General features: G+C 45.3%; 3 protein-coding genes, 3 long non-coding RNA genes and 2 pseudogenes across 24 annotated transcripts, besides 12 other annotated features; 4 read left to right on the plus strand and 4 right to left on the minus strand.

Moving 5' to 3' along the window:
- Positions 10,847-11,172, minus strand: RN7SKP185 (RN7SK pseudogene 185; annotated as a pseudogene).
- On the minus strand, positions 18,712-69,147 carry TTI1 (TELO2 interacting protein 1). Of its 11 annotated transcripts, NM_014657.3 has the most exons (9): positions 69,095-69,147; positions 54,696-54,835; positions 47,206-49,548; positions 41,888-42,088; positions 38,319-38,467; positions 34,879-35,019; positions 32,440-32,644; positions 32,066-32,153; positions 18,712-19,330 (listed from the first exon to the last, which is right to left on the minus strand). In NM_014657.3, exons 3-9 carry the CDS (start codon positions 49,505-49,507, stop codon positions 19,147-19,149), a joined length of 3,270 nt encoding a protein of 1,089 aa, NP_055472.1. In that variant the 5' UTR covers positions 49,508-49,548; positions 54,696-54,835; positions 69,095-69,147; the 3' UTR covers positions 18,712-19,146. The 11 variants fall into 11 exon arrangements, 9 of the variants coding, with proteins under 9 accessions (NP_055472.1, NP_001290386.1, XP_047296562.1 ...); NM_001303457.2 differs by lacking the exon at positions 54,696-54,835; XM_047440606.1 differs by lacking the exon at positions 69,095-69,147 and having other exon boundaries at positions 49,636-54,835.
- Positions 26,276-26,355: an enhancer, noted in NCBI's record as "active region_17853". NCBI's record gives its function as "activates an Ori minimal core promoter by ATAC-STARR-seq in GM12878 lymphoblastoid cells {active_cell/tissue: GM12878}" and the evidence as "EXISTENCE:reporter gene assay evidence [ECO:0000049][PMID:35858748]".
- Positions 68,878-69,473: an enhancer, noted in NCBI's record as "NANOG-H3K27ac-H3K4me1 hESC enhancer chr20:36661589-36662184 (GRCh37/hg19 assembly coordinates)". NCBI's record gives its function as "activates a minimal SCP1, AML or CMV promoter by ChIP-STARR-seq in naive and primed H9 embryonic stem cells {active_cell/tissue: H9 hESC(naive and primed)}" and the evidence as "EXISTENCE:reporter gene assay evidence [ECO:0000049][PMID:30033119]".
- Positions 69,004-69,273: an enhancer, noted in NCBI's record as "active region_17854". NCBI's record gives its function as "activates an Ori minimal core promoter by ATAC-STARR-seq in GM12878 lymphoblastoid cells {active_cell/tissue: GM12878}" and the evidence as "EXISTENCE:reporter gene assay evidence [ECO:0000049][PMID:35858748]".
- On the plus strand, positions 69,437-128,055 carry RPRD1B (regulation of nuclear pre-mRNA domain containing 1B). Of its 3 annotated transcripts, NM_021215.4 has the most exons (7): positions 69,437-69,789; positions 76,126-76,255; positions 84,039-84,172; positions 93,223-93,335; positions 95,085-95,211; positions 101,772-101,947; positions 125,417-128,055. In NM_021215.4, the coding sequence occupies exons 1-7, from the start codon at positions 69,639-69,641 to the stop codon at positions 125,564-125,566; spliced, it is 981 nt and encodes a 326-aa protein (NP_067038.1). In that variant the 5' UTR covers positions 69,437-69,638; the 3' UTR covers positions 125,567-128,055. The 3 variants fall into 3 exon arrangements, with proteins under 3 accessions (NP_067038.1, XP_047296302.1, XP_047296303.1); XM_047440346.1 differs by lacking the exons at positions 69,437-69,789; positions 84,039-84,172 and having other exon boundaries at positions 76,128-76,255; XM_047440347.1 differs by lacking the exons at positions 69,437-69,789; positions 76,126-76,255 and having other exon boundaries at positions 84,037-84,309.
- Positions 69,474-70,069: an enhancer, noted in NCBI's record as "NANOG-H3K27ac-H3K4me1 hESC enhancer chr20:36662185-36662780 (GRCh37/hg19 assembly coordinates)". NCBI's record gives its function as "activates a minimal SCP1, AML or CMV promoter by ChIP-STARR-seq in naive H9 embryonic stem cells {active_cell/tissue: H9 hESC(naive)}" and the evidence as "EXISTENCE:reporter gene assay evidence [ECO:0000049][PMID:30033119]".
- On the plus strand, positions 69,797-73,798 carry LOC124904898 (uncharacterized). Its single transcript, XR_007067579.1, has 2 exons — positions 69,797-71,096; positions 73,150-73,798. It is a non-coding gene; the product is annotated as an uncharacterized LOC124904898 (long non-coding RNA).
- Positions 109,056-109,165: an enhancer, noted in NCBI's record as "active region_17855". NCBI's record gives its function as "activates an Ori minimal core promoter by ATAC-STARR-seq in GM12878 lymphoblastoid cells {active_cell/tissue: GM12878}" and the evidence as "EXISTENCE:reporter gene assay evidence [ECO:0000049][PMID:35858748]".
- On the plus strand, positions 120,582-124,111 carry LOC124904897 (uncharacterized). Its single transcript, XR_007067578.1, has 4 exons — positions 120,582-121,337; positions 122,388-122,537; positions 123,554-123,702; positions 123,800-124,111. It is a non-coding gene; the product is annotated as an uncharacterized LOC124904897 (long non-coding RNA).
- Positions 128,598-128,892: a silencer, noted in NCBI's record as "tiled region #13539; HepG2 Repressive non-DNase unmatched - State 14:Gen5', and K562 Repressive DNase matched - State 14:Gen5'". NCBI's record gives its function as "represses a minimal TATA promoter and a strong SV40 promoter by Sharpr-MPRA in HepG2 and K562 cells {active_cell/tissue: HepG2 | K562}" and the evidence as "EXISTENCE:reporter gene assay evidence [ECO:0000049][PMID:27701403]".
- Positions 131,505-131,564: a silencer, noted in NCBI's record as "silent region_12896". NCBI's record gives its function as "represses an Ori minimal core promoter by ATAC-STARR-seq in GM12878 lymphoblastoid cells {active_cell/tissue: GM12878}" and the evidence as "EXISTENCE:reporter gene assay evidence [ECO:0000049][PMID:35858748]".
- On the minus strand, positions 134,105-134,391 carry RN7SL237P (RNA, 7SL, cytoplasmic 237, pseudogene; annotated as a pseudogene).
- Positions 145,478-145,772: a silencer, noted in NCBI's record as "tiled region #2618; K562 Repressive non-DNase unmatched - State 8:EnhW". NCBI's record gives its function as "represses a minimal TATA promoter and a strong SV40 promoter by Sharpr-MPRA in K562 cells {active_cell/tissue: K562}" and the evidence as "EXISTENCE:reporter gene assay evidence [ECO:0000049][PMID:27701403]".
- LOC124904899 (uncharacterized) lies at positions 145,709-150,569 on the plus strand. The gene is made up of 2 exons (XR_007067580.1): positions 145,709-146,226; positions 150,311-150,569. It is a non-coding gene; the product is annotated as an uncharacterized LOC124904899 (long non-coding RNA).
- Positions 147,744-148,243: an enhancer, noted in NCBI's record as "H3K27ac hESC enhancer chr20:36740455-36740954 (GRCh37/hg19 assembly coordinates)". NCBI's record gives its function as "activates a minimal SCP1, AML or CMV promoter by ChIP-STARR-seq in primed H9 embryonic stem cells {active_cell/tissue: H9 hESC(primed)}" and the evidence as "EXISTENCE:reporter gene assay evidence [ECO:0000049][PMID:30033119]".
- Positions 150,570-163,075: 12,506 nt separating the features above from the next.
- On the minus strand, positions 163,076-204,166 carry TGM2 (transglutaminase 2). 7 transcript variants are annotated; one of them, XM_047440443.1, is made up of 14 exons: positions 204,064-204,166; positions 200,880-200,959; positions 197,111-197,290; positions 191,538-191,780; positions 186,630-186,748; positions 183,652-183,780; positions 182,408-182,585; positions 177,755-177,890; positions 176,973-177,076; positions 175,103-175,345; positions 173,804-174,076; positions 168,031-168,191; positions 166,784-166,920; positions 163,076-166,060 (listed from the first exon to the last, which is right to left on the minus strand). In XM_047440443.1, the coding sequence occupies exons 1-14, from the start codon at positions 204,117-204,119 to the stop codon at positions 165,910-165,912; spliced, it is 2,190 nt and encodes a 729-aa protein (XP_047296399.1). In that variant the 5' UTR covers positions 204,120-204,166; the 3' UTR covers positions 163,076-165,909. The 7 variants fall into 7 exon arrangements, with proteins under 7 accessions (XP_047296399.1, NP_001310245.1, XP_011527330.1 ...); NM_001323316.2 differs by lacking the exon at positions 204,064-204,166 and adding an exon at positions 202,126-202,199; XM_011529028.2 differs by lacking the exon at positions 204,064-204,166 and adding an exon at positions 202,094-202,199.
- Positions 177,926-178,595: an enhancer, noted in NCBI's record as "H3K4me1 hESC enhancer chr20:36770637-36771306 (GRCh37/hg19 assembly coordinates)". NCBI's record gives its function as "activates a minimal SCP1, AML or CMV promoter by ChIP-STARR-seq in naive H9 embryonic stem cells {active_cell/tissue: H9 hESC(naive)}" and the evidence as "EXISTENCE:reporter gene assay evidence [ECO:0000049][PMID:30033119]".
- Positions 178,596-179,264: an enhancer, noted in NCBI's record as "H3K4me1 hESC enhancer chr20:36771307-36771975 (GRCh37/hg19 assembly coordinates)". NCBI's record gives its function as "activates a minimal SCP1, AML or CMV promoter by ChIP-STARR-seq in naive H9 embryonic stem cells {active_cell/tissue: H9 hESC(naive)}" and the evidence as "EXISTENCE:reporter gene assay evidence [ECO:0000049][PMID:30033119]".
- Positions 200,814-201,253: a silencer, noted in NCBI's record as "silent region_12897". NCBI's record gives its function as "represses an Ori minimal core promoter by ATAC-STARR-seq in GM12878 lymphoblastoid cells {active_cell/tissue: GM12878}" and the evidence as "EXISTENCE:reporter gene assay evidence [ECO:0000049][PMID:35858748]".
- Positions 204,167-234,912: the final 30,746 nt, after the last annotated feature.

Genomic DNA, 234,912 nt, shown 5'->3' on the forward strand with positions numbered 1-234,912 from the left:
TTAAATTTGTAGACTGCTTTTGGAAGTATGGTCATTTTCACAATATTGATTCTATCTATCCATGAGCATGCAATGTGTTTCCACTGTTTGTGTTCTCTGTGATTTCTTTCAGCAGTATTTTGTAGTTTTCCTTGTAGAGGTCTTTCACGTCTTTGGTTAGGTATTAATATATTCCTAAGTATTTTATTTTATTTTGCAGCTATTGTGAAATGGGTTGAGTTCTTGATTTGATTCTCAGCTTGGTCACTGTTGGTATATTGCAGAGCTACTGATGTAGTGTACATTAATTTTGTATCCTGAAACTTTGATGAATTCATTTACCGGTTCTAAGAGCTTTTCGGATTAGTTCTTAGGGTTCTCTAGGTATACAAATCATACCAGCAAATAGTGACAGCTTGATTTCCTCTTTACCAATTTGGATGCCTTTGATTTCTTTCTCTTGTCTAACTTCTCTGGCTAGGACTTCCAGTACTGTGTTGAATAAAAGTGGTGAAAATGGGCATACTTGCCTTGTTCCAGTTCTCAAGGGAAATGCTTTCAACTTTTCCCCATTCAGTATAATGTTGGCTATAGGTTGGTTGTAGATGACTTGTATTACCTTATGTCCCTTCTATGCCAATTTTGCTGAGGGTTTTAATTATAAAGGGATGCTGGATTTTGTCAAATGCTTTTTATGTGTCTATTGAGATGATCATGTGATTTTTGTTTCTCTGTTTATGTGGTTTATCACATTTATTGACTTATGTATGCTAAACCATCCCTGTATTCCTGGTAAGAAGCCCACTTGATAATGGTGGATTATCTTTTTGATATGCTGTTGGATTCAGTTCGCTAGTATTTCGTTGAGGTTTTTGCATCTATGTTCATCAGGGTTATTGGTCTGTAGTTTTCTTTTCTTCTTTTGTCCTTCCCTAGTTTTGGTATCAGGGTGATACTGGCTTCATAGAATGATTTATGGAGGATTCCCTCTTTCTCTATCTTTTGGAATAGTGTCAATACAATTGGTATCAATTCTTCTTTGAGTGTCTGATATAATTCACCATGAATACATTTGGTCCTGAACTTCTTTTGTTGGCAGTTTTTAAATTACCATCTCAATCTCCCTGCTTGTTATTGATCTGTTTAGAGATTCTATATCTTCCTAGTTTAATCAGGGAGGATTGCATATTTCCAGGAATTTGAGGAATTTGTCCATCTCCTCTAGGTTTTCTTTCTTTTTCTTTTTCTTTTTTTTTTTTTTTTTTTTTTTGGAGACGGAGTTTAGCTCTTGTTGCCCAGGCTAGGGTGTAATGGCACAGTCAGCTCACTGCAACCTCCGCCTCCCAGGTTCAAGCGATTCTTCTGCCTCAGTCTCCCAAGTAGCTGGGATTACAGGCCCCCACCACTACACCTGGCCAATTTTTGTATTTTTAGTAGAGACAGGGTTTCACCATGTTGGCCAGGCTGGTCTCGAACTCCTGACATCAGGTGATCCGTCCATTTCAGCCTCCCAAATCTTGGCGTCGGCTGGGATTATAGGTGTAAGCCACTCTGTCTGGCCTCCTCTAGGTTTTTTTTTTTTTTTTTTTTTTTGAGATGGAGTCTAGCTCTGTCACCCAGGCTGGAGTGCAGTGGTGCGATCTTGGCTCACTTCAAGCTCCGCCTCCCGGGTTCACGCCATTCTTCTGCCTCAGCCTCCCGAGTAGCTGGGACTACAGGCACCCGCCACCATGCCCGGCTAATTTTTTTTGTATTTTTAGTAGAGACAGGGTTTCACCATGTTAGCCAGGATGGTCTCAATCTCCTGACCTCATGATCCGCCCACCTTGGCCTCCCAAAGTGCTGGGATTACAGGCGTGAGCCACCGCGCCCGGCTCCTCTAGGTTTTCTAGTTTATGTGCATAAAGGTGTTTATAGTAGCTTTGAATAATCTTTTGTATTTCTGTAGTATCAGTTGTAATATCTTCCATTTCATTTCTAATTAAGTTTATTTGGATCTTCTCTCTTCTTTTCTTGGTTAATCTCGCTAATGGGCTATCAATTTTATTTATCATTTCAAAGAACCAGTTTTTTGTTTATCTTTTGTATTTTTTTGTTTGTTTGAATTTCATTTAGTTCTGCTCTGATCTTCATTATTTCTTTTCTTCTGCTGAGTTTGGGTTTGGATTGTTCTTGTTTGTCCTTAGATTATCTAGGAGATCTTATAATCTAAGTTGTGACCTTAGATTATCTATGTGTGCTTTTTCAGACTTTTTGAGGTAGGCATTTAATGCTATCAACTTTCCTTTTAGCACTGCTTTCACTGTATCCCAGAGGTTTTGATAGGTTGTGTCACTATTATCCTTCAGTTCAAAGAATTTTTTCAAATTTCCATCTTGATTTCATTGTTGACCCAGTGATCATTCAGGAGCAGGTTGTTTAATTTCCATGTATTTGCATGGTTTTGAGGGTTCCTTTTGGAGTTGACTTCCAATTTTATTACACTGTGGTCTGAGAGAGCACTTGATGTAACTTCGATTTTCTTAAATTTACTGAGACTTGTTTTGTGGTCTATCATATGATCTATCTTGGAGAATGTTCCATATGCTGAAGAATAGAATGTATATTCTGTAGTTGTTGGGTAGAATGTTCTGTAAATATCAATATCTGTTAAGTCCATTTATTGTAGGGTGTAATTTAAGTCCATTGTTTCTTTGTTGGCTTTCTGTCTTGATGACCTGTCTAGTGCTGTCAGTGGAATATTAAAGACCCCCACTATTATTGTATTGCCATCTATCTCATTTCTTAGGTCTAGTAGTAATTGTTTTATAAATTTGGGAGTTCCAGTGTTAGGTACATATGTATTTAGAACTGTGATATTTTCCTGTTGGACTAGTCCTTTTATCTACGTAACGTCTCTCTTTGTCTTTTTAAACTGCCGTTGCTTTAGAGTTTGTTTTGTCTGATATAAGAATAGCTACTCCTGCTTGCTTTTCGTGTCCATTTGCATGGAATATCTTTTCCCATCCCTTTACCTTAAGTTTATGTGAGACCTTATGTGTCAGATGAGTGTCTTGAAGACAGCAGAAACTTGGTTGGTGAATTCTTACCCATTATGCCATTCTGTATCTTGGAAGTGGAGCATTTAGGCCATTTACATTCAATGTTAGTATTGAGATGTGAGGTACTATTCTATTCATCCTGTTATTTGTTGCCTAAATACCTTTTTCTTCATTGTGTTATTGTAATATAGGTCCTGTGAGATTTATGCTTTAAGGAGGTTCTATTTTAGTGTATTTTGAGGATTTGTTTCAAGATTTAGAGCTCCTTTAACAGTTCTTGTAGTGCTGGGTTGGTAGTGGTGAATTCTGTCAGCATTTGTTTGTCTGAAAAAGACTGTATCTTTCCTTCATTTATGAAGTTTAGTTTTGCTGGATACAAAATTCTTGGCTGATAATTGTTTTGTTTAAGCTGGCTAAAAATAGGACCCCAATCCCTTTTAGCTTGTAGGGTTTCTGCTGAGAAATCTGCTTTTAATCTGACAGGTTTTCCTTTATAGGTTACCTGATGCTTTTGTCTCACAGCTCTTAAGATCCTTTTCTTCATCTTGACTTTAGATAACCCAGTGACTATGTACCTAGATGATGATCTTTTTGCGATAAATTTCCCAGGTGTTCTTTGAGCTTCTTGTATTTGGATGTCTAGATCTCTAGCAAGGCTGGGGAAGTTTTCCTCAATTATTCCCTAAAATATGTTTTCCAAACCTTTAGATTTCTCTTCTTCCTCGGGAACACTAATTATTCTTAGGTTTGGATGTTTAACATAGTCCCAAACTTCTTGGAGGCTTTATTTTTTAAAATTCTTTTCTTTGTTTTTGACAGATTGGGTTAATTTGAAAGCCTGGTCTTTGAGTTCTGTAGTTTTTTCTTCTGATTGTTCAATCCTATTGCTAAGACTTTCCAGTGCATTTTGCATTTCTCTAGGTGTGTCTTTGATTTCCAGAAGTTGTGATTGTTTTTTATTTGTGCTATTTCACTGAAGAATTTTTCTTTCATTTCCTGTATCATGTTTTTGATTTCTTTAAGTTGGACTTCACATTTCTCTGGTGTCTCCTTGATTAGCTCAATAATTGACCTTCTGAATTTTTTGGGGGGAATTCAGAGATTTCATCTTGGTTTGGATCCATTGCTGGTGAGCTGGTATAATCTTTTGGGGGTGTGAAAGAACCTTGTTTTGTCACATTACCAGAATTGTTTTTCTGGTTCCTTCTCATTTGGGTAGACTATGTCAGAGGGACGATTAGGGATTCAGGGGCTGCTGTTCAGACTCTTTGGCCCCATGGGGTGCTCCCTTGATGTGGTGCTCTTCCCCTTCCCCTAGGGATGGGGCTTCCTGAGAGCCAAACTGTAGTGATTGCTTTTGCTTTTTTGGGTCTAGCCACCCAGTGGAGCTACTGGGCTCTAGGCTGGTATTGGGAAGCATCTGCAGAGTCCTGTAATCTGTAATGTGATCCATCTTCAGGTGTTGCAGCCATGGATACCAGCACCTGCTCCTGTGGAGCTAGCAGGGGAGTGAAGTGGGCTCTGTGAGGGTCTTTGGTTGTGTTTTTGTTTAGAGTGCTGGTTTTGAGTTGGTTGGCCTCCAGCCAGGAGGTGGTGCTTTCAAGAGTGCATCAGCTGCGGTCCCACACGGAGGAAGCAAACTTGCCCTAGAGACAACTGGTTAAGTATTCAGGATTCTCAGGCAGTGGGCAGGGCTGCAGAGCTCCCAAGAGATTACGACTTTTGTCTTCAGTTACCAGGGCAGGTAGAGAAAGACCACCAGGAGGGGGCAGGGAAAGGCATGTCTGAGTTTAGCTTCTCCTTGGGCAGGGCTTACTGCAGCTGCTGTGGGGAATAGGGGACTGTTTCCCAGTCCAGTGGAGTTATATTCCCAGGGGGATTATGGCTGCCTCTGCTGAGTCATACAGGTCACCAGGGAAATGAGGGAAAGCTGGCAGTCATGGGCCTCACCCACTCCTATGCAGCCTGCAGTCCTAAAGGCTGGTCTCACTCCTACCATGCCCCTCCAACAGCACTGAGTCTATTTCCAGGCAGCCGGTGACCAGGGCCGAGAACTTGCCCCAGACCACGAGCCTCCCTGTTGAGAAAGCAAGCAGACTCACAGGTTTTTGGCATCTCAGGGAGCCTGCAGCAGTGATCCAGTTCCTTTAAAGGGTCTGTGGATTCTCTCGGCTTTCCTAGTATGTACCTGTAGTAGTTCTTGGAGCAAAAGTTCACGATGTGAGTCTCCACTGGCTGCTCTGTCCATCCGAGCGGGAGCTGCAAGCTAGTCTGGCCTCCTATCTGCCATTTAATCTCATCACATGTAGTGATTTTTAGATTAATCCATATTACTGTGTATATCCAGTAATATGGATATTCCTTTTAATATGTGTATTCCTTTTTGGGTAGTATTCTGTTGTATGGTTATGTCACAATTTTTTAACCATTTTTAACCATTCTTCTATTGATAGACATTTGAATTGTTTCCAGTTTGGGCTGTTACGTATAAATCTGCTATGAACATTCATATACAAGTCTTTGTGTGGACATGTTTTCATTTGTCCTGGGCAAACACCTAAGAGTGGGGTTGCTTTAACTTTATACGAAACTCCCAAACTGTTTTCCTAAGCAGCTATACCATTTTGCATTCCCATCCACAATGTACGAGTTCCAGCTGGGGAGCAGAGGTTATTTTTAAAGCATGAACCCAATGCCGTCTTGACTGGAGGTGATGGCAGAAACACTTTAGAATAAAATGCTAGAAATGGTAATGAAGGCTCCAGGAGGGCACAGACTCCAAGTGTCCTGTTTCCTGCTGCATCCCCAATGACTAGCACAGGGCTTGGCTCCTGGCACCCGCTCAATAAATGAATCAGTGAATAAAAGATTTGCCTCTGACAGACATTAACAGCTTATAAGTGTTGGGTCAAAGTTTGGACCTACTGCATCTTATTTAATCAAAAGAAGTTTTAGGAGCCCTGGTTTCTCCTTCCCCAAGTTTCATTAGACACTTAATTTTCAACTAGTTGGCATTTCTACCTGGTTACTACAATATCTGCTGACTCTAGTCTGGCTTCCCTTCACAGCCCGAGACGGCCACTCTGCCTCCCATCACTGAGTATGCACTTCAGCCAGCAGAAAGGAGGACATGGGAAGAGAACACACCCTGTATTTATGGAGACTTGGCTGTAGTTGCAGATCATTTCTGCTTATCTGTCATGGGCCAGAACTTGGTCATATGGCCACATCCAGCTGCAGGGAGAACTGGAAACCATGGCCTTTATTTGGATCAGCTGTATGCCTAAATACCAGGACCCTGTTGCTAAGAAGGGGAGGACAGACAATGAATCACTTCTATTGAATGAATGATAATAATGGCAGGCCCTAACCTGAGCCTGGCTTTGTCCAGAACTGCTGTAGGGACTTCGAGGTCAATATGCCATATTATTCAGAAAACATGTTTATTTTTCAACTCCAGGGAGAATCCTTTCAATTCATACACAAAAGAAAGCAAGGCTGGTGAGTACGGAAGGTGTCTCACTCAGCACTTCTTGTCCCTGCCCCTGGCCACACAGGCCAGCCACTTGGATTCCTCCTCAAGGTGGTCTGCTTCAGCTACAAGGGGCAGGGAGCATTTGAAGGATGGTGCATTCAAAGAAGGGGGAGCTAATGATGGGATGGGGACATGGACATATACCACTGGCCTCTCTGGGAACCAAATGGCTCCCTCTGAGTGACCTACCTTAAGAAGCTCTGGTGTGCTAAGCAGACCCCAGCTGGGCCACCATGGTCTACAGATACACTCAGTAAGGGAAGCAAGTGAGAGAGAGGAGGGGATCCAGGCAAGGGTAACTAGGATGTGGAAGGGACTTGAAATGTATCTGTGTTTTGTTTCCAGGATATCTTATCATGAGTTCTTCCAGAAGCAGGTACTGAGACAAAGAATTGAGGGCAGGTAGTTCATTTGGACCTAATCCCAGGAAGCACCAGTAGGGACATGGGGAAGTGAGACAGGGAAAGAGTGCAGGGTCAAGGAAGTTATACCACTGTGCCCAAGTGGGGCTCAGTCCTACTAGGGAACTGTGGGAGCCAGTGTAGAATACACACCTTGAAGTTACCCTGCCCAAGGGGTTGGGTTTAAGAGTTTAAGAAAGAGGAAAGAAAGATGAAATGCAGCTCAACATTAAATCGGCCAGAAGCCCCTCTCAGGTTTATTTCTCTAAGATAAACCTGTCTTTGACTGTTGAGCCTCATTTCCTGTTTCTTTCCTCTTTCTTTAACTCTTACACTGGGGAGCTGTGATTTTTACACATCAGTTATTGGCTGAGGGTTGCTCCCAAGACCTGCTTAATTCACCAGGACTTCTGGCCTGCCAAGCGTGGAGACAGAAGGCCTTCCTTACCTGCAGAAAATCCTTAGTCAAAGAAATCAAATGCAGGGCAGCTGGAAGTTGGCTGGAGCACACCGAGGTGGTAAGCCCTGACGGATGTGGAGTGGGCACTGGGTACTTACTGTCTGCTACAAAGGATGAAGCCAACATCAATTACACATGCTCTCGTTCTGTGACACACACACACGCCTCTTGCACACCTCTTACACTGGCTTCATTTTTCCTGACTCACACTGCTCCCTCTCAACACAACACCTTTGCATATGCCATTCTGGATGTCTGAGCCACTCTTCTACTCTTTCTGTTCCCCCTTCCATGAGTTAAGTTCTACTTATTCTTCAGATCTTGGCTCAAATGCCCCTTCCTCTTGCCCCCTCCCACCCCAGGGCAAGATCAGGTCCTCCTGTTGCACATTGTCCCAGCTCCCTGGCCTGTAAGTGTGTCATTATAGGTCTTTAAGTTTAGGTGATTAATGCTGTCTCCTCCATCAGACTGTGAGGAAGGGATCCTCCCTTTCTTGTTTACAGTGACACACAGTAGGGACTCAAAAAATGTATGTTGAATGAATGAATGAATCAATGCCAGTCTGATCGACTAAGGCTCCCTATAGCTAGAGAGGGAATTTACCAGCTAAAGATCCCAGGAAGAGAAGGCGGCTAATTAGCAATTCATTAGGATCCATTTTCACATCTATAGTCAATGCTAATCACTTGTTTGTTTAAAACAGGAAGTTCTGCACTCATTAAAGCCATTACTAAATGAAAATGTTTCTCATGGAAGTCTGGCCTCCCACACTGGAGTGTAAACTCAAGGACTGCACCCCCTCTTTTGTGTAGACTTTCCAGAAATCAGCAAAGCAGGTGCTCACAAGCTGGAAATACCCTGGGTTAGGACCCTAGTGTTTGCTGCCAGTGGGACCTTAGGAACCAGGCCCTTCAGCTCTGGCTGGGAGTGGCCTGGCAAGGGTGAGCTCTGCCCATCATTCCTCATCCACCCTATTCCACCCTGCAGAAAAGCCCCAGAGAACAACTTCCCTATGGCAATGCTACCCACCCATTACTCACGCACCTATTGGGTGCCCGCCAGATGTACAGCCCAGGCCCACCTCTCGGGTATTGAACAGACTGGCCTGCTTTCCTGAAGTTTCACCTTTTTCTTTATCTTCATTGCCCACTGCCCCCACCTTACATCAACACGAGCAACACCTTAAATGTGTTGTTTGAGCCTTTGTACCTGCTGTTCCCTCTGTCCAGAGCGGGCCTTCCCTGTGTGTACTTCATGGGCAAATACTGCAATGCCAGCTTGGTGGTGTCTCCTCCATGAAGCCTCCCAATTGCCTTTTGGTTCAACCTCTGGGCTGCCATTTATATTTTTGAATATCATCATCTTCATGGTGGTGACCAACTCTGATAGAGCACCTCCCAGGGGCCAGCCGGTCCCTGAGTCTATCACTCTACCACTCTGGTGTCCCATGCTCCCAGGGAGGTACTGTTCTTATTTTCATTTCGTCAAGGCTAAGAGTCCTGAAGAGACTTTCCCAAGGCCACATGGCAGGCCTTCTTATCTCCAGAGCCCATGAGCTTAACTGCCGCTCCCTACCTCCTCCCAATGCAGACTTATTGCTGTCTTCTCACACGAACTTGCCCTGTTTAGCTCTCCTGTAAGCCTAGCTCCTAAGAGGCAGTATACATGTCTTTTTGTCTCTGGGGCTGGCACATAGAAAGCCTTGAAAAATACTTGTTGAAATTTCCAACCAGCAGATTTCAGATCCTGTTCCATAAACCCTGTTGTAACTGATCATGCAACTGATCAGTAGCCTCCTGTTAGAATCCTGTCTTTGCTCTTAATGTCTCTGGAGGAGTTACTGGATATGTCAGTCATCATGACCATGAGATGAAGCGGCAAGTCATGACCCTGTCGTGTGTCTCTGTCAGGTGCTGAAGATGCAGAAAGGAATATGACTCCTACATGAGAAAAAGGCTGCAAGCCCCACGCAGAGCTGTGGCGAGGAGGGCGGCATTGCAGTGCCCTGATTTCAACATGGGTAGTCAGGAAAAGCTCCGAGGCCTGACCTGCCTCTCTTGGGGTTCTGAGGGGGCTCAGATGAGCTAGGGCATGGGCGGGAGATCATCTTCCTACATGCCCACGGGGATACAACCCATTCCCTGAGAGGCATCCTCTCCAAGATTCCTTTGCTTATTTTTTGCTTATTATTATTATTATTATTATTATTTTTTAGACGGAGTCTCACTCTGTCGCCCAGGCTGGAGTGCAGTGGTATGATCTGAAGCAATTCTCTGCCTTAGCCTCCTGAATAGCTGGGATTACAGGCGCCCACCACCACGCCCAGCTGATTTTTTTTTTTTGTATGTTTAGTAGAGACGGGGTTTCACCATCTTGGCCAGGCTGGTCTTGAACTCCTGACCTTGTGATCCACCCACCTCGGCCTCCCAAAGTGCTGGGATTACAGGCGTGAGCCACTGTGCCCAGCTACTTATTTGGATTAAGCATTGCTTCCCCTTCTCCCAGCCCTGGTTCCCCTCGAGAAACACAAAGCACAAGCGAGGGACCCAAGATGATGTTAGGCCCCTAATACCAAATGTGAGTTTGCCATAGGATTATAGACACATAAACGCCTTCTATTTTGATGACTTTTTTTGTGTGAGTGGATAAGCTACACATGAATAGGGTTTAAAAAAATGTCAAGGGTGTATGGGGTACTTGTGAGAAGACTTCTCATCACTGATCCTGTCACCCTTCCTAGAAGCTGAAGGCTGCCACTTGGGTGTCCTTTAAGAGAGAATCCACACATCAAGTGTCCCCCTTCCCCATACGCAGCAGCATTGTTCTGGTTGTCTTTTTCTTTTTTTCTTTTGAGATGGAGTGTTGCTCTGTTGCCTATGCTGGAGTGCGATGGCGCTATCTTGGCTCACTGCAACCTCCGCCTCCTGGGTTCTAGCAATTCTCCTGCCTCAGCCTCCCAAGTAGCTGGGATTACAGGCACCTGCCACCATGCTCAGATAATTTTTGTATTTTTAGTAGAGATGGGGTTTTGCCATGTTGGTCAGGCTGGTCTCAAACTCCTGACCTTGGGTGATCCACCCACCTCGGCCTCCCAAAGTGCTGGGATTACAGGTATGAGCCACAGAGCCCGGCCGCTGCTTGTCTTTTTCTTTAATAATGTATCTTGGAGCTATACAAAGAACTACCTCATTATTTTGAAAGGCTATGTGGTACACTACCCATGTTTATGAGGCACTTATTTAGCCAGTACTCTCTTGATGGACTTTTAGGTTGTTTCCATTCTTTCATTAATGCAAACAATGCATCAACAAACACTTTATTCATCATCTTTGATCATGGCAAGTAAATTCCTAAAAGCAGGATTGCTGAGTCAAAGGGTATGTGCATTTAAAATTCTGATAGCTATTGCTATTTTATTTTTTATTCTTTCAAAGGCAGACTACCACAGGTAGTGCCTCATTTGAATGTGTCTGGAGCCTTGGAAGCTTGGAGCCCTACGTTCTCCTACAAATGGACCTTGAGAGCTTGTTTGGAGGTTCTAGCAGGGGGGCTCAGCTACTTATATACCCTTGACTGAAGACCAGTCTTCCTCTATTGGGGATGGTCGTCCTCTTCGACAGAGTGTGCAGCTTCAGGAGGGACACACATGGAGTGGAGAGGGAGGAAGGGGACAACTGCCCAGCCAGCCAGATCAGCCGAATGAACCCTGGCAATCAATGGGGTGATGGATATTGCAGCCAGATCGCCCTTACATCCTGTTTTATTCTTTTAAAATGTTGCACAGTATTTTGTTATATAAATGTACTGGAGATCATTTAACTAGTCCATCCCTCCCTCCCTCCCCTGTTCTTTGTAATTTTCTTTTCTTCCTTTCTTTTTTTTTTTTTTTTTTTTGAGACTGAGTTTCACTCTTGTTTCCCAGGCGGGAGTGCAATGGCGTGATCTTGGCTCACCACAACCTCCACCTCCTGGGTTCAAGTGATTCTCCTGCCTCAGGCTCCCAAGTAGCTGGGATTACAGACATGTGCCACCACGCCCAGCTAATTTTGTATTTTTAGTAGAGACAGGGTTTCTCCATGCTAGTCAGGCTAGTCTAGAACTCCCGACCTCAGGTGAACCGCCTGCCTCGGCCTCCCAAAGTGCTGGGATTACAGATGTGAGCCACTGCACCTGGCCTCTAATTTTCTACTTACTTTAAGGAATAGTTAACAGTAATATTTCATGACTTTGGAGTGCAGTGGCACAATCATAGCTCACCGCAGCCTCAATCTGCTGTGCTCCAGTAATCCTCCTGCCTCAGCCTCCCAACATGTCGAGATTACAGGCATGAGCCACCATGCCTGGCCTCATGACATTTGAGGTATCACTCTTCAGTATAGCTCAGTAGAATTTCTGTGTTGTGGGGGGCATTTCAGTCTCTTCTGGATGAAGAGCTCAGCACCATGATTAGGTTATTTCCTATCTTTTGCTTCCATTCGTTGGATATTAAGGAAGAGTATCAAGCATAAAGCCTGGCACATACTAGGCATTCAATATTTGTGAAAATATTTTTAAAAATTCGGAACAATGTTGCAGTGAACTGCCTAGGCGTGTACATCTTTGTGCCCATGTGTGAGTATGAAATACTTAAGAGGCAGAATTACTGATCAAAAGTGTGTGCATTCAAATTTGGTCGATAACTGCCCAACTGACCTCCAAAGACCTTGTGCCAATGTACATGCCTGTCTCCCCATATACTTTCCAACATTATATTATCAAATTATAGATGTTGAGGAGGTGGAACGATGCTTGGGGATTGATTGGTTCAAACCCTTTACCTAGTAGATGGGGAGGCTGAGGCACAGGCAGGGGAAGAGAGCGCCCAAGGTCACCTGTGAGCTGTGGCACAGTTCGATTCCCTCCAGGGAACTGGGGCAGGGTTTGGGGTGAAACACTTGAGTGCACCCGGTGGGGTCCATGAGACAATGAGAAGGAAGGCTAACAAGAGGTGGGGTGCGCTGAGGCCTATCCCTCCCCCACACCTACGCCCAGGTAACGCAACATGTTTTATTTCATGAAGGAACTTCTGACTCTTCTCCACTACTTCTTCTCCCCGCCTCCCCCCACCCATCTTTTTCCTTGGAAACAGCCTCAGAGATTCTGAAAGGTGCTTTCCTTACTTCTGAGTCCGCCTGTGTGGGAGGAAGCTGAGGACGTGAGGGTACTGATTGAGAGAGCAGGTTGAGACCCAGGAGCTGCTGTGCAAAAAGAATGGCAAATTATATAAGGAGGGGAAACGGAAGCGGGTGGTGGAGGCAGCCATTCATCAGTGTTTTTTAACCCTTTCCTGCTGCAAAAACAGGCAGCCCCAGATGCCGGGATACGGCCGCAGTGAGAGAGACATTTTCATAAACGGTTGGTGCTGAAAGCTTTGAAGCGAGGAGGGCACTGCTCCCTCCTTGTCCTTTGCAGACTGGCTTTGTACTCTGGGTAAAACTGTCAGAAAAGGTAGAACAGCTCCTAATCTAGGAGATGATTCCTGTGGGAAATCAGGCTGCTTTTCAAGCGTAATTTGAAAAGCCGCTGCCTCCAAACTTCAGTTGTGGAGTGGGGGAGACGGGGGCGGGGGGGGGGGGAGACGGGGGCGGGGGGGCGGGGGGGGGCGGCGCAGAGAGGAGCATGCCATTTATAAAGCAATCAACGCTTCCACAGAGTCCACCATCACTCAGAATTATTTTCTGAAATTTGGCCTCTATTCCTTACTCTGGAGGAAAGGCAGTACGGGCACCTGGCTTCCAATCAAGCCCGACGCACAGGACTGGGTAAGCCACACAAAAGGAGAGGGACCCTGCATTGCTCATCACAGCTGGAGCTGCGGAAAATCATTTCTAGGGCTCCTCAACTCTCCGGAACAAGCCAGAGGAAGCCTCATCAGAGGTTCCATTCATCTGACTTCTTACTTTTAAACTTTAAATCACATATTTATGTGCCTCAAGTTGCCCATGAACCACAGCATGTCAAACAGTTCGGGGTTGATGGAAGAGGTACATTTTCTCGTCCTGGGACTTTCAGAAATACAATTTCATTGCCAGTCTCTCTCCCTTCCAATTTCTCCCGTATGCTGCCACGAGATGAATATTCCTAACATCCTGCTTTCAATACATTATTCACCTGTTCAAGGACCTTCCAAGGCCACTTCTTGATCCCTTAAGGCTGGGATACTCAGATTGGCATTCAAGGCCTTCCATAAATGTGGCCTCAGCGCCCACAACCTCCTCACATTCACTCTCCCAGACTGCCACACCACACGTGTCACAGGCCACAAATACAGGGTGGTGAGTGCCTGTCATATATGCCCTCCCCGATCCCAGCATCTCTCTTCCTGGTAACCAAACACAGTGCTTTCTTTTAGGGAAACCACTCCACCTCAACTCTTTCTCCATATGGTGTGGGTGTCTCCAGACTTGTCCCCGAGATTGCTGCAGTTCAGGGGTTGGCAAACTAAGGTCCGAGGGCAAAGCAAAAACAACAAACCACCAATGAACAAAAAAACAAAGGCCCCTGGCTTATTTTTTGTGAGGCCCTTGAGCTAATAACTTTTCCGTTTTTTTTTTTTTTTGGCCAGGCGCAGTGGCTCAAGCCTGTAATCCCAGCACTTTGGGAGGCCGAGGCAGGCGGATCACGAGGTCAGGAGATCGAGACCATCCTGGCTAACACGGTGAAACCCCATCTCTATTAGAAATACAAAAAAATTAGCCGGGCATGGTGGCGGGTGCCTGTTGTCCCTGCTACTCGGGAGGCTGAGGCAGGAGAGTGGTATGAACCCGGGAGGTGGAGCTTGCAGTGAGCCGAGACTGCACTACTGCACTCCAGCCTGGGCGACACAGCGAGACTCCCGTCTCAAAAAAAAAAAGAATTTTTCCGTTTTTTAAAAGATTGCGGCCCAGCACGGTGGTTCACACCTGTAATCTCAGCACTCTGGGAGGCTGAAGTGGGCTGATTGCTTGAGTCCAGGAGTTTGAAACCAGCCTGGTTCGCAATACAGCAAAATCCTATCTTTACTAAAAATACAAAAAATTAGCCAGGCATGGGGGTGTGCGCCTGTAAACCCAGATTACTTGGGAGGCTGAGGTGGGAGAATCATCTGAGCCAGAGAGATTGAGGCTGCAGGGAGCTGAGATCATACCACTGTACTCCAGCCTGTGCTACCAGAGTAAGACCCTGTTTCAACAACAACAGCAACAACAACAACAACAACAACAACAACAACAAGATTGTAAGAAAAAAAAAGTCAAAGAAGATGCCACAGAGACCTTTATGTATGGCCTGTAAACCCTAATAGATTCACTCTGGCCCTTTACAGAGAAAGTTGCTGACACCCGTTGTAGATGGACCAAGTTTGGTTTGGGGCTGGGCAAAGCACCGGCTGAGCCAATGAGAGCAAATCCTAGGATTTAGGCTGAGGTGGGAGGATCTCTTGAGCTCGGGAGTTCCAGGTCAGCTTGGGCAACAGTGCAAGACCCCATCTCTAAAAATCCAACCCAATCCTAGGCCTTTGGCTAGAGCTGTTAGGAGGTGCACATTCACTTGGGTGTGTGATGCTGAAGGAACAGGAGCCTGGAGTCAGAGTGAAGCCACCACTGGGGAAAGCAGCATCAGAAGACAGACAGGCTGGGGGAGCTGTGCCTGCGGGGCCTCTTCGTTCTGTGTGCCAAGGTATTTTTTTTTTTGCTCAAGCCAATTTTGAATTGGGTCTCCTGTCACTCCCAACCGAGTTATGATGTGTACAGATACTGGCAGGTATGCCCACAGCTCTTTGGGCATGTGATTTTTCCTGTCTGGAATGCCCATTATTCTGTCTGCTGAAATCTACTTGTCCACTAGGACGTCACCTCCTCCTAGAAGCCTTCTTTGATTCTCTCACCCTACCGTGGTTCTATTTTAGTTTCTGGGTGGTACATGCTGAGACCTAACCATCTACTTCCTCGGCTGTAACCGTCAAGAGGAGTGTGTATTGCAGCCATAACAAAGCCATGGGCAGCGGGGGAAAGATGTTGCTGGAGCCCCAGGCACAGTGTCAGATGCTTTAGAAACACTACCGCATCCATCCCCTCTGATGCAGCTGCCTGAAGAGGCAGTGGCAACAGCTCTAATTCAGAGATGGGAAAATGCAGCTCGGAAGTAAAATGACTTGCCCAAGGTCACACGGTTACAGAGAGGCGGAGTCAGAAATGAAGCCCAGCGCTGAGGAACTCCAAATCATCCATGCTCCTTCCACAACACAGTGCCTTCTGAAGACCACAGCCACCCCCCTCCAGCCATCTCCAAGGATCCCCTGGGTCCAGGTCTATACTTTCCTGCATCCTCCAGGAGCCTTCTACAGCCTGCAGATCACGGCTCAAACATCTCAAGCTGAAATTCAAGGCCTTGCAGTATCTACTTATTCATTCTATACCAACCCCTAACCCCAGCCCAAACAATACTTGAAGTGCTGGTGCGCCCTGAGTGAAATAAGAAACCCCTATTACTCCACAAGTTTTAACAGGGGGAATGGAGTATTTTGCAAAGCTTATGTTAACAAGGACTAGACTGAGTCAGCTGGACAGGTTCAAAATTAAAGTTGCCTGAATATAATCATAACTGGAGATGCACTCTAATGAGATTTTTTTTTTTTTTAAATCAAGTGCAACAATCTGCCTGCAAGAATCTGAAAGCAACTCAAGATAGCTTAACTCTTTGAGGAAGAAGTGGGTTTTCGGAGAGCCATGGTGTATCCTCTTATGCTGATTATCTCCTGGAGAGCTTTCGCAGAGTCCAAGTTTTTATCAGGATGCGTGTGCACATCTTCCTGGCCTCTCAGGACAGCATCGCGGCTTGCCACACCCAGATGCTCTGCGAAGGCAGGCTACTTTAATCTCACCGGGAGAGCTAAGTAATGCTCAGCAAGTCATGCCACCTCCCTGACCTGTTTTCTCATTTGTCAGAATCTGGAGACTGAATTAGCCTATCACTTTGGGTCCCCAGTGGAATTAGGAACAATGCTGTGAATGCTTTTACCATCTCCGTAATTAGAGGCATTTCCCTCCCTTTTTCCAAAGGAAATCATCCCAGAATTTTAAAGCTCAAAGAGAGTTAAGTGATTATCTTGCTCTTTGAGGGGGTTCTTAACTTGGGGTCCTTGCGGGGTCACAGGTGAAGCCTCTGGAATTGTACATGGAATCTTGTGAGGTCAGTGAAGCATCCTCAGCAGATGAGATAGTGCCCACTGCAGTCTTGGAGGATGCAGTGCCCTCCTGGGGGTAACAAGGGAGGAGCGGGAGCAAGTTTCTGGGGAGTGGGTCCCCACAATCCCAACAGATGAAGAGCTCCCCCTCTGGTCCAATCCCTCCACTTTACAGGCTGCAGAACTGAAAAAAGCCCCAAGAGAAGGATTCCCTGAGGGCTCAGGAGCCAGACAGAGCCAGGCTGCCGCCACCGAGACTGGAGCTGGACATAACTCGGCCCTTGCAGGGCGGAGTGGAGAAGGAATTGAGTGGGGCCTCTCCAGAGCTGGCTGGGGACCCTCACACCAATATGTCCCCATGCCAGGCACCCTCTGGGCTTTTTAAGAGTTTGGGGATTATCTATGTCACCGGAATTGTGATCTAGCCGGTGCCTCACCATGCACCTGTGAGGAAGCATTCATCATCCCTGGGATCCTTCAGCATACATGGGAGCCCTGGGGTGGGATGTGCACCTCAATTTACATAATCTGTGTGTTTTAAATTTCTCAGCTAGAAAAAAATCGAGTATTTATCTTGCCTTTTCTTTTCTTTTTTTTTTTCTTTTTGAGACGAAGTATTGCTCTGTCGTCCAGGCTGGAGTGCAATGGCGCGATCTCTGCTCACTGCAACCTCCGCCTTCCCTGGTTCATGCCATTCTCCTCCTCAGCCTCCCGAGTAGCCGGGATTACAGGCAGGTGCCATCTTGCCTTTTCCATACAAACTGTACCGGTAGGTTACCAGATGGTTGATGAAGGGAAGGTTCCCCTTACACAAGGACTCTGGTTAACAGCAAGCCAGCATGGCAGAATTAGAACAGCATTACTCTGCAATCCCTAATGAGTGTGTGGATTCCAGTGAGATCACCATGGTTGCTAATAACACAGTAAGATCAGACTTACATACCTCCTGATGGAAGTACGTAACACCACCTATGGAGGAGAAGTGCCAAAAACAAAGCTAAGAGACTCAATCCTGATCACGACTCTTACTCTGCCTCCCAATGGCCAGGAAACACAGGTGAGAGGAGGGGCCCAAGAAATGACCTCCATAGGGATGCAATCAATAAATCCAGACGGTGGGAAATGCTGTAGGAAAAATGACCGTGTTTCTCCACCAAAAAACTTACAAGGAAAATGAGAGAGAGGTGGAGGGGGAAATCTACACATTAAAAGAGATTTATTTTTTATTTTAGAGATGGAGTTTCGCTCTTGTTGTCCAGGTTGGAGTGCAATGGCGCAATCCTGGCTCACCACAACCTCCATCTCCTGGGTTCAAGTGATTCTCCTGCCTCAGCCTCCTGAGTAGCTGGGATTACAGGCATACACCACCACGCCCAGCTAATTTTGTATTTTTAGTAGAGACGGGGTTTTTCCATGTTGGTCAGGCTGGTCTCGAACTCCTGACCTCAGGTAATCCGCCCACCTCGGCCTCCCAAAGTGCTGGGATTACAGGCATGAGCCACTGCACCCGGCCTAAAAGAGATTTATTAGGGAATATACTGATACCAGCAATGTATATCACTTATTTGGATCCTGATCCAAACACACTGGGGAAATTTAGACACTGAAAATATCTGACAATATTAAAGGATCATTGTTAATTTGGTTAGGTGTGATAATGGTATTGTGGTTGTACGTTTAAAAAAAGTTTCAATGTAACATCTGGGATTTGCTTCAAAAAAATCCGGGGTGTGGAGAGAGAGGTACATGGGTGGGGCACAGAGGAAGCAAGCCTGGCCACATGCTGACTGCCAGGGAAGCCAGGTTCATGGGGACATGGGAATTTACACTATTACCCATAGTAAAATGTTAAAAAAAATTAACCTCCTGCTTGAAAAGTAACCAAAACATTGTTACGAGTGGTTGCCTTTGGAGAGAGAAACCTGACGGCTGGGAAATGGGGAGGGGGAGATTTACTCTTCATTGTTTTCTGTTTTGTACTGCTTGGATTTGGATTTTATACCATGGTTCTATATTAACCATTCAAGAATATAAACTCATTTTAAAAAAACCACCCAGTTTAAATAAAAAACTTCAAAGTGAGCTTTTGATCATACTTTTCATCCAAGAAGTGTCTTTATTTCCGTTTGTTTCCCAAAGATCAGGTTAGGTAAAACAAATTAGTTCCATCTCATTATTTGAAGACAGGGAGGTGTATGCAGATGGAGGGGAACTGACCTCTTGTGTGTGTGTGTGTGTGGCCTGTGAGGGAGCTGGGGCTATAGAGATGGTAGGCTAAGGGGTTAAACCCTTAGAGCCACCAGACAATGTCACTTGACAACACAAGGTATGAAACATAAATAATAGTCAGCTACTTTCCTTCAATCCATTTCTAAGCAGTTGTGTGATCGATCAATTTATAAATCGATTGGCTAACTAATTCACCTTCTCTGCTGCCGCTGCCACCGCCTATGGCCGGGGTGGGGTCAGCCCAGCTTCTGGCTGGCAGTAGGGGAGGGATCGGTGGCCTCTGTGGTGGGGGAGCAGGGTCACTGCAGCTCCTTGAGCAGCTGGAGCACGTTGGTCGTGTAGGGGTTCTGCTGCCCGCTGGCCCCGTGCAGCTGCACAGGGTGGAGGCTGGGGTGGGGAGGTGTGAACTGCACGGGGCAGTAAAGCTCGTTCAGGAGGAACCAGGTGGAGTCTGGGTCCACCTTCATCAAGTGGAGGAAGACGCTGTGGAGAGATGGAAAGGAGTGAGTAGAGGGTACAGAGAGGGAAGGCGGGGAATGCTACAGCCCCAACCAGGAGGCTGTTTACCAGGCTATTTGAGAAGAAACTGATAACAATATCAAGTCACTTCAAATAGTAGAAAAAACCCACTTGAGTTCCTAAGACAGGACCAGTAGGATGGTCCCAAAGCCCAACCGAAATACAGGTAACAGTTTCATATCCATCGACATACAGAAACCAGTAATTAGTCTGAGCAGAACAATATTGACAGCAAACAAGCTCTTGGCAAAGAAAGAGGTTGAGTTCCAGAGTAGAAAGCAGGAGTTTTCACAAAGAAGAAAAACGACAGAGTGTACCCTTTCTTAAAGGCTTTGCTCAGCTCACAGGCCCAGCCCAGGGTTGAGGCAGGCCCAGGGCAGGGCTCCCTGTCCTGCTCGGGGGCCCTGAGCAAGCCTTAATATTATGGTCCTCCAGCACGCTGCTGAAGTCGGCAGTTGGACCCTTCCTGGCTGAGAGCCATGGATACTTGGTGGTGTGAACAGACACTCATGGCTCCCGTGTGAGGAGCCCGTTTCCCCACAGGGATCAGATCCACAGAATATGCCGCCTTTGGCAGGCTGTCAAAGGGTTCCTTTATTCTCCTGGGGCAGGACTGGCTGAGCTCTGCTCTGTAACCTTTGGCAGAGATAGAGCACTGATGTCCTCTGACGCATGACAGGGACAGAGCTCAAGGGCCCTGGGCTACTGGACACCCCACAGCCACCGAGGGTGGTTTTTATCTTCGTCTGAACTTTGGGGTCACAACTCTTGCCTCTTAGCTGCTCAAATACTATTTCTGAAAGATCAGTCACGTGCCCAGGGCCACTGTGTTGGGCAGTCTAAGCGTAAACTTCATACATGGTGGCAATTCAGTCCGACTTGGCAATCCCTGGAAGAATGGGGCCCTCCTGCAGTGAGCAGGGCCTCCCAGCCAGTCTGCCCATCTCAGCTCACCATCGCCTGCTCGGAGGCTGGGCTCCCCATGCCATTTTGCCCACACCACTGTGCCCAAGTAAGGCTGCCCCTTACTTTTCTCTTTCAGGACACCTTTCCTAGCACATATTGACCATTGATTGTCTCCCTCACAACATAAGCTCCCCAAGGGCAGGGACCAGGGACCACATCTGTTCTGTAGGTTGCTGTATCTCGGGCACCTGGAATGGCATGTGGTCAGCATCCAGTTAATATTGACTGAACAGGTTCTCATTTCTCTTTTTTCCCCTGCAATGTGTCCATGTAACAATGAGTTCTCATTTTAATGAGGACGTGGTGAGTTACTACATTGCACATGAATGACTTTAGACGACAACCCTCTCTAGAATATTTAAGTTCTACGAAAGGATCTGAAGGAGGGGTTAAACTCTCACCACCAAGGAAGGAACAAGGAAGATTATTAACAGGATTCAAATTATCAGAGGCATCACTAGCTATGTGGCTTTGGGAAATTATTCAGCTTGCCCTGTTTCAGTTTCCCCATTCCAAAAATGGGGGATGTACTTCACTCAGGGTTTTGCTGAGGTTTAAAGCACAGATCAAGCCCTACACAGTCTAGCACGTGATCCCTATTTACCAATTAACAGTACATAGTATCTATTTGATAAATCACATTTTATTATTGGCAATTATTCTAAGGAGCCTCTTGCATACTGCTGGGCATTAAATAGGAACTTCAACGCCTGCTAAGTCGGAGTAAATTCTGGATTTTAATTTCACTAATATGAAAGACCTGCACCCTCAGGGGATTTGGGTCTTACCGTGAAGCCAGTCTTGATATCATCCTTAGGTGTAGTGGACATACACTAAGGAGGTCAGGGAGGCAGTGGGGGAGTGGGGAGGGTGGACAAGGGCACTGAATTTTTTTTTTTTTTTTGAGACAGAGTCTCACTCTGTTGCCCAGGCTGGAGTGCAATGGCGCGATCTCAGCTCACTGCAACCTTCACCTTCTGGGTTCAAGCGATCCTCCTGCCTCAGCCTCCTGAGTAGCTGGGATTACAGGCATCCATCACCATGCCCGGCTAATTTTTGTATTTTTAGTAGAGACGGGGTTTCACCATGTTGGCCAGGCTGGTCTTGAACTCCTGACCTCAGGTGATCAACCCTCCTCAGCCTCCCAAAGTGTAGGATTACATGTGTGAGCACCGGGCCCGGCCTACTGAATTTTTTCCTGGCCTGTTCTGTGCCCAAACAATTTACTTTTCTTTGCTAGGATAATCTTGTGTTTATAACCTCCATAGTGGTTGTTGGAGAAGTGATTAGAATATTCTAATTCATCGTTTCCACTTCACCGCAGAAAGATGAGGCCTGCGTGGGAGACAATTTTTGTTTAAAAATAAAAATATCTTTGATAATTAGAGTGGCAAGGGAAATTATGAAAAAACGCACCAAAAGCGGGGAGCAGATTTCTATTTACACGTGACACAGTTGACAGTTTTCCCTGGTGCCAAAGACTGTTAGAATGCAAATGGTTTCATTTGATTTTTTCCCCTTTCAAGAGCTGGAACAATTTCTCAAGCTACAGCGTGGTGCTCTCCCAGCTTCAAGGAATATTTTTATCTGGGCAACACCCAGCAAAGCGGTGCCACGACCCAGTTCAGTCATAGCTGCGCTCTGACTTACACAGCATGAAAATGCTGCAATGTTCATTTTCTGAGCTCTTTTTAACATGCTAAATATGAATGTCGTATTTGTTGGCAGGAAAGGAAAAGAAAATAAGCCACTCTTTTTGCCCTGCAAGATATCCACATAAAATATTAACAGAAAAGCAAAGGAAAAACTTGTGCAAAGTTCACCTTCTTTTATTAAGCAAGAGCCAAACTCTTGGAAGGACTGTTTTGGGTCTCATTTCTTTGCTTTTAAAGGGGCAGATGCCCCAGAATGGCAGGAATGCACGTTCCTTCTCCCACCTCTGTGGCTTAGAGCAAGTGATTTTGCCTCATGAACCTGTTTCCTCTTTCTCCAAAGATGATCACACCTGGCCCACTCTCCTCACAGGTCCTTCTGAGGCTCTGAGGAGAGGAGGTGCAGGACAACACTTTGAAGTATATGATGAAAACAGTATTCCTTCTTTTCTTCCAGAAAGAGAGAGAGAGGGACACAGAGTCTGAGGCATAATTAACACCACCAATCTTAGCAGCACTACCATGCCATGGATAATTTTCAGATACCCTGAAAAGGGCAAAACATTTGTCTTTTGTTTCACTCATAATTTTCTCCATACTGACTTGGTGGGGGTATCCCAGTTCTCAGCCAATGATGTTCTAATTTCGCCCATTATTTTCAGGAAGAAACAAATGCAATATACTTTGTCCTCTGCATGCCTGAGGTGGGGAGCAAATGCCATGCCATGCAACCAGATGGCTGGCAAGTGTAGCTGTGCTCTCACTCCGAGAGGCAGGCGGCCTGCTGAACTCTAAACACGACAAATTCCAAACCGCACCCTTGTTGGCTTTAAGCCCCTGGGAGCTGAGCCTGAGGCCCAGGAGGTCTGATCTGAGTCCTTAGCGCCAGGCTTTGTTCCAAACTCTGGTGTCACTTTGTCCTGGGGCCAGTTCCTGCCCAGCCTTAGCTGAAACCAGAGAGTGAACAGCTGAAAGCCAAAGTTGTTGAAAACTCCTTTTGCATAAGCCAAAGCCAGAAGACAAAGACAGGACCTCTGCTTTGAAGTGACTGGGGTAACTGCCTGGAAAATGTTCCCAATACATTTTGCGATGCGCAGGGATGGCTGTTGAACATACCAAATGGCCAGTTCCATCTTTTTTCAAACCCAAAGAGAAACACTTTTTAAAAAATATATGTACACCATTTAACTCCTGAACAAAAATTTCTTTCTCCTCCCCCCAGGCCCAAATCAGTGGCTCCAGAGAGCACAGTTATCAAGAGATTATCTGGTCCCCAGAGTATCGGGAGGCACTCAGCTGTGCCACATGCCTCCGAGTGTCCTGAGGCGAGTGATTATCTCTCAATAACCTGTAAGGCCGTGTAGCTTAAATGATAACTTGACTTTAAAAAATTTAGAACTCGCTGTTAGGCAGTTTCTAAGCAACTGTTTCCATGGCAAAGAAGCCTGGTGTTTATACTGATTTTTCACTTAAAATGCAGTTTTATTGAATTTCACTCCATGCAGGCAGCCATTTGCCTGCACTTCAGCCCTATCTACAACTGACGGCTATCAGTAAGTACCTAATAAACTCCAGATGCCAAACCAGAAGTGGCTCCTTCCTTCGTGATCAGTATGGGGGTGCCCCTAGTGAGCAAGCTGGGGGCGAGGAGGTGGGAATGGGGAGGGAGGAAACGTGCTCCTGGAATCTGGTCAGCTGGGTTTAAGTTTTATCTCTTCATGGTTTATCAAACGTTTACTAAAGCCTGGTCCAGCCCAGGCCCTAACTGAGGTGCTTGAGGCACAAAGAGAGAGGGACAAAAAAGCCTCTGCCCTCAGGGCTCCCTGTCTGCTGGGGTAGACTAAGGGATCACAGAGGCCCATGGCACACTGTTGCAAGGGCCAGCCTAGAAGTGATGTGCGGGTGGCACCAGGCATGGCTTCCTGAGGAGAGGCACGGCAAGTTGCTTCTCTGTAAAGAGCGAGTGGACCAGATCAGTTCTAAGATCCCTGGTAGCTCCAACAGACCACGAGAGTTTTCAATCATGGGCACTGGATCATTACTCACCCCACCCCACAATATGGCAAAACCAAAAAGAACCCCCTCTGCTCTGCTGCAGGAGCGAATATTACAGAATATGTTCTCACCATCTCTGTCTAGACAACATCTGCTCAAAGAGAGATCTAGAAAACCGCCAGCCAATGAGGGCCCAGTGAAGCTAAATAAACTGTAACTGAAATGCAGGGCTTCCAGCTCTCCTGGGTGACAGGCTATTCTTCCTGTGTCAATTACTTGCTTGAGGGATCTGCTGTTCTCCGTCTCTTTCTGGATTTATAAAATGCTCTCATGAGCCATCAGGGTAAATGCCAGTGGTAAAGAACATGTGGCTTTGTGATCTGTTTGTTTGCTTACTTATTTGGGGCTTCTAAAGAAGTTACTCAGAAATGTCTCCTTAGGAACACGATACAGGCTCTCTCTATGTGGGCATGGTTAAATGCAGTGGGAAAGTAAGCTCACTTGTGGGAAAGCAGGCATACTCACTAAGTTATTTTGGTGTTCCCGTTGTTCCCTCTCTGGCAGCACAGCCTCCACACTCTCCTCCTCTCTGGCCATCTCTTCTCCCATCACTCTGTGCATGCTGATGCTGCAAAGGAGGCTGTGTGTTTCCTTTTAAACAAATGGATGCTCAGGGTGTTGATGCGTCCTAGCCAGCAAGCAGTGGGGCTATGTTTCTATACTTGGTAATTTACTCTAATGGGTCTCAGTTCATTGGTTAACCAGTATTTCAAGCCTGTCCTTTCTTGCTATTCAATTTAGCTATCTTCCCCTGCACGGAGGTCGTTTTTTATTTCTAAATGTTGGAAATGGAGGATTATGACTTGAAGCAACGATTTACTCTCCAAATAAATACTACCAATTACCTTTGCAGCTATACATGCTCGTTTGACTTAACTATGTTTACCTGTTCAAAACCATTCATCTATCGATCTAACGCCAACATGCATACTCACACAGAGACCCATATCAAAAATATTTAAATGCAACATGGGCAGGACTTAAAACCGTAAACACCAGTAGAAGCAAATGATGCTAACCATACCTCTGAAGTGCCACAAGATAAAGTATCATAAATGCAGAGGAATGATTCCATTGCTTTGTGCATATTTAAAAGGATATGGCGCTGAGAGGTCCAATCTGTTATAGACAATTCAAAAATAAGCCAGAATCTAGGAGGGTTTACATCCCACTGGGGCGAGATTTAAAAGCAGCCCTTTCCATCTGGCCAGTTCTCCTGCCTCCAGGAACCCTGCAAGCCTAGATCCCACGACAGTGTATTGGGCACAGATTTCAAAGTGGCATTCTGTGCTGAGCACTATGAGGGCTGACTCGGACCTTTCCCCCAGCTGGCTGCACTCTCGGGCCACATTGTTTCCTGCCCCTCCCTGGAAGGTATGTACCCTTGAAGATAAAGACATCTTCATAGCAGCCTAGGTAGGCTTGCCCACCTCCTGCCTGAACTGTTTTCCTGTAACCTGTGCTCTGGCACTAAGCCAGCAGCCTCCACTCACGGATGCCTTCAGAAACAGCTCTAGGAAATGTCCTTCTGTATTTACTGCAAGGACGTTGAGGATATTAGTCACAACAGTACCCAGTGTTCTTTTAAGATGACCCACAGAGAAATTTTCCTCAAGCGTCAGTAATAAGGAAAGCCATGCTTCTTTCTGAAAAGCTTTCTTTCCTTTTCTTTTTAAAAACTCTTATTCAGGTACTTCCTGTACCATTTTCCTCTTTGCTGTCTGTCAGGAAGCACAGAGCCACTCTGAAAGCTCCTCTCTAGCAAGGGTGCAGGGCTCTAACTGTATTGTCTATATTAACCTCAACTCGGTCTCATCTTGTTTTTGCTGTTATTTTTCCATTTAAAAAATTTCTTCACTTCCTTCCTTTTTTCTTTGTTGCAAACAATTTATAAGATGTTCCAAGTCATTTTCGGAATAAGAAGAAATTTAAATAATGATTCACAACTACTATTTAGTGACTTTTACTCTGTGGTGGTATTTTGTGCTACCTGACTTTACTGAATCCTTGTCGTCATTGTAGTAGGTGAAATAAGCAAAATAACATACATGCTTTTTTCGGTCTTATAGATGAGAAAACAGAGACTTTGAGAAGTGAATTAATTTGCCAAGGTTATCTTGTTATTGAACAACAATGTGAGGCCTTGGTAGTTATCTCTGAAAATCTTCAACTCTCAACACAGCACTTGGCTCATCATAAGAGACCCAATAAAAATCTTTTAAAATACATCTATACAATAAGACAAATAGAGATCATCTCCCTGGCTACTTTATTTACTCAGTACTGAGACAACATTTACTTCCACGCCTCTGAGGTGTTCGAGAGGGATGACAGAGCCTGCAGAATGAGGAAATGACTACCCTGTGGTCGACCACAGCCTCTGATGACCAAAACCCACTTTGTGCAGGCGGTGCTGCGACCAGGCTCGATCTGTCATCGAGAACATTCTGCTCCCAACCTGGCACGGCATGCACTGTGCACACACACCCCACGCTTGGCTTTCCTACCGGGTGGTAAGATGGTTGACCCTGGCAGGTTATCAGTGACATGACAACACCAAGGAAGAAGGGACAGAATTGGCAGCACTGAATTTAAGTAGATTTAAGTAGCCCAGAGGTCCCTGCCTTCAGTTCTGAAACCCAGCAACCCACTTTGTTTGTAATCTGCCTGCCAGATGTCTCTTATCTTTGACACCATGAAATCAGGCCTATATATGCACAGTGAACAGCTCCAGATCTGAGTGTATTTTTAGAACAATGGGACTCAAAAAGAAAACCAGCAATGCCTGTCAAAAGATGGATAATAGGAAAGCTAACTACTTGGGTTTGGATTTGTCAACTATTAATCAAGTGTCAAAAGGAAAAAATATTAGGTGTGTCCTCATTTCCATGCTGGGTGCAATCCAAGGGGGAACAGCTTTGCAGTCCAAGCTCAGCCAAACTGCCCACACCATTTAAGGGGATGAGCTACTAATTTCAAGCTCAGCTGAACTAATGGATCACCTCTGTGGCTCCTCATCCGTTCAAATATAATAGGCTCATGTGTGGGTAAAGAGAGGAGTTGGGGCTCTGACAGGGATGAAATGAATGAGCCTGTGCCGGTCTGTGTTCGTCCAGGGTTTGAAGGCACCAGCTGGTTCTTTGATGGGATGGGATCCTACTGCTAGAAAGAGAGCAGGGAAGTCAGTCTGTAAATGAACCTTCAAACCCGGTCCTGACTTCTGCAAACAGTGGTGGCACAATTAACATGAAAAAGATCCTTTTGAGGTGAAATCCCCAGTTCAGATTTTAGTAAGGATGAAGCAGGCTTACAACTAGAAATTCTGTGGCCAGTGTCTATGTGTATGAGTAACATACACATCATGTATAACATATTTGGGAAATTTACATACATGTACCCCACATAGGTGTGTACACAGATGTAAATATACCTTCAGAACATAAGCAGAGGGTAGAGGCCCCTATCTTGTTCCCTCTAATTCCAGTCCCTAGAACAGTACCTGGAGACTCCTTGGACATACTAACGTGATTCATCCACAAGCACCCTATGAGAATGGAGTTTTCATCACCCCCAGTTTACAGAGGAAGAAAATGAAATGAAGCTAAATCATTTGCTCAAGGTCACATGGCCAGTAAGATCTGAACCTCGGTTTGTCCAAAGCAAGACTGCTACTTTTTCTCTCACACACAATGGCGAGGCAGAGGGAGCTGGAATGGCAACCTCCCCAGCGCCCCATCAGGGGCTACAGCAATAACAGCATCCAGGACTTGCGTGGCCAGAAGGTACACCAGCTGGTCACCACCTGCTGGCACCCTGCATCCCTATCTGGGCTCTGGGGTTAGCAGGTGGGAGTAGGACTGGGGGTGGAGGCCAAGCATCCTAAAAGCTTTATTTTTCTATTATGAGACTTGTTGGGCACTGACTTCATCTTCTTCTTTTTTTTTTGAAACAGGGTCTCACTCTGTTGCCCAGGCTGGAGTGCAGTGGTGTGATCACGGCTCACTATGGCCTTAACCTTCCAAGGCTCAGGTGATCCTCCTGCCTCAGCTTCCCAAGTAGCTGGGACAACAGGTGCACACCACCACGCCTGGCTAATTTTTATATGTTCAGTAGAGACAGGGTTTCGCTATGTTGCCCAGGCTGGCCTGGAGCTCCTGAGCCCAGGTGATTCTCCCACCTCAGCTTCCCAAAGTGCTGGGATTACAAGCGTGAGCCACAGCACACGGCCTGACTTCATCTTTTCAAAAATTTGAAAAGTATTGTCTAGTTTTGTTTCCTTTTAGCCCAGGGTAAAAGGCTCATTGGATGATATAAAACCTCACTGCAAAAGCCAGGGAGTCTCAGAGTCTGCTAAGAGATTGGCCCAAGGAGTATGGTTTTAATGGAGTTCAACTAGGCTAAGTACATGTATGGACTTGAAGGACAAACAGAAATTTGGGGTGTATGCTCTCTTTTCAAATTCCTTTCACGTACAGGAGGCAAAAGCTACCTGGACAGAAAGGCACAGAACTGTGAAGGCCCAGGGCATGCCGGGAGACATCCTGGAGACTGAGAATTTCAATCAGCAAAGTTTGCCACTGCAGTTGGCTGAGATGGGGGTGTGGCTGATCTGACCTGTTGTCTGTAATCCAACGCCTACCCTCAGGGACACTGTCTTATTTTTAGCTCCTGGTATGCTAAGCCCTCCTCCCACACCACAAATATGATTTGCACATTTGTTATCCATTGAAGTTACTTAACTAGAGGGACTTTGGGGGAGCTGGCTTTTTTTTTTTTTTTTTGCATTGCCAGTTAACAGTGACACCTGGTGGTAACACACAGCAAGGTCACATCCTGCCCCCACCATCCCCTGCCCCTCCCCCATGCCTCCCCCAGTTGGAAGATTTATGCCCCCTCCATACAAGGCACATTTGCTAGATAAAAGCATTAAACTGGAATGGCATCTCCGTTCTTAGCATTTACAACCTCGGTTACATCAACCACCCCCTGATCAATGTCCATTTCTAGAGTTTACTGCCTGGATGTAAAAGCCTGCCACAAAGGCTATATTTAATATGGCAAATTAAAAAAGCAAACACTGGTTTGGTCATTCTTTGGAGCCAGGAAAAGCAAATGGGAGCAAGGAAAAACCCAAGCATGATGCACATAAAGATGAACTCTCATGGGGCTGCTAAGTCTGCCTCCACCCCAACTCGATGAAGGCGCCCCTTGGAGGTCCTAAGCCCACCTGCCAGAGGGGCCCACAGACATGGCTGTTCTACAGGGCTGGTGCACATCCCTCTCCTTCCAGAAGACAGGAGGCCTGGGAGCAGCCTCCTGCCCTGAGAGCTTCCCTCACCAGCCCTCTGGCAGACAGGAGAGCCACTTCCAAAGCAAGCTGGTCATCTGCCTAGGGTCGGAAACTCACTACCTCTGGCTTTTCTGAATACTAAGCCAAGGTTCCCACTTGGGCCCTTGCAACGAACACAGCTTTCTCTTCTCCCATGAGGGTAAGTGTGTGTAAGTGTGTCACTCTGACTGCAGTATGGAGAATACCTAGAGGGGCAGGACTGGAAGTGGGACCAGTGGTGAGGTCTGTTGTTCTGGTGGGAGATGATGGTGGCCTGGCCTGGCCTAGTGGTTTGGAGGTGTCGTTTTGAGAGCAATTTTCCAAGTGAGGTAGGCGGGCTTTACTTTTGGTCATGGATGTAGGGTGTGAAGGAAAGAGAAGAATTAAGAACAAACAACAGGATGGATGGCAGGGCCATGTGCTGAGATGGGACTCCATCTCATGCAGGGGACTTGGTTCCTCAGTACTAGTAGGTATGACAGACTGCACTCTGTCACCTAGGCTGGAGTACAGTGGTGCGGTCTTGGCTCACTGCAACATCCGCCTCCCAGGTTCAAGTGATGCTCCTGCCTCAGCTTCCCAATTAGCTGGAATTACAGGTTCCTGCCACCATGCCCAGCTAACTTTTTGTATTTTTAGTAGAGACAGGGTTTCATCATGTTGGCCAGGCTGGTCTTGAACTCCTGACCTCGTGATCTGCCTGCCTCAGACTCCCAAAGCGCTGGGATAACAGGCGTAAGCCACCCACCGCACCCAGCTGCCAGGTATGACTTTTCCATACTAAGTGGCCCACCCACCCACCCCTCTCTCCATGCGGTAATGAGGCTCACAGAGAGACCAGGTTTCCTATTGTCTCAGGCTTCTTCTCCCACTTAGAGAGCTTATTAATTTCAGCATCAAGATGCCAAATCAGCTCTTGATCAAGGATCAAGACTGATTTTTTTTCCCAACTTCAAGATAAGTTTGCAAGTGACATGTGTGAAGCAATCCACCTAGCTCTTCCTCCCCCTCCCTGCCCATCAGGAGGGAGGCCATCTGACTCAACACTTGAACGGAATGTGCTGGAGCAAACAAAGGGAGCTGCGGTCAAGTGGTGGGGCTGCGTGTTCCTCCACCTGAGGCTCCCTGAACACCAGCTCAAGATTCAGCAAGGTCCAATTCCGGGTTTAATTGCTTTCAGCAGCAAAAAAGAGAACTAGAAATGAAAAGATAATGAATTGAGAATATTAGCTTATTTGATGGTTCTAAACTTGAAGGATGGGATGGAGTGGGTGTAGGAAAAATAGAATGGATGGGGAATGTGAAAATCAGACCTTTAACTCTTGGTTGTAATAGGCATCTAAAAGGATTTACTTCAAGATAAACTCATTATGTTCTTGAGTTGCACTTTAAGTCACAGCACAATCAGCTCCAGGGGCACCGCCCAGGGAGGACTATTTTCACCCTAAATTGATTCTGTACGGAATAAAAATGCCTGGGGACAGAAGCTGCTTAGGATGCGCCCCTGTGCTCATGAAACTATGACTGATTCTGGGACTAAGGGATGTGACGGGAAAGGGACAGGAAGAAAAAAGGAAATGGGAAATCAAGAGCAAAAAACAGCAAAGGACAATAAATCAATTCAAGAAGATATTACCATCACTCCCAGGGAGTGCAAGGTTTCTAAGGAGCAAGCTGGCTCTCCTCACTGCACAGTCAGAGCAGCCTTTCCACTCCTCAGGGAATGAGTTGACTCCTAACTCCCACCCCACTGAAGAGGATCAGAGATGTGCCTCTAGAAGCTAGGAAGATGCAGGGATTCCGCTGCAGGCGTGAAGCTGGTGAGGCTGAAGGAGCTGCAGGGCTCAGAGCGGCACAGAGTGCCAGGCCCAGCTTTCGCCCCAGCAGCAGACCTACCCTGGGATGGCAGTTCCAGGATGCAGGCTGCTCCCACCTGGAAGGAAAGCTTGGAGAAGAGGGGCAGAGTAGATTTGGGGTCTCATGTCTGGGGAATGCTGTTGTGCTGAGTTTTAGCTCTTAGTCCTAAAGTAACCAGCAACAGCTTCTTCTCCTAGAGGTGATACAGCTTTTCTCAAATAAGCATGGTCAAACTCTTAGAAATTGGAATCATCTAGTTTCAGAATCAGAAAAGGCCCTTTAAGCCATTAGTCTGGCAACTCTTAAGGTTCTTCGGGTCACAGATTCCTATTAGAACCTATGAATGGTTCCTATTAGAAAAAGGCACATGTGCACCTGCCTGCACACAAACAATTTTGCTTTGCACTTGTGAGGGTTCATGGCACCGATGCCCATCTAAGACCTGCCGTGGAGTCGACATATGCCATATCAGGAACCCAGCACTTTCACTTTGCTGTTGAAGAAGCCAAGGCATGAAGAAGTGCCAGGCACCTGGTCTCCAGGCCTAGAAGCAGATTCCCCTCCAACCAGGAGGGTGCTGAGTCCTCTCTAGCACACCGTCTTTCTGCTTCTTGACCCTCTGGAATTGTTGCTGACTTTGCAGCAGAGGAAAAGGTTACTGGCAAAGAGAAACACATCTAGTAAAAATACCATCTCTAGTGCTGGCACAGTTAAAGAATTATCTTAACCTGGCAGGGTGACAGAGAAAAGAGCAGAGATGCCTCAACTCTGCTTGCCATTAGCAAATCATCTGTAATTTAGAACAAACGTAAAGGGATGCGGGTGATCAGGCAGACGTACCTCCTGGCAGCCTCTTGTAATTTCACGGGCTGTTTGACACTGAGGTAAATCAAGCAGGCATCAGCCACTTTATTCAGGTCACCCTCACCTGCAGAAAAGAAAAACAAAACAAGCATCAGCCCTTACACTTCATTTGGGACAAGCAGTGACCAACTGTGTCTGGAGAAACTGCAACAGCTAGGCAAGATGCTCTGGGCTCTCTACTCCATCCCGCCAAAGAACACATCAAGATAAATGGACAAATGAGGCCAAAATAAGACGGAAGGAGGTACACAGAGGGGAGGGGAGGGGGGCACGACTGAGCAGAGGGCATGATGGCAGGGGTGAGACAGATGCTAAGTGTGTGTGTTCAGGTGGAACTGCCTGGTACCCACCTAGGTCCAGTCTCTCACAGAGGGGGCCCAGGCCCTGTAAGACAGCCAGCTGCAACTTGAAGGCCAGCGTGTGCGAGTAAACTGGTCCAGCCCTGGCACTGATGGGGGCCTGGGTGACTAGGGAGCCAGCCAGCTTTGGCAGGACATCTTTGCAGAACCGGCTGCGAAGAAAGTCACCACACTTGCTTCCCAGGGTACGTAAAACCTGCAGAAACAGCCTCCAACCTGGTGAGTGAACATTGCCAAGGCAGCAAGAGAGCTAAAGAATGCTTGGTAATTCGATTTCATCTAGGTCTCTGCTTGGGGGAAAAAAAAAATAGAATTACTGCTGTTAATTCCTTGCCCATGGTTTGTGATTCTGACAGTTATGAATTTGGAGGTCTCTGCTCCCAAGGCATGGCTGCTTCTACCCATAAATACAGATTACATGGGGAATAATTCAAAGGAATCTTGGGTTGGATGAATAATATGATTAATATCTTGATTTCCCTCCCATTTTTGTTAAAAAAAAAAAAAAGAGAAGAGCTTAAAGCAGTTCACATAGATCATTTCTTGAATCTTCCTAACATCCCTTGAGAAAATATGTATGCTTTAAACTCTAGCTAGCTGAGCAAACACAAATACTATGGTCCAGCTGCTGCCACATGCAGGCATCAGGAGGTTAGTGACTGGGCCGAGGTCCCTGGGCTGAACCAAGGCAGGGTCCCTGAAGTTGCAGCCGACTCGGTGTTCCTTCTGTTCAGCTGCACAATCTCTTATGCACATCACCCTCATTCTATCTTTCAGAACAGATAGTTTCTTTGCATGTCTTGTTTTAAACTTTCTCTAGCAGAACATATTGAAATGTTTTGCCCTGCTGCACAAGACTGAGTATACAGGATAATAGGAATTTCTTTAAAAATTGGTAAGCAAGGCATAACCAGCACAGTGTTTGCTCATTTTGCAGAGAACAAGGCTCTCATTTTAGGTCCCTCAGCTGAATGGCACAGCTTCTATAGACCTCAGTGTCATCATCGTGTCTGCGCATGGGGAAAGCAGCCTCAGTTATTGTGTACACATCTTTATTTTTTTTCATTTTTCTATGCTTGCTGTTATTTCAGACAACCTATTAATTCTCACCAAACCCCGCCCTGCAGTACATCTGGATAAGATTTAGCAATACCACCTCCCTCTCCCTTAATCTCTTTCTTTTTTCGAGATGGAGTCTCACTCTGTCGCACAGGCTGGATGGAGTGCAGTGGCACGATCTTGGCTCACTGCAACCTCTGAAGCCCGAGTTCAAGCAATTCTCCTGCCTCAGCCTCCTGAGTAGCTGGGATTATAGGCGCCTGCCACTGCGCCCAGGTAATTTTTGTATTTTTAGTGGAGACAGGGTTTCACCATCTTGGCCAGGCTGGTTTTGAACTCCTGACCTTGTGATCCACCTGCCTCCGCCTCCCAAAGTGCTGGGATTACAGGCATGAGCCACCGCGACTGGCCTAATCTCCCTCTTTCTTTGGCACACATACATACACACACACACGTATCATTTTGTGCATTTTGTTTTGGGAAAAAAACATTAACAATTTTTAATATTTTAATTTGGTCTAGTATATGCTGAAGAATTTACAGAAGATCAAACTACTTTGGCCAACGGTATCTGGTGCATTACCAGCTTCATTTTGTGTCCCTACAGATCTTTTCTCTCTGCCTCATCTTGCGCACCTTCTTCTAATTTATGGCAGCTCGCTGTGGTATGTATCTCTGCAGGTTGCCTTAAGGGCTTTTTAGAACAAGAAAGGATATAAATAAGCTAAAATATCCGTGCTAATGTAAGCCAAACTAAGCCAGGGAGAATAATACCTTACATATATATAGGACTGTTAGCTTTTCAAAGCATTTCACCAAACAGTCCCATTTTATCCCTGACAACACTATGAGAAAGGTGGGCTAGGTGTTCCTAAGCCCAACACGAAAATGGGTGGTCCTGGGTTTTGTCAGCATCACTCAGCTGGGCAGAGGATGCCCACTGCTAGAACCTCAGCCCCTTCGCCTTGACTCCTGTGCAGTGCAAATATGGTGTGAACTCAATGCTCTGGGTTTGTATCACTTACTAGCTGTTCGATTGTGAGAAAATTCCTTAACTTCTCTGAGCTTCTTTCTTCCTCTGCCAAAAGTAAAGACAATATACCTACCTTGCAAAGTGGTTGTAAGGAGACAAACTCCTTTGTGGAGGAGTGCTGAGCTTACTGCCTGGCCTTTTCATCTACTAGTTCATCTGCTTCAAGTTCAAAAGGAGACTGTTACTTTCTTCTTTGTGCTTTTCTTATGTTTCTATACTTTCTTCACAGTATGTGACATTGCAATCGGGTGAAGAGAACCAATCCAAAAGGCCCCGGTGAGCTCTGTGCCTACTAACTCTACCCTCACAACAGACCATGGGGGATGCTGGTGCAGTACCTTGAAGGCTCTAAGCACTGCCAGGGGGGCGTCCCGTGTGAGTCGGTGAACGAGCGAGGGCCAGGCCTGATGAGCCAAGGGAAGCAGCTGGTTTTTGTGGGACTGAAGAACAACCACACACAGATCCAGCACATCCAAGACCTGAAAGAGACACGATTTCAGCAGATGGTATAGGCTTGAAAACAGATACCTGGGATCAAGTCACCATTTTCAAAGAATAACATTTAGAAACGTATTAATTGGATAATTGTTTTCTGAGTGCTGACTACATGCCAAGCACTAGCTAGGTACTGAGGGGACACACAGAGACAAAATACACGTTTCCTTGCCTTTGCAGGGTTCATGGTCAGCTGGGGAAAGACCTTAATTAGATAACGCCTAAATGAAGAGATGATTAGCAATTGGGACAAGAAGGGAAGTCAAAGGTGAAATGCAAAGAAACGAGGGGAAGGATCTAAACCACAGACTGTTGGGAAGGCTTCGCTGGGGAAGGAGCTTCTAAAAGAAGACACAAAGGATGAGTAGGAGTTAGTTCTGTGAAGATTCATGCAACTGGAAACCGTGATGAGGAAGACTCAGAGGTGGAACAGAGCTTTCATAAGAAGTGAAAGAAGGGCAGCGTGGAGCATTACAGAGAAGAGGTAAAACGGGGCCCAACTACAAAGGGGTTTGTTAGGAATTTTTTTTATTTTGTACTAAGTGCAGTGGGGAGCCGTCAAAGTGTTTTAAGCAGGAAAGTGACATGATACAATTCATGTTTTAGAAAGGTCATTCTGGCTGCTGAGTGGAGAAGAGACTTGAAGGGTGACAGAGAAACAAAGAGGCCCTTTAGGATCCACATGAGAGGAGCAAAGTGATGTGGCCGCGTGATGGCGGCAGAGGAGAGAAGTGAAAGGACTGGATATCTGTTTTGGAGATGACGTGGCTTAAATTGCTGAAGGACTGGATACTGGGGAGGGGAAGTGAGGGTTTGAAAAGAGCTGCTTCGTTTCAGGGGTAGCAACTGAAGAGATGCAGATGCCACTGAATGAGATGGGGAGCACGCGGGAGGAGAAAGTTGGGCGGCTAGGGGAGACCAAGTTCTGTTACCACTACATGGAGAGGCCCAGCAGGCAGCTGAGGTACAGGTTAATCTCACCAGAAAGGGTTAGGCTACCCTACATATAAACTGATATTTTACCTTCCTTGTTTCCTGATCTCTTATATCTCAAACTCACTGAAAAGAGACTGCCTGCATCAGTGTCACAGGCAGCGGTCAGTACGACGGCCAGCGCAGGCTTCCCTCCCGCGTGGGCGGCCAGCGCAGGCTTCCCTCCCACATGGACGCCCAACCTTCACAGGGCGAGGCACTCGTTAGTCTGCAAGACAGAGAGAAGCCGGCCAACACAAAGCAGTAAACCCTACTGGGCGCCTACTATGTGCTGGTCCACACTGAGACTGGAACAGAAGAGACCCTGCCATTGAGGGGTGAATAATTAGGCCAGGGAGTAAGAGAAAGCTCAGCTGCACAGTGGGGAGCAGGGGATCAGGGGAGCAGAGTGGAAATGGCTTTGGTATCACTGACAGGCTTGGAATTTGAGCTCTGTCATTAATGGGACAAGTTACATTATATTTCATTGACTCAAAGATGTACATTTCCCCTCTGCCTGGAATGTTCTCCTTGCCCCTTTGCAGGGCTGCCTCCTTCTCAGCCTTGAGAAATGTTACCACCTCAGAGAGGCCTTCCCCGATGACCTAGGCTAAATCAGAAGGTAAGCTCTGTCTTAGTCAGCAGGGTTTTGCACCGAGTAGGTACCCAACACGTATCTGCCGCATGGGTGAATTACTATTTTCTATCAAATAGAACGTGCTATTACCTTGACAGCCTTTCTCCAATATGTATGAGTCTGTGTATTGCCTCTCTCCCCACAAAAGACAGGGAGTTCCATGAAGACAGGGATTGTGTCTGCATCATCCCCTCTACACATCCTCTGCCTGACCTGCACTAGTCCTCAATAAGCATTTAGCACATGAATGAGTGTATGTGTCTTATTTCATGCTGTTTTATATTTATAATCAACAACCCTGTGAGGTAGGTACCATCATCTTCATTTTACTGATGAAGATGCTAAGGCTCAACATGATGAATTAACTTACTCAAGGTCACATGGCTAATAAGAGGCAGAAACAGGATTTGGACTGACTCAGATATGTAGGTCTGACTCCAACACTGATGTTCTTAATAATTATGGTATGTATACAGCTGCTACAAATCCTCTACAAAAAGGAAGGTCTTGAAGGATATACAGCAGTATGTTGAATGTATCAGCCAGGCACCTACATTAAAGCCGTGCAGGTAAAAAGGTAAGTGCTTGCTGAATGGAACAACAGATGAATGCTAAGAGCTGTCTTGGGAAGACTAAACAAACTCCACACAACACAGGCGCTGAGATTTGAGATAATCTGTGGATCAGGGTTTCCTAGCCCATCACCCCTGAGCAAGGCAATGTACACTCATTACTAACAGTGAGTCACTAAGGCAGTTGTGTTTCTCTCTCTTTTTTTTTTTGAGATAAAGTTTCACTCTTGTTACTCAGGCTGGAGTGCAATGGCACGATCTTGGCTCACCACAACCTCTGCCTCCTGGGTTCAAGCGATTCTCCTGCCTCGGCCTCCCAAGTAGCCGGGATAACAGGCATGCACCACCATGCCCGGTTAATTTTGTGTTTTTAGTAGAGATGGGGTTTCTCCATGTTGGTAAGGCTGGTCTCAAACTCCCAACTCAGGTGATCCGCCCACCTCAGCTTCCCAAAGTGCTGGGATTACAGGCGTGAGCCACCGCGCCTGGCCGACAGTTGTATTTCTCACTCCTGCTTGGGGGTAGAGAGGAATGCTGTCTCCCTTTGGGTGTAAGGTCTTCTCCAGGGTGATTCTAAAAGCCCTGCCCCCCACTTCTACCCCACCCCACTGCATCCTGTTATTGCAGTCACTACTACATGCTTTCAGCCCTTGCTGATGGGGGTGCTGCTTGGCAAACTGCCAGCAAGCCAGTCTATATTAGGAAGTGTTCAAGTTTTCCCTAGAATGAAAACAGAGAGATAAGGGCTAGTGTCAGGCTTGGAAGAATGATCTCATTAAAGTATTAAAACCTGCATCCTACATAGCTGAGAAAATAATATCCTTTCCAAAGCACATGGCTTTCTTTTCCTTGGAAATTCAGTGAATCCCCAAAACTTGTGGTTTTTAATGCAGGAGACTCAGCTCCCTTTGGCATCTCAGCAGACACAGAAAGATGTAAAACTGTCACCCCACAGACAAATTCCTTTTGATGCCTTCTCTTGGCCACCACACGTGGACCAGGAGATAAGGGGAGCTACGTGCTCATCCGTGTAGCCACTGCCAACCAGGCCACACCTTAGTCCTGCTACTCTGGGAATGCAGAGAAGCAGCTGCGCACTGACCTTCAGGCGGATTTGCAGATTTTTATCTGACAACAAGTGGATGCAGCGTTCCATCACGTCCATGGCTATTTGGATCTGCAATGGCAGTGGTGGCTCCACATCTGGACGGGTGTCATTCTCATCCACTTTGGGAGGGACTGACTGTTCCTCTGGAAAAAGAGCACAACTGGGGGCAGTGTTGTATGAGTGATAAAACAGAGATACCTAAATTTCTGTTCTTTATAAATTACTCAGTCTTAGGTATTTGGTTACAGCAGCACAAATGGACTGAGACACCTCCACTCAAGGGGGAATAGGTACAGAAACCATGATATAGCCATATAATGGCATTTTATGAGGTCCCTATTTTTTTTAGGCACAGGGCCTTGCTCTGTCCAAGCTGGAGTACAGTGGTGTGAACACGGCTCACTGCAATCTCAAACTTATGGGGTCGAGTGATCTTCCCACCTCAGCCTCCTGAGTGGCTAGGACTACAGGTGCATGTCACCATGCCCAACTAATTTTTAAATTTTTTTGTAGAAATGGGGGTCTCACTATGTTGCCCAGGCTGGTCTCCAATTCCTGGGCTCAAGCAATCCCCCTGCCGTGGCCTCTCATAGTGCTGGGATTACAGGTATGAGCCACTACACCAGGCTAAGCATGGGTTTTAATGACAAGAGAAATGCTTATAAAATAATATTGTCTTAAAAAGACAAAAAGCACAACACAAAATTGCATATGCAGCATGAACACTACTACATACGTTTTTGCATGAGAGGAAGTACAGCAAAATATTAAAAGTGACAGGGTAATGAGATAACAGATGACTTCAGTTTTTTTCCCTATGCCTTTGGTCTTTTCTAAATTTCCATTAATGAATATTTAAGATAAAAACAAGATATTTGGGAGGTTGAGGCAGGTGGATCACCTGAGGTCAGCAGTTTGAGACCAGCCTGACCAACATGGCAAAACCCCATCTCTACTAAATTACAAAAATTAGCCGGGCATAGTGGCGGGCGCCTGTAATCTTAACTACTTGGGAGGGTGAGGCGGGAGAATCGCTTGAACCCAGGAGGCAGAGGTTGCAATGAGCCGAGATCGTGCCATTGCACTCCAGCCTGGGCAACAACAGCAAAACTCTGTCTCAAAAAAAAAAAAAAAAGGGAGAGATAGCAGGGTTCTCGTGTGGAGGAGCCTTGAAGCTGGGAAGTTCCATGGCTGGCCTCTGCTCTGTCCTTCACTTTTTTGTCTCCTCTTGATTCATCCTTTGATTAAAAGGGGGGTGCACATCTGTCTTCTCCACCAGCCTGTAAGAACTTCTGATGGCCAGAATCAAACCTTACTTATCTTTGTAGGTGAGGTAACAAGGGCAGCTTGGTGTAGTTCATAGGGCATGGAGTTTGGTTAGAGGAGGTTGGACCAAGTCTTGCCTCTAAAACCTATTAGCAACTTCTTTCATCCTACATTACCTCATCTGGAAAAAAAGGGATAGAGCATGTATACCTCACATGCTACTGAGAGCATTAAATGAGATATTACCAGTCATTATCATTCTCACTGTCTAGAGTGCTGCGTTGCATGAGATAGATGTAAGTTTGTAAACGGAAACATCACCACAAGATTTGAGAATTGCATGAAACCCAGGTCAAAATCCTTACCCTGAAAAATTTTCCTGATCTACTTACAGCCCCCAGCCTCATGCCAACCCTGATTACCAGCTGTGCTCATTTCCACTGAGCAGAGCACTGCTCCCTTAACTTTTTCCCATTTCAGTTCCCTCTGCTGGAAAGACAGACTCTTACAGTAGAGGCTGCACCTGTCTCTAACAGATGCTGAAAAGATAAATTAAAATGCATTTGTAGAATGCTTGGATTTCTTGGAGAAAGGGACCTCAGATATACAAGGTGCTTTTATGTGCTTAAAACAAAAAACTCATGTCAAGCCAGCACTGAGGCAAACATTCCTTAGAATGCCAAGTGTGTGGTGTGTACTTGATGAATGATAAGCATGATAGGCCTGTGCTTTTTTCCCCAGAGGGGAATTTGTTGTTTGAAATTCACCTATTGCAGAATCTTATTTGAGGGATGTGGATTTTCCTGTTATTGGAAGAAGGGTTTGACTCTTTCAGTCTGCTCTACGTGAACATCAACTAACACCAGAAGATCCTAATCATGAAGGAATGGATTCACTGACAGTGCTCAAATTTTAAACAAGAATGGCAAATCTGGATTATGAGGGATCAGAATGCCTCCCCTGCTTCAGCATTTCCAGGTTTGGGTGAAGGGTGCAGTTCACAAAAAGGACTGGATTGGCTCGAGAAACAAATCTGAGAAGAAAAAGCCTGATAGATTTCTGATCAGAAAACTCTGTCCTCGGGGAGAGCAATGACTCAATTCTGCATAAATCATTATTTGGGCCCTGTGATGCCTTTTCTGCTATTTAGAAGGAATTTGTTGTAGTGAGTGGCATCAAGCTACTATTTCCTGTTACACTGCTGGAAGTACTGGCTTCAGTTCACCAGAATCTCACAGTGGAGATCACCAAAAGGAGGAAAAAAACAAAAAAAGGAAAAGAAAAGAAAAAGAAAAAGAAACGTTTTATTCCAACCTCACAAACTAATTTGGGACTCGGTTCGATTTAGGATGGTTCTGAGACCACCAAGCTCATTATGACTTGGCATTTTATATTTGCAGAGGAGATCCTAATAATTTATTAATCCTTCCGTGACCTGAAGCTCCAGATTGAGCTTGTGAATAAAACAACAGGCCAGAGCTTCAACTAGCCTGAACTCCCTTCTTCTTTATCATATAAATTGGTAAGAAAAAGACTGCAATCTCCTCCCACCAACAAACAAATGGACAAAGCATATAAATAGACAATGGGAATAAGGAAAAAAAACCTGTTAGGAAAGAAGCTTATAAAGACATTCAACCTCACTGGTAATCAAAGAAATGCAAGGTAGATAACAAGACCCATTTTTCACCTATTAATTTAGGAAGAAAACTGGAAATAGCCAATGTTGGTAAGGCTGTGGTGAAACCAGTATTCATCCTGCACTGCCGAAGGAAAAGTATAAATTGACACAACCTTTTTGAAAGGCAATTTGGCAAGCATTAAATTATGTTCATATCCTTGACCCAGAAATCCTACTTCTGGGAATTTAAAGAAATATGCAAAAATAAAAAATAAAAAAATAAAAAAAATAAAAAAAAAAGGTCACATGCACAGAATCATCCACCGCAGCACTGTTTATTAGAGTTATTATTAAGCCAGAAGCAACCTAAATGTCCTACAGGGGATGGACACTTAGTAACAGCTATTAAAACGTTAATGATCAAAATTCAACGGCAATAAGCAGAGTTGCTTATAACTAAACACAAAAAGGGTACACAGCTGCAACCACGGAAAAACAGTTTTGTAACAGAAAAGAATGGAAAAAGATTACACAAAACAGGAGAATAGCTATGTTAGCCTGGTAAGGTTATGAGTAACTTTTCTTATTTCTACCCTTTCTGTAATGATGTTTCACCATTTTTACAATAATCTGTTTCAGAAAGAAAAAACCAGCTAAGCCAAAATAAACAAGTTACCTTCTTCATTATCAAAATCCGAGACATTTCCATCTGCCACATCCTTCTCTTTGAGGTAGTTCAGCAAAAACTGTTCGATGTCTTCAGCTGTGGTGGTGCTCTTCTCAAGAGCTGCTGGTCTTTGGTTCAAATGACTTCCCTCTTCTCCTAAACTTTGCTCTTGGAGGTGCCCAAGATTACCTGTGTCTGGGAACCACTGGGCTGTAAATAAAGTGTTACAATGATCACCTTGGCTATTAACAACAGGCATGAGTACTTTATACACAGAATAAGCTCTCTGCCCTGGCCTGCACAGCCCCCACATGATTCAGTCCCTGCCTGGCTCCCCGGCCTCCCAGTTGCCCATTAACTCATCCTTTTCCAGTTCCCCCAATGCGGCAAGCATTTTCCTGTTTCAGAACTCTTGCATAGGCCGTTCTCTGTGTCTGGAATACCTCCCATCTACTTCACATCTGGTTAACTCCAAATCACTTTTCACATCTCAGAACACATAGAACTTGCCCGATAAGGCCCTCCCTTGACTCCCCTGTTTAACTTAGGTCACTTACATGATGTCTTATATAGCACTCTGCTCTTTCTCTTCATATCAGCTCATCACAATATGTGATTATATATTTGCGTATCTATTTATTTGTGTGTACTATTCAGTGTCTGAGCCTCCCATCAGACTCTATGTTCCATTGGTCACCACTGGAAATCTAATATGCCCAGTGTGGGTTCCAGCATCTCTATTCCTTCAACCAACTCAGCTCTAACTGCAATCATTTTTGTATGACAGGGTTCCACAAAGACTCTTAGGAGAGCAATTTGATAACTCTCTCAAAAATTTAAACATAAACCCTTTAAACCAGCATTTTTTTCCAGGATTTCATCCTATCGATATGCTGAGGCATGTCCAAAATGACCTACAAAGATATTGGGTGCTCAAAGTATATGCAAAAGAAAAAATACACAAGACTGGCAAACACGTCCAAGTGACAAAATTCTGAGTACAGAATATACCACTCATTAGCAGAATACAGGCTTTACAGAGTCTTGAGAATGGATGGTCTCACCTTGTATTTCTCACATAAAATGCTTCAGAAAGCTGGCCATTTTCTCTCCAAAGTCTTCCCTATTCGGTGGTGCTCAAATACCTCTGGTAAGTCACCACAGAATAAACTTCTAACATCACTGGGTCCCGTGGTTTTCAAACTGTGCCTTGAGGAGCCTTAGGGCTTCACAGAAATGTCTCATGGATCACAACAGGGAGGGCACCAAGAGACGGTGGGCTACAGGCATGGGTTCCAGGGTCTCTATTCCTTCAAACAACTCAGCTCTAATTTCAATTATTTTTGTATATCAGGGTTCCCCAAAGGCTTCATTTCAAAAAAGGCTCTTAATACTTAAAGAATAAAACAACAACAACAACAAATCCCACAGCCTGAAAATCACTGCTCTGGTCCAGTGCCCTCCTTTTGCAGACAGCTGGGAAAAAAACTCTGATAACCTTTAGCACCTGCTAATCTCCTTTTCATCAAAGAGCATCTGCACAGAGCAAGAGCAGCAGCAGATGGGAGATGACAGGGCCAGGCAACTGGCAGTATCAGAGAGCAAATGTGTGAGGTGTGAGCCGGAGGTTCCTACACCCAGGGATCCATTATGACATTCTTCAAACTGCATCCCCAGTTGTCTATCAGCTACTTAGTGCACTCTAAGGCACTGGTTCCCAAATAGTTAAAACCTGGACCCAGCATTTACACTGCTAAGACTAGATATGCTGCAAAGATTATTTCTAGATTCAAGGCTGGTGACAGACATTAAAATGTCTTTGCTCACAAATGGCTTTTAAACATATGAAAAGAAGCTCAATCTCACGTTTAATGCAAATTAAAACTATAATAAGGTGCTATTTTTCTCCTATTGGATTAGCAAAGATCAAAAGCTTGGTAATACACAGTGTGGGTGATGGCGTGGCAAAACTGGCACTCTCGTACATTGCTGATGGAGTTTAAATTGGTACAACCTCTTAGAGAGCAATTTGATACTCTCTCAAAAATTTAAACGTAATACCCTTTAAACCAGCATTTTTTTCAGAAATTCATCCTATTAATATACTGAGACATGTCCAAAATGACCTACAAAGATATTCAATGCAGCATTTTTTGTGGTGGCCAAAGACTGGAAATGACCAAAATGTCTACCAAGAAAGGACTGGTTAAATACACTATGGTGCAGACGCGTGATGGAATACTATGCAGCCATAAAAAGAATGCAGCAGCACATTCTCCAAGTTGTGAAGTATGTGACATAAATACTTATTTTCAAAGCTACCCTATTTTTTTCTTGTTATGAATAATCAGCTAACCAGCAGTTGGGATTAAGCAGTAATTAACTGATGCTTCTTGCCCTTACCGTGGCACCTAATGCTTTTTTAGTCACTGCATGTGACACACTATGTTAATGATAACTCAATTTCCTAAAGCTCTTACTGGGTTCTTCTAAGGCCTTTCAGAAGTTCTCTGAGAACACATTTCCACACCCATCTTAAAAGAGTGGACGTCAGTTAGATAATTCTATGACAAACAGAAATGACAGCAAAAGGTACTACTCTGATTTATGAGTGACTATACCAACTCCACCTGAGTACTACTTCCTGTTCAAAAAGTGAGTGTATTCTGGGTTATTTCAAAACTTTCATAAAAGCTAGCTCTAAGTTTGCTTCTGTTCCAAGGAAGCCCCAGAGTCAGTCTTAACCATTCAATTTTCCTTTCTGCAAGGGAGACCCTCTCCCTCCACCTCATTTTTTTTTTTTTAAAAGCACTACAAAGCTACACAGGAGTCTTGACACTCCTCCTTCAGAGATGACCGAAGACATCAGCAATCTAAGACAATTCAATTTTGAAGGCCCAAATTCAGATACCTCTTGAGAGATATATTTCACAGGGCTTTTCTTAACCTACATTTTAAAAATTTCAAATTGAAACATAGCATAGGTCGCTAAAGCAGTACAGGTGGGATATATTTGGCCCATGGAAGCCAGTCTTAGTCTGCATAAGCAACCAGTCAGTCCTATGAGGGGCTCCACGAGGGCAGGCCTAAGTGGGTCTTATTCATGGCTGACTCCCCAGTGACTAGCCCACTACACAGGCTTCCAAGTAGCTGCAAAATAAAATCCAAACTCCTTCTCTTGCTCCTCAAGGCCCTACCAGGATTTGTCCTTGCCCTTCTTTCCAACTTCATCTTGCAACACTCTCTACAAAGGCCTCTTTTCCATTCTCCAAAGACCCATGCCCCTTCTTCCTTCTGGGCCTTCCCACCTGAATTTTTATTTATTTATTTTTTTTTTTGAGACAGTCTTCCTCTGTCACCCAGGCTGGAGTGCAGTGGTGCAATCATGGCTCACTGCAGCCCTGACCTCCCTGGGCTTAGGTGATGCTTCTACCTCCCAAGTAGCTGGAATTACAGGCATGTACCGCCACTCCCAACTAATTTTTTTCCATTTTTAGTAGAGACGAGGCCATACTAGGTTGCCCAGGCTGGTCTTGAACTCCTGGGCTCAAGCAATCCGCCCACCTCAGCCTCCCAAAGTGTTGAGATTACAGGTGTGAGCCACGGCACCCGGCCTGAATGTTCTTAAAAATAAATGTGATAGCCCCCTATGTGTTGATGGGCCTTTCTCATCCTTCAGGTTTTGGCTTTAGTGTTGCTTCCTCAGAGAGGCCCTCCCTGACCACTGAACTTATAGGAGCCTGTGTCTGTTACACTGAGGTGTTTATTTCCTTCACGGTGTTTATCAGAATCTGCCGTGAGCTTGTCTAATGATTTGTTTACTTGTTTATCATCTCTCTTGCAGTGGCAGGGAAGTTCCATGAGTTTATTCGTCTTTTTCTCTGCTCTATCTTCATTACTTAGCACAGTGTCTGACATATGGCAGGCACTCTTGAATGAATGAATGAAAAAGGAACATTTATGCTGAACGTGAATGCTCATGCATGAATAAACAAACACTGGAAATGGCATTAGCTACAGGGCAGTGCACTGTCCCTGCCCCAGTTACCTTCCATGAGAATGTTTCTTACAAGGTCTTGGCTTTTTCAACTGACAAAATGAGGCCAGTGACCATTCCACCTTCTCAGAGGCTATTAGCAGTACTGAGATAAATACTGGAAATATGCTCTTTAAATAAAAGGGACCCAAGCTATACAGCTTATTATTTTCTCATTGAAAGATTGACTATCCAGTTGAAGGATTCCTTTCCTTATAATTGAAGTCCAAAATTTTGCCATTCCTTTTTTTTTTTTTTTTTTTTTGAGACAGAGTCTCACTCTGTCACCCAGGCTGGAGTGCAGTGGCGCGATCTTGGCTCACTGCAAGCTCCGCTTCCCAGGTTCAGGCCATTCTCCTGCCTCAGCTTCCCAAGTAGCTGGGACTACAGGCGCCCGCCACCACGTCTGGCTAATTTTTTTTTTTTTATTTTTTAGTAGAGACGGGGTTTCACCATGTTAGCAAGGATGGTCTCGATCTCCTGACCTCTTGATCCGCCTGCCTTGGCCTCCCAAAGTGCTGGGATTACAGGCATGAGCCACCGCCCCCAGCCAATTTTGCCATTCTAATAGTGGCTAACATCTTCGGTAAGCACCCAATAGGATCAGTGGGAAGAAGAGAAACTTAAACCAACTCACACAATTAAAAGGTTAAAAGGAAGTTTCTAGACCTGCTCTGTCCAGTATGGTAGTCACTAGCTACATGTGGCTATTAAAATTAAGTAAAATATAGAATTCAGTTCCTCAGGTGCACGAACCACATGTGTATAGTGGTAACTGTACTGGATAGAACGAATAAAGATTATTTCTATCATCAAAGAAACTTCTCTTAGTACCGTTCTAGACAATATGTGACTGAATAATTCACGTTATATCTGTTCTTCATTAGCATAGATACTGCTAACTCTATGCATCATCAGAAGCAGTTTGCTATACTGGAAAGAACAAAACTGTCATAAATCCTGATTTTATCATTTATTAATTGTGTGACCCTGGCTAAGTAGGATGTCACTGACCCTTAGTTTTTCTTATTTATAAAATAGAAATAATATTTACATTTATTCTGCAGGGTTTATACCCTGGCATAGAGCAGGAGCTCAATAAATGGTAGAGATTACTGAAAGTATAAAAGATAAACAGTGAAACCCCCCCATAACCTATGGGACTGGAGAGAAAATGATTAAAACGTCCTCCATAGCATCACCACAAACAATGCAAAAAACGAGGCTAAGCAAACTAGGAGACTGAGTCCTGTCCCCCACACATCAGCATTAAAAAGGGCTCTCAATGTACCTAATGCTGCCATCAGAGCATGCAGAACGCTGACAAAGGAAGCAGCTCTCTTATCGTAAAATTGGTCCAGGGTGGCCAAGACATCTTGAACCACATCTGCCACCAAAGGAAGCAGGTTAGCATCTGAGTTCCGCAGCATGACTTCCAGGACCTTTGGGGTATGAGGATGCAGAGCCAGATGACGCAGATTTAAAGAGATCCCATTCACTAAATAGTCTGAATTTTGATTGATCAGGTGCTGCAGGGAGTCGTAGCCACAAGCACGGCAAACGTCCATCATGGTGCTGGTAGCCACCTGACTAATGAGTAGGGTTTGGTCTCCAGCCTTCTCCAGTACTGGATAAAGGGCTGACATCAAGAGCAAACAGAAGTCTTTTCCTAGTGCATATGCAAACTGGCCAATTCCTTCCAACTGAATGCATATTTGCCAGATGTTACTGTTCATGGAGCAAATAGTGGGACTTGGCTTTGAGAAGGCTAGAAAAGATGTAACTTGGCAGGTGTGTTCACCAGACGTGATGGCTTGGAGGCCTGGGTGCTCCATCATCAGCTCCTCTCCCATTTCCTCAGTTTCAAGACAGGTAACCAAATACCAATTTTCTTGACTTGTGTATTCTTCAAGTATAGATGTCACAATCTCTCTCAGTTCTTCTGGGTTTGTTTTAATATGTTTTTCGTGAAGATCCTCAACCTCCAGCCCAGCAGCCCCTGTAACCAGTTCATTAAGGATCATGGCAGCTTGCTTCCGGTAAACCACAGATTGATGGTAAAGTTCCATAAAGTGATCCACAAGCAAATAAAGATTCCCATAATAACCAAGTAGCTGACAAACCTGCCTCAAGAGCATGAAGATTCTCTCATCAGTGAAGAAGCGGAAATATCTCCTCTGGATGCGGTTCCAAGGCTGTGTGGCTGAGGTCTTTGGAGAAGCATTCAGATCATCAGAGTTCCAACGCCGTTCCTCAACAATCTTGATGTCAGCCACGTCTAGCTCTAGAACTTGGATGAGTGCTTTGGAAAGCCGCTGGAGATGGGCCACAGAGTTGAGGACAAAGTTTATTTTTGGGCCCAAGAGTTTCAGATAACCAAGTAACAAGGAAAGAGTAGAGAATTTGCCCTGGTCATCTTGGGAGTTCATTAGGCGAGGAAGAGATGTGGCAAGGGAATGCAGGCTTTCTGACAAGATGTCAGCGAGGGCTTTGTTGCCCACCACTACTTTTTGATCTGCAAAATGTCTCAGAACTTTATTGCACTGGGCTTGGATTTCAGGACTCTCATCATTTACTAGTCCCACTAAGGCCTTCAGAAGGGGACCAGCACATTCGACCAATGATTGACTGCACTTCAAAAGAAGGTCCTCCACAAGTTCTACCAGTTCCAGTCTCACCTTCCAGTGTGGGTGAACAGAAACACACTCAATTATCTTTTTAATAAGGATAGTCAACTTGTCGCCAGTCTTTTTTACCCAATCTGCTTCCCTGTAAACCATCAGCTCTGCTACTCTGTGCTCAACTGCAGGTTTTGCTTGGACCTTTGAGATTCTTTTGAGCTGTTCATCAGCCATAATGAAGCTCACTGTCTTGTAAAAGATCTTTAGGGAAGATACGACAATGCTGTGACCTTGTTTAAAGTCTCCTGTGATAAGCCTGGTCAGTGCAGTTGAGATTCCAGGTAAAAAAGAGGCAAACAAATCCCCCAGCTGCTTTTGTTCAAGTTCATCCAATGACCTTGGATGGTCCTGACAATCACACTGCAAGAGTAGAACCTGTAAACATTTTAAGGCAGCAATTTTAATTTGCTTTGATTTCTCCTGTTCTGCAAGGCCTAACAGTAAAGATACAGCAAATCCTAAACGTGGCAGAATGGAGGGCTCATAAAAAGTCAGAATGATGTCCCCATAAGCTGAGTGCATTAATGTGCTAAGTCCCTGGATCACAGCCAATTTCAACTCCTCGGACACAGCCGCAGGTTTTTGGGAGCTGGGTGAATACAGACAAGCAGAGAGTTCTGAAAAGAGTTCCTGGAGAAGCTCCTGTTCTTTCACACATGTTGAAGAAAGGACAAATGTGAGGCATTCCACCACACTTTGGATCAAACGCTCTCTTTTGGGACCTGGGGTCTTCAGGGTAAATCGCAGAGGGAAGAGGATGTACTGCTGAAGTTCCTGAAGGGCACTGTCACTCACAGCTTGTAGTCGTGTCTGCAGATGCTCCACATTCTCCACTGTCTGGGTCTTTGTGAGCTGAACACAGACTGGACGTAAGACACCAAAGGCCTCCTCAGGAGTATCAAAAACTGCCATTGTGCAGCAGCCTTCCCCTCATTGAGGAAACATCCTGCAGGCTGGAGGAAGGAAACTGTTCAGTAAAAATGTCAAGTTCAAAGCAAGTATGAAGTGAACTTGCATTCATTCATTCAACAGACATTTACCTGGGGTCTATGTGCCAGCCACTGCACAAGGCACTAGGGGTGCAATGAAACTGAGCCCCCTGTCTAGTGAGGGAAGTACATGTACAGTTACAATAAAGTCTCTTCAGGATTAGGACAGGCCTAAGCTTACAGTCCTGAGTGTGGAAGTCATATCCTGAGGAAGCCAGGATGGGTCTCACAAGAAAATTATGCTCGAGGCAAGACTTGAGGGAGGAAGGAATAGGAATCTGTGGACTATTTTCAGGAGTTCGGATTTTAACCTTCAGGAGTTTGGATTTAAACCTTCAGGTTTCATCTTTTTAAAACTGAGGTATACATATAGTAAAATGCACTATCTTAATGTACAGCTCAGTGAATTTTTGTGTTTGTATAGAACAATGTAACCACTTCCCGAAGTAAGATACAAAATAATTCCAACAACCTAGAAGGCTCCCTCATGTCCTTTTGCAATTGATTCCTATTTCACCTGCCTGGAGGTAACCACTCTTATGACTTCTATCACTACAGACATGTTTTGCCTGTTCCTGTCATTAAGAGGTTTAAAGCAAGGGGTGATATGGTCAACTTTATGCACTGAAAAGATCCCCCAGGAGCCTGTAATATGGGAGAAGGATCAGAACTGGGTGAGACTGACAGCAACATAAAGCGAAAGGGGGTACCCAGAGAGATGGGAAAACTGGGAGCACACACTATCACAGAACACACAGGAGAAGACAGAGTCCAGCAGGATGGAAAGATGGACAGCAGGCAGGCAAGCAGGCGAGCAGGCAAAGGAGAAAGGATTACAGGAAAGCAAAGAACAACTCAATATCCAAGAGTCTGTCTTTTTTTTTGTGAAGAGAAATTCAAAGTCATGGGCTGACAGTGAACAAGGAGAAGGATAAACAGAGGGCTTGAGGAGAGAAATAAAAGTCTCAAATACTCCCTTTGGGGAAGCAGAGCATGCTGGGAAGACTTACAAAAGTGTGGCCCAAGGGTACTGAGGACTGAGCTGAGTTGGAGACCATAAATGTGTATAACTGTAAAATGTCGGCATTGGATGGAGGCTTAGAGATCATCTAGTCTGGTGGTCTTGTGGTCTTTCTTTTTTCTCTACTTGCTGGGGGCTTTTGAAGAGATGATAAGAAAGTGCTTGTGCTGCTTCTGTCTACCCCCAATTCCATGAACACTCCCGAACTCGGTGGCTATAGATTGGCAGGCAAGTCGTGCCAGCGGGCGTGAGCAAGGCCTGCTCAGTCCAGAAAGAGAGCTGGTGCCAAATTTCCCCATGGAGAGACTCTGATACGCTGGAGAGTCTGGTCTACTGACCTCCCTGGAACCCTATGAGGAAGGGCACTGTTCGTCACTGTGAGGCTTCGTTGGGGTGTATCTCATGCTCTCTGTGGCCCCAAGAAGCCAGAGAAGGGAAGAAGCTTGACTCTTCCCTATCTCAGGCTAGAAAAATGCCACGCGTGGCAGCCACAAAGCTTGGCTGGGGTCTAATGACATCCCATGTGCACTGGCTCATACACTGATGAACCAGAGGCTGCTTTGCCACCTCCCTGCCTGAGATACTGGTAGTTGGATCAAGAAGTAGGAAAGAAAGAGAATTGCTTAATGGGATCCAGCAGTCATGGGTAGAAAAAGCATTTGAGCACTCCTTGAGGTGGTGAATCTTAGATTAACAGAACCAGAAAAAGAGGCAGATAAGAATTTTAATAATAATAATAATAAAAAGACCAAGTTCAATTATGACACCAAAGATGTCTCTTAGAATTAAAAGCATAATTTTCCACACACAAAAAAGCTCCACTGATGAAATTTTTAAAAAGACAGTTAATTGCCAAAACCCAATTAGTGGCCTAGTAGATCAAGTGGACCTGTCTTACCCAAAGCAGGGATGCAGAGACGCAAACTGTGAGACTTGGAGGACAGATCTGGAAGAACCAGCATGTAAGGGGGAATTTGAAAGGAGAAACATTTCCCTTAGCTGCAAAAAGATTTATCTGGAGACCGAAAAGCCTTGAAGGATACACACCTGACCACATTCTGGTAAAATTCCTTCACTCTAAATATGAAGAGAAAAATCACATATGCTTTGAGGAGGAAATGACAAATAACAAATAAAAGAAAAAGAAACTGGCTTTGAACTCCTCATTGGCAACAATGGATGCTAGAAGACAGTGGAATAGCACCTACTTACTGCAAATAAAGGATTGTGGCCCCCAAATGCCACTGAAGATGTTCTTCTGTCAAGATGGAAGAACAACATGCAAGAGAGGGTATTACCCACATATCCCACCAGAAGAAGACACTTACACTGCTGAGGAATTTTTTTTCTTTTAGTATGGAGAATTTTCTTCAAATACAATGTTTAAGTGGAAGCCTGGTATACAAAATGGACAAAATCAGAGGGTGTCTTGTAAAATCCAGGGTGAAGGCAATGGCCTAGGGCTCTCTCTCTTATTTCACTGTAGGAGTTTCAAGAAGATAACTTGGGGTCCGCCCCCTGACAGGGTGGTGGTTCCTAAACTACATTCTCAGATTATATAACAAAAACCGTAATAGAGCTAATGAAATGGGAATACACAGTATGTCTAACATTGACCTCATCGCTTTCTGCCATATTCCCTTGGTGATTTATAGTCAAGCTAGAAACCCTAGAATCTCTGTTTTCTTTCACCCTCTCTTAATCCCAACATTCCCTACATTTCATCAATTCCACCCCTTTGACACCTTTCAAATCTGCTGATGATGATAACCAATGTGTTTCATATTGGGTCAACTCTCACAGTTTCCTCTCTGGCCCTTTGGCTTGTTTCTTGCCCTCCTCGAATTCACATTTCACAATGACACTTAAGTAATCTTTCTAAAAGAAAAATCTGATCGCAATTCTCTAGGCTTAATTCTTAAACTGCTCTCCATCCTGCATGAAGGGCAGATACTTCTAGGTAGAAGCTATACCTAAGCATTACCATGGCATACGGGGCCTTTCACCATCAGGCTTCTGCCTGTCTTGCCAACCTCATTTTTCATTATTCTACCACTTTGATCTCTAACCTGCAATCATGTAAAATTTATAAAACTTGCAATTTTCTAAACAGGTGGTGCTAGTTCACATTTGTCTCCTTTTTCCTACCCCTGTACACACCTCTATGACAGTATTTGGCATGCTGTATTATTTGTGTATATGTCTGTTTTACCTAGTTTAGACTAGAGGCTCTGAGAGGGCAGGGCAATCCTATACCTAGAAGCTACAAGAGCATCTGGCACATGGCAAGCCCTCAAAAACATCTGTACAGATTCTGCTTCCAAGTAGGATATAGTATGGTTTGGCAGGCTAATACTCCTGCCAATGACTAGAAAAAGCCAAATAAATTACAAAAATCATTTCTTAAAGCATCCAATACTTGTGGAAGCAACAAGGACTAGATGGACTAACAGACTGAGAATGTTCAGAGGGAATCAACAATCAATAGCTTGTGTGTGTGTGTGTGTGTGTGTGTGTGTGTGCGCGCGCGCCTTTGGTGTGTGCGCACGAGCCTTTGGTGCATGTGTTGATCCTGGACGTGGGCTTGGGATTAGGGTGTGGTTATCATTGGGGAAAGAGAAACCACAATGCTTTCGATGGTCACCTGGGGCTGGACAGACAAAACTGCAATCTTGAGGGACCTCCAAATACCCAACTTCTGGAAGAAGGCTGCTGCTGAAGACAACCCAGTAGAGATTTTGGTATTCTTCAAAGCTGGGGTAACAAAGCTGGAGATTTGATGGACTCGAAATACTTACTTGGTTGGGGTCTTCCTCAAGACATTTAGTCAATTTTGAAATGATGTGAAGTAGTGGTAGGCTAAATAACTAAGCTGAAAACCTTAGGGGCAGAAGTGAACCTCCTAAAGGCTTTCATGTCTAAGGAGACAAATAGCCTATTAGGCTTTCAACTGAAAGCCCTGGAGGACCATACTCTAATAAGGATGAACCAAAGTAAGTTTGGGGCTTACCAGGATTGCAACCCAGCAGTGACCTAGCTCAATCCCTGAAATACGTCAGACTAGACTGAAGTATTTAATTAACAGAAGAAAGGGGCAAACCTTGATGGTGGAAGATATATGCATCCACTATGATTCTTTTATATAATGTTTGGTATATAATAAGTTTTTTAAGCATGTGTGGAGGTAAATGCCCACAGCTAGTAATCAAGAGAAAAAACAGACATTAGAAGCAGACCTATGGATGGCCCAATTACTGAAGTTTAGTAGTCAAGAACTTTGAAATAACCAAGATTAATAAAGTCAAGAAACAGAGGAAAAGACCAAAGTAAATGAAAGGATAAATAATTTTATCACAGAATTGGCTGAAATCTATAAAAAAAATCAAATGGATACTTTAGAACTGAGAACTACAGTATCTATAATTAAGAATTTAATATAAGATATTAACAGTAAATTGGACTTAGCAGGAGACAAGATTAATGATTTGGAAGATAGGTCAATAAAAAATATTCAAACTCAATTAGAAAAATGAATGGTAAACACAGATAAGAACATAAAAGACGTGGAATAAAAGACGTGAATAAATGAGTCTCAGAAGACAGCATAGAGCAGAAGCAATACTAAAATGTTCAAAACAAATGAAAGAGATCAACCCACAGATTTAAGAAACTCAGCAACCCAATTATTTGGCCAATACAAAGAAAAGAACACACAGACATCATAGTCAAACTGCTGAAAAACAAAGAAAAAGAGGAAAACCTTAAAAAGCAGTGAAGCAATAAAAATGACAGCTGACTTCTCAAAAGAAATGACAAAATCCAGGAGTCAATAGAATGCTATCTAAAGAAAATAATTCCCAACTTTGATTTTTTTTTTTTTTAATCTATGGACTAGGGAACCAACTTTGAATTTTACAGCCTATAAAAACAACATCTTTCAATAAAAAGGTAAGGCTGGGCATGGGTGGCTCACACCTATAATCCCAGCACTTTGAGAGGCTGCGGTGGGTGGATCACTTGAGCCCAGGAGTTTGAAACCAACCTAAGCAACATGGCGAAACTCCATCGCTACAAAAAATACAAAAATTACCTAGGTGTGGTGGTGTGCACTAATAGTCCCAGCTGCTAGGGAGGCTCAGTTGGAAGGATCGATTGAGCCTGGGAGGTTGAGGCTGCAATGAGCTGTGATTGTGCCACTGTACTCTAGCCTCGGTGACAGAGTGAGCAGGTCTAAAAAAAAAAAAAAACAAGGGTGAAATTCAGATATTTACAACAAACAAAACCTGAGGGAATTCATTGCTATCAGGGCAACACTAAAAGAAAAAACAATGTAAGAAAATAAACCTAGACAGAAGCATGGAACTATAAGAGGGAATGAAGAAAATGAAATAGGTAAATATAAAAAAATTAACTGTACAAAACAATAACTATTATGTCTTCTGTAGTTTGTGTATATATAAAACTAAAATGCAAGACAAGAATAATTCACAAAAGGTAGGGAGGGGGAAGGAGTTAAGTGTCTAAGAGTCTAGTAGTGTAATGAAGTGATAAAATAATCTGTATTAGACCATAACATGTCAAGATGTTAAATGCATGTTGAAATCTGTAGAGTAAGCTCTAAGATAATTGTAAAAGAATAGCTACCTAACAAGATTACAGGGCAGTAAAAAATGGGATACTATTTTTGATTAATCAAAAAAAGGGCAAAAATGCAAAAAAAAAGAAATAAAACTAGTGAGCCAAATTGAAAACAAAAAGTAAGATGGCAGACAGAAGTCTGAAGTACAACTAAAACAGCGATTACATTTGTGCAGAGTTTCTCAACAGCAGCACTATTGACATTTTGGGTGGGATAATTACTTGTTGGTGGAGGGCTGTCTTGTGCATTGCAGGGCATTTAGCAGCATCCTTGGCCTCTGTATCTTGGCCATCCATCTATCTGCTGCTAGTAGCACCAACCCAGGTGTAACAAACAAAAATGTCTCCAGACATTGCTAGATGTCCTGTCAAGGACAAAAATTGTCCCTGGATTTGGTACCATTGGTAGAGTCAGCATAATCCTAATCAAAATCCCAGTAGGATTTCTGCAGAAATATGATGAGTCTAAAACTGATAGAGAAATGCAAAGGACCCAAAATAGAAAAGACAATCTTCAAAAATAAGAATGCAGTTACAGAACTTACACTAACTGATTTCAAGGTTTACTATAAAGATACAATAATTAAAGGACAGTGTATACTTGGCATAAAGAAAAATGAACAGAACAGAGTTCAGAAATAGACCACACATAGAATAGAGAGTCCAGCTACACACCTGACAAATATGACAGTAAAATGAAGGGGTGAAAAGAATGGCCTTTTCAATTAAAGGTGCTATGTCACTTGGCTACTCATATGAAAAAAAAAAAAAATATATATATATATATATATATATATATATGTATGTATCTTGATTCCATCACATCCTATTTAAATGTGAAATGTAAAACAATAAAGCTTTCCAAAGGAAACAGACAAGAACATCTCTGTGATCCTGGAGTAGGCAAAGATTTCTTAAATAGGACACAAAAAGAAAAAAACTGATAAATTGGACTACCTTAAAATTTAAGAACTTCTCTTCATCAGAAGACACTATTACAGAGTGAAAAGGCAATTCAAAAAGTGACAGAAGATACTTGCTATATATCTGACAAAACACTCATATCTATAATATACAAAAGATTTTTAAAAAATCATTTAAAAAAGGAAAGACAACCTAACAGAAACATGAAAAAGGACCTGAATAGACATATCACAAAAAAGGATAGCCAAATAGCCAATAAACATATGACAAGACTTTAAATATCATTAGTCAGGAAAATGCAATTTAAAACCACAATGAAATATCATTACACATCCATGAGAAGAGCTAAATTTAAAAAAGGGAAAATACTAGGTGCTGGCAAGGATACAAAGCAACTAAAACTCTCATTCAATGCTGGTGGGCGTATAAATCAGTGCAGCTAGTACGGAAAACTCGTTGGCAGTATCTATTATTTCAAAGGTGAATATATATATGCTCTATGATCTAGCAATTCCATTCTTTGATATATACCCAATAGAAATGTACATATAAGCTTATCAAAAGATATATTCTGGAATTTACTATACACAATCACCCTAAAATGAAAACTACCTCAATGCCTATCTGTAGTAGAATGGATAAATAAACTGTAGTACATTCTATGAAATACTATACAGATGAAGATTTACCACAATCAGAGATCTTCAAAAGTCTGGGTTATAGGCTCAGAAATATATAAACCAGCTTTCTCTAAGGAAGACAGCATAACACATTGCTACTTTGGCATAACACATTGCTACTTTGACATGACTATAAAAGGCAATCATATAGCTTTATGGGATGGCCATGAAATCACAGTTGTGTGACAATATGTCAATTACAGAAAGAATTGTTTAGAGATTTAGAGCCTTAGGAATCCTACATTCTATTCCTATAAAATGCAACCCTGATTACTTAGAGTGGTGCTGCACCAAAGTTTGATATTTATAACCAACAGCAACAGGGGCATTCTGGTCCAGAAAGTTATACTGGGATGAGGCATTCAGAACAAACGGATTCTCTGGATGAGTAGACAAAACCACCCAGAGCTCAGAGTGACTGAATAAACATGAATAAACATAAGCATGAGCAAACAGTTCTTGACTGCTAATGGACACCTAATCCCTTTCTAGTTTAGTGGCCCTCCACTGTGGTCCTGGAAAGTAGTTGGCAAGTAGGCACTGGAGAGGTGGGAGATGAGATCTGTGATTGGACAGCATGAATGAACTCACTGCCCCCGGCAAGCCTATTCCCCTCCCCTCTACCTAACTTGTAACAGGGGTGGGCTATAAGTAAGATCCCTGGGCCATGGTGTAAAGGTGGTGAAGACAAATGGAACAATCTGTACAGGAGACGGTGTTATACTTTACAGATACTTAGATCCCAAGGTACTTACTGTATCACACAATCAAGAAGTGAAAAAGGGAGGGGAAAAAGTGCAAAAGGAATTTGGAAACAGAATGAATACGAACAAGGAAGAGGGAGAAGGATCTGTGTTGAGCTGGGGTACTATACACTTTGGGCTATGTGAGAAGGCTGCTCAAGGTGCAAGGCCTGTCACAAGCAAAGGCCAGAAGGGAGAAAAGTCATAGCACCTAATAAAGGCAGAGATGAGACAGAGATGCCATTGTGGCAGGTGAGCCAGGCCTCACACATCCATTCAGATGAAATCATTTGGTCAGGGCCTTTGCACTTGCTGTTCTCTCCCCCATGTCCTCAGGGCTCGCTCCTTTACCACTTTCAGGGCTTTGCTCAAGTGACGCCTTGTCTGATCACCCCTATTAACACTGCTACCCATGCTTACTCCTCATCTCCTTTCCTTGCCTTTAAAATTTTCTTCCTTAGCACTTCACAACAGCTGTCAAACCAGATCATCTACCTGTTTGTTTACTGTTTCTCTCCTTTCACTAGAATACTAGAATCAGTGATTTTTGACTGGTTTCTTAATTGCTTTTGGCACACAGTAGGTATTCAATAAATGCTCATTGAATTAGTGGTCATAATGCAAGATCTGGTTCTGTCATTTGTAGAGTGCTGATATCAGCTATTCCGAATCGGATTCTAGATAAAACCTGCCATGCTCTTCTTCTCTTGGGGTGAGTTTTTCCTACAGGTAGTTGATCTCGTCTACACTGGGAGGGTCCTGCTAGATTCATTCTGATGGGGTAATCATAATTCTAGATTTGGTTGTACTCCAGCCCACTTTTAGACTATTTCCAGAACTGGGACAGAGGGAACATGTATATTTTCTCTCTATACATGCTTTCCCTTCTGAAGAACAAGTCGTAAGATGAAATAGGTACTTGTTCAATAATCCATCTGGTTGCAGTGTTCAGAGTACACTGGAGGACTGATCTGGGTTCTAGCCCTGGCTCTTACAGTACCTGGCTGTGTGATTTCCATGAATTTTATCTTCTTCAATATAAAATAAACTTATGGATAAGAAAATCTCCAAAATTTCCACCTTTGAATAACTAGCCTATGGAAAGAACGACTGGGTTTAGAGCCCAGAGATAGGAGTTCAGATGTAAGAATCGCCAATACAAGTTCTTGAATAGGAGGAAAGCATTTTTCTTTTGTTGTTGAAAAAACCCCCATCATACATCAGGCAATGTGCTAGGTATTTATTGTATTCCTCATCCACAAGCTGAGCAGCACAAGGCTCAGAGAGGTTCAGTGATGTCCACACAGCAAGCAGGTGTCAGACTTGGGATTCATCTCAAGCCCGCCTGACTCCAAAGGCTGTATGTACTCTTTCCACTATACCAGAGGTTCCCAACCTGGCTGTTTATCAGAATCAAGGAGGAACAATTTAACTACAGATTCCTGGGCTCCACACCAGATCTACGGAATCAGAATCAATGTGGTGGGGGAGCAGATATGCTTGGGAATCTACAATTTTAAAACTTTGCAAGGTCAGTCCCATGGCCACTGAGGTGTGGGAACCTTGCACTGTATATATTCTCTATGTGCTTTCCCTTCTGAAGAACAAGTCGTATGATGAAATAGGTTCTTGTTCAATAATCCATCTGGTTGCAGTGTTCAGAGTACACTGGAGGACTACTATCTTGGGTTAAAATGATGAGTTTATTTCTCTTCCCAGCTGAATGGTATAGTGTTACAGCTTTACTTGTGGTTTCCCCAGCATCTGCTGCTGTCTGCCAAGCAGTTCCCACTCACTGTTTGTTTAATAAATAAGTAAAAGAAGCTGGATAAACATTAACCCTTCAGCATATTCTGAAGTTTTGTTGATTGCTACTCATCTTTCCCTCTATCTAGAAATGTTTCCTTAGCATATACTATTTGCCCATACAGTGTGCTAAATTCTTGACAAGGGAAGAGAGATACAATGTTAACCAGAGAGGCTAACACTGTAAGGGAAGTGTACTGCAGAACAGGAAGAACATGCGGAGGAGGGGAATCAAGGAGACTTCCCATACATATTTCCGGAAATTACTCTAGGCTCACATAATGCTTAGTTTACAGCTGTCCCTTATAGAAAATATGTGAAGCTGTGGCTTGTATTACACTAATACTATGTGCCTGTTCCCTCCACTAGACAGGACCTTTTTTGCTAGACAGTACATTTCTAAAAAAGGGATTCTTAACTTAGAAGAGGGTGTACACAGAATATATATACAAATGACCTCCTGCCCTCCCCCGATTTATGACCTGGCACTGGAAACTGGGTAAGTTCTTCAGGTAACTAAAGTATGTTTGCATATTCTACTTATTTATAAATATTAATATAAACAAAAATTCTGTTCACACACACACATGAATACAAATAGAAAACTTAAGCTTCTCGGGAGATGGAGTAGGCATACATTTCCCTATTCTTTTTGTTAAGTATAACTAAAACCCCTGGACATTATATATAAAGCAAATACAAGAAGAAAGCAGACTGGTTAGGGACCCCAGAACCTGGGGAGTGACACAGTGCTGAGTTCCCCAGGTTTTCTTTCTGCCTCATAGACCCAAGCCCTGGAGCTGAAGAAGCTGGCAACCTGGAAGCACCAATGGGCACAGACACAAAAACCCCAACAAAAACCTGCTCTCTCTAGCCAAAGGAGTAGGGGAATGGGCACCCTCGCAAGACAAAAAACTTTTGGACAACAAACGCTCTACTCCAGCCAAACACTACAGAAAATAAGGCGGCCTCCACCCACGGTGGCAAAGGCTGATTGGAGAGCCTAGACTCCCACTCTCATAAGTCTGTAATGAGGCACCCTCAACACTCCTGCAGGGATGGTGTGAAGGAAGACAAAGTAGGAGCAGGCATTCCATCCCCACCAGCCCCAGTGTCAGTGGAGACCACACGGGGAGCCTAAACTTCCACTTCTACTTGGCAGTAATGAGGTAGCATCACAGGACACCTAGTCAGGACTTTCACCACTGCCCAGTGGTAATGATGCCACCTCCACTCCAATGTCAGTGGAGACCAAGTGGGGAGTTGGGACTGCCACACCCACCCAGCAGTACACCTCCACTCAGCAGTAGTGGGGAGACCTTTTTCTTGGGTGTCAATGGAGGCTGAGTGAGGAACTTGGACTTCTACCTCCACCTGGCAGTGATGAGGTACGGACCCCCTTCTCCTACCAGGAATGGTGTCAGAGATTGTTTAGTCTAAACATTAGACTAAACAGCCTAAACAGACAAAACAGCCTCAACAGATGTCTCAGAACATTATACAGAAATGTCCGAATCTCAATATAAAAATCACTCATACCAGGAACCAGGAGGAACTCAGACTGAATGAAAAAAGACAATCGGTATGCCGTGGTGGCTCACACCTGTAACCCGAGCACTTTGGAAGGCTGTGGCTGGTAGATCACCTGAGGTCAGGAGTTCAAGACCAGCCTGGCCAACATGGTGAAACCGTATCTCCACTAAAAATATAGAAATTAGCCAGGTATGGTGGCGCGTGCCTGTAATCCCAGCTACTTGGGAGGCTGAGGCAGGAGAATCACTTGAACCCGGAAGGTGGAGGTTGCAGTGAGCAGAGATTGTGGCATGGCACTCCAGCCTGGGCAACAAGAGCGACACTCCATCTCAAAAAAAAAAAGAAAAAGAAAAAAAGACAATCAACACATGTCAACACCAAGATGACAAAGAGACAAAGATGTCAGAATTATCTGATGAAGACATTAAAACAGTACGATTAAAATGTATCGATAAGCAATTATGAATATACTTCAAACAAATGAAGGAATAGAAAGCCTCGAAAAAGAAAAAGAAGATATAAAGAAACAAGTGAAAATTTTAGAAATGAAAATTTCAGTAACAAAGAAAAACTTCAGTGGATGGGCTCAACAGCAGAATGGAGGGAAGAAAAAAATCTGTGAGCTGGAAGATGGAACAATAGGAATTACCCAATCTGAACAACAGAGAAAAAACTACTGAAAAATATATAAACAGAGCTTCAGGGAACCTGTGGGACCAAGAGGGCAGGCTGAAAAAGTACTCAAAAGAAATAATGGCTGAAAACGCCACAAAGTTGGCAAAGACATAAATCTATATATCAAGAAGCTGAGTGAACCCCAAAGAAATTTATCCCAAGACTCTTCATAATTTAATTTCTGAAAACTAACAACAAAAAATATTGAAAGCATCCAGAGAAAAATTATACCTTGTCTACAGGGAAGAAACAATTTTTTTTTTTGAGACAGAGTATCATTCTGTCACCAAGGCTGGAGTGCAATGGTGCCAAATCCATTCATAGCAACCTCCGCCTGCCAGGTTCAAATGATTCTCCTGCCTCAGCCTCTCAAGTACCTGGGATTACAGGTGGGCACCAGCACTCCCGGCTAATTTTTGTAGTTTTAGTAGAGGTAGATTTCACCATGTTGGCCAGGCTGGTCTCAAACTCCTGGCCTCAAGTGATCCACCCACCTTAGCCTCCCAAAATGCTGGGATTACAGTGTGAGCCACCATGCCCAGAGGGGAGAAAACAATTCTAATGACAATCTCATCAGAAACCATGTAGGCCAGAAAGAAGTTACACAATAATTTTCAGGTGCTGAAACAAACAAACAGTCAACGCAGAACCATATACTCAGCAAAAAATGTGCATCAGGAATGAAGTGGAAATCAAGACTTCTGAGAAGAAGGAAAACAAAGAGAATTTGTCACCAGCCGACTTACTGTAAAAGAATGGCTAAAGAAAGTTCTCTAAACAGAAAGAAAATGATAAGAAATCCTGGAACATTAAGGGGGAAGAAAGAACATGGCATACAAAAATATGTGTAAATGCAACGGGCTTTCCTTATCCTCTTGAGTTTTCAAAACTATGTTTGACAGTTGAAGCAAAAATTGTAATGCCATCTGACATGGTTCTAAATGTATGTAGAGAAAATGTTTAAGACATTTATATGATAAATGGGCAGAGTAAAGAGACATAAAAGGAAATAAAGTTTCTATACTTTGCTAGGTAAAGGTAAGTTATGTACACACAATGTAATACCTAGAGGGACCACTAAAAGGGCTACATACAAAGAGATATACTCAGAAACATCATAGATAAATCACATGGAATTCTAAAAAACATTCAAGTAACCCACAGGAAGGCTACAAAAAGAAAGCAGATAAATGAAAAAGAGAATAAACAGAAAGAAACAAAATATAGTCATCTCTCGGTATTCACCAGGGACTGGTTCCAAGACTTCCATGGATACCAAAATCAGAGGATGTTGAAGTCCCTTATAGAAAATAGTGTAGTATTTGCATATAACCCATGCATATCCTCCCATATATTTTATATCAACTCTAGATTATTACAACACCTAACACAATGCAAATGTTATGTAAACAGTTGTTACACTATATTGTTTTAAAATCTGTATTATTTTTGTTGTTGTATTGTTATCTTTTACTTTTTATTTTTTTCAAATACAGTTGACCCTTGAACAATGTGGGGGTTAGGAGTGCCAACCCCCTCGAGCAGTCAAAAAATCTCTATAAATTTTGACTCCCCAAAAACTTAACTATTGACAGCCTACTGTTGACTGGAAACCTTACTGATAACATAAACAGTTGTTTAACATAAATTTTTTATGCTGTATGTATTATATGCTGTGTTCTTACAATAAAACAAGCTACAGAAAAGAAAACGTTATTAAGAAAATCACAGGCTGGGCCCAGTGGCTCACGCCTGCATCCCAGCACTTTGGGAGGCTGAGGTGGGTGGATCACCCGACGTCAGGAGTTCAAGACCAGGCTGGCCAACATGGTGAAACCCCGTCTCTACAAAAATACAAAAATTAGCCAGGCATGATGGCAGGTGCCTGTAATCCCAGCTACTCAGGAGGCTGAGGTGGGAGAATCACTTGAACCCGGGAGGCGGAGGTTGCAGTGAGCCAAGATCGCACCATTGAACTCTAGCCTGGGTGACAGAGCGAGGCTCCATCTCAAAAAAAAAGAAAGAAAGAAAAGAAAATCACAATTACTATTCATTAAGTGGAAGTAGATCATTACACAGGTCTGTCTTCATCTTTGTCTTCACCTTGAGTAGGCTGAGGAGGAGGTGGGTTGGCAGAAGGGAAAGAAAATCTGCATATAAATAGATGGCCGCAGTTCAAATCTGTGTTGTTCAAGGGTCTACTGTATTTTCAATCCACAGTTGACTGAATCTACAGAGACGGAACCCATGAATATAGAGGGTCAACTATAATTGTATTAAGCATAAAAGGTCTAAATACATCAATTAAAAGATTGAGATTGGCGGAGTGGATTTAAAAACATGATCTAACTACACGCTGTCTATAAGAAACTCACTATGCAGAATTATAGAGGCTGATTGAAAATCAAAGGATGGAAAAAGATATTATCATGTAAGCATTAATCAAAGGAAAGTAGAAGTAGCTATATTAGCACCAGATAAAGTAGACTTCAGAGCAAAAGAAAAAAAATTACCAGAGACAGAGTACAATGAATAACAGGTATATCTACTAAGAACATACTGCAATCTTAAAATGTATATGCTGTAAAATGTGTGAAACAAAAATGGATAAAACTAAAAGGAGAAACAAATTCACAATAGATGGTGGTGACTTCAATATTCCTCTCTCAACAATGGATAGGATAACTAGACCAAAAATCCACAAGGATATAGAAAAACCACCACCATCAACCAACAGGACCTATGACATTTATAGAACACTCCATCCTACAATAGCAGACTACACATTCTTTTGTTGTTGTTATTTGTTTTTTTAGACAGGATCTCACTCTATTGCTCAGGCTGCAGTGCAGTGGCTCGATGATGGCTCACTGCAGCCTCAATTTCCTGAGCTCAAGCAATCCTCCCACCTCAGCGTTCTGAGTGGCTGGGACTCCAGGTGCATGCCACTATGCCCAGCTAATTTTTGTATTTTTTAAAGACCGAGTTTCGCCATGTTGCCCAGGCTGTTCTTGAACTCCTAGGCTCAAGTGATCCTCCTGCCTTGACCTCCCAAAGTGTTAAGATTACAGGCATGAGCTACAGTGCCTAGCCCACATTCTTTTCAAGTGCTCATAGAACATAAGACAGATGATTATCCTGCCATAAAACAAACCTCAACAAATTTAAAAGAACTGAAATCATACAGAGTGACATTCCCCAGCCACAATGAAATCAAGCTTGAAATCACTAACACAGAGATAACAGGAAAATCTCCAAATACTTGGAAACTAAACAACATGTTTCTAAATAATCCACGGAACAGAGAGGAAACCTTAAGGGAAATTAGAAAAAAAATAGGGAAATGAATGAAAATGAAAATATGACACACCAAAATCTGTGGATACAGCTATAGCCATGCTGAGATGTAAATTAATAGTACTAAGTCATATATTAGAAAAGGGGAAAAGTCTCAAACGAAAAAGGTAAACTCCTACCACAAGAACCTAGACAAAGTAGAGCAAAATAAAGCAAGCAGAAGAAATAATAAGGAGCAGAAACTGACAAAACTGAAAACAGAAAACACAGAAAGTCAATGAAATAAATAACTGGTTCTTTGAAAAGGTCAATAAAATTGACAAACTTCTAGCAAGATTGACAAGGGAGTGAGTGAGCAAGAGAGAGAGAGAGAGAGAGAGGAGAGAGAAGAGACGAGACACTGATACTGGAAATTTCCAATATCAGTAATGAAACGGGACAGTACTACAGACCCTGCAGACATCAAAGGGTAATATGGGAATGCTATGGTTTGAATATCCGTCCCTTCCAAAACTCATGTTGAAATTTAATTCCCAATGTATTGAGAAGTGGAGTCTTTATAAGCCCTCATAAATGGATTAATGGGTTATCATGGGAACTGGTGGCTTTATAAGAGCAAAACAGACCTCAGCTAGCACACTCAGCCCCCTGGCCCTGTGATATCCTGCACTGCCTTGGGACTCTGCAGAGTCCCCACCAGCAAGAAAGTTTTTTACCTGATGTGGCCCTGTGACCTTGGATTTCTCAGCCTCCATAACTGTAAGAAATACATCCTTTTTCTTTATAAATTACCCAGTTTCAGGTATTCTGTTATAAGCAACAGAAAACAAAGACAGGGAATACCACAAATAGCTTTACCCATATAAATTTGACAACTTTGATGAAGTGGTTAATTCCTCAAAAAACACAACCACAATAGGAAAGAGATTATTTTAACAGCTTTATAACTTTTAAATAAACTGAATTTGTCACTTAAAAACTCCAGAAAAAAAAGGAAGAAGGGAAGGAAGGGAGGGAGGGAGGAGGGAGGAAGGAGGAAGGAGGGAGGGAGGGAAGCAGGGAGTGGAGGGAATCTCCAAACCAAGATGGTTTCATTGGAGAATTCCGCCAAACATTTAATGAAGAATTAACACCAATTCTGCACATACTCTTCTAGAAAAAGAAGAAACACTTTCCAATCCATTTTATAAAGCCAGTATTATCCTGATACCAAACCAAAGGCAATACAAAAATTAAAAAAATCTATAGACCAATTTCTCTCATGAGTATAGATGCAAAAATCCTAAAGAAAATATTAGGAAATTCAGCAGTATGTAAAACACACACACACACACACACACACACACACACACCATGATAAAGTGGGGTATATTTCAGAGATGCAAGACTGGCTCAATATTTGAAAATCAATTAGAGTTGTTAATACTAACAAGCTATTAACAAGCTTAAGAAGAAAAATCACATAATCATATCATCCTCACCTTTCAGACCTCTATATGTTGAAGAATCCTAGGACTCAGTCTCTTTTTACACCTTATTCCGTTATGACTCTCACATTTTTATCTCTAACCCAGATAGCTCTTCCTTGAATTCCAGACCCATAAACCCAACTGCCCCTTAGACATCTATACTCAGATAGGCATTTCCAAATGGACATGTCCAAATACAAATGCTTGCTCTTACTCTCCAAACCCACTCTTTTCTGTAATTCAGTAAATGGAAGCGCTATTCTTATAGTTGCTTAGGCCAAAACCCTTGGAGCTATCTCAACTCTCATATGTCTTTCACACCCCATATCCAATCTATCAGCGGATCCTGTTACCTCTTCCTCTAAAATATCCCCAGAACTGTCCCTTTCTTACCACTTCCACAGATACCACCCTGGTTTGAGTTATCCTTTCACCTGGGTTACTACAACAGCTGCCAAACTGGTCCTTCCTGCTTCTACCTTTGCACTCTTACTGTCTTATTTTCTACCTAACAGCCACAATGCTCCTTCTTTGTGCAAAACTGCCCAGTGGACTTCATTTCATTCAGAGTAACATCTAAAGTCTATACTATTGCCTACAAGTCACCATGTGATGCAGTCCCTTCGTACTTTTCTGAACTAATTTCCAGCCACCCTTCTAGTTCATATCACTCCAGCTTTATTGTCCTCTCTGCTGTTGCTCCAAAATGCCAACAATGGTATAAACTTGGTTTTCCCTCTTCCTGGAACAATGGCATATGGCTTGTCTCTCAAATGACATCTTATCAATGAGGCCTTCTCTGAGAAGCATAAGTAAAAGACTACCCACCTACACATATACATTCCTTATCCTCCTTATCTCCTTGATTTTTATTGAAGTTACTTACCACTTTCTGACTTATTCTAAACTTGCATGTTTGTTTTTCTATCTTTCTCAGTAGAAAGTAAGTTCCTGAGAACGTGGATTTTGTCTGTTAGCTTAGAAGAGTGCTTTGGACATAGGTGCTGAAAAATTATTTTCCGAATGAATGAATAAACTATTGGTTCAGGAGGCAAGAATTTGGGATCAGACATAAGATAACCCTAATTTGACTCCTGGCTCTGCTATTTCCTAACTATGTCCAAGTACATAGGGTACTTAACCATGCTTTACATTTTCTCGTCTATCAAATAGTGATTGTAATAATTTCAACTCCTAAGACTGATGTAAGAATTAAATTTAAAAAGTATGTAATGTGCTTAATAGACAGTGACTTGGTATAAAAGTGCTCAGTATATGACAGTGTTATTAATATGGAAAGATGATCTAGATTTCGACACAAAAGCCCTCAGTTATGACTAGATACTCACTGTATGATTTTAGGTTACTCACCTCTTTTACACTAACTCACTTGATAAATCAGGAACTGGGGCCAAAAAGATGGCTAAGTTGCAGCCCCTTCCCTCAAGTCTTAGTAATGTGATCTTGGGTAGGTCACTTAACCTCTCTGAGCCTGTTTCCTACGCTGTCCAAAGGGGGATAATATAATACCTCACAGCTTTGTTGTGAGGATTAAATGAGTTACTGTGTGGGAATTGTGTCTAGCACATAGTAACCTCTCACTGCGTTAGCTATGATTATGATTCCAGTCTGGAGGAAGGGTAAAAGCATGTAAGCAAAGAACTGCAATACAGTGCAATAAGAGCAAAAGCAGGCATCAACTAGAAGAACGTCTCCTAAACTAGAGTCTGCCCACAACTAGGAAGTTATACCACGATCAGGAAATTTTAAAACCCTCTTATGTCTATAACTTAACTCCCTACCATCACCCCCGTGGCAGTAAGAAAAACAAAATTTCTCTGCTGCTTTGATACCTGGGATTTAAAACTTAAAAAAAAAATAGGGTCAAGGTTTAGAGTCTCAGATAGTGTTTTGTTTTGTTTCAGAGAAGAGTCTCGCTCCATCGCCCAGGCTGGAGTGCAGTGGCACGATCATAGCTCACTGTAACCTCTAACTCCTGGGCTCAAGGTATCCTCTCGCGTAGCTGGAACTGCAGGTGAGCGTCACCATGCCTGGCTAATTTTCGCTGTTACCCAGGCTGGTCTTGAACTCCAGTCCTCAAGCTATCCTCTCGCCTCGGCCTCCCAAAGGGTTGGGATTACAAGCAAGAGACGTTGCGCCAGGCCTCAAATAGTGTGTCTCAACATGAGGTCAACAGACACATTGGGAAGGCTAAGTTAGTTCCCTCCACCTTTTCCCTAAAGTTAACACCTCACTTAAGTTCGAAAAAGTCAACTGGACCCGCAGACGGCAAAAGCAGCACGTAATAATACCCTGAGTGAGAACCCACTTAAGAGCCGAGAGCCCAAATGTGTGTTTCATGACGGCGCTGTTACAGACTAAAAGGTCAAAACAGGACATTAAAGGGTGCTCCGGGGGGCTGAGTAGGAGCTCACCAGGTGAGAAAGGGGATGTCACTTTCGGACAGAGAACGAGCGCCAGGGCGTGGAGGCGTGAAAAGGGCACGTGGGTGGCTTGGAAGAACCAAAACTAAGTGTTTTGGGGGACAGCCAGAGAGCCGAACACATATGGAGGAAAGATGCGGCCTGGGGCCCGCCAGATTAGAAAGGAAATCCCCCTCCCATATCCAGATCATGATCTCTCAGACTCAATGTCCCCTCAGGATACCCCTCTACAGGGTCCCAGCTGCTGGGCTCCCTCTGGTTCCCGCCACTCTTCCCTTACCTCGTCTTCCAGCCTTTCTCTCACTCTCCCGCCTCCTCTGCCTCGCCGGAAGTGACGCGCTAAGTAGCGCGCCGTATCGCGCCAGAAAGGTTCCGAGGGAGCGGGAAAAAGGGTTCCGGCGAGATCCACTGCGCCGGTGTGCAGGCTCGAGCGGTCAAAGCTCTTTCCGGGGGCCCGGGGAACTACTCTCCTTGCCTCGCTCTGTCTCCTTCGAAGTGCTCTGCGCGAGGTTCAGAGCGGCCGCCGCCTCCAAAGGGACGGTTTTCTAGAGCTCCGACGCCTCTCGGTGCCCCTCTGCTCCGGCCCTTGCCCTTTGACCTCGCTCTCGCGGCAGGGTGAGAGGTCGGGTGGCCATCTTGTGGCGGCGGCGCGGGCGGCTGTTACTGCGGAGACCCATCCCCTCCCCCTTCTCGCACCCCTGGCAGTCTGTCAGTCGGTAAAAAGTCCCGCAGCCTGTCAGGTGAGGCCCCGGCCTCGTGCCGTCGCTCTTCCCGCCGCACTGGGCGGCCCAGGCCGCTCCCTGCCGGGCCTCACTGCCGCCACCATGTCCTCCTTCTCTGAGTCGGCGCTGGAGAAGAAGCTCTCGGAGCTGAGCAACTCTCAGCAGAGCGTGCAGACCCTGTCCCTTTGGCTCATCCACCACCGCAAGCACGCGGGACCCATCGTCTCCGTGTGGCACCGCGAGCTCCGCAAAGGTAAACACCAAATCCCCACCCCCTGGACGGTCCCCGGATTGTCCTCTCGCCCACATACAACCTAGGCCCCTCTAAGCCTCTTCATTGAGCCTTGCTTTCCAGGCCTGATCGAGCTTCTGAGATGGGAGACAAAGTTAGCCCCATTTCTCGAAGAAGGAAACTGAGGCCCGGGAAGGTTTAAGGTACTTGCCTGAGGGTCCACGGACTGGGACTCAGGTGTCCAGACTTCTAGTTCATCAAGCCATTTTCCCTTCAGTTTCCCCCTGACATTTGTGGCTGTTATTATCTCGGCTGCATTCACTGCCGTACTGGCCCTAGCATGTCGGGCCCAGTGCTGGGTATTTGGAGTAAAAGCCAGTGGGCTCCGGAGTCAGACTCTGCAGATCGAGTCCTGGCTCAGCTATTTGCCAGCTGAATAATACTGGGAGAGTTTCTTCATCTCCCTGTGTCTCCGTTTTCTCATCTGTAAGAGGGAGGCAAGGATAGCTACCCCTTACAAAGCCTTTACTTCATACCAGTCACTATACTAAGACCTTTGTGTGTATCCTCGCACTCAGTCCTTAGAACAGCCCTGTGAAGTAGGTAGTCTCTCCCATCTTAGGTTAAGGGGCCACCCAGACCTTACCTCTCCTCTCCTCTCCTCTCTCATGCAGTTGTCATTGATTTCAGGCCCTGCTCAGGTTCTGACAGACAATTCATTGAACTCATTCTGTTATGTGCCAGGCACTGGCTTGGACACTTGCAGCATGTTGCCTCTGCCAACTGCCTAGAATTTAAGCCTGACTTTGCCGCCTTACTGACCCCAGCAACTTAACCTGTCTGTGCCTTAATTTTCTTATCTACAGAATGGATAACTGAAATTTACTATGTCTTTATTACATGCGAAGTGCAGTACTGATATCTTTACATACATTGCCATTAAAAAAAATTCTCGGAGCCCTATGAAGTAGGAACTTTGCAGAAGAGGAAAAACTGAGACTCATCTCGTGGTGAGGAGTAAACGGGATAATCCAAATGAACATTTAGCATGGGGTGAGGCACAGTGTAGGCATTCAGCAGATTATGGTGAGATGAGACTTTTGATTACTCACTGTGAGGCATGGTCTTTACCTTCAAGTTGCTTACAGTCTGGTGGGGAAAGATGGACACCTACACTCCCGGATGAGTTTCATAATGGAAGACTGAAGAAATGAAGCTCAGAGCTGCTCCAGACACCCTATATGTGGTAGGCCTTTATAGCGAAGTGGCTTTACAAGTGTTCTATACTATCTGTGAGTTGGGGACACCACAGATGTCCTGCTCTACAGGTGAGGAAACTGAAGTGGCTAAGTGGTATTTTCAAGGCTTTCGAACTGAACAGGCTCAGACTACAACAGGCTGGCAAACACCAAAATCTTCATGATTTTTTTCAGGAGACCCAGTTCTAGCCCTTTAGCAGGGACTGCCCCCAAATATCGCGTACTGTACTGAGATAGGGATCCCCTCAGCCCTTCGGGCAGTTCCGGGAAGAGGTAGAGCCTGGAGTTTATGGGGCCTTCTTCATGTACCCCACTGTGCCATTCAGAAATTATTTGAAGAGTGTGCTGAAATGTGAATTGCCACTGTACAGAATTCTATTGGGTGGGACCTCAAGAGGCAGTTAAAGTCCATCTCAGGTGTCATTTTTTTTGTTTTTTTTTTTTTGAGATGGGGGTCTCGCTCTGTCACCCAGGCTGAAGTGCAGTGGTGCGATCTCAGCTCACTGCAAGCTCCACCTCCCGGGTTCATGCCATTCTCCTGCCTCAGCCTCCCGAGTAGCTGGAACTACAGGGGCCCGCCACCACACCCAGCTAATTTTTTGTATTTTTAGTAGAGATGGGGTTTCACTGTGTTAGCCAGGATGGTCTTGATCTCCTGACCTTGTGATGCCCCCGCCTCGGCCTCCCAAAGTGCTGGTATTACAGGTGTGAGCCACCACGCCTGGCCAAGTGTCACTTCTTTTGTGACACTTTCTTGATTCCTTGCCTCACCCTAGTTGAGTTACTGAAAAAAAGCAAATTAGAGAGTACATTTGTGTATGAAGCTCCGTTATCCCTAATCTTACGTGGTAAAGCCTTATGTTGCAAGTAGGCTAGCATTATTATCCTCATTTTATAGATGAGATGATAAAGGTATAGAGGGATTAAGTGCCTTGTCCACAGACATACAGCTAGGACATGAGCCCAGGGCTGCCTGATGCCAAAATGTGTTCTTTTTCATGTACTCAGTGCCTCAATGCATTTAATAAGTGAAGGTGGTCACCTGACTGCAATCAAACTGTGGTGCTTTCATTTATTAGAATTAATGAGTGCCTCCCACCCCATCATACCAGTTTAGCATTTAATTTGTTCCTACTAGCTGTTCATTTGAACTGGTTACATCTTTGTCATTAGATTATGTTTTGAGAGAGGAACTAGACCTTCTTGTTTATTTGCAACACCACAGGATATCGCGTGGTGCCTGTTATATAGTTTAAAAATAGGAATTAAATCATGGTCTCTGATAGAATTTTCGTGGTTGAGTAAAGGATCTAAACAGCGCTATCCAATACAACTTTCTATGATAGCAGCATAAAGGATATAAACAGCGCTATCTAATACAATTTTCTGTGATAATAGCAATGTTTTCTATCTGTGCCATCCAACAGGTAGCCGCTTGGTATATGTGGCTATGGAGCACTTAAAATGTGTGACTAAGGAACTAAAGTTTTAAGTAGATAGAATTGAAAATTTAGTTTCCAGTTTTTACCAGCTGCAATTCAGGTGTTCCAATAGCCACACGTGGCTAGTGGCTAACTTACTGGACAGTGCAGAGTTAAAAAAAGATGCTCTTCCAAGCATCAATACCTAGCTTCCGAATATCCAGGCTTATTTCATGAACTGAAAATGCCCCCACACTGAAAGAAAAGGATTCTGTGCCCTAATGTTCAGATTGATTAGCCCTGTAGGTTCTACCTAGGGTGAAGTCATTTTCCGTAGCTGAGATGCTCACAGACTGTCTCTGAGTTGCCTTCAAAATATATGAGATTTATAAAAATTAACTTTTTTTCTTGCTTAAATACTTCTATTCCTGATGTGTTGTCTTTCCATTTTCTAGGAATAATTTTTAATTTATCCCATTTGAGCTCTGTTCTAAGTAGAACGTCTCCCCTTCTTTATGGACTAGTTTTGGTGTAAAGTGCTCCTAAATGAATGTTTTTAATGGTGTTTTGTATCTTGGCCTGAATGTAGGTAATGGGCTTTTATTGCAGAATTACTTTAAGACTTTCTGTAGATGTCAAAACCAGCCAAACAAGTGAAAAGTTTTGATTAACCAGTTGTTTAAATTTTACTCAACAACTAGTTTGACCAGTTTGGAATGGACATGGGTAGTGAGTGAAAGGACCTATTTCTGTCGTATAGGAAGGACATCTGAACAAGTGAGTTGTCCCCCAGGATTGGGATGGAGGGGTGTGCATGTTGTGTGTATTGTGACTGTGTGTGCTCAAGAGCTCTAGGGTTTTGTCATATCACCTTGACACACATGGTGCTTATGTTGACTGTTGAGGATGTTGAATATGGAGGGATACAGTTTATCCTAAATAAATCCCCATTGTTAAGTTCTGGGGTGATGAAAATTAATTGGCATTGTAAACAGTGAAAACCTTGGGTCTCAAGCCCCTTAGATACCTTGTTTGTCTACTGAGAAGTATATATCAGGTCTTGAATGTCCACACTGACATTTTACAATATGGATTCTAGGTTTTTTTTTTTTCAACATAAAGTGTATGGAATTTTAAAGCTTCACTTAATGAAATTTGCTTTGTTGAAGTTCTGTTTTGCTTTCGAATCTGCTAACTTGCATGGGATTATAGGTGTAGTAGTTTCACTTACATCAACTTTGCAGAGCAAGGTTTGCTTTAACAAAAAAGCACGTTTTGCCATAATCATACCTTTGTAGCAACAGTAGATATTGTAACTACTGACACTTTTGTTCTGCTTTTGAATAATAATTAGAAAGTTGAAGAAAGCTCCAGGTTCCTAGTATTCTTATCAGTTGGCCATCTAAACTAGGTTATTACCAGAAGGTTAAGACAATTCAGGGTATCCATATTTAATTTTATGAGCATTTAAGACATCAGTTTCATCAGTTTAAACTGTAATGTGCTATTAAAATCATGTTTTTAACTTGGGTTACTCTCCTGTAGCTACATTTTTTTTTTTTTTTTTGAGACGGAGTCTCTTACTCTGTCACCCAGGTGGGAGTGCAGTTGGCGCGATCTCGGCTCACTGCAACCTCCGCCTCCCAGGTTCAAGTGATTCGCCTGCCTCAGCCTCCCAAGTAGCTGGGTTTACAGGCGCCTGGCACCACGCCCGGCTGATTTTTTTTGTTTTGTTTTTTTTTTTTTTTTTTTTTTTTGAGACAGAGTCTTGCTCTGTCACCCAGACTGGAGTGCAGTGGTGTGATCTCGGCTCACTGCAAGCTCCGCCTCCTGGGCTCACCCCATTGTCCTGCCTCAGCCTCCTGAGTAGCTGGGACTACAGGCGCCCGCCACCACGCCTGGCTAATTTTTTGTATTTTTAGTAGAGACAAGGTTTCACCATGTTAGCCAGGATGGCCTTGATCTCGTGACCTCAGGTGATCCACCTGCCTTGGCCTCCCGGAGTGCTGGGATTACAGGCGTGAGCCACTGTGCCCAGCCTCCTGTAGCTACATTTTAAAATGTCAGATCTTATGCCTGCTATGTCAGACATATCAATGCTTTGTACATTTCAAAAGAAACAACTGGTTTCAGAGAGAAATAGAGTTACTCAGGTGTGTTAAGGTTGATAAAGAGCTTGTGTTTTTCAGGTACTTTAGCATTGGAGAAAACTTTGTGTTTTGAAACATCTAATTATGTTCTTATTTATTTCTTTTAAAAGAAAATTGGAACCAAAAATTGTAGGGATGTAACTTTATAGTTGAGAAATTATGTGCATAGAAGCCAGGGAATTCAGTAATGTTCCCCAAAGCAACTGTAACTCAGACATATTGCACGAGGTTTTTATGGTTTAATATATGATACCATATAGAGTAATAGGGAATAACCACATTTCATATAAATAAGAGAGAATTATGGTTTTTGTGAAAGCCCTAATTTTGCATATCTAGATTTCACACGTGTGTAAATTTTCAATAAGAGTGTAGTGTTAATGTATACTTGTATTTGAGCTAATATCTATTGGTGCACCTAGAGATTCTTCTATATTATTGATTATGGTTATTGGAGTATCAGAGAAATTCTCAGTTTAGGAGCAAAATTACAAGAAACCTTTTTTTTTTTTTTGAGACGGAGTTTTGCTCTTGTTGCCCAGGCTGGAGTGCAACAGCATGATCTAGGCTCACCACAACCTCTACCTCCCGGATTCAAGCGATTCTCCCACCTCAGCCTCCTGAGTAACTGGGATTACAGGCATGTGCCACCACGCCAGGCAAATTTTGTATTTTTAGTAGAGACGGGGTTTCTCCACGTTGGTCAGGCTGGTCTCAAACTCCCGACCTCAGGTGATCCGTCCATCTCGGCCTCCAAAAGTGCTGGGATGACAGGCATGAGCCACCACGCTCGGCGAAACCATTTTAAAATTGAAACCTAACTCAGTCTTTTTTTTTTTTTTTTGAGACAGAGTCTTGCTCTATTGCCCAAGCTGGAGTACAGTAGTGCAATCTCGGCTCACTGCAACCTCCACCTCCTGGGTTCAAGCGATTCTCCTGCCTCAGCCTCCTGAGTAGCTGGGACTACAGGTGCCCACCATCACACCCGGCTAATTTTTGTATCTTTAGTAGAGGTAGGGTTTCACCATGTTGGCCAGGCTGGTCTCAAACTCCTGACCTCAAATGATCCACCCACCTCGTCCTCCCAGAGTGCTGAGATTACAGGCATGAGCCACTGCGTCCGGCCAACTCAGTCTTTCATTCTGAAATATTTGATAATTAAAAGTGAGTTAGAAGTTGCTCATTTTTGCAGTAGAATAAATAAAAGCCCTAGTTTCAACATTAACACTGACTGCTTATCCTTTAGGAATTCTCTTTGGATTATCTTAATTTTTACTATCAATTAATTACCCTGGTTTAAACAACACAGCAATGAAGATGGCCCATTCTTTTTCTTTTTCTTTTTTTTTTTTCCGAAATGGTATTCCCAAACCTATTCCTTAGGTGGTCTTTTTAAACATATCTACTTGACCCCCCAGGTAGATAATACTTGTCTTAATGTTTTTTTAGGAGCAGCCCAGGGCAAAAGAATTGTGAATTGAGAATTTCTTTGGTGTAAGTTAAATTCTTTTCTTTTCTTTTTTTCAGCCAAATCAAATAGAAAGCTTACTTTTCTGTATTTAGCGAATGATGTCATCCAAAACAGTAAAAGGAAAGGACCTGAATTCACTAGAGAATTTGAATCTGTCCTTGTGGATGCTTTTTCTCATGTTGCCAGGTATGTTGTCTGTTTTTTGGATTTGTTTTTAAATTCATTGCCTTTCCCACCTTTTTGTTCTTTCCTTTTCTGTGATAGCCTTTGTAAATTGACAACTTCCTACTTTACAGAGAGTTGTGGAGGCCGAATTGTGGTTTTATGTTTTGTTGAGCCCTCAAGAACTATCGAGACATGTAAACATTCTGATACATTTGAGAGATTCAGCCTAGCATTATCTTTCTTCTAGATATATTCATTTTCATTTTTTGAATTTATTTCTTGGTTATGGTATTTTCCTTGGTTTGGTTGAGTTGTCTCATCAGCTTATGATCAAAAAACAAAGCTAACTAGTAAGGGAACCTTTTAGTAACATAACTTAATAGCAAGAAATTAATTGCCAAATGCCTTCCTTTTTATTTCCTTCTGGATTTCTAGATGTCTAGTTTACTAAAAATAGTAGGCATTACTGTAACTGCAATAATAGTAATTATTAGTGTAGAAAGTAGGTGTTTGCTCTGGCTATATTGTATTAAGCCTGGTGCTGTTGTGTTTTGTGGCAGAGAGGAGTGGCACTCATACAACTAATACCATAGAAAGCATACATTGGATTAAAAGTTTTATAAATTACTTTACTTCATGTAAAAACAAAAGCTTTCTGTGGGCTTAAATTAGGTGCCCAGGAAAAGCAAAGAAAAACTATCGTTCATTAGAATATTATGTTTATAAGTAAATATATAAACAGATATTTGCAAAAGGAATTGGGAAACATGAATGGGAGACTAGTAGGTTAAACATAAATTGTTACTAGGTCTAAAATATAGTGAAAGGCCTTAAATGAGAAATGAAGTCCTGCTTTCATTGCAGGATTTGAAAAGTTTGAAGGAATAAAATTAGAAATCCAAGAGAAAGAAATGACACCTAGCTTTCTAGAGATGAAAAAGATGGTTTTTGTGGATAAGTTACATAACTGGCTCACCTTTTGATCAACATGGGCGCAAGTAGCAAAATGTGTTATTAACTTGAAAAAAATACTGAATCTTCATAACAGAGTAAGCTTAGAACAGACTACTAGAGGAGCTATCTGAAATAGACAGATTTTCTTGCTTTGATGAGATTTAGTTCACAGTTGCTTAGAAATTGATGGTAGCTCTGCCTCAGACACTATGTGAGTGACCTTGGATGTGTTACTTAACTTTTTGAGCCCAAATTTCCTAACTGGCTAAAGGGGGAGGATACCACTCCCCCTCATAAGAGTTGTGAGGGTAAAGACAGACAATATGTTTAAAAGTATGTAGTACAATGCCTGTTCCACATTTGCTCATTCATTGGATCATTTGTTTTTTCCTATATTCCAGGCACCTAGTAAAGTGTCTGGCACAGAGCTGCTGAGTTATGTAGCTTGAAGGAATACCATTTATATAGCCTCCATGTAAGTGGTGTCCCAGGAGCTGGGCAACATTATGGTCTGCCCTGACACAGTAGGCGTTCAGTAAATATTTGTTAAATGAGTTAATTAATGTTAACTCATTATGGAAGAGATTTGGTCTAGGGAGTTGGCTGGAATGATTTCTTGTAGGGATAGTAAACATAACAGTGTTATTAAAAAATTCCAGCCTGGGCAGCATAGTGAGACCCTGTGTCTACAAAAAATTTTTTAAAAATTAGCCAGGCATGGTGGTGTGCACCTGTAGTCCTAGCTACTTGGGAGGCTGAGGCAGGGGGATTGCTTGAGCCCAGGAGTTCAAAGCTGTAGTGAGCTATAATCATACCACTGCACTCCAGGTTTAGCAACAGAGCATGACCCTGTCTCTAAATTACAAACAGACAAACGATCTGTAATCTTTAGCTGTCCTGAAACCAAAAAGTAAATAGAAAGGGGTGGAAAAGGGGGTGGGCAACACCAGGGTTAAAAATTCCTTTTTTCTTGGGAACACCTTAAAAACTAGCCAGGTTTTAGGTGTCTTGGCAGATTCAGTGGCAGTGTGAGGAAGATAAACCTGGTCCTTCTCAATAAAATAGCCCGAATTCCTTTCTGTTTGCATTCTGGTTCTTTTAAGATTCTGCTTGGGTATTACATTCAGGATACCCATGTTTCCAATCTCCTTTCTTATACCCCATTATTGGGACAGAAAGTCCAACAGTTCTGCTTCAACCGTGATGCAGCTCGTCCACAGTAGGAGTAGCCTAATTAACATATACTTTCTGTGTGCTTTTTCTGTGGTCAGTTGATGAACAAAGATAGTTGACCCATTACTGTTGACTAAATTGATGAGGGATATTTTTATGATAAAAGACACCTCCACACCCAAAACAAACAAACAGTAAAAAAAACTCTCAAGTCAGAGAAAGCTGCCAAGTTCATAGGATAGATTTGATTTGAATAGCAGTTTAATTAACCAGACTGCAAACTTGCTTTTCATACAAGTGCCTTGTTTTCTTCCCAGTGAGGAGACAGCTGTCCATGTCATTTTTCATTCAACATGTATTGGAGTGCCTTCTATGTGCCAAGTATGGATCCAGACACGGGGGGAGCAGCAGTGAACAAGGCAGGCAAAGACAATTAAATGAGCAAGATACTTTCAGAGCAGGACAATATGGACATAGTAAAATGGAGTGATGTTCTAGAGTAGGATCTCACAGGTAGTGTGGTTCAGGAAGGCCTCTAAGGAAATGACATTTGCGGTAATCATGCGAAGCGGGAGCAGCTATTAAGAAAAACTTAAGGCAGAGATCATCTTGGCCTTCTAAGAGAAACAGAATGAAGGCTGGTGTGGTTAGAATATAGTGCACAAAGGGAAAAGTGATATCCAGATGAGGTCCGAGAGGTGGACATGCAGCAGTCACATACACCCTGTAAGTCTTGGAAGTTAGGATTTTTTTCTCATGGGATGTCATTGAAGAGTTTTAACCAGGGGAATGATATATTCCAATATATTCCAACATACATTTTTAAAACATCCCTCTTTAAAAATGGCTTAGTGTAGAGGGATGGATTGTAAAGGCCAAGGGAGGGGCGGGGACATGAGTTTGGAGGATATTGCTGTGATGCAGGCTAGAGGTGACATTGCCTAGGACTCAGAAGCAATGGGAAGATACTAATAGCTTCCATTTATTGAGTGCTTCCTTCGTGGGAGGATCCCCACCTCTCCAGTGTAAAACTGATAGGATTTATAGGCGTTGAGTGGGAGCTGGTAGTAAGTGAAAAGAGAAATCAAAGACGATTTCTAGGTTTTTGATGTAAGGAATGACTGATGGTGCCCTTTACTGAAGTGAAGATTGGGGAAAAGATTTGGTGGAGGAAATCACGAGTTTTGTTTTGGCCAGGCCGAGTGTGAGGTGGCTAGTGAATATTCCAAGGAGTGATGCCAAATAGGCAGGTGGATAAAATAGTCTGAAGCTCAGTAGAGACTTGATTTCTGGAGACATAAATTTGAGAGTTACCCACATGATATTTACTTATTGTTGTGGGCCCCAAGACCACTCCCAGGTTTGGTGATTCCCTAGAATGACTCACAGGGCTCATCATGTAGTCATAGTCATGGCAGTGATTCATTACAGCTAAAGGATCCAAAGCAGCAGCAGCAGCAGAGGGTGATGTGCATGCAGTACCCGCAGCAGACTGGAGCGCTCTGGGTATAAGCTTCCGAGTCCTCTCTCAGTGTTATTCCACAAACACGCTTAATTCCTCTAGCACTGAGTTGTGATGTGTATGATGTGTAACCTACCAGGAAAGCTCATTAAAGACTCTGTGCCCAGAGTTTTTATTGGATTGGTCATGTAGACACCCTCTGCCAAAATTCTAAGCTCCCAGAAATAAATCAGGTGTTCATTTTTTTTTTTTTTTTTTTGAGACGGAGTCTCACTCTGTCGCCCAGGCTGGAGTGCAGTGGCTTGGTCTTGGCTCACTGCAAGCTCCGCCTCTCGGGTTCATGCCATTCTCCTGCCTCAGCCTCCCAAGTAGCTGGGACTACAGGCGCCCGCCATGATGCCCGGCTAATTTTTTGTATTTTTTAGTAGAGACGGAGTTTCACCATGTTAGCCAGGATGGTCTTGATCTCCTGACCTTGTGATCTGCCCGCCTTGGCCTCTCAAAGTGCTGGGATTACAGGCGTCAGCCACCGCGCCAGGCTCAGGTGTTCATTAAGAACCGTATTGCTTGCACAAACAATTTAGGCCCAGTAAACCACCCTTACCAGTTAGGAAATGGTAGGGACACTCGGAAATCCCAAGTTCCCAGACCACTTCCCTAAGGGTAGCAGTCTGGCCTTCTGTGTTAACTCCTTTCTGAACCAGCTTTACATGAGGTACTGTTGGAAGTGTAGGGAATACTTAGAATTCCTGCCCTTAGTAGGCCTACCATAGGCCTGCTGTGCATGAGATAAGACAGAGTTGTACAAATTACTGTGGTTGTACTGAAAAAGTGCCATAGAACTGTAGAGGAAGAAAAGGCCCCCAAGGCTGGCTTTGCAGGGACTCAGGTGTCCAGCTGACACGTCAAGCAGCCAATTCTGTTTGTGTGTATCATATACATTTTTCACTCTTAAAGGTCAGTTTTGCTATCTGTATTGAAAAATAAAGTGATTGAATTTGTTATTAATCAGAATTAAAATATGAAGTGTTCAACGTAATATTAAGTTGTGTATGTAATTATTTGCCATCTTCCACTTTATTCATAGATTGTTGGCAAAGATTGTTCAGTCTTTTTTTCCACTTAAAGATTTCTCAGTTTAGATTGGAGTTAGTACAACCTGAAAATATTTCTCTTTCTGTTATAAAACGGCTTTATTACTTTGGTTGTATCTAATTCCAGATGCCAAAGTGACTTCCATTTCGCTGGAGCTACTTCCTTCAAAACCTAATCAGTAGAAAGATTTCTTGAATATTTTATGTATAACTTTGAAACTTATCTAGCAAAACTTTGATTTACCACAATGTTCAAGGAAATATCTGTCCTGGTTAGTTATATTCACTAATTAAACTAGAACCCCCCTTTTGGCCTTTAGTAGTAAAAGCCTTTTGAAAATGTTTTGTGGTTATAACAGGTTTGAGCATCATTTTCCACTGTGCCTGAAACTGTACACAAAACCAGTCTTAGCCTGAATGGAGTCCCAAGTATCTCCAGGAATGGTGGGTGGTGGGTGTGTGTTGTGATACCCACCTACTTTTAAACTAAGTCCTTGATAAGAATTTATTCTCGAGACTGGTTTCTCTTTCTTTTAAGCGAACAGAGAATCTGCAGCAAACAGATTTTATGCTAAAAGTACCAGCTAGTTCATTAACTAAGTTCTGATTAGTTGCAATTTGGTTTTACTAATTATAATGACTTTATTTTTCTAAGCTATACATTTGCTCACATTAGGGACCTCCCATTGCCTGCAGGCCACGTGCTTTAATATGGCATTCAGGGCTCGCTGTAATTGAATTCCACCCTCCTTCCAGATTCTTCTGCAGTTTCCGCACATTCCCCCATATACTTCAGCTACTTGAATTACTCCTTTCCCTTTGCCTTGTTCAATTTTGGCTATTCCATTTGAAGGAGAAGAGATAGCATGAACAAAGGCACATGCACATGAGAGAACAAATTCTGAGTAGCAAATACATACGGGTGGGTGTTGCTGGAATGCAAAGTTCCAGGTAGGGTAGGGAAAGGAGACTAAAAACAGGTCTGAGGGATTGCTGAGTCGAGCCCTAGAGGTCAGGACCCAGGCCTTCTTATTCTTTGTAAACCTTCATTGGTCGAGCTGAGGAGTGCTTAGTTGATTTCTGCCATGACCTTGATACAGTAAGATGATTGTTGAAAGTTAAGTAACTGTATTACTTACCGAAACCCATATACATTTTTCTGGAAAAGATTACAATTTGACAGATATTCATTGTGCTTGTTCAAGGGCATATAGCAATGGGAGAAAATGACAAATCTGCACCCCTGTGGAAATTACATTCAAATGGAAAGCGTGTAAACAAAAAGTAAACTATTGAATATACAGCATACCAGAAAAGTTGTATGGAGAAAAATTGAGTAGGGGCAGGGAGTGTTATTTTCAACGTGGAGATTAGGGAATGACACACTGAAGGTGGTGTAACTAAACATACCCCTGAAGGAGGAGAGGAATTGAGCTGTGTGGCCACATGGGGAATGTGGTTCCAGGCAAAGCAAACTTTTGAAGTGCTAAGGCTCTGAGGCAGTGCTAGGGTAGCTGTTGTTGAGGCAGGAGGTTGGAGGACGGGGGTGGGGAAGAGTGGGTAGGAGATGAGGCCAGGGAAATAACAGCTGGGTTGGGAAAGGCCTTGGAGTCTTTATAAGGACTTTTATTCTGAGGGATACTGGGAAGAAATGTTGGCAATTTTGAACAAAGGAGTGACGTGGTCTGCCTTAGTACAGCAGCTAAAATTGTATTTTGAAAACTCGAGAACAGGTTGTAGGAGGACAAGGGTGGAAGCGAGGAGACCAGTAATGAGGCTACTGTAGTAATGCAGGCGAGAGATGATAGTGCCTTGGGCCAGATTGATAGCAGAGGAAAAGATGAGAAATAACTCATTTCCGGATATATTTTGAAGGTGGAGTAAAAGTGTTTTATCACAAATACCAAGTAATTGGGTCATATTTTTAAGCTTTATAAAATTAGCAGTAGAAATGTTTTTCCTTTTTTTTCCCGAACCCTCACTTCTGACTTTAAAAAGTTTAACAAAAAAAGAATTAATTTTTATGTACTCTGATTGAGTCCTTTAGTCAGTGAAATTTACCACTAATAATTCATAAGTGAGACATTCTGACTGGGCTAGGCTGAAACCTAAGTTCTCCTTGAGTTTATGAAAGCGTTGTCATGGTCGGGTGTGAATAGAGTTCCCATCTCAGTTGAATTGGCATGGTTTCTCCTTGAAGTTCCTATTAAAAGCCATTTAACTTAGATACTAAGATGTCGAGGTATCCCTTCTTGTTTAAAGTCATTCAGTATAAGATCGTTGCCATTTAAACCCCCTCACAAAACAGAAGATTTCATGGTAACAGTGCATGGTGACTGAATTCACTTTGCTTTCAGAAAGTCTAACCCAATCTTCTGCTTGCTGTCTGAGATTTTATTGTAGGCAATTGGTTCTCAGTGAGTGCTAGTTATAGTCCTTTATATCCTGTTTCAGGAGTTAACATGTCAGGGGAAAACATTTTCTAACTTCTAATTCATATCCTTTGATATAAATTATGAAGGACTGCATTATTAAGTGTGTTCTAAGATTATCAGATACCTTTGTGTGAACCTGGACTATGGACTTAGCCCAGAATTAAAATAATTATGCAGTGGTTAGAACTGGAATGATTCTTGACATATACATGTATGTGATTGTGTTTATACATGTAGAGGTGTTGGTGTGTTAGAATTGATGAGTTGCAGTGAATTTATTTCCTGTTTTAAACATCTGGTTTTTTAAAATCATTTTTCTATCTTTAAGAGTTCTGATCCACTTTTAATTTCCAGCAGAATGTCTGGCATTTTAATTAACGTCTTCTTAAAAAGCAAGCTATCACAACTGATAAGATGGAGTTTTGATAATTTTCTGTCTGTAAAAATTGGCCATTGACTTTTGGTCCTATTTGATTTCAATTATGGCATGATCCCTCCCACTGCACGAAGAATGTAGTTTGTGGTCAAGTTTTGGGTATCCAGGTATTACAATATGTACCTTATTTGGTTTTAAATGTGTAAATCATTTAGTCAGTTGTTGATTTCTTTTTTTTTTAAGTAGGTCTGTCCTAATTAAAAGCAAAAAATCTTAAGCTTATATATATCTTTTCATCTTTTCTGGGCAGAGAGGCAGATGAAGGCTGTAAAAAACCTTTAGAAAGATTGCTGAACATCTGGCAAGAACGAAGTGTGTATGGCGGCGAGTTCATACAGCAGCTGAAGCTGTCTATGGAGGACTCCAAGAGCCCTCCCCCCAAAGGTAGAAACATCACCACATGTTTACAGCTCTTGGTCTTTGCCTACTTTCGAATCAAATATGAAAAGCTGCAGTGGGGTTTGCTGTGAACCACCAGCGATTTTATGATTCTTCAGAGAGACAGATGATCATGAATGATGGTGAGAATTTATGTAGTGCTCACAGCGTGTAAGCCTGGTTCTAGTATTCATGCTATTCATCCTCTCACACCCTGACTTTTGCTCTCTGTTCTCCTTGGCTTGCTTCTGTCTTTCAGAGACTTTCCTTGCACAAGGAAAGGAACAACAAAGTTGTTCAGAGTTGTGGTGAACTAGGAAGTAGCCTGGACTAAGATTTTGTCCTTGCTCTGCCATTAACTACAATAGGACCTTGGATAAGTTTCTTAGCTTTTTAAGAACTTGATTTAATTAAATGTAGATGTGCTTTTGAAACATATCCTTAGGATTGTCAGCATGGTGTCTGTCTAAAGTTGATTGTTTGTTTGTTTTGGAGACAGAGTCTCACCCTGTCATCCAGGCTGGAGTGCAGTGGCGTGATCTCGGCTCACTGCAACCTCCGCCTCCTGGGTTCGAGCCATTCTCCTGCCCCAGCCTCCTGAGTAGCTGAGATTCAGGCACCTGCCACAACACCCGGCTAATTTTTGTATTTTTAGAAGAGACGGGGTTTCACCATGTTTGCCAGGCTGGTCTCAAACTCCTGACCTCAAGTGATCTGCCCGCCTCGGCCTCCCAAAGTGCTGGATTACAGGTGTGAGTCACTGCGCCCAGCTTAAAACTGATTTTGATCTTTACTGAACCCAGGATATCTTTAGGAAGTGCATCTGTGTGTGAATTTTGCAAAGCCCTTAATAAGAGCTTATATTATTTTTTCTTTTTTCTTTCTTTTTTTCTTTTTTTTTTTTTTTTTTTTTGAGACAGAGTCTTGCTTTGTTACCTGGGCTGGAGTGCGGTGGTATGATCTCAGCTCACTGCAACCTCCGCCTCCCGGGTTCAAGCAGTTCTTTGCCTCAGCCTCCCGAGTAGCTGGAATTACAGGCACCTGCCACCATGCCCAGCTAATTTTTGTATTTTTGGTAGAGACAGGGTTTCACCATCTTGGCCAGGCTGGTCTTGAACTCCTGACCTCGTGATCCACCCGCCTCAGCCTCCCAAAGTGCTGATATTATAGGCGTGAGCCACCTCACCTGGCCTATTTTTTTCTTTAAAGAGTAAGATCAAATGTTGTTTAGTTACTTGGCTTCTGGTTAGTTGTGGTTTAATTCTAGTTGGCATGACATGTTTCTTAGCTACAGATCTGATCTGCCTGCATACATGTTTCCTGGAGGATCGAGTCCAAGTACTGATAGTATTGAAGACCCTTTCTATCTGAACTAGCCTGTTTTTCCAGATTCTTCTCCTGCCACTTCCTCACTTACACTGTATTCTTTGGCCAAACTGAATTGCCGACAGTTTACCCTCTGGATGCTCTGTTGGCACTGCTTCCTTTCCATCTGCTGTTACCTCTACTTGATGTCCTTCTACCGCTTTCACTGTGTGATGAACTCATTCTCCAAGAATGCAACTCTCATTCTGACATCTTCCCTGGCTTGTCTGGGCCCATGTGGTCATTCCCTCCTTGTTCTCTGGTACTTTATACATGCATCTGCTATAGAACCTAGTCATGATTAGCATGTGTGACAGTATCCTTCACTGAGTAACCCTTTTGTGTACCCTTCATGATCCTTTCCAGGTCTGGAATTATTTGCATTTTGCAGTGGGTAACTTTCCTGTGAAACCAAAGGTTAGAGGCTTTCTGTGAATGACATAAGTGCTTTCAGACTGCAGGTCATTGTTGTTTTACTTGGTGTTGCTAGAAGATAATTTTAGGATCACTCAGGTGATTGGTAGCTTCTGAAAAGCAAGATGTTTCCTGCTTTGGATTCTGGTGTTTTTATTGTGTCCTTTGGAGGTCTTCAGTACAGCTTTGGGGAATTACTCAGCATTCTTTACTCTGCCTTAGAGTTCATTGGTAAACAGTGCTGGTTTTTAAGAACACCTTTGGGCAAGTAGGAGAGCCTTGAAAGAGGATGTTTGAAGCTAATGTTGAATTTCAATTTAATGTACATTTGCTGGACACATACTTTGAATAAACAGATATGCTAGATGCTATAGGAAAGAGGGAGAAAAGAGTGAGGAATAGGTTTGCACTCTGGGAATGTGTGGAATTTGTGGCAGTGATAGTATTGGGAATAGCTTCAGTGGGTTTCTGATTTTTTTTTGAAAGTCTAGACAGACATTAACAATAATAGAGGCAGTTTCCTCTAGGTAGAGGATAATGCTAATCTAAAGATAATTTCTCTTTCTCTATTCTATAAAGATGAAAACACACATCAAAAGATTTCAACATGTGTGTTAGTCCCAGCTGACTCACTCTGTCTTCACTCTCTGGACCTGAGTTATCAGAATATTTTACCACAGTCCTTTCAAATGTTGATGAGTTCTCGAGAAGTTTATTTCCAAATTTGAGTAGTCCTTTTATATTCCAGCTTTGATTCATGGGTAATTCTTTGTCTTCAGGCAACTTCATGGAGTTTACCTCTGAAATAAAAATTTTTCTATGGAACTTTGACAGTTCTTACAACATTAGAGAATGCATGAGCTTAGGAATTCTGTTTTAGAACTGGGTATTAAGTTTATAAACCTGTCTCTCAAGGTGTTCTAAAGGTGTCTCTCAAAACATCACACTGTACCCTATAAATATATACAATTATTATTTGTCACTTAAAAACAAAATTTAAAAAGTAAGAAAAGGAGAAAAGTTCTCTACTCTTGAGAATACTCAAGGTGTTGCTTGACTGAATGGAACTTTTTTATTTGAGCCACATGTGACTCATGTAGTATACGGTTGTAGAAGGATTTAGAGAGAGAGGGTAGATACAAAGGGACTAGCATTTATTGAGCATCCGTTATGTACCAGCCTCTGCTGGCTGCTTTTCATATTAATTTGTTTTAGATCCTTACAACTACTCTGTGAATTTGGTATTATTTTCATACTTTAGATGAGGATACTGGCTCAAAAAGGTATAGTAATTTTGTTCAGAGAGAGATAATTGGTAAGTGGCGAATTCCCAGGTCTATACGACTTTAAAGCTGATATTCTTCACACTGTCGTATTTCCTGAAAGCACACGGTTTCAATATTGGTAGGAATTTTGGTAGGAATTTGTGAGTAGGTTACCCAGCTTTCCTGGATCTTAATATAGTTTAGCTATTCAGGCTTCCACAGTATGAATCCTAGCTGTCATTTCTTTTTTGAGATGAAGTCTTGCTCTGTCGCCCAGGCTGGAGTGCAATGGCGGGACCTCGGCTCACCGCAACCTCTGCCTCCCAGGTTCAAGTGATTCTCCTGCCTCAGCCTTCCAAGTAGCTGGGATTACAGGCATGTGCCACCACGCCTGGCTAATTTTGTATTTTTAGTAGAGATGGGGTTTCTCCATGTTGGTCAGGCTGGTCCCGAACTCCCAACCTCAGGTGATCCGCCCACCTCGGCCTCCCAAAATGGCAGGATTACAGGCATGAGCCACCACACCCGGCCCCTAGCTGTCATTTCTAAAGCTCTGTGACCTTGGCCATGGCATTTGATCCTTCTGAAGCTCAGATCCTCACTGTACAATATGGCTATTAATGGTAATACCTTCTAGGATAGTGATGAGGATTACTTGAGATAATGCAGGTAAGATATTATCAGTGGGGCAATGATACGAGTTTTGTTTGCCCCTGCCAGTTCTAGTATCTAATGTGCTGAGTTTCTATATATGAACTGGTCGCAAAAGTAAGAAGAGGTTTTTAATATTTTCAGTCCCCCAGTTTTTGTGCGAGGCTGGAGAACATGGTAGCTAAGAGTATGAGTTCTAGGCACAACTTCCCTGGGTTTATGCCTGGATTTGGCTACTCAGTTCAGTGAGATGATAAGGGTAGACAGCTTGTAGAACTGTGCCTCAAATGTTAGACCTTTATCTGTTGTAGGTTCTTTTCTCTCCACAAGTAAAGTTTAATGTGCCTTATTAAAATGTCCTTTATTATGCAGGGATGGAGCAAAGAATGAGGGAGCTGTTGCAAACAATATTTCCTGATCCTTTTCTCATTATAAAAGTAATATAAAGTCTATAGGTGTGGTTTTTTTTGTTGTTGTTAACTAGTCAATTGAAGCAGTGGGAGTAGAGAAGGAACAAAAAAACCTGTAACTGATTGCGATCAATTAGTTGTAAACACTGCTGCACTCGGACCAAACGCGGTGTTTTTTTTTTTTTTTTTTTTTTTTTTTTAAATCACAGAAAATTTCAAGTGGATCCTCTAGAAGATCCAGCTTTACGGTAGATGGCTGCATATTATAATGTGATTTGGGAACCTGCAGGCCAGCTTTTTGCCTTAAGATTAGTTTCACAGTCTGCCATTGTGTCTGAAATTCTCCCACAATCAGGTTGTAAGAGGCATACCATAAACCCTTAGGTAACGAGGATTACTTAAGGTTAGCTGAGTACAAGGCCTGCTGGAGACACAGGGACAAGTTGGAGGATAGAATAGAAGGTGCCCAGTATGAGGACAGAAGGACTTTGGCTACCCCCACAGTTTGTCCTGCCTGTAAACAGAGTGGTTGAGTGAGTGAAAAAGGGAGAGTAAATATATACCGTGGTAGAAGCTGAATTGATAGTGGAAGGCTTACCTTAAATTCAGATGTAGAAATGGAACTGACACATATTCTAGTTTTTAAAATAATTTTAATTTTTAAAAAAATGTATAGCTTTTGAAAAGGAAACCTGGAAATCCTAAGTTATTTTTAATGGCTGTCTGACTAGACTGACAATACCAGGCACTATAACTGCTGACTTCGTAGCAGTGATAGTCATTTCTGGCCTAGCACTAGCATTTTCCAAGCTCTGTGACTCCTCCCTTCAAGCGGTTTCAAACTCCGACCTGTCACCCCTTTCCTAGGTACTGCAGGGATGTAGAGGAATAAGACACAAAGTGCTCCTGTCGGAGAAGAACGCTTGCCAGTGGCCAGAGTAGCAAGGCCAGGTGCTTTAAGAGAGGCCCGAGTGCCGTGGGAGTTGGAGGCCATTTGTCATCATTAGGCTTTGAACTTAGGAGGAATCTGTAAAATCATTAGAAGCCCCTTAAGGTTTATGAATAGGGACATGATGGAGTGAGCACTCCGCTTTAGGAAGATTAATTTAATAACAGAATACAGTCTTCCATATTTACAGGTTCCACATCTGTGGATGCAACCAGCTACATATTGAATATATTTTGGGTAAAAATAATACATATTTTAAAAATGAAATGGTGTGACAATTATTTACATATCATGTGTACATTGTATTAGGTACTATAATCTAGACACAAAGTATACGGAAGGATGTGTGCGTAAGTTATATATAAATACCATGCCATTTTGTAAGGGATCTTGAGTATCCCTAGATTTTGATATCCGTAGCGGTCCTGGAACCAATCCCCCATGGATACTGAGGGACAACTGTATAGTCTAACTTGGGAAAGGAGCAACTAGAGGCGGGGAGACAGTGGTCTCAACCAGCTGTGACAAAGGGCAGATTGCTGATAAGAGGCTGTGTAGGTGAAGGAGCAAAGGGAGGGAGTATGTAAGGCATCAGTCTGAGGTATGGAATCTGCTAGAAACTGGGACCTTGGGATAGATTCTAATGGTTTCCAAGGCCTTGTACCTGGAAGACAGGTCAGTGAAAGTGTTCGTAATGGAAATAGGTAGCTCAGGGAATGAGGAGCCCTGTGGGGGAAATGATTAGTAATTCATGTCCAGAAATCTTATGTTTGTAGCACCAGTAGGTCCTCCAAATGGAAATAGGAGGAAACTGGAAAAATAGGGTAATGGTTAACACCTATTGTGCCCTCTGCCAGCAGGATGGCAAAGGACATAAGTTGTCCTAAAATGATTTCTTATTTTAAGTCTTGTAATGCTGTTCGTGAGCAACAGTGTGAAGTGGTAAAGATAACTCCAGATAATGAGGCTTTGATCTGTAGCACCCAGATTTACACTAACAAACTCTCTGACTTTGGGCAGACTGCAACCTGTGGACTTAGATATTTTCATGAAAATTTGAGTTGGGGGAAACAAAGGCATGGGTCTGTCTAAGTCCTCCCAGTGCCAAAATTCAGGAATTCTAAGTGTCGAGGTAGTGTTTGATGTTTATATATAATAATTTCTGTGTGAGAGTTTGAAAACGGAAGGATTTCAAGTTTTGTAATTTTTTTCTACCTTCTTTAGCATATCTAATAGTTACTTACTGAGTGCTCTTCTAGGTGCTTGAAAGCAAACAGAACAGTATAAAAAATTTTGAAGTTTGTACTTACCTTCTAATGGCCACTCCTTCCACATGACCACTTTGATGCCACAGTGGCTAAGTGTCTGCATGGGTCATATAGCACACATTAATTAGGCAGCTACTATGTACAAAGTACTGTTAGGTGTTTCTTATGTAAATTTTATCCTAATAGATTTTTCATATTAAAAATATAGCAATCTTTGCTTTGCATAGTAGTGCAGGACTATAACCATGATTGTGCAAGCTGAACCCATGCAAAGCAATCTTTATAATCAGTGGGGAAAATTATGATTGTTCTGTGACTTTTAAAATTTTTTTTGTCAAAGAATTAAAAACTCATTGTTGATTCCAAATGTGTACGGAAACAAAAGAGATAATAAACTAATAGTTATTTAATATGCTGTAACAACAAATTAGAAACATTGAGAATTAAAGTGTGTTTTCTTTGTAACAAACTTATCAAGAGTAGTTTGAACAAGGGTTGCCTTCTTCTGGTATAATTTAGATACATATCAGAGCAAACATCTTTTCTGTGGCTTTGCAAGTTGTCATACTGTATTTTGTTTGGATCAGCTTCCAACATTTTATCTTTTATGCTTTCAGTATTGTAAAATACCTCTCAGTTTCTTTAGCATGCAGTTTTTTTTTTTTGTTAGCGTCTCTTCCTCTAGGACGTTGTCATTCTTTTCATCACTCCCACTTTCTTCATTGCTAAGTTGGCCTCTACACATTCCTCTGGCCATGGATCTAGGCTCCCTCTGATGCTGGCAGTGGCAGCATCCTGCAGCGTGCTCTTTCTTCTGTAACTCCACTAATATGCCATTGGGATTTCAGTTCCGGCATTAGCTTTTGTTTCAGTTTCTTTGTTCCACATTTGTCTTTATGATCAATACCCTCTTCTGATCGTTCATTTTTATAAAATGTCGTGGGTGTTATCACTGGGCGATAAGGAGACAGCACAGCGAAGCACTTTGCTGTCTTTGTGTGACCTGCATAACAGGTGTTCAGTGACCAATCACTGATTGACTTCAAGAATGATGTGATTGGTCCCTGATCATGATTTGGGGGCTGAAGTTAGCAGCAAAATTTGTACTTTATGCAACTACTCAAGAGTTAATATGCCATGGTAACTGAAGTTTGAACTTGTTTTATTGAGGGACTGGTGTCATTTAACGAAGCCATGGTAACAAATCTGTGTATAATAGTATGCGCAAAGTGAGGACGGCCTGTATTGCAGATGTTCCTGTCTCCTTTTTTTGTAATAGACAGAATCATTAAGAAGAAGTGAAACTTGGCCAGGCGTGATGGCTCACACCTGTAATCCCAGGACTTTGGGAGACCAAGGCGGGTGGGTCACTGGAGGCCAGGAGTTCGAGACCAGCCTGGCCAACATGGTGAATGAAACCCTGACTCTACTAAAAATACAAAAATTAGCCAGGCATGGGGGCAAATGCCTGTAATCCCAGCTACTCAGGAGGCTGAGGTGGGAGAATTGCTGGAACCCAGGAGGCGGAAGTTGCAGTGAGCTGAGAATGTGTCACTGCACTCCAGCCTGGGCAAGAGAGCAAAAACTCCATCTAAAAAAAAAAAATAAAAATAAAACTCATGATATTGACCTGGCTTTCACTTCAAACGTGAGTTTGGTCAGTTAGTATATGATGTATATAATGTAGAGAACAGGAGCTACGTGACTTGTTTCCAGAAGAAAATGTGTAAGCAAAAAATGTGTATGTATCTGCAGCAGGTGCCTGGTGTCCCCTTTTTTCTAAATGAGAGGGTACCTGTGTGGTGCTAAGTAATTTGAGTGCAGTGGAAAGAGGACAGGTTTTGGAGTCATACCGTAAGTGTGTCATTTAACCTCCCTGGCCTTTGTTTTCTCACCTTTCAGCTGGAGATGCTGTATCTTAAAATTGTTGGAAAGATTAAAAGGAAACTATTGCAATGCCAGGCACAGGCTGTGTCCAATATTTCTTTACTTTCGAAACTAGAATTTATCATTTAGATTTATTTCCCACAATTGTTTGGCATTTATTTTGTATTGTCTAATTTGATGCAAAAAGAATGATTTTGGAATTAACACATCTATCATAACAATGTAAAAACATACGGTGCAGATAGATCATAAATAATGTAACCTGTCAGCCTCAAAAGTGGTTAAATTTAAAATGGTAACTTAAGTAATTTTTCTCAGTAGTATCAATCACATGTCTCAGTAATGGTTATTTTAATTTTAAGGTAAAATTAGATTTATTTTATTTTTAGGGGAATAGTGTAAAGAATATTTGTGTTTGACACAATTTTATTGATAAAATTTTCTCTCCTGTTTTCTGAAATGATCCCTGGAAAGCATAACGTATCTCATTTTATACACAATATCTTCTCTGTAAACCCTAGCACACGTTGGTTTGCTTCATTGTATTGTCCCATGAGTTTCTTACTCAAGTGTGATAGTTGGGTAAGTTTTCGCTTTAGATGCCTGTTTTCTGTAGTATTTTACCAGAGAATCAATCTGAGATGACGGACAAAGACCTGTTTGACTCTTTTCAGTAATGTAGGGAACTACAGTCAATTTAAAATAACTAGCATAAAGGTTACTATTAAGCCATTCTGAAAATGTGTGCCCCTTCTGCCCTGTTTTTACATGTGGCCCATTGTGCATAGCATGTGACTTATCACTACAGGATATGTGACTCAAATTTATTACTTTCTCTTTTGTCTAGCAACAGAAGAGAAGAAATCTCTGAAACGAACTTTTCAGCAAATTCAGGAGGAGGAGGATGACGACTACCCTGGCAGCTACTCTCCTCAGGATCCTTCTGCAGGACCCCTCTTGGTAGGTCTTGACCCCCAGAGAGTAGGGAACAGTGGCTTAAAGTGACCTCTAGTTGAAGACTATGGCCACAAGGTGGCGCCAGTGACCACTGGTATGGAATCATCAGAGGGCACCTCTCAGGGGCCCCGTGCATCATCCTGCCCAAAGGAGCTTGCCGGATGGCAGGTGTCAGTATGTCTTTGCGTGCCATAACTCTGGGATGGGCTTATGTTTTATAAAGTACTTGGACTTGGTTTTTTCAATCCTAGAAATTAAGAATATTCTTTAAAAATAGATTTTGGAGAAAGGGATAGATAATATTACAAAGATATTCAAAAGTCGTCTACCATGGCCTGTCTCCAGTAGCATGGTAGTTTTATAAAGTAACTCATTAATATCTAAAGACAGTCTATGTGTCAATAGCAAATTTGCTGCACTGTAGCCTATTAAATATTGAAACAAGGAGTTAGTCTTTACCCATGTGTTTGTGTTATTTGGCTATACAGGTTAGCTTACAAAATCTAAATGAAAGAAGTTGGGCACAAGGTGACAGTTTAAGTAACTTGACCAGTGTCTTAATTTAAATCCAGGTGTGTCTGACTTCAGAGCCCATGCTCTTTTCAAGGCGGGGGCGGGGGGGGCTTCATCTTATTTTGCCTAAAACAGCTTTATTACACATGGTCATGCTTAAAGCCTATGTAAATAGGAAACATGTCTAGTTTGTGTTATGTTACGGTGTTGAGTTAGACTAGGGATTAAATGACAGCAGTGTTAGGTCATATATCTTTGGATTTAAACACTTTAAAGACTACAGCCTAGATTATTACCTTTCAGGGTAATCTAACTACCATCTACAGAGCTAGCTACTCCTTGGTGATTATGGAGTGGCCTGTTAGCATTGTTTTCTGACAATTTAAGAAACTCCTTTTTGATATATACAGAAAATGTATCCCTGGTTTACTTTTCTTGTTTTTTCCCCCTGGGTTTATAATAAGTTTGATACATTTAATTTTGGGAGTGACATCCATTTTGTCAAGAAAACCCAAGAAAGAATTGAAGTAGGTTGATCAGTCAACATATAATTTTTTCCTTCTCCTTCTTGAGACAGGATCTTGCTCTGTTACCCAGGCTGGCGTGCAGTAGCATGATCATAGTTCACTGCAAACTCAACCTCTGGGGCTCAAGTGATACTCCTACCTCAGCCTCCCAAGTAGCTGGGACTATAGACATATGCCACCATGCTTGGCTTATTATTTTATTTTAATTTTTTTGTAGAGACAGGGTGTCGCTATATTGTCCAGGCTGGTCTCGAACTCCTGGGCTCAAGTGATCCTCCTGCCTTGGCTTCCCAAAGTGCTAGGATTACAGGTGCGAGCCACCACACCTGGCCACAACACACAGTTGTTAACATCTGATATTTATACCTTTATTCTATACTGGAAATGATACATCATTTGAAATTAAGCAACATGAACCAAACTCCATTGTTTTGAATTGCCAAAAACATGTTCTTTTAGAATTAAAAAATAATAATAATTATTCAGAATTTCATTCATGTTCTGCCATGGACTTAGATAAACTAATTTTGTGGATTTTCTTAGAGTCCGTGACATTGACTTACATGTAAGCTCTGGGGCTAAGAACAGTTTTTTTTAAGAAATGGCAGGAATGACTGTTTTTAGAATTTGCCTCCACCTCATTTAACTCCAACTAATTTTCTTTAAACCCCATGTCTTAATGGGTAGTGTTGTTTGTGTTTTCATCTTACAGACTGAGGAACTAATCAAAGCTTTGCAGGATCTGGAAAATGCCGCATCAGGGGATGCTACTGTCCGACAGAAAATTGCTTCTCTGCCCCAGGAAGTGCAAGATGTTTCTCTATTGGAAAAAATAACAGGTGAGAAGGTAGAGTTTGGGTGAAAGGTGAGGAGAGAGGGACATAACTGTAATGCAGTAACCCTAGGCCATACTTAACGTCTGCAGGTATAGACTACTTTCCATGTTGTATTGGTTGCTCTACCATCTTGGGATTTGCAAACATAACTCACATGGTGAACAAAGAAACTTTTGAAATAGTCAAAGCTTGAATAGTGATTCTAGGAATTATTGCAGAAATGCTGGTGTGCCACAACCTGTGGCTCTCTAAATAAGGTCTGTTAAAAACATAGTACAAATTGTGTGCGTGTGGGGTGGGTGGGGGAGATTAGGTATTATTCTGTCTGTTAGACTCATAACCCTCTTACTAAAAGAAAAAAAATTATGATTCAGGGCTGTGTGATTTGTGCCCTGCTCTCTGACAAGCCCCGTAGATGATAGTGCGTTCAGTGCCAGGAATTTCAGGTGTCTGTTAGACATGTCATTTTGCCCTAGTCGTGACCTCCCTAGTTAAACAGGGAGGGGCAGTTGACACGATTCCTGCTTTCCTTATGGGAAATTGAAAGGAAGGAATGAAGCATGAACTAATATTGACAGTAGGCTTTGCACCGGTACTTCTGTTCTTTGTGATAGTCTTTGGAGGTGACTAAATGTGTGTCTCCATATTGCATAGGAGGACATTGAGGCTTTGAGAAGATAGGTGTCTTGTCCAAGGTCACACAAGTAGTGGATCTTGGGATTCTAATCTAGGCTGCAAAGCCTATGTTCCTCCCCTTACAAAAGCTCAGACCTTTCATTCCATTGTCTTCCAAAGGCCACCATTTTCCCACTCCAGTCCCTTGACTTGGCTGCTTCTCTAACTTCTTCCATATCTATCTAAAGGAAATCAAGGTCACTGATGAAATATTTCCCTCAACAAATATTTGAGGCCCACCTATATCCCCTCAAGTGAAGTGTCAAGAAGGAAAATAAAGCAGGGCAGTGGGAGCGGAAAATGATTGCAGGCGGTATTAATGGTATTTTAAAGGTGTTTGGGGAAAGCCTTTCTGATGAGATGACCTTGAGCAGAGACCCGAAAAATTAGGAAGCAAGCCATGAGGATATCCAAGGGAAGGAAGGGCCACCAGGCAGTGGAAGCAGCACAGGGAAAGACCTCAGGCAGTGGGCGTACTGGGTTGGAGAACACAGCTCGGAGGCCTTGTGAGTCACGCAAGAAGCATCTCAGCCCCTCACTCTGCTTTCCCACCCCAGGAATTCACCCCACTGGGACCTGCAGTCTCTTGATTCCTCCCCCACCTCTTCCTAGTCCTCGAGTCCTCATTTTCTTCTTTATTCAGATTGGAGTCTCTCTTTTCACTTCCTCACACACACCTTCAACCCATTTTCTTCTCTTTCTCCCTTCAGTGTAGTCTCCTGGCAAAATCCCTAAACAGGTTAAATCACATTTTAAAAATACTTACTACTAAAAGGACCACTTCATTTATTCTTACTGTCAAAATCATAATCTGCAAAAATTGCAAGCAAGTTAATGTAAAGCTAGCCATGTATGTAATTTTGTTTCTCTGTTTCACTGACCTAAAGGTCTCATGTAGCTTCCTTTTAAAATACTTTTTTAATTTTGATTTTTAATTGTGGTAAAATACATATAAAATGGTAAGCTACATAAAACACAAAGGTGTACAATTTAGTTGTGCTAAGTATTCTCATGTTGTTATACAACCAGTTTCCAGAGTTCTTTTCGTCTTGCCAAACTGAAACTCTATACCCGTTAAACAATAACTCATCATTTTTCACTTCCCATATCACCTGGCAACCACCATTCTTAAATTTAGCTTTTTGTCTGTTCCTTTCCCGAACCTGTGTAGTGGAATGTGGCTGGGAAAAACTAACATGTCTGAGTTGACTTTTCCTCCTATTTCTCTACATGGACATGCTATTTTCTAAACCCGCCTCTCTGTGTATTAGATCTGCTCCTTCTCATCTAGCCAAGGCCATTGCTCCAACAATGCTCCCTCTTTCTCCTGCATTCTCCATTTTTTACTCTTTACTGGATCATTCTCAATAGCATAAAAACATGAATTTTTCCCCCACTTGGGAAGATTTTTTTCTTGACCTCATATCTTCCTCTAGCTACTGCCTCATTTCTCTGTTCTTTTTAGCCAAACCACCTGAATGGATTGCCTGTGCTGTCTCTCTACTTCCCGTCCTCCCAGTTGCTGATGACTTCCTTGTTGCTGAACTCAATGGTGGATTCTCTGCCCCCATCTTAACTTCACCCCAGTAGTATTTGGCCCAGTAGATTATTTCTTCTTCCTGAAAATACTTTCTTCACTTGGTGTAGTAGTTGGAATAATGCCTCCTGACCCCCCACCCCGCAAACACCCATGTTTTAATCCACAGAACCTGTGTATATGTAATCTTATATGGCCAAGGGACTTGGCAGGTGTGATTAAATATCTTGAGATGAGGAGATTACCCTGGATTATTTAAGAGGGCCCAGTGTAATCACAGGGTCCTTGTAAGAGGAAGGTGGGAGAGGGGGAATGAGAAGGAGGTATTACCGTGGAAGCAGAGGTTGGAGCGATGTGCTTTGAAGATGGAGGAAGCAACTGTGATAAGGCATAAGATAATTAATTGGTGATATTCCAAGCCACTAAATTTGTGGTAATTTGCTACAGTAGCAGTGGGAACTAGGACCCTGCATTATTCTAGCTTTCCTCCTCTCTTTCTGTGTCTTTTCAGCCTCCTTGCTGGTTTCTTCACTCCTCCTTGACCTCTTCATATTAGCCCCCTTCTTTAGCTGGTTTCACTGGCAGCCATTCTCACCCAATTTCATGACTATAAATAAGAGTTTTTCTGCGAATGATTTCCTAATTTACATCTCTAGTGTTGACCCTTCCACCTTGAACTTGAGACCCATATATCCAACCTCCTACTCAGTTTTATTAGTTGGATATCTTGATAGGCATTTCAAGCTTACTCTGCCCCACACTGAACTTCTGACCTTTCCTCTAAAACTTGTTTCACTCATGGTCTTCTCCATCTCAGTAAATGGCCCTCATCATTCCTGTTGATTGGGACCAAAACCAGCATCTGATATCCTGTCACCGCCTCTACCACTGCCACCTGGTACAGGTCTCTACCATGTTCAGTTGATTTATTGCAGTAGCCTCCCAGCTGGTCTAGCTACTTCGTTTGTTCCTCTTGCTCAGCCATCATTCTAGTCTCAACATAGTAACCAGAGTGATCCTCTTAGTAGAAGGCAGATCATGTCTCCCGCTCCACATAACACCCCCACGACTCCCCCCATCACCAAATTAAAAGCCAGAGCCCCCCCCCCTTTTTTTTTTTTTTTGAGATACAGTCTCATTCTGTCACCCAGGCTGGAGTCAGTGGCATGATCTTAGCTCATTGTAACCTCAAACTCCTGGACTCAAGCAATCCTCCCATCCTGGCCTCCCAAAACACTGGGATTACAGATGTGAGCCCCCTGCCTGGCTTTAAAGCAGAGTCTTTCACTGGCCTCTGTTACCGCAAGACTTTTACTATTTTCCCCTCACTCACTGCTCAAGTCATATGGGCTCCTTGCCAGTCACTCTTTCCTCCTAGCGCCTTTGTACTTGCTGTCCCCTCTGCCTGAAACGTTCCTCCCAGATAGTTACATAGCTGGTTCTCATTTTCTTAGGCCTTTGTTTACGTATCACCTTAGCGAAGCTCACCCTGACCACCTTTTTGAAAATGTTGATCCCCCCCACCTTCCAGTGCCCCACTTTTTCTCCTCTGCCTTGTTTTTCTCTGTAGTTCTCTTCAGCTGATAAGTAAGCATAATATTTATTGTATATTGATTCTCTTCCTACCTGATAATATAAACTTGAGGGCAGAGAGTTTTTGTCCTTTTTATTCTCTGCTGTTTCTAAGAGCCTAGTTATAAGAACTCAAATTTGTTAAACTAATTGGAAGGTTTTGAGCAGAGGATTGGTGGGCATAAAGCCCGATTGGGGTGGGCTCAGGAGGAGAGCAGGTGGCTACACTTCTCTGAAAAGAGTTTAGCTGCAAGGGGGAGCAGGGAAGCAGGTCAGTAGTGGGAGAGTGGTATGTAGGTGGAATACATGGCAGCAGGTTTGTGTGCTAGTGGTTTTCTTAGGAGGGAGAGAGAGAATTTGCTGAGGTAGAGAAGACATGGGACGGCTGCAGAAGTTTAGTCTTTGAGGAAACGAGGGAATGGGATGCGCATGCCGCTTGGAGGACTGGCCGAAAGAGGCACTTGCCACTCCTCTGATGGGTGAAGGAGAGCAGGGAGCGTGAGGACAGCGTGGGTAGGTCCCCCGAAGCGAGCATCTGGCTTCTGCATTTTCACTGCGTATTTGTATAACTCACTAAACTATTATAAGTTACTTTTCTGGGTTGTAATTATTTGTGTAAATGAATTATTTCCTTTGTAAAAGTTCTTGAGGCTGCAAATTGATTTTCTTTTTAATCTTAAAAATTAGTATTTGCCATTTTTTGCCACAGGCACCTAAACATCTTAGTGAATTAACCATTTTTTAAAAACGATCAGTCAAGCAATAACAAAACTAAAACCAACCTAACCACCCCAGGAGCTTGCTCATGGACTGAGCCACTGAGCAGGAAGGAGAAGTTGGCGGTCCTTTATCCTCTGTGACTGAGGTGATCTCTTTCCTTTGTGTTCCATTCCGCTCACTTCTTCCCCTTCACCAAGGACATTCTTTGTTTCCCATCCCTGAGGAGGGTAGAGGTTCCTAATCTTTGGCATCACACCCAATCTGGAATCCTTCAGCAGTTCCTCTTGCAATATTCACATTAAGAAGGCATCGAAAAGCCAGATGGCTGTTTGCCAGAGATACTGTGTTGGGGATTCTTAAATCCTAGTTCCCCAGGAGAATGCGAGCTCTCACCTCTGACAGCCTGTATCCATAGGGAATGTCATGGAACTGTCCCACGGTACTGCCGGAGTCTCTGGTGCCCTTTGTTTCAAAGCACCAACCTACTCTTTTGATTCATTCAGGTCTTTTAAAAATGAGTTATACATATTTAAAATTCGAATCTCACCACCACCCACACATAATTAATTATATCAGTTCTTTGTAAATACAGATCCTGCTTTTTCTTCTCATTTCTTAATTATGAGCCTTTGTTCATCACTTCTTCCCAAAAATACCCTTTCTTAATGTTTTTCCACCCCCAAAGCATGAGTTACAACCCATTAATTGGATATGAAATCAGTCTGGTAGCTAATGACCAACAGTTTTTGAAAAATGGAATAAAGCCATCCTGGCTAACACAGTGAAACCTCGTCTCTACTAAAAATACAAAAAAATTAGACGGGCGTGGTGGCGGGGGCCTGTACTCCCAGCTACTCGGGAGGCTGAGGCAGGAGAATGGCATGAACCTGGGAGGCGGAGCTTGCAGTGAGCCGAGATCATGCCACTGCACTCCAGCCTGGGTCACAGAGCAAGACACCATCTCAAAAAAAAAAAAAAGAGATAAAATAGAAGATAGAGCACACATAGTAAGAATGGGTATTTTATGAAACGCTGCTTTCATTTTTCTGTGTATTTACATAAGTGTATTTCTGCTGTGGGTCATGTTCAGAAACATTTAAAAACCTCTTTCTTATCAGACTTTACATTTTGTCAAATGTAGGAAGAAGTTCATCCCCACGTCCAAGGCTTACATAGTTTAAGAGATAGAGTGCTATAGATCATTTTAGAGATCTGGCTTCGAGCCCCAGCATCTCAGCTCACTGCATATAGAAACCTGTCATGTAGTTTTTTTTCTGGCGGGGAGGGGGTCTTAGTTCCCACACCCAATAAATAAGTGCATGCTATTTTTTATTCCAGTGGAAAGTAAAAAGACTACTTAATGAAATATAGTGGTCCCTCCATATCCATGGGGGTTTGGTTCCAAGACCTTCTGAGGATACCAAAATCCAAGGTTGCTCAAGGCCCTTAAATGGTGTCGGATTTGTCTATAACCAACAAACATCTTCCCATATACTTTAAATACTCTCTAGATTACTTATCATAGCTAATGCAATGTAAATGCTATGTAAATAGTTGTTATTCTGTATTTTTAAAATTGGGTTTTTAATTGTTATTTTTATTGGTTTGTGGGGTTTTTTGGTCTGAGTATTTTCCATTCATGGTTGGTTGAATCCACAGATACAGAACCCACAGATATAGGGGCCAACCGTAATATAAATGAAAGCACTTGCAATTCTCAGAGACAAGGAACGATTTTTTCACAGGTGATCTTCAATATCTCTTTATGCTTGTTTTGTCAGGAGAGCTTTTGCAGGAACAGGCATTTAGAAAGCCTTTGCCAGATTCCCCCCATGTACAGCTTCCTCACTTCAGGTAATTGAGTAGTGTCCTGTCTTGTTGACAGAGTGAATGCCTTTGGATTTCTTGCTTAATCAACTCATTGTTTGTCCACAGGTGCTGGCTTATTCTCAGACTCTGTATATTGGGAGAGAAACCGTTAACCTCCCCCAGAAATGTTTGTAGTCATACCTGTGTGATTTGTATATTTTCTCTATTTTTTGGTCTCATTTGTACTTAGACAAAGAGGCAGCTGAACGTCTTTCAAAAACAGTAGATGAAGCATGTCTGTTACTAGCAGAATATAACGGGCGCCTGGCAGCAGAACTGGAGGACCGTCGCCAGCTGGCTCGGATGTTGGTGGAGTATACCCAGAATCAGAAAGATGTTTTGTCGGAGAAGGAGAAAAAACTAGAGGTGAGTGCATTGAAGGCAGACCCAGACTGCCCACGTTTCCCTTCCTGTAGCCCACATTAGGAGGTTTTTATTATGCTTTAATTAACAACATTTTTATCGTTTAAAAATTCATGATGTGAATTCTGAACATCCATCAGATACTGTAATTATTTGAGCCCAGTTAAAAATTGAAGTCATGTTCTTATATGTCCAGGACAGAACAAACTGGATTGTAGGAAACAAACAGTGAACTCTTAATCACAGCCTTAGGATCTTAATATTGCTTTCGTTTGAACTCATGTTTTTAAAAAAATTACGAATTGAGGTACAAAAAGGATAGCAAATCAGTGAAAACCAAAGAATATGTTTGGTAGTATTTGGGAAGTGCTGAAAAATGTTTCTTTCAAGTCATTTGGAGGTTTATTTCTTTTTTTTTTTGAGACGCAGTCTCGCTCCGTCGCCCAGGCTGGAGTGCAGCGGTGCGATCTCGGCTCACTGCAAGCTCTGCCTCCCAGGTTCACGCCATTCTCCTGCCTCAGCCTCCCAAGTAGCTGGAACTACAGGCGTCCACCACCACGCCTGGCTAATTTTTTGTATTTTTAGTAGGGACGGGGTTTCACCATGTTAGCCAGGATAGTCTTGATCTCCTGACCTCATGATCTGCCCACCTCAGCCTCCCAAAGTGCTGGGATTACAGGTGTGAGCCACCGCGCCCAGCCGTTTGGAGGTTTATTTCTGACTTTATCCATGCTGCGGCCAAGAAGTTGTCTGCCTCCAAGATCTATCTGTAATTAGCTCTTAAATGTCACAGTAGTATTTATATAGCACAGTTCTCAAACTGTAAAAGACCTCATTTCTACCCTGGGTTGAGGACATTAGTCTGAGTGACCTTGGGGAGGGAGTTCAGAAACATTTCCTCACCATACACTTGTTTGGCTTCGTAATTAAGTACATGGTAGTTTACCCTCAGTACTTGCTCCCGTGGGATAACAGAGCCAGCAGTGTGGATTTTTGGGAACTTTGCTGCCCCGGGCTGCTGCACTTCCTTTTCAGGAATGTCTGCTCTTCTTTTTTTAAGAGATATGGAAAAGAGTTGCAGCCAGTGGTTTTGTGAAGGAGGACACTTCTGAGTTAGAGAGCCAGTCATGTTGTATTTCAAGAAATACTTCTTAAATCCCACTCAGAGTAGACAAGGGACAGGGAGAGCCATGTCACCTCCATGCTCAGGAAACGTGCTCTGGCACAGAAGGAGGGAACATTGAGCTATCTCTGAGGCTGAGATCATTGTATTTGCCTTTCAGCATGGTCATCTGACTTGAGGGGAAATGAGTGGCAGGCACTTTTTACCGTATCCTTACCTGCAGTGATTCTGGGAACTGTGTTGCGTAGTGGTAGCAGGAACTTCACATTCGTAGCCTGCTTGAATGTGGAAGATGGGAAAGGGCTGTAAAAATCCTACAGCTTAGATTTAGACATCGGCACTGACCAGAGATCCTAAAGGGAGTTTTACAGGCAGTACCAGACGGTCATTTATCTGAAATGCTCATCTTTCACTGAGGAAGCATTTTCAGCACTGTGCCCCGGGACTAATAAGAGAGTGTAATTAATGATTCTGGTTGTAAGTCACCATGCCATCTGTTGAACTGCCCCTTGGCGACACATTAAGGGCTTTCTCTGATCTGTCAGACATTGATTATCATGAGCAGCTGTTGTTGGGTAGAACGTGGCAAGCAACCATAGAGGACAGAGTCTTTGAGGAGATCGGGTTGGTAGAGCTGGTTAACTCTTTGTTCTGTTTTCCCTCCCCACAGTTGCACTCTGCTCTGTATATTGTTGGGGAATCATTCTGGTTTTTGTAGAACTAGTGGTTTGCTGGACGCCACGAGAGGGCATTAAGGTGGAGAAACAGATTAGAGCTTTGGATGCGTTCTGTAACTTTCCAGTCTGCGTTGCTCTGCGCGGTTCATTCAGTGGAATGGGGCTGGCATTCCATTGCTGAAGAAGCGGAACAGAAAGGCCCCACCACTGGAACCAACGTACAGAGTCTGAACTGAAGGTTCTTATCTCAAACCATGTCTCCGAGGCACATGAGCAGAACCATTTATTGTAAAAAATAGAGCCGATTTGCTGCATTAAAGAAAGCAAATGACTAGATACAGTATAAGGTTTTTTTCTGAGATGGAGTCTCGCTCTGTCACTCAGGTTGGAGTGCAGTGACGTGATCTCAGCTCACTGCAGCCTCCACCTCCCAGGCTCAACCAATCCCCCGTCTCAGCCTCCTGAGTAGCTGGGATTATAGATTATAGGCATGTACTACCACGCCCGGCTAATTTTTTTTGTTTTTAGCAGAGACAGAGTTTCACCATATTGGCCAGGCTGGTCTTGAACTCCTGACGTCAAGTGATCTGGCCGCTTCACAATATAAGATTTGAGAGATGGTTTTAGTTCTTTTCTTTATCCACGCTTGCTAAAAATTTAGGCAGTCTGCTCTCCTGAACCTAAGATTTTTCTCTCACATTCTGTAATAGACTGGTCCTGTCCCATCACATCCCTATGGTGGTGGCCGAACTTGATAAATGTATGCCCCTTGAAAGATGCGTGAATACTGTGAATTCCTTCAGATTGTCCAAAAGTCTCTCTGCGTGATGGGGCAGTACATAAAGTTTACCCACTTTTTTAACATTCATTTTTGTAACACAGCCAGTCCGTTTTAAAACTTCCAAATCAGAATGCTAATTAAATATTTTATTTTTTAATCCTTTCATTGCCTTCAGGATATACATAGATGAAATTCTCAGAACTCTTTGGAGAAGTAGTTATTTGCTTGCGAGTCTGTTTTCATCCCAAAGCTCTAATATACTTAGGTTTTGTGCTTTCCTTTTTAACTTTGTATCTTGCTTTATGTAATAAGCATCTTTTTCTCTTTCACTTGGGAATTTTATGTCGGTGGCTCCTGCATGTCAGGATAGGGCGTGTGATGATTCAGAGCCTAGGATGTAGGAGAGGGAATTACGGCTCAAAGTAGGAGATTGTGTTTCTTCCCTCGAGGAAATCATATTCTGGTATAAAAAACACAGGTGAACATAAAACCAAACCACTTGATCGTACATAATGTAGATTAAGGAGGCATTTGGCGGTTCTGATTGTGGTTTAAGGTAAGTCCAAACTTCCTGTCAGGCAATAAAACCTTTTTGTAAAAGGAACTAGCAGTTGAAGAAGAGAAGCATGTTTATAAATGGGGAGCAGTTAGACTGGACCAGACAGGTATCTGAAGAAAGACAAAGTCAGATGTGGGAAGGAGGTGCTGCAGACCACCAGTGGGAGATTAAGGTCTGTGCTCTTTAAGAAGCTACGTATTCATTCAGGGAGTCAGCAAAGCCTGTGCCAGCCAGATGTACAAAGATGGGCACGATGCACTTCTCCCCTCAAAGGGCTTATGCTCTAGTCAGGGGGAAATAGCAGCAAACAAGGGGTTAGGGTAGAATTCAAGATAGGTTGTCAGTAAGGAAAATATTCTCACTTGTGTCTACCTTGAAATAGACCAAGAAAAAAATGAAGATGCTAATAATAATTTGATCAGATGCTTATTAAAATTGTGAGAGTTATCAAATCATGGACAGTTTCTGAAACTGTAATGCCTTCAGCAGGTCTCCCAAAGTTTGCTAGACTGTATACTCTTTGAGTGCTCTCACAGTGCCAGGAACATATTTGTTCCTCAGTAAATACTTGTTCTGTGAAATCCATCACTTGATGTAACCTTTTTCTATAGAGAAAAGGGTTTTTTTTTAAGGTTGCATTAAAAGTGGCTTAACAAATCTGATTTAATGATTGGTTGTAAAGAATATGTTAGTACGGAAAGGTAACCATTTTTAGAAGTTTCTGTAGGTTTTCTCCTTTGTACTACTTTTCTTTTTTCCTTTAAGTAGAATTATGCTTTATTCTGAGATAATCATCTTTTTTTGTTTGTTTGTTTTTGACTTTTGCTTCAGGGTGTCATGATTGACTTTGGCCTATGATGTTGGCCCTTAAACACCAGGCAAGGGTGGAAGGAATGCTGCTGAAAATCTGTGGGTAATGTTTTTGTCATGAACATGAGAAAACCTAGAAATGGAGAAGGCACGTGGAAGGAAGCACAAATGGCAGCCCAAAGAGGAGGTTAGAGAATGTGGAGGGTATAGAAGAAAGCCCATTCAGAAAGGCAAAGGCCAAAGATACCAGAAAAGCCTTCCAGCTTCACTTCCAGAGCAAAGAGAAGCTTTGTTTGTGGTTGACAGAGGTGACTACATTACTCCCAGATGTCTGCTCAAAGCTCATAAGACATAGCGTGAGTGGGTTGGATAGGGTTCCTGTCTTGTCAGCGTGAATAAAGCATGATACAGACATGTTCTGTTAGCATGATCAGTGCATGTGGAAGAGTGTGTGTGTGAGAAAGAAACCTATTTGTACAAGTATTAAGGAAAGAAAAAAGGTCAGGAACCTGCAGTTTTCCCTTCTTAACTGTGATTTTTTTTTTTTTTTTTTTGAGACAGACTCTTGCTCTGTTGCCCAGGGCTAGAGTGCAGTAGAGCAATCTGAGCTCACTGCCTCCCGGGTTCAAGCGATTCTCGTGCCTCAGCCTCCCGAGTAGCTGGGACTACAGGCGCATGCCACCACACCCAGCTAATTTTTGTATTTTTAGTAGAGATGGGGTTTTGCCATGTTGGGCAGGCTGGTCTCGAACTCCTGATCTCAGGTGATCCACCTGCCTTGGCCTCCCAAAGTGTTGGAATTACAGGCATGCGCCTCCATGCCTGGCCTTAACTGTGAATTTTATTCAGATCATGGTGTCTGACTGTCAGCGATCTAGAACTGAAAGCAGATAGTCCTGTGTTGACCCACATGCCACATGGTGCACACACACAAAGATGATATGCCACACAGGGAAGAGCTCTTGAGAAATTTGTTCCAAGCTGCAGATTTATTGTTTTAGTTGAGGTGAAATTCATATAACGTAAATTAACCATGCACTTCAAAGTGCACACATTTTGGTGGCATTTAGTACGTTCACAGTATTGTATCAAGTTCCAAAACATAATTGTGTCTGGCTTCTTTCGGCACGATGTTTTCAAGATTCATCCCATGTTGTAGCATATATCAGTACTTCATCTCTTTTATGGTAGAACACTAATCTGTTGTATGGATGTGACACAGTTTATAACCTGTCTATGGACATTTGAGTTGTTGCCACCTTTTGGCTCTTATGAATAGTGTTGCTATAAACAGTCATGTGGAGGTTTTTGTGTGGCCATATCTTTTCATTTCTCTTGGTTATGTATAAATCTAGGAGTGGAATTGCTGGGTCATATGGTAATTCTATGTAACATTTTGAGGAACCATCAGACTGTTTTCCACAGCAGCTACATCATTTTACATCCCCACTAGCAATGTGCGTGGGTTCCAGTTTCTCCACATCCTCATCAACATTTGTTATTGTCTCTTTATTTTCGACAACCTACATGTGCAGGTTTATCTCATTGTGATTTTGATTTGCATTTTGCTAATTACTAACGATACTGATCATCTTTCAGTATGCTTGTCGGCTGTTTATCTTTGGAGAAATGTGTGTTCAATTCCTTTGCCCATTTTCAAATTGGGTTATTTGCTTTTTTTGAGTTGTAAAAGTTCTTTATATATTGTGGATAATATACCTTTATCACATAAATGATTTGCAACTATTTTCTCCTATAAGTTGTCTTTTCACTTTCTAGGTAATATCCTTTGATGTGCAAAAGTTTTTTATTTTTATGAGTTCCAATTTATCTATTTTTGTGGTTGTTGCTCATGCTTTTGGTGTCACATGTAATAATCTGTTGCCAATCCCAGGTCATGACAATTTTTTTCTGTGTTTTCTTCTAGAAGTTTTATAATTTTATGTCTTAAATTTACGTTCTTAATCTGTTTTGAGTTAGTTTTTGTATGTGGTGTGATGTAGGGGGGGACCAACTTCATTCTTTTGCCTGTAGATATCCATTTGTCCCAGCACCATTTGTTGAAGAGACTACTCTTTTCCTCCACCTGAATGCCCAGCACCCTTGTCAAAAATCAATTGGCCACAGATGTATTGGTTTATTTCTGGATTCTCAATTCTATTCCATTAATGTATATGTCTATCCTATGCTCATACCACACTATCTCCATCACTGTAGTTTTGTAGTAAGTTTTAAAATCAGTAAGTATGAGTCCTCAGAGTTCTTTTTCAGTATTGTTTTGGCTATTTAGGATCGCTTGCAATTCCCTATGAATTTAACAATCACCTTTTCCATTTCTGCAAAAAAGGTAATTGAAGTTTTACTAGGGAATGCATTGAGTCTGCGGGTCACTTTGGGGAGTATTGCGATTTTAGCAGTCTTAAGTGTTTCAGCTCATGAACAGGGGATGTCTTCACATTTATTTAAGTCTTCAATTTCTGCTGCAGAATTTTAAAAAGCACTCTAGGAGAGTGTCATTTACTGATGCATTTGATATTATAAAGGCCCTGTCTAGGTTTTGGGACCACAGATGGAGGGCAGTGGTATCACCTTTCAATAATGTTAACCCCCACCTCTAGAAGATATGAGTATTTTGTGTATGGACTCAATGGAGTCACCAGGGCACAGTCACAACAGCAGCTTTACAAAGTAAAGTGACACATAGAGGCCTGGATATCTAAGTAAAGTGATTAGCAGGATTATTGAGCTGGACAGAACCTTAGAGATCATATAATCAGACTTCTGAATTGGTGAAGAAACCTAGAGAGAGAGGTAGCTGCAGACCAGCATAGAGTCCAAGGCAGACATCTGGTAACTTCATCAGATTTGTACTTTTGTTTTGATTTCAGAATTTTGATTCTGCAACATCAACAGCAGGAAGACATCTTACACAGAATAGTAGCCAAAGTTTAATCATTTAAACAGTTCCCAAGAATCTTGTTGTAGAGAAATGACATTTTATGTGGGGTCATAAAATGATTGCATGAAAGCATTCTAAGTGTGAAAGAACCTACTCTGCCACCAAGGTTCTAAGTACCTGCCTCGCTGTACCCCTGCTCACGCTCTTGCTCTGATAGGAGGGGAGAAATTGGCTCATGAACTTAAAGCTGCTGGTGTTTCTCCTCGCTTGGCACCTCCCCCTTGGCTGTAATGACTACTCAGGAGTAGAGCCTCTGACTTCAGACAACACAGCTGGGAAGGGGGAAATGGTTCAGAATCCAACATTGCCTTATGACTCTTCATATTTCTGTTTGATTGTGGTTATAACAACTTGAGAAATTCTTTGGCTACAGTTGAAGGGGTGCTCAACCAAAATGATGGCAGATTGTTGTTTTTGGCAGCACCTCCCTGCAGGGTGCAGATGGTTAGAAGCTTTTGTTTCAATATTAGGCCAGGCAGTAGGGGGAGATAGAGAGCTCCTTTTTTGTCAACTTTGGAGTAAATTCGTCTTTCCTATGATGATCAAAGCCAGTATCTCAGTGTCCTATCATGGTAAGGACAGATGGGAGCCGGTGATCTAATTGTCATTTTAGGTAAGAGCCCTTGGGTTTATGTGAACACTTCAGGGTCACAGAGGAAGCCAGTGAGGACCAGTACCTGGATCTTCTGACTCCTAACTACAGTGATCATCCACTGTGTTCTCCTGGGAGCTGAGAGGCCCTGCCTAGTGCCGGCCCCCTCCTCTCAGTCCTCTAAACTCACTGCCCTTCTGTAGTATTCAAGTCTGTCCTCCCTAGGCTGGCAGCTCTGTCAGCACCCAGGTTGTTAGAATAGTTGTTAAAACAGGTCATTCTGTTGCCAAGTAATTACGGGGCCTTGCACTCAGTACCTTCCCACGAAGCAGGCCGTAGTGTGCTTACTGCTCTCCCTTGCCTTTCCATCCCCTACTTTGATGTGGGAGTTTTCTTTCTTTTTACTTTTCTTTTATTTTCTTTTTTTCCGCCAGTTTCCCTCCAATATGTGAGGACTTTTATTGAGTTAATGTGTGGGCTTCTGTGAGTGATTTGGAGTTCCTTGGATTTCTTTTATTCATTTTAGTCTACTGACCCTACTGCTTAGGCCCAGTTTATAGCTGGAGCTTTTATCTGTTGGGTGTGTGTGTGTTTCTTTATTACAATGTGAAACCTATGATACTTATTTTTCACTCCAGGAAAATAATGCCACATTATAATGTACTTCACATACTTAGTGACTTAAGAACATGATTTGCCAACATTTGAGACTTTGAGACTTTACATTGAAAAAGTGACACGGTTTTAAGGCTTTCCCAGCAAGAATTCATGCCTTTAGCCATAGTACCGTTTTCATATTTGTAGCCCAACTTCTGTGGGCAGTGTAACCCCTGCTTGATGGAACAGTGCCACTGAGTTTCAGCTGGTATATGTAGCACTAATTTTTCATATTTATGGAATGCATATAATATGAAGTTAAAACAGCACCTGGGCCTCTTATTACTCCTGCCTGCCAGAACATTCACTCTGGTTCAACTAGTACTCAGGGTTTTTGTTTTTGTTTTTGTTTTCTTTTTTTGATTGTAAAAGTAATACATCAGAGGAAACTTAGCAAATAAGTATAAAGAATAAAATTAGTCTCATTACCCAGAGATAACTATTTTTAATTTTTGCGTATTTCCTTTTCCTCTTAGTTTAAAATTAAACTGAATGATAACTTGCAGATAATTTTCTGTCATGCTTTTTTCTTAACATGATTATTTTTCCTTGTAAATAAAAACTTTATAAACATTGTAAATGATTGCTTGAATACCTGTGGTTGGATAGTCAATGATTATTTGTATTGAGCACTTGTATGTTTCTGTCTCTGTCTCTTAGCTTTAGGCTAACTTTCAGTGTTTGGATTATTTTCTTCCTGTAGATTTCTAGAAGTGGTTCTATGTATATGTGCAGATGTCTGCTTGTCTTTTAAGTATACTGAAGGTCATATACATTTCACGGTCTCTGCCACCAGAATGCGTTCCTGCTGTAGGAGTTCTTGTCTTTTCCAAAGCATCTTAACCAGTCTAGGACTTCATTGAGCTTATTTTGTATAAACCTCTATACAAGTTAAGGATTAGTCTTTTGTTTTATGAAGGAGTAAACACAGAATAGTTTAATTAGACTAATGGAGCTCTCTTCTGGCTTTTAAATGATCTTGTTTACATTTGAGATAGCTGTGTGAAAATAGCACATACTTCTACTATAACATTGACTTGAGTGAGCATAATATTGAGAGCAAGGTTCAGATTGCAGAAATTTGAGCTGCCTGTTTGACCTAGTGGGTGCAAGTTATTTTGAGCAAGGTTCTATTTTAGTCTTTATGAATGTTCTTACTACTGTTAAGGTGGGCCTTCTACTCCCACTTAAAATTGGGATTCTGAAGAAAGTTAAAATTGGATTGTGGCATACTTTGCAATCTTGGAAGTTAATCTCTGACTTTGTTTTTCTGTCTCTAAAATGTTAGACTTGAAATAGATCAGAAAGAGTCATTTTCTGAGATCAGGGCAAAGTATTCTGGTTATAATCAGGAGTCAAGTGAAACCTTTGCAGATGAAAGCCATGAGCCCCAAAGATATGGCATGCTTTATGTGAAGAGGATGGTACTAGCCAGCTGTCATGATGGCTGTGCAAGCCTCCTTATTTGTTTTTTTCCTTATTGAGGTCCTTTATCTTTAAACATCTGTAGGAAGAAGTATGATTAGCTCTCTTTGCCTAATTCTGCCAGTAGCTACTTTGAGAATTTCAAGCACAATAACTTCGCAAACTTCAACTCAACAAAAATTTACCAGCAGCCTTTCTGAGAATTATTGGGGTTTGGACAGTAATTATGAATGGACAAATCCTACTTTTACTCATGATGTCCTTTTCCCAGTCCTTTCCTTTTGCTCACAGTGTGTCTGTTCTGTGGGGCATAGACTCAGTAGGAATTGTTCCCTTTAAGATACCATTTACCCCAATTATGGTGCAGTGATGATGATCTGCTTTGCATATTTCAGGTTCTTTTTGGCTTTTTCCATTGAAGCCAGTGGTCCTCCCAGCGTTTTATCTTTGATGTGACTTTTCATTGATAAAGTAACACTTTACCTTCCTGGGACAACAGATTCCAACACCTTAACTAATCTGAAGTTGTTAGCTTCCACCTTCCCTCGTCACATGGGACCTTTAGGGCCAATTTATTTTCCTGCCCACATGAGAAGTCTCCAGTAAACTAGCTGAAGGTCCTCAGCATGTAGCATGCTTTGTCTCTCCAGTGTTTAAAAGAAATCATCACATTCACATGAGCATACCCTCTGCACCACCCTCCCTTTATAACTACCACCATATCCACTTCCCTTGCTGCCTCTGCTTCTCAGCCTGTTGCAGCTTGGCATGCATGTCTACATTCCACCCAAGTGGCTGTCTTCAGAATTTCCCCCCTTCCCCCCACCCCTGCCCCCAGTGGTCTAATCTCAAAACCCAAAAGGTACTTCTTAGTCTCTGCCTCTTGGCTCCCTTTCTCTTTTTGGCCCTGTCTGCAGCATTTAATATTACTGTATTACAATGTATTTGCATTTCTGGTTTCTGTGTACCACCCTCTGCTGGTTCTTCTGCTTTTTCATCCTTCAATAAGCTTTTCTCCATGCCTTTATTGTAAATGTTGCCATTCCTTTAGCCTTTTCTCATTCTGGACCTTTTTTTTTTTTTTTTTTTTTTTTTTTTTTGAGATGGAGTCTCGCTGTTGCCCAGGCTGTAGTGCAGTGGTGCGATCTGGACTCACTGCAACCTCCCACCTCCTGACTTCAAGCAATTCTTCTGCCTCAGCCTCCTGAGTAGTTGGGATTACAGGCACCCACCACCACACCCAGCTAATTTTTGTATTTTTAGTAGAGACGGGGTTTCACCATGTTGACCAGGCGAGTCTTGAACTCATGACCTCAGGAGATCCACCCGCCTCAGCCTCCCAAAGCGCTGGGATTACAGACATGAGCCACTGCACCAGGCCTGGACCTTTTCCTTGAGTGCTTTATACTTAGGCTGGCTTCAGTTACCAACTGGATGTTGATGGCCTACCTCTAGATCTCTAGGTCAGACCTCTTCCATGTACTTCAGACTCATGTATCTCATTTCCACAGACACCTCAGACAGTATGGCTGCGACAGACTGTCTCCTTCCTTCTCACCTCTCCTTTCCTTCTCTTTCCTTGGCTTGGAGAGTGGCAGTGCCATCCATCAAAATCAGACACTAGGCCTCATCCAGTGTTTCTCCTGATTTTTTTCAGCTCCCAAATCTGTTGCTTTGGCCTCCTTGTCACAGCCTCTCCCTCAGTTCCTCTGCTATGCCTCTGCCAGGTTGACCTCCCACCACCATCTTCCATAGCTGAGTAGGTGCTACGCCAGTGTGGTTTTTGCTCCCTCTCAATTTTTCATGAATCTGCCTCCCTTCTCTGCGTCTTTGTCTCCACTTCCATCACCTTAGTCCACTCTGTCATCATCTGTCCCCCCTGGATCCTTGCAGTAGCCTCATGACTGATCATCTACATCTGCTCTTAGGCCCTATAATCCATTCTTCACATGGCAGCCCTATGATGTGTTCAGAATGCAGCTCTGAGCATGTCATTCCCCTGTTTAAACATTTAAGTAGCTTCTCATTATTCCTAGTTCTTCGAATATGGGCCCAGTGGCCAGGTGTGGTGGTTCACACCTGTAATCCCAGCACTTTGGGAGGCTGAGGCAGGCGGATCACTTGAGTCCAAGAGTTTGAGACCATCCTGAGCTACATGGCAAAACCCCGTCTCTATCAAAAATTAAAAAATTAGCTGGGCATCGTGGTTCATGCCCAGCTACTGGGGAAGCTGAGGCAGGAGGATCACTTGAGCCCAGGAGGTGAAGGCTGCAATGAGCCATGATCGTGCCACTGCACTTCAGCCTGGGCGACAGAGTGCAGGCTGTCTCAAAAAAAAAAAAAAAAGACTATGGGCCCAGCTGCTGGCCTGGCCCCCTCCTGTGCCCTATGACTTGGCCCCTGCTGACTTCCTCAGCCACATCTCTTGTTGTGTCCCATGGCATTTTGTCTGCACTTGGCCTTCTTTGATCTCAGGCTTTACATATGCTGTTCCCACTCTCTGCCCAGGACACACTTCCCCTTGTTTACTTTCCATCAGTTATACTTACCTAGTTAATTCCTGTGTTCACCATTTGTATCTCATGTCAAACAGTATTTTCTCAGGGCAGTCTTTCCTCAGACCCCACCCCAACCCCCCAGCCCCATACACTGTCTTAGCTCCCTAGCTTTTTCCTTCAGAGCACCACATAGGTTGTCAGTCTGTTTGTGGATTATTGCCAGACCATAAAGTTCTGTCTGTATTGTCACTCAGGCATGTCCAACCCACTCCTGATACTTGGCCCACTGTCCTGATCTCAGAGTGGCAAGTACCGATGTCACTTGGTTCATCTCTAGACAAGGTCGGTGTCTGCCTTTGATGGGGACTCTTTCCAGTCTGAGGATGTTGCTCGATGGACTTCTTCTCACTAAGCCTATAGCTTGATGGACTGACTGGACTATGGTACCACCAAGTTTAAAAATTCTGTGATTTTTTTTTGTTTTCCAATATTATAGGTAGACCTTTAAGGAAAAAGAGGTGCCCTCGGTCAAAGATCCTTTCCTTTTCTCAAGGCAGCTTCTAGTAAATGTGCTAAATTTTAAGGATATAATCAAATGGTTTCTGGGAGAAAGGATCTTGTATCCCATTAATAATTCTTTTTCTTCAACTCTGCATGTCTTTTCTTGACATATTATAAATCAGGAAGATTAAGTATTGCTCATAAAATAATAGAATATGGGAGGGGTGAGTGTTCTTTCTCCATCAGATCTGTCGATTCAAATGGAACAGTTTAGCAAGTGCCTGTTCTCACCCAAGCTTCCCCCGTGCCATAGGCGTTGTTTTCATTCCCATCTCATACATAGGAGCCCAGTGAGTTTGTCACATGTTATATCCTAGGCACATGGAAGTGTAGGATAGGAACTTGGATTTTCTTTTTTTTTTTTTCTTTCCAACTTTTATTTATTTTATTCAGGGGGTTCAGGTTTGTTAACATGGGTACATTGTGTGTCACAGGTATTTGGCGTACAGATAATTTTGTCATCCAGGTAATTGGCATTGTACCTGATAGGTAGTTTTTCAGTTCTCACCCTCCTCCCATCCTCCACCCTCAAGTAGTCCCGGGTGTCTTATTTTTCCCTTCTTTGAGTTCATGTGTTCTCAATGTTTAGCTCCCAACTTATAAGTGAGAACATGCGGTATTTGGTTTGCCTCATCCATGTTGCTGCAGAGGACGTGATCTCATTCTTTTTTATGGCTGCATAGTATTCCATGGTATATATGTACTCATTTTCTTTATCCAGTCTACTGTGGATGGGCATCTAGGTTGATTCCATGTCTTTGCTATTGTGAATAGTGCTGTGATGAACTTAGGCATGCATGTGTCTTTATGGTAGAATAATTTATATTCCTTTGGTTATATACCCAGTATTGGGATTGCTGGGTTGAATGGTTGTTCTGTTTTAAGTTCTTTGAGAAATCTCCAGACTGCTTTCCACAGTAGCTGAACTAATTTACATTCTCACTAGCCCTTTATAAGTGTTCCTTTTTCCCCACAACCTCCCCAGCATCTGTTATTTCTTGACTCTTTAATAGCCATTCTGATTGGTATGAGATGGTATCTCATTGTGGTTTTGATTTGCATTTCTCTAATGATTAGTGATACTGAGCTTTTTAAATATGCTTGTTGGCTGCATGTATGTCTTCTTTTGAAAAGTGTCAGTTTGTGTCCTTTACCTATTTTTAATGGGGTTTTTTGTTACTTGCTTATTGACTTAAGTTCCTCATAGATTGTAGATATTAGGCCTTTGATGGTGGCATAGTTTGCAAATATTTTCTCCCATTCTGTAAGTTGTCTTTTTGCTCTGTTGATAGTTTCTTTTGCTGTGTAGAAGCTCTTTAGTTTAATTAGATTTTACTTTTCAGTTTGTTTTTGTTGCAGTTACTTTTGGAGTCTTTGCCAGGGCCGGTGTCCGGCATGGTATTTCCTAGGTTTTCTCCTAGGGTCTTTGTAGTTGGAGGTTTTACATTAAGTCTTGATCCACTTTGAGTTGGTTTTTATATATGGTAAAAGGAATGGGTCCAGTTTTAATCTTCTGCATATGGATAGCCAGCTATCCCAGCACCATTTATTGAATAGAGAATACTTTCCCCATTGCTTGTTATCATCAGCTTTGTCAAAGATCAGATTCTTGTAGGTGTACAGCTTTATTTATTTATTTATTTTTTTGAGTCTTGAGTCTCTCTTTGTCTCCCAGGCTGGAGTGCAGTGGCACGATCTCGGCTTGCTGCAACCTCCGCCTCCCAGATTTGAGCAGTTCTCCTGCCTCAGCCTTCCGGGTAGCTGGGATTATAGGCATGCGTCACCACGCCTGGCTTATTTTGTATTTTTAGTAGAGATAGGGTTTCCCCATGTTGGCCAGCCTGGTCTCGAACTCCTTACCTCAGGTGCTCCACCTGCCTCAGCCTCCCAAAGTGCTGGGATTATAGGCATGAGCCACCGTGCCCAGCCAGTGTACAGCTTTATTTCTGAGTTCTCTACCCTGTTCCATTGGTCTTTGTATCTGTTTTTGTACCATTTCCATGCTGTTTTAGTTACTGTAGCCTTATAGTATAGTTTGAAGTTGGGTAATGTGATGCCCTGGGCTTTGTTCTTTTTGCTTAGGATTGCTTTGGCTATTTGGGCTTTTTATTGGCTCAGAATCAATTTTAGAATATTGTTTTCTCTTTGTTTTGTTTTTGTTAGTAGATGCTGTGCATGCAAAAATAGTTTTTCCTAATTCTGTGAAGAATGTCTTTGGTAGTTTGATAGGAATAGCATTGAATCTGTACATTGCTTTGGGTAGTATGGCCATTTCAACAATATTGATTTTTCCTATCCATGAGCATAGAAGTTTTTCCATTTGTTTATGTTGTCTCTGACTTCTTTGAGCAGTGTTTTGTAATTCTTGTTGTCGAGATTTTTCACCTCCCTGATTAGCTGTATTTTATTCTTTTTGTGGCTTTTGTGAATGAAATTGTGTTCTTGATTGGGCTGTCAGCTTGGACATTATTGGTCTATAGAAATGCTACTGATTTTTGTATATTGATTTTGTGTCCTGAAGCTTTGCTGAAGTTATCAGAACTAGGAGCCTTTGGGTAGACATTATGGGGTTTTCTAGCTATGGAATCATATAGCCTGCAACGAGAGATAGTTTGACTTCCTCTCTTCCTATTTGGATGCCTTTTATTTCTTTCTCTTGCTTGATTGCTCTGGCTAGGACTTCCAGTACTGTGTTGAACGGGGGTGGCAAGAGTGGGCATCCTTGTCTTATTCTGGCTCTCAAGGGAAATGCTTCCAGCTTTTGCCTGTTGAGTATGATGTTTGCTGTGGGTTTGTCATAGATGGCTCTTATTATTTTGAGGTATGTTCCTTCGATGCCTAGTTTGTTGAGGACTCTTAACATGAAGGGATGTTGAATTGTATCGAAAGCCTTTTCTGCATCTGTTGAAATTTGAAATGATGATGAAGTTTTTGTTTTTAGTTCTGTTTATGTGATGGATCACATTTGTTATTTTGCATATGCTGAACCAACCTTGATTCAACAAATAAAGCCTACTTGATCATGGTGGATTAGCTTTTTGATGTGCTGCTGGATTTGGTGTGCTAGTATTTCATTTATTTTTACATCTGTGTTCATCACGGATATTGGCCTGAAGTTTTCTTTCTTCATTGTGTCTGCCAGGTTTTGGTATCAGAATGATGCTGGCTTCATAGAATGAGTTAGGGAGGACTCCCTCCTTCTTGATTTTTTTGGGAATACTTTCAGTAGTAGGATTGGTACCAGCTCTTCTTTATATGTCTGGTAGATTTTGGCTCTGAATCCATCTGGTCCAGGGCTTTTTTTGGTTGGTAGGTTTTTAAATTACTGATTCAATTTTGGAACTCGTTAATAGGTCTGTCCAGGGTTTCAATTCCTTCCTGGTTCAATCTCGGGAGATTCCGTGTTTCTAGGAATTTATCCATGTCTTCTAGGTTTTCTAGTTTGTGTGCATAGAGGTTGAACTTGTATTTTCTTTTTTTGTTGTTGTTTTGTTTTTGTTTTTGTTTTTGAGACGGAGTCTTGCTCCGTCCCCCAGGCTGGAGTAGAGTGGCGCCATCTCGGCTCAGTGCAAGCCCCGCCTCCCAGATTCACACCATTCTCCTGCCTCAGCCTCCCGAGCAGCTGGGACTACAAGGCACCTGCTACCATGCCTGGCTAATTTTTTGTATTTTTAATAGAGACGGGGTTTCACTGTGTTAGCCAGGATGGTCTCGGTCTCCTGACCTCGTGATCCGCCTGCCTTGGCCTCCCAAAGTGCTGGGATTACAGGCGTGAGCCACCACGCCCGGCCTGAACTTGTATTTTCTGACTTCTGCCACAGCCATCTCCCTCCAGTAGAAAAGATATGATATACTCCCAGTCATTTGGAGGTGCTAAGAAACATAACCTTATTGTTTGTTTGCTAATGGAAAGGAATTGAAATTTTTTTTTATTATAGAGAGAGCTGTATTCCAGTGTAGTAAGTAACCTACAGACTGTCTTACCCTGGGCAGATCTGCCAGCACTAAAAACTACAATAAACATTGCTTAAAAGAATTTTACATGATACAACCAAATACACAAGCACACACACAAAAAAATTTGTCTGTTAGTTTGTCTTTTTCCTTTCTACCCTTTGTTTCTCAGCTGTCCTCCAGGAATGCTTGACTTTACCAGTATTTGGCTTAAAATGAGAAACCTTTGTCTGTACCTTTGATGTTTGTTTGCACAAAAATCAATAATCTGGCTTTCCATTAAAATAGTCCTTAAAGAAGCTAGTTTGTGGGGTCTTTGTTAACTTGTGCAAAGCATACATTTTTGATGGTTTACTTTAAAAAAAAAACTAAATAGTTTGTCTTATACTTTAGTATTTTGGTTTTACTGGTTTTATGTAGTGAGGGACCCCATTCCATAAATGTAAGGATTTTTGAAGGATCCAGGTCCATTTATTAATCTGTATCTTTTTAAAGCATTTTATGAGCATCTGTTAAATTGAAAATATTTAGCTTTATGATTATATTAAGGCTTGAAAATTGTCCAGTCCTAAAGTGTATTTTCCTTTTTTAGTTTTTTTTAGTTAGTATAGACACTGACTTTTCATTCTCCCCTTGCTTCCGCATGTCCCTATGAGATCAGGGGTTTTGTTGTGCCAGTAGAAGCTCCCTTATCACCTTTTGTGTAGAGGAGCCTCTGGGGAGAAAGCAATGCCCTGAAAATGCTCTGTGGTACAATTTCAGGTTTAAGAAGCTCGCTCCCATTTGGAGTTTCCCGTGGATGGCCGAACTGCTCCAAGAACATTCCTCCAGTTATAGGCATTTTGTCGTTTTTCCTTTTGGGAAATACTTTGTGTGTACCTTTATTACGGGTTTTGATAGTGGAGCTGAGAGGCCCCGAGTATTGGGATTGGAGCCACAATTTCTTCTCTTCTTTGTATCTTACCCAGTGTCTTACTCAGCAGCTCCCGCCGTGCTGTGACACCCCAGAATGTGTCATTTCGAAACGTCACAGCTGCCACTAGGTCATATGGGAGCGTGGAGCTGGCTGGGGGAGAGGTGCAGGTCAGTGATGGTTTTTTTTTCCCACATGGGATCTTTGAAGAAAATTTTAAAATGGCACTCTTATTTTCAATCCAAATATTCATATATTGTATTTTCCAGAAACATAATGAGGGAATGAAATTGTGGTTTAAGAGGCTGTGCTTCTCAAGTGTAGGTCCTGTGGCTTTAGTAGCAAGGGGTAGGCCTCCTGGCAGGATGAGGGGGCTTGGCGGGTGTGTTAAATATTGGTGGGGTGTGGGTCAGCTTCCCCTTTGGGCTTGGCTTTCTCAACCTCCATACTATGAAGCAGTCCTTTGACTTAAATTCAGTGTGGCAGGTCACCTTTAAAAGAGGGGCCTTCGTAAACTGCTTCGTGCACGATAACCCTTTATGACTCTTAATTGGGGGTAGCCGAGCAGTGGGTGATTTTGATATACCATATGTCCTGTAGCACAACAGGGCAAGATGATGGAGATTTCCAGGAGTCCTCTACTTAGCAAGAAGGAAAATAGGTTTAATAATGTTTACATTTTGATCGTTGTTTCTTAGATGTGTTGCTAGAGGAAACGCTTATAGTTTTGTTTGTTTTGAAAATGAAATTCCTGTGGAAAGGTCATTGCAATGCCAGCCCCTGTCATTTCTAGCCCACTTATCCCAGAGCTCATCTGCAGTGTGTCAGGTCTGGCTTACTTCTCTAACCAAAAAAGGCAAAGAATGTGTAAGCCCTGCTCTCTTCAGCAAATTGTCTGGGTGCTCCGTGATGGGTGGAGTTCACGGTGTCAGCTGGATCCACAGGAAGCAGGGAAATGTTATAGACACATTTTCTCCTGTAAGTTTAGAGAGTCTGTGAGGCAAGATTCCAAAGCTTTGCCAAGAGCATAAATCCTAGGCTTTATCTCAGAACTACACATTGGGCCTTACCCTCTACATTGTAAACATTTCTTGGCAGTCAAATAAACCCAGGCAGTTTCTCGAAGGTGCCTGCCACCTCCTCCACCTCCCCTTCTTGAGGATCCTGACACAGGTTTGCTGCAGCAAGTCAGATATGATTCTTCCCTATTCGGGGCCCCCCACGGCTCTTCTGGGCTAGGGCAGGTTTGCCGCAGTAGGTACTTGCCGCTGAATGGAAGGCCCACCTCAGCCCCCCACATCTCAGTATAAATAATGCGTGCGCTGGAGAGGAATAGCAACCAGACTGCTTGGGTTTTGCCATGTCTTCTCTTGCATAAGATTGGTCGTGGAGGAAAGGCACCCTCTGAAGATGAGAGTGCTGGAGAGAGCGTTGTGCGCTGTGGTTGAGAAGAGTGCGCTGGTGGGGAGAGGAGACTGATGGGCAAGAACGCTGCAGCAGGCTCGTCCTGCAGCTGTAAATGGCACAGGACTGGAGCTCTTGAATTCCAGTTCTAGGCAGGGGAGCGTGGGTGTTGGATGAAAGGTTTAGTCCTGTGTTACATACAGGACTAAAGTATAGTCCTGAGTAAAGTGTCTGAAACAAGAAGCATGTGACCACCTGGGCACATCATTTTTCTACCTGAGTGGTACTTGGTGTACTAAAGAGATTATGGGATGCAGCACACTTAGACAAGGTGGAAGAATCTGAGTGGGTCTCATCACGTTGGAGTTGGTTTTTATGGGATATGGAAAAGAGGCCCGGATTTCTTCTGAGAGCAGGAGTAGCTGAGGAGCCCCGTGGCAGCAGAGCTCGTGAACTACACTTGTGTGAGAAGACAGGCTGGTAAGTTGAGACACGAGATTCTTGGATTTTCCTGAGACCTTTCTCCTTCATCTCTCCAGACCCAAAGAGAATAACCTGGAAAGTCAGCTAGTGAGGGTCTGCAAGACCCAACTGAGAGAGCTTAAGAACCAGAGAATTTGGAGGCAGGTGAAGGCTGGAGTTGTATTTGGGGGAGTTTTGTTTGGAGTCAGTCTTTTTTTTTTTTTTTTTTTTGAGACAGGGTCTCACTCTCACCCAGGCTGGAGTGCAGTGGTGTGATCTTGGCTCACTGCAGTCTCCACCTCCTGGGCTCAAGCAATCTTCCCACCTCAGCCTCCTGAGTAGCTGGAACTATAGGCATGTGCCACCACGCTTGGCTAATTTTGCATTTTTTGTAGATGGGGTTTTGCCATGTTCGGGCACAAGTGATCCACCTGCCTCAGCCTCCCAAAGTGTTGGGATTACAGGCGTGAACCACCTTGTCTAGCCTGGAGTCACTGTTAATTTCTTCTGTTGGTCCATGGCAAGGTTTACAGATGACTTTGTTTGGAAAGCCTGAATCTGTTTTTAAAAGCAGGGATGGGGAGTGGGAAATCACAGTAGTTACTACTTGAGTCTATTTAGTGGACTATAAAAATTACTATAGCTTCAGTTTAACCTAATCAGAGCTTGCCATGAATTCGAGCCTGCTTGCCTCTCTTCAGGAAATTAATCTGGGTCATTTGACTGTCCCAGTTAAGCAGGTACATGTTTTAACAGTTTTAAAGGCAATTGCTGCCTGTATTTGGTTTTTCAGAGTATATACCCGGTTATCCTTGCCAATACATTTAAACCTCTTAGCCTACAGATCTTTTCTTTTTACCAGCCTCAGTGTTTTGTGTTTTTCATTTTTTTGTGGAGACAGGGTCTCTATTTCCCAGGCTGGTCTCGAACTCCTGGCCTCAAGCAGTCTGTCTGCCTCAGCCTCTGAAAGCATTGGGATTAAAGGCGTGAGCCACCATGCCCAGGCCAGCCTTGATGTTTATTAATCCTTTTCAGTGACAGTCTCACTCTCCCTCTTTCTTTCTCTAGTGATTCCTTCCTCTGACGCCTGCTCTTACAATAGGCGTCCCTGCGAGAAGAGTCACCCAGTGGCATCAAGAGCTCTGGGCAGGATCCGTCCACTTCCAGAGTGGCCTGAAGAGTGGAACACATTTCTTTTTAGTTAAATGAGTTTCTTCGGTAATGTCCAGAATATAATAGCCTAAGCATGATGGAATCCCCCGTACCCCACCCTATACCCCCTTCCAAACAGAAACAACTGTTGTTTGGTTTTTTGGGGTTTTTTTTGTTTTTTTGTTTATTTTTTTGACACGGAATTTCACTCTGTTGCCCAGGCTGGAGTGCAGTGACACAATCTCAGCTCACCACAACCTCTGCCCCGCCGGGTTCAAGCAATTCTCCTGCCTCAGCCCCCTGAGTAGCTGCGATTAACAGGCACCCACCACCCTGCCCAGCTAACTTTTGTATTTCTTAGTAGAGATGGAGTTGCACCATGTTGCCCAGGCTGGTCTTGAACTCCTGACCTCAGGTGATCTGCCTGCCTCGGCCTCCCAAAGTGCTGGGATTATAGGCATGAGCCACTGCGCCTGGCCACAACTGGGATTTTTAAGAAATTGCCTAGGAGAGAGTTAGTTGAACTTAAGGTGGTGTCTAATTAGAGCAAAGTGCCTTCCATTTTAACTTCAATGAACTTGCCACGTTGGTCTGATGATAACCCAAGAGTAAGGAGTCTTGGATTCTGATCCCAGCTCAGCTTCTAGAGACTTGGTGGTTTTCAAATTGTTCTTGAGGGACTCCTTCAACTGAAGGGCTCCCTAGTTGCCAAGAGTGGTTGGTTCTGAGTCGAGGTGGCTTTGATTTGTCAGCTTTGGTCAGAGAATTCAGGCAGGGGGCAGGAAGTCCGTGTTCTGTAGTTGTTTTGTTATTTTACCCTTTTTATACCTTCCATTCAGGAGAAGTTTATTAGATGAATCCGTGTCCAGAAATAGAGAATTAGTTGCCTTCATCCTTTATATTAATTTCCCTTGAAGTATAAACAGCCAAAGAAGAAAAGTACTTGTGGGAGAAAGGGGGTTCAGATCCTCAAATTTGAAAATAGTTTTCAACTTCAGGAACGTGAAAGGTGACTGTTAACCAAAGTCTGAGTCTCAGGAGCTACTTCATGTGGTATGCTTTTACCTGATGTTATGTTTTAGATATGGCTCATTCATTCGGCACATGTGCTGGGTGCCTACTGTTTGCTGGACACTGCGGAGCCTGGTGGATGCTGGGGGAAGCAGATGGGTCTGGTCCTGGCCTCCAGGAGCTTACTAGTTAAATGTGGGAGTCATTGCTAATCATTTACGTAAGTCATTGTTTAATTTTAGTTGTGGTAAGTTTACAAAGAAAAGAAATGGGCTGCTAGGAGAGCTCACTCTCTACCCTTTTCTCTTCCTTTGTAGACTGTGTGAGGAGCTCTCATTGCGGGTGGGAGACTGATTGCCTGCAGTAATGGGGAGAGGATATGCCTGGTTCCCTCCTCTCACTCCTTGCTTGGACTTTTGTCTTTACAACTTGAACTAAGTATTCTCCATTTGACCTTTTTCCTGCCTCATTATTCTTCCCAGACATTCTCTAGCTTCTACTTTCTGCCTCTTCAGGTGTGCATCAGGGATCTGGTATCAAGGAATTTAGAACTTGAAAAGAAGTGTTATGGTCCAGTTCCCTCACTTTCAGATATGGAAGAAGGGAACACATCCACGGTCACACAGCAGGTTAGAGGCAGAACCAGGACCAAGCCTAGGTCTCTGCATCTCAGCCCAGGGCTTCTTGTTACATTCCTGCAGGAAGGGCTTTCTAAGTCAGCAGGGGCCCAGCGTCAGGGACCTACTTACCCTTGCAGAGACACTGAGAGGACAAAAACTAAGCCCCAAGGGGGCCAACAGCCCCAGACTTCACATGGCCTAGGGTTGTTTTCTATATATCTTGGCAGATTTATCAAGAGTACCTTTTTCCGGGAGCTGAGGAAAGAAAAAAAATATGCCCCATTCCTATCATTAGGGGATTCATATTCTAGAGGAACATAGAAGTCTCACATGTATGGAGAGAGCATAGAGCAGCTTGCTAGGGGCTCAGGTACACACCCTGTGTGAGGGAGAGCTCTGGAGCAGGAGGAGATGCGGAGTCGTCTCCTGGATGCAGAGCAAGGATTTTCCTAGAGAGGTGGAGTCCAGATAGTCCAAGGAGCAGAGGAGTGGAGGCCAGGCTTTGCTAGGGCTAGGAGAAGAGAGAGACCCCCTCCAGGCTTGCGGGGAATCCTGAAAAAATGGTCCACACAGACAAAGAGGGTTAGGAGGTTGTGAGGCAGGGGCTGATTTTGTAAGACCTTGAACTCTGCTCTGAAGGACCAGATCATGGAGCTAGTGGGGTGCCGTGCCTCACTTTCTCAAGGGAGTGGTTTCATGAAAGCTGGGCTTTTGGGAGAGAAGTCTGGTGGCATTTTAGGAGCCCTAGGGGTCAGGAGGCCTAACCAGGGACTTACTGCAGTGACTCAGTTATGGAATGAGGAGGCCCTGGTCACAGGGAGTAGCAGTGGGGTATTTTGAGCTTCTATAGTGCTTGTTTGCAAAACATGATAAATTTAGGTTAATCTCCAAGCTTTAACATAGGAAGTATAACTTCAGTGTTTTTTTTCTTGCCATATCTAGGTGGAGTCCGCAAAGAAATTGTGAGGCTCAGGTGTCTGTTTTATTTTATAAAGCATTTTGAAACTTTTGAGAACCAACAAAAAGAGAATGCAAATACCAAGTGTTATTTCTTTCTACTTCCAAATCTCAAGCCCTAAATTGAATACCATTTAATTCACTGTTGCCAATATGGCACTCTGCGTTCCTTTTTTGATAGAAAGTTTTGCCTTTTGAGCATTTGAAGCCCTAGCTTTGTGATATAGCTGAACAGGGTGGGCAGGCTGGTGGGGACAAGGAAGAACACGAGGACGAGAGTAGCTGCCCGGCTCCAGCAGCACCCATGCCCTCGGCACGCACAGACTTAACGGTATTGTCTTCTCTTTATCTCCTTAGGAATACAAACAGAAGCTTGCACGAGTAACCCAGGTCCGCAAGGAACTGAAATCCCATATTCAGAGCTTGCCAGACCTCTCACTGCTGCCCAACGTCACAGGGGGCTTAGCCCCCCTGCCCTCTGCTGGGGACCTGTTTTCAACTGACTAGGATGGGTGTCATGTCCCAGATTTCTGTTTGTACCAGCAGAAAGAAGAGGGCAAGTCATGGTTGGAAATAACCTTCTAGCCCCTGGTTCTATCCCTTCTTCCGCCCAGCCCCCCAGCCTCAAGAAAGAACCTCAGACTCTGATTCTCCTCTTCAGCCTCTCATCTTGAGCACAGTTCAGAACAGTGGCGACTGGAATCTGGTTTATATTCATATTTGCAAAGACTACAGACTTTTTCTCCCACTTCATATTTTCATGCCCCCCTGTTGGTTTTCCATTCTTAACTGTCTCCTTATACCTAAGAAGTTATGAAAATCATGTGTACTTCTGGAAGCTTTCGAAAGAATCTTGTCCCTCATGACAGCATTTTATCATGAAAGCAGCTTCTCCTTTCTGGGCTGGGCTTGTTCAAGTTCGGTGTGGGCTTCCACTAAGGCACTTGTCCTGGAGACGTTGGCTTTCCCAGCTGCATCTGCCCCAAAAGGTTGTAGGCACAGCTGTCGTAGCGTTGCCATAAAGAGTTTGCCAAATCTCTGATCCTCCCTTTCCATTGCTTCTCCTAGTGATGCACGAAGATTAGGTGCATTTATTTTGTAAACAGATTGGAGAATCTAGCAATAAGATTCAAAGCTAATCTGGAGCATAAAGGCACAGTTCAGAGACAGAATAACAGGGATCACAAGCATGAATTAAAAGGAATTTATTTGCTTCAAGTTCCTAGATACAACCTTCCCATGCTGCACTTCTCCACTGTCGGAGCACGTTCCGAAAAACAGAATGCCTTGATCCCTGGTGGGTGCGAAGGCAGTTGTTAGGGATGGCAGGCATTGGTGGGCTCCAAAAGATGAAGGCCCCACACACAGGTGTGCTGCATTTGGGATCTGTGTGGGTGTTTCTTGGACCCTTTCTTCTGGGAGTAGGGTACACACTAACGTTTAATCCGCTGTCTGGGTGCATGTCCACAGTACGGTGGCTAAACTCGAACATCACTGCAAATAGGACGCTGAGCAGGTCCGTCTGTCATGTCACGCCACTGCACAGGTCCTTGTCCCCACACGACGGGGAGTACTTGCGTCAGATGTTATTGAATAGCTCGTCTCGGGCAGGGGAAGCGGGGAGTTGGGGATATTAATTGGGGGTTTTAATTCTATTATCATGTCAGCTGACATTATGACTATATAATGTAGTTAGAGACAATTTTTATCTTGCTTATAGTAAAGGTTCAGCCTGCCAATTGTAAATCATTCTAATTTGGCAGGCTTATTTTTGACATTGGAAAGGGCAGAAAGCGATTTGCCCCAGTAGTGTAATAGGAGTTATAGACCAGAGGCTGAAACCCAAACTATATAAAAAGGAATTCAGTGGAGGGGGCTTTGTAATCTCCATTAATTTGTGTTGCTACTTCCAGGATCACCAAAAATTACATGTAATTTTACATGTTAAACACATTGAAACATAACCTATGTTTATAAAGCATAACGGGCTTCCCTTCCAGAAGCTCTCCTGCTTGTCATGAAGTGAGAACAATGAAAAGTCATAGCAGATACTCAGTTTAACTCTGTGTAGAACCTAGTAGTGTTTGAGCTGTTATTCAGATTTGAATTCAGACTGTGTGTTGTTTGCTTATGGACACTGCCTGTCGTTCTGTCACTGTTAAATTAATGAGTCTATAAGGTTTTTCTTCCAGAGGCCATAGGTGACATCACTAAAATTGCAAGATAAATTGTAATCTTTGCTGCTGCTGCACTCCCCAACCTCTCCCCCACCCCCCGTGGTGTGCTGCTTTCTAGATGAGCGTGTTTTGGAGCAGGCCCATCTGGGACACTCTATGCTTTCACCAAGGAAGTGCGATCTGAGCAGCCACAATCCAGCCAAAAGAGGATCGTAGATATTTGCTCTGATCAACTAGATGAAAATATAGCAGAATGGATTTAGCCCACTGCTCTGTTTTATCCAACTGAGTCTCTGACCAGCAATTGGTGCATAATTATTACAGCAAAAGTTAAGAAATGAAACTGTAGCAATTATGTAAATGAATGTGTTGGCCTCTTAATACCTGTTACTAGTGGACTTCCTGTGAGGAAGTTAGTTTTTTGTTTTGATGAAATGCTTTCGTTTTTTAAATCTTAATTCTGCTGTCCACATCCTCCCAAAGTGTGCTTACTTCATTTGTTTAATTTAAATGAACTTTCCTCCTTGTATGTATGAGGTGACTTGGTGGGTGGGGTGGGTGGTTTTTGTTTTTGTGTTTTTTCTTTCTTAGGGCATCTGTAGGCCTCAAAGGACCTTTCCTTTAGGTCATATTCCTCAGAAAGTCTTCAATCTTCCCTTGTTTTTGTTTGTTTGTTTTTCTTAAAGAATATTTTCAAAGCTTAAATTTGTATATTAATTTAGGACTATTTAGAAGTATAGGCTGTCGTTGGCGGCAGCAGTATATTCTGAAATGTCTCATAGATATATATTTTTGAATAAAGATGGTGTTGTTGAACAACATTGTGTGATTTTTTTTTTAAACTACCCTGTTACTGAAAACAGTGCCTTTCTTTGTAAGCAGTGGGTGATTAGTAATCACCAATAGAGAATGTGCTGTCGGCACAGAATCTTGTCCCTTGGGAGTTTTTGTGTCTGTTAGCGGCACATAAATACTCAGCATTTACGTAGTATTTTCTGGTTCTTTCCAGGGGCTTAATTAGCTTTAATTAGGCAGTCCACACAGTACCCATGAGAGGTGCCGCCATAGTTTTACCCTCATTGTACAGAAGTGGGAACTGATGGAGAGAGATTAAATGACTCTTCCCCCATACTTCACAGCCAATCTCTGACAGATTAAAACTTGGAAGTTCTTTGATTTTAGCGCCTTTGTTCACACCAGTAGGCCTCCTGAGAGCGATTTGATTTTGGCAGTACACGGAAAGCCACGCTGAACAGTAAAAAGACGAAAAATGTGAGATAATTGCGAACCCAAGTGGTATGTCTCTTAAAAACAGTCATGGCTTTGCTTTGTCCTTTTCACTTGTACATGGAGTGAAAGCATATTGACTGTGTATTGCTGGTTAAAGCTCTCAAAATAACAAAAATGATTTTGAATTAGGTCCTTTTGAAGCAAGTGATATGTTTGGAAGGATCATAAACCTGTCCACTGGGTAATGGCAGCATCTGCCAGAAGAAGTGGGGTTATCTTATGGTGCAAAAACCTCTGTAGTAGGTGTGGTTCATCAAGACTGCAACCCAGATAAGTCCAGTATTAGGAAAATTGAGACTGCATTACCCAAGTTCTGTTAAAATATGAAAGTTGGATGTTACATGTGAATCTCAAGAGACAAGATCTCCTTCTGTGTCCCCAGATTTCATGGTCTAATTTCTTCACTCCTCCCTATAAATAGTAAGTCCATGATTCTTCTGGTTTAATTAGCACTTCAGGCTACAAAATGACTTTGAGGTCTTCAGAGCTGAAGATGGAGCTACCCAAGAGTCCATGAATCTGTCAAAATGCTTATCCTTTGTGACTAGAGCCATTAACTCTCTGTGTCACCTTCCTGGGCAAGGTATTTTCCTCTCTGGGCCTCAGTTTTTTCTTTCTTTTTTTTTTTTTTTTTTTTTTTTTTCTTTTTGAGACAGGATCTAACTCTTGCCCAGGCTGGTGCAACCTTAGCTCACTGCAGCCTCAATCTCCTCGTCTCAAGCTATCCTCCTATCTCAGCCTCTCAAGGAGCTAGGACTACAGGCATCTACCCACGCCTGGCCAATTTTTTTCTTTTCTTGACTTTTTTTAGAGATAGGGACTCACTATGTTGTCTAGGCTTGTCTCGAATTCTTGGGCTCAAGCAATCCTCCCGCCTTGACCTCCCAAAGTGCTAGGATTGTAGGCATGAGCCACCACAGCCAGCCTCAGCTTTCTTACCTGCAAAATGTAGTATTGGACTAAATTATCTCTAGGTTTTCTGCGAGCCCTAAAAGCTACGATTGTTGTGCTGCATAAGAAGCATATGGGACTGAAGTCTGAGAACTCTGGATGGTATATCCTGGGCACGCAGTACTATTTGTTAGAGAAATGAATAGTATCACCATTGTGCTGTGTATACATAGGAAACCCTGGAGACCATAGTCTAAAGATCGGGGCACAGGAGACAGTGCCACGACCGGGAAGATGGGAGTAAACACAGTAGTTCACTGCACAAAATTCATATTTGGTTTATTTGGGATCTTTAAGAAAAAGCCATTTGCTAGCATGGTTTCCTCTTTTACTTTCTCCTGGAATAATTCATCTGGCTAAAGCTCATCGCTCACTGCTACCTCTGTAGGATTTTCCATTTAAAAATCATGCTTCCACTCTGAGGCACAGATTCAATTAAGAATCCATTCTCCTGTACAGTAGGTTGGGATTCATACAGCTTTATGTAGTGTTGAAAGCCCAGTGTGTTCACTTTTTTTAGACTCAAATAGTTATTTTGCATTAAAAATTCATTTCTACCATTGGTTTGATAAATATTAAAATTAGCAGGCCATTTATCTAGTATTTTTTGTGAATAAGAGGCAGCTGTGATGAGTGAAAACTCATATCTTCTCATCTCCTCTCACTATGATGACCTTGGGCAAGTCACTCAGCCCTTGGGGACCTCAGCTGCTTCTTACAGGAAATGAGTAGGGTTGATTACGTAACCTCTGAAGTCCTGTGACTAGGTTTTCAGAATATTTCTTCCTACTGAGAATCTTAATAAACTCAGTACCTGAATAATGTACTCCATAGATTTTAAAATACTCACTATACAAATTCTTAGGAAAGAAAGTAGTTACCAACATACTTGTTAATAACTGAGATGTTTGTAAAAAGGGCCTAGTGCTTTGGTACAAATTAGGGACTCAGTGGTGGCTGTTACTATGTTAAATAATGAATGCAGGTATTTATAAACACATGTAACAAGATTAAAATAGATGTCTGCTGGAAGGAGTAATAGAGACCACATGGCTAGACCATCTGCAGCATTTACAACAGAGTGGTCAAAAACCTGTCATCCTCAACCCCCCTCACCCACTTTAAGGGTATGAAAAGAGTCAGGAGTTAAGAGGTAAAGGAAGAGGATTTGGGATGAGAATTATTTGAAAAGGGCCATTGGTGTGTTTGGCATCTCCCTAGTGGGAGCAGTGGGTGCCACCTACACTTTATCTCAAGATTAGGGGAAAGGGCCTCCATGGAGCTTAGTATGTGTCCCTGATCTGGTGGATTAAACAGACCCCTGCCTGGAAAAGTCTGAAGGATGAGATGCCAGTGCTGGCTAAGTGTTTGATGACGAAGCAAGGGAGAGGCTGGGTGCAGACTCCACTCCTAGAGTTTGTCAGGGCAGAGCATGCATGTAGAAGAACTGGCCTGCATCCTGGGGTGATAGAGCCTGGGCAAGAGGCCCGGGGTTTCAAGGAGGCGAACTTCAGACTCACAGTGCTGAGGAAGGAGTAGAGCAAAGAGCCAGGGAGAAACCCTCACCCCAAGAGACCCCAGGTGATGGGAGATGAGGATGGGAGACTGGGGGAAGGGAGGGGAGGAACCACTCCAAGGAGCATCTGAGGAGCCCATGGGGGAAGGAAGCTGTTAAACTTTGTTAAACTTTTGCCCAGCAGCGCCCAGTCACCACCACCAGACCTTAAGGACTGTCTCTTGCTGCTGCTTCACTCCCACTGCTGTGTCCCTGGAAGGGTCAGAAACGGTAAACAAGGGAGGCCTCCCTTCCCGGATGCTGGCCTCCCTTCCCAGATGCTGGCCTCTCGCCCCCAGCAGACCCAGAGAGGTCACCTTCACATGATAGGCTATTTTGATTGTAACATGGGCTTGCACATTTACATCTCTGAAATGAGACTGTTTTTACACTTTAAGTGTGACTACAGGAATTTTTTTAAATAAAAATGACTAGAGAAGTTATGGAGGCCTGGGTTTTTCTTTGAGAGTTACAGGATACATTAGCCCCACAAATTGGATTTCAAGGGACATAGGAGACAAAGTTGCTTTGCGATTGCAGTTCCCCAATCCTGCCTGTGTACTATGGTGGTTACACACACATGATTCATTTTAGGACCTTTAATTCTTGGTTCCCCTTTCCATTTTTGTTACTTAAAAAGTTCATTTTCACAACCTCAGTTTGTTCATTAAATTGTGAATTCATAATCCTATGTATATGTGAACATATTTTTCAAAATTGTGGTAAAATACATATAACATAAATTTACTATTTTAGCCGGGCACGATGGCTCACACCTGTAATCCCAGCACTTTGGGAGGCCGAGGAGGGTGGATCACCTGAGGTCAGGAGTTCAAGACCAGCCTGGCCAACATGGTGAAACCCCATCTCTAATAAAAAAAAAACAAAAATATTAGCCAGGCGTGGTGGTGTGTGCCTGTAGTCCCAGCTACTCAGGAGTCTGAGGCAGGAGAATCACTTGAACCTGGGAGACAGAGGTTGCAGTGACCCGAGATCGCGCCACTGCACTCCAGCCTGGGTGACAAGAGTGAAACTCTGTCTCAAAAAAAAAAAAAAAAAAAAAAAAAAAAATATATATATATATATATATATAAAACTATTTTAAAGTGTACAATTCAGTGGCATTTAGCACATCTGTGATGTTGTGCAGCCGTCACCATGATCTAGTTCCAGAACATTCTCATCCCCACAACAGGAAACCCTGTACACATTAAGCAGTTACTCCCATTATCCCCTACTCCCAGGCCCTGGCAACTACTAACCTGCTTTCTCTCCCTGTGAAATTGCCTATTTGTATATTTAATATAAATGGAATCATACAATATATGACCTTTTATGCCTCGCTTTCATTTAGCATAATGTTTTTAGGCTTGGTTCATCTATGTTGTAGCATATATCAGAATTTCATCCCTTGTTATGGTTGAGTAATATTCTATTGTATGGATATGCCACATTTTATTTATCCATTAGTTGGTGCACAGTTGGGTTGTTTCTACCTCTTCGCGACAGCCAGTTGGGCTGCTGAAAGCATTCACATACCAGTTTTGGGTTGAACACCTGTTTTCAGTTCTGTTGGGTATATACCTAAGAGTGCCATTGCTGGGTCACATGGTAATTCTACGTTTAGCTTACCGAGGAACCACCAAATGGTTTTCCAGAGTGGGTGCACCATTTTCCATTTCCACCTACAATGTATGAGCCTTCCAGTTTCTCCACATCCTCACTGTATTAGTCAGGGTTCTCCAGAAAAACATACATAGAGAAAGGGAAAAAATTATTTTAAGGGAATTGGCTCACACAATTGTGGAGGTTTGGCAAATCCCAAATCTGCTGGGGTAGTCTGGCAGCTGGAGACCTAGGGAAGAGTTGCAGTTCAAAGGCAATCTGCTGGCAAAATTCCTTCTTGCTTAGGGGGAGGTCAATCTTTGTTCTATTAAAGCCTTCAGCTAATTGGCCGAGGCCCACTCAGGTTAGGGAGGGTAATTTGCTTTACTCTAGATCCAACAAGTTAAATGTTAATTTCATCCCAAAAACATCTTCACAGAAACATCCAGAATAACATTTGACCAAATATCTGGGCTCCATGGCCCAGCCAAGTTGACATGTAAAATTAAAAAAATAAAATAAAATAACCACTACTCTTGCCAAAACTTGTTATTTTTCATTTAAAAAATTATAGCTGTATTACTGCCCGAGGGCTCCATAAAAAAATATCACCGACTGGGTAGTTTAAAACAACAAGTATATTGTCTCACAGTTCTGGAAACTAGAAATCCAGAATCAAGGTGTTTTCAGGGTCACGCTTCCCCTGAAGCCTCCAGAAGAGGATTTTTTTTTTGCCTTTTTCAGTTCCTGGTAGCTCCAAGCGTTTCTTGGCTTGTGGCAACGTAACTATAACCTCTGCCTCTATCTTCCTAAATGGCCATCTTCCCTGTGTTTCTGTGTCCAAATTTCCTTCTTTTAAGGACACCAGTCATATTGGATTAAGGCCTACCTTAATAACCTCATCTTGATTAAATCTGCAATGACCCTATTTCCAAATAATGTCACATTTACAGATGCTGGGGGTTAGGACTCCAATATATATTTTTTGCAGGGGGGCTGGCGGCGGGAAACACAATTGAAGCTGTAACAATAGCCATCCTAATAGGCATGAAGTGGTGTGAGGTGGTTTTGATTTGCATTTTTCTAATGACATTGAGCATCTTGTCATGTTGGCCATAACAACATGGCCAAATGGCTTGTTGGCCATTTGTATATCTTCTTTGGAGAAATGTCTATTCAAGTCCTCTGCCCATTTTTGAATTGAGTTATCTTTTCTGTTGTTGAGTTGTAAACATTCATTAAATATTCTGGATACTAGACCCTTAATCAGATACATGATTTTCAAATATTTTCTCCCACCCTGTGTGTTGTCTTTTTACTCTCTTGATAGTGTCCTTTGATACACATAAGGTTTTAATTTTGATGAATTCCAATTTATTTTTTCTTTTGCCTGTTCTGGGGTCATATCTAAGTAAACACTGCCAAATCCAAGACCATGAAGATTTAGTCCTAGGATTTTATACTTTTAGCTCTTACATTTAGATCTTTGATCCATTATGAGTTAATTTGTATAATCCCACTACTCATCAGCATGGGAGTTTTGACCTGCTCCATTTCTGACCTGGGCTGGTTTACCCCTCCTTAGGCAACCTGATGGTCCCCCACTCCCAAGAGTTTGCCGTATTGATGCCAAACTTATTGCAGGCACCCAAACAGCATAGTGCACTACAGCCCAGAACTCCTGGGCTCAAGTGATCCTCCCACCTCAGCCTCCAGAGTAGCTGGGACTACAAGTGTGCACCACCATGTCCAGCCAAACACAATTTTCTTAAAAGTCTCTACCAATCTTTAATAAAATCATCATCTACTAGTTAAATGATATTTTGAGGTACAAATCAATAATGAAAACAACTAAGTTAGAGACTTTCATTCCTACCGATGAAGGATTAAATGCTATGGGAATTGCCCTCTACCATAAACAACTATAAAAGCAGACAAAATATATAAAACAAGTGTTTCAGGCATTGGACAATAGGAAACACAGAATTGTAAGTCCCTGAGAGAAGGAAAACAAACAGAGAGAAGGCTATGATTGCCTACCTTACTTATTCAGGGCACTTCCAGTGTGCAGCACAAAGATAGGGAACCAGAGATCCACCGTATCCCTGAATTGAGGAGATAGAAATCAGAGTTCAGGAAGGCTGAGGTGGCTAGAACTTGCAGGGAAAAATAACAGGAAGTATCTGAACAGAAACAGAGCTCAGGAGCTCTGCAGACAGTCCCCTGACCCTTAAGTGAGTCAGGAAGACTGAGGTGGCTGGAACTTGCAGGAAAAAATAATAGGAAGTATCTGAACAGAGACAGAGCTCAGGAGCTCTGCAGAGGGGCCTCTGGCCCTTAAGTGAGTTCCAATCAGTACATGTGTGGGATGAAATACCATGAGATCAAACAGAAAGAACAAACAGAAAGCAATAGACCCCAGAGCTCAAAAAAGTCTGGGAATAGTTGAGGTTTACACTAACTAGAGTGGGGAGAGACCTTGTAATACAGACAGCATTGGTAGAATCCTCAAAAAGATTATGCTTTTGTAGTAGGGCTAAATTATCCCTAGAGTAAAAGCTCCTCACAGCTTGCCATAAAAAAATAGCTTAATAGTAGACCTTAAATAGATCCACAGGTAACTTAACTACATGGCAGAACAAAGCCTAACCCTGTTTAAAGAAATACAACAAACCTAGCGCTCAACAATGTAAAATTCACTGTGTTTATCATCCAACAAAAAGTCACCAGGCATGCAGAAAAGTAGAAAATTATGGCCCAGAGCTAGGAGAAAAATAAATTAATAGATCCAGAATGACACAGATTATTGAATTAGCTGACAAAAGCCTTAAGATAGCTATTATCAATATTGCAAATACTCAAGGAGATAAAGGAAAACATGAACATAATGAGGAAAGACATGGGATATATATTACCTAAATCCAAAGCAAATTCTTAGAGATAAATAATATTTGAAATTAATCTGAATGGGATTAACTGCAGATTGGACATTGCAAAAGAAAAGATTACTATAACCTTAAAGACACATAAATAGAAATTATTCAAAATAAAGCACAGAGAGAAAAGTCTGGACAAAGAGTAACTGGAGGAACCTGTGGGACAGTACCAAGAATCAAAAATACATACTAGAAAGAGAGGAAAGAGGGAAAGAGACAGAAAACACTTTTGAAGAAATGTCAAAGAAATTTGGTGAAAATTATAAAGCCATAGATCCAAGAAGCTCAGTAAACCTCAAAAAGAATAAACATGAGAAAACTACACACATTAAAACACATCATAGTTAAATTGCTGAACCAGTGGTAAGTGGGTAAAAAGAAGCATTATATACAGAACAACGAAGGTAAGCATGACATCAGACCTCTTAGAAACTATGTAAGCCAGAAAAAATAGCATGACGTCTTTAAAGTGCTGAAAGAAGCAAAGCAAAACAAAACACCATCAGTCTAGAATTCTATATTTAGCAAAAATTTCTTTCAAAAATGGAAGGGAAATAAAGACTATCACAGCAACAAAAACTGAAAGAATTCATCACCACTACACTTGAACAATAAGAAATGTCTTTTCAGACAGAAGAAAAGTCATACCAGATGAAATCTGGATCTACACAAAGGAATAAAGAGCACTGAAAATGATAACTACACAGGAATATTTTTAAAAGACAATTGACTAAGCAAAAATAATAATACATTTGGGAAAAAAAGTGAAATGTATGACAACAACAACATACAGGTCAGAAGGCGATAAATGGAATTATACTCTTGTGAAGTTCTTATAGTATTTGTGAAGTGTTATGTCACTTGAAAGTAGAATGTGTTAAGGTAACAAGTACACTAAAAGTCTAAAACAACCACTAAAATAACAAAGCTAAGAGTTGTAACTAAGAAGTCAACAAAGGAGATACAATGAAATTGTAAAAATTATTCTGTTATTCCAAAAGATGACAGAAAAAGGAAAATGAGCAGAGAACAGATTAGACAAATAGAAAATAAATAGCAAGATGATAGACTAAAATCTAATCATACCAGTAATCACATTAAATATAAATGGTCTAAACATCTCAATAAAAAGGCAGAGCTAGGTTGGATTTTTTTTTTTTTTTTTTTTTTTTGATACGGAGTCTTGCCTCGTCGCCCAGGCTGGATTGCAGTGGCATGATCTTGACTCACTGCAACCTCCGCCTCCCAGGTTCAAGCAATTCTCCTGCCTCAGCCTCCCGAGTAGCTGGGACCACAGGCACGTGCCACCACACCCAGCTAATTTTTTGTATTTTTAGTAGAGATGGGGTTTCACCTTGATGGCCAGGATAGTCTTGATCTCCTGACCTCGTGATCCGCCCACCTCAGCCCCCCAAAGTGCTGGGATTACAGGCATGAGCCACTGTGCCCAGCCAATAGATAGGATTTTTTAAAAAGGCAAGACCAAGTATATGCTACCTACAAGAAACAAACTAAATATAAAGACACAAATAGTTTAAAAGTAAATGGATGAAGAGATATATCTACATTAGACAAAAGAAATCTAAATAATATCAGGCCAACTAGATTTCAGAGAAAAGAATACTATCAGGGATAGATGAGGTCATTTCACAATAATAAAGGGGTCAATTAAGAGGACATGATAATGTTAAACATGCATTTAATAACAGAGTTTTAAAATATATAATGGAAAAACTGATGGAACTGCAAAGAAAATAGACAAATACAAAATTGTAGTGGATATGTCAATACCCTTCCCAATAATTGATAGAATAATGCTGTGGACTAAATGTTTGTGTCCTCCCTCCTCTCCAAAAATTATATGTTGAAACTCTAATCCTCAATATGGTGGTATATGGAGATGGGGTCTTTGGGAGAAAATTAGGTAATGAGGTTGTGAAGCCCTCATCATGGGATTACTGCCCTTATAAGAAGAAACAGAAGAGAATTTGCTCCCTCTCTCTCTGTCCTCATCCTGTGAGGACAGAAAGGTGGCTTGTCTACAAGCCATGAAGTGGGTTCTCACCATAACCCAGCCATGCTAACACTCTGTTCTCAGAATTCCAGCCTCCATAACTGTGAAAAATAAATGCTTACTATTTATGCCATCCTGTCTATGGTATTTGTTACAGCAGCCTGAGCAGACTAAGACCAATAAGTAGGCAGAAAGTCAGGATTATAGTAGACTCGTACAACACCATTAACCTTGACCTGATTGACATTTCTAGAATACTCTACCCAACAACAGCAAAATACAAATTCTTCTCAAGTGTCCAAGTAAGATTTACCAATATAGGCCACATTCTTGGCCATAAAACAATAAATTCAAAAGTTCTCTAGCAAGCTGACTAAATTTTTATTTTAAAAAAATTTTAAAGGATTCAAGTTGTAGAAAGAAAGTACATTCTCTGACCACAGTGAAATTAAAATTAAAATCAAGGCCGGGCACAGTGACTCACGCCTGTAATCTCAGCACTTTGGGAGGCCAAGGCAGACGAATCACCTGAGGTCAGGAGTTGGAGACCAGCCTGGCCAACATGGTGAAACCCTATCTCTAATAAAAATACAAAACAGCCAGGCATGATTTTGGGCGCCTGTAATCCCAGCTACTCAGGAGGCTGAGGCAGGAGAATTGCTTGAACCTGAAAAGTGGAGGTTGCAGTGAGCCGAGATCATGCCACTGCACTCCAGCCTGGGTGACAGAGCAAGACTCCATCTCAAAAAAAAATTTTTTTAAATCAATACTGAAAAGATCCTCAGAAAATCCCCAAATATTTGGAAACTATGTAACATGCTTCCAAACAAAATATGGATAAAAAATAAATCAAAAGGGAAATCAGAATGTATTTTGAACTGAATGAAAATTAAAACACAACATACCAGAATTTGTGGAGACAACAAACTAGGAATAGAAGAGAATTGCTCCAACCTGATAAATAGCATCTATGGACTACTCATAGCTAGCAACATACTTAATGACAAAAAACTACAAAATTTCCCCCTAAGATCAGGCACAGGCCAGGCACAGTGGCTGATACCTATAATCCCAGTGCTTTGGGGGCTGAGGAGGGAGGATTGCTTGAGGTCTAGAGTTTGAGACCAGCCTGGGCAGCATAAGTGAGACCCTGTCTCCTAAAAACTAAAATAAGAAAAAAAACAATCAGGAAAAGTCCAGGCACGGTGGCTCATACCTGTAATCCCAGCACTTTAGGAGGCAGAGGCAGGCAGATCACGAGGTCAGGAGATCGAGACCATCCTGGCTAACATGGTGAAACCCCACCTCTAGTAAAAATACAAAAAAAAAAAAAAAAATTAGCCAGGCGTGATGGCGGGCACCTGTCGTCCCAGCTACTTGGGAGGCTGAGGCGCGAGAATGGCATGAACCCGGGAGGCGGAGCTTGCAGTGAGCCGAGATTGCGCCACTGCACTCCAGCCTGGGCGACAGAGGGAGACTCCGTCTCAAAAAAAAAAAAAAAAAAAAAAAAAAAAAATCAGGAACAAGACAAAGATGCTTTTCTCCATTTCTGTTCAACATTGTGCTGAATGTTCTGGTGAGGGCAATCAGGCAAGAAAATGAAATAAAAGACATTCAGACTGGAAAGGAAGATGTAAAACTATTGATATTTTATTGATATTTACAGGTGACATGATCTTGTATACAGCAAATCCTAAATAATCCACTAAAAAATTTCTAGAACTAATAAGCAAGTTCAGCAAGGTGGCAGGATAAAAGACCAATATACAAAAAAAATTAATTATGTTTCTAAACACTAGCAATGAACAATCCAAAAACAAAGAGGAAAAAATAGAAAAAATAGAATTAAGAAAATGATTTCATTTTCAACAGCATCATAAACAATAAATAATTATGAACAAATTCAACAATAGATGTGCAAAAGTCATACTTGAAAATAACAAATATTGTTGAAAGAAAAGAAGGCCTAAATAAAGAGAAAGATATCCCATGTTTGTGGATTGGAAAACAGTATTATTAAGATGCCAATACAGCCAGGCGCAGTGGTTCATGCCTGTAATCCCAGCACTTTGGGAGGCTGAGGTGGGCAGATCACCTGAGGTCAGGGGTTCGAAACCAGCCTGGCCAACATGGCGAAACCTCATCTCTACTAAAAATACAAAAATTAGCTGGGCATGGTGGTGGGCACCTGTAATCCTAGCTACTTGGGAGCCTGAGGCAGGAGAATCGCTTGAACCTGAGAGGTGGAGGTTGCGGTGAGATGAGATCGTGTCATTGCACTCCAGCCTGGGTGACAGAGTGAGACTCCATCTCAAAAAAAAAAAAAAAAAAATACCAATACTTCCCAAAATGATCTACCTATTCAATGCAATTCCTATCCAGATTCCAGCAGGCCTTTTTTTTTTGTAAACATTGACAAGCTGATGTTAAAATTCATATGGAAATTGTCAATCTTGAGAAAGAAGAGCAAAGTTGGAGGACTCACACTGTGAGTCCCAATTTCAGAACTTACTACAGAGCTACAACAATCAAGATTGTGTAGTACTGTCATAAGGACAGACATAAATCAACTGAATGGAATTTAGTGTCTAGACACTAATCCTCACATTATGGCCAATTGATTTTCAACAGTGCCAGGACTCTTCAATGGGGAAAGAATAGCCTCTTCAACAAACAGTGCTGGAACGACTGAATATTCACATGTAAAAGAATGAAGTTTGACCTCTTCTTCACACCACATGTAAAAATCAATTCAGAATGGATCATAGACCTAGAAGTAAGAAGTACAACTATAAACCTCTTTGAAGAAAATATGAGTAAATCTTCATGACCTTGGTTTCGGCAAAGCCTTCTTAAATATAACACCAAAAGCACAAGCAACAAAAAAGTACATAAATTGGGCTTTCTCAGAATTAAAAACTAGAAATTCTTCATTTGGACCCTATAAAAAAGGAAAGACAGCCCCCGCCCCACCCAGAATATTTGCAAATCATGCTGCAAGTTTCCGAAGTGTAATGAACATTTGACTACCTGTGAAGTGATGAGCCAGTTATTGGGCTATAACTGTAAACTCCTCCCCCCTCCCCACCATTTATTAACCACAATAATCCTGTGACTTCACAATATCCCCTCTTTACAGATGAGGAAACAGAGGCTCAGAGATGTGACTCGCCCAATAGAGTGTGATGCTGGTATAGATGGAACGGGGATTCAGCCCCAAGTCCCTCTTGTCTCCAGCTCTCTTTCCATCACCCTGTATTGCTTGTTGGAGAATGCCAGACATAGAAGATCTGCAGCCTTGTTTTACGCCAGGGGAAACTGAGGTCCAAGAAAGGAAATACTTCTCCAAGTTCCCGCTGCCGCCTCCTGCCTCCTGATTTGTTGCTGTTTGTTACAGCAAACTACAGGGAACCTATACGATAAAATCTCACTCATCTGGGCTTATCTAATGCAAAGTTACATGAACAATCATCTATTTTAAAAGAAATAATTTGATTACTCTTTAATTTGTGAGGGAAGGAATGTTGGGCAGTAGAAAGGACATTCAAGTTTATAACCTGAAAGATGTGAATTTGAGAACTGACTTGTACTTTATTAATTCTGGAATCTAGGATATATGACTACGCTGTGCCCCAGTGTCCTCATCTCTCACATGAGAGGGTTGTGCTTTACCCACCTCTCCCAGTGTGGTGGGGGCTCAGGCAAGATGAGCAATGCCACTGGGCTTCAAAGACGATGGAGTCGGCACAAGTGTAGTAATTGTTTCATGTCAAAAGGACGAGGGCTAAAGTTGCTGAGAAGTAGAGCTCTTTTTGCTTCTCTCTCTCTCTCTTTCTCTCTATAGAAATATTACTGTTTTAATTTAATGAGACGGCTGGACGTGGTGGTTCACGCCTGTAATCCCAGCACTTTGTGGGGCTGAGGCGGATGGATCACCTGAGATCAGGAGTTTGAGACCAGCCTGGCGAACAGGATGAAACCCCATCTCTACTAAAAATACAAAAGTTAGCCAGGCATGGTGGCAGGCACCTGTAATCTCAGCTACTCTGGAGGCTGAGGCAGGAGAATCGCTTGAATCCGGGAGGCAGAGGTTGCGGTGAGCCAAGATCGCACCACTGCACTTCAGCCCGGGCAACAAGAGTGAAACTCCGTCTCAAGACATCATAAATTAATTAATTAATTTAATGAGTCACTAAAGATTGCTGATCCATTGTGGGCAAACAGGTACTGCTTAAGTGTTTGAAAAGTTCTTTTATTTTTTACTTCTTTGAGACAGGATCTCACTCTGCCAGCCAGGCTGGAGTGCAGTGGCACAATCATAGCTCACAGCAGTCTTGAACTCATAGGCTCAAGCCACCACACCTGGCTAATTTTTAAAATTTTTTGTAGAGATGGGATTTCACTATGTTGCCCAGGCTGGTCTTGAACTCCTGGCCTCAAGCAACCCTCCCACCTCTGCCCCCCAAAGTGCTGGGATTACAAGTGTGAGCCAACGCACCTGGCCTGATAAGTTCTTATAAGTGGATTTGGCAGTCTGTGAGAGCCTGGCTTGTTTATGGTGATGTGCCTTTCCCATAGCTAGTGCCCAAGTCAGCAAACTTCCCTTGGCCTGTTCTTGTAAATAAAGTTTGACTAGAACACAACCCCACCTATTTGCTTATGTGTTGTTTGTGGCGGCTTTTGCCATACAATGGCAGAGTTGAGTGGTTGAGATGAAGGCTGTATGGTGGCCCACAACGTCTAAAATATTTTGAGCACATGACACCTGTTACCACCTCCAGGGGAAGCAGTCCCACTGCACAGAGGATAGCAAAGCGTACTAATGCCTGCCACTAGGAGCGGCAGTCCGAGAATCTCAACCTACTGCATGGTTTGCTGGTGCTGGGGTTGCCAAGAAAGCCACTTGCACAGGCCTTGGATGGCACAATGCTTTATTCACCTAGAGAAGAGACAGAGCAAGATCAGCCTCAACAGTCAGCATCCAAAAGCCAAAATTGACAAATGGGATCTAATTAAACTAAAGAGCTTCTGCACAGCAAAAGAAACTACCATCAGAGTAAACAGGCAACCTACAGAATGGGAGAAAATTTTTGCCATCTACTCATCTGACAAAGGGCTAATATCCAGAATCTACAATGAACTCAAACAAATTTACAAGAAAAAAACAACCCCATCAAAAAGTGGGCGAAGGATATGAACAGACACTTCTCAAAAGAAGACATTTGTGCAGCCAAAAGACACATGAAAAAATGCTCATCATCACTGGCCATCAGAGAAATGCAAATCAAAACCACAATGAGATACCATCTCACACCAGTTAGAATGGCAATCTTTAAAAAGTCAGGAAACAACAGGTGCTGGAGAGGATGTGGAGAAATAGGAACACTTTTACTCTGTTGGTGGGACTGTAAACTAGTTCAACCATTGTGGAAGTCAGTGTGGTGATTCCTCAGGGATCTAGAACTAGAAATACCATTTGACCCTGCCATCCCATTACTGGGTATATACCCAAAGGATTATAAATCATGCTGCTATAAAGACACATGCACACATATGTTTACTGTGGCACTATTCACAATAGCAAAGACTTGGAACCAACCCAAATGTCCAACAATGATAGACTGGATTAAGAAAATGTGGCACATATACACCATGGAATACTATGCAGCCATAAAAAATGATGAGTTCATGTCCTTTGTGGGGACATGGATGAAGCTGGAAACCATCATTCTCAGCAAACTATCACAAGGACAATAAACCAAACACCACATGTTCTCACTCATAGGTGGGAACTGAACAATGAGAACACATGGACACAGGAAGGGGAACATCACACACCAGGGCCTGTTGTGGGGTTGGGGGAGGGGGGAGGGATAGCATTCGGAGATATACCTAATGTTAAATGATGAGTTAATGGGTGCAGCACACCAACATGGCATGTGTATACATATGTAACAAACCTGCACATTGTGCACATGGACCCTAAAACTTAAAATATAAAAAAAAAATAGCATCAGTCCCCCATGGCCAGCGGGTCTCACTTGGGAACCAGTGCTCACTATTGCACTCTTGCAGCCCCTCTTTTGTGCTGCAGGTGAGGGACTCTGTTCCTGTTCCCTCTCTGCCAGGAACACATACAGCAGTGGGCTGGCCAGGTGTCATATGACACCCGTGTCTAAGCAGACTAAAGAAGTACACATCAGCCAGGCGTGGTGGCTCATGCCTGTAATCCCAGCACTGTGGGAGGCCAAGGTGGGGGTGGATCACCTGAGGTCAGGAGTTCGAGATCAGCCTGGCTGACATGGTGAAACCCCATCTCTACTAAAAAAATTAAAAATACAAAAATTAGCCGGGCGTGGTGGCAGGTGCCTGTAATCCCAGCAACTTGGGAGGCTGAGGCAGGAGAATCGCTGGAACCCGGGAGGCGGAGGTTGCAGTGAGCCGATATTGCGCCATTGCACTCCAGCCTGGGTGACAGATCAAGACTCTGTCTCAAAAAAAAAAAAAAAAGTATACATCAAGGCCAGAACAGGAAAAGACATTTCCAAGAGAGGTGATATACCCAGCACAGGCTTTGAGGGTTCTTTACTTTCCTGTATGGAAATATTCCAGGCCAGAGGCAGGCTCTTATGCAACCACACAAGGGCCGGCAGCCTGTGTCTGCCTTTCCCAACATCTTTACTATCTGTCCCCTTACAAGAAAGAGTTTGCCGATCTCCAGATTAATGTGATATGCACTTCAGCCCGCAGAGATCATGATGGCTTCTGAGTTATTGGGTTCTGAATTAATGAGGTTTCTGTGTATTTCCTAACATGTGCTATTTCAAACTCTCAGATACTTAGATTGGGCAGTTCTCCTCTCCTTGGCCCAGGGGCCCACTGTGTCATTGTGGCCTGTCAGATCTGCATCCGGGCTCAAAGCCAGGTTACATGCATTCTGCTTCCCTGGATAGGATCTCTGTGACATTGCTACCCTGGAGGATTTGTTTCTACTTCAATTAAATCAGATTAGTCCACTCACATGCTCTTGTCTTGGGCAAAGAGCCCTGAATTTGGAACCCAGTTGAAGTCCCAACTCCATCACTGCAGAACTGGGTGACTTGGGACAAATCACTGCTTGGCATGGGGCTGACGTATCAAGAAGGCCTAAGTATTTCCGCATCTCCCTGGAAGCCTTCTCCCCATGTTTAACATGAACAGCTGCAATGAGAGACAGCACTGGGATGCTTACAGGCAGCAGCTCCAGACCCCCATGATCTGAGTTTAAGTCTGGATCTCATTACCTAACCTGCTCTTTGGCCAAGTGACTTCACTTCCCTGTGTCTTGGTTTCATCATCTGTACACTGGGAAGGATAATAATAGGCTCTATCTCATAAGGTTATGGGGACTTCATGAATTGCTATTGCTCAAGTAACAAGCTATATATCTGCCAAATCAATACAAGTTGTTTGCTGATACAGAACAATCTGTGTAAACTCAGAGAGTGACAGCCTGAGATGGGGCACAGCTGGACCCAATCAGGAGGTCCTGGAGTATGAACTGTGTCCGCTTAAGGTCACAGCTGTTGTAAGAAGATCCTGGAGAAGGACCCTGGCCAATTGCAGGAGGGTGGCCAGGCCTCAAAATCAAGTTCTCCCAGGAAGGAATGGATGATGGGGAACAGTTTAACCTGTAAGTGAAGAAAAAGCAAGGACAGTGGGACTCAATGGCTCTGGATGAAGATGGAGCATAAAAATGGTTCTTGCCTTGAGGTTAAAACTGGGGCAAGAGACGGATGTTCCAGTGGGGAGGGCTTCTGCCCCATGACCAGGAAGACATGTTGGCCCCACCGAGGCTGGCTGACCCTTCTCGGCTGGGGTGCTGTAAGGAGCTTCTTGGTTAAGGTGCAGAATGGGATGAGATGAAGCATGTAAGGCCCCTCCCAGATCCAATGGTCCAGACTAATATTTCTGTTGGCTTTGAGATTGGACTGCTGATAAGTGTGGTAGGAACAAAGCCATTGCTATTTTAACATTCCAAACTTTGAAGCTTGCCAAGAACTTTATAAAGAGTGTCTGCTCAAATTTCCCAGGCCGCCTCCTGATGAAGTGCTCAGTGGCCTGACATTGCTATGAGACCCTCCCCGCTTCCTCCCATGGATTATGACACAGGGATGGTGATGACAGCTCCTGGCAAGGTCAGGAGTCAGCTCAGCCTGGCCTGAGTCATGGGAAAGTAATTTATATGAGAGCTGTCATTGCTTAAGAACCCAAAGTAGGTAGGACCTCCAAACTCTCTTGATATTTGCCATAGTTGCCTTTGAAACCTCAAAAAGGCCATCCAGACCTGGCCCCTAGTTTACCCGGAATGCAGTGGTGTCTGGACTTTATTTGAATGGCCTGCAAGTCTGTAAAGTCATTCCTAGTGGTAGATTTCTTATCTCCTCAGCCAAAACAAGCACAGAGAGTTCTGGTTATGAGGCAATAAAGTTTATTAGGCTCTGGGATTACATTATAGCATGACCTGTTATACACGGTTTCAGAGATGCTGTGGTTCCAGTCAAGCTCCCCCCACCATCATCTACCCGGCCAACAATGGAACAGACTGGTAGTGAACTCCTGGTCCCTGGAGGCAGCAAAAGAAGCCACTTACCTGAGAAGTATGTTATAGAGGGTATTCTGCAAACTTAAGTAGAAGAGGGGCTGCAACCTTCAATGCCTACAAAGGCTGAGAAGGCAGTGAGGAGGAGGGAATTTGGCCCACTTGGACAGGAGAGACAGATGGTGTGCCTGCCTCTGCAGACGGCCACTGCTCAGGTCAACCAGGTGTTGGCATGCCGGATTGCATCGCCAGATTGTCCGATTTTTCTAAAAGGAAGCTGAAAACCTAGATTTGTATGTAAGAATCTCTCGATTTTAAATGTTGGAAACTAATTTGGATCTTGTTGGAACACCAGTTTGCCACTTTTGCAAGTAGAGTTACTCTCTGCTGAGTATCTAGGGCAGGAGTCTGCGCAGCTGACCGCGGTCTCAGTAAGAACCCCTTGTTATAAGAAGAATCTGTTAGCCTTGGGTCACAGTCTGTAGCTTTCTTCAAGTTCATCCTGGCCTGCCACCTGCAGCCTTGTGTGGAGCCATTGGCCTGAGGGTGAAGGGGCCTTGGTTCTGGTCCCAGCCCTGACACTGATGACCTGTGTGACCTCAGGAAAGTCTCTGTCCCTCTCTGGCCTGTTACCCCTTCTGGAATTAGCCTAGTGTGTCTCTGGCCCCTGCCAGCTCAACCAGTTTAGGCCTCCACCTGGGAGAAACCCACAGTGGAGAATTTTCCAAAGCAGAGCTGGTTCTTGATTTGGGGTAAATGATTGTTTTCTTTCTTTCCTTCTTTCTTTTCTTTTTTTTTTTTTTAATTTAAGAGACAGGGTCTCACTCTGTTACCTAGGCTAGAGTGTAGTGTGTAGTGGTATGATCATAGGCCACTGTAACCACAAACTCCTGGGCTCAAGCAATCCTCTGGCCTTGGTCTCCTGAGTAGCTGGGAGTACAGGCAAGCACCACCATGCCCAGCTAATTTTCACATTTTTTGTAGAGATAGGGTCTTTGTATGTTGCCCAGACTGGTCTCAAACTCTTGCCCTCAAGCAATTCTCCTGCCTCGGCCTCTCAAAGTGTTGAGATTATAGGCTTGAGCCACGGCATCCGGCCTATTTTCTAGACTGATTGTGCATCTTTAGGTATTTCCAAAACTGAGAAAATAATTTACCAGAAAGGAGGCCTCCCAGTGACTTCCAGCATTTGTGCCGATGGCTGATGGAGTGACCTGTTAGCATTTGTCAAATGCCAGTGGTGAAGGTTAGGTGGTGACAGAAGGTAGATGGGGCTTGTGACTGACGGAAAACAGCAGGTGAGGGGTCACCCCAGAGGCCTCTCATCTCTGTCCTTACTTACTGCAGCCTGGGTAGTCCTTCCTGTCTGTGGGCCTCAGTTTCCTCCTCTGAAAATGAGAAAATCAGTTTGGCTGGATGGTTTCTGAGTCCCCTTTGAGCCCCGGAGTTCTGTGATTCCAACGAATTTATGTTTCAAAGTTGTAGTTTTATCAGCTGCACAAGGACTTAAATCTTTTTTTCAATTCAACAGATGTTTCCCCTTCCTTCCTCCCTCCCTCCCTCCTTCCTTCCTTCTTTCCTTCTTTCCTTCCTTCCCTCCCTTCTTTCCTTCCTTCCTTCCTTCCATCCTTCCTTCCTTCCTCTGCCTTTCTTTCTCTCTTCTCTTCTTTCTTCTTACTCTGTCATCCAGGCTGCAGTGGCACGGTCATAGCTCACTGTAACCTTGAACTCATACAGATGATCTTGGAGATAGCTCTTCTGAGGCCTGCCAACAGGTAGTAAATGAGTTTGGAATTGGACCCTCCACCAGCCGAGCCTTAAGATGACCACAACCAAGGCCAACACCTCGTGAAAACCCTTGAGTCCGAACCACCCAGCGAAGCCACAGAAACAGAGAAACCACTATTAGTTCCAGCTGCTAAGTTTTTGGGTCATTAGTTCAGCAGCAATGGGTAATCAGTGCAGCCCTTCTGCCACGAGCTGAGCTCTTGGGGCTGGGGCTGGGAAGGGAAGGGTTAACCCCAGAGCCCAGACTTTCAGGTGGGCAGCAAGGTTAGTGCCTCCAGCTTGGGGGACCGTTCATTACAGAGTTACCCAGTGGTTCAACCAACGTTTGGGTCTGCTGCCAGCTGGGCCTCAGCCCTCCTGTGGCACCTGTCAGGGCAGGAGCATTCTGTTGTGGGGGGCGGGGGGTGGGGGAGGAGGGACATTCTGGAAACTGACTGATTCATTAGCAGCTTTGCCTCCCTGCATCTGCCCGCGATGCACCAGCTGCAAGTAGAGCCGGCACAGCTGATCGGCCTGTGTTCCTGGCAGGGGTCAGGGCTGCCTTGACTCCTCAGCTCCCGACCCTGGGCCTATGGTTTTGAGTCCAGAGGGAGGTGTTGAGGAGCTCCCCTAAACCCCAGAGACTGCTGATAAACCAGGCCCACAGGCAAGGCGCACCTCCTGGGTGCCATCCCCATCTTGTTTAATCCTCATGGTAACCCTCCCAAAGTAGGCATGCCCATCAGCGCCATGCTGCAGGAGGAAACCGAGGCCCAGGTTTGTGCAGCTGGAACGCACAGAGCTCTCTGACTCCAGAGTCCACCTGATCATCCGCTCTGCTTCCTTGGCCCCACCATGGGGAGCATGATGGATGTGGTGCCTCAGTGGTTTGGGGGAGCTGCTTCGAGGAAGAAGGTGGGAGAGTTGAGGAGGCAGGGCTCCTGACCCCCCTACTCCCCGCTCCACCGAAAGCAGCTCTACTACTCTGTGCTATGCCATTAGGGGATCGGGTACAATGTTTCACAGTGTTTCACAAATGTGTGGTCTGAACAGAGAATGTTCCAGTCCCAAGTCCCCATACCGTGTGACCTGAGGAGCCAATAATAACCCCTGTCTCCTGAGGAATTATGGAGAATTCAGTGAGGTCAAACAGGCAAAGCTCAGAACACAGTGCCAGGCACACAGTGAGAGCTCAGTGTGGTGGTGGTGGTGGTTGTGGTGGTTCAAGGAAGGATTCGCTTTAATCAAAGGGCCTGTGGTATGGAGAAAACATTCCTCTAGGCAATGGGGCGCCTTTGGAGGCTTCTAACAGAGTGACCTCCCTCAAGTTTGTGTGTGGAGAGGCCTCCAGCCCAATGCCCACCACATGGGGGAGCCGTGTTCTCTGCCAGAAAACTTGAAATAGGAAGATAAGCCTGGTGGGGCGGGGTTAGGGGAAAGGGAGGAGAAATAACCGTTGTGGGTTTTCTGCGAAAGCAGAGCCTAGGGGAGGTTGAATGGACAGTGACAATATTAGGGATTGAAGTGGAGCCATAAATCCTGGCTCATTATCCCCAGAAACCAGAGGGATCAGGTTGACTTGAAGAGGAGCCAAAGGTAAGAAGAGAGGCTGGCTCCCAAGGTGAGAAGAGCTGAGGTCCAGCATGGGGAAGGACCAGCCTCTCCCTCTGAGTCCAGGTTCTTTCTCTGGCACTCCTGGAGGCAGCCCATCCTGTCCCTGCATGAACCCTGCCAGTAATAGGGAACTCAATGACATGTGCAGTAGCCTGTTCTCACGAGGTTCATCCCTGGATGTTCAAAAGAGCTTCCTGCCTGCCGAGTGCAAACCTTCCCCCAGAAGCTTCATTCAATAATTCAGTAAGTCTCTGGGCACCTACCATACGCCCTGCCCTCATGAGGAAGGAGCAACATAGCACTGAGCAAGACAAAGTCCCAACTCTCAAGGAGCTTAGGTTCAGCTGTAGGAAGGCAAATATTATACAATGATATCACATAATGCCAGATGATAATACGGGCTATGACAAAAATTAAAATAGAGTGACATGACATAGTGACTACCCTTGATAGGGTGGACAGGGAAAGTCATGAAACATTTAAGGGCAGGCATAAATGACAAGAAGAGACTAGCTATGGCAAACTGCATTTTCCAAAGATGGCTTGAGCAGTATCTCCCATCACATTCACTCTTATGCAGTGTGACTCACCACTCCTTCAGCAAGAGATGGAGTCTATTTCTCCAGCCTTGATTCTGGGTGGGACCTGTGATTGCTTTGACCAATGGAATAAGGCAGGAGTGATGCTGTGTTATTTCTGGATGTAACCTTTAATTACTCCAGTAGCTTTTGCTTCTGGGTTCTTCGGACTCTGTTTCTTAGGCCACTTCCTCTTGGAATCCAGCTGCCATGCTGGGAGAATTCTAAGCCACATGGAGTGGCCAACCATGTAACTGGGCTCTCAGCCAACAGCAAGCGTCAACTGCCCACCATATGAATGCGCTGTCTTCCATCCAGCCCTCGAGCCTTCAGATGACTGCAGCCCTAGCCCCCATCTGACTGCAGCTGCAGAAAGAAACACTCAACTGGGCACAGTCAACCCCGGAAACATAATAAATTACTGTTTTGTTTTTGTTTTTGAGATGGGGTCTCACTCTATCACCCAGGCGGGAGTGCAGTGGTGTGATATCGGCTCACTGCAACCTCCACCTCCCAGGTTCAAGCAATTCTCCTGCCTCAGCCTCCCGAGTAGCTGGGACTACAGGCGCCCGCCACCATGCCTGGCTAATTTTTGAATTTTTATTAGAGACGGGGTTTTTCCATGTTAGTCAGGTTGGTCTCGAACTCCCAACCTCAAGTGATCTGCCTGCCTCGGCCTCCCAAAGTGCTGGGATTACAGGCGTGAGCCACCATCCCCAGCAATAAATTACTATGTTATGTCTCTAACTTTTAGAGTATAAGAAATAAGTAGAACACCACAGAATAGCTTTGTGCAAAAGCCCTGAAGAGGGAAAGAGTTTGGGATATTTTGAGAAATCAAAAAAGTCCAGTTTGGTTACAGCAGAATGGGTGACTGGGGAACTGACAGAGAGAGGCAGGAGTGCGCCAGACCATGCAGCTCATAGTAAGGACAACAGGGAGACATTGAATGGCTAGGCAAGGGCATGCATGATTGGATTTATGTTTGAGAAACTCCCTCTGGCTGCAGGGAGAAGAATGAATTCTAGGGGGTTGTGGTATTTTTTAATAATGTTGAATTTTGGGAGGCTAATATTCATTTTTTATTTATTCATTTTTTAAGAGACAGGATCTCATTCTCTGTCACTCAAGCTGGAGTGCAGTGGCTTGATCATAGCTCACTGCAGCCTTGAACTCTTGGGCTCAAGGGATACCGCCACCTCAGCCTCCGAGGTAGTTCAGCCTCATACAATGAATTGGAGTTTATTCACTCTTTTTCTATTCTCTGGAAGAGATTATCAAAGATGAATGTTAGATAGCACTTACCAATGAAGCCATCTGAGGTTGAAGTTTTCTTACTGGAAGGGTTTTAACAACTGATTCAATTTATTTAATTGTTAAAGGACTATCTAGGGTTTTTTATTTTGTCTTAAATCAAAATTGGAATGTTATACCTTCTAGTATGTTGCTTATTTCACTTAAAATTTCAAATTTATTGGATCAAAATTTTTCAAAATAGCCTCTTTTTTCTTTAATGTTGGCAGCATCTGTAGTGATGTTCATTTTTTATTTCTAATATTTTTGTGCCATTTCTCTTTAATTAATCTTCATGAATATTCATCTTTTAACTGGAGCATTTGGTCTTTTGATATTTAATATAATTTATCAATGTATATGGGTGCAAACCCACTAGCTTATTTTGTGATTTCTCCCCTCCCCTCCCTCTGTCCCTCCCTCCCTCCCTTCCTCCTTCCTTCCTTTCTTCTTACCGCCTCCTCCCTTTCTCCCTTCCTTCCTTCCTTCCCATTTTGAACTGATTACTTTTGCGTTCTATTTCCCCTCTCCACTAGTTTGGGGATTATGCACTGTTTTTATTCTTTTAATGTTATCATTGAAATTACAACATGAATATTTAACTTACTGAAGTCTAAATATAATCAGTACCATTGCTCTTCTTCCAGGCCTTAGAACACTGCTACTCTAATTTGACATATACTCCATGGTTTTGGTGTATTCTAATTATTTTTTTAAAAAAGATAAACTCTACAAGACATTAATGTTATTGTTTTATGTAGTCAGTGCTCAGCTAGACTGGCAGATGGATTGATCATTTCTTTGTTCTTCACTTCTCCTTTCATCTCAAGCCTTCCATCAGTGTTCGTATTTCTTCTACATAAAGTGTACACTGTAACAAGTTTCAACAAGCAGAATGTGCTCTATTCTTTTTTGTCTGAGCATGCTTTTATTTAACCCATATTCTTGAAGTACATATTGATGAGCATGGAATTTTAGTTGGGTAGTTAATTTCTTTCAGCACATTGAATGTATCATGTTACTATCACCTGGCTCTGTTGTTGCTGTTGAGAAGTCTTCATCACTCTGTCATTTCTTTGAAGGTTATTTTTCTTATTTTCTGGTTGCTCCTTAGATTTTTCTCTTTGTCTGTGATGTTTTTCTCCTTCACTGTGATGTCTAGACGTGGATTTATTCTTATCACTTTCCTTGAGATTTGTTGGGATTTTTGAATTTGTGGATTAGTACCTCTCATCAGTTTTGGAAAGTTCTCTGTCATTATTTCTTCAGTTAGTGTGTCTGCCCCATTTTCTCTCTTGTATTTTTCTGAAACTGCTATTAAATAGATGTCAGATATTTTCAGCCTCTCTTCCATGTCTCCCAACTTCTCTTTTATGTTTAACACCTATCTACTTCTCTGTACTATATTCTGGATCATTTATCTTCTGCCTCACTCGTGTTTTTCTTTAGCTCTGTTTAATCTTCTATCAAACCCAACCATCGACTTCTATGTTTCAGTTATTGTATTTTTCATTTCTAGAAGTTCTATTTGGGTTTCTCTATTTTTTCAGTTATTAAAATTGTTGCAAAAATATGTAACATAAAGTTTACCATCTTAACCATTTTTAAGTTTACAGTTCAGTGGTACTAAATACATTCATAATGTTGTGCAACCATCAGTATTTGGTTCTCTTTTAATTCTGCTGGTACTTTTCATGGTTTCTGTTCCCAGTAGATATTTGTAAGGTAACATGCCTTCCTTCCTGCGGTGCCCCATCTAGATTGCTAATCCTCACTTATCTGTACCCATCCTCCCAAATCTGGAGGTAAGTCTCATCTCCTTTTAAAACCTTTGACTGGACAGTCATGGTAGAAACTAAAGCCATCATCATTTAATCATTTTGTGTTTACTCAAAAAACAAAGAAACAAACAAACTTCTATTAAGTTCTAGGCTGTTCTCTAGGGCATGCAATAATGAATCAGGCCTGGAACCTTCCATGGAGGACCTGTTTCCCGGGGGGAGGCTGATATGAGAAAAAGGATATTTAGAATGAATTCCACATACCTTCTTTGAATGCCAGCTGTGTGCTGGTCACATTGCTGGGTTCTGAGTAAGCAGGAGGTAAGATACAATCTTCTTCTCAAAGTTTGTAGTAGAGTAGCAGAGATGAATGGGCCCTTAAGTAATCATGTAAAATGTCAAAAATGCCAGGCACATGATTGGTGCCTTTTAAATAATCTCTGAGTGAATGAACGGTGAATTGGCGTGGGAGTTCAGAGGAGAGAAAAATTTTTTCTGATTGGAACATATTAAGGAAATCTGTAATGGCATTTGAGTCAGGCCTTAGAAATCTGTTACTTTTGGACATCCAAAGACATAGGAGAAGGTAGGGGCAATTCAAGTAGGAAAACAGCATGAATAAAGGCATGGACTGTCTTTTTATTTTAAACTGCTCTATTGAGATATAATTCATATATCGTGAAGTCCGCCTGTTTGAAGTGTACAATTCAATGGTTTTAAGTATACTTAAGAGTCGTGTGACCATCACCATAATTTAATTTTAGAACATTTTCATCATCCTAAAAGAAAACTACTCATTAAGTCATTCCTTATCCTCCTGCCTCTCCCACCACCACAGCCACAAGCAACCACTAATCTATCTTCTATCTGTTTATTTATTCTGAACATTTCATATAAATGAAATCGTACAATATGCAGTCTTTTGTGACTGGCATTTTTCATTTACAATAAAGTTTTCATGTTTCATCCATGTTGTAGCATATATCAGTACTTTATTCCTTTTTATTGCAGAATAATATTCCATTGCATGAATATACTGTATTTTGTTTACTCCTTTATTCACTGCATTCAAAGAATGGATGTTTACTATCATCCATTGATAGACACTTGGGTTGTTTCTACTTTTTGGCTCCTGTGAATATTTGTGTACAACTTTTATGTGGGCATATGTTTTTTATTCTGTAATTCCACCAGGAATGGGATTGATAGGTAAAATGGTAGCTCTATGTTTAACCTTTTGAAGAACTGCCGAACTGTTGCCAAAACAGCTGCACCATTCGATGTTTCCAGAAGCAGTGTATGAAGGTTTTAATTTTTCCACCTCCTTGCTCACACTTGTTATTATCTGTCTTATGGATCATAGCGTTCTGCTGGGGGTGAAGTGGCATCTCTTTGTGGTTTTGATTTTCATCTCTTAGTGGCTAATGATGTTGAATGTGAGCACCTTTTCATGTGCTTATTAGCCATTTGTATAGCTTTTATGGAGAAATGCCTATTCAAATCCCTTGCCCATCTTTTTGGGGGGAGGGGGACAAGGTCTCACTCTGTCACCCAGGCTGGAGTGCAGTGGTGCCATCATAGCTCACTGCAGCCTCAAACTCCTGGGCTCAAGGGATCCTCCTGCCTCAGTCTCCAAAGTAGCTGGGACTATTATGTGCCACAGGTCCAGTTAATTGTTTTTTTGTTGTTGTTTTTTAGAAATGGGGTCTTGCTATGTTGCTCAGGCTGGTCTTGAACTCCTGGCCTCAAGACATCCTCCTGCCTCAGCCTCCTAAAGCACTAGGATTACAGGCATGAGCCACTGCACCCAGACTATTTACCTTCCTATTGTTGAATTGTAAGGGTTCTTTATATATTCTGGATGCTAGACTCAGATATATAATTTGCAAATGTTTCCCCCATCCCACGGCTTGTGTTTTCACTTTATGGCATTCTATGAGATGGAAAAGTGTTAAATTTTTATGAAGTCCAGTTTATCAGTCTTCTCCTGTATTACCAATGCTTTTGCTATTATATCTTATGTTCTGTTTTGTAATGTGGGGTGAGTCCCACGGGCGGGTTCAGTTTGTGGAAACTCATCAGGCTGTTATAATTTGTACTTTTCTGTGCCTGTAAGACTTCAAAACCCAGTTGTAAAAAACAGGACTGATAATAATTGCAGCTTCCTTTACTGGCTCATCGTGAGGACTGGATGGGCAAACATACTCATAGTGCTTAGCACAGAGCCAGCCACTGCTTAGTGCTGACACGTGGGGGTGAAGTTGTTACTGTAGTTATTGTTTTTTTGTTTTTGTGCTTGTTTTTGTTTTTGAGATGGAGTCTCGCTCTGTCGCCCGCTGGAGTTTAGTGGTGCGATCTTGGCTCACTGCAACCTCCGTATGCCGGGTTCAAGCAATTCTCCTGCCTCAGCCTCCCGAGTAGCTGGGACTACAGCTGTGTGCCACCATGCCCAGCTAATTTTTTGTATTTTTAGTAGAGACAGGGTTTCACCATGCTGGCCAGGCTGGTCTCCGGCTCCTGACCTTGTGATTCACCTGCCTCGGCCTCCCTAAGTGTTAGGATTACAGGCGTGAGCCACTGCGCCCGGCCTGTAGTTATTGTTAAAATCCAGCTCTGTCCCTTGTCGGGTGGTGATCTTGGCCCTAAGTCACTTTACCTTGTTGGCCCTCACTCTTCTCATCTGTAAAATAGGTTAGCACCATCCACTTCACCAGGGCCACCAGGGCCCCCAATGAAACAAGATGCGACATCATCAGGCTTGAAGTCTGCCTCCAAGAGGGCCTCACAAAAGCTTGGGTTCATGAAACAGGGAAGAGGAAAGAGAAAAATCAGACTCATGATTGAAGAGGGAAAATTGTCAGTGCGGTGATGAGTGTTTGGGTGCCTGCCACGAACTGGGTGTGGGGCGGCCCCTCAGAGTTTCCACAAGCAGGGTTGGCCAGGCCTGGGAAGGAATGAAGCGGGAGTTGGCCAAAAGAGAGTTGTCTTCCAGGGGAGTGGGGTCTGGTGGTGCCAGGGCGCTCAGCTTGGGCAGGGCTGGTGTACAAATCTTGGCTTTAGGCCTGGCTGGGCAAAAGTTGATTGACTCTCAGTGCAGAACAATCAGAAACCAAACCTCCCTCTAGCCCCTGGCCCCCCACCCCCATTGGTTGCCCCTATGTGATTCCAGTCTTCCTGTCTTCACCCAAACAATCCCACCCACACCTCCCCTATTCCTTTCTTGTTCTTGAGGTCTCGCTCCCTGCCCCCATCACCAGGTCAGGTTTTAAGAGGCCTAAAACTTATACCATCGGAGGAGAGAGTTTCATTAAAGTAGAACATGTATAGAGAGAAGGCACAAATCATGTCTACAGCTTGATGAATTTTCCCAAACTCAACACGCTCATGTAAACTGACATTCAAGTCAAGAATCAGGCCAGGCATGGTGGCTCACGCCCCAGCACTTTGGGAGGCCAAGGCAGGTGGATCACCTGAGGTCAGGAGTTTGAGACTAGCCAGGCCAACATGGTGAAACCCTGTCTCTAATGAAAATACAAAAGTTAGCCAAGCATGGTGGTACACACCTGTAGTCCCAGCTACTCATAAGGCCGAGGCAGGAGGATCACTTGAACCCGGGAAGCGGAGGTTGCAGTGAGCCAAGATTGCCCCACTGCACTCCAGCATGGGCAACAAAGGGAGATTCTGTCTCAAAAAAAAAAAAAAAAAAAAAAAAAAAGAATCGGACCATTATTCCCAGCATCCCAGAAGCCTCTCGGTACCCCTTTCTTGTTATCCACCCCTTAAACATAACCACTCTCCTGACTTCTGACGTCATAGATGAGTTTTGCCTGGTTTTGAACTTTATATGTTTGAAATCATCCAGTGCGTGCCCGGGTGTCTAGCATCTTTTTTTTTGGTTTGAGATGGAGTCTCACTCTGTCACCCAGGCTGGAGTGCAGTCGCGCGATCTTGGCTCACTGTAAGCTCCGCCTCCCGGGTTCAAGCGATTCTCCTTACTCAGCCTCCTGAGTAGCTGGGATTACAGTTGTGCACCACCACACCCAGCTAATTTTTGTTTTTTAGTAGAGATGGGGTTTCACCATGTTGGCTAGGCTGGTCTCAAACTCCTGACCTCAACTGATCCGCCTGCCTTGGCCTCCCCAAAGTGCTGGGATTACAGGCGTGAGCGCCGCGCCTGGCAAGAGTCTGGCATCTTTTACTTAACATGTTAGCAAGATTCAACCATGTTTGCTGCATGCAGCTGTACTTTGTTTCCTCTCATTCCTATAGCGGCCCTTGGAATGACAATACCACAGCTTCTATGTCCACTCAGCAAGCGTTGCATTTTGGGGTTGTTTTCAGCTTTGGGATGTCTGGGGGAAAAGCTGCTATGAATATTCTTGCATGTGTCTTTTGGGGGACATACGGGCTCATTTCTGTTGAGTCATCCATGAGGGGAGTTGCTGGCTCACAGGGAGAGATGAATGTTCCGCTGTAGAAGATTCAAGGACTGCAAATTGTGTTCCAGAGTGGCCACACCAGCTTCCTCTCTCCTCCCAGCTGTGGAGGAAAGTCCTGCCATTCCACATCTTCACTGACACCTTGTGTGTGTGTGTGTGGGTATACACAGTATGTGTGTGTGGTAGGACCTAGTTCATCCATGCAATGCACACAGTGTATGTGTGCATATATACTGTGTGTGTAGATATGTAAACACACATATGGTGTGTGTGTGTATATATATATATGTATCCCCATTATTCTGAGCCCTAGTCCTTCCCTCCTGGCACCTCTCACTTCACACTGGTGGTCTGTCTGAATGTTCTGTGGGACAAGCCTGTCCTCAGGACCTAAATCAGCACCTGGCCCTGGCCTGTATTAGGAGCTATATAGATGTGTGTAAGTATATATATATATATATATATATATATATATATATATATATATACACACACACACACACACACAAATAGGTAGATACACACACACATATATGTGTGTATCTATTTATCTATTTTTTGCTTTTTCATTTTTAGTCATTCTCATAAGGAGGCTGTGATACCACATCATGGTTTTAAGTTTGAGGGAACGTCTTTAAGAAAAAGAAGCCAGGCATGGTGGCTCACGCCTGTAATCCCAGCACTTTGGGAGGCCAAGGCAGGTGGATTACCTGAGGTCAAGAGTTCAAGACCAGCCTGGCCAATGTGGTGAAACCTTGTCTCCACTGAAAGTACAAAAGGTAGCCAGGTGTGGTGGCATGTGCCTGTAATCCCAGCTACTTAGAAGTCTGAGGCAGGAGAATCGCTTGAACCCGGGAGGCGGAGGTTGCAGTGAGCCAAGATTGTGCCATTGCACTCCAGCCTGGGTGACAGAGCAAGACTCTATCTCAAAAAAAAAAAGAAGAAGAAGAAGATAAAAGAAAATGATAAATTGAGTACACGAAAAAGATAAAAGTAAAAGAAAATGATAAATTGAGTACAAAAGTAAATATTTATAAAGAATGTGAAAAGAAATCACAACAAACTGCTGGAGACTTTCAAGTTTCGATTCCTTTCTTCTGAGTGTTTCTGAGCATTTCTGAGCCTGTTTCCCAGAAATGTGTGCATTCAGATGCTTCCTGATAGTGACCTGGGTCCCTGCCCTGTGTGAACACTGCCGGGCTTCCTGGGATTCCTGGTACGGGGCCCCTGCAGATGAGTCTCCCTGAGGCTTAAATGTCATCAGCTTCCCAGGAAGTCGCCTCTGCCTGGTGCTCACCTCTGGCCCCTGCCTAACACCCCAGCCCCAGCTCACAAACTTCCCCACCTACCCCTCCTCCTCTTCTGGGCTCAAAAGCTCCCCTGCTCACAAACACTCCAGCTCAAAAACTCCCCAGCTCACAAACTGCCCCACCTACCCCTCACCCTTTCTTGGACTGACTCTTCCTCCCCAGGCTCTCAGCTTCCATAGTAGCTTCCAAGAAAGGCCTTCTCTGACTTCCTTGTCTAGGATATTCTCCATTTTTAAGTCCACAGCCTGTGACCAATGGCAACAGAGCAGAAGGTTAGAGCAATTACTGTGGATGGAGCTTGCCCAGTAGGCCTCCTAGCTCCATTTTCTAGCTTTGTGATCTCAGGCCTGTCCTGTAACCTCTCTGGGCCTCAGAAACCTCTCTCTCTCTCTATATATATATATATATAATAATATATAATAATAATATATAATATGTATAATAATAATATATAATATTTATAATAATAATATATATAATATGTATATATAATATACATATACCTATTATATATAATATACCTATTATATATAATATACATAAACCTATTATATATAATATACCTATTATATATAAGATACCTATTATATATAATATACCTATTATATATAAGATACCTATTATATATAATATACATATACCTATTATATATATAATATACCTATTATATATATATAATATACCTATTATATATATAATATACCTATTATATATATAATATACCTATTATATATATAATATACCTATTATATATAATACACATTATATATAATATATAACACACATTATATATAATATATAACACACATTATATATTATATATAATACACATTATATATTATATATAATACACATATATTATATATAATACACATTATATATTATATATAATACACATATATTATATATAATACACATTATATATTATATATAATACACATTATATATAATATATAATACACATTATATATAATACTTATTATATATTATACATAATATACATATTATATATAATACATAATATACGTATATTATATAATATACATATTATATATAATACATAATATACGTATATTATATAATATACATATTATATATATTATACTATATATAATACTCATATATATACATATTATATATACATATTATATATAATACTCATATTATATGTACATATTATACATACATATTATATATAATACACATATATACATATTATATATAATACACACACACATTATATATGTCTTATATATAATATACATATTATATATGTATTATATTATTATAGATATAATATACATATTATATCTATATATAAAATATATATGTAGAGAGAGAGAGACAGGGTCTCATTTTGTCTCCCAGGCTGGAGTGCAGTGGTGCAATCTTGGCTCACTACAACCTCCACCTCCCAGGCTCAAGGGATCCTCCAGCTTCAGCCCCCCGAGTACCTGGGACTACAGGAACGCGTCACCATGCCTGGCTAATTTTTTTTTATTTTTTGTAGAGATGGGGTTTCGCCATGTTGCCGAGGCTGGTGTCAAACTCCTGGACTCAAGTGATCCTCCCACCTCAGCCTCCCAAAGTGCTGAGATTACAGGTGTGAACCACTGCACCTGGACTTACAGTCTTATTTTCACATATAAAGCATCTTGTTTAAGGCTCACAATATCCCTAGGAGGTGTACCCTACTGGAACCCCTATCTCCCAGAAAAGGGTATGGAGGGGACTCAGGACCTGAGTTGCCCGAGGCACCTGACCTCAAGCCTGCCCTGAAAAACGCCCTGTGCTCCCCGAGAAGGCCCCGCATAGTGCCTGGCGCAGAGTGTGACTCAAAAACATTGATTCCTTTTTCTCCATCCCTTTGAACTTTCAGAACCCTTGAGTATTGTATTTTTTTTAAAATTCACATTGAAGTATATCATGCATACAAACAGAGTGCGATCATGCATATGCGGTTGACACATCTTCCCATGTTGAACGTGCTTGTTTACCCAGCACCCGGATGAAGAAAATCACAACCATCCCAGGCCCCTGCAGCCCCTCAGGCTGCCTTCGGCCTCTCTACCACCAGGGGAAGCATGATCACGGCTGTTGGTGAACTTCACATGGGTAGAACCGTGTAGTCCTTTGTGTCTGCCTATGACCCTCATGGTGGGGTTGTCATCGTAGAGCCTGCGTTCTCAAGGCTGTATGCACCATCATTTTTCCATCACTTTTGCTTTTGATGGGTCTCTTTGGCCTTTCCCCTTTGAAATGGAACACAGGGCTTCTCGGACTCCCAGACGTGTCTCTGTGCCTCTGCCCAGGCCTGTTGGGGAGGGAGGTGGGGAGGCTGGGGGAGTGTATGTTCTGACCCAGTGCCAGCCCCAAGTAAACGTGCTTCTAGGAGGCCCTGGCTTGGCCTTCCACCCTCTGCCCCTCCTTCTCCGACTCCATCAACATTCTGTTGTTCTGAGCTTGGCTTGAGGCCAATGGGTGAGCTGGCGGGCATCCTAGGTAAACAAAGGCAGCTGGACAGAAGAAAGTCTTTAGGGGTGGGAGGGTGGACCCAATCAGAAGCCCTCTCCACGAGGGCTGTGAGAGCTTATATGGGGTTCCTGCCCTGAGAGCCCTGGAACATGGTAGGACGGGAGGGTGCCGGTAGAGGTTGGGCCTTCTCCAGGCTAGGCCCTGCCCCGGGGAGGGAAGCTGCCTGGGTTCAAGTCCCAGCTCTGAAACTTACCAGCTGTGTGACTTTGGGCAAATTTCTTAACCTCTCTATGCCTCAGTTTTTTGATCTATAAAATGAAGGCAGTAAATAACTCATTGCATGTAAAGGATTTCTGACCTGCAGTCAATGTTGGCTGTTAGGAGGATGATGTGCCGAGAGACAGCTAGGTACTTGATGTGCACTATTTTATTGAACCTGCGCATTAGTCATGGAAGTAGACACCATGTCATCCCCATTTGGCAGATAAGGAAGTGGAGGCACAGAGAGGGTGACAACCTGCCTGAAGCCACACTGTGAGTCTGTGGCAGAGCCAGCTCTGATCCGGAGTCCAGGCCCCTGGCACCAAGCTATGAGCAGAGCTTGGGTGGGGATTGGCAGCCCTGACCTGCCAAAGAGCAGTGCCCAGCACTGTCCTTGTGGGGCCCAGACTCAGCCCTCACATGGGGTTTGAGGGGCAAGGCCTCAGGCTCATTTTCTCTGTCTGTAAAATGGACATATGTGCCCCAAAGAGTCAGTATCCTTCCCCTTCCTGGGTTCCTGGCTAGTGGGCTCCCCGGAGTGGGGCAGGCTTGGGGGCTGATCAGGGAGGCCTGTGCACCTGCCCAGTGTCAGCAGCCCTGGCTGGAGCAGCCCTGCCCCTGCTGTATAGCCGGGAGGCTGTTCAGGCCTGGAAGCCAGAGTTGGCAGCCCTTGTTGGGGCTGTGCCCTGACCCTGCCCTCAGGGTGCTCCGGAAGAAGGGACAGGCACAGAAACTGCTATTCCTAACTAAGGCTGCCGAGTATCCAGTATCGTAAAGGTCTGGGGAGGTCAAGGCAGTTGGCTGCAGTCCAGGAAGGCTTCACAAAGGAGGCCTCCTTGGGGCAGGGTTTTGCAGGTTGAGTAAGAGTTCATTAGGTAGAGAGGATAGTAAAAGTGTTTTTAGCACAGGGAATGGCAATAGGTCCCAACTACTCCATCCTTGCCCTTGCTTACCCTCTCTGTATTTCAGGGGGCTGGAAGTTGGAAAATGACATTTTCCAGAGCTGCTTCCCAGCCGGTTTCAGGTTGGGATCTGCCAGTGGGAAAGAGGCCTGAGGAGGGGAGATGCCAGCCTGCCTCTGGCTGCAGCCTCAGGTGGCTTCCGCAGGCTCTGTATTTCCCAGCAGCTATGTTGGTTCTAGGGCTGTGGGCGCCAGCTCGTGGGCTTTGCAGCTGCTTCCCAATTTCTAGGTCACACTCCTTCTCCCATCTGCTCCTCTGCCCCTTTGGATACTTCTGGAATGAACTTCCTCTATGAACTCCCTCTCTGCCTGAAATAGTAGTGCGGTTTCTGTTTTCCAGCTGGTGACTCACTGATACAATTATCAAGCCACCCAGCCAGCACCAGGTTGTAGCGTCCAAGGAACAGAAGGATTCGGCACCCAGAACACGTGATGTCATGTTTTTATTTTGATTTATTTTTTATGTGCATGTCATGTCTTTCTACATGACTTCCCAAGGGTGGGGACTGTCCCCATCATCTATTCATTCAACAGATACTCATGAGTGCTTCGATGGTGGGGAATGAGATGAATGACCAAGTCTGCACATCCACGGAATCGCAGTCTAGACCTGCTTCATCCAGTACTAGCCAGACTGGCTACCGAGCACTTGAAATGCAGCTAGTTCAAATTGAGACCTGCTGTCAGTATAAAACACACACCACATTTCAAAGATTGAGTACAAAAATAAGAAGGTCAAATACCTTACTAATTCTTATATTGATTACATGTTGAAATAATGTTTTGGATATATTGGATTAAATAAAATACATTATTAAAGCTAATTCCACCTATGGCTTTTTTACTGTTTTCAATGTGGTCACTAGAAAATTCTAAATTACATATGTGGCTTGCATTTGTGGCTCATGTATTATTTCTATGGGACAGCACAGGTCTTGTGGGAGTTGAGTTAGGAAACATTCATTTACCAATTCAGCATTTATTAGTGTATTTAAGAGATACGTGGTCCCTGCCTCGAGGGCTTCAGATAGGATGGAGAAGGGGACAGATAGGCCAACGTGGAAGTAAAATTTACTGTGATAAATGTTTGAATTGGTCCATATTCCAGGACTCTGGGGACCCGAAAAGATATCAAGGAAGGTTTCACAGAAGAGGTGACTTTGGTGTTAAGCATTATAGGATGAGTAGGAGTTTGCCAAGCAGGGAAAGAAAAGGAGGGGCACTCCAGGCTCAGGGAACTACATACACAAAAGCCAAGAGGTAGACAACTACGCAGGGTGTTCTGGGGATACAGGAAGTTAATTGTGGCCCAAAAACAGACTGTTGGTGGAAGGGGCCGGAGATGGAGCCAGCCTGTGTAGGACCTTGAATGCCAGTAAAGTTTAAACGCAGGGACAGGGCTGAGGCTCAGGAAAGACTCCTAGGCAGGAAGTGGGGGTCCAGGTGTGAGCGAGCTCACCTACCCATCTCCCTCCAAACTCATAAAGGAACAGACCAGACCTAGTTTGAGTGTGAAAAATAAACTATTTTATTTCAGTGTTTGCTCCTTGCGGTTCAGAAGCACATCTACTGCCTGGTTGGAACCCAAGGCTTTTATAAAACCGTAGAGAAATAGAGCTCTATGTATAGAGAAAATATACATGTTGATTAATTGTGTGACTCTTTCCTGTGCAAAGCAGAAAGTTCTAAATGCAACAGCATGATTCTCTCCAAGTCCTTCCCTGGGATTTGGGGGGCCCTGGAGGCTGTGATCTCACCTCCAATAGAGAATCCCCAATTCTTCCAGCCCAAGGGAGGCCCAGTCATGTAGAAAGAGCAGGAGATAAAGTCAAAGCTGACAACTCATGGGTTCCCCAAGCTTCCTCCGGGGCAGGGGCTATGTTTGGGGGCCTTAGCCCTGCAAAGAAGGGGTAGCTGGGGTGCCAACCTTGTTGGTTAGTGACCAGCACTGGCAGCTAAGGCTGTTGGGAAGTCTAGGCATTGCAGCGGGCAGGCTCATGGGTAGAGCAGGGGTGTCCAGGGCTCTTCTCCCCTAGAACTGGGGTCTGAAGGGTGGTACCTGGGCATAGGAAGGAACCAGGACAGGGCTGGGGACAGAAGGTGGTCACAGTCATGGTTTCACTCTCAGAAATATCCTGGGCCTATGGCTTAAGGCTTCGTGGAGCAGGGAGTGGACCTTGTGGTTATTTACAAGGCTGGGCCATATAAAAGCATTGCAAACATGGAGTGGAGAGGATCCTTGGAGATGAGCTGGTTCAATCACTCCTCTGACCAACAAGGAAACAAAGGCCCAGAGAGGAGAAGGCAGTGCCTGGCCAGACGTGGGACCTGAACCCAGCCAGGGCTCTGACTCCCAGTCCCCCAGTCCCCTCTCTACCTCCTTGTCTTGGCTGAGTCTTTTTTTGATAAAGGCCCCAGACAGCCTCTCCGACAGTCTCAGGTCAGGCTGGGGTTATAAATGGAGCAGTGGACTCAGAGTCAGAGGCCCAGACTCTGCTCTTGGGCCTTCACATTACCCAGCCTTGCTAATAACCACGAGGCCACTGGTGTGGAGGGGGCTGCCTCCTCTCTCTAAGCCTCAGTCTCCTTATCCTGGAAGCAGCGCCCACAACAGTTTCCCATGGTGATTAAATGGGTTGGAGGCCCCGTGAGCCCCAGCAAGTGTGGGAGGCACCCAGCACATAGTAGGTGCTTCACAATGGTGAGGTTGAGGGGGAGGGCTATTAAGCTTGGGCTGCTGGGATGTGGAGGGGACCTTGGGCCTATCACTGTCCCCACCCAGCTCTGGCTGTCCCAAGGGCCCCTGGAGCTGGGTGCAGTCATGGGAAGAGGTACGGGATGCAGTCTAGGGAGCTGGATTCCCTGATCCAGCCAAGGGGCATGCTGTCCCTTTTTTGCCTGCTCCAAGGAGCTATGAAGTAGATCAAACAATATGGTGGGTGGTCAATGGCTTTCCAAAGGGCATCTGGGCAGGAGAGGGAATGTAGGTCTTTCCTCTCTCACCCCAGCCCCAGTCAGCCAAGGTCAGGGCTCCCACTGTTTCTGGCACAGAGCATTCCTCACAGCAAAGGGGGTGAGTGGGGACCCACAGGCTCAGGAGGCTGAGATGGGCCAGGGGCACATTCCATTTCCGAGAGCCCCCATAGGCTGCCCACCCTGCCCTGGGGTCTGGGGCCCAAGAAGGGGCATATTTTGCTCACTAGCTTGGGATAAGGATTGGGATCAAGGTGGGGGCTCTCAGCAGGCTGGGAGCAGGGGTCCCTTAGGCGGGGCCAATGATGACATTCCGGAAGCCCTTCACAGCCTTCAGCTTGTCGCTCTCGAAGTTCACCACCAGCTTGTGGAGGCCCATGTGGAGCGGCAGCAGGTCCATTCTCACCTTAACTTCCTCCCCTGCCTCCACGGGGTCTGGGCTGCAGGGAGAGAGGGGGTGGTGAGGAAAGGGGCCCAAGGCCTGGCTCCCGCATGCTGGGGTCCAGCCAGGAAGTCACGTGACCTCCGAGGATCAGCACAGCGTGTCCATGAATGGGCCTCATTCTCGGCCCTCTGCGGGGCCTGGACAATCTGCCCTCCTAGAGTGAACAGTGCCTGTGCACGCATGTGTGTCCGTGTGCATAAAAGCAGATGGTGCATTTAGGGGCACAAGGGGATAGGCTCAGGTAGCCGTGTGTGTGAAAATGTATTGAGCTGTACATAGGTGATCTGTGCTTTTTACTGTATATAAGTTACATTACAGTAAAAAAGTAAAAAAGAAGTGTGTGCTCGTATGTATGTGTGCAGCTACGTATCTATGTGGAAACACCCACGCATGCATATGTGTGTGCATGCTCATGTGTGGACATTCGGAGGGCAGATACCTGTCTATGTGAGGATGCACGTGTCTGCAGGTGAGCGCCTATTGACGGATGATGTCACTGTGGAGGTCTGTGGCAGATCTGTGCATGGGTGGTGTCAGCATTGACAGAGAATGTGACGGTGGGAACTCTAGCCCCAGGGTGTCTGGGAGTGGGCACAGCTGTGTGGGAGATGAGAGGAGGGGATTTTCAGCCAGGGCTTGGTACCTAAGGACAGTCTCTACCCCCACCGGCATCTGCCCGCTTCCCCCAGGCCCCAAAGCTAGAGCAGCCAGCACTTACATCTCCACCGTCTTCTGCTCCTCAGTCAGGCCGGCCCCCTCCACAGTGAAGGTGCAGCCTTCCAGGGCCACAGGGAGCGGGTTCTGCAGGGACACCTCAGCCACCAGCTTGCGTTTCTGCTTGGGCTCCCCAAGGATCTGGAAGAGGGCATGGGGCAGATGTCAAGGGCAGGTGGGATCCAGGCTGGGCTGTCTGCATTCACTGCAATTTGGCCCAATATTTGCTGAACAAAGCTGTACCCAGGTCTGCCACGATCACCCCCCCTCCCCCCACCTCTGTGCCTCAGTTTCTTCATCGGGAAAACACCGATTGTGCTACCGGCCCAGGTCTCCTGCATGGAGCTGCAATGAGGCTCCACGTGACCCAGGGGATGTCCAAAGTGCCTCCCTTGTCCCAGGGTCTGGAGGGGAAAGATCACAGGCTTTTGAGCCAGGCTGATCTCTGCCTCTTCTTCACTGTGTGACCTGGGGAAGTTACTCCCCACTCTGTACACCTTGGATTCTTCATGGGAGAGAAATGCCTGACTGAGGGTTCTTGTGAGGATTAACTGAGCTAATATGTGCAAGCTTCCAGCAGAATGTCTGACACACTGCTCACTGCCGCTCCCTCTGCTGTTTACCATTTAAGTGTAATTGTTGCCCTTAGGGGTTGTGGGCTGCGGCTCCTCTAAGTGAAGGGCTATAATGATGATGATGGCGATGATAAGGATAGTTAGCTTTCAGTGAGCCCTTATCATGTGCTGAGGATGGCTCTATGTGTTTCCTGTGGATATGCTTTTAATTCTTACAACACCCCTCAGTGCTATTATTAACCCCATGTTACAGATGAATAAACTGAGGCACAGAGGGGCAAACTCACATGCCCAGGGCTGCCCTGGTACAAATTCAGGCAGTGAGACTCTAGTCTGTGCCCTTCACTCCCCCACCCCACCCTGCCCCACCAGTGCCCAGTGCCTGGGGGTTCCAGCCTTAGTAGTATAGCATTTGAAGGATTCATGACTCTAAGATCCCCAAATTCCATGACCCTAACACTCTGGGATTTTCAGATTCATTCCTAGAGGCTACGAGTCCCCAATTCTCTAGGCTTCATGATGCTTTTCTTCGATGAGGCTAGGATTTGAGGATCGCTAAGGCACCAAAGGTCTGGAGCTTGCAGGGATGCAGGTGTGTGGGGTGGGGGTAGGGATCTGCCCTCTCCCCAGCGCTGAGCTGCCCTGGGACCCTGCCCCTTGCCCAGCCTGCCCTTACCCGGATCTTGATTTCTGGATTCTCCAGGTAGAGGTCCCTCTCAGCCAGCAGGTAGCTGTTGATAACTGGCTCCACGAGGAGGGCCCGCACCTTGATGAGGTTGGACTCCGTAAGGCAGTCACGGTATTTCTCATAGAGGATGCAAAGAGGAACGCTCTTCTCTGCAGAAGGGGAGAAAGGAGGGTGCTCATGATGCAGAATCACCCCTCCCAACTCTCTTGCAACTCCAAGAGGCACAGAGAGGGGAAGGAATGTGCTTGGGGTCACACAGCGGGGGAATGGCTGGGCGGATCCCTGAACTCCCCACTGTGGCTCCAGGGTTCCCAGCGAGGAGCTGGAGAGTGGACACTGAGCAGCGGGTAGAGGACGCACTTGGACTCCCACGGGCCTTGGTTCTAATCCTGCCTTTGCCTCTTCTAATGGGTGACCCCGCGTGAGCCACTCCACCTCCCAGGTCCTCGATGTTTGGATCTGCGTGGCACAGGCACTCCTAAGGCTGTGGGAGGATGAGCTGAGCGAGTGTCCCGGAAGAGCCTGGTGCGCTCGGGACTCAGGGTGTGTGAGCCGCGGGCCCTTCATCCTGGGGAGGATCAGAGCCGACATCTGCTTGCTGCACCAGGCACTGCACTTCCCACGGCGGGCTCCTACTTCACCTACATGACAACCCTAAAAGGCTTGTACGTGTATTACCACCCAACTTACAGATGAGAAAACTGAGTCTCCAGCAGGTGAAATAACGTTGTCCTAGGTCACACAGCTGATATGTACTGTGCAGGCATCTGGACTAATAATCCAGATCTTAGAGTCCAACAATATGGTCCACACTCACTGAAGAATGCCTCTCATGGACATAAGGTCATTTCCCTCCACGAGGCTCGTGATGCTGTACCCGTTGCACAGATGAAGAATCACCTCTGCCAGTAAGTGCTCAGATTGGGAGACTTGCCTCAGGCCCTGTCTGGCCACTCACTGGCTGTGTGAGCCCGGGGAGATGACCTCCCCTCTCTGTTTCCCCTCTGTTTCCTCTCTGTTCCCAGATCTTATCACCTGCTGGGCAGAGGTAAGACCAAGGGTCGTTGCAGAGCAAAAGCCGCACAGTGATATGGGGATGAGAAAGAAGATGGCAGGAACAAAGCTACCCACTGAAGTGTGGTTCTTAGCCCCATGTTTCTGAAAAGAACACTGAGGCTGGAGGACCTTAGCAGTTTAGCATTTTAAGGATTCATGTAGTTTAGCATTTAAGAAAACAGACCTGGGGTCTGTTTGTAGGAGGCAGGGAGGAGCAGTAAATAAATACAAGTAGTTGGGTGTAGTGGCTCGCGCCTGTAATCCCAGCACTTTGGGAGGCTGAGGCAGGAGGATTGCTTGAGCCCAGGAGTTTGAGACCAGCCTGAGCAACATAGTGAGACCCCGTCTCTATAAAAAATACAAAAATTCAAGCCGGGAGTGGTGGGGTGAGCCTATAGTTCCAGCTACTTGGGAGGCTGAGGTGGGAGGATCGCTTGGGCCTGGAAGGTCGAGGCTGCAGTGAGCCGTGATTGCACCACTGCACTCCAGCCTGGGCAACAGAGTGAGACCCTGTCTCAAGGGGGAAAAAAAGAGAGAAAATACAAACAAAGTCATGCATATTCAATTCTGGCCAGATACAGTGATGTGCTGTGGACTCTGAGTTTCAGACCTGAGTCTACTGCTAAAGAGGGAGATTGGCAAGGCTTAGGAGGCCAGAGGCAAATCAGCACCCTCAGAGACTTTCCCCAGGAGGTCACCAGAAGGACGGATTGAGACCCGAGGAGACAGTCACTTTCTCACTGTGGGATTCAAGGTTCAGGCTTTGACCTTGAACCTTTGACCGTGAACACTGGTGGTCTGCGTCCTCCTCTTTGGAAAATGCTGCCCCGACCTGCCCACCTCTTTGGCCTTTCATTCCCTGGGTGGATCTGCTCCAACCTCTCATCAGATGATGTGATCTGGGGAAGAAAACCAAACTTTTGTGCCAAAAAGGACAAAAGAGGGTGAAAATTACTAGGTCAAGACCTGGTGGTGCAGAGTGGAAATTCTAGCTAGCTCCACAGGAAAGAAGAAAAACATTATCCTCCGGGGGCTTGGAGGATGTGGCCCAACTGTCGACTATTCTAGGAGGTGGAGGCCAGGGCAGGGCTGGACCTTTGAAAGTCTCCGTCCACAAGCCAGTGGCCACGGCCTTGGTCTTGGGCCAGATGCTGGCTGGGAAGAGGAAACCTGTATGGTCAGTCTCAACCATTCTTTAGACAATTTGCCCTGTTCTAGAAGGTTACTCTGGGGACAGTCACCGAGGCCACATTGGCTGCATTCCTGTGACCCACCTGGAGGGATGAGGGAGGAGAGAGCATGAAAGGGTGGAGGCAGGAAGGAGAAGAGAAAGAAGCAGCAGAGAAAGGAGGCAGGGGTGGGGGCAACTGGATTCCTTTCAGCCATCCAGGGCCTGGCTTCCTGTCCACCAGCACACGGAAATTCCCCAGATCTTATCATCAAAGAATAACAAGTAACTCAACCACAGTATGGGGGCTTAGAGGGAACGCATCTCAGCTTGAGCTTGGCATTGGAGGTTCCAACAGGGGACTTGGACCAGCCTCACTTTCCAGCCAGAGGCCAATGCCCAGGACCTTCTGTCCTCCCCTTCCTCTCCCTGAAGGCTATGTCTCCAGTGGATCCCCAACAGGAGGGACCTGCTGCTCACCCTCTGTGGTGAGCATGTTCCTGGGAGGATGAGAAAAGTCAGCATGCTTGGCTGATGCCAGTGCGGAACAATGCTCTCAGGGTCCCGATGGTGACTTAGAGGTGAGGGCTGACTCCACAGAGGCCTGGGAGGAAGTGATTTTGGTGTGTCTGGCCCAGGCCTGGAGTTCACCTCATGCCACTCATTCTAGGACAGACACTTTCTCCCCTTGGAGCAGCTCTGAGCACGAGAAGGAGCTGGTGGGTGTGCACTGAAACGATGGGACTGGGTCTCCAATGTCAAGCCCAAGACTTCACCACTGCTCAATATATCCGTGTAACAAAACCGCACTTGGACCTCCTAAATGTATACACACACACACACACACACACACACACATACACACACACAAAACAGGGCTGGAAGGGCTCTTAAAAGAGGAAAGCACCTTCCCCTTTGTGTGAATGGGGAACCCATAGCCTTGCTGGAGGAGAGGAATACCCAGGAGCCCACAGCCAGGCAGCAGGCAGCAGGCAGCAGGAACTAGAACTTGGGTGTCCTTGTGTCCTGAACCCCCACACGCCTGTAGAGATGGATCCTGTCTCGGACTCTCGGGGCCTGGATGAGCAGCGAGGGCCGGGTCCTTTCTACACCACCGAGGTGTCAGGGACACAGGAACCCCCGAGCCCAGGGCTGACACCACTGCCTGGGACAGAAGGTGTTCAGGAAAGGTCCCGGGCTTCTCGCCTCCCCACGCCTCTTAGCACTCGCACTCAGGGAGGAGTGAGGGCCCCACCGTGTGCTGGTGCTGCTGTGCCCTTTCCAGATACCTCCTGAGCACGCATCCTCTCCCTCAGTCCTCACGGCTGCGGGCGCATCAGGCAGGCATGTCATCACCCCATGTAACAGGCGAGCATGACCTAAGACTCAGAGAGCATGTTCACCGCGCCCAAGGTGGTGCATTCAGAGGGCAGCAGAGCTGAGATTCAAAGCCAGGTCTTCCTGGCCTCGGGAAATGTCTTTCAACAGCTTCAGTGTTGGGCCCTGTCCTGGTACCAAGAGGATCTGCCCTCTGAGGGCCTGGCCCCTGCTGAGGAGTCTGCCCCGGGCCGGACAGTGGGTGTGCCCAGGGCGTGCAGCTCCAGGAGTGCCCACGGTGGGCCCAAGATAGAAAAACCAGGAGGCAGCAACTGTCAACACTGCAGACGCCCCGCCCGCAACACAGACCTGCTTTCTTAGGAGGGTGAAAGCTGTGCCCCAGACGCCAGCCCATGGGCACCAAGGGTCCAGGCACTGTCATAGAGGAGAGGGACGACCACTGGTTTGACAGGCAGGAGTCCGGGGAAAACAGACGGGGAAACAAACTCTGTAAACACAAACCATGCCCCACCCGAGGGCTCTCCAGCATCTCCAGGTGTGGCCACACTGAATCCCAGGCATGAGTGCCTACTGTGTGCACACTCTCTTACCCCCGATGGTCCTGCACTGTTGGATCATGACCCCCAGGAGCCTGATGGGGACGCTAAGGTGCAGGGGAGTGGCCATTTGCTCTGGTGACACAGCGAGATGCTGCCCAAAGACGATGTCCTACTTGATTCCACTGCCCCTCAGAGGATGGCCAATGTCTCATTCTGCAGCTCCCAGGTCCTCTCCTAGCCTGGAAACCCCTCTGCCCTCCTCACACCTGCAGGGCTCCAAATGGCAGAAAGTGGGATGGGGCTGCTGGGTGGTGGTGGGGCTGCTGGGCGGAGCCCTGGGCTTGATTCCTGGTCCCTCACTGCCTCGCTATGTGACCTCAGTGGCCACGGCTCCTCTGAGGGCCTCAAGCTTATATTTAGGAAGATAACCAGGCACAGTGACAAAGCCAGACAGTGGAAGGGACCCAGAGGACAACCACTGTGCAGGAAGCCTGGTGACAAAGTCTTGGCTCGGGGCTGGGTTGGGTGGTCTAATGACACCATGTCACTGCGAAGGGGATCTGCCTAAAAAGGCAACTAGGCTGGTGCTGGGGACACTGGAGAGGGACAATCAAGTCCAGGAAGAAAGCACTTCTCCCTGCAGAGGCCTGGACGCTCCCACCTTTGGCTCGCCGATCTGCTCTGCCCAACATAGCAGCTTCTGGCCACATGTGGCTGTCTAACTTTCAACACAATTAAAACTTTAGTTTTGGCCAGGTGCGGTGGCTCACACCTATAATCCCAGCACTTTGGGAGGCCGAGGCAGGTAGATCACTTGAGGCCAGGAGTCCGAGACCAGCCTGGCCAACATGGTGAAATCCCATCTCTACTAAAAACACAAAAATTAGCTGGGCATGGTGGTGCACGCCTGTAATCCCAGCTACTTGGGAGGCTGAGATTGCAGTGAGCTGAGATCGTGCCACTGCACTGCAGACTGGGCAACAGAGTAAGACTCCATCTCAAAAAAAATAAAAAAACAAGCAAACAAACAAACAAACTTTAGTTCTACGGTTGCACCAGCCACATTTCAAGCGCTTAGCAGCCACGTGCAGCTGGTGGCAGCCATGCTGGATAGGCGGTGCAGACTCAGCACGTCTCCATCACTGTGGAAAGTGCAACAGGCACTTTCCAAGGCGCTGGGTTAGAGACTTTTCTTTGAGGCCGAGAGCAACCAGAGGCACAGGAGAGGTTCTCGAAGGGCCCATGGAGAGAGGCTGCTGAGGCATGAGGGGCTGGAGACAGTGGAATTCACTGGGAGAGGGCAGCAGAGGGTCTGTGAAAGCAGTCAGGGGTCACACGAAGATGAGGTGAAACCAAACAGTATAGCTGCTGTGAGGACAGGTTAACTCCCCAACTGTGCAACCTTAAGAAAATTACTTAACCTCTCTGTGCCTCAGTCTACTCATCTGGAAAACGGAGCCATGTTAGAATCCACCCCCTCACTCTTGCAATAAGAATTAAGTGGGTTGATATTTATAAAGTGCTTAGGACAGGGCCTGCCCCAGAGTCAGCGCCATGTAAGTGTCTGTGGGGTGAAATCACACATGCTAAGTGGTTAGGTCACTACCTAGCATGTTGTCAGTTGGCGGTCAACAAATGCTCCAGGAACACAGGGCTTTACCAGAGAAAGGCTCCAGGTTGAGGTTGAGCAGGTACTTGGTGCCACACTCGGGCCCCAAGATCCCATTGTAGCTGACGGTGCGGGCACAGAGCAGGAGGCGGCAGACGTACTCCTCAGCGGTGTTGTTGGTGATGTGGGCAAAGACGTCAAAGTCACTGCCCATGTTCATGCTCTGGCCCACACGGATCCGCATGGCCATCCCTGTCTCCTCCTTCTCGGCCAGTTTGTTCAGGTGGTTCGCCCTTGTGAAGGCCTCCCTCTCCTCTGAGGACCCTGTAGGGGTTGAGAAGAGAGCCTCAATCACAGCTGGAATAGATCACAGGAAGGGGGCTGCAACAGGGCGAGCTGTCTTCGCAGAGGCCTGATGACTCAGGGCAGCCATGAAGGAGCCCCTTCTCTACATTTCTGGGCCAGAAGGACACAGCATTTCATTAATTTTCCACTAGTGAACTCCTATACATCCCTCAAGACTCAACCCCAAATGACCCCTCCTCCAGGAAGCCCTCTCTGACCACTCCTTCCCCTGTGTTGTTTTCTGTTTCAAACTTACCTTCTTGAGCTGCTCGAGGGCTAAGGCTGTGTTTTACTTATCCAGTGCCTACAACAGTGCTTGGTGCATACTAGGCACGAATACAGTGCAATCTTTCTTACCTTCAAGCAATTACACAGGGATTACTTCTACCTAAAATCCTTTCCCTCCCTGTCTCTGATTGCTCCCTTCCTTATATTCCATTTGCCTCTCTCCTGTGCTCCTTTGATTTTTTTCTCCCAGTGTTGTTGGGTGCATATCTATTTATTCTATGAAACTATCAGCTCTAGACCTTTCAGGGGATGGGGAGAGCATCATTTCATTCTGTGTTATCCCTTTCAGCTAGAGTATGGCCAGGCAACCCTGGAAAGTCAGTGAGGGTCAGGCCAAGGCAGGAACTATGGTTTCTTAGTCCCCTCTGTATGCTTTGCTATGCTTAGTATTTGCTTAGAAATTAGATACCATATTGAATTGGCTGTTCGATGTGCTCAAATCCAATTTTTAAAAATAAATCAAGTCCTTTCCCCTGCAACTGATTTAACATCAGTAGCAGAGAACTCTTTCCCTAAATGAATAATCCTCTACCACTGTCCCTCAACATGTTTGCTCCTGTTTCTAAGGCATTGCTGAAGATGGAGTATAGCCTACGGGGCCATTGCTGTACGTAGGCTACCAATTAAAACACACGCACACACATACACGAGCCTGCCGGGCTGGGAAAACTGGATGCTTATCTTCAAGGCTGCATTAAAGACTCTGAGGGCACATACCCTCTGGGTATTTGTAGGTGTGGGTGATATCCTCCCGCTCGTCTCGGCCCACGCTCTTAGTGCTGATCTTCAGCCCAACGATCAGGGAACGGTTGATGGATTTGTGCACAGACCCATCGTCCTGCTGGATCCAGTCTACCACGTCGGCATTGACCTCCGCAAAGACAAAGGGCGCATCGTACTTGGTGCTCAGGTCGCCCTCCTTGATGGCACGAACTGGAACTGGGCCACAGCAGTACGTCCCTGGCAGAGGTAGAAAGGGGAAGGGATGGGCCTGGGTGAAGGTTGGGTGGTGTCCTCTAAAACGCTCCACAATTCAATCACATGTAGCCAAAAACCTCAAGACCACGCGGCCCTCTGACGGAAGGACTCCACTTCCAGGAGGGCACCACAGGGCAAGGGTTCAGAATAGGGGCTCTGGAGCACAACTTTTAAGGTTCAAATCCCAGCTCAGCCTGTTATTAGCTGGTGACTTTGGGCCAGTCACTAACTTCTCGAAGCGGCAGTTTCATGTGGAGATAAGATCTGGACCACCTAATGAGCATTCCTGAATTATAGATGTAAAGCTCATAGCCTATACTAAATGCTATGCAAGTATTTGATAAATAAAATGGAAATGTATCCCAGACATCCTGAGGAAATTATGGAGCCAAGGACAGGCAACATGTTAGCAAGGAGGACATCTGTCTCGTTTCCTGCTCATACTGAGAGTGGAGCTCAGTGCCCCGCATGGGGCCAGCCCCAGGGCGTGTGTGTTCTCCAAGTGAATACGGGTGCCTGATGTTTACGTAAGTGTGGTTGATAACCGCCCCACACTGTCCGCAGACTTCCAATGCTGAGGACTAGAGGCTGGATAGATACAGTCTAGCACATCCATGTGATGGACCACGGTCACATTAAATAAAAATTCAAATCACAGAAAACTATCTGCTGGAGAAATGCCAATGCTTTATCCAGAAGTGGACAGAGCTGGGAAAAAATGTTCCATGCCGCTGGAGGTCTTAAACCAGGGCCCACGGATCCCCCCAAGGCACTACCAACAGAATTCAGGGGTCTATGAACCCTATGATGGGGAAAAAAGGGTATCTTTGTTTTCACCATAGCACTTTCTTCAATTGCAAAAGCAGGAAATGACCATAGCAGCCTGAGGAGCACTTAGGACTTGTCACTCATAAGAACCACAGGCGTGGTCATTACAACCTTACAGCTGTCCCAGATGGCAGGAAATTAATTTATGCTCATAAATTATCTCTACAACTATATTATGGAACTTACTGACTCTACCGCTAGATCTTGTTCTATAAAGAAGCATATGTTATTATATCATAAATTCATTTTTTAAAACTTGTGACAACTGTATTTTAATGTAATTGGTTTTCTTTGTAACGCTATGTATTATATTTTATACATTTAAAAATATTCCTAGAAAGTGTCCATATGCATCACAAAATTGTGCCTTAGTGTACTCTCTCTTTCAAACACACAGGTACTACATATATATATGTGTGTTTATATACATACATATATAAACACACACATATACACCCGCATACAAATACACGATTTGAAATCAGTGGAAGCTCGTGTGAATGTTAATGCTGCTTATTTTAGAGGGAGGAGACAAAGATGCTATTTGATTTTTTTCTTTGAGCTTCTCTGTATTTCCTGCTTTCCGCAATGCACGTGAATTATTTTTGAGATTTATCAAGAAGTGTGTTATTAAGATGTAAGTGAGGTCCCCCACCCTTCTGTGGACCCATCAGTGGTCTCCGGGTGAGCTCCTAGTTCTGCCGCCCTCCAGCTGAGTCACTTTAACTCTCCAAGCCTCGTCTTCCCCATCTGTTTGACGCGACAGTGCCCGCCCACGCACCTTCGCTCTTCTCCTGGGGCGTTGGGTCCAGGGCCTGCCAGCCCTCGTACCCCGGCTGCAGGTCCGGCCTGGTCATCCACGACTCCACCCAGCAGTGGAAGTTCCTGAGGGGGATAGGGGGGCGGGAATGAAGCAGAACATGAGCAACATTCATCGCCACCTCCCACGGGCAGACCATGCATTCATGTCCCCAGATGCAAGCTCGCCTCGTCCCAAACTGAGCCCAGGGTGTCTCCCCACTGCCTTGTTCTTCCCCCCACGGGGGCCCATCTCACAGCACCCTCTCTAGCCAAGGCGCCCACTCCTACACCTCAGAGCCCTTCTCAACTCCTCTCCCCTCCTTGCCCCTCTCAGTGGCCCCTTTGACCTCCTAATTTCTTGGCTCCATCCCTTCTTTTCTGTCCGTTCAGGGCTTATCACTCCCCACCTGGACCACGCCCCAGCCCCCCGCCCATCTCTTCCCCTCTAGCCCTCCTGGCAGTTGTCAGCCCCGCCCTCTCCCACTCTGAATCCTTGAGTGACAACCTATTGCTTTTGGAATCAAGCCTGGGCCCCCTAATGTGGCATTCCAGACTCCCGACAACATTTGCAGCATGATTCTTCCTGAGGCCCCATCATGTATGTGGTTGACTTTCCCTCTAGGCCTTCCCCAAGCCTGCTCAAATACTGCTGAACTTTTAAGGCCCAATTCAAATGTGACCTCCTCCAAGAAGCCCTCCAAGGTTTCCTCTCCATGGGGCCCTCCCTACTGGGCTCCGATCCCACCCTGGCCCCCACCTCACCAGATCATCTCGCTCTTGTCACCCTGGATCTCCCCAAACTCATTGCGGAAGTACTCGATGAGAAGGTTGCTGTTCTGGTCATGGGCCGAGTTGTAGTTGGTCACGACGCGGGTAGGGATGCCCAGGCACCTCAGCACTGTTGGAGAGGAGTGGAAAGCGGGGTGAGGTCCTGGAGACATCCGCCCTGCTCTGGGCCTCCACCTGCCCATCTGCATTCCAGGGAACACTGTACCTGCTGTCCAAGTGCTGAGAACATGAGCCAGCCCTTCCTGCCGGGACAATGGCGCCCACCTCTCTGGTCACCCCATGTCCATTCTATGCCCCTCACATCACAGTTGCCAGAAGGAGACTCTAAAATACAAACCCCGGCCAGGCGTGGTGGCTCACGCCTATAATCCCAGCACTTTGAGAGGCCGAGGGGGGCCTGAGGTCAAGAGTTTGAGACCAGCCTGGCCAATATGGTGAAACCCCGTCTCTACTAAAAATACAAAAATTAGCCAGGCATGGTGGTGCACGCCTGTAATCCCAGCTACTCAGGAGGAGGCTGAGGCAGGAGAATTGCTTGAACCTGGGAGGCGGAGGTTGTGGTGAGCCAAGATTGCACCACTGCACTCCAGCCTGGGCGACAGAGTGAGACTCCATCTCAAAATGAAATAAAGTACAAATCTGATGTCACCACTCCTGTGATCAATTGTCCTTGGTTCCCCATGGCCCTTGAGGTCAAGGCCAGTGCCCTGGCCATGGCCCTTGGCCCTGCAGGGTCTGGCCCCTGAACCCCTCCTCGCACGCTGTGCTCCTCCACACTGGCCTCCAGCATGCTCTGCCTCTGCCAGCTTCAAGGCATCGGTGTCTGCAATTCCCTCTGCCTGGAAGGCTGCCTGCCAGGTTCAGGTTGCCCCATCATTTGCATTCATAGCACGGCTGGAGATCCTTCATCCTTCCAGTGTACAGGCATGTGAGGGATTCTTTAATTAGTCCTCCAAGGCCAGTGAGGGATCTGTCTTATGTTAGATCCTGGAGCCCAGCACAGGCCTGTCATTGACTATTTTGTCAAATGGGATGAAGGAGTGGAGGAAGGAGAGAGGAGAGGAAAGAGGGAGGGAGGGAAGGAGTGATTGAATGACTGACTCTCCCCAAGATAGGGACTTAAAGACTCAAACAGCAGAACAGGCAGAGGAGGGCACAGAGGTCGGGAGACCCAGCTGCTTTCAGCTGTGTGACCTGGGACCAGTCCCTTCATGTCTCTGGGCCTTGGTTCCATCTCTTTGTGCATTAGTGATGCCACTGAGGACTCATCATCATTCCCAATGTACAAGAACACGGATGCACGTGGCCCTATAAATAGGTCGCAGCACAGATCAGGGTCCTCAGACTTGTCCGGAGGGAGGGCCCTGCATACCTGCCAACGCCCTGTTTGCTGGGAAAGGGGCTGATGTTGCAATGACAGGTTAAACAGCAACAGGACATTGACTGGCATCTGCAAGCTGAGCTCAGCTCAGAGAGGCGAGGAGCACAGGGGAGGGAGGAAAATCCCGGTGTGGATCTCACCCACACGGCCCACTGGGTGCTCCTGGCAGACGGAATTATGGGTGCTTTTACTCTCTCATTTTAAAAATGTGCTTTTTATGTGTATTGTAAAAGTAACAGATTCCCAGAAAAAAATATCTAAAAAATGAAGAGAAACAAGATTAGGCGTAATAAGGTAATCTGTGGGACTTTTGTTTTACTTTTAGTTTTGATTGAAGTTGAGTTTGGGAGTGGGGGAGAAGGGATGCGACCTTTGCCCTGGGGCCACCATCGATAGGCCAGGGTAAGAGCTTACTGGTTGGCCCTGGATTCCTGCCAGGAGATTTGTAGGAGCTTCGAGGAAGGAGGAAGGAACAGCTATGACCTCCCCCTCTTGCCTGGTTTCTGTCCCCCTGAGGCCTGGGCAGGGCTCAGCCCTAAGGCTGCCCTCAGTGAAGGCTGGTGTCCTAACCACAGGTCTTATCCCACCATGCAGTGGGCCTGAGGACAGACCGGAGGACGGGGGAGGTCTGTCTCTGCTTTCCAGGGAGCCAAGTGCCACTCTTGCCCCAGGGGTGGTGTCCCGGGAGGCCTCCTCATCAGTCTAACAGGAGGCTGCCCCAGCACCGTGCACACCTGGATCAGAGACTGACCCTGCTGCTCACCAGCTGTATGACCTTGGGCAAGCCACTCCCCTCTCTGAGCCTCCATTTCCTCCTCAGTAAGACAAGCTAATAATAGCAGCTTGTGGGGATTTGTGGTGATTCAGAGAGAGGCCGCGGGTGTGGGCACAGCCTTGTCTGCCCATTCCCAGAGCAAGCATTGAGGGGGTGCTCGGGAACAGCACAGTGTGTCATGGTGCCCGTTACGGCAAACGTCGTCCATCAGTGCTGGCTGATTCATGGACATTGAGGAAGTACAGTGAGGGATCCGGCTAAGAAAGCTGGAATGCCAGGCTCCCCTGGAAATCCCCAAACCCAAGCCTAACCGGAGCCAGAGACTGTGCTAAGTGATCTCTCCCTGGTATTAAGAGCTTCCTATGAATGAGATCAGTCACCATTGTCTCCATTTTATAGATGAGGAAATTGAGGCTTGGAGGCATCAATTCTCTTGCCCAAGTCCACCCAGGGGTTAGTGGCAGAGCTGGATTCAAACCCAGGCAGTCCAGCTCCAGAGTTCATGGGCCAATTCACCATTGGCTCCCCACGTGAACTCCACGGCCACAGTGGTCAGACAGCCCTTTTCTTGGCCAAGTTTTCCCTGGCTCCATCCTACACAGCCTGGGAAGAGGCTGCGGGGACCAGAACACAGCCCTGCAGTGGGCAGCTGAGGGGCAGGATCTGCTGCTCAATCTTCAGGCGGCCACAGCCCAGGGTGACCAGGATGACCAGGGTTTCTGCCGGTGAGCCTGGGGATCCAGGTCTTGGATTTCGGGGTTTTTCCAGGAAAACCCATGGGCTTCTTTGAAAAGAGGTGTTTTAGGGCTCTCAGAGGGAAGTGTCTGGCATGAAGGAGTTTCCACAAGAAAAAGGAATTCAGAGGTCACGGGGAACAGGCAGTCCCAGGCAGAGAGGCAGGAGTCAGAAGGCAAGGACAGCCGAGCTGAGAACCTAGGTTAGGCTGCCCTGACCCAGCCTGCTGGTGTGGAGGATGTGCTGGGGGCCCTGCCAGGCACCCTTTCCTGGGCCTTAGCACTGGTTTTGGAATCAGAAAAGCTGGAAGCCCCAGACCAGCCTTTTAGATTGAGCCTGGTAATAATAATAGTCGTGACAATAAATAGTATCATCACATAAGTATTTTCTATTATGCACCCAAAATCATTTTAAGCACTTCCCACATTCATTTATTTATTTAGAGATGAGGTCTCGCTCTGTCACCCAGGCTGGAGTACAGTGGTGCAATCATGACTCACCGCAGCCTCGACCTCCTGGGCTCAAGTGATCCCCCTGCCTCAGCCTCCCAAACAGCTAAGACTACAGGTGCACCACCACCACGCTCAGCTACCTCACACATATTAACTCATTTAATCCTCACAACCATCCCAGTATAAAGGTACTACCGTTGTGCCCATTTTACATACAATGGAACTGTGGTTCAGAGGAGTTAAGTGATTTACCTAAGGACACACAGCTGGTAAGAAGCAGAGCTAGGATTTGAACCCAGGCCTTGACTTCAGAATTTGTGCTCTCTCTCTTTTTTTTTTTTTTTTTTTTTTTTTGAGAGAGGATCTTGCTCCGTTGCCCAGGCTGGAGTGCAATGGTGCAATCATAGCTCATTGCAGCCAACCTCCAGGGGTCAAGCGATCTTCCTGCCTCAGCCTTCTGAGTAGCCAAGACTCCAGACACACAACCATGCCTGCTAATTTTTATTTTATTTTATTTTTTTGTAGAGACAAGGTCTCACTATATTGCCCAGGCTGGTCTCAAACTCCCGGCCTCAAGCAATCCTCATGTCTTGAGTCTACGTTCTTAGCCAGCATGTGATGCTAACCCATTCTCATAAGCACCATCATCAGCCTGGCAACAATCATCGACATTTTCTGGCCTTAAATTTTGAAGATTTTTGTTTTAGATTTATTTTACTTTTTTGGTTTTAAATTGCTCGATATTCCCCCTCTACATTTTAGAACATGCTTTCTTTCTTGACACTGATATTACTGTTAGGATCCAGTTATTACTGGCTAATATTTGCCGAGAGTGACACTGGGCTAGGTTCTGTGCTGAGTAGCTTCATGTCACACCCACTCTAGGAGGAAGGTCTTGATGTTGTCCCCATTTTCCAGACGAGGAAACTGAGGTTCAGAAAGAAGTCATTTGCTCAAGGTCACAGAGCAAGTGGTGGGAGGGAGGGGGTTTTTAACTCAAGTTAAAAATCCTGAGTTTTTGAGAACGTGGGCTCCAGTGCCCAAGTTCTCAGCCCTGAGCCCATGCAGTCTCTCCAATGATAGCCCTTGATCCTAACAACCACTGGAGGGATGGCTATTGGATAAAGGACCGGAGAGGGTGGTCACAGGCTCTAGGCCACATAGCGCATTGAGAGTGTTGGTGGCAGGGGGCAGGACCAGGGCAGGGATGTCCTGATTCCTACTCCAGTGCTCTTCGTGCCCCCTCCCAGGGCTCATGACCCACATCCCAGCGTGCAGCTCACCTGTGCAGGCCACGGCGGCGAAGACCCAGCACTGGCCATACTTGACGCGCTGGCAGCCGTGGTTCTTCCAGCGCCGCAGGATGTCCACGCTGCCGATCCAGGACATGGGGCTGACGCCGTCCCCGTAGTTGTTGTCCCAGCGTCCCAGCAGCACACCCTGGTCATCGTTGCAGTTGACCTGCAACCAGTGGGGCAGCACGGGGACTGAGCCTGGGATGGGGTGTCGGCTGTGCCGCCTGGGTGAGCCTGAGTACAGCAGGGGGTGAAAGCTGGGGAGGGGAGCTCCAGGGTGAGGAAAGAGCAGGTGCAAAGGGGCCATCGTGTGACAGACTGGTGTGCGGCAGATGGTGGGGGCTGGAGCCGGGGGACAGGAGGGAGATGGGGAAGAAGGAGGTGGGGCAGGGTCAAGGACTTGAACGCGATACTGGGGATGTGACTCTGTCCTATGAACACAGGATTGCTCGGGAGTGACATGGTGTGATCTAAGTTTTACAAAGACCCGCTTGGGCCCCCCACCCCAGATTGTGTCGTTCCCCCTAAACTCCCATTACCTCGAGAATAAAATCAGCCTCCTGACCATGATCCAAGAGGCCCTTCTGGTCTCACCCCTGCCCACCTCTGCAGCTTCCTCTGCACCCACGGGCCCTGCTCACTCCACTCCAGGCACACTGGCCTCTCTTCCTTCCTCAAACCTGCCAAAGTCGCTCCCTTCTCAGGGCCTTTGCACAGCTGTGCCCTCTGCCTGGAATGCCCTTCTCCTGGGTACCACCTTAGGGAGCCCCTCAGCCCCTCCCTGAGCCTGGCCCTGCAGTCCAACGCTCTCACACCTCGGGTTCCTTCAGAGCGTGCACCATCATTTATGAACCATGTGAACTGCCTGCTCGTTCATATGGTAGTTTGGTTAGTGTCTGTCTCCCCTCCCCTCCCCTCCCCTCTATAACACAGTCTCCATAAAGCTAGAGATCACACAGGACTTGCACACAGCTGTCTCCCCAGTGCTTAGGACATAAGTGGTACTTGATAAATATTTACTGAAGAAATGAATAAATTAATTGCTCTGGGGGACCCCATAGCATCACCCTCATCTGTGCAAATCTTATCTTTCCAATATAAGGTCTTTTCCCCAAGACTTACCCATCTCCCGGGTCCCCCACCGCGCCTAGCCTGTGTCTCCACTGCGAGGGAGAGGCCTGCGGGAGCCCCCTGTAGGCCCCGCCCCTGGATGGGCCATGCCACTCACTCACCATGCCACTCACCACCCGGCCCACGTAGACGGGGCTGCTGCGGCGGGAGCAGTCACGGCCGGCGTTCTTCAGGAACTTGGGGTTGACATCTAGAAGGATCAGGCAGATGTCTAGGATCCCATCTTCAAACTGTGTCAGAGGAAACAAGAGGAGAAAGAGGGAGCTGGGAAGGCACCTCCTCCAGGAAGCCTGCGTTGAAGCCTCCAGCAGCTGTTTCCCACTCTGTCCCACACAGCAGACTGGGACACTCCGGCCGAGTCTACCAAATCTCTCTGGTGGCAGCTTCTCTTGGCACAGGAGGGAATGGAGTGGGACAATGACTGGGTGAGCCATGAGTGTGTGACGAAGAGGGTAACAATTTTCATCCAGGGCCTGGTTGGGGGAACCTGGAAATCTGGAGCAGGAGCCCATGGAGTGGGCAGCCCGGTGTCCCTGGGGCTCCCCCTCAGAGTCACCTTGGGCCCTGTCACTGTCCCTTTCTCCTCTTGCTCAGCCAAATCTCCCACTTCCCCAAGGCGTGACCCACCCTGCAGAGCTGATGTCAGCCCCCTCGTCCCCCTCCAACCCAGCCCACACACGCTGCTCTGATGGGAACTGAGACAGATTCTAAATACAGAAATCCAGTCCCATCACTCTTCTGTTTCAACCGTATCCACAGTAAAACCTAGACTTCACCGTGCAAACTTCAAGGCCCTTCATGATCTGCTCCCATCCCCTTTTTGACCTCATCTCTCACCACTCACACCCACACTCACTCTGCCCAGGCTCACTGCCCCAGGGCCCTTGCATGTGCTATTTCTCTGCTCAGAATGCTCTTCCCGCTGCTCTCTGCAGGGCTCACACCTCCTCATCCTTGCCATTCAAATGTCATCTTTCTCAAAAGCAGGACCCCTTCTTGCCACCTTCCACTGGACCACCCACCTCCAGGGGCCCTTCTGTCTGCTCTTTTCCCCCCACTTCTGTGGTCCTTTCCTGGGCCAGATCTCCCTCCAAGCTGCACAACAGCCTTCCACGGTGTGAACCCTCTGTGGCTCCCTATTGCCATCGGCCTAATGTTCAGGGCTGTTCCACAAACTGGACACTGCTGGCTTCTCCCACCTCATCTCTTGGGGCTCCTTCACACACAAGGTATGCCCCAAGCTACAATATACCTCTCAGGCACGACATAAACTTTCCAACCTCTGAGCTTTCACTTGCATAGTTCCCTTGGCCTAGTATGTCGTGCACACACCTCCTTGCATGGCAAACTCCTATTTGTTCTTCAAAGCCCAGCTCAAATATTCCCTACTTCAAGAAGTACCCCCTGATCCCCATAGGCTGTTATTCCTTCCTTCCTCTAGGTCTCATCTTCCTGGACTGTGATCACCTCCAGAAGCTTTGCAAAGGCCATGTCCCACAGCCCAGCACAAGACCGGATACAAAACAAGACCCTGTGGGCCGGGCGCGGTGGCTCACGCCTGTAATCCCAGCACTTTGGGAGGCTGAGGCAGGCGGATCACGAGGTCAGGAGATCGAGACCATCCTGGTTAACACGGTGAAACCCCGTCTCTACTAAAAAAATACAAAAAATTAGCCGGGTGTGGTGGTGGGCGTCTGTAGTCCCAGCTACTCGGGAGGCTGAAGCAGGAGAATGGCGTGAACCCAGGAGGCAGATCTTGTAGTGAGCCGAGATTGCACCACTGCACTCCAGCCTGGGCAACAGAGCGAGACTCCGCCTCAAAAAAAAAAAAAAAAAAAAAAACAGGACCCTGGGAAATAAAGGAAGAACTTGACTTTGTTCTCCTTCTCAGGAGAGAATAAAAAGCCATGAAAAATCAGAGCCAATTCATTTTCTGATGTATTTTATGCATCACGGTCATACCACCATTTCATTTATATCCCACAGCAGGCTACGGGGTTGCTGAGCAGTTAGTTTTGCAATTATCATCATGATATTCAGATGAGAAAACTTTGGTCAAAGCCTGAGATCATACAGGGAAGATTTCCCTATGGTTTCAGGGTAGGACCCTCCCTAGAGGGTCATTGAACATTGAAACCTGACCCAGAGGCTGCTGGGGGAAGCCTCAGGGTGAACCCCACCCCAGGAGGCCAATACCTCCTAACACACCAGGAGGTTGAGGGGCCAGGGGTGCAATGGTTCTTGCTTTGTGAGTTTTCCCAGCAGAGTCTCAAGAATTTGTACAGGTGGCTGGATGATAAATGAAATTTATCATCACCAGTTTAGAGAACCAGCCCAGGCTGGCCCACTGGGGAGTGAGAAACCACGTGAAACAGATGAGCCATTGGCTGAGCCAGATGGTAGGAGCCTAAAGGTCAGGCTGGCTTTACTGACTCCAGCCAAGCCCAGCCTAGACAGCCATGCATGGCTGACCCACAGACTTGTGAGAAATAATAAGTGATTGTTGTTTTTAGCCCCTAAATTTCAGGCTTGTTATGCAGCAGCAGCTAGCAGATACAACCAGATCAGCAGTTCCCAAAGTATGGTTATTAGACAAGCAGCATCAGCATCACCTGGGAACTTGTTTGAAGAGCAAATTCTCAACCCCTAGTGTTTTAAGACTCTCAGTGATCCTGAGAACCACTGATCTGGGTGAGGGTTTAAAGCCTCTTCTTAGCACATGCCTAGCACACAGGGCTCACCCCAGCACAACTCCAAGTACTGCCTATTGTTTCAATACATGAGCTTTACTGTTCCCTCTTCCCCCTCCCAGGATACCAACCAGCTTCACAGTTCCCAAAGGCTCTCCTAGTTCTTTCTCCACCTTGAATCCAAGGCTGCCGCCTTTGCTGTGTGACCTCAGGGCAGCCTTGGCCCTCTCTGAACCTTCAGCTGTTTCAGGGCCTTTGCATCCCTGACAGCATGAAGTGGGTGACTCTGTGACTCACTCCCACCTGTGCAGCTTTGGCTGCCCCCAGACACAGGGCCGGGCACACAGAAGGGCCTGAGATGGTTGGGAGAGACAGGGTGTGGCCCTTACCTGCCCAAAATTCCAAGGTATGTTCTTGATGAACTTGGCCGAGCCCTGGTAGATAAAGCCCTGCTGGGTGAGGACATACTCCTGCCGCTCCTCTTCCGAGTCCAGGTACACAGCATCCGCTGCAGGCAGGAAGAAAGGGACCTCAGCTCTGGGTCTGCGGAGGCCCAGGGTCCCTGCAAATCTGGAGTCAAGGGTGCCAATTCCCTAGGCCAAGCCAGCGTCTCAGGGATCCATCCTTCTTTTAATTAGAAAAAGTAACCATTAATGAATAATCCCACGTCAATGAGATAAGGTGTTATCGGTTAGTGACAACAAAGGCTGCCATTTCTTCAACACTCACTGTGTGCCAGGACCTGTGATAAATGTATGACCTGTATTAATAAATTTAATCTCCAGAAGAGCCTTATGAGGAAGGGATCCTTGAAAGCCCCATTTTAAAGACCAGAAAACTAAGGCTCAGGAATATTTTATAGCTAGGAAAACTGAGACTAAGGACACAGGAGCACTGGACCGGGAGTCAGGAAACTCCTGATTCTCACTTGCTGTGTGACCCTGGGTAGGCTACTTTGCCTTCTCTGCCCACCTTAACACCTCACTGTGTCAGCCCAAAATGCAGATCTGAAAGGTGCTTTGGAAACGAAAGCCCTGAGGTAGCGTGAGGGAGGCGCATGATTCAAGGCAGAGAGAACTCAGTAGCAGAGGGGAAGGCCAAGAAAGGGTTCCTGCAGCTCAGGAGAGGTGGGGTCCTGTCCAGCTTGAGAGAGTTACAGAGGGCTCCCTGGAGGAGGTGGCATCTGAATGTTGTCTTAAAAAATGATTAAGTTTTAGAGAGTTGGAACCTGGAGGGTAGCATTCTAAGCAGAGGACCAGAAAGCACAAAGCTTTGGCTGCTGGAAAATGCAGGGCATTTAGTTGTCTGTGGCCAGTGAGGGGAGAAGAAGGAGCTGAGGAAGTTGGGGCAAGATGGTAGGAGCCCAAAGGTCAGGCTGGCTTTACTGACTCCACTTAACCGGTGAAGAAACTGAGGCCAAGAAGGGGCAATCTGGAGCCCCATTATGACTTTGGTGAGCCCCAGGCACTCTTGACTTCATGCATTCCTTCCTCCATTAGAAAAAAGGTAATTGAATGTTATGACTGCCTTGGTTAATTACAGCTATCTCAATATTACATATTAAAACCTATTGTTCAACTTAAATGTTCATTTTTTTCTCCTGATTTTAAATTACATTAAAACATGTTCACGGGCCCCTAAGAGTTTCTCAGGCCCCAGGCACAGTGCCTGCCGGGTCTAATGGAGAAGCTGGCCTGGGAAGGAAGCAGCTGCCGGCCCCTCAGACCCCTGGGCTTTGTCATGCCCGTCTGCAGCAACCAGCAGCCCTGACTTTCATCGTAGTGAGGAAAAATGGGAAAGAGGCCAAGTCTCTTGTGTATTCTGATCTTTGGCTCTGGAAACTTCTATAAAAATTAACCTTGAAGTCAATGAACTATAATGGCTCTGCAGCAGCCGGGGGGTGTGGGATAAGAATGAAAGAGAAAGAAGAACCCACAGTGTTTCAACATTAGAATGAGTGTCAGCACTTGTTGAATTGTCCCCACCCCAGCTCAGGATGCCAAGACTGTGACATCCCCAGCTCAGGTCCCCATCTGGTAAAGGTGGGGGCACTGGGGACGTGAAGCCTTGCATATAACTGGCACTCGATCATATTGGTCTTGGAACTGACATACAGGAGGGTCCCATTTTCCAGGCAGACCCGGCCCTTTCCCACCCATCAGACTGATTTCCTCCCGCAGCGCCCCTGCGCTCACCCCAGCCCAACTTCCTGCCTCTGCATCACCAGCTCCACAGTTCCCGCCCCGGGATGTGGGTCACTTTAGTCACTGTGCCGCTTGGCTGACCGCCACTCCAACCCGCCGCCGGGTGAGGCCAAGCAGGAGGAAGGGGGCCATCCCCCAGAACCACGCTTCCCATTCCCTGAACTCTGAAACCTTGTGGTGTGGACGAGGGTGGGGACACCGGCGTGTTCCTGTCCTGTTGGCAGAGCTGCCAACTAGTTGCTACCCTCTGCAGATTGACTAAAATTCAAAACAAACCTATGGGGCGGGGGGGGGGATCCAGTAAGGCCACTTCTGTCCCGAGAAATCATTCCATTGGCCACAGGGTATGAAGCAAGGGTGCTCGTTGACGCATGGTCCCTGCGTGCCATGAGCCTCCAGGCACAACCTCATGTCCATCAGTGGGGGCTGGACCATCCACATGGGCAAGAAACAGGACACTCAACGCCCTTAGAAAGAATGAGCAGATGTGGCCGGGCGTGGTGGCTCACGCCTGTAATCCTAGCACTTTGGGAGGCCGAGGTGGGCGGATCACCTGAGATCAGGAGTTTGAGACCAGCCTGGCCAACATGGTGAAACTCTGTCTCTACTAAAAATACAAAAATTAGCCCGGCGTGGTGGTGCATGCCTGTAATCCCAGGTACTCGGGAGGCTGAGGCATGAGAATCATTTCAACCCGGGAGGCAGAGGTTGGAGTGAGGCGAGATTGCACCACTGCACTCCAGCCTGGGTGACAGAGAGAGCCTTGGTCTCAAAAAAAAGAAAAAAAAAAAAAGAATGAATGAGCAGATGTATGCAGACCAATGTGGACAGAGCCTCACGGTGTATTGTGAGGGGAAAAAACCAAGTTGTAGGTTAATGTATACAGTGGGATCCTTTTATGTTTGTGATAGAGAGACAGAGACCTATAAAATACAGCAATTTCTCCAGGCACATACAGACTGACCTAAGGAGGTGAGCCCCCGCAAAATATCTAACAATGGTGTCCCCCAAGGAGGAGGGGTCAAAGGGGGAGGCCATTTCTCTGTAGTCTTGAAGCCCTCCCCTTCTCTCCCCTTTTTTGGAGACAGAGTCTTGCTCTGTCACCCAGGCTGGAGTGCAGTGGCACAATCCCAGCTAACTGCAGCCTCAACCTCCTGGACTCAAGCGATCCTCCCACCTTAACCTCCTGAGTAGTTGGGACTACAGATGTGTGTCATCACATCGGTCTAATTTTTGTATTTTTTATAGAGACGGTGGGTTTCGCCATGTTGGCCAGGCTGGTCTTGAACTCCTGCCTCAAGTGATCCCCCTGCCTCAGCCTCTCAAAGTGCCGGGATTACAGGTGTGGGATTACAGGTGTGGGATTACACTGCACCTGGGCTTGAAGCTTTTCTAAAGAGAATGCTGTCATGGTTTACTGTTATACTGGGAAATAAAAATCAAAATATGGAAAGGTGAAAAATTTTAAAAGCTTTCTGCTCAAATATAAAATGCCTCAAAATAGAGAAGAAAAAAGATAAAGCAGTGGGCCAGCAAGAAGGTGGTTGTCTAACAGCCAGGAGGCCAGAATTTCTGCCCTTTTGAAGAGGGACACCCGATTCCCAGGAGGGGCCTGGCCCATGATGCTTCTTTCCCTGCTTTGTTTCATTAGAATAGGAAGGAAACAGATCATTAGATCTGACTGCCTTGCTAGTTAGATGGGAAAATCGAGGCCTGGGGAGGTGACTGGCAACCCCTGCCTCCTCCCCCTTGCTCAAGTCAGTTTCCTTTGTTCCAAGCTCTCCCCTCTGACTTTCTAGTTTTGTCCAAGGTTGTCCACTTATTTATTCAAAGAGATTCCAAAGGCCACTTCACCACTCTGAGCCTCAGTTTCCTGTGTGTGAAGTGGGGAAGTGTCATCTCCCCCTTGGGATTGTTGAGAGGCCCGACTGAGATAGTGTATAAGGAGGCAGCTGGACGGTCTAACTGCTCCTACTCACCCCCCTCCCCCAGCCCTCCCCCCAACCTCACCTCCGGGTTTCCCTTCCCCAAACCAGTCTGGGTGAGATTTAAAACAGGGCCTCCCACCTCAGCCGGGCACGGTGGCTCACGCCTGTAATCCCAGCACTTTGGCAGGCCGAGGCGGGTGGATCACCTGAGGACGGTAGCTCGGGACCAGCCTGGCCAATGTGGTGAAACTCCGTTTCTACTAAAAATACAAAAATTAGCCAGGCGTGGTGGCACATGCCTGTAATCCCAGCTACTGGGGAGGCTGAGGCAGGAGGATTGCTTGAACCTGGTGGGCAGAGGTTGCAGTGAGCTGAGATTGTACCATTGCACTCCAGCCCAGGCAACAAGAGCAAAACTCCGTCTCAAAAACAAAACAAAACAAAACAAAAAACACACAAAAAACAGGGCCCCATGAAACAGAACCAGGACACAGTGCCTGGGCCTAGGCATCAGCTGGGCACCCTATTCCTGATGTGGGGCTTTTGAAACCAAGTCACCGCTAAGCCCCAGTTCATAGTGGTCTGGGAATATACAGGCCTCAAACAGCGAGTGAAGTCCCTTGGTAAATATGTGGAATTGGGCATATCATTCTGCTTCTTTTTATTTTTATTTTTTTAGAGACAGGGTCTCACCCTGATAACCAGCCTGGAGTGCAGTGGTATAATCATAGCTCACTGCAGCCTCGACTTCCTGGACACAAGTGATCCTCCCACCTCAACCTCCCAATTAGCTGGGACCACAGGCGTGCACTACCACACCCAGCTACTGTTAAAATTTTTTTTTGTAGAGACAGGGTCTTGCTCTGTTGCCCAGGCTGGTCTTTAACTCCTGGCTCGCTCAAGTGATTCTCCCTCCTCAGCCTCCCAAAGAACCGAGATTACAGGCATGGATCACTGAGCCCGGCCTCATTTTGTTTCTATAAACAGGGATAACAGGAGTACTCATGTCTTGAGGGTTTTGTGAGGCTGGAGCACAGTGGGCCTCACTCAGTCCACTTTGATGTGTGTCTCTTATCCCCTGTTCTTCTCACCTCCAGTAGCCTCCTCCATGGGCGGATCCAGCCCTGCCCACCCCAACGCTGTGAGTGGATGGCGTGTGGCTCACCTGGGCACCAGGCGTTGAAGAGCAAAATGAAGTGGCCCAGCACAAAGCTGGATCCCTGGTAGCCAGTGGAGGCCTCCAGGCTGAGGCGATACAGGCCGATGGGGGCGTTGGCCGGGGTGGTGAGCTGCAGCGAGAGGGTGCAGTCTTGCTGGTCCACCACGGTGGCTGTCCAGTCACCCTCCTCCACAGCATCTCTTAGTGGAAAACGGGCCTTGGTCCCGGCCTCCTGGCTAGGGGCTGGGCCTGTGGAGGGAGAAGCAGTAGCCGTGAGCTAGGGGTAGCAGGGCTGGCAGGGCAGGGCACCTACGTGGGGTCCCCCAGCTTGGGCTCCAGGCCTAGTTCTGCCACTAACCACTGAAATAAGTTTGGCAAGAAGTTTGTCTCCCTGAGCCTCAGTTTCCTCATCTGTAAAGGGGGGCTCAGAACCCCAGCCTTTTAGGGTGGTTTTGTGGGAATGCATAAAAAGCCACAGGCATACAGCATGTCCTCAACTAAAGAGTCCTCCTGAGAGAGGGGCCATGTGGCCCAGAGCCAAGGCTCAGTTCCACTGCTCTGCAATGATGTGACTCGGGACAAGCCCATCCCTCTCTCTGGGATCACCTGGCCCCATTTGTGTAGCATAGACAAGGATTAGGCAACATGCCCTAGGGCCCTCCTTTCCTGCCTACATCCTCTACCTGCTAGCGTCCCGCTTTTTCTCTCAGAGAAGGAAGCCCAGACGCTGAGCAGGAAGGGACCTCGGTCCTCTGAGAGCCCCTTGCTGTAGGCCAGCGGAGGATGCTGGCTGGCCCACACAGCCTCAAGGTGTCTGTCTCCCCAGGCCCCCCATCTGCTGTCCCCCACATCTCCATAGGCAGTTCCGAGATGCTGGTCATAACGACCCCTCACCTTCCTACAGCCTTTTACACTTCATGAAGCACCTGCTTCCTTTGAGACCCCTTGCCCAGGTGAGAAAACTGAGGCTCAGAGCAAAGCGGTCTCCCAAGGATATCCTAGGAGTTTGTGGCAAAGGTCGCATCTGAAGTGGGTCTTTAGCTCTCAGTTGTCTTCTACGGTGCCTCTTCTTCCCAAAGAGGACACTCCCCAGCCGGGTTCTCAAAGGCACAGTGATGGGCACACTCTCAAAGCAGCTGCTTTTCCAGGTGGAGGGGAGGGCCCGCCCCCACAGGCAGGTCTGAGTCATGGGCAGGGCGAGGAGGGGCTGGTCACTTTCTGGACATGGGTGGTGGAGAGAAGACAGAGGACGTTCTCTGCCTGGCTGGGCGGGTGCCCAGGAAAGTTTATTTTTATTCTTCCATCTCCCTCCTTGCAGCTCTGCCCACCCACCGTGGACATTATTGGGGCCTGCTCACCCAGGGGCTCCCTCCCAGCCCCCAGCCCCCTCCTCCCTGCCAGCCAGCCCCACCCACACCCAGCTCAAATGTAACCATGAACTAACAGGCATGACACAGGCCTCTCAGGCCCTGTCCAAGTGCCAGGGGCCGACTGGAAGCCTTTGAATGCTCCCTGACTTCCAGAGCTGGCATTTGGGGAGGAGCCATGCAGGCCTGGGGTCCCAGACCCACCCTACGTCTGGCTCCCTGACTCTGCCCCTGAGCACTGTGTGACCTGGGCCACATCACCAGGCCTCTCTGATCTGCTTTCTTATCCAAGAAGAAAACAGGCTTAGGCCACATGCCTGGGAGAGTCCAATCTCAGGTTCGAAACTGGCTCTCTGAACTTCGACAAGTTACTTAGCTTCTCTATGCCACAGTTTTCTCATCTGTAAAATGAGGCCAGTAGCAGTACCTCCCTATAAGGTTGTTGTGAAGCTTAAAGAGGACAGGCATACAAAGCATCCCACAAGGCACCTGGTGTATAGTAAGTGCTCAGGAAACAATAGTTAGTCTTGTTCAGTTTTCATGAACGCCTCCTGGCTCTGTTTAGAGGGTTCCGTGAGAGAGTTCATAGAAAGCATTTTGAACAGTGACCAGCTCACAGTAATCATGCAGGAAATGTGAGCTATCGTCAGTGTTATTAAAAGGGGCCATTAAAAGTCTGAATTCTCAGGCCAAATAGCAGATCGTGAGGACTGGAGTGGAATGTAGAAATTGTCTAGTTCGATTGAAGAACTTCACAGATTTGGAAACTGAGGTTGAGAGGGGTGGTGCTGGGGTGACCAAGCATCACAGTTTGCTCAGGACAGCCTCAGTTTACGCCTGTGGTCCCATCATAATTCTTAAGGGTGCTCTTTCCAATCTCAGAAATGTCCCTGCTCGGAGGATCAATGATCTGGTCTCTGTGGCAACAGGCCTGGGCCAGATCCCATCATCACTGTCGCTGTTGACATGTCACCCTTGGGGACAAGTCAGGAAACGCATTTCCCTTTCTCTCTATCTTGGGGCAGCCATGCACACACACTCACACACCCCTTTCTTCCCAGATCCTGGGGGAACAGGAGAAGGACAGGCTGTCCCACGGTCCACCCGCTGCTCACGTAAGCTGACTTCACAAATTCCTTGGCTGCGGTTCTACACCATCCTCTTTGTGAGACCAGAGGCACCATGAGGGCCACTCTGGGCCCAAATGACCACAGGGAGCCTGGGGGTCCTGGCCACTATCCCAGACCATGGTGGCCGGGCTGGGATGGGGTGGGTGGGCAGGACCTTCCAGAGTAAAGCCTTCTATCAGCCTCATAAGGGTTCCCTTCACTCCTCCAGGCTGACTTCACTCCCATTGTGACTGCCACACCCCCTCAAACCCCGACCCCACCTTGGAGGGAACTTTATCCCTCTGACAAGGATGGCATTTGTCTAGTGTGGCCTGGACCCCATAACGGAGTCTGTCGGGTCTCAAACTGTCTGGGTGAAAACACACAACATCTAAGAATGTGTGGGGTCAGGCCACATGCTCCATTCGCTGAGTGACCTTAGCCAGCTCTCCTGCTTCTCTGGGCCTCAGTTTCCCATCACAAGCTACAATGTTCCCACACAGGAGCAGAGTCAGCTGGCCAGGCCTTGAGCCGGGCGCTGACCCAGGCCAGGCCTGGAGTTGGGGGAGGGCCTGGTTTCCTGGTATTGTCCCTCAGGCTTCTCCGGGCCCCGGGAATTTCTTGGTTGCTTGGACAGGGAAGCTGTGTGCACTCTGTACTCAGAGATCTGGGCTCTTCCGTGGCTGCCTACAGGGGCTGCGGAAGTGACCGGGGCAGGTTGGTTATGGTTTGAGATAAGTTGGTGGAGACTGGAGGACAGAGATTAGCTTGCTGAGGTGGGAAGGTCAGCAGCAGCCCTTCACCCAACCCCAAACTCAGGGCCCTAATTACCTAACACTACGCTGCCCAGACAATTGGAGAAGGAGAAATAAGAAAGGGGACATCTGGAGTGAAAGAAGAGGAAAGAAGGCAGCCTTATCCTCAGCGAACGAACGCAGGAGCAGAAAAGCAAATCCCCCATGTTCTCACTTATAAGTGGGAGAGAAATGACGAGAACATATGGACGCATAGAGGGAAACAACACACACTGGGGCCTCCTTGAGGGTGGAGGGTGAGAGGAGGGAGAGGAGCAGAAAAAATAACGCTTGGGTACTAGACTTAGCACCTGGGTGACAAAATAATCGGTACCACAAACCCCCGTGACACGAGTTTACCTATATAACAAACCTGCACGTGTACCCATGAACCTAAAATAAAAGTTTTAAAAAAGAAAGAAAGAAAGAAAGAAAAATAAATAAAAAAGAAAGTAGAAATCACAGGCTGCCCAAGCCAGCAGCTCATCTACCATTCCATTTCACAGAGGAACACACTGAGCCCTGGCAGGCACTTGTGATAAATGCGCCTGCTGCAGGGACATAGGGATGAAAAGCCTCACTCTGCAGTCGGGGTTTGAAGCCTTCTGTGTCCCTGACTCACTGTGTGACTGACCTTCCTGAGCCAGTGACTTGACCTTTCTGAGCCTCAGCTTTCCCATCTGCAAAATGGAGTCCTTTATAACTTCTAAGCTGCGAGGATTCAAGACAAGCATGCGTTCAGTGGGTGCCCCACAGATGTTGTGATTTTCACTATCACAAGTCTGACTCTTCTCAGGCCACCAGACCCAGCCCTTAACTGCCATGTACCCTAACTTTTCACTTCGTAAAGGGGGAAACTGAGACTGGAGGGTCAGAGACTTGCTGGGGGCTCCTTGGCTCTGTTAGCAAGAGAACTTTGGGGGCCAGTGTGCTTGTGGGGGAGCCCCTGGGCAGTGGGTGTGTCTCCACCAGGAGGGCAGGGGCAGGGAGGAGAAGGATGGAGGAGCTATCCGAGGCTAGGCTGCAGTCCCCATGATAAGCCTTATCAACAGCCTTCTAGTTCAATGCAGGCCTCAGCCAAGGAATGCTTGCTGCCATCTCTGCCCTCAGAGACTTCAGAAAGAGCTGGCCTTTCCCAACCCGAGTCCTAGCCAGGTGGCCCCTCACTGACCTCAAGGGAATGGCTGCCACCAGAAACCAGACCCACTGATTTGGCATTTGAGGCCATTTTCCCAGGAATGGCCAACAAAGAAAATTGCGCATCACGCATCTGGGGATGAGACGCCTGGGGACTTGGTGTCCCTTTACCTATCCCTGGGGCCCCAGTACAAAGATAAGTAACAGCTGCAAATATCTGCAGGCCCTCCCCCATAGCAGACACTTAACAACCTTCCAATGTGAGGGCTTTCAGATGATGAAACCTCAGAGGCTCAGAGAGGTTAAGTAATTTGCCTAAGGTCACACAGCAGGTAGGCAGCCCAGCCTGCGCTAGAATCCTAGTCTTTCTGTCCAGCCCCGGAGATTGAGGCAGCCTCCTAATGCTTGGAGAATGAACTGCTGGGACCCAGAACTGCCCACATGGAAGGCTGAAGCTAGCTGGGCTTTTTCTCTGCCACCCAGGCCTGATTTGGGCCTGATCCCAGTGCCTGGCTGGGTTGCGTGGATTTCAGGCAGCAGAGAGATTAGAAAGTTGTTTTGATATGGGAAAGGGCAGACAGGATCTTTTTCTTTTTTCTTTTAAGGTGGTGTCTTGCTATGTTGTCCAGGCTGGATTCAAAGTCCTAGGCTCAAATGATCCTCTCACCTCAGCCTCCCAAATAGCTGGGATTACAGACATGTACCACCATGCCTGGCTTGTGGATAGGAATTTTTTTACTACAGACAGGGTTTCTCCACGTTGGTCAGGCTGGTCTTGAACTCCCAACCTCAGGTGATCCGCCCTCCTCAGCCTCCCAAAGTGCTGGGATTACAGGTGTGAGCCACCACGCCCAGCCTGTGGATGGGATCCTGATCAACTTTCCTGGTTGAAGGCTGACCTGCAACCCTGGTGATAATAGGCTTTCAGAAGCTCAGGGTTCCAGAGGCACAGACTTGCTCACAAAGCTGGTGGTCTGCCATGACATCTCCTTCCTTTCCGGGCCTCAGTTCCCTCATCTCTAAAATGGGGCTGATGACAGGTGGCAATCTCCCAGGGAACAAAGAAGGTAAAGTTATTTGTCCTGTTCTCTGTCAGGGTTCTGGGGCATGTCGGGGTGGAGAGGAAGTGGTGGTGGTGGTGGTGGTGGTGGAGTGGGGTTGCAGGTACTCACCGGTCACGACACTGAAGGTGAGACTGTCTACACTGGCCTCGTAGTTGCGGCCCTCAAAGTGCAGGGTCAGCCAGAAGGGCTGGCCCCGTCGCACCACCAGCTTCTCCCGGCACAGGTCGGCCGTGTGGTGGTCTCGGCCATTGGTCTCCAGCTCCAGATCACACCTCTCTAAGACCAGCTCTATGGAAACAGAAGGAGACGCATGAGCCTCGGGGGCATCCTTCAGACCTCCAGTGATGCACCTGCCCTCCCTAGACATGGGGGCCTTGTGCCCTCTTACTCCCCACAAAGCACAGCCATTGTTTCGACTGACCTGTCTCCCCAGCCCTGGTCACACGGGGGCTAGGTGGGGCCCAATCTCCCTAACTCTTTTTTTTCTTTTTAATTTAATTGAGAAAAGGTCTTGCTTTGTTGCCCAGGCTGGAGTGCAGTGGTGTGATCATAGCTCACTGTAGCCTTGAATTCCTGGGCTCAAGGGATCGTCCCACCCCAGCCTCCTGAGTAGCTGAGAGGACAGGCGTGCACCACTAATTTTTTCATTTATCAGTGAGCTGGGACTATAGGTATGTGCCCAGCTAATTTCTTCATTTTTGGTTTTGCCATGTTGCCCAGGCTGCTCTCGAACTCCTGGGCCAAGTGATGGCTCCTGCCTTGACCTACCAAAGTGCAGGTGCGAGCCACAGTGCCCAGCTTTGCCTAAATCTTTTAATCACAAGGTCGTGACCCCCTGTGGCACTTCCTAGCTGTGTGACCTCCAGCAGCCATGGGACCAGCAGTATCTACCTCCCAGGGCTGGTGTGAGCAAGAAATGAATTAATGCATGTAAAACACTTAGTACAATGTCTGTTGTGTAATAAATACTCAATAAACACGAGCTATTCTATTGCTATCAGAGGGTTCTTTTGGTTTAAGCAGGGGCAGTATTTGGTACAGGTCAATTACATGGCCTTTGCCTTTAGATCCAATGTTCAATTTACAGGAAATACCCAGGGCTGAGGAACAAGTTAAACACAGAACCAGGATGCAGTTGACAAACTTCATATACTGGGAAATTATTGACAAAGGGTCCGGTTTCTTTAATAAATAGATTGCAAGAAAGAAAATGAAAAAAACATTGAAGAGAGAACCTATAAAGAGAAACTTAAACCCGTTGTGATGTATTGATCTATTTGGATCTTGATTTCAAAAAAGTATTTTAAAACATTTATTACATGTATGAGACAACTGGAAATTTAAATACTGATGGCATAATGGTGATATCAAAGAATTTTTGTTAATTTGTTTGTGTTAAAAAAAAGAGAGTCCTTATCCTTTAAAGGCATATACTGAAACATTGACAGATGACATGATGTGATGTCTGAGATGAAGGTGCGCAGGGGCAGGAGACACCACGGTGGTCAGTGCTGGGTGATGAGGACATAGGAATTTATTAAACAATTCTGTCTATTTTTGTGTATGTTCAATATTCTCCAAAACAAAACATTTTTAACATGATAGGTGCTTTGGAGACTTCCAGAGGTAGGTTTTAGTTCTGCTGTGTTGCTGTGTGAGCCTGGATAAGTGTCTCTCCCTCTCTGTGACTCCTCCTCTGAAGTCTCAAGGGGCTGCTGTGAGTCTAGAAGATGTGTTGGGAACCCCCTTCCCCACGGCCCAGCCCAGGACAGAAGCTTGATACGTGAAAGTTCCATTTACAGTTTCAGATGGAGCAGAGGACCAGGGCACGGTCAGGGTGACAGATGGGTGGGGGTCTTGGGGGAAAACAAATCTCATAAACCTTGGCAAGCTCAAGGTCAGGATGGGGAAGCCCTTAAGGTGGGAGGAGTGGGCAAGACAGACTCTGAGTGTGGAGCCACTGGACAGCATGTGGTCCAAGTGAGGCCCAGGGGCAGGAATTTGTTCAAAGTCACGCCGCAAGTTGGTCCTTGCAGTGGGAGAGCCCAGGTCTCCTGCTCACCATCGACTATTCCAAAAATGAGATGCAAAGTGCCTTGTATGTGAATTATCTCGACTTAAATCCCAAAACAACTCCGCTTACATAGATGCTATCATGATTCCCATTTTGTAGACAAAGACACCAGGTGGCTCCAGGTCCCAGAGCAAGTGGCTGCTTTGGGATTGGAATCCAGAGCTGTAGGATTCTGTAGGATTCTGCCCTGGGAACCACCTCACTACAGCTCAGTTTTTTCTCCAGCCCCTCTTATGACCACCCCTTCGCCACCATGTCCTGTGTTGTTCTCAAACCTGGGGGCAGATAGTTCTGCGCCACTGAAGTATCAGGGATGTCGGTCCCCGTGTAATCACAACAGAAGAGACCTCAGTGGCCAGAAGGAAAAACTTCCTGCTGGCCTATTGCGGCGAGGAAATGTTTTTGGAAACTTCAGACCCAGGGAGCTTGAGCAGGAAAGAGGCCATTGTTGTTCCCATGGAAGACCCTGGAGATACGGCCAGTCCCTGGGCTGTGGGAGCTGGGGCATTTTCTCCATCTGTTGTCCGAAGAAGGGTTTCCAGAAATCACGCCCAGCTCCAAAGATGCAGGTCTAGAATTGTAGGATTTATAGGATTTCTGCACTTAGAAAGGGCCTAGGCCTTCTAGGCCAGTGAGACCTCTGTCAGAAGTGGCCACTGTGACATGGGGCTGGAGGCTCATCATAACTGGCATCTCCAGGATCTCCCAGCCCCACTGAGCCCTGCTTTTGAGCATGGGGGTGAGAAGATGCATTGAGGACAAGCGGCCACCGAGGCGACACATCACAGTGTGTTGGGAGCTGGGCCCGAGGGAGGCAGGTGGCTGAGATCACACAGCAGGGTCAGGTGGGTCCACAGTTCCTGCCACCCATTCCTGCTCCACCTGCCCCATGTCCCTGTCCCACACCCCTTCCTGGGGGTTGCAATGGGTGCAGAAGCCATCCCCAGATGAACTTGACCCAAGAGCCAGCTGGGATTCTGGGTCCAGCAGTGACATCCTCCATTGTAGAAATCCCTCCAGCTGGGACCTACGAGAGTGCTGCTTGTGTGTGGGGAGGGAGTCAGGGGCACCAGTATGAAATTAGTTAAGCCTCTGTTCCACTCCTCTCGTTCCTCACAGATGCACCAAAGGCTGGAGCAGAGGACCAGGGCACGGTCAGGGTGACAGATGGGTGGGGGTCTTGGGGGAAAACAAATCTCATAAACCTTGTCCTATAAAATAAGGACACTGTTGTCCTTATTTTATAGGTGAGACTCAACAATTGGCCAAGGTCTAGGGTTGCAGAACGTGAGGGCGGGAAGAACAAGCCTGATTTCCGAAGGCTCCTGGATAGGATGCCGAAAGCTCCTCTCTGGCCGCTGGAGCCAAGGACTCAGCCAGGCTTGGCTTGCACACCACCGGCGTGGCATGCACACCACCTGGTCCTGGCTGGCAAGAACCACCCAAACCTAAGTGTTCTGAGGCCAGGCCAGCACCCCCTGCACAGCTCCAGGCACACATCAGAGAGCCAGCCCCCACTGACTGACTGAGGACACGTGCCAGTGGTCCGCCAGGACAGTACTTTACAGTTTACAACACCCCGTCGCGTTCCATTGCCTCACCTGATCCAGGGAGGCAAGGGTTAATGGTTATGCAGTGTGGATGGGGAAACTGAGGCTCCAAGCAGCATTGAGACGCCTCCTCACCCAGCCCGGTCTGCCTGTTGCTCTCCAAATCAGGACTTAGGGATTCAGCTCCCACCGGGTCCTGACCCCCAATGCCCCGGGGCCCCTGAGTGGCGGCTGCGGTGACTCTGATACTCACCCTCGGCCATGGTCGGGCGGGGGCGGTGGCTCCTTCCACTGGCGGCGAGACCCTCCAAGTGCGACCACTGGCGGCTGGCACTGCCGAGGCGGAGAGCGGCGCTAACTTATAGCCCGCTTTGGGGCGGGCCGGGGGCGGGGCCCCGCGGGAAGGCGGCGACCTGGGAGGCCACCCATTGCCCAGTCCCGGGCCCACGCCGCCAGCGCTGGGGCTCACCCAGGGGACCGGAGCCCGAGGGAGGGACGGCGGCCGGACGAGGGCGCCCCCTGGGGGAGCGGACAGGGACACACAACTAGCCCAGGATACAGACACACCTGGACCCACAGACTCAGACCTTGGAGAACAGACACCTGGACACACACACTCAGATACAGACACACGCAGCACCCTCATAGAAACACACAACGGAACCGGGGTGCACCTGGACACACAGATGTGGACTCTTAGGTCAGATCTGGGATCAAGAACACCTCCCCACCCCCAACACACACACACACACACACACACACACACGCACACACTCACACACATACTCAGATATACATACACAGAGAGCAGACGCAGACACACCAAGACAGGGCTGTGGAGATACACACACAAACACAGATACACTCCCACAGATACACCAAACACGGCTGGCCACGCAGACACAGTGACATGGATACAAATTCAGATTCGAATGGCAGACACACACCAGGACATAGATACAGCCTGACACAGCCAGGTAGCCTTGACCGCGAGCCACACACAGCTGTGGACACAGATGAGCAGGTGTCCAGAGGCACCTGGCACACACACAGACCTCCTAGACACCAATGCCACTGTCAGATGTGGACGCAAAATCAGAGAGGGCACCCACAGACACACAAAGATGTGGCTACTCAGAGGTAGACACACATGCAGGCATGGACTCAGGTACAGACATGCAGACACACCTGCAAAAACAGACACACCCATGTCCCTTCCTGTAGCAAAACCCAGATAATCCTCCGATCTCACCCATCCTTGTATCTGTCTAATCAGCCATCCATCTAATCAGCCATCCATCTACCCATCCATCCACTCACCCATGCATCACCTACCCCCCCACCTATCCATCCACTCATCCCTTCATCCATCCCTCCCTCGGCCTTCTCTTCCCTCCCTCCCTCAATCCATCCATCCACTGAGCTTTCTTGAGGCCCCACTGTGTGCCAGAAAGGAGCAAGACTAACTTTCCAGGGACTCAGCCTAGGACTTCTCGAACCTGGCAACCAGGGGTCCTATCTCTCATCCTGGTATCTCTGGTCTCTTGGTCTCCTGTGCTTCCGGATCCACTGTGAGCCCTGAGCGGGAAGGGTTCCCGGAGAGACAGAGGCCCACGGGGCTTCCCTGGCACTTTTTCCAAAACAAGCTCTACATTCCGGAGCAAGCTCTACATTCCAGAACAAGCTGTACATTCCGGAACAAGCTCTACATCTATTGATGAATTTGGAAGATAGAAGTAGCCCCCGTCTCCATTCCTAGGTGACATATGGCTCAGGGAAAACAACCCGTGTTGCTTCAGTGGATATTTCTCCCTGGGTCAAACGGGCTCTGGCTGGAGTCTCAGTGAACAAACCCACAAAGAGTGTTGGGCCCAGCTGACCCGTAATTGCCCCATTTTATAGAGATTGTTGCAGAAACTGCTCCCTGCAGCTGGTGAAAGCTTGGAGGAAAGAGCAGCGTGAGGAGAATCACCCGACCGAGAGGGAAGTCGGTCAAGAGGCCGGGGTTCAAGTTCCCACTCTGCCCCTGACCAGCTGTGTGGCCATGGGCAGGATTTTGCCTCAGTTTCCTCCTCTGCAAAATGGGGGAAAGAATCCCTCCCTCACAGGCCTGAGTAAGACTCAATCTAAATGACCAAGTTTGGGTGCCTTATACGTGGTGAGCATGCAATAACTGGGGCCCTGAGATTTGGCATGGAAATATCAAGTATCCCAGCACCTGGCTATTTCGGGACCTCAAGGAGAGACGGGAGGCATGGGGACAGTCAGTTCTGCAGAACAAAGGCTGTGTTTCCACAGGCGTTAGCCCTGCCCCAGATGAAAGGATGGGTTTGGCCTTTTCTACCAGGTATTTTTTCCTTTAAAACCCTCAGCCTGGGAGCTCCCTAGAAGACAGGGAGCCACCTAAGTATTTTATTTTTTTGAGACAGGGTCCCACTCTGTCACCCAGATCGTGTAGTGGTGTGATCTTTGCTCACTGCAGCCTCCATCCCTCGGGCTCAAGCGATCCTCCTGCCTCAGCTTCCCTGAGTAGCTGGGACTACAGGAGTGCGCCACCATGCCCAGTTAATATTTCTAATTTTTGTAGAGATGGAGGTCTCACTATGTTGCCCAGGCTGGTCTCAAACTCCTGAGCTCTAGTGATCTGCACGCCTCGACCTCCCAAAGTGCTGGGATTATAGTCATGAACCACTGTGCCCAGCCCACGAGAGATTTTTAAACTCTTCTTGACCACAGTGTCCAGCATGGTGCCTGGCTCACCACCAGCCCCCAAAAGTGTTTGATTTGAGAAATCATCAATTCTATCAGCAGCAGCACCAGCTCCATTCTGAACATTGTTATTCCCTCTTCCTGCAGGCCTGGACTTAGTTCATTACACAGAGTGGGTATGTCACGCAGCTCTGGGTTTAAATTTTGGCCTCCTCACTGTGTAGCCATGTCCACTACACAGCAAGTCACTTAACCTCTGTGCCTCAGTTTCCTCATTTGTAAAATGGGGGCAGTATTGGTACCCACTCCCCAGAGTGTCATGAGGACTGAGTGAGCTAATTCATGGAGAGTTTGTACAGCAGCAGCCAAACAGTCAGCCCTCAATGGATGCTGGCTGTGAGAAGAATCCCATTAGATTATTCCTGGATCCCAGCACAGGGCTTAGCACAGAATTCCAGGCCTGTCCCGCACCCAGCCAGCTGCCCCCACTTCCTCTCCCACATTCCACAGAACTATGGCCACCTGAGTGACGCATGGCGTTGAGCAACCCCAGGATGTGGCCAGCCGGGGTCAGGACTGGCTTCTAGGAAGTTGGCAGACAGAGGCCAGAACCCAGGCTTGGCCCAGAGACCTGGATTCCAGTCCCAGTGACCAGGCACCCTTGCCCCTCTCTGGGTTTCAGTTTTCCCATTTGTTCAAAGGGACTGGGAAACTGTGCCCTGTCTTACCTCACCGGGGCTGTAAAGGTTTCAAAACTCCCCTGAGTCCCAGAGAGGGTGATCATGGCCTCAAGATCCCCAGACACTGCAATCAGGGCCCTTTGTCATCTATTCAGGGGAAGTGTTGTGCAATGCTTAGAGCAGGAGGGCTGTGAGGTCACTCTTGGCTGTGTGACTCTGGATAAGTTACTAGGCCTCTCTGAGCTTCAGTTTCCTCCTCTATAAAATTGGTATCGTAAGAGTCCCTGCCACTGGGGATTAGAGATCATGTTTCTACAGTGCTTACAGGTCACATAGTAAGTACTCAGTAAATGTCACCTAAGCTTTATGATGATGTCATCAAGAGTCAGGACCCTCTCCAGAAAAGGGAGAGTCCCCGTGTGTGGGTGAAGCAGGTTGCAGTCAATGTAGCATATTTATTTGGTGGGTGTTGCTCAGAAAGACTCTCTGTCTCACAAATAAATCTTGTTCTCACAGCCACTGATGCCTAGAATCCCAGCGTTAGAGAGATTCAGTCCCTTCCACAAGGATTCTCAAGCCTCAAGGTGGAGACAAAGGTGAATATTTAGAAACTTTGGAATAACCCACTACCAGCCAGATATTCCATTTAAACCTCACAGTATGATTCTTATCATTTGTTAAATGAGGAACCCTGGGTTCAGAGAGGGGAAGTGCCTCACCCAAGGCCACACAGTCAGGAAGTGGGAAAGCAGGGCCTGTGCTGGCTCCGCCAAGGTTCAGAGGTCAGTCCTGTCTCCCCGTGCCCTGCAGGGCAGTCCTCAGGGGCCTGGGCCATGTCCAGTTCTACAGCTTTTAGCAAGTGAGGCCTCCGAGGACTGCAGCTTGTGCTCCTAACACATGGCATGTGGTATACACTGGATGCTTAATAAATGTTTATGACCTGAGGGAGGAATGAGTTACCCACAGCTGGAGAAAGAATAGAAGGAAGGAAGGAAACACAGAAACAAGATTAAAGTTCAGCAAGGTTGGAGAAACTGCCTAAGGTCACACAGCATGACCAGGCTCTCGGGCCCTGGCTCAGCTCAGCCACTCCTCAAGGACAAGGTGCCTCCAGGCCAGAGACAGACGTAGACAGCTGATGTGAGAGGGAGGGAGGGCGGGGTGGGCAGGAGTGTGCCAGGGCATCTGGAGGCTTTTCTACCAACTACTGACTAACCGGGATGAGCAGTGTCTGGTGTGAGGGAGCATAGGGAGGGTGGGGCAGGCTCTCCTGAGGTGGGATGGGGTGGGGCAGGGGTGTTAGGTTGCGGACTTAAGGAAAATGTCAGGAGGCAGGTGTGACCTTTCAAGCCCTTTGAGAGAATGGCCTGTCTGGGGCAGGATCTGGGTCTCCCAGGCTGTGGAGGACAGAGAACAGGGCATCTGTGGAGGGAGGGAGGATTCTTCCAGCGTGTCCACTTTGCAGATGGAGAAACTGACCTGGTTGTCTTGTCCTCAGCTCTGACTCCACAATGTACCACCCTCCAGGTGTAGTGCATCCCCCTTCCACCGTCCCTGCAGCCGGCACGGGGTCCCAGCCCCTTGAGCTTGATGGGCCATGGGTAGGCACTTTTATTCACTTCTCTGAAGCATCAGTTTCTGTTTCTGTGAAAGTGAGAATCACATCCCAGACCTCATGAGGCACTGGAGGCCCTGCAGGGCTGACCCAGCTTACCCTTCAATCGCATCTTCCACATTCATCCCTTCCAGCCTCACCAGGCATGGTACTTGCCCTCAAATGAGCCCTGCAAACACCCACCTCTAGGGCTTTGCTCCAGCTGTGTCCTCTACCCAGGATGGCCTTCCCTCTTCACCTATCGAAGTTTAACCCAGGCTTTACCCATCCTCCGGAAACCCACCCAGAGACTTCCTTCTTGCTCTATTGGCCCCACACCCACAGGACATAGTCACAGCGTAACTTGTATAAGTTCTAGTGTTTGTGTATCTCTGTCTCCCTCCACCCACCTGGCTCTCAGTAGCTGCTCAATAAAGGCTTGTTGAATGAATTAATGACCGTACCAGGGGTTCTAAGGAGGAGAGAGAGACAACTTGTTCAAGCCCAAGCCAGGTTCTTGGGGTTGGCCCGGGAGCTCTGATAGGACTTGTGGTGCCAGTTGCCCCTGGTAGGACCAGGAATCGGGGTGAGGCGCTAGGGCCTCTCGCAGCCTTTGCTGTCTGCACCAGAGATGAAAGATCTGGGTCTGACTTACCCTCCAATCATATCTTCTACAATCCCAGGACAACCACTGGGAGAAAAACAAAGGACAGACCTGGGGATGTGTGGGTAGCAGAGTAGGAATACCCACCGCTGGGCCTCAGAGGGGGCAACAGCCTTTCCCCAGGCCACACAGCAAGTCAGGGCAGAGTCAGGGTGGGGTTCCAAACACTATAGAAGTAAGCAGTGGCCCTGTACCAGCCAGGACGTTGCATGAGGTATGATTCCACAAGACTGTTCAATTTCTATGGGAACAGATAAGTAAATATACATACAGTACATACATATAAACATACAGAAGAAGGTTTGGAAAACTCCAGTCCAAATTGCTGGCAGTGGTGGGAGGAGATATGGGGGTCTATGACTGGGGGACTGGCAGTGGTAAGTTTTGAAATTTGAGAAAGCTGTTTTTATGTAACTTGGAATTGGGTGTTGCATTTAACAAGGAGTGGGAAGGAAGATGAGGCTCAGATGCTGGAACCGGCAGTGAGTCCCTGTGGCAGGGGCCACAGCTCCAGGCTCCAACTTGCCCTCCTCTTATTGGCTGTGGCCTCCTCTTCTACAAAAAGGACTCAACACGACACGCCATCCTGCTGGGCTCAAAGGATGAGATCAGAAGAAACGGGAGATAAGGAAAATAAGTCAATTCTATTATTGTTATTATGATGTGGCTCCAGTTCCTAGCAATCCAGACACCCGAGGGAACGGGGAGTTTTAGGATTTTTTTGGAGAACAGAGTTCTGGCCATCTCTGGCAGCAAGATTTGCTTTTCTCATAGGACTCAAACTGACAATCCGATTATCCCTTCCCTAGCACACGACCCTAACAAAGATGGTCATCTGATATGACAACTCCAAAAGATGAGGAGACATTAGGGCTCAGGAAACACTAGAGGTGGGAGGTGCTGAGAGGGTCAGAAAAACCACACAAGCAGGACCGGAGCTCTGACATTGACAACAGATGGCGTCATTTGGTGTTGGGATAAACAGTCCTGCTCATTCTGTGCAGATAGAGCAGGGCAATTGTCAATGATTGCCGTGGTGACCCAGAGCCATCCTATGAGTAGAGAGACTTTGTGACTTGCACATTAAGCCCACAAGACACTTTTCACTCCCTTCTGGGTTCTTCTAGCAGTAGCAAGGTTCAACTACAAGGACACGGGCCTGGGTTCAAATCCAGCTCTGCCATCGACTGTCCTGTGTGATCTTGAATGAATCACAGCACATCTCCAAGCCTCAGTTGTCCCCTCTGTGAAATGGGGGTGATAAAAACAGTGCCTACATTACAGGATTTTTGTGAAGGTTATCACCATTCTTGGCAGACAGTAAGCATTCAAATAAAGGTGGTTGATTACTCAGCAATAAAAAGGAAAGATGGATTGACACATGCTACAACAAGGATGAACTTCCAAACCATCATGCTAAGTGAACACAGCCAGTCACGAAAGACCACATATCGTCTGATTCCATTTATACAAAACACCCACAATAGGCAAATGCATAGATATGGAGGGTACATCAGGGGTTGTCAGGAGCCAAGGGAAGGGAGAAAGGAAGAGGGAGGAATGAGGAGTAATTGCTAATGGGTACAGGGTTTCTTTTCGGGAGTAAAGAAAACATTCTAAAATTGGATGGTGGTGATGTTTGCACAAATCCGCAAATAGACTAAAAGCCATTGAATTGTACACTTAAATGCATGATTTTTATGGTATGTGAAATATATCTCAAAACGTGGTTTTCAAAAATGTTTGAAAGATTTAAAATAAAAAAGCCAGGAATAAAGCTCTGAAAGTCTTTGCAAATATTGTCTCATTCTCAAATAAAAAAAAAATCTAAGAGAAACTGCACATGTATGTGCCCAAGGAGATGTCTCTAGGAGGGGTCTTTACAGCATTGTCTGTTATGGCAAAAACCCATCACAACCTAAGTGCCCAGTAGAGGGGGTTGGATAAAGCAGCCATGCCTGGAAATATTACTCAGCAGTTGAAAGAAAGAAGAGACAGTCTCCTGTGTGTGGACACGAAAAGAATTCCAAGTCATAATGTAGAGCGAAGAAAGCACACTGCAGGACATTGCATGAAGTACGATTCCACCAGACTGTTCAATTTCTATGGGAACAGATACAGTACATAAATGTAAACATACAGAAGAAGGTTTGGAAAAATCCACTCCAAATTGCTGGCAGGGTGGGAGGGGATATGGGGGGCCATAACCAGGGGACAGACGGTAGTAATGAAAGGTGATTTCAGTATTCCCTGGAAGGTGAGAAAAGTCTTCTGTGAAGAAATAATGTTATCTATCACTTAGGTAATTAAAGATTAATTTTACAAAAAAAAGAATAACCTGTTTTACATTTAGAATTAAGCTTTTATTAAAAAAGGAGATACTCCAAAATAAATAAATTCTGGCAAAGTAGATAGAAAAAAGTAAAGTCGAAGATAAAGGAGAAAGTGAATGTGCCCCCCACAAAGCCCACAATCAACCCCTAAAATACTTTTGTTAATATTGGCACAGTCTTGCAGAACCAAACCCAAAAACAAGCACATGAATAAATAAGAAATTCAAGATGAGAATTGAATCACATCTAAGAAACGTAATTTTGAAGGCTACACCAAGTTTCTGTTTACTTCACAAACTGTTTATGTCTCAAAGTGCTCCTGCAGCACCACCCTGGAAAGTGCTTGAAAATCTTCTATTTTGTGATTTTGTGTCAATGAAGGTTCAGAGAGGTGCAGTGTATTGCCCAAGGTCACACAGCTCAGAAAGAGTGAAGCAGGGGTGCCGAGAAGTGCTTGCTGGAATATCATGCAAGGGGAATTAAGCCTGCGTCGTGGGTGCCTGGCCAAGCTCCCATGGCCATGTGGGGCTGCTGGAGACACGGAGGGATGAAGCACCAGCATACTACAGCATTCCCCTACATCCCTCCCACAAGGCTGAGTCATTGGCTGTGTCTGCCTGGCACACCCAGTTCAGTCAATAAGAGTCAAACACACTTTCATTCATGGAAATAAATGACCCTTTGGGGGCAGTGGCGGAGCTCGTTTGACTAAATTGAACACAAGTTTGGCTAAACTGACCACTTGTTTCTCCCGCCTGTCTGATGAGCTGCTTGAGTGACGTCTGGCTGAACTGAGTGCTTGTAGGTCTGAAGGAACATTCAGCTTGACCCAGTTAGTTTAAATCCCTGTCTTCGCACCTGCAGAGGGGCTGCTGTCACCTCGTGCCAGCATCACAGGAGACGGGAGGTTTGGCCTCAGTCCTGGAAGGGCAGGGCTCAGTCTCCAGAATAATAAACCCCACACACATGTACAGGCATCTCTAGTTGGTGGTGTCCTCTTTGTAGGCACAGCGAGTCCTTTGTTTTGCTTCTGGCTGACTGCTCTTTTCTATAGGTTTGTTGATACTGTCAAACTGTCAATCAAGTGGCCCCACCCAACTCTAGTTAAGGACAGGTCTGGGACCCAAACTCAGCCTATCAGAAGCTCTTCTGGGACTTTGACTCTTACAACTCTGACACAAGTTCTAAATAATGGTTGAAGTTTGCTGGTTCATGTCTAGAACTACGTCAGCTCTCGTCTTTTCTAAAGTTGGGCTTTTTAGCTGTTTATTTGATTTTTTAAAAGTCATATTTATGGAGTTAAAATTTACATACAATACAATTCACCCGTGTTGTATTACATACAATACAATTCACCCATGTTGTATTACATACAGTGCAATTCTCCCATATCATGCAATACAGTTCTGTGACTCGACAAACATATATAGTCGTGTTACTACACCACAATCATGATATAGAACATTTCCATCACCCCCCAAATTCCCCTCATGCCCTTTTGCAGGCAATTCTCTCCCCCTACCCTCCGCCCCTGGCAACTACTGATCTGGTTACTGCGCCGATGGTTTTGTCTTTCCAGAATGTCATAGGCATGAAATCACGCAGTATACAGCCTTTTGTGTCTGGCTTCCTTCGCTTACCGTAATGTATTTGATTCATCCCTGTTGTTGCAGGTATCAGCGGTTCATTCCTTTTTATTACTGAGTACTATTCTGTCGCATGAATATACCACAATTTATTTGTACATTAACCAGTTGAAGGACCCTGGGGTTGTTCTAGGTGATTATGAATGGAGCTGCCATGCACATAGAGGTACCGCTCATTGTGTGGACAGATGTCTTCACTTCTCTTGGGCAAATACCTGTGAGCCATCCCCATATCCTTCCAGCTAATTTTTTGGTTGTGGTTAAGCTGCACTGAGCCTCTTTTCATTCATGCAACCCAAACCAGGTTTGGGTCCCAGACCTGCCCTTAACTAGAGTTGGGTGGGACCACTTGATTGACAGTTTGACAGTATCAACAAACCTATGGAAAAGAATGGGACAGTGACATCTCCCTCGTCTAATTCTCCCAGTGACTCTATGGGGTTTATGGATTATTGACCTCATTTTACCAAGGAAACGGAGGCTTGGAGAGCCTAAATAACCTGCCCCAGACCACACATCAGGTACTCAAATCTAAATCAAAGTCACAAAGGAAGCCACAGCCACCTTTCTAATTTCCTAGTCACCTTGGTGGGAGGGGAACTTTCACAAGGAAGGTTCTAACAAGTTTTTATTGACTGACGGGTGATCGAATAAATGCCTCACTCAAAGGAGTTTATTCTCTGGGCCTCAGTTTCCCATTTGTGAAATGACATGTTTGGACCAAGTAAAGAATTTCTGATGCCCCTAGCGTCCGTGATGCTCACATGCGGTGGCTGTGAAAGTGGAGTCATCAGGGCCTTCTTTTCGGATGAAGAATTCCAGCAAAAAGGAGCTGGTGGGGGAGGGGGAGGGGGAGCCCAGCACTTACTCCCCAATCAGTTCCCACAGGCGGCCTCCTGAGCTTGTGCCCAGGGCTGGTTGACCCCTAGAAGAGCAATTTGCACTTCCTGCCTTTCTGGCCTAAAAAACGAAAAGAAAAGAAAAAGCCCCTGTCACCTTGGATTAACATCACCCCCTCTGCTGAGAATCTTCTAAGGGGTGCAGCCCCCTCTCTTCACCAATATTTTCAGAATGTCCAGTTTTCTAAACAAGACTTGACAGGGTGGTTTCTTTTTTAAGCTTTTTAAAATAAAATAAATCACCCTGTGCATGCACGATCCTGGAACCTCCAATTAGATTAACCCTATGGTTTCCTAAGCGGCAGCCAGCTGTGGGCACAGAGAGGTAGGAGGAAGGAAGCGACGGGGGCCTCACCTATGAGCCGGACTCACCTGCTTCCCAGGTCACCTCCCTTCCCACGGCTCACAGGACAGTACCCAGGCCCATCAGGAAGCTCAGAGGCAGAATGACTGAGGGTTTCAAGGCCCGACAGCTCCTAGCTGTACAACCTACTGCAAATTTCTTCATGTCTCTGACCTCAGTTTCCACACCCTGATAATGGGGGTAACGAGAGGACCAAGCTCACAGAGTAGTTAAGAATAAATGAGTTATTGCAGGGTTTAGTGTTTGGCGCAGGGAAAAGCTGCAGATGTTGACTGTTTTTAGTACTCTTATAATTACTTCTATGGGCTTTGAGGACCTCGATTCCAACTGCCCCCCTGCAAGTCAGCTCTGAGGGTAGGTGAGAGAGCATGGTCATTGTTCACCTCCTGTGTGCCAGGCTCTGTGTGAAGAAGCTTTATGCATGTGATTGCCCTCCACCTCCTTTTTTTTTCTTTTCTTTTCTTTTTTTTTTTTTTTTGAGATGGAGACTTTTGCTCTATCGCCCAGGCTGGAGTGCAGTGGCTTGATCTCAGCTCACTGCAACCTCCACCTCCTGGATTCAAGCAATTCTCCTGCCTCAGCCTCCTGAGTAGCTGAGATTACAGGCATGAGCCACCATGCCCGGCTAATTTTTGTATTTTTCATAGAGATGGGGTTTCACCATGTTGGCCAGGCTGGGTTCGAACTCCTGACCTCAGGTGATCTGCCCGCCTTGGCCTCCCAAAGTGCTAGGATTACAGACGTGAGCCACAGCGCCTGGCTGTGATTGCCTTTTGATTGTTTGTTTGTTCTCAGCCGCATCTGGCCACACAAGGACCGTAAGTTAATCCTTCTCTCAGGTAGTTCTATGTCTAGATGATGAATGGCTCCATCACCCAACTTCCAGATGTAAAGAGTAGGGGTCAGAGGCCGGGTGCGGTGGCTCACACCTGTAATCCCAGCACTTTGGGAGGCCGAGGCGGGCAGATCACGAGCTCAGGAGATCAAGACCATCCTGGCTAACACGGTGAAATTCCACCTCTACCAAAAATACAAAAAATTAGCCGAGTATGGTGGCGGATGCCTGTGGTCTCAGCTACTCGGGAGGCTGAGGCAGGAGAATGGCATGAACCCGGGAGGTGGAGCTTGCAGTGAGCCGAGACTGCACTACTGCACTCCAGTCTGGGCAACAGAACGAGACTCCATCTCAAAAAAAAAAAAAAAAGAGTAGGGGTCAGGGAGAGCAAGGAGCATGCCTCTGGTCACTGGGGGAACTTCTTGAGCTGGGGTGGGCCCTGTGATCTGTCTGGGTGGATTCATACTGGATCTGATCCCTTCCCTGTGGGTCCTGGTCCCATGCTCTGGCACAGACTACAGATGGGGAAAGTGAGGCACTTGCCCAGGACCAGATCTGCCCAGGTGCCAAGCCCGCACTTTTTGCAAAATACCAGCATTAGCTAGGGAGGGAGTAAGGATGAGAAGGGCAGCAGGAGGAGGTGGGTGGTATTGTTGTCCAGGTGGGAGAGGACGGAGGCTGGGCTGGGAGGTGGGAGGACCCTGCTCACACCCCCTTTGTGCACACTGTTTCTTGTGCTTTTTTATCCTTCACAGCTTAACCCCAGGATCACGTCTCGACGACAGCCGCCTCATCAACGGCCGCTTGGCCATCATTTGCCAAGGGCTTACTGAGTGCAGGGGCCCTGAAATGTACATGCATCGTCTTCAGTCTACTCACCAGCCCTGACTTTAAATGCCATCTATGTGCTGAAGGCTCCCACATTTGCATCTTCAGTCCTGTCCTCACTCTTAAATCCCAGGTCCAGGTTTCCAATCGCCTCCTCAAAATTCCTGCTGTGCCCCACCCGCTATTCACTCCCCCGCAGTATCCCCATCTCGGTGGAAGCAACACCACCATTCCCTATGCTCAGTCCCCAGGGTCAGCCTTGACTCCTCTCTCTCAGATCCCACCTCAATTTGTCAGGAAATCCTGGTTGCCCTGCCTTTAAAATGTCTCTAGAATCTGGCCACTTCTCACAACCTCTGCCTCTGCCACCATCATTCTGGTGCAAACCACCAGTTTCTTTCACCTGGACTAGGGCTCCCTGTTTTCCCCCTTGCTCCCCACTTCCAATCTGTATTCCACACAACAGCCAAAGGAATCTCTTTAAAACTTAAGTCAGTTCCTGCCACTCCTCTGCTCAAGAGCCTGCAGTAACCCCCTGCTTCACTCTGATTAAAGCCAAAGTTCTCATCAGGTCCCCAAGACCTCCACCATCTGATCCCGTTGTTCTCGGACTTTCTCTCTGACCACTCCCTGCTCACTTGGCCCCGGCACGCTGGCCTCCCTGCCATTCCTTCAGCTTGCCAGGCGTGTCCTCTGTTTAGAACTTTTGCACTGGTCGTTCCCTCGGCCTGGAGTGCTGTTCTTTGACTTGGTGGCCTGGGTATAGTGTGGCGCCTGAGAAGTCTGTGCTGCATCCACATGGCAGGCTCTGGAGAGTGTGGAGGGAACTTGGTGATGAAGGGACAGAGATTTGGCCCACACACATTAGATGCTGTGTGACCCTGGAGATTGCTTAACTGTGTCTCAATTTCCTCTTTAGCCAAATGGGCTCTAAGTGAGCTGATGATGTTACTGGGGTCCCTGACTCATTGTAGCTTGTGGGGAGAAAGTGGTCATGCCCTCAGAAACTGTCTGGTCAACCCTGCCATTGTAGAGCTGGGAACATTGAGGCCAGAGAGGAGTCCCATTGTCCAAAGACCCATAAACAGTTAGAGAGAGAGCTATGGGGTTTTTGAAAGATTAATTGACTTATTGAATAATTTCTTTATTGAACATTTATCGAGTTCCTACTGTAGGCTTAACTGTGAGTAAGACAGTTTCTGCTGGCAAGGAACTCTCAGCTTAGTGGACAAAACAGATGGCAAGGTGCTCACTATGCAAATAGTAATTCCTGGCCTGGTGTGATGGCTAACCCGGGTAATCCCAACACTTTGGGAGGCCAAGTTGGGTAGATCACTTGAGCCCGAGAGTTCAAAACCAGCTTGGGCAACACAGTGAGACTTCGTCTTTACAAAAATAAAAATAAAATATTAGCCAGGCATGGTGGCACATGCCTGTAAACCTAGCTACTTAAGGGAGGCTGAAGCAGGAGGATTGCTTGAGCCTAGGAAGCTGAGACTGCAGTGTGCCATGATCATGCCATTGCATACCAGTCTGGGCAACAGAGTGAGACCCTGTCTCAAAACAATAACAACAACAACAACAACAACAAAACAAGAACAACAACAATTAATTTTCACAACCTGTGTTCAGGGTCGTAGCGGAAGAAGGCTTGGGACCTGAGAGACCCCCAGATAAAAAAGGGATTATCTCTGTGTGGCAGATCAGGACAGCCTCCATGGAGAAGGTGACACAATGTGGGTTTTGCAGTATGAATATGAATTATGCAGATAAGGCAAAGAGGAGCATTTCACACTGATAGATTTTGGATGTTGTCTGCTCTAAGTCTCATGTCGAATTGTAATCCCCAGTGTTGAAGGTGGGGCCTGGTGGGAGGTGATTGGGTCATGAAAAGTGGATTTTTCTGCAGCCATAAAAAAGAGTGAGTTCATGTCCTTTGTAGGGATGTGGATGAAACTGGAAACCATCATCCTCAGCAAACTAACACAGGAACAGAAAACCAAACACCGCATGTTCTCACTCATAAGTGGGAGTTGAACGATGAGAACACATGGACACGGGGAGGGGAACATCACACCCTGGGGCCTGTTGAGGGGTGGGGAGAAAGGGGAGGAAGAGCATTAGGACAAATACCTAAGGCATGCGGGGCTCAAAACCTAGATGATGGGTTGATAGGTGCAGCAAACCACCATGACACACGTATACCTATGTAACAAACCTGCACGTTCAGCACATGTATCCTGGAACTTCGAGTAAAATTGTTTAAAACAGTGGATTTCTCATGAGTGGTTTAGCCTCATAGCCCCGGCACTGTCCTCATGATAGTGAGTGAGTTCTAACGGGATCCGGCTGTTTAAAGGTGTGCGGCATCTTCCCCCTCTCTCTCTTGCACCTGCTCCCACTATGTGATATACCTGCTCCCACTTCACCTTCACCTTCTACCATGAGTAAAAGCTCCCTGAGGCCTCCCTAGAAGCCAAGTGGATGTCAGCACCACGCTTGTATGGCCTGCAGAACCCTGAGCCAATTAAACCTCTTTTCTTTATAAATTACCCAGCTTCAGACATTCCTTTATAGCAACGTAAGAACAGCCTAACAGACATGCAAACAGACTTGTCTGTGCACACAGGGGTAAAGTTACAGAAGTGAGGAATGGTGTAGAGAATTCACAGGAAGAAGGAGTCGAACGGTATGGCTGGGGTTTTGGGGGTACTTGGAAGGAATGTCAAGGCTGGAGTGGTTAGTGGGGCTCGGACAACAAACGTCTCTGTCTACCAGGCTCAGTTTAGGACACGGGAAGCCATGGGAAAGTTTAAAGCAGGGAAGTGGCATAGTCAAGGCTGCATTCTGGGAAGATAGTGCTGGAATTGTTTATCATGGAATTTTAGATTTTTTTTTTTTTTTTTTTTTTTGAGGCAGAGTCTTGCTCTATTGCCCAGGCTGGAGTGCAATGGTGCAATCTCGGCTCACTGCAACCTCTGCCTCCTAGGTTCGAGCCATTCTCCTTCCTCAGCCTCCTGAGTAGCTGGGACTACAGGTCTGCGCCACCACGCCCAGCCAATTATTTTGTATTTTTAGTACATTTCACCATATTGGCCAGGCTGGTCTTGAACTCCTGACCTCATGTGATCCACCCACCTTGACCTCCCAAAGTGCTGGGATTACAGGTGTGAGCCACCATGCCTGGCCAGAATTTTAGATCTTGAATTTAGTGATTATCATCATCCCTGGGCCCTTTTTAAAAGAAGAGCAAATTGAGGCCAGAAAGGGAAATGGCACCCACCGTTCATCAGGGACAGAAGCATTTGCTCCCACCTTGGTCTGTGTAGGTGGGGCTGAGCCTGAGGCTGGAGTATGTTTGCAGATCCTGTGGGGTGAGCTGTTCCCAGTGGGACCAGTTCCCAGTTCTCTGTGACATCCCTCTCTCTGCTCCTCCCCTTCGGACCTGCCCTGCAGGCTCCAAATATCGTGGTTGATATGGAAACTCTCCTGTTACACATTCCTTTTCCAGTTGTGTGACCCTGGCAGTGTCCTTCCTCTCTGGAGCTTCGGTTTCCCCATCTGTCTAATGGGAGTGATAAATGGAGTGATGGCTGGCACTGATTATCAAGCACTCGGGCATCTCCTCCAATTCTCCCAAAGGCCCCAAGGAAGAAGAGGGTCTGCCATTATCAGTGCCCTGTCCACCGGCAGAAAGTGTGAGGCAGAGCTCGTTGTGGAAAGCAAGGCTCATAATTTACCTCACTAACCTGTGTGGTTCTGGATGGCACAGAGCCAACTGGGACTCTCGTTTTTCTCATTCTGGTCCCTACTCCCTTCTTCGTGTGACCTAAGACCTTAACAGCTGTGTAAGTGAAAGTGGAACAAACAAAGCACCCCCTGAGAGACTTCTCATGATACCAAGGGGCAGCCCCAGAGGACAGACCAACGCTCCTCTCAATCCCTAAAAAGCCTCTGCCTGACTGAGCACAGCTGGGAGCAGTGATGTCAGGCCTGGCTTGGTAGATCAAAGCAGCAATGGCCCCAGGGCCTGATGGGTGCACGGGAGGGGCAGGGCTGAGTAGTTGATCTAGCTCTTAAAGATCCTTGAGCTTGAAGTCACCCTGGGACAGCCTCAGCAAGCGCTCAAGGCTGGCACTTGGGAAAGGTCACATGGCTTTGATGCTTGGCCAGTTTTAGATGGGGAGAAGCACTACTATGTTAGAGTCTAGATTATCTTAGAAACCCAACTCTACCCAGGAGTTCCTGAAGAAAGACCCTGAAATCTCTCAGGCAGCAAACGGAGGTCAACTTGGTCACCAAGCGTGGCTTGGTGCCCACTCTGGACCCAGCTCTGTGCCAGGCCCTGGGGGAGATGAAGAAATGAGGCAGGCCTGTTTTCTTTCTGTGGCTTCAACAGAACATCTGTGGTTTCCCCCTAATTAATCGTAATACATGCTCACTGTTTAAAATTTATAAAATACAGAACAGCCAAAAGATGAAAGTTAAAGTCAATCCAAGTATCACCAACAAAGAGAACAACTGTTAACATTTTGTTTTATCTTGTTCAGTGTTGCTATATCATATTTAGGTGTATGTGTAGATACAAACTCACATAATTATGTATTTAGTTTCTAAAAATGGAATCACTCAATTGTCCAGGAAATGTTTGTTGAACATTCACCCTGTGCCAAGCATGTGGCAGGCAGCGGACCAGAGGATGCGATTCCTACTGTCATGAAAGTTGCCTCTAAGCACTCTTTTGTCCCTTGCCTTTTTTCACTGTGTGCCTAACATTTTCAAATCACATGTATTTCTACAACATATTTATTGGCTATCAAGAATTTCATCACATGGCTGAATTTGTCAAGCCCCACTTTTCTTGCGCATTTAGGTTGCTTCCCATTTTTTCACTACTGCAAACAGTGCCATCCCTGTAGCCTTGGGCTCATAAGGTGGATTGGCTTATTCCATATCAATTTCAACCCCCTCTTATATGCCTTCCTCAACTGCAGGGGCTGGAAGGGTGAAGATTGCATTTCCCAACTCCCTTGCAGCTAGGGTTTAGAGACCAATTAAGTAGTTCCCATTAAATGCATTTGTGTGAGGTTTTGAAGGCAAAAGTAAGAGAGAGGTCATCTTCCTCCTTTTGCTGGTTGTGAAGGCATTGAGACCTCCCACAGGTGTGTCTACAGTGCCTGGTCACCAACTCTTGGGTGTTGAGAAGTGGTGATGGGGCATCAGCCGCATCTGATGGCTGGAGTGAAGCTAAGGTGACAAACTCCTGAAGACAATAGTTCCCAAGCTTCTGGGTGGTGGCAGAGGCAGCAGCTTTCCTGGGCAGGCCAGTTTAGCGGTGACATTCTAAGAATCGCTCCTAGAAGCCCAGGTCCCTTGCTTCAGAATTTTCCATGATTTTGCAAGAACACAACTTCTCGCATTAAATCTCCCTATGTTGAAAGTAGTGAATGTGGTTTCTGTGTCCTGCACCTGCACTCTGGGTGATATAAGCTACATCTTTGAGCCTGTTGGCAACTATTTCCTTAGACTAAATCTCTACCATGGAACTTATAAGTCAAGAATTCATTTTTTTTTGTTTATTTAAATAGTTTTACTGAGACATAATGAACATACCATGTTTAAAGTGTACAATTTGACGTTTAGTGTATTCACAAAGTTGTAGATCTATCATCATCATCTAATTTTGGAACATTTCTTCACCCCAAAAAGAAATTTCATGCCCATTAGGAGTCAATTCCTTACCTCTCTCCCCACTCCTAGGCAACCGTGAACCTATTTCCTATCTTTATAGGTTTACTTATTCTGGGCATTTCATATAAATCAAATTATACAATATGTTATCTTTTGTGGCTGCCTTCTTTCACTTAGCATAATGTTTTCAAGGTTCATCCATGTCGTGGCACATATCAGAATTGTATTTCTTTTTATTACTGGATAATGTTCTGTTATATGAATATACCGCATTTTATTTATCCATTCATCAGCTGATAGACATTCGGGTACTCTCCACTTTTATTTTATTTTTAGAGACAGGGTCTTGTTCTGTAGCCCAGGCTGCAGTGCAGTGGCACAATCACAGCTCACTGCAGTCTCAACCTCCTGGGCTCAAGCGATCCTCCCCCCTTAGCCTCCTGAGTAGCTGGGACTACAGATGCGTGCTACCACACTTGGCTAATTTTATCTTATTTTATTTTATTGTAGAGACAAGGTCTCGCTATGTTGCCTAACCTGATCTCAAACTCCTGGGCTGAAGCGATCCTCCTGCCTCAGCCTCCCAAAGTGTTAGGATTACAGTCGTGGGCTACTGAGCCTGGCTTGTTTCCACTTTTAAACTCTTGTGAATAATGATACTGTGAACATTTGTGTACGTGTTTTTGTGCGGATGTATATTTTAATTTCTCTTGGGGAGGCTTGTGTCAGTGAAAGTTGGGGTGTTGGTCGGGGGCCGAGCAGGCTGTAGTGGTACTTGGGAAGGAGAAGGAAGGGGAATGGAGGCTTACTGTAACATCCAAAAAGCATGATGATAAAATTGCAATTGGATTGTGCCTGCATTTCTTCTGGAAAACAAGACTTGAATGCAAAGACAGCACCAAACAAATCTAGAATGACGAGCCTCAACATGTAGTCTAACAAGATGGTTTCAGGCCCAAGTGATGTAACTGGTGGAATTTGGAGGAAGAATCCTTCCTTTGAAGTTTTTCTATATTGTTGTGCTGAGAACGCTTCATGGTATTCAGTCAACTGGAGCGTGTACGTGGAGTTTTGATATTGCCGCCTGCCTTTGGCCAGCAGAACAGTTTACTCCTCCAAGAGCTCACTCAGGTGAAAAGTCAGGAATTTACTCAGACATTCTGACACATGTGTCATCAATCTTGGCGTTTCCTCCCCCTGACATTGATTTATTACAGTCTCTGGCTCCGTCTATGTGTGGATGGAAGATGTCTGGGAAAGTCAGAGAAGCCTGTTACGAGTTTGGTCTCCAAATCCAAGGATTGATATTTTTGCCGGATTGGACTACTTCTGTTTGAAAAAGAGGCCGGGCGTGGTGGCTCATGCCTGTAATCCCAGCACTTTGGGAGGCCGAGGCGGGTGGATCACCTGAGGTCAGGAGTTCGAGACCAGCCTGGCCAACATGGTGAAACCCCGTCTTTATTAAAAATACAAAAAAATTAGCTGGACCTGGTGGCACATGCCTGTAGTCAATCCCAGACACTCAGGAGGCTGAAGTATGAGAATTGCTTGAATCCAGGAGGCGGAGGATGCAGTGAGCCAAGGTCACACCACTGCACTACAGCCTGGGTGACAGAGTGAGACTCCATATCAATACAAAAAAAAAAAAAAACGAAAGAAAAAAAAAAAGAAAAGGGTGGTGGTGGGAGTTATTGTTGGTTATCTCCTGGTACTTGTCTTCCTCTTCTTCTCTAATAAAGGAATTTTTAGCAGAGAAAAAAACATTTCTCTTGGATCTATATACCTAGAAGTGGAATTGCTGGATCACATGGTAACTCAATGTTTAACTTTTTCAGGGACTACCGAACCGCCTTCCAAAGTTGTTGCACGATTTCACATTCCCACTAGCAATGTATGAATTTCCAATTGTTCCATATCCTCGCCAAAACTTAATGTTGTCTCTCATTTTCGTTAGAGCCAGTCTAGTGGGTATGAAGTCATATTTCATGGTTTAGATAGACATTTCCCTAATGACTGAAGATGCTGAACATCTTTTCATGTGCTTACTGGCCATTTGCATGTCTTCTTTGGAGAAATATCTCTTCAAATCCTTTGCCCATTTTTAGGTTATTTGACTTTTATTTATTTATTTAGAGACAGAGTCTCACTCTGTTGCCCAGGCTGGAGTGCAGTGGCACACCCTCGGCTCACTGCAACTTCCACCTCCCGAGTTCAGGTGATTCTCATGCCTCAGCCTACCCAGTAGCTGGGACTACAGGTGCCAGCCACCATGCCCAGCTAATTTTTGTATTTTTGGTAGAGATGGGGTTTCACCATGTTGGCCAGGTTGGTCTCAAACTCCTGACCTCAAGTGATCCACCTGCCTTGGCCTCCCAAAGTGCTGGGATTACAGGTGTAAGCCACTGCACCTGGCCCCTTACATTTTATTATGTATATGAGTTGCAAAGCTTCCTTATATACTCTGGATACAAATCCCTTAATAAGATATGTGATTTTCCTTTTTTTTTAGTTTATGTGGGTTGTCTTTCCACTTTCTTGATGATATTGTTTGCAGCAGAAAACTTTTTAATTGTAATGAAGTTCAGTCTTTTTTTCTTTAGCCATTTGTGCCTTTAATGTTATATATAAGAAGACTTAGATTAACCCAAGGTCATGAAAGTTTAATCCTGTGTTTTTTTCTAAGAGTTTTATACTTTTAACTTACATTTAGGTCTATGATCCATTTTGAGTTGATTTTTGTGTATGGTGTGGATGTGAATATCTAGTTGTCCTAGCACCATTTGTTGAAAGACTCTTCTTTCCCCTGTTGAATGAATGGTCTTGGTACCATTGTTGAAAGGCAATTGGCCATAAGCATAAAGGTTTATCTCTGGATGCTCAATTTTATTCCCTTAATCTATATGTCTATCCTTAGGCTGGTACCAAACTGTCTTGATTACCTGAGCATTGTAGTTAGTTTATTTGGGGTCTCTTGCAATTCCATATGAATTTTAGGATCATCTTGTCAATTTCTGCAAAAAAAAAAAAAAAAAAAAAAAAAAAACCAGCTGGAATTTTGACAGAGATTGCATTGAACCTTTAGACGAATTCCAAGAGTATTGCCATCTTAATAATATTAAGTCCTTTGATCCATGAACATGGAGTCTGCCTCCATTTATTTAGATCTTTCATTTCTTTCAACAATATTTGGTAGTTTTATGTATACAAGTCTTGTATACCTTTTGTTAAATTTATGCTTAAGAATTTATTCTTGTTGATGCTATTGTAAATTAAATTGTTTTCTTAATTTGATTTTAGATTGTTCACTGCTGGTGTATAGAAATATAATTGCTTTTTATGTATTGATTTTACATACAGGTTGCACAACCTTGCTGAATTTGTTTATTAGTTTTAGTAATTTTCTAGTTGATTCCTTACCATTTTCTTGTATATAAAAGATTATATCATCTGCAAATATGGTTTTATTTCTTTCCCATCTGGATGTCTTTTATTTCATATTCTTAACTAATTGCTCTGGTTAGAACCTCCAGTACGATGTTGAATAGAAGTGGCAAGAATGGGCATCGCTGTCTTGTTCCTGATCTTTGGGAGGGAAACATCTAATCTTTTGCCAGGAAGTATGATGTTAGCCGTAGGTTTTTCATCGATGCCCTTTATCAGGTTAAGGGCACCTATTTTTTTGAAGGCTTTTGTTTTGTTGTGTGAATCATGCTTCTTTGAGATACCAGTCATTCTTTCTTGGCTACTCCCTTGGCCACATAATTCCCATGACAAGCTGGGTCACTACAAAGGAATAGCCTTCAGAAATGACCAAAATTCTCCAGGTAATGAAAAATCAGCAGAAAGGGGGAGGAGGGGTGGAGGAGGGAGGGGGGAGGACGGGGGAACACACATCCTCTTCCTTGATCCAATTACAATACTCCTGCTTGTGCAACCAAATACAGAACTGGCCCTTTGGTGACTGTAATTAAAATGTGGGTCCCTGGCTGGGCACAGTGGCTCACGCCTGTAATCCCCAGCACTTTGGGAGGCTGAGGCGCACAGATCACCTGAGATCAGGAGTTCAAGACCAGCCTGGCCAACATGGCAAAACCCTGTCTCTACTAAAAACACAAAAAAATTAGCTGGGTGTGGCAGGATGCGCCTGTAGTCCCAGCTACTCAGGAGGCTGAGATAGGAGAATTGCTTGAAGCCGGGAGGCAGATCGCGCCACTGCACTCCAGACTGGGAGACAGAACGAGACTCCATCTCAAAAAAAAAAATGTGGGTCCCTTTATGAGCTTTCAACTAAATTAGTGGTTCTCAACCCTCAGTCCAAAGCACCCCCCACTTTAATCACTTTTTAATTGAGGTATAGCATTGTGACAGTTGATTCTATGTGTCAACTTGGCTAGGCCACCATCTTTTTAAAGATGAAATTAGTATTTAAATCAGCCGAATTGAGTAAAGCAGATCACGAAGGTAAAGCAGCAGACAGAGTGAAGCAATCTGATTACCGTGTGGGTGGGCCTTGGTCAATCCATTAAAAGCCTTCATAGGAAAGGACTGAGTTCTGCCAGCAGGCGGCCTTCAGACTTGAACTGCAATGTCAGCTCTTTTCTGGGTCTCCGGCCTGCCAGCCTAGCCTGCAGATTTGGGACTTGCCAGCCTCCAGTCATGTAAGCCAATTCCTTAAAATAAAATAAATCTCTCCCCTCTTCTCTGCTCTCTCTGTCTCTCTCTCTGTCTCTCTCTACACACATACACACACACACACACACACACACACACACACCCCTATTGGTTCTGTTTTCTGTTTCTCTGGAGAACCCTAATACGAGCCTATATACAGAAGAGTGCACATCACTGTACAACTTGATACATTTTTACAAACTGAACCCATCAGATCACGAAACAGGAACATGACCATCACCCCGGAAGTTCCCCTTGTGCTTCCATCCACCCTCCATCCCCCACAGGTAATCACTGTCCTGCCTTTTAATAGCATGGATGAGTTGTGCTGATTCTAGAACTTTCTATAAGTGGTGTCACTCAGCACGCACTCTTTTGTGGCTGGCTTCTCTCACTCAACCTTATGCTCGTGTGAGACCCATCTGTACTGCCAAGTGTAGTTGTGAGTGACTGATTCTTCCTTCTGTGGGTGCTCCATTGTGTGGCTCACCTCAGTTTATGCATCCATTCAGCTTCGAGATATTCAAGATATTCATGTTGTTTCCAGTTTGGAACTATTACAAATGGTGCTGCTGTAAACATTCTTGCACATATCTTTTTTTTTTTTTTTTTTTCAGACAGGGTCTCACTCTGTCACCCAGGCTGGAGTGGTGTGCCACCATCAGGGCTCACTGCAGCCTCTACCTCCCTAGGCTCCAGCGATCCTCCCACCTCAGCCTCCCAGGTAGCTGGGACTACAGGTGCGTGCCACTATACCTGGCTAATTTTTGTATTTTTTGGTAGAGACGAGGTTTTTTCACGTTGCCCAGGCTGGTCTCAAACTCCTGGGCTCAAGCAATCTACCACCTCGGCCTCCAAAAGTGTTGGGGTTACAGCCATGAGCCCCTGCACCTGGCCACATATCTTTTGATGAACACGTGAACACATTGTAGCTGGGTTTAAACCCACAAGTGTGATTACCCAAGCCCCCTTTCTCTATCAAACATTTTAAGCTTTCTTTCATTTAAATGTTCGAAATGAAACTTATGGATGATAATGCACACACACATCAATGCAATGTCTCTAATATAAAGGAGACATAAAATGGAAGTGACTTATGATAAAATAATGTGTATTTCAATATATTCTTGGGCACAACGACCCCAGAAGGCATAATGAAGATGCCAGAACCCTGTATGCCCATAATTAGTAAGTCTGGATTCCAGAGATGTAAGTAGACCAGACGCCATGGCACAAAAGAAGTCAGAAAAATGAAATGGCAGGAGGTGAGGGTGAAGATTAAAATCTGCTGTTTGGGCAAGACATAACAGACTTGACTTATTTGTATGTGATAACAGAAAGAAAGACTTTAATTGGAGTAAGGAGAGTACCCCAAGACACGCTGCCGCCTGTCAGTGGGGGAAATAAGGAAGGTGAGCCTCAGTGTGCAGTGACAAAGAATTCCCATTTTATGACACAGGCCACGGTAGCTGTGTGGTCACCCAGAAAATGCATCTTCCTTGAAAATCCCATCTGCAATGGAGGGGTGCATTCTGCCTTCAGATCCCTCATGAGGCAGAGGCGACATGCAGATAGATCATGAAAGCAGCTTTAATCCAAAATGCTGTGAAGGAGCCATGTGGGGCACCTATGGAAACAATTTCTGAGCAAGATTGGAAAACAAATGGTGACCCCATCATCTCAATGTATCCTTTTCACAACATAGATTCAAAACGATCATCCTTATGGTCATTTTGTGAGATTCAGTGAGATTTCTTGCATCTCTACTAATTTACTAATACTTGTCTCTAAGATTGTAAAAAAGAGTCACACATCTCCTCTATTATAAGTATCTGCAGTTGGTTTCACTGTTTTTGCTGTAACTGCATTCATGCCCTGGAACCCTTTTCCTCTAGATATGTAGCTGGCAATGGTTTAACACATTGACTAGACAGGCTGTGAGGAATGAGAATGTTATTCAATAATTGACTCACTGTCATTGCATTTATGTGTCCTTGTCAATAACAACCTTTTTCTAAGTTATTGAGTTTTTCACGTAACTTCTTGTAGAAACCTTTCAGTACTGCAATGTACTAAACGCTGACCTATATGTAGTTGTCATAGGTTTGCATCTGGCAGACGTTCGAAAGCTATGAAGGATGTTGGGCAAATTTCTGTTGTGTGGGGCTGTCCCATCCATTGTGGGGTGCCCAGCATTCCCGATTCTTGCCCTGTAAATGTCACTAGAGCCCCCAGTGCAAAAACGACCCCCCATGAATTATGTAAAATGTCCCCTAGAGAACTACTGATTTAAACCCACTCCATCTCAATCTTAACCTTTTCACCCCACACTAAGTTGTTGGCATTTGAGTCCAAGGTCGGGGGTTGGTAGTGACTCTTATTATATTGTTTTTCATTTCTTTTTAGAGACAGGATCTTGCTTTGTCACCTGGGTTGGAGTGCAGTGGCACATTCAGAGCTCACTGCAGCCTCGATCACTGGGGCTCAAGCGATCCTCCCACCTCAGCCTCCTGAGTAGCTAGGTCTACGGGTGCGTGCCAACACGCCCAGCTAAATTTTTTGGTGTGTTTTTTGTAGAGACAGGGTGTCTCTATGTTGCCCAGGGTTGTCTTAAGCTTCTGGCCTTAAGACAAGGCCAGAAGTGGTGATCCTCCCTCCTCAGCCTCCCAAATTGCTGGGATTACAGGCACAAGCCACTGTGCCCAGCCATTCTTATTATATTTTATTTTCTTATATTCAGCCCATCGGTCCTGCTGGTCAGGGTCTTTGGACATCCTGGTTCTGATATCCAATGCCTTATTGCCCCTCCTAGCTGTGCTGTACTGGGCCATCTTCCCACCTTAAAATGATTTATAGACATGTTGAACAGGATGGGGCTGGGGACAGAGCCCCGTGACATTCCACTGTGGACCTTTGTCAACGGCAATAGCAAGCTGATCGTTGATATCTTCTGGCTTCTGGTTATCATAGGGATACAGCCCAGCTTCCATCAATTTGTTCTTCCAGTGCCTAAATGTTAGAACTCCATGCAGGTGGAAAGAGTGTATCTCAGAAGACAGAAGTGACTTGCCCAGGCTCACTCAGCAAGTCAGAGTCAGAGCAGGGGCAAAGTAAGCTGCCTGAGGCTGACCCACTCCAGGGCTTAGGGGATTTAAATTCCTCTGATGGCTACTCAGCAGCTCAGAGTGGACCATGCACTGCTCTGATCTAGCCTAAAAAGGGGTGGAATCCGAGGGCCTGCCCCAGCCAAGCACACGGTGTCCATTAGCCTATTTTGGCATCTGGTCTGACTCTGGAGAATGGGCAGGGGGCCAGTGCTCTGCAGAGAGGGTGGGTTGAGCAGACCCATCTGATTAGAGGCACCAGCAGCTGCCTACTCAGGCTTCTGGGACAGAGTGACGGACAGAGCCCCCACATGCTCTGTGCTTCAGACCTAAGAACATAATCTCTACCCTCTGGGCCTCAGTTCTGCTACCTGTAAAGTGGGAGCAATTCCTCCTCCCTTGCTTACTTCCCAGAGGTATTGTAAGGAACCAGCAAAGAGGACTAGACTGTTTAGGCCTTCTAGAACATTCCAAACACATTGTCCTTTGCTCTGAGAGAAATGGGAGCCACTGAAGGAGTTTGAACAGAGGAGAGAAGCAATGTGCCTTAGATTTTTAAAAGGATGTTCCGGATACTGTGTGAGGAACAGATCACATTACGGGGAAGCTTGGAGCTGCTGAACCAGTAAGGAGACTATTGAAATAATCCAGGCCAGAGACAATGGTGGAGGTAGGGGAGCTGGTGAGAAAGGGTCACGTTCTGGATACATCTTGAAAGTAGAGCCAACAGAATTTACTAACAGACTGAGTGTGCGTGTGAGAGGCGTGTCAAAGGTGATTCCAAGGGTTTTGACCTCAGTAGGAGGGAGTTGTCATTGCCCGGGAAGGGAAGGTTGCAGGAGTTGCTGGTTTAGTGGGGCGAAAGCAGAAGTTTGAGTTTGAGACATGTGAAGTTTGAGTTGCCTCAGACATCCAAATGGAAATGTCAGGTATGTCATCATTAAATAAATAAGCCCTGCTGCCTCCTGAGGAGCACATGACTTCAACAGCATGGACTCAGCTTTCTAAGAAATGGCAGCTTGGTCAGACATGAGTGTCAGCATTCGAGCACCCACCTCCTGGCCACTGTTTTCTCTGTCTGCTCAGCTTCTTAATATACTCGCCTCATCTCCCATGTCTCCCCTGGTGCCTCAGTTCCAGCCCTACTCAATGGGTAGCTGCTTTTTCTCTAAGACACTCTGGGTCGACCTGGAAACCCCAAAAGCAAATTCTGAATACTTGAGGCAGCTTGTATTTAAAATCAGATCATCCTGTCTCTTTAGCCCAGGAGTTTGAGGCTGCAGTGAGTTATGATTGCACCACTGCACTCCAGCATGGGCAACAGAACAAGATCTCATCTCTTAAAAAAAAAAAAAAAGAAAAAATCAGATCATCCCAAACAAATGCCCCCCGGTGTGTAAAAATCTACCCAGGTGTTTTTGTGCACTGTAGAGACAGATATGTTTATTTCCTATAAGTGGATTATTATGCACGCAGGAGAGCTCTGAACCCATCCCTGCCATGAACAGGTGGGGAACTATTAGTGAGTCAGTCTTTGAGCCTGCGTGCTCATCTGTAAAATGGGCACAAGGGAAGTGACAATCAGAGCGGAGTTCAGGACCACATCTTCTGGACACTGACTCAGCCGGGCTCCTGAGCTGGTCTTCTGGGTTCGGCCAGAATCACTGATTGTTCAGGAAGCAACTCCTGGAGACCAGATTGTTCCAAGAAGGAGAGGAAACTCAAATCTTAGAAATGGGTGGTGGCTTTCCTATGTCACACAGCAACGCAGGTCTGAACTGGGGCTGGGACCAGGCTCTCCTGAGGTCAGTTCAGGGGATCACCCTCACCCTGCCTCCTCACTGCATACACACACTCCCAGGGTCTCTGAACTTAAAGCAGCCCACTTCCTAGCCAAAGAAACATTCCCTCGACCCCACCTCGTGTTCCACTTTGCCAGGGACCCTCCCTCCCTTCTCTCTCCTCCCTGCCTGGACATTCTCTCTGTACTGCTGCCACCTGCTCAGCTGCTTGGTTTTACGCAGCCCCCCATGAATTCAACCTTCAGAGAAAAGTCTAGATTTCTGGCCTCTGTGGGTCCATGGACCCAAGTATAAAGTTTATAGAGCATTTACTTTGTGCCAAATACTGTTATGAGTGATCAATCACTTACCAACCCTCTTAGCAACCTTAAGACATTGAAACAGGTGGGGCGCAGTGGCTCACGCCTGTAATCCTAACACTTTGGGAGGCCAAGACGGGTGAATCACGAGGTCAGGTGTTCGAGACCATCCTGACCAACATGGTGAAACTCTGTCTCTACTAAAAATACCAAAATTAGCCAGGCGTGGTGGTGCACACCTGTAGTCCCAGCTACTCGGGAGGCTGAGGCAGGAGAATAGCTTGAACCCAGTAGGCAGAGGTTGCAGTGAGCTGAGATCGCACCACTGTGCTCCAGCCTGGGTGACAGAGTGAGATGCCATCTCAAAACAAAAGCAAAAACAAAAAACACTGATACTATCATTAGTCCATTTTACTAAGTAAACTAAGTCCCAGAAAGGTCAAAAGGCAGAGCTGGGATTTTAAAAAGTGGCCATCAGGCTCTTAACCCCCATGCTCTGGTGGCCAGAAATCTTGCCCTGATCAATTTCTATGGTCACTGCTTCAGGCAGCCCCCTCAGCTCTCACCCCTGCCTGTCCCTGGTCCAAGAGAGCCAGGCATCGGGGGGTAGCCTCCAGGGAAGATATGTCCAGGCTAAAAAGCAGGGAAGGCTACAGTGGGTCTGGGTCAGTATCAGAGAGGGACATGGGCTAGGACAGGCTCACTCTCAGTACCGTCCACCCATAGCTGAGTTTGGCTCTGCCAGGGGCTGGGCCAAGCCCTGCAGGCCAAGCAGGAGACACCCCCCAGGGAAGGCCAGGCCCTGAAAAACAAGCTTCCTCCCTCTGCCAGCTCAGCCTGCCCAGCCCCGCTGGAGGCCTCAGTGGCAAAGCCGCCATCCTCCAGGGCCAAGGCTGGGCTTTCAGGACATTCAGGCCCCAGAGCCTGAGGCCCCCAGCCCTGCCCTGAGCTCTAGCCTTTTCTTCTGAAAAGAGACCCCTGTTCTCTCCCTGAGCACATATTTTGACCCTTTATTTTCTGCCTAGGCAAGAAGCAGGGAGAGGAGCCCCAGAATGCCTGTAAGGACATCTAAGCTGTCCATTTAACAACTGGGGAAACTGAGGCACACAGCAGAGAAGTGGCTTACTAAGATTAGTCTGCTGGTAAAGTGGTGGGCCTGGGACTAGAACTCAGATCTGAGTCACTCTCAAGTCTAGCCATCCACCGCATTGCAGGGCCTCTAAGAGGAGAGGAGAGGCTTGGGAGAATGCAGGGTATGCTTGGAACACCCCCAAAGAGGAGTGTGTCAAACAGATGCTCCTGTGATGCCAGGGTCCACACTTTCCTGGTAACAAGAGAGTTAGGACAGAGCCCTCAGGACTAAAACCATTTCCTTAGAAAAAGGGAAAACCAAAACAAAGCAAAAAATAAAAACACAAACAGTCAAACCCACAATGAGCAGTCATACTCACCACTCCCTCACATGGAGGAACAAACTTAGATGGAAGATGTGGAGGTGGCTTGGTGTTGCCATCCATCCATCTTTCCATCCATCCATCCATCCATCCTTCCATCCATCCATCCATCAATCCATCCATTCATCAAACATTTGTTTGCCCACATAATGTATTCCAGGTGCTATGCTGGGTGATTGGGATTTAGCTTTTCACAAACCAGTCTCAATTCTCCTGGAAACAGACAAGACAAGAGGCAATTATCAATATGCACAAATGTAGCCAGCTCCATGTTGTTGGGTCAAGAACAGGAGACATAGATCCCGAAAGAGGGCACCAAACCTAACCTAGGAAAGAGCATGGTCAGGGAAGGCATCTAGGAGGAGGTGATGTTGGAGCTATCTTTTAAACGATATGTAGGAGTTAGCCAGGTAGGCAAGTGGGAACAGCAGGTGCCAAGGCCTGGTGGGGCAAGACAGTGCAGCCTCTTTAAGGAACTGCTGGGAAGCCAGTCACCCTGAAGGAGGCTTGGGGAAAGACGAAGTGAGTCCAACCCATGTGGATCTTCTGGGGCTTCCCCAAGCCCTGATGTTTAGGTTTCTGCTCTGACAAAGGTCAGGAGGAGGTTATGGAGATGCTGGGGGCTGGGCCAAGAACAGGGAGCAGAGGCGGGGAAGCTGGAGACCAGGCAGATTCTTTGGAACTTCCTGGAATAAGACCTCCAAGTTCATGGCATGTCCACGGCTCAGGGCCAGGGTGCTTGCTTTTCTGAACCCACGTTTCCCATTTGAGGCTGAACAGGTGGTGGAATTCTAGGTGCTTAGAGTTAGAAAATGATGATGATGACGATGACCACTTATCCCTGGATAAGGGCCTGGCCTGGATCAGGTTTCCCACAAATACTGGTTCTAATTCTTGCCACACTGTTTGCTGTGGAGGTCAGGGAGGTCAATGAAGTTTCACCCAGGATCCTACAGCTGCTCAGAAGTAGAGTTGGGATTGGATCCAGGGGTATCTGATCCGAGCTTCAGCCAGGTGTGAAAGGGGTCCTCAGTGGGACGGGCTGTTGCAGGTGGGACCCCAAAGCAGGCTCTGAGACAGGATTTGTGTGAAAGTGGCTTATTAGGGAGTGACCCCAGGAAACACCAGAGCCAAGCGGGATGCTGGGTAGCGAAGGGAAGGAGGCCAAGTACAGGAAACACCAGAGCCAGGCGGGATGCTAGATAGGGAAGGGAAGGAGGCCAAGTACAGGAATGCCAGCAAGGTGAGTCCTCAGGCAGGGCAGAGGCGGAAGAGAGCTGGAGTCTCTATTGCCCCTGCCCTGGCAGTCGTTGGGTAGTGGCTGTACCCCCAAGGGAATGAGAGGAGGCATCAGTTTTCGGGCACTTCCAGCTCCCTCTATGTCCAGGCAAAAGGACTTCTGGCAGCTGGGGCAGCCCACGACAGAGACACAGGTGCAGGCTGCTGGGGATAAGTGCATATCAGGAGCTGCTGTGCTGGAGATCAGAAAGGGATTCCTAGGATCTACAGGTGCACAGAGGAGCTGAGCAACCATCCCAGGACCTGGCCAGTTTCTGTGGTCACCTCGCTGTCTGCAAAATGCTTCCGTACTGTTCCGCCTCCACACTTTTGCACATGCTGTGCTCACTCATTCAACAAATAGTCCTCAAGACCCTACTATGCACCCACTATGAGCTAGGCTCAGGAGCAGGGCGGTGAACAGAACAGCCTGGCTTGGTCTTTCCCCTTATGGAGCTTAGAGGCTGGCTGGGAGACAGACACCAGGTCATCACTGCAAAGAGATGTGAGCTCTGAAAGGAAAGAGGGAGGTTCTCTGAGAACAGAAAAACTTGATGTAAACTGAGGGCATCAAGGAGAGCTTCCCTGAGGAAGTGACGTCTCAGCTGAGATCTAGTGGGGGAAGAGACACAACACAGACAGTGGGAACAGCCAGCCACCCAGAGCTTCCCTGATGAGGGTCTCTCAGCCCCAGGAGCTCCTGGGGGAGGCCAGTCCTGTTCAGGAGACTTGGACAAGCTGAATCCCTTCACCGAGCCTCAGTTTCCTCATCTATGCAAGCACGCAGAAGCAGCTTGGGCTTCCAGCTCTGACCTTGGCTCAAAATATCCACTGAGAAGTGGGCACAGCAGCTGTTGGACTCTCAGTGACCTCTGGCCCTGTGACCCCAGAGCCTTCCTCCCTGTGCCCTCTGTGGTCAGACTGTGACCTCTGGGGCTTATCAGCCTGGCCCCTAGGGTACCCCACGTATGATGCCTGAGTTGCAAAACAACTGCCCAGTTCCCCAGAAGGCTGCTTGAGAAATGTCAGCCCTCAGGGGAAGCTGACGTGGCGTCAGTGCTTTCAGAGCTATTGCAGAAATGGCTCCATTTCTGGAGAAAGCCCAGCCTGCGTGATAGCAAGACTGGCTGCTAGACTCAGAGCTGGCAGCGGCTTGGTGTGCATCCCTGGGCAGCCTGTAACCTCACAGTATCACAGCTTATCCTTTGGGGGCCTGCAAACCTTCCATGCGTGTTCATTCATTCAACAAATATTTACTGAGTACCTGCTATGTGCCAGGCAATGTTCTAAACACTAGGGGAGACAGCAGTAAACAAAAAACAAGCAAAAGAACAAAACCCAAAAATTAAAGGCCTGCCCTTGTGGAGCTTACATTCTGCTGAGGGAGTCCAACAACAGACAAATAAACAAACATGTGTATACATAATATTGGCCGGTGATAAGTACTTTGCAGGAAAATACAGAGGGACAGAACTGCTAAATAAGACAGTGAGGTCAAGGAAGTCCTCTTTCAAGAGGTAACGTTTGAGTAAAGACCTAAAGGAAGTGAGAGAGGAAACTATGTGGATATCTGGGGAATGAGTACACCAAGGGTATACAAAGCCAAGGGAAGAGTAAGTGCAAAGATCCTGGGGCAGGAATGCACTTGATGTGTAAGGAATGGCAAGAAGGCCGGTGTGGCTGGAGTCCAGTGATGGAGATGGAGGATGCATTGGACACTGGGGTTACAAACCTGAGTGCATTTTGTCAATGTGTTTGCATATGTGCGTGTGTGTGTGAGAGAGAGAGAGGAAGAGAGACGGACAGAGAGACAGAGACAGAGAGAAAGGAGACACAGAGAGACCTGGAGACACATAGCTTCCTTTCTTTCTTCCACCACCCCCTCCCCATCTTGGCATCATCATGATTAAGAGAGGGGAAAACACAGATGATTAAATGATTTAAATGTGCAAGTAAAATAACACCTCAGTGAGCACATTATGCAAATCTATTTAATTAACATCCTAAATGAGGTGAAGCCACCAAGGCGGATGAGCTAATTTCCCTGGGGGCTCCAGCTCCATTCTTGCCCTCCCTGAATGCCAGAAACTTCTCTGGGTGGAAGGAAAGGGGGTGGGCAGGGGCTCACAAGAGGGCCTGCTGCATGCTGGCACTTGGCACACAGGGGAGGCTTTACCCTAATTTACTCTCAATTAGCAGCAACAGTTACTGCCCTGTTTCATAGAGGAGAAAACTGAGGCTTGGAGAGGGCGCAGAGATTAGAACCCAGACCTCCTTAGAGCTCTTTGCTAAAAAAATTTTCAACTTGTCTCTTGGAGAGGTTTGAGCCTTTAGAAAGGACTGCCGCTTCCTTACATCTTTAAGGCAGGAATTATCTGCAAACCTTTTCTGTAAAGGGACAGATAATAGGCTTTGTGGGCCAGAACCAACTGTGTCTTTGTAGTTCAAAAGCAGCCACAGATAATCTATCAATGAATAGGCATGGCTGTGTTGCAGTAAAACTTTATTTACAAAAACAGGTCCCGAGGCCAATCTACAGGCTGCAGTTTGCTGATTGCTCTAAGGGATCTGACTGAATCAGAGCTTCCCCTGTGCAAAGCAGTTAACCACGGAAGGCCGTGGGACTCTAGGCAAGTCCCTCATCCCTCTGATCCTGTTTCTTCACCTGGACAATGAAGGAATGTTCTGGGTGAGGTCCAGTGATGAGAGGGGGGTGAAGCCGCCCATAGGAAGACAGAAGCTGCCCTGAACTTTGGGTGGGGCAGACCCTGGCAAGACACTGTTTGGCTACTATCACTGCATCACAACTTCGTGGTGTAAAACTCGCAGGGTCCTGTGGGTCAGGATAGCAGGCATAGCATAAGGAGAGACAGTTTGTCCTGATACGTGATGTCAGCTGGGAACACTTGAAGGGTGACTCAATGGCTGGAGGGTGGAATCATCTGGAAGCATCTGCACTTGCAGGTCTGAGGATTGACACTGGCTGTCAGCTGGGAGTTCAGCTGGGCTGTTGCCAGAGCACCTCTACGTGGCCCCTCTGAGGGGTCTCTCTGCATAGACTGTTTGGGCTTCCCCACAGCATGGTGGCTGGGCTCCAAGAGAGTTAGGTGGAAATGCATTTTTATGACCTAGCTATGGAAGCCACATGTTGTCACTTCCATCACACTCTATTGTCAAGACAGTCACAAAGGGGAAGGAACATAGACCCCCACTGCTCAATAGAAGGAGAGTCAAGGTCACAGCGTAAGAAAACCATATGGGATGGGTGATGTTGTGGCCAACTATGGCCAATACAATCTACCCCATGCTCATGGTGAGAGGCCCCCATGTGGAGTCTGGGCCTAGAACCTTGCTTCACTGATTCAAGGCAGCATCAGCCCTGTTACTGGGAGCCCAAGCTGTTCAGACCCCTCCCTCCAGACCCATCCAAGCCTT

The sequence above is a fragment of the Homo sapiens genome, chromosome 20 (genome assembly GCF_000001405.40).
Source record: "Homo sapiens chromosome 20, GRCh38.p14 Primary Assembly".
Classification (NCBI taxonomy): domain Eukaryota; kingdom Metazoa; phylum Chordata; class Mammalia; order Primates; family Hominidae; genus Homo; species Homo sapiens.

Coding starts and splice junctions, on each gene's coding strand:
- TTI1 (NM_001303457.2), bottom strand. CDS start 49,507: ATGGCAGTTTTTGATACTCCTGAGGAGGCCTTTGGTGTCTTACGTCCA. Junction 35,020..38,318: donor ATCTGCAAATCCGCCTGAAG/GTCAGTGCGCAG, acceptor TGTCTCTTTCAG/GTCTTGGATGTGCTGGATCT. Junction 32,154..32,439: donor CTGTGAGAGACTGGACCTAG/GTGGGTACCAGG, acceptor TCTTTTCTGCAG/GTGAGGGTGACCTGAATAAA.
- RPRD1B (NM_021215.4), top strand. CDS start 69,639: ATGTCCTCCTTCTCTGAGTCGGCGCTGGAGAAGAAGCTCTCGGAGCTG. Junction 93,336..95,084: donor CTTCTGCAGGACCCCTCTTG/GTAGGTCTTGAC, acceptor TTCATCTTACAG/ACTGAGGAACTAATCAAAGC. Junction 95,212..101,771: donor TCTATTGGAAAAAATAACAG/GTGAGAAGGTAG, acceptor ATTTGTACTTAG/ACAAAGAGGCAGCTGAACGT.
- TGM2 (XM_047440443.1), bottom strand. CDS start 204,119: ATGATCACCCTCTCTGGGACTCAGGGGAGTTTTGAAACCTTTACAGCC. Junction 191,781..197,110: donor CACCTTCAGTGTCGTGACCG/GTGAGTACCTGC, acceptor CTCCCTCCACAG/GCCCAGCCCCTAGCCAGGAG. Junction 186,749..191,537: donor CTTCAACGCCTGGTGCCCAG/GTGAGCCACACG, acceptor TCCTGCCTGCAG/CGGATGCTGTGTACCTGGAC.